Source organism: Nyctereutes procyonoides, unplaced genomic scaffold, assembly GCF_905146905.1.
Source record: "Nyctereutes procyonoides isolate TBG_1078 unplaced genomic scaffold, NYPRO_anot_genome, whole genome shotgun sequence".
Classification (NCBI taxonomy): Eukaryota; Metazoa; Chordata; class Mammalia; order Carnivora; family Canidae; genus Nyctereutes; species Nyctereutes procyonoides.
The window spans coordinates 25,241,614-25,494,747 of NW_026575134.1; the positions used below are offsets into that span (position 1 = coordinate 25,241,614).

Genomic DNA, 253,134 nt, shown 5'->3' on the forward strand with positions numbered 1-253,134 from the left:
CGACCGGTCCCTGCAGAGCTGCGAGCTCCCTGGGCTGCCCTGCCGCCCCGCTGCGCTGTACTCATGTGGCCCAGCACCTCCCTCCACCCTGCCTCACTGGGCCTGGGGTCCTGGCTGGGGAGTAACACTGTCCAGCTGAGTCCCGGGATCCCATCTCGCCAAACCAGGCCATTTGGTGGAGAAGCTCCCACTCCTATTTTTACAAGCAGAGGCTTCTTCCTTAAAGCTCAGAGCCTGAAGACTAAGGGGCGTGCCCACCATCACCCCACCCCCCCGCCACCCCGGGACGTGGCTGGATCAGAACAGGGCTGGGGGCGCTCAGACCCCCAAGCAGACAGACCCAAAGAGGCTACTACAAGAGATGTCCCTGAGCTGGCTCAGGCTGGAGGATGGAAGTTAGGCCTGCATGGACGGCCAGATTTGAGACCAAGGGGACGCGGGCATGAGAGAGGGGAGGGGCCGAGGGCCACGGACAGCCTGAGACAGAAGCAAGGGGTGCCCCGCCCAGGGGCTGCATACCCTCTTCCTGCCCCGGAGAGGAGAGGCTGAGGCCCAGGCAGGATCTAAAAGGACTTTATTTTCTGGCACAAGGAGGCACAGTGGAGCAGCTCCCCTTCCCTGAGGGTCTCAGGGCTGGTGGTCCTGCTAAGAGGAGAGAAACCCCACCCACCCCGCACCCAGCTGTCCTTGAGATCTTGCTGTTCCGGCCGGTGGGGGCTACACGTCCTCCTCAGACACCAGGCAGTAGAAGTCTGTGCGGGCGCTGTAGTTGCGGGAGCCGAGGTCTGAGACGTCCACCTCGCTGCCCCGGCCCTCTCCAAGCGAAACCCCACTTGCATGTGGTGGAGCTAATGGCTCCCCAAAGATAGGCCCTCGGACACCTGGGGAGAGGGGCCAGGCCTGAGGCTGCGCTGCCCACAGCCATGGGTCCCTCCCTGCTCGCCCTCCTGCATGGTGGTGTCTGAGGTCCTGGACGTTCCCAGGCCAGCCTTGGGCCCAAGCGCCTCCAGGACAGAGGGTGTGCTGGGGGGCCAGGCCCACCTCTGGGCTGCAGGGAGGAGTCCCCTCCACCTGGACCCCCCTCTGGGTTCCTCAGCCCTGCGGACCACCACGCCCCCAATCCAGGCCAAGCTTCTCAGGGCCAGGGGTGGGGCCAGGTGAGCATACCCAAGTCCCCCTCTGGGTCAGGATCCAGCTCCAGGTGCAGGGTCCGACCCGCTGGGAGGTGGCCTTGTACAATAAGCATGGGGTCCTTGTCATCCTGCAGCCGGGTCTGGGGGTCTCCCTCCGTTGCTCTGTACCGCACCTTCCGCGGGAGCGCCAGCTGTAGCTCTTTCCAAAAATCTGAAGAAGGCGCCTGGGGGCCAGGATGGAGCTGTTGGCCTGGCCACCCTGGCCTCAAAGAGCACCCCTGCAGGCACGTGCTCACCGGGCTCCAGGGACCTCAAAGAAAAGCCTTCCCCCGGGTGCAGGCCACAGAGCCCTCACCCACGGGGCCCGGGCCCACGGAGGAGCCCCTCTCCGGGGCCAAGTACCACCCATCCGTATTTCGGGGGCCCCCCACCCCTCTCCGCACCACGGAGCCGGGCCTCCAGAGCAGGAGAGTAACCAGGTGGCGGTGCTGGCGCAGCAGGTGGAGCGCGGGGTGCACGGGGTCGCGCCTCTGGCCCTCAAAGGTGATGAAGATGGGTCTGCGAGTGAGCTCCAGCAGCCGGCACAGGCCCTCCCTGCGGGGGCGGGACCGTCAGGGGGGCGCGGCCGCGGGCCCACCCACCCCGGCGCGGGACCCACCGGAAGCTGTGGCTGCACCAGGCCCGGCCCAGGAAGGCTTCCGACAGAACCACGATGAGGCGCCGGCAGCGGCTCAGGTTCACCAGGAGGTCCGCGGAAGGCTCTGCGGGAACCGGGCGTCGGCGGGGCCTGGGAGGGCGGGGCGGGGCCTGGGTGGGAGCGGGGGGCGGGGCCCGGAGCAAGACGGGGCGGGGTCTGGGTGGGGGCGGGGCCGCGGGTGGCGGGGCGGGGCCTGGGCGGGGCGAGGCGGGGGCGGGGCTCGGAGCGAGATGGGGCGGGGCCCGGGGCGAGAGTGGGTGGGGCTTGGGGGGGGGCGAGGAGGGCGGGGCCAGGGCCTGGGTGGGCGCGGGGGCCGGGGAGAGACGGGGCGGGGCCCGGAGCGAGATGGGGCGGGGCCTGGATGGCGGCGGGGCCGAGGGGCGGGGGCCTGGGAACGGAGGGCGGGGCGAGACGGGGCGGGGCCAGGAGCGATAGTGGGCGGGGCCGGGGGGCGGGGCCTGGGGGGCGGGGCCCGCGGTACCCGCGCGCGGCAGGAGGTCGCGGTCGTCCAGGAAGAGCTTGTAGCCCCCACGCCGCTCAAGCTGCGGCTTCAGGATGAAGTTCACGAATTTCCGGTCCTCGGGGCTGTCGCTGTAGGAGACGTAGGCGTCGTAGAGCTTCCCGTCTGCGGACGGTGGCGGGTGAGCGCTCGGCCACCGCCGGGTCCTCAGACCCCCCTCCAGCCTGCACGGGACCTGAGCCTAGGGCGGCCCGTAGCCGACGCGGCCCCACGCACCGTTCACCTCCACCTCCCCGTAGGTGTCTTGGTACCAGAGCAGCACATTGAGTCGACACTTCACGTAGAGCAGGGCGGCCAGGAGCAGGGCCAGCAGGACCAGGAGTGAGGCCAGCACCGCAGCCACGTGGCCTGCTGGGCCTGGGGACAGAGCTAGAGCCTGAGTCACTGCAGCCCCCGCCCAGCCTTCTCCAAGCCTCCGAGCTCCCGGTGGCCCCTAGGCTCCCCTTCTACCTCCCACCCAGTGTACCCCACTCACCAGCTCTCCAAAGAGTGAAGGGGGAGGAGCTGACATTCCGGATGGCACAGGTAAAGGTCCCATAGTCCTCAGCATGGGTCAGGTTGACCCCCAGAACACTGGACACAAGCACCTCTGATAGGTTGTCCTTGACCCTGGGGAGATCAACCGCAACCCTGTCACCTGGGGCCTGAGAGCGTCAGTGGCTGCTCCTGGGTCCCACCTGTCCGACTGAACCCCAGAGGCTACAGATGTGGGCCCCCTGAGCAGTGGGTCCACGAGCTGAGAGACGTGGCCACAACCTGGTGGGGGAGGGTCTGTTTGGGTTTACCGACCCTGATCCTGGGTCTGGGTTTTGGGGGTGAATGCCTAATTCAGACCATAGGATTGTGCTGGCACAAGGTGCACGTCCGAGGGGGACACCTGTCCCTGCAGTCACTAACCCTTCATCTGTGCCAAGAGTGGCACTCTGCCCAGGTCCAGGTGGTTATAGAGCAGCATCTAGGTGGCCATGGGTATGACCAGGGTAGTCACCTGACCCTCGACAGTTCTGTCTCTTACCAGGAGTCTTCATGGAGGCTGTAGTGGCTCCCATTGCCCAGCGGCAGCCTGTCTTTCAGCCACTGGACGGAGGGCAGGGGACAGTGGGGCCCAGAGACCACCCAGGCTGTGCAGTTCAGAGCCACTACACTGCCAAGGGCGGGCCCCAGGGCCTGGTTTCCAGTCGGGGAGAGGAAGTCAGGGGCCCTGTCACAGACACCTACTGAGAGAGGACCCAGTGGTTAGCCCTGCCTGGGAGGCTGGGGTCCCGCCAACCACAGACGGCCTGTGGGCCAGGAAAAACACAAGATGCTCAGTGGCGTGTGTTGCTTGGTGGCCACATGATGTCCCTGCACAAGGCCCCCGGGGGACACGGCTTGGCACTTGGCAGGTCTCCCGCCAGCCGTGGCTGGGTCTGGGCTGCTCTGCCCGCCATCCAGGTGGCTGCTCTGTCCTCAGAGGGGACCCCAGAAGGCAGCAGCCAGAGTCATAGCTGAGCCGACCCACCCAGTGGGGCCCACCTGGCTGCCTGTCCCCCAGGACATGAGCCCAGCTCCCACATGTTCTGTGTACATCTGCTGCCCACGGCTGCAGTGTCCACCCCATGCGCGGCCAGGCTCCTCGCCCTGCCTGGAGGTGCTGTGCGCGGGGAGCAGTGGCAAGCGTGAACTCTGGTGGTTTGGGGGCTCAGGCAATGAGTATGTCAGCACCTTCCTCCTGGGATGGGAGCGCGGGATTGCAGGGCCCGATACTTCTGGCCACCGGCAAGCTTTCTCCCTGAGACCTAAATTTTCTGATTTTTAAATCAGGGTAAAGAGTCCTGGTGACCATAAATCATCTCAGCGGCCCACATCTACCCACCTTGCCCCTGGGCCCCCCAGCATCTCCCACTCCTAGTGTCCCTGGGCTTTACTGACCCCATTGACCATGGTCTGGAGGCTCTGGGCAGGAGAGGCCTCTGGGCCTGTCCTAATCGTGGGGTCACAACCTCGGGCTATGTGGGAGGCACAAGCTTAAGCCTTTGTACCCTCGGCTGGAGACCAGGCTGAGAGCCCAGACAACCTGGCAGTGTGGAGCCAACCTGAGGGACAGGAGGTAGGAGTGGGGCCCGTGCCTGTCCCTCTCTGACCCATCTACCTGCCATGGTCTGGCCGGGGCCTCCTCGAGGCAGGCTGGGCACTGGTGCCACCCCCCGGTTCCACGGGGCTCCTTGGCTGAGCAGACTGGTCCCCCAGGGGGTGGGCAAGACTCACTCTCTGTCTTTGCGGCCGGTCAGTCTGGGCGCCAGGACAGGTCAGAGGCTGCTGCCATCCCAAAGGAGAAAGTTAAACAAGAACAACACGAGTTAACATGTAACTTTGCAGCAGCTGCCTCGTGGCTGCTGGTGACACCGGCACAGCACTGTCACTTGGGGCAGGTTACACGTGGCTGGAGTGGGCAAGGCCCGGGTGGCTGGGAGGGCCTCAGACTGAACCTCACAAGTTCCCGGGTCACCGCGACGGCCCATGGACGGACCAGGGGTGCACAGCCCTGCACCGCTCATGAGGCTGGAGGTGGCTGCATTCCCACTATGCCCTGGGACAGGGATGCTGCATACCAGGAGGGCCGCTGGGCAGGCCCTGAGGGTCAGGGGTCATGTGAAGCTTGCCCACCAGCAGTAGGTGGTGTAGGTGTGGGCTGCCGGACTCTGAGCCACAGTCCCACTGGAGGGGTTTGTCCCGTTTGCACGTGCGTGTACGACACAGCATCGCCCGAGGCTGAGCCGGGCCGCGGTCAGCAGCAGGAGCGGGAAGCGGGGACCTGCTGGCCTGAGTCTGCGCAGGCCTCGAGCGGCCCGCCCCCGCAGGCTCCCACAGCCGTGTCCCCCCTACCCGTCTTGTCATTTCCCAAACCAAAGACTTCTGTCCACTTTGTGGGTGGCCACAGATGGCCCTTCCACGTCTTCAAGATCAGAAGAGCTTTTACCCCTGGAAAGGCAGCCTCGGGCCTTCCTGGAGGTTAAGGCCAAACTACACAAGCAGGGACAGGTGTCCTCGCCCTGCACACCCCCCTGCACACTGTCCCCTGTGTAGCCTGTTTTGCACACCCCATGCACACACAGCCCTCTCCGCGTACACACCTGCCTTAAATTCCTGTCTCGCTCTGTGTGCCGACATGCACACTCCCCCCACCTCCGGTACTCTCCTGGCCTCATGCACACTCGCAACAGCTCCCCCGGGGTGCAGAGCCCCGAGCACCTGCACAAAACCTGCACCTCACACCTACCCTAGCTGCCAGTGCAAACGGACAGCCTCCTGTCGCCCCTGCTCTTAGAGACACACACACACGTGCCCACACATGCTCCAGGCCTCCCCTCAGCCAAGCCTGACTCTGAGGACCGGCCGCAGGCCACAACGGTGTCCACGATGAGGACAGGCTCACGCGGAGCCGCGGGGGAGTACACAAAGTCACCTGGTTCCGGCTCTTTCCTCCTGGGGGGAAATGTCGGTCATCGAGGTCATTGACGAGTGTTTGGGAGCAAACTCTCTGCTCAGCTGGGCCCCCGGCCCGGTCCACGGCACCACGGCCCCAGGACACATCGCCAAGCACCACGAGGACCTGTCTTTTGTTTGTGTGTGTGTGTGTGTGTATTTTAATCAGAACTTTCCCTGTAGCTTCCTGGCTTTGCAGTCACATCCTCTCCTAGACCCAAACCCCACCCAGGCAGCCTCCCCCATCCCAGGCAGGCGGGCAGCTGGTGGCTCTCGCCCCGCCTGCCCTGCCTGCATCACTTCTTCCTGTAACTCTGAGTCAGGCGGCTCCTTCCTCTGGGGCCCACCCCAGGCCACGCCTGCCCCATACTTCCCGAGGCCAAGCCCGGGGGGTGGAGGGGAGCTTGCAGAGGGCCTGGCATGATGCGGGGGCTCCTAAGGAGGCTGCCCATCAGGGCCATGCTGTGCACACATGAGGAGAGCGGGCTGGGCACCGTGGCCTGCTTCGGGGCACTGACTAGGATGTGACACTCGGGACGGCGGGGGCCTTCGGGCTGCTCCCTCGGGCCCAAGTAAGCCCCCAGTGTGCATCTGGCCCGTGACCTGCTGCAGGGAGGGGGTGTCCGGTGGAAATTCCTGCCACTAACTGGGCCTTGGGCAGAGCTCTTGGGCCCCCTCCCTATCCACTTCCCCCATAGAGTCCCCAAACACTGAGCAGCTAAAGGGAGGCTATGGTATCACGTGGACCCTCCCTTCAGGGTGGGATGCGAGGACAGTCCCCCTCTTTTCCAGATTAGGGACAGAGAAAGTCCTGGACAGAGGCTCCTGGGCCCCGAACCCAGGTTGGAGGCAGCCGGCATCTCCTCACACCACAGACTTCCAGGCCCAGATGGACTTGGGACTGGAGGCCCAGCAACAATGGCTGGTATCACTCCCCATAGAAATCGGGCGCTAGGCCCCTTCAGGCTGCGTCCCTGACCTCACCTACCCAGGCCATCTTCAGTACTGGCTTTCCCCCGTCCCAGCCCTGCTCTTCACCCCCCGCCCCCCCCCAGCCCCAGGCCCGCGAGACCCTTGGGTGATGGTGCATCCTGGGCTCGGAGCCCACGGAGCTGTAGGAAGTCCTGACTGCACCCTGACCCCACTGGGCCTCGGTCTCCGGGATGTGCCTGAGCTACCGTGCCAGCCCCTCCTGGAGGGAGCCCCGTGGGCCTGATGCCCAGACTGGCTCCCACAGCAGCTGGCGACCTGCCTCCAGCACCCAGGCAGGAAGCGGAGGCCCCAGCAGCCTTGCGGCCTCTGCTCTGTTTCTGCAGCTAGAGCCCGCCCTGACCCCTGACCCTGACCCCAGGCCCACGCTCCAGGGTGGACGCATCGAGCCCTCGGGGCCTTGCACGGGCACAGGCCGCCCTTCGGAATCCTGGCTATCCCCCCCCCCCCAGTTCCTAGAAAGCTCCAGTTTCGTGCGCAAGCGGCGGGAGGCGACCCCCGCCCCCCCCCGCCCCCCACCATCTGATCTGCTGCTGAGCACCCAGAGCCTCGCGTGTTCGTTCCCCCCCCGCGCCCCGCTCGCTGCGCCCCCGCCTTGTCTCAAGGAAGGGCCTGCGCTGAGGCTGTGCCCGCGGCCACAACCGGCTCCCGTCCTCTCCACTGCCCAAGGGGGCCCACACGTCGTGGTGCCCCGCCCTCCGGGGGCAGCGACAGGCGGGTCGCGGGCGGGAGCACCGGGCGGGGACGCGGCTGCGGGAGGGACGCGCGCGGAGGCCGGGGAGCGCCCAGGGGGCGGGCGGGGGCGCGGGGGGGGACCCGGTGACAGGTGGCGGCGCGCGCGGGTGGCGGGGCGGGCCCAGGGGGCGGGGAGGGACCCGGTGACAGGTGGCGGCGCGCGCGGGTGGCGGGGGCGCGCAGGACGGAGGCTCCGCCCAGCCAGGCCCTCGGTGCGTCCCGGAGCCGCGGGGCCCTGGGGCCGGCGTCCGAGCTGCGGGCTGACGCCGGGCCCGCGCCTGGACTCCCCCACCTCGTCCTGGGGAAGGTCGCGGGGAAGCCCCTGCCCCCGCCGGGCGGAGGGGCAAAGCGGACCTAGCGCCCCCCCGCCCCGCCCCGCCGCCAAGCCCCAGGGGCCGCGACGGGGACACACTCAGGCTTCCGGGCGACGAGGGCGGCCGACCCGGCTCCGAGCCACTTCCTGCGGGACCCGCCCGTCGCGGCCCCGGGCCCTTCGGGTCAAGCCCCCGTCCCCGCCCCGCAAGCTGCAAGCGTAGCCCCGGCTCCCGGGAGCCAGCGACCTCCACCCCCCGCGGGCCTGGGCCACTCACCTGCTGCCGGGACCTGGGGCTCGCCCGAGCGCGGGGGCGGGACGTCTCACCTGGGCCAGGTGCGCAGCGGCGACGAGCCCGGCGGCGGCGGCAGGTGCAGCCCCGCCCAGCAGCCAGGCCCGGAGGGCGGACCGAGAGTCCCGCGGGGCGCCCAAGTCTGTCCCGCCAGCGCCTCGGGCGCAACCACCCGGCCTGGGGGCAGAGGGCAAACCGGCCCAACCAGCCCGGATGTCGGGACCTGGGGGACTCCTCAGAGCTTCCACCGTCCCCAGGGGCACCTTGGGTGGCTCTGCCCCTCCCCCATCTCTTCCTCCAGGAAGCCTGCCAGTGCCTCCTGCCCCTAAATCCCCAGTGCGGGGAGGGCAGGACCTGAACCAGGCGCCCCTCACCTGGAAGCCCAACAGGAGGGGAGGACGACCAGGACGCCGCCACGTTCCAGGCCCTTCCCCATCAGGGCTTCCGTGCCTCATCCAGTCCTGAGCACAGACACAACCCACCGGAGCCCCACAATCGACACACACACAAGTTTTATTTTAAGAAAGTTCCACAGGCTGGGGGTGGGGTGGGGACCCCTGGGTCCCACCCCGCAGAGGGAGGCTCAGCAAACGGGCCACTCCTCTGGTGGTGTGTGCTGAGAGGCACCCGCCCCCCCCCCCCCGCCCAGCTCTGTGGGTGGGGGGCCAGAGTTCAAGTCGGGGCTGAGCCCTCACAGATCACAGGGTGCCGCTCACGAGACCCCGCGGCCCCCACACACAAAACTCCGGGGACCCACACGTCCGCCGCAAGTGGGGTGGCAGGTGGCAGGTGGTTCTCAGCCTCTTGGGCAGCTCAGCGTCTCCTACACGTCCGTGCTCTTGGAGCTGGAGCTGCAGGCGCGAGTGTCGAGTGTCGGGGATCAGGCCCCGGGCGCTGCGGGCCCCAGCCCCCCGCCCCCCGCCCCCCGCCTTGCCTCCCCTACCACATCTTGTCCCGGAGCGCCCGGTACTTCTCCTCCAGAACCTTGTTCTTTACGGACTGAGGGACATCAGGCACGAACCAGGCAGCGATGAGCTTGATGCACAAGGCCACGTGCTGGGGGCAGGGGCAGGGGCCGGTTGGGAGGTCCCGGGGCCCCAGCAGGGGTGAGGGAGGGGGCCAGAGCCGCTGCGCCCCCCCGCCCTCCCCGGGGCCCACCCACCTCGAAGAGGATGAGAAACAGCAGGCGGATGGCCAGCAGGACCCAGAACTGCTCCGACAAGCTGTAGTCCCGGGCGTCACGGTAGTCGCGGTACCTGGGGTAGGGCCAGGGGTCAGGGGTGTCAGGGGTGTCAGGGGTGGGCGCCCAGGATGGGGGGCGTGGTCCACACCTGCACTCGGTGACGTTCTCTGAGCCTTCTGCCTGGACGGGGACCTGGAAGTCCTTGGTGTAGAACACGGACAGGCTGTGGTTGACGTAGCCCGTGAGGCAGCTGCAGGTGGGAAAGGCCCCGGGCTGTGAGGGCTGCAGGCCAAGGCCTCTCCAGGGCTGGGGGCTACGAGGGTGGGGCCGCACAGGACCGTGGGGGAGACTGAGGGGCCGCGGGGTGCCACCGCCTGCCTTCCCTGCGGGGGAGACTCTGAGACCCCGTCTGTGGGTACGCAGGCCCCCTGGAGGGCCAGAGGCGCAGAGAAGGAGTGCTCTGGCCTCTCCTACGGAGCAGCCCCTAAGGGTCTGACCTTGGGAGAGTCATTCGGGTGGACCCCAATTCCCCCACGGGGGTCCCGACACTCCTGGGGTCAGCAGACTGGCATGGGGGCAGGCCCCCCCCCATGCCCACACTCGTGTCGGCCACAGACAGTACAGGCAGCATTAGGCCCTTCCCCTGAGCTCCCCGAGGGGCTGGGCTGTGGCCGTGCTGGTTCCCCAGGGGCCCCGGACAGTCTGAGGCTCCCCCCCCCACTTACTCCACTGCAGGCTGGGCACCCAGTCGGCAGGGGCCATAATGGTACTTGTACACCATTCGGGGGATGAACTCAGAAGTGAAGGCGATGACCATCCCGTTGGCGATGACTGCCAGCACCCCAATGGTCTCCAGCACCTGCAGCCAGGTCCCTGGGCCACCGCAGTGGGGAGGCATCGGGTCGTCAAGCCCTGACTGCTGGCACCGCCCGCCCCCCCTCCAGCCGCCACCCTCAGGGCCGGGAGCTTGGATGGTCCGGGGGCCTGGTCACCTCTGCCCCTGCCACGGCTCGTGGTGGCGACGTAGACCAGGAGGGGCTCAGGCCTCCTCTGACCCCCATCTTCTGCCTGAACCCCTCAGCTGCACCCAAGCTCGCTCCTCTCTGGGCTCAGAACCCCTAACCTGCCCAAGACTGGGGCTCCCTCCCACTCATACTTACCTCTCCCTCTGCCCACATCCAGCTCCCCATCCCCTCTGTTCCTCCCTGACCCTCGGCCTTCCAGCAAGGACAATCTGGGCCACTGAGGCCACGTCATAGTCCCTGCCCCCAGCTGCGGGAGCCCCGGCTTCGGCTCCCTGCTCTCCGAGCCCAGCTCTTCTGCCTGGGTCCCCAGGGGGCCCCGTCCCTTCCGTTGGATCCCAGGGTGAGTGTCAGCCCTTCTTCTTCCTGCCGGGGCACCACCTGTCATCCTCGGCAGGGCCTGAGACAGGGCTGGGGGCTCTCTGTGGGGTGAGGGGGCTTGACCTGAAGGGGTTATTTCCAGGGAACTGGCATGACCTGGTCCCAGCACCCTCCCCCCCCGCGGAGGTGCCTGTGCTCCTTGCCACCCAGTCGGGCCCCTGACCGATGTCCTTGGCCTTGCGGGGCACCAGGCGCCGCTGCAGCCTGACCATCTTGATGGCGTCCAGGCGGATCTCCACGAGGTTGCTGATGAGCGCGAGCAGTGGGGCGAGAGGGAAGGCGGCCACGAAGATGGTCGTGAAGCCGTACTGGATCACTGTGGGGGTGCAGCTGTCACCCTTCTCCGCAGGTGCCCCACTCACCAGAGTCCCTGCCCCTGGTCCCCGCCTCCTCCTGCCCCAGAACCTGCGGCCTGTGGGGCCTGCGCCCCTGACCACCTCGCGTACTCATCTCCATGAACTCGTCGAAGAGGCTGAAGGTGTTGACTGGGTTCAGGAGGTAGTTGTGCTGCATGACCCTGAGCTCCGGGTCCCTGGATGCACGGCCCAGCTTGAAGCGCATCAAGCGACATTTGTGAGCCAGCCACCTGGGGGGTGATGAGAACGGTGGGGGGGGTCAGGGAGGGGTGCGGGGGCCCTCAGAAGCCCTGGCTCGGGAGATATGCAGGCAGGAGGGGGTGCTTGCATGGAGGGCTCCCTGGGGCAAGGGGCGGTCCTCACGGGCCCAGGTACTCGGCGCAGTTGCTGAGCGTTTGCTTCAGACCCATGATGATGGCCATCTGCAGGAACAGGTCCATCATGCAGCCGCTGAGATGGCACTGTGGGGTCGGGGGGACGTCAGGCGAGGGAGGCAGCACCCTGAGCGGGGAGGCCCGGGAGGCAGGCATTCGGACAGACTGACCTCCTCCAGCTTCCACAGCCCCGCCAGGCGCACAGACTTCCCGGGGTGACCGTTGATCCTGGAAAGGACAGTCAGGTTGGAGGAGGTGGCACGACCTCCCCGAGTGGGGGTGGAGCGGAGGACAGTAGGGGGATGGGGGGAAGCAACACAAAGAAAGCCCTGCTGCAGGGAGAGGGGCTGGGTGCTGGGTGCCCGGCCTACAGCAGACACGCCTCGGGCACATGTCCTCACACGCATGCCCGGCCGCCCACCGGCTCACACGGGTTCTACACAGGGCCCGTTTCCCCCACTGAAACTATGCACATAGTTTAAAATCACGTACTTTCCATTACATGATAAAATATACAAACTCGAGGAACGCCTGGGGGCTCAGCGGTTGAGCATCTGCCCTCCACTCAGGGCATGACCCCGGGGTCCCAGGATCGAGTCCCGCATTGGGCTCCCCGCAGGGAGCCTGCTTCTCCCTTTGCCTGTGTTTCTGCCTCTCTGTGTCTCTCATGAATAAATAAATAAAATCTTTTTAAAAAAATACAAATTCTATTAAACCCAAAGTCAGGCTCGGGCTCAATGGTCAGGAAGACAGAGGCTCGGTTCTAGGGGGTTGAACCACCAAACAGTCGGGCTGCAGGGTTGAGCCAGTGGCTCCTGAGAGCCTGCACTGTCGCTTCCCCAGCTGAGCTCTGACCAACGTGACAAGTGTCCTTCGAGGGATGAACAGGGCAAGAGGTCGTCACGCGAGAGATGTGGCCCAGACCAGAGCCACCGGCACACACCTTTCTCGATTACGGACAGTGACCAAGAATTGAGGCCCTCTAGGGAAAGCCTGTAACGCCAAAATCAGAGACCAATTAGAGAAAGAGCATAAAAGAAACTTGGAAGGACGAGAAGTATTACCAGACCAGAAGGGGAAAAAAGAGGCAAGATCCCCAGACAAGAAAAGCCACGGCCTCCCGGTGGCGCGAAGACAAGGCTGTGAAGGGACTGTCAAACGGGGCGCCCCGAACTGGAGAGCGTGAGCAGAAGGAAGACATTCAAGCCAAGGGTTGAAAAGCAGTTGAGAAAAACTCCCAGAATCTGGAACAAAAGTGGGAGGGAAAAAAAAAAAAAGCAAAGAAAATTAGATGGTCAGTTGAGAAGGTCCAGTTTCCAAACAAAAGGTGTTCCAGAGAGGGGAGCAGAGGGCACGGAAGGTGGATGCGCGAAGGTCTCTCAGATCCGGAGGCCCCGAGGCTCCAGGCCCAGCAGACACAGATGCTAACCCTCCCCGCCCCCCAGTGCAGGGCACCAGAGGGGAAGGGGGTTTGGGGGACCCAGGCTCTGGCTGAGCAGCAGGACGGCAGAGCTGCCATGCGCAGGGGGAGGCCAGGCCATGGGAAGGTGCAGGGGCCTGCGGGGCCCCTGAGGGGATGGGAGAGGCAGCTAGACCCGCAGGAGGAGGGGTGGAGCCTCACTGGCGTGTGGGGACGTGCTTGGGGTGGCCCCTCTAGTCACGGGAGCAGACGGCAGGGCCTTGTGACCTTCAGAGGTTGGGAGAAGAGGAGAAGCCAGCGTCCAGGAGGGGCAAGGTGGGGGGGCAGGAGCGGGAAAGGGGGACCAGCCATTGGGCACGGTGGGGAGCGCATCACCTGAAAGGAATGCAACGGGGTACTCGGGGTACTGTGTGGGGTGGGATGACCAGGGGAGGCAGGGGTGACAGTGAACTGCTCAAGCAAGTCCAGTGACAAAGATGCCCGAGGCAGCTTGAAGCAGCTCAGAGCACAGCTTGGTGAGATCCGTAGGGAGACGTCTACCTCCAGGTGCTCCATCGGGCCCAGTAAGAGCATCTGGTTTCCTATGTCCCCTTCCTCGGGACGCCCCTGGAAGCTGGGCAGAGGTCCCACACTGCGGACAGTGAGCATGAACAGGTGCGCCCGAGGGGGTCAGATGTCTAGAGGGCGTCTCCAAGCACAGCCAGGGGCCGGGGACTACCTGATGTCTTTGAACACACTTGGAGGACCTGTGTTTTTTGTTAAGTTCCTCTGCAGTTTGGGACTGATTGGCGATATGTGTGCATGTCACGCAACGTAAGCAAACGCACAGAACAAATGGAGCAATGATTTTCTTCAGAACAAAATTCAGTACATTGATTGAACCAAAAAAATGTTCATTTCACTAACAAGAAAGGGGCGAGGAAGCGCACGTGTGTCGTATGCAACACGCACCGCAGCCTCGTAAAGCTCAACTGTGGAAATCATCCGGATGTCACCAGGGGAGCTGGTAGGGGAAACTCCGGCCCGGCCCAAATGCCAGGGCTCCTGCGGTGGTTTTAAACGCGACCTCACCGACCGTGCGTGTGAGGGAGATGCCCAGAGCGCATTTCAGCACAGAGAGAAGATAAAATTATTCACAGGACAAAACCACGTATGTCCACAGGGGATGTGTGTGTGCACTTGACTGTGTGCAAAATTCCGGGAAGAGCCACACGGTGGTGGGGGGTGGCCTCTGGAGGTGGGGAGTATGGGGCTGGGGGTGCACCGCGGGCTTCCCCACGTGTTTTTATATTGGGTGTCCACCCGTTCTGAGCACGAGTTATTTAAAAAATAAAGTCGAGCAGGTACGTCCACTGTACAGGGGGATGGGGGGTGGACGGGGTGGGGGCAGGGCCGCCCTTACCTGCCCAGGATGAAGGCAATGTAGATGAGGGACGAGAAGTGGGCAAAGAACTGCAGAGTGAAGAACTTCGTGGTGAACTTGCTCTCGCGCTCCGAGAAGGTCCTGGGCTTCTCTGGAAGGAGACGGGGCGCCATCCGTCGCCCATCCCTCACCTGTCCCCATCCTACAAGTCACCTGTCTGCCCTCCCCTGCCTGGGGATCCAAGGCCCCAGCCCTGCATGGGACAGGAGCTGCGCTGCCCCACCCCAGGTCCCACCTCTCACCAAAGTCACAAAGCTTCAGCGCCACACACTTGTTGACCTGCGGGAGGGGCGCCCAGAGGGCTTACTTTGGGCTCAGGGGAGATGCTCCCTCGCCCGCCCTCCCTCCACCGCAGCCCAGTCACCTTGGTCATGATGAGGATGACCACATAGTGGAACAGGGCGCCGGTCACCACCACGGCCGTGGTCACCTGCTCTTCCTGGAACAGCAGGGCGGAGTTGAAGAGGGCGGCGGCCATGACCCGGTAGACCACCAGCAGGTGGGCCATGCCAATAATGAGGCAGATCTGGGGGGACGGGCAGGGGGCCTCAGGCCAGGCGGGCCTAGGTCTCCAGCCCCCCACCGCTCTGGGCTCTCTGAGGTACCATGAGCACAGACAGGATGAGGATGACGCTGCTCCTCAGGTAGGAGTGCTGGTGCAGTCGCAGCTGGTAGTCCTGGCGGTTGATGAGCTGAAGCGCCATCTCCTCCTGCGGAGGGCACCAGGCCGCTCAGACGGGGAGGGGGGGGGGCAGGGGGACTGGGGCGCGCGGGGGGGCTGGGGCTGCGCGGGGGGGCTAGGGCGCGCGGGGGGCTGGGACACGCGGGGGGCTGGGGCGCGCGGGGGACTGGGGCGCGCGGGCGGGCTGGGGACGCGCGGGGGGCTAGGGACGCGCGGGGGACTGGGGCGCGCGGTGGGGCTGGGGACGCGCGGGGGGCTGAGAACGCGCGGGGGGCTGGGGCTGCGCGAGGGACTGGGGACGCTCGGGGGACTGGGGCGCGCGGGGGGCTAGGGCGCGCGGGGGGCTGAGGATGCGCGGGGGGCTGAGGACGCGCGGGGGGCTGGGGCTGCGCGGGGGACTGGGGCGCGCGGGGGGCTAGGGCGCGGGGGGCTGGGGCTGCGCGGGGGACTGGGGCGCGCGGGGGGGCTGGGGACGCGCGGGGGGCTGGGGCGCGCGGGGGGCTGGGGCGCGCGGGGGACTGGGGCGCGCGGCGGGCTGAGGACGCGAGGGCCCAGCAGCCGCCTCACCTGGTCCTCGTCCCAGCCATACAGGTCCCAGTGCAGGACCACACGGGCCCGCTGCCGCTTCCAGATCTCCAGGAACACGGTGGCTGCGGACAGGAGCAGAGAGGGGGCGCGGGGTTCCGGGGCTGGCGGCCCCGGGGCTCAGGCTGCCCGCCGATGCCCGCCGACACTCACCCCACAGAGCCATGAAGATGGCGAAGACCACGGTGCCCTCGTTGTCGAAGAGGTGCGTGAGCTGCGGGCAGGGCGCACGGGCTGGGCGGGCCTCCCGCCGCCCGGAGGGGCGCGCAGCTCCGCAGGGGCAGCCCGCGGCTTCCCGCCCCGGGGAGGCCGGCTGGAGCGGACCCCCACCCCCACCCCCACCCCCACCCCCACCCCGGGGGCAGACCTTGGCGAAGGTGCAGGTGTCCGAGAGCTGCTGGTACCTGCGGCTGTGGTCGCCGCGAGGGCACAGGAGGATGTCGTGGGCCTCGCAGATCTCCTTGCTGAGGGTGCAGGGAGCGGGCTGCGGGCGGCTCTCCGTGCCGGGGGCGCGGGTGCGGGTGGCGAGCGGGTGCCGGCGCTCCTGCCGTGCCGACTCCGCCCCGCCCCATTCGAGTCAGCCCCGCCCCTCCCCTGCCGAGTCAGCCCCGCCCCCTCTGGGTCAGCCCCGCCCCTCCCCCCGCCGACTCGGCCCCGCCCCCGCCACTCGGCCCCGCCCCCCCGCCCGCACCTGATCTGGCTGGCGTTGAACAGGGCGAAGCCGCTGAGGAAGACGAGGAGGCCCACGGCGGCGGCGGGCACCAGCATGTAGGTGTACCAGCCGAGCCAGGCGAAGTACAGGGCCACCTTCTCGCCGAAGTAGTCCCTGCGGGCACAGCCGCCCGGTGAGGCCGCACCCAGGGCCGCGGGGCAGGCCGGGGCCCAGGGGCGCAGACACCCCGCCGCGGGGGGCTCGGGGATTCCCTCGGGACAGTCCACCTGATGTCGTCGATTGGCTGCGGGCGGAGCACGCGCCTCCACTGTGCCCACTCCTTCCTGAGGTCGTCCTGCCCCTGGGCGCCAGGACAGGCGGTGAGGCTCGGCCCGGCCCGGCCCGCCCACCCCACCCGGCCCGGCCGCCCCCCGCCTGCCCACCGCCGCTCACCTTGTGCAGCACGAATCTGGTCTCAAAGACCCCACTCTTCACCAAGTTGTCCAGGGTGTCTGGTGGTCACAGGAGCGTCGGGTCACACGGAGCAGGGGGGAGGGGGAACCGTGCCCTGCCCTCCCCGCCTGCCCGTCCTTACCACCAGCAGCCGTCGTGTTGTTTAGCACAAAGTTGACAATTCGGATTCTGGAACGCAAGCCCTGGTCAGCATGGCCTGAGCTCAGCCCGCCTCCCTAAGTCCCCCTGCAGCCTGGCCGCCCTGTGGCTCCAGGATGGGGCTCCCCTGGGCAGGCCTCCCCTGCCAAGGCCCAGTGCCCCAATGTCCCCTCCCAGATACGGGGCTTAGCTCCCTCCCATCACACCTGCACCTGCAGCCCCGCACAGCCAGGGCACATCCTATGCCTGCACATGCACGGATCCTCCTTGTGCCCTCTGAGCCCCCTCCCTACGGGGACATCAAGGCTCAGAGAGGTTGGGTAACTTGCCCAAGGCCGCAGCACCAGGAACAGGCACAGCCAGATGCTTGAGCACAGAGCCACACTCCTCCAGAACACCTTCTGGTAAGATGTGGTCCCCGGGGCGCCCAGGGCATGCCCCCAACCTGCTCCTCTACTCAGCCATCATCCCCTGGCACCTCCCGGAGACCAGCCAGCTCTCCTGCGTTCACAGGAGGCTCGTATCCAAACCCCAGGCATCCCAAATACCAGTCCCCAACCCACCAGGCCCCGTCTGAGCTCAGAGGGGCCCAGGCTGAGGGGAGGAGGGTGATGGAGGAGGGGCGTGGGGAGGCGTGGGTGGAGGATCAACAGAGAGAAGGTGCTTGGAGAGAAGAGGCTTGGGTGCCTGTGAGGCTGGGGACAGATGTCCGGGAAGGGGCATTTGGTCTGGAGATGGGACCCACATCCCAGGTCTTGGGGAGATGGCCTCAAAGCTAGGGAGGATGGCTGGGAGGGCCCTCCTGGTCCTGCCCAAATCCTGCCCACCCTTCAGGGAACACAGTCACATGGAACCTTCAGAACACGCCGAGAAGTGACAACTGTCTTTATCCCTTATCACAGACAGATATGGAAACTGAGGCATGGGGCTCTGCCCCTGGGACCTGGGACCTGGGACCTAACCACGCCTGGAAACCTGACTGGACCAGCAGCATGGCGGGTGGGGGTCCTCCTGGCCCCGGTTACTGGCCAGCCTCTCACCTGGTGCTGGCTGGGATGGGGGCTGGCCCGGCGGGCTGCGTCCTGGCGCCAGGACCCTCGGGCTCCATGAGGAGTGTGCGGTACAGGTCAAAGATCCTGCTCTCTGCTCGGATCCCAAAGAACACCTTCTCGCCATCTTCCATCATCTGGGGGTGGGAGGCGCTGGGGGACCCGCACTCCACTTTGTCCACAGCCACTGGCCTGTCCCTTCTGCTCCAGGCACAAGGCCCTGGCCACATCTCCAGACCCCTCCCCAGGACACGCTGTGCCCCACGACCCCGGCGCCCGGGCCGCCACGCCCCTCACCAGCCAGGTGCTCAGCCAGCCCACCTTGTAACGGAAGCCCTTTCTCCTGAGCTCCTCCAGGAACTGCAGCTGCCGGTGGGCCTGCCCGGTAGCTCTCCGGCCTCGGCGGTCAGCCACGAGGACGTAATCCCACGGCTCAGAGGCCTCGGGCTGGAGGGAGGAGGTGCGGGGCTGGGCTGGCACTGGGCACAGGGCACAGGGCAAGGGCGGGACCAGCCCGAGGGGCCCCCGTGGAGACTCACGTCACCGGTGTTGACCTCCATTAGCGGGAAGCTGTCCCCTTCCGTCCCCATTGGTCTGCAGGCTGTCCTCACCCTGGGGGTAGAGGGTAGACAGAGGCATAGGGCTCAATCCTGGCCCGGGTGCTCCAGCACGGAGGGGGCCAGCGTGAAGCTGGGGGTGAACAAGCACGTGGTTCCAGGCGGGGCTCAGCGCCAGGAGCACAGCGAGCGGGGCGCTGCGTGGGGAGGCCCCGGGTGACGCCAGCAAAGGTCCATTTGGAAATAGAAGCACAGAGCTGCTGAAATCCTCAGGAGAGGACGGGCAGGAAACCGGGATCTCACAGACGAGCACGCGGAGGGGAGGGTGCAGAGGCCGTGGGCAGGCGGGAGAGCACGGGTCAGGTGCCCAGACCGCCTCCTGCCACCCTTGCCGATGCAGGTCGGCATGGAGGTCAGGAGGTCCCCGGGCAGGAATGGGGGAAGCAAAATCGAACACCCTGGATGGTACAGCCCGGCCCAGCCAGCCCCAAAACCCAGAGAGAGTATGCTCCCAGCGGCTATTTCACATAAAACTTGTGCAAAGAATCCAAATTCCCATCAGCGTGTGGACAGTCGAGGGCTCGGTGCCATCCCGGATGGCGGGAGACCACGCAGCAGGAACGTGGTTGGGCTGCTGCCACGCGGGGGGCCCGGGGACCACCTGGCATGGCTCTGAGGTGGGTAGAGGTCAGTCCAGGGAGTATCCGCACCCGGGACGGATGGACGGAGTTCGGGGCGAGACTCTTCGGGAGGAACGGCGGCCTCGGGGCCCCTCCAACTGTCCCCGAGCTACTGTGGCGGCACTGCCGCGGTTACAGGATCTCTCTTCCTCCCCCGCCTCCTCCCTTGTAGACTTGACACAGGAAATAAGTGTGGGAAGGGGACAACGAGAGCCCCGGAAGACGGCCCCCAGCCCGGGTGACGAAGCCCTAGGTCGCAGTGACGGCTGTGGCCCCCCAACACAGTCGGGATGTGATGGGGGGCCCTAAAGCAGATGGTCCTGTCTCCGCCCCAGAAAACAGCAGCCTCTCTGCGGAGCCTGGGCAATGGGCCGCAGAGAAGCTGGACAGCGGCACCAGCACAGATGGGAGGCCCGAGGGCAGGGGAGGTGACGTGCCCCGTGGGACCCTGCGCAGCCACGGGCACTGAGAGGGACACGGGGGAAAGCTGGCGACGTCCGAGTCCAGGCGGCTGGGGGGCCGTCGATTTGACAGGAGTCCAGGCGATGGGGCTGCGGCAGCGTCGGGGAGCCCCCCCCTCTGTCTTCACGCCCTGTGGGGGTGTCCGTGCAGGTGCTAACGCTGCACAGGGGGGCGTGTGGTCAGCCCCCCCCGCAGCCGCAGAGGGCAGCAGGCTGTGGCTGGCCAGAGGCCGTGGGGCTGCAGGACGTGGCGACAGGGACAGTGAGAGCGGGTCACACGCCGGCTTTGGTGCCCAGAGCCCGGGCTGCCAACACTGTCCCTCGGTGAGACCACCCGTGACCGTCCACCTGGCTGCGGGCAGCGCTGAGAGGGTCCCCAGCTCACTGTCCCGGGAGGTGCAGGGATGCTGCATGTCTCGGGGCGAAGGTGCAGGCGAGACCCCAGGGGCCCCACTGGTACACCCCACCTCTCCCCTGCCAGGCTGGCACATCAGGGCGCTGCCCCAGGGGGACCCGGCCTCCTGGCTGAGGAGCTCCGTGCGGCCCTGGCCGTCTGCCCCCGCAGGGCACCGTCCTCCCTAGCTGCCCACTGCCAGCAGCCGCCCGGCCCCCCACGACCCGTGGCTCCAGCCTCAGGACGGCCCCCTCCCTTCCCGGCCCAGCCAGCCTCCCTGGAGTACCGCCCGGGGAACTACGGGCCATGTGGCACGTCTGAATCCGAGCGCGAGTGTCCCAGTTCCTGTGTGGGACGCACTTGCACTGAACAAGAGCCTTTCATACAGAGCTCAACTTCACTGGGGACTTGTTCTTTAGTCGCTTCAAACCCTACAACCCTAATCCAGCCCCCCAATGCCACGCGTGGGCGCGGGGAACCGGCCCCCGCCGGGCCTGGGCCTGCCCACTGTCTCCCCTCTGCCCTGGGCACAGAAGCCAGAAAACGGCATCACATCCCCCCTCCCCGCCCCCGCACCGCAGCTCTCGGACTTCGGAAGCCAGCGTCTCGTGCCCCACGACACCGCCTCTGTGCCCCGGAGCCCCTGGCACTCAGGGGTGGGCTACGGCCTCCCAGACCCACCCTGGGCCAGAGGAGAGCCTGCTCTTCGCAGACTTGTAGGGCAGGGACGGCCTTGGGGCCGGGTGCGTGCGTCTCAGGGATGAGAGGTCCTAAGTGGATGGTCTGCCCCTCCCTGCCTCCGTCCCCCATCCCTCCCCCTCCGCAGCTGTCAGACCACCGTGTCCCGCGTCCACCCATGACCCCCCAGGCCCTCACGGGTGATGCGGCCTGCTCTGTGTGCAGCCCTCGTGGGCGGTGCAGGCTATTGGGGGACACGGGCATCTGCCTGGAGCGTGACCTTGGCCCAAGGCCACGAAGGGGGTGCAACTTTCCTGGTAGAGAAAACGTGTATGGACAGGCTCTGGGGGCCGCGTGCAATCAGTGTCCAGGGGCTGGATGCTTAGTACTCCCGGGGACTCAGGACTCAGCACCTCCAAGGACATGGTAGTTAGTACCCCCAGGGACTCAGGACTCAGCACCCCTAAGGATGTGGTAGTACCCCCAGGGACTCAGGACTCAGCACCCGCAAGGACGCGGTACTTAGTACCCCCAGGGACTCAGGACTTAGCACCTCCAAGGACGTGGTAGTTAGTACCCAGGGACTCAGGACTTAGCACCTCCAAGGACATGGTACTTAGTACCCCCAGGGACTCAGGATTCAGCACCCCCAAGGACATGGTACTTAGTACCCAGGGACTCAGGACTCAGCACCTGAGCTTGGCAGAAATATCAAGAGGAGAAGGGAGCTGCCAGTGTTGGCAGAAGCGGGGCCCTCACGGAGGCGGCTCGGGCACCGGGGCACTCAGTCAGCTGGGGGCACGGGAGCCACGGAAGGGCCCGCCTGGGGACGGCCTGCTCCCATCCTGCTGGGAGTGGGCCGCCGGGTGCCCCCTGCGCTCTGCACACGCATTCGCCCACGCCCTTTGGAAGCACTGATTCCTGCCTCAGCCGGGGGGGGGGGGGGGGCGGCCAGAGCCTCTCCCTCCCCCGCGGGCGCTGGCAGGGGTCGGGCAGGGGTGTGCCCCTGTGGTCGCCCGGGCAGCGAGGTGCCAGAGCCAGCTCTGGAAGGGCTGAGAGGCCCTAGGCAGAGGTGGAGCACAAGGCCACCTGCTCGGCCCACACCTGGGAGGGCCCCAGGAGGCTGAGTGGGAGGCTGAGTGGGAGGCTGGTTTCGCTCCCCACCTCAGCACCGTCCCCTCCCAGGGCCACCCAGGCGCTGTGCCCGCCTGGATGGCCTCTGCTCTGGCAGAGCGGGGAGGCTGTCTCACCTCCCCGGGGCTCCTCGGCCTCCTGCTCTGACCCCAGAAGCAGAAGCCAACAGCCTGCAGCAAGCCCCGAGGGCCGGCCCGGGGCCACAGTCCCGGGCAGGGCAGCAGAGTGCCCGGCGGGCCCCCCGCCTCCTGGGCTCGGGTCAGCCCCTCCTGGAGGCCAGAGCCCCTTCCCTCTGTGGGGCAGAGCTGCACGTGGGGACAGACACGTTGTCCTGTCGAGGGGTCACGTGCACTCTCGGGGCCCGGCCCTGGGGTCCCCAGCTTCCCCCGCAGGGCAGGAGGAGAGCTGCCCTCTGCCTGGCACTGCCCGGGGGCCGTCCCCGCGGCGTTCAGGCTGCAGGGATCCCGAAGGCGAGGGCCCCCGCGGGCGTGGCCGGCCTCAGGTGTGCACTCCACGGGGACTCACCTGCTCGCTGGCCGCGGGGTCGAGGCTGGCAGGAGCCGGCAGGCCCAAGTGTGGCAGCGGGCAGCAAGCGAGCCCTACCTGACTTCCGTGTGGGCCTCACCCCTCCCTCCCTGGTCTCTCCCGCCTCGCTCCTCCTGCCCCTCCTCCTGCCCGGGCTGATCCTCCTGCAGCCACGCCCCAGGCTGGAAGGAACACCCCTCCCCGTCCTGGGGACCCCTCAGCCCTCTGAGGGCTCGCCCTCCCCGGTGGGAGGGGCTCCCCGGGGAGATGGAGTGAGAGTGGCATCTGGGAGTGCAGATGGGCACAGGAGCACCCCGGGCCGGCTCCCCGCGCACCTGCCTCTTCAGGTGGCAGGACACGCCCTCCGCGGGGTCCCTGCAGGGCCTGTGACCTGGACTCCCCGCCCGCACCGCTGTTGGTTCCCTTAGGGGAGAAGCGGGGCCCAAGTTGAGGACACCCCAAGGAGACACTCCCACCCGAGCCCCTGCACTGTGGACGTCACCTGGGGGGCCGGGGCCCTTGGGGTCCTAAGGACCCTCGCTGCCTGGGCCGCCAGCCAGCAGAGCCCCCCAACAGCGACGTGGGGTTCCCAGGCTCCAGAAGCTGCTTGGAAGCTCAGGACAGCGGGCGGGGGCCCCCAGGGCACGGCACGGGGACACGGAGCAGAACCAGGGGCACCCCCCACCCCACCCCTCCCGGTACGGGGGCCAGGGGTGTGCACGGTGTCAGCCCGCCTTGGGCAGCCCCACGTCTGCACCCAGCATGGGTGTCCACCTGCCCGGGAGTTGTGGGCCCCCCACTCTTGTGGGTGACCCCAGGGCAGGCTGTGGGGCGGCCATGACCAGGCCGGAACTGGGACCAGCGGAGACGGCAGAGGGACCTGCGTGACTCCCCTGGAGCGACTCTGGACGTGGCCTTAGGGCTGGTTCCCGGGGAGCCCGGCTCCGGAGGTGGACGCGTAGACTCACTGCCTTCCCCACAGATGGGGGCCAGGGGCCGGGCCAGCACCAGTGGGGATTTTTGAGGCTAATTTTTATTGTATTAAAATTGAATAAATAAGCATATAATGTATCCTGGTGTCACAGGCAGAGGCCAGCGATTGATCGGCGCCGACCCCCAGTGACCCCGTCCCCCCACCGCCCTCCCTCCAGCAGCCCCCAGTGTATTTCCCAGAGTGAAGAGTCTCTTATGGTGTGTCTCCCTCTCTGATTCCGTCTTTATCTTTCCCTCCCTTCCCTTGATCCTCTGTTGTGTTCCTTAGATCCCTCGTGTGAGGGAGACCGGATGGGCACCGTCCTTCTCCGATGCACGTATGTCATCCAGCGTCGCACCCTCTAGTCTGTCCATGTCCCTGCAGGTGGCACGATCTCAGTTGCCAGATGCTCAGTGATGTTGCGACCCCACCTTCCTTATCCGCCGCCCGCCTGCCGATGGGCGTCTGGGCCCCTCCCGCAGTGTGGCTACCGGGGACACTGCTGCCGTGAACGTGGGGCACGGGGGCCCCTTTGGGTCACTACGTTCATGTCTTCGGGGTAAATTCCCAGCAGTGTACCTGCTGGGGCATCGGGTAGCTCTGTCTTTAACTCCTTGAGGACCCCCACACTGTTCTGCAGAGTGGCTGCTCCAACCTGAGTCCCCCGACAGTGCACGAGGCTCCCCTCTCCCCGCAGCCTCGCTGACACCTGTTGTTTGCTGGCTTGCTCGGCTCAGCCGTCCTCGCCAGCGTAAACCAGTATCTCGCTGTGGTTTTGATTTCCGTGTCCAGGACTGGCGTGAACTTCCCCCATCGCTCTGCCACCTTAAACACCTGGCCCCACCACACGGCTCAAAACGGCTGCTCGACCTCCAGACATCACGCCCACGCTCCCGCTGACACCGGCAGGAGGAGGAAGGGGAGGGAGGGACGCTCCACGGGGCATGGTGGGTCCCAGGGCCCCAGTTTCCTGCAGGGAAGTCTGCGAGCTGTGATCCCGCTTCCCAAGGAAGGGAAGGACGCCCGGCCAGCGGCCACGCACACGGGCCAGCGGGCCTCAGAGGCCCTATTTGAGTTCGGGAAACAGTCAGCAAGGGATTCGGAGCGTGGGTGATGCGAACTCCAGGTCTGTGTTGCCAGCCGCTCCCGGCCCCTCCGGGTGGCCACGTCAACCTGCCCGGGGTGTCTGTGTCTACGCTTGCGTTGTGTTAAAGCCGCCCGTGGACGGGCTTCCCCTGACGCGGGCGTCCCTGCAAGTGTCTACAAGGCTGTGGGAGCTCCGTGTCCTTACCCGGCACTCCTGTCTATAGGGCCGCAGAAGCACTGCTTCTCTTCCCCGCCGTCCAAGGCCCCGAGGGAACTCAAGTGACATCCAGACCCCGGTGCTCCAGAGCTGGGCCCGGGGCCCCTTGGGGCAAACGGCGTCTCCAGCCTGGGGTGGGGAGCACAGGCCTGGCCCCGCAGGAGACAGTGCCCTACCCTCAGTGCGGGGTGCACAACAGGGACAGAGCCCATCCAGTCTCACCCGGAGGAAAACCAGGTACAGCCCGTTGGGAAAGCAGTTCAGCAAAAAAGAATCAGAAGCCTCAAAAGGGTTTATGGCTTGGTCCATTGATTTGCCTTTTTACAAACCATCCTAAGGAGAAAAAAAATAATAATAATGAACATGTGTATAAATATGTCCCGTGAGGCAAAAATTATGAACCACTGAGATGCTCGACAATAGGGAAATGTCCTAGCAGACGTGCTGTGTGCCCACGCAGGCTGAGCAGCCGTAAAAACCACACGTTCAGAGCGGCAAGTCTGCAGGAAACGCTCACGTCGTGCTAAGCGCAGACGCGCAGTTTGCAGACGTGTATGGGCTTTGTCGCCTCAACTAGGTTAAAACACGTTGAGATACGGGAGGGTGGATTTGCTGTTTGTGCTCATCTCTGCTCAAGGACGTGCTCCTGGGCTGGGGACATCACACTTTTCCTCCTCCCGTCTGCTTTCTTCAAAGGCTCTGCAACACACGCATCCCTTCTACAGACTTAATTATTAAACTTACTTCATGATGACACTAAAATCCACTATTACGCACTTAATTTCCCCCAGACTCGGCCTCGCTCCCTTGACCCTGGTCTTGAACTCAGGCATCGCCTGAAGAAGCCTCAGGATGGGGGACCAGTCCCTTGCAGGCCGGGTGGCCGCCCGGCGGCTGGCAGCGCTGATCCGGCCTGGGCCTGGGCCTCCTGCTGCCCCCGGGGACCGCGGACCCAGCTCCTCTTCCCTCCTCTGCCGAGCTCCCTGCTTGCGTGGCCTCTTCCGTCTGAGGGGCCCAAGTGCAGCAGGAGGACTGCTGCCTCCGAGGCCGCCCTGACCCCTAACCGGGGGGCCGGTGGCCATGCCGTGGAGGAGGCCAGGATGGCAGGGCCCCCGGAGGGCCCCCGGCCAAGTCCTGCGAGCAGGAGTGAGTGCTGCTTGTCCTCACCTCGGGCCTCTGCCCTCCCAACCCCACGGGCCCACGTGTGATGTAGTTTGGGGACATCAGTGAGCTTCGTGGGGTCCAGAGCCCACAGCCCAGAGTCCTGGAGGCGTCTGCAGTGCAACACGGAGGTTTTACTAAAGCAGGAAGAGCTGCTCCCTGCCGGCCTGGGGTCGTGGGGGCAAGGGACTGTACACCTCGGGGTGGGGACAGTGGGGACCAGGGCCGTTCGCGAGGGCGTTGGTGTTGACGTGTGAGGAAGACCCAGAATCACGGAGGGACAGTGCCGCGGCGCCTCCCCAGTACCTGCCAGGGGCCGCAGCTTCCGGGGCCGGTTACCCTCATCTGCGGCTCCCTCCGCCCATGGCCCTGTCAGGTGCAGCCCAAAGGCCCTGGGAGTGTCCCTGAGGATCCTTCTCCAAGGCTCGCAGCCCGGGCAGCTGCAGCCGGCCTCCCAGACCCCCTCTGGCCTCTGGCCCACTGCACCTGTGTGGGGCCCTGCGGGGAGGACCCCCTTCCCAGGCCGGGCCCCTGCCCCCCGGGTCTTCCAGCCGCTGGTGCCTCCTGTCACCCCAGAGCTTCAGGGTGGGGCCCCCAGCACCTGCTGTCCTCGCCCCAGGGACAGTTCTGTCCTCCTAGTGCCACCCCGAAACGCCTCTGGGCCTTCAGGCTCCCCAGCTCCTGGCTTGCGCCCGAAGGAGCGGAGGGCCTTCCCTGCCTGAGCCCAGGGCACAGCGCCCCGTCCTGCTGCCAGCCCTGGGGGACCTCGGGTGGCACAGGCCGTGCGCTCCACTCTCCATTGCACAGTTGCTGCTCCTTCCGCGCCCGCAGTGCCCTCCCCCTTGCCACAGGGACACTGTAGGGGAGCACTCTGTCGATACTTGGTGTCTACACCGAGAGTGAGTCGAGAGTGAGTCCTGCAGCCGGGGAAGCCGCCCTCTGCACTCCCTTCCAGGACCAGCGGAGTCTGAGGAAGGCCAGGGGGCGGCGGGGGGGGGGGGGGCTGCCTTGCAGCCCTGCTGCAAGCCCAAGGCACCAGGCGACAGGCCCCGGGCCCCGCTGTCTGAAAGGACTACTCGGCCCAGGCTGCCGCAGCCGGAGGGCAATAGTCAGGACGGGGACCCGGGGACCCGGTGCCGCTGAGACCGTAAGAGCAGACCCGGGGGCAAAGCTGCAGGATGGTCGAGCATCGAGGGTCCTGCGGGGAGAAGGCGCCGAGGCACAGGGTGGGGCAGGGGCATCCCCGACCTTCTGCTGCTTCAGTGTCTCCATCTCTCAGCCAGAGATTAAAATAGAGCCCAAGGGGGCGTAGAGGTCACAAGAATGAGCAGTTGTAAGCGTTGGGAGCCCTCCTGGCATGAGGCCAGAGCCTGGTGGCAGTTAACTACCACGTGGATGCGCTCAGGGCAGAGGGCACCCCTGGGGCCCCGGCCCAGCCCCTGCGCAGTTCTACCCCGGCCCCACCCACAACGGGCCCTAGCCCGCTCCCCCCACCCCTCGGCAGGCAGGCCGTGGCTCCTGGGATCCGGCCCGCCCCGGCCGGCCCTGCCAAGGCGGGGGCCCTGTCTGTGCAGGAAGGGGGTGGCTCCTGGCACAGTTTGGGACAAACACCCCTACCCAGGAAGCAACCATGGAGCACGGCCCTGGAAATGTGCCACCAGCTGGGGTGGAGAAGAGAGGTCCTGAAGGATGGCTCTGGGCCCCCAGGGCAGGATGAGGACCTGCTGGACAGGAAGGGGGCGGGAGCTGGCCTCTGGGGGCCCGTGTCAGTCTGTGAAGGCCAGTGCAGGGAGGAGCAGGATCCTGGCTCACCCACTGTGTGGACAGGTGGCCCTGACCTCATCTGGCCTCCCCGCAGCCGTCAGGACAGAGCAAAGGGGGCTCCCTGGCCATCCTCTCCAGCCTCCTCACCTTCACTTGCACATGTACTTAGGGGAGCCAGGTTGGGGGGGTCAGGGCTGGGGCCAGGCGGAGGGCAGCGACCGGGCCCCAGAAATCAAACTGTTGGATGTTTTACCAGCAGAATGAATTTACTTGGGAAGAGCCGACAGTCACCGTCTGGGACAGGCAAGTCCCCGGAGCCGCAGAGAGCAGTCTCCCGGAGGAAGGGGCCGCTGTAAATGCGAGTCCACGGAGTGCCCCTGGAGCTGGCCAGGGCGGGGCTGTCGCCTCCTCCTCTCGGGCTGTAAAGCAGCGTGCACCTGCGAGCCGTGTCTCCTCCTGTTGGCTCTGCAGCCGACAAGCAGGGTGGGCCCCGACGCCATCCTACACCGGTCCCCGGCACCGGCCCACGGCCCCGAGCGCACCTCCTGCTCTGCGTTTCCTGGCACAGCTGCCAGCACCTGGCCTCCCAGGAGGCTGACGGATCCCGCAGGTGGGCGGTGGGCGGGGAGCCAGGAATGCACGGCTGACAGAGAGACGTGTGGAAGACAAGAGGGAGGCTCCCAACGTGGAGGAGGCCAGTGGAGGAGGGACGGGCTCCTCCGTCCCCGACAGCACAGCCCTGGGAGCGCAGCCTGTCCACAGGGAGCACAGCCCATCCAGGGGGAGCACAGTCCATCCAGGGAGAGCACAGCCCATCCAGGGGGAGCACAGCCCATCCAGGTAGAGCACAGCCAAACCAAGGGGAGCGCAGCCCATCCAGAGAGAGCACAGCCCATCCAGGGAGAGCACAGCAAGTCCAGGGTGAGCACAGTACCCCCCACCCGACAGACAGTGGCAGGCTAACCAATGAGAAGCCACGACACTCCCAACTCCCAGGTGACTCCCAGGACTTCTCCTTTACAACAGCCCCTCCCATCCCCCCCGTACCCCAATCTATAAAGGAGCATCTCTCTCCTCTGTCCTCTGGACATGCCTACGGTTTTGTCATAGCTTGCTTGTCCCAAATTACAATTTTCCACTCTCCTGAATAAACCCATTTTGTTGGTAAAATAGCTGGCAGTGTTATTTTTAAGGAAAACGTTACCTGGTATCAGAAGTGGGACGCAGGCAGCTACCTCCAGCGGCTCTGAGGCTGGTGAGCAAACACACAGGTGCCGGTCCCCACAGACCTGGTCAGGCTTGCTGCTCTCTTGCCGGCCCTGGGGTTTGAGAATAGTCGTCTCCTGGACGTGAGCTTCACTCTCTGTTCTGAGCTCTCCAGCCTTTATTCAGGACCTGTTTTAAGGCTTTGTCCTTCCTGAGAGTACTCGTTTGGCCTTTGGTCTGACTCCTTTCTAGAGCTAGGCTGTTCCTACTGGAACTGTGCTGTTTAGACATTGTTCTCTTCCCTCTAGAGAAAAGCCTCTGGGAAGTGGGATCCCAGCGATCAAAATGCTGTGAGGACGGCCTTGCCCCCACACTTCTGGGACCTCAGCCAGTTCTAGGTTTCAGAATGGTGGCCCCTCCTCGTGTATATTCTTTTTTTTTTTTTTATGATAGTCACAGAGAGAGAGAGAGAGACAGAGGCAGAGACACAGGCAGAGGGAGAAGCAGGCTCCATGCACCAGAAGCCCGACGTGGGATTCGATCCCAGGTCTCCAGGATCGCGCTCCGGGCTAAAGGCAGGTGCCAAACCGCTGCACCACCCAGGGATCCCTCGTGTGCATTCTTATCTAAATGGACTGACTCAACCAAAAGGCATTCACAACCTCAAAAGCCATCGTGGGGAACCTCCCATCTCCCCAAATTGACTTTTCTCACAATGGAATTGGACAGCCATGGCTGGAAACTTGTCAACACTGAATTGGATGCTTATTTTAATTTACCTCGAGGCTTCCAAACATTTTTAGGATTCAAAGTTTGTTCGCCTCAGTTAATTTAGAAATAGTATTTTGCAAAGAGGCAAACTACTGTAAGAAGTCAACGGGGCTTCTGAGGCCTCTTCCCCTTCCCATCCTTTTTGTCTCCAGACAGGTGGGGCCACCTTATACTCGGGCCCTGCCTCTGGAGCCTTTTCCCTCTTCCCTTGGCACTGGCCCTCCCCTCCCCTATACCCATTCCTCCTTCTAATCCTTTCACTGAGCTTCCCTTTATCTCCAAACCTCTCCCCACCCCTCCTCTCCTGACCCTATTAACACCTACCCCTCTAAAGTAAACTCTGCTGGAGGTCCAAATGAACGCCAAATGGCTTACGCTGCCCGGACTAAGGCTGAATTTGGAGCCGTACTGAAACAATTTCCCAAAGTGACTGAGGACCCTATACGTTCGCTGAAGATTTAACACAGTTATTCAAACTTACTGATCTGATTTCTCAGATTTGTATCAATTGGTCCACATGCTTGCTGCTGAGGGTCAGACCAAACGCTGGATGAAACCAGCTCAATGGGAGCACCCTGAAAGGGACTGAGAGAAACAGATGCCTAAGTTTTGGCAAAGTGCTAGAACTCGCTAGAAATCTCCACCAAAGGATTACAGTACCTCTTCCTAAGCCTGCTGACTGGACAGGATTCAAGCTTGCGCAGAAAAGCCGGATGAAAATGTTCATGATTATCCCCTGACTCCACACTGTCTTCAAAGGCCACCCTGGTCTCCCTGTGGATGCTGAATCCAACCTGGCAGCATCGTGTCCGTGTCTACTAGCAGGCTGCACCAGGATCGTTCTCTCGCCGCTAACAGGACCAAGGTGGAACAGGAAACTATGTCCACTCCAGACTTAGAGATTGTGGCAAACCAGCTTGTGGGCACCCTCGGTGAGTCACCTGAAAGAAAGACCACCCCATTCTCAATTTTCAACTCTCGCAAATACCAGCCCCTGATGGCATTATCACCCCTATACGGTGTTACATTCTGGGGACATTGACCATTTGTCCCTGTTAGATCAGTGACTGTCTTCCTTATTTGCAAAATCTTCCGCTGATATGGTCAGAATCCGCAGAGCGCCTCCCAGAAAGACTGAAATAGGTCCCTCTAAAACCCCTCTCAGAATTAATGAACATCCTATAGATAAGGAAGCCCTTCAAGGGCTTACAGAGGCTCGGGGCCTCATTATGTCCTGTAACAGGCCAACTTCACCCCTCAGGAAACCCCACCACTGAAGATGGAGGCTCGTCCAGGACCTGTGAGCAGTAACGGCCTTGTCACCTCTCCATCCCCCCGTTGTCCCAAACCCTCACATTCTCCTGACATCAAGGTGTCCCGCGAGGGACCGTGCGGCACATCTCTTGGAATTCTGGCAGACAGGGCTGGCCCGGGCGGCGTCCTGCTCTCCCGGGCAGAGCGACACGCCTGGACCCACAGCCCCGGGTCCCCGAGTCCCTCTGACTGAAGCGGATTCGGATGATGGAGCATTTCCTTCAGGCTCTAAGAGTATTTCCTTCTCTGCCCCCCGCCCCCCAAAACCTCTCCACAGGAAACAGCGACCACCTGTCACACTTTCTGGCCTTAAACGGATTTGGTCTCCGAAGATAAACCCCCAGGTTAGATACTCCTGTGATCCCACCTCAAAAACGGGGACTGCATCTGGATCCAGATGAAAGCCCTCCCGACCGCTTAATGCTCACAGATCCCTGTTGACTCCTTGGGGCAACGTAGAGGGAATTCCTCTGACCACTGCAGACTTTCCGTGGTTTCCTGGTGCTTCTCACCTAAGGGATGAAAATGGTAGAGATCGTGTTGGGTACGTGATTGCGACTCCCACTTGGGAGTCACCGAGGCGGCACCTTTCCTTCGGCTACTTCGGCCAACAGCCTACATGAGACACCAGCACGTTTTGAGGGGGTAGGTCACGATTCTGGAATATCACGGGAACCGTGAAGCACCCTTGCCTCCAATGGAGCTAAAATTTCAATGGCTCCTCCATGCAAAGTTTATTAAATGCCGTACTTTTTGCCAGTGGCTCTGCTTATGTTTAGGGTTCCTGGGCATTCCAGGCTCAACTCCCTGGGGGCTGAGGAACCGCCTCACTGACATTTACACACACACACACACACACACACACACACACACACACACAAATAAAAACCAAAAAAAAAAAACAAGACCCTGCTCTCAAAGAGACCAATAGCCAAACCTCTGGTCCAAAGGATGTCCTTCCACACAATAATGTGGAAAAATTGACCAGGGATGCCCAACCGTTGATCCCAGAAGGGGGAAACATAATACTGGAAATCCATTAACTGTTGGTTTGATAGGAGGAGAGAACTCTGGTTTGGACCAAATAATAATCCAACCGCACCAGCGATTCTAAGCTTCCCACCACTTCCCACCATGCAAGCATCTAACCCACGGGCAAGACGACCGCATCCGTGAGCCGGCGTTGGTGGGGACGACCAATAAGGCCACCAGCCAGTGGGAAAGACCAGTAAGGCCACCAGCCCGCCGGCACCGGCCAGCTGGTTGGGCCTGTGCGGAGTGCGGCCCACGGAACCCCCATCCATGCCAGCGGATGTCATATCTGTCTCAGGGCGTAAATATGTTTGGGTCGCAGTTGGTGTTTTTTCCCTCCGGACCCGGATGGCCGCGGCATGTGCTGCGGCTCACCTGCCTGGAAGGGTCAGCCCTGCCTGGCGCCCGTCTCGAGCCACGGCGGCCAGGGGCCCGCTCCGCCCGCGGTGCACACACCCAGGCCTCAGGCCCGTGATGCACAAAGGGCATGATTGCGACTCAGCTGGCACAGTTGGTAGAGACCCCCCAGCAGCTTGGCCCAGAGAACTGGCATTGGTCCAATTAAACCGGAGACCCGCCGCCTGGGGACCACCCCCCCCAGCTGCTGTCCCCCCAGGCAGCCTCGGCGCCCCAGTGTCCCCATGAGCTTGCCCTGCCTCCTCTGCCCCACGGCCGATGGAAGGACACGAGGCCATGTCGCTGAGGCCTGCTTGCTTCTACTCGAAGTAGCCGCGCTTTGGCGGAGCAATCCTTCCACCCTGTGCCTCATGCAACCTGAGATTTCGTTGAGAGAAGACACCCCAGGAAGACGGTCTGGAAAGGCCCTTATCAGGAACTCTGAGCCAACCCTTGCGCAGCTAACCCCCAGGGAAGAGCTCTTGGAGTCACCTGAGGACCTGAAGGAAGCACCAGCCCCTGCCTGGCCCCGCACAGCCCCCGGTGACCTGAAAGTAAAAGGTTTCCTGGGGGGCCTGGGGGCTCGGCTCCTGATCTCAGGGTCCTGGGATCCAGGCCTGCCTTGTGCTCCCTGCTCAGGGGGAGTCTGTTCATCCCTCTCCCTCCCCGCCTCCCCATCCCATGCTCTCTCTCAAATAAATAAAATCTTAAAAAATAAAAAGATTTCCTGGCGGGGCAGTAGACGACCTCTGATCAGACGCTTCCCCAGGTGTCTGGAGGCCTGCATACCTGTCTTACTGCTGCTGCGTCTCTCGCCTGGAAAGACAGTGTCCTTGGCTGCGTTTCCCAAACCCTTGAGACGTGGAAAATCTTTTTTGATTATGGACTTTTGGAAACAGTCTCATCATGATCCTGTGACAAATTGATCTTTTCAAGTTGTTTTTTCTGAAGGGTTACGATTTCAGAATTCACAAGTCTTTCTCTCATCCGGACTAGCGTCTGGCTCTGGATTCCCACCCGAAATTCCTGGCTTCTGAATTTCCAAACTTCCAGGCTGTCCTATTGGATAGCATTCATTTCCATACAGTTCTTTTGAGAGAACAACACTTTTTTTTTAAGATTTTATTTACTCATGAGAGATACAAAGAGAGAGGCAGAGGCACAGGCAGAGGGAGAAGCAGGGTCCCCGCAGGGAGCCCGGTGTGGGACTCGATCCCAGGACCCCGGGGTCAGGCCCTGAGCTGAAGGAGACGCTCCACCGCTGAGCCAGCCAGGTGGCCCAACAACACTGTTTTAATAAATCTTTGAAGTTCTGCTATTTTTGCAAGAAAGTTCATTCACTATTACTTCGTGTTTACACCCGCACTGTATCTCCCCAAATGCACCTGATTCCCTCCGCATGCTCCTGCTGTATTCACTGTTCTCCTCTCGTGGCTGCTTCAAGTGGGGACTTCCAGGAGGCCTGCGTGACTCCCAGTTTGCCTCGGTGGGGAGAACCCTTCCGCCCTAAGGCAGAGTAAGTGCCAACAAATATAAGTCGGCTACTTTCAGACCGAGGGTCCTAGCTCAGCACCATCACACAATTTGGAATTGCAGTGTTACTCCTCCTGCTTCGTGTGATTAAGTTTTGCATTTTGTTGCCTGTCCAACTTTTGTAAAAATGATGTACTTGACACATGATCTCCAATTCTTAGGACTTGGTAAATACGGACTAGAGATGGGAAGTGCGTGAGGGGTCTCCCTCCTGACCGTCCTCGCTACTCGAATGTGGCCTGAAGTGCTTTCCAAGTGTTGCGCACCCCCACATGGAACATGACAATCGGAAAAGGTCCTGCCTGGCACCGAGGGACAAAAGCATCACGCTTGATCAAGATGCTTTCAAAGAATGATCTGATCCAAAGAGAGAAATGCGAAAATTAACGAGTGTAGAACAGAGGCAGGAGGCCGGCAGGGGGAGCGCTCCTGCCCACCGGGGCGCTTGGCCACTGCAGAGCCAGCAGGTGGCTACTCCTCAGACCCCGCAGGAGGAAGGAGGCTTTTCTCTTCCTGGGGCAATAGCCCAGCCCATGAGAAGCCACTGTACCCCAACTCTCAGCCCACTGCAGCAAGCTTTCCCTCTATACCAGCTCTCCCCCGTCCTCTAGAAAAGAGTGAACCTCCCCCCGTCCCCAGGACTCGCCTTGGTTTTCTTACAGCCGGTTTGTCCTAGGTTGCAATTTTATTCCAGAATAAACCCATTTTGCTTGCAAAATAACGGGCAGTTTTATTTTTAGGATCAACAACATCTACACATGCATACATATTAATAACAGCTTTTTTGACGTATAATTCACGAACCATATAATCGACTAATTTAAAATGTAGAGGTCGGTAGATTTTAATATATTCACAGTCGCTATGGTCAATGTCAGAATATTTTCAGTTTGGAAAAGACTGTGAAACACAGTCTTCAGCAATCACCCCTTCCCCACCCCGTTCCCTTTCCTTACCTTTCTGCCTCTACTGGTATTTTGTGTAGACAGGTCATATGATGTGCCATCTTTTATGACTGGCTCCTTCCACTGAGCGTCATGTTTTCAAGGTTCACCCCTATTGTAGCACGTGTCAGAACTTCATTCCTTTTTTTAGGGCCAAATACCTTTCCATTGTATGGTAGACATTTTGTGTATTCATTTAGTACTTGGGGGAATTAGGTTGTTCCCCCCTTTGGCTCTGATGGGGGATGCTGCTCTGCACAGCCAGGTGTGCTCTGAGAGGTCATCATCTCCCCACTGGGTGTATCCCTGGGATGGGGTGCTGGGTCACCTGGTATCCCTGGGAGGGGTGCTGGGTCAGGTCCCCCCCAAGCCTCCGAGGAGCCTCCACTGTGTTTCCCAGTGGCTGGGAGCTAACTGTGTGTGCGTGGGGGGCTGGTTCCGTTACCACTTGAGTGAACCCGAACGCGCCAGGCGACACCCTCCTGCCCCTGGAGACCCCGGGGGGGACCCGCTGGCTGCCGGCGACCCTGCAGCACGGAGTCCGCAACGGCTGGGTCGGGGCTCGCCCGGGGGTAGAAGGTGGGGAGGCGCCCCAGAGGGAGCCGGGCTCGCGGCGGGAGGACGCTCCAGGGCAGCGCGGACGGGCTCGGGGGCCCGCCAGGCCAGCCGGCTCCGGTTTCCTAGCAACCAGGCGGCATCCTTCCCAGCGAGCACTGCTTCGGAGCCGCGGCGCCGGAGACTACGAGGCCCAGCGTGCCCCGCGGCCCGGGCGCGCGGACTACAAGCCCCACAATGCCCCGCCCCCCGTCTCCGAGCCGCCCCCCGCCCGCGCTCTCCCGAGACCCCGCCGAGGCCGCGCCGCGACCCCTTCCCGGCGCTCCCCGCGCCGAGCGCCGCGCGCCCTCGCGGTGACCCGCGGTGCGTGGGGTCAAGGCGCGGGGCGGAGCGGCTGGGCGGGCGCCATGCGGAGGGGCGAGCGCAGAGGCGCCGGGGGGCCGCGGCCGGGGTCGCCGGTGCCGGCGGGCAAGGCCTCGCTGGAGGAGCCGCCGGACGGCGCGGGCGCGGAGCGGGGGGGCGGCCGCCGCAGCACCGAGTCCGAGGTGTACGACGACGGCACCAACACCTTCTTCTGGTGAGGGCGGCCGGGGGCGCGAGGGCTGGGGGGCGCCGCGACCCCGCCCGACCCCGAGGCCCCGCCCCCCGCCTTCCCCCTCCGCGCCCCCCCCCCCCCCCGGCCGCGCGTTCCCGGTGCTGCTCGGAGCCCAGTGCGGGCGCGGAGGGCGCGACCCCGGGCGCAGGGGGAGTGGGCGCGCCGGCCACGCGCGGGGCGGGCGGGGCGCATGCGCAGAGCGCCCGTGACCTTGGGGCGGCCCAGCTCCCGCCCCGTCGGAGAGCGGCCCACGTGCTGGGAAGCCCGCTCTTCGAGGGTCGGGCCGGGCTTTCCTTGGCCGCACAAGCGGGTCCTGCGCAGCCGGCGGAACACCCCGCCATGGGGTGGTCACGGAGGCCTGATGAGGGGCCGCGAGCCTCGGGCGAAGACCACAGGAGGCCGGCGTGGGCGGGGGTGCATCCTGCACCTGGACGACATGGGTGACATAGGTGTCTTCCCCGGGGGTGCCCGCAGCCGCTGCCCTCCCTGCTCTGCCTCGGGAACCCAAGGTGTCCGGCGGCCGCCGAGTTGTGGACGGGACAGGGTCAGGCCTCCGCCGCCGCAGGCCCCGCCGACCGCAGAAGGGAGGCCCTCCTGGACCGCGCCCGGCTTGCTGCTGTTTCCCCAGCTGGGTGCCCGCCACCGGATTGCAGCAGGGAGCTGAGCAAGCAAGCTTAGATCCTGGCAGAAGACTGGAGCTTCAGGAGGCCCGAAGTGCCCTGGCTGGAGCGGCGCGGAGGGGCGCGGAGCACACATATCACCCAGTGCAGGGAAAGGCGCCCCCTCGTTTCTTTAGAAGCCAGGGGCCCTGCCCACGAGGCTGCTTGGTCACCGGGGAGTTGGACACGCAGAGGCCTGCTGTAGCTGAGCTCACCTACGAGGAGGGCTGGTGGGACCAGGAGGTGGTGCGACGGGCAGGCAGGTGGTACCTGCCTGGTGGGCCTCCCCGTGCGTGGCTCTTGCCTGCCCCCGCGGCGGTGAGCTGTGCTGCGCCCTTGGGCTGGGTGTTGCTGCAGTGTGTGCTCTAGGCCCTGCTGCATCCCAGGCCTTCCCCAGACGGAGCTTCACGTTTCCCCAAGGCAGGTAACCAGATGCCTGACTGGTGAGAGTTACTTATTCTTACCTGCGGAGCTTAGCCACTTGCCAGCTCCCAAAGCTCCTCTCACTGACTTTGTTGGTGTTCTAAAGGCCTTTATTTTATGTTTTAGAGGATTTTAATAATGAAACAAAAAATCCTCATGAGGACTAAAAGCGTGTGTTTATCGAAATGATTTTATGTCCCAAGACTACTCAGTTTCCTAAAAGGTGCCCATGCTGGGGGTTGTGCTGGGCCACGTAGGAGGACTCGGAGTGTCTGTTACCACTTGTTGGCCACAAGGTATATAATAAGTAGGGTCAGGGTTTGCCTGCACCTTGGAACTGGAGGCCGGGCTGCCCTCCCAAGAGGGGGCGTGAGCACTACTAGGTTTGCCAGTGGCAAGAACACCACCCCATCTACTGGTTGTGCCGGTCTCCAGGGTGGAACATCTGGGGCCACATAGCACCAGACTCAGGAATGGCACACAGTTGTCTTGACTCTCGTTTTCTAAAGATCATCTGGGAGACACTAGGGGACCTGATGTCCTGAAGAGGTGCTACCGAACGTTGCCGTCCGGAGATGGACATTGGGTGAATTGCCATGGGATAGCACGCTTCCTGACCAGCTCTCAAGGCAAGAGGCGAGGGATGGTTGTGACACTTCAGGGGAGCACACCTGGTGACCCCAGGCCTTGAGCCAGCACCTCAGTGACCCTCGAGACTGTGCTGTGCGCAGTGTGTCAGCGCAGCCGCGAGAGCCCCAGATTCTTGAAAATGCTTTTCTCAGTCATCATGGGCCAGGGCTTTGCCAGCTTTGCCCACATCTGGAAAGCTCACCTCCACAGCGGATACCTATCTGGTCCTGTCGGTCAGCAGGCCGGAGGATCAGTGGCATGACCACGGGCATCTCTTGCATGCCTGGGGCAGGCCCTCTGGCCCTGGCCCTTCCTGGCGGAGGCTTCCTTGTGCTCTGTGTGCCAGCCACACCTTCGTGTTTCCTCTAATTGGTTTGGCGGGCCTGCCTTTCTGCCTGCTTGGCATAATGAGTGTGGTCGTCTTTAGAGAGGGACTGACATTTGGGTGTTTCCACTGAGAGTGGCCGGGAGCCAGGTGTCCTGTCCTCACGCCCTCGCCGAGTGACTGGAGAGTCACAGGATTTACGGCCGCTCCAGTCCTGGGCCTGGATCACTGGACCCAAATCTCCCCTGAGTTATCTATTAGCCACTAAACCAAAGGATGCTCTTGTCTTCCTCGGGTGTCAGGGGTGGAGCAAGGAGGCGTCTGGGAGGGACGGGGAGGTCTGCCTGTGGAGCGTTGGGTCTGTACCTCCACGCATGTGGAGATGGTGCTGCGTGTAAGATACGGGAGTTGGTTTTGTTTTGGCCAAACTTGCTAGGTAATACTTTTATTTTCTACGGTTATTTGCAAGTCAGTATTTCGATTCTCAGTTTGAAGATGGGGAAATTAAACCTGAAAGAGGAAGTGGCTCAAGACCTCAAGTGTACTGAGAGGCAAAGTTGGTAATAAAATCTGCACTTTTCCGACGATGTCCCTTGTCTTTCTCCAAGGAAAAATGTCAACACAGGAAACGTAGACTTTACAGTGAGAAATGGAAGCGGAGCACAGGCCATGGATTGAGCGATGGTCTGAAAATCAGAATTAATGGAGCTCTGTCTCCCCTGGATGCTGTCCTGGGACTTCTCCTTATTGCCACAAGCTGCCTGTTGAAAGTGCTCTGTCGGGGTCGAGCCCTGACCACGCGAACACCGTGATGGCCGGGAGTCTGCGGCTTTCTCCTGCCCTTAAACAACTGGGTGATGTTTCCTCACCAAAGTGCTGTAATGCTGAATATGTTCAAAGTGCTCAGAACCACAGATGAACCACCTGTTAAACATCACTGTTGGTCAGCACAGGAAATTTATAAAGTGATTCAGCAGAGGGAATTTCTTTTTTTTAATCAAGAAGGCAATCTCATTATTTTCCCACCTGCAACCATTAGTCTGTTCTCTCTGAGTTTGGTTTCTCTGTGTTGTTTTGAGAGAGTGCGTGTGCGAGCTGGGGTGGGGGAGGCAGGGGGAGAGAATCAGGCAGGCCCCATGCTCTGCATGGAGCCCGACACGACGCGAGGCTCAATCCCACGACCCTGACATTGTGACCTGAGCCAAAATCAAGATTCGACGCCCAGCCAGCTGAGCCGCTCGGGCTCCTCTAGGAGTTTGGTCTTGTGTTTAGGTTCCACCTGTAAGAGAGATGACCAGGTGTTTGTCATTCCATGTGTGACTTGTCTCAGCACGATGCCCTCAGCTTCCACCTGTGTTGCAGACGTCAAGGTTTCTCTCCTATTTGTGGCGAAGTAATATTCCATTGTATAAATACGCACGTGACGGCCCGTTGGGGTGCTTCCCTGCTGGGTTCCTGCTCGTGACGCTGCAGTAACGGACAACGTGGTGGTTTGCTTCCTTCCAGTACCCTGCAGTGGAATCACTGGATCCTGCGGCGATCCTGTTACCCTCTTGAGGACCCTCTGCACGTTTCCACGGTGGCTGCGCCAGCCTGCGTTCCCGCCCGCAGCGTGGGGGGCTCCCCTTTCTCCGCGTCCTCCCCACCACGTGTTGCTTCCTGATGGTGCGAGGTGGTGTCCCACCGTAGCTTTGATGTGTATTTCCCCGATGCCAGTGCCGAGTGAGGTGGAGCATCTTTTCCTGTGTCCGTTTGCCACCTGGGTGTCCTCTTTGGAAAAGCGTCTGTTCAGGTCTTCCACCCATTTTGTGGTCAGGTTTGGGGTTTTGCTGTGAGTGGTGTGAGTCTGTCACGGATTTTGGATATGAGCTCCTTATCAGACATAGGATTTGCAAATATTTTCTCCCTTTCGGTAGGTTGTCTTTGCATTTTGTTGTGCAGAAATGGGGAGTGTTTTAAAAGTGGATTTCATCATAATTTAATATAAATATTTTATTTTGTATTAGCTCGTGATTTTAGCAGTTCTGAAGTCTGTTCTGCTGCGAGACTGTGGTACCCTGTCCTCTCCTATGGGTCCTTGACTGTCTCCTTCCCTCTTCGGACAGAGCAGAGGAAGCCCTACTTAGCACCAATTCTTCCTGAATGACAGTGAGAACGTTGATCCCAACGGACAAATAGTTTTTCTTTTTCAGGGAATCCTTGTTTTGGGGAGGATGGAAACCATATATGACCAGAGCTGCCCTGCGCTCCTCAGGGAATATGTTTTAGCCCAAAGAAACGACAGGAAGCTTAGTGTGTTGGTGGGAAGTAATGTGAAAGAAACCAGAGGGTTGAGGTCAGGTTTTAAGTCCCAGGACAGGGCAGGGGCACCTGGGTGGCTCAATCAAGCATCTTAATCTCAGGGTCCTGAGTTCAGGCCCTGGGTTGGGCTCCACATGGAGCCTGCTTTTTAAAAAAAAAAAAAAAAAAAAAAAAAAAGATCCAGGACAAAAGCCTTTCACATCTTCTTGATGGCTCTGTGCCCCAGAGTGAGGACCCTGGGGGGGGGAGGGGCAGCAACCTCCATTAGCTGTCGTGCACAGCCCCTTGGCGAGCTGGTGACCCTGAGGCAGCGTAGGCGGGTCCTGGGCCACACGGTGGCGGTGAGGTGTTCCCTTGGCCCTGCGGCCTCTTCCGGAACTCGTCACCTTCTCTCTTTTCCTTTTGTGAGTCTGATGCCGGTTTGTGGGCTGTTCGCTATCTTTCTGTCGGTTCTCCCGAGGCTGGGGCGAAGGAGCCCCTGTTCCCTCATAGACCCCTCCCCTGCCGGGAGCCCTCTGTGGCCACGGCCCCATCTCTTCCCTGAGCGGATGCCTGCACAGGTGCTTCTGTGCACCTGCGTCCGGCGGTCAGCCTGCTGGGGGCGCTTTGCCCGCCCAGAGCCCCTGGGACCTGAGCCTCCTTAGAGCCCTGTGGGGGGGAAGCCCCGTGGGGGACACGGTCCGCAGCCCTCCGCGCTTCCCCTCTGCGGAGGCCCACTGAGGAGTGTGCGCCCTGCAGAGAAGTCTGTGGTTCTTCCGAACTGCTGGGGATGGGAATGGGGGCCCCAGAGGTTCCTGCTTGGTGCCGGTCTCCGGGTGGTGCCTTCCCAGACGTGCGTGGCCGGGCACGTTGCCTCACGCGCCTGCTCACCGCACAGGGAGCTCCTGCATGCTTGCCTGGACCCTCGCCTTGTGCCAGGAATGGTTGATCCGTAACAATTGAGAGATCTTTACTTATTTTCCTCCGTAAAGTACCTACAGTAAATCTGACTTTGTAGAATCCTCCGTTCCGTGAGCATCAGTGCAGCGGTCGTCACAGGCAGAGCATGGAGCGCCTGATCTCGGCCACCATGTGGCCCTTGGACGGTGCCATGGAAACAGGGCCAGGTGGCCCCGAGTGCTGGGGACCGGCTTTGCCTGCGTACCCGAGCCCCCCGAGCTCCCCGACGGCTGTGCAGCGCTGCGTGTGTACCAGCCTCCATTGTCTAGCTGTCCACATAGGTGGCTCATGCCCAGTTACTGACATGTTCACGTCTGCCATTCTGTCCCTCTCCCTGTTTCCATTCCCCTCTCACGCCGCCGGGGTTGGTTGCGTGCTCTACCTCCGAGCAAGCGATGGATCAGGTTACGTCTCTGCTGTCGCCCTGGAAGGCGGTGAGTCCTCCCCAGCCTTCGCTGTCTCAGCCCCCAGCTCGGCCACACCGGGTCCGCGCTGACCCTTTCGGCCTCTCCTCAGAGCATCTCGGAGCACGTGCTGCGGTGGCCGCCTCCGGTAGTTAGGCGCCTGGAGCGCCCGGTGAGGACTGTGCGTGTCACTAGTGAGTGCTGCTTCTATTGCCGTTTCTTGGTTCCCGGCGGCCTGGTTTCTGTCCGAGGACTTGGGGAGTGGTCCTCTTAGAGCGGGCCTGCTGCTCTCCTTCCCCTTGTTCATGCCCAGATGGTGTTCGGTTCGCTCCTGGAGGGCGTGTTTGCTGGACACGGAATCGCCCAAGGTTGGAAGCATTCTCACTTAGAGATCAGGACCCTGAGGCTCGGGGGGGGGCTGCGTCCCCTCCAGGGACATGCTCTGCTCGCGTGGGGTCTGGGTCCACGACTCCCGCTGTAAGCAGCTGTTAGGGTGCAGAGGGTCCAGGTGGTGTGTGACGTGGGGCAGTGCACAGGCAGGCGGCGGCGTACCTGAGTGGCGGCGGCCGCGTCCAGGGCAGGTGCCCGCTGGCTGCCAGAGAGCCAAGGCCCAGGTCTCCCGAGTAAACAGCACTGCTAGGGGCCGTGCCTCCTCATTTTGGGTCCTGGTGACCCTTTCTCTCACCTCTTCGGGTCTTGGGGTGTTGTTTTGAGCCTCTTAGATGTGGCGCTTCACAAATCCTGAGGCTGCTCCTATCTGCTCAGTGAAAACCACCACGTTTACCTGCGCCTCCTTTCTCTCCGCGATGGCCACGTGCTGCGGACACCAGCAGCAGACGTTCCCTCCTGCCCCGCGCAGAGCCGGGCACGTCCCAGGATGCCGTCAGCTCTCCCGGCAGCTTGGCGCTCTTGACTGATGGGCTGACGCAGCAAAGGCAGACCCAGCTAGGAGCCACCCCACCAGTGACTGAAGGCTGAGCTCTGCCCCCGCTGCAGGGCACAGGTGTCATCCTGCTTTGTGCGCTGACACGTTCTCTGTGTGTTTGGATTTCAGGCGAGCCCACACCCTGACTGTGCTCTTCATCCTCACCTGTGTGCTTGGCTACGTGACTCTGCTGGAGGAGACGCCCCGGGACACAGCTTATAACACCAAGAGGTAACCAGGCCTCCGGTGGGGGGGGTACAGGCACCTGGCCCACTGGGGTGTGGGTCCTTGCTCTCCCCAGGCTGGCCAGTGGCTTGGGGGCCCAGACTCGTCACTCAGAGGCTGGCTGGCTTCCCAGTCTCCCCGTTGCACGTGCCTGAGGCATCTCTCGCAGCTGCCTCTTGGAGCTGTTGAGGTTTCTAGCCCCCCTACACCTGCCCCAGGACCCTCGAGGGGCCCATCTCTCATGGGACCTGCAGCCCGTGTGGGGTTTGCACAGAATGTGCTGCGGTACCACCAGAGATGGAGCCCAGAAAGGGGTTCTGCTCACCAGTTCTGATGGGAGGGATGGTTTCCCCACACACCCCACCAGCAGGGCCCTGGCACCACTTAGAGTTAGCTCCGTCCTGACACCTTCTGCCCCAGGGCACAGCAGGTTGCACGGGCCAGGGTTCATTTTTATCAGACTGTCCCTGGACCCTCGTCACCACTCCAGGGCCCAGCCACCAGCCGGGGCCGCACCTGTGCTCTGACCACGTGGGGCCCACTGGAGCCCTCTGTGACCTCTTGGTTGTACTGATTCGTGAGAGCGGTCCACGGAGTCGGGAGACGTTCTCCTTCCCACATCCCCAGTGGCTCATGAAAGGACGCAGGTCGGGAGCAGCCAGATGGAAGAGACGCCAGGGCCAGGGGTGGGGAGACATCCACGGCCATTCCAGGCACAGCACTGTCCCCATGTCGGCCTGTGGTCCCCAAGCCAGAGGTTCAGAACCTCGCCCTTAGGGTTCCACGGAGGCTTCGTCACTCAGCCAGCACTGACTCAGTCGTCGGCCTTTAGGGACTGAACTCAGCCTTGAGCCCTGCGGCCATTCCCAGGGGCCATCCCCAGGATCCGGGCTGGGAGAGAACCAGCCCTCTGCCTGGTGCTTGGCTCTCCTGGCAGTCAGGGAAGCCGCCTCATTAACATAACAAAAACCCCTTGATCACTTGAGAAATTCCCAAGGCTTTAGGGGTTCTGTGCCAAAAATGGGATGAAGATAAGTATATGTCTTATAAGTCACAGTATCACAATATGTCAACGGGCAAAGCATCATCCTGGCCCCTTTCTGATGGGGTGCAATGGGCCCAAGGCGTCTGGCGGCCCCTGGTTTGTGTCCCCCCAAGTTTATATGTCTTATAAATCACGATCACAGAGCCTGTGAGTGGCGTCTGGGGCGTACAGGCTTTGGTGGTGGTCAGAGACGAGCCTCCCATCGGCCAGCACCGTTCTTGAGCTTTGTTGATAATAATGCTTTCTGAAAATTGTAAACAAGCTTTCTTGTGGAAAGCCTGTCATCCTGCAGGTCAGGAAGTGGACGGACTCCCTTTCAGGATTCTCTGCAGAATGGACTAGCTGGTGGGTGCTTCTTTGCCAGAATCCCACAGATTCTGAGGCCACCCTCAAGCGTGTGCGGGGCAATGCGCTGGCTGTAGAGCTGAGTGCTGTGAGGTCTCTGCGCGGGGGGGGGGCTCCTCAGGCCTCTGAAGCCCCGGTTGCTCCTCTGACCCACTGGCTCCGGTGGGACGGGGTGCCAGGGCCGGGATGGGCAGAGTGCAGCGCCAGAAGACCACGGGTCAGACTTGGTCATTGGGGCCGGGACTCGTAAAGTGGGGGTGTCAGCATCGGCCTGGGAGGGTGCCGTGAGCACCAGCATGTGGGTGGGTGCTGGGGCTCCCTGGCAGCCCGTGTGGGGGCTGGGTGCTGGGGCTCCCTGGCAGCCCGTGTGTGCGGCACCTCACAGCCCCCATCTGGTCCTGAGGCTGCAGCTCTGTCAGGGCCCACGCCTTGTCCCCAGCTGGGAGGCGCCCTGGCTCCTGGTTGCAGGCTCTGCAGGTTTTCCTCCCTCTTCTGCCACCTGTCTGCCAGGTGGTTTTGCTGTGCCTTCCTCTTTTTTTCTGAGCCCTGGGTGTCAGGCTCCAGGTCTAATGCATCTCTGCACTGCCCGTTGCTCGGTGCCCCCCTGGCACAGGGGGAGCCGCTTGGTGCACCGTGCATGGGTCAGAGTCCAGAGGTAGAGGAGGAAGCTTGGCCCCCCTGTGGCCCGAGGCTGCTCTCGCTGCGCTGGGCTCTGCACCAGGGACTCTGAGCCTGAGGATGCAGCAGACAGGGAGGCTGTGGTGGGAGCCTGAGTTCGCTTAGTGGTTATTTGCTAGTAGAACGTGGCCTTCTCTGTGGGTTTGCCCATGAGTACCCGCTGGGCACGGGTGGGCAGGGGGCAGCAGGAAGCGGGACTTGTCACACTGAAGAGGTGTCCCCGGGGCTGTGAAGTTAGACCAACGACGGGCAGTTCCAGGCCAGAGTCGTCACAGAGCAGGAACCCAGCCCCCATGGGCCCACGTGGGGCATCCGAGCAGTGCCCTCCTGGGGTGGGGCAGCGGTTCCCACTAGAGCCTGTCGGGGCCCTGCAGCCCGAGCACTGAGGTAGCAGCGGTCGACCCCGTGGGCCTGTCCCACCTGTTCACCGGTGCTCACCGCAGCCACCCTGGAGCAAGCTCCCTGCGGGGGGACTCGGGGGATTGGGGCTTGGAGGCCCCTAGACTCCTGCTCTGAGGTTGTGTGCGCCGAGGACACTGGAACTTCCGTGGCCGGTCCCTGTCCCTCCTGGGTGAGCCTGGGACCTGTGATGCTCCCCCCCCCCCCCCCAGTCCTCACGCTGTCTGTGGCTCTGCTGCTGCCTCCAGGGCGGCTCTGGCCCCAGGGCCCCAGCCCGGCCCCTTCCCCTGTCAGAGCTTTGATGCCGCAGGCTGGCGTGTCCTTGAAACAAAGTGCTTCTAAAAATTAGGCCTATTGTTAGAAAGAAAAAAATAACGTCTGCATTGTTTAAGATGTAGGAAATTGGTTTGTTTTCCTTAAGCTCTCGATTTCGGCTTCTAGGTCGTTCTTTTCATGGATCTGGGAAATTGTCTTATTTTGGGGGAGTAGGTTTTTTCTTCTGAGGTTAACTTGATCGACCAGGGATCTCATACAACACGTGTCCGATTAGAGTCTACAGCTCAGCGAGTGTCACAGACTGCATGTGTGCAGGTGCGGCCCGGAGTCCTCGTGTGCTGGAGGGCTCACGTACGCAGAGTCACCGACCAGCACGCCGCTCCGTTGCTGGCGAGTGTTCTGTGGGGTGGGCCGCGCTTTACTGACCCACCGTCCCACAGGGCACACCTGGGATGTGTACGCACACGTGTGCTGTGTACGTTCGGGTACAAAGATAAGCAAGTGTGCGTAAACCGTGAACATGTTCTGGGAACACGGGGGAGAGCAGGGCTGCAGGGATGACCTGGCCCCGCTGACAGGCGGCAGGGATGAGGCCAGTGGGTCAGCACGGCGGCCAGTGCAGCAGACTAGGGCACCTGCGGGCAGAGAAGCGGAGGCAGTTCGGGGCCGCGAGTCTTTCCCGCACACGGAGCTGGAGCAGCTGGACGTTTACACCCACAGCAAGGAAGCCCGGACTGTGCACTTTTCACAGTCACTGACGATAGGTTACAGACCTAAACGTAAGATAAGAAACTAAGACTTCTGGCAGAAACAGTAGAGAAGCTGGTGACCTTGGATTTGGTGGCGACTACTTATTTTTAAGATTTTATTTTTTTGAGTGAGAGTGCACGTATGGGTGGGGGAGGGGGGAGACACAGGCTCCACGCGGAGCAGGGGCCACGTGGGACTCGATCCCAGGACCCTGGGACCATGACCTGAGCCCCCAGGCGCCCAAGGGTACCTCTTGGGTAGGACACCGGAATTCCAGGGTCTGTGGCGGAACTAGACTGATTCCTACCACGTGATCCAGTAATCAGGCTCCAAGGGGTCCATCCCAGGGAAGGGAAGACTCCAGTCTACACAAACCTCTGCACATGGATGTCGGAGCCGCTGTATCCGTAATAGTCCGGACGTGGAGCAGCTCCACCTTGAGCGGGCAGATGGACCAACAAACCAGGTACATCCAGACGCTGTGGTTAACCAGCGGAGGGAACTGGGCTACGAGCCGTTAAATGATAAAAGTCTGTGAGCAGGTGCAGAGATGCAGTTGGCTTCCGGTGACTCGTGGCTGGATGGTGTCCCGCGCCCCCCCCCCCCCCCGCAACGGAGGCACTCTGCGAGCTGCGGGGAAAGACAGTTGGTGACCACAGGACCGTGGCCCTATGGACATCAGGAGCAGAGAAGGGAACGGAGGGGGTCCGTGGGGTTACCTGCCTTGTGCTGGCGTCTGGTTCCGCGCTGACTGGTTAACGGTGGGTGGGGTGGGTGTTGCCACATGACGAAGACAAGGCTGACACTGAGGAGCAGCTTAGAATGTGGAAGGGCCGTGTGGAAGGGCCCGTGCTGGCGAAGGTGGTGGGAGGCGTGGTGCTGGGGCGAGTGGCTGAGCAGGGGTGGGGGCTAACGCCGCCCTGCCTGGCGCCGTCCTGGTGGACTTGGCAGCGCGCAGACGACGGCAAGCCCCGGGAGACCTAATGTGCACCAGGGACAGAGTGAGTGGCTCCTGTTGGGGCCGCGGCCCCCCACCCTGGGCTCTGCTGGACGCGGGGGCTTCCCGCGGGGTGTCCCGTCCATGGCTCTGCCGCCGCTGCCCACACAGCCCAGGTCGGAGGGAGCTGCTCAGTGGCCGGCGGAGGCGGGAACCGGGTGTGTCCCTAGGGGGAGGGTGTCCACGGGATGAGGGTGGGAGCTGGGGACGCTGGCCTCACGTGGACGACGGCCACTCGGGGAGCATCGCAGGCTCACCTGGAGGCGCAGTGAGGCCGCACGGCTCTGTCAGCCGAGGGGCCCAGAAGCTCCGACGCCCCTGTGGCGAGGAGACCGTCCTCCAGTGGAGGAACCAGGGCTCCTGGAAGGAAGGCGGATTCCCAGGCTGGGTCTGGGGATCTCCAGTGCCCGGAAGGAAGCGCTCAGAAAATACTGAGGCCTGGAGGATAGGGTCGTGTCAAAGCTCTGACACCGGGCACAGCTGAAAACAGGACAGTGAGCAATAGAGACGGGGCTGCAGGCTGTCCTGGGGGGGTTCTGGGCTGCAGGCTGTCCTGGGTGGTGTCCTGGGAGGTCCTGGGCTGCAGGCTGTCCTGGGCAGTGTCCTGGGGGGTCCTGGGCTGCAGGCTGTCCCGGGGGGGTCCTGGGCTACAGGCTGTCCTGGGCGGTGTCCTGGGGGGGTCCTGGGCTACAGGCTGTTCTGGGGCAGAAGGGGGCTTCACATGAACAGTGGGGAGCTGGGCACGTGGGTGATGTACCAGCACAGACTGGAGACCTGTGGCCACGGCCAAGCCTGGGGCCTGGGTTGGGGTGGGGTTCCGGTGTCTGCCTGCCTGGCAAGGCCTGCTGAGCTGCCATGAGCTGCAGAGCCCAAGTGGGCGCCGTGAAGCTGACCCGGGGAGGCGGGAGGTGGCCTGGCACCCCGGGGGCCCAGAGGCCTTGCCTCCCTTGTTCTGTCTGCGTGGTGACCCCCCTGCAGCTCACCCATGGCTCCAGAGCTGTGTCGTGGTAGCACCAGGAGGGGCGTCTCTCGGGGTGGAGGGTGTCACCCGGGGTGGCGGCCAAGGGGGGGTCCCTGTGCTGCTCCAGGCAGCTGTGTGCACTTCCTCCCCCAGCCCACACCGACCAGGGTGTGTCCTTGGGGGGTGGGTACCCCAGGGGCCCTCCGTGCGGCTCCTGTGCTGGGGCGTGGGTCCCGGCCTGCTGAGCACGGGGGCCAGCGTCTGGCTGTCCCTCTGGGCCTCCTGCATCAGCGGGGAGCAGGGCTGCCATGAGCTGGTTCAGACCACGCGGAGGCTCATGTCCTACAGGGGCCGGGCAGCCCCCCCGCCCCCCTCTGCAGCCGCCCCCAACGCCCAAGGGCACTAGCGGGCAGCGGGGTGAGGTGTCGGGTGGAGAGCCTGGGCTGGCACCTCTGGGCCCCCGGGAACCAGCAGCACGCACTCTTGCCCGTGCTGGCCGGTGGGGAGGCCGGGCCTGCGGGGCGGGTGGGGTCGGGGCAGTGCGGGGGCAGCGGGGTGCAGCGGGGGGTGGCATCGCCTGAGGAGCAGGAGGCCGTGTGGCCCCGCCCCTAGGAGACCCCGGCTGCGCACTTGGGACGCTCGAGGGGAGCCCGACCCCGAGCCCCACGTAGGGCTGTGTCCCCCGGGGGCCTGCCTCCTCCCCAGGCCGCACCCCCCCGGGCCCCTCCCACCTGGAGGCGCGCACTGAGGGGCTGTCTGTTCTTTATTTGCAGAGGTATTGTGGCCAGTATTTTGGTTTTCTTATGTTTTGGAGTCACACAAGCTAAAGACGGGCCGTTTTCCAGACCACATCCAGGTAACTCGCCTCTCTGTCCGTGTGCGTCCACCTGCCAGTTCTGTCCTGAGTGCTCGCCCCACGTTGCGCTGCCGGGTGCGTGTCCTGTCCCCCAGCCCCGCCGGCCGGGCCCCTGTCAGTCGAGGAGGGTGAGGGGAGGATCCTGGAAGTCCCTCCTGTCTCGGGACCGCCCCATCCCTCTGCTCCTCGCCCTGACCCGGGCCCTCCTGCTCCCCCTCCTCCCGCTCCATCCTGGGGGTTCGCTCTACACAGCGAGGTACCCGGCTGCCCGCCATCGAGGTGCTCGCCGCGTGCCACCTGCAATGAGTCCTCCTGTCTCTGGTCCCCAACCCCCACATTGGGGAGTTCCAGCAGCCCTGGGGCCTCACTGTAGAGCGTCGCTCGGGCAGCTCCTGTCTTGTCCCCTGTCCCATCCCCCTGTCCTGTCCCCGGCCCTGTCCCTCATCCCATCCCCCTGTCCCATCCCTGCCCCCCATCCTGTCCTCCTGTCTCGTCCTCTGTCCTCCTGTCCCATCCCATTCCCACACCCCCCCATCCTATCCCTCTGTCCCGTCCCTGGTCCTGTCCCTCATCCTATCACCTTGTCCCGTCTCCTTTTGTCCCATCCCCTGTCCTGTCCTGTCCCTCGTCCCATCCCTGCCCCCCATCCTATCCCCCTGTCCTGCCCCCCCATCCGTCCTCTGTCCTGCCCCCTGCCTCGTCCTGTCCCTGGTCCTCCCTCAGCCTCAGGGTGTCTGGGGCTCCGGCCTCGTTGGGGAGCTGCCCCTGGGGGGACATGGTCAGTTTTCCCGAGGTCTTGGAGCTTTAGTAACAGGTGTCTTTTTCTGTGTGGATGGGCGCATGTTCCTTGAGAACATCTGACAAATAAGAGAGATACCTCGTAACAGAAACAAAACCCGTTCATGACAAGTAACCACCGAAGTCTCCGAAGTCTCCGTGTTTCTTCACGGGGCCTCCCGTGCGGGGCTTTATGTCCTGAAGCTGCGTCCTGGCTCCGGGTTCACACAGACGTCTTCCTAGTGTCTCATTGACAACCAGGTGTTTACCGGCGGCCTGTCCGGCCGTCCAGGGACATGGGGACTCTGCACGCGGTGTGTGCGTCTGCCCCGGGCTGGGCCGGTGGGGCCTGCATGGCCCGATCGCCAGCATGCTGCCCCCATCGGGGCCTGCTGGTGATGGCGGTCAGGGCCTCGGGGGCCTGGACTCGCTGCGGGCTGCAGACAAGAGAGGGCACGGGGTACAGGCCACAGAAACGGCAGACGTGAGGCCCGGCGCATGCCTGTTGGGTTGAGGGGGAAGAGTGGGCAGTCCCCGCAGTGCCTTGGGGGCCCAGACCCCGCCCGGGGGGGACGGCAGGGCAGCTGCGGGGCCTGGCGGTCGCGGTGCCCCATGGGGCTGTGCCGGGGCGGCCGTGGGGCCTGTCCTGCAGCACCTGCTTGCCTTGGCTGGCAGGAGGCCTCCGACTGCTCAGCGCCCTGCGGCTTGCCATGGGCAGCAGCGGGAAGGGCCTTCGGGGCCAGGGGGTGGTGCTCGGGGCCGGGGGTCGCTGTTTGCGATGGACTTTGCTGGGAAACTAGCCCGTTGAAGAGGCGCCCTTCAGGATGTTTACTGCCGGCAGGGCCCCCAGGCTGGCACACGGGGCGGTGCCAGGGCTGCCGCTGGTGCGGGGTCAGGTGGGAACGTCGGAGGAGCACCTGCTGTGGCTTGGGGGTGGCGGGTCTGGGTCCTGGGGGCTCCGCAGGTGGGAGACTGAGCAGGGGCAGCGGTCAGGGAGGGGACAGGAAGGTGCTGTCGCATGTGCTGGGGTGCGCCCTGGGGTGGGGGCGGCCCCGCGTGGCTTCACCACGGCCCGCTTAGCTCCAGCCCGCACCCCTGCCAGGGCGAGCATGCAGGCCTCTCCTGGAGTCCAGGACGCCGGGGCTGCTGTGTCGGGTGCTCTCCGTCCCTGTCCCAGGAGAACCTGAGAGCCGTCCACCTTCACGCCCCCCGCCTGCATGGGCCTGGTTCCCCGGTGGGCTTGGAGCCCCTGTGAGCGTGTATGGACCCCCCACCCCCACCCCACCCCCCTGCGGCCCTGGTTTCCCAGGCTGGGCGCGGTCTCTTTCTCCTCCGCCAGCACCACCTTGTTCACCAGCACCACCTTGTTCCCTCGAGGGGACTGAGCAGGCTGCTGGTTTTCTTCAACAGTCACGAGCCAGGGGAAGGGCAGTTCGAGGCCTTTATTCCTCCGGAGTGTCAGGATTTGGGAGGAGAAAGCACCTGTGCTCTAGGCTCACAGGCTCCCCCTCCCATTGGCTGCTCGCTCCTGGGGAGAAGCGGGCGGAGGTCGGGTCCTGGCAAATCACAGGGTCCGAGGGATGTGTGTTCTCAGCTTCCCTGAGACATAACTGCCCTGAGTGTGTGGGTCAAGAGAAGGGACGTGCACGGGGTCGGCTGCGGGGGCGTTGGCGCAGAGGTCCCTAAGCAGGTCGTGGCGCCCAGGTCGGTGCACCCCGCCATCCAGGTGGTCAAGTCCCCACACGTGCCGTGTGTTCCTCACGGTGTTGGGGGGGGTGACGCGAGGGAGGAGGAAGGGGATTTCCTGCCCATTCACAGGGAAACCCGTTCTGGCCTTGGGTTTCCTTACCTGGACACAAGGTTCCTGCAGACTTGCTGAGCGACAGAGGTCAGGGGTCACGCCCAGACGACCGCGCTGACACCAGGTGAGGGTGGGAGGGGGCACAGGGCCCTCCTGACGCCCGTGCTGTCTTTGTAGCATACTGGCGGTTCTGGCTGTGCGTCAGCGTCGTCTACGAGCTGTTCCTCATCTTCATCCTCTTCCAGGTGAGCTAGCAGGTGGCGGTGCGGCCCCAGGAGCTTTGGGGGGAAGCGAGGGGGATCCCGGGGAGGTGGGCACAGGGGGGAGGACCCAGCAGGGGAGGAGGGGCCTGCCTGGTCAGCCTGCACGGGGAGCGGGGACGCTGCCAGGGCCCGGGCCTGGGGGCCAGCTCACCTGCTGCCGCACGGCACCCAGCACCCCGCACTCGGCACTGAAGGTGGCCCGGCCACTCGACCCTCCGGGCACAGGGGTGCTGGCACCTGTGCCTATTGTGTCATCGTCCGTTTACTTCGTGCGGTGGACGTGCTGCTGGCATGCGGGGTCCGCAGTAGCAGCTTGCTCTCAGCCGCCCGGCTGCGGTGCTGGCCCTCACGTCCATGCTCACGCGGGGAATTCTGTGCACGGCAACACCACGTGTGACCCTGCAGGGCCGCCCACTGCCCGTCCTCCTCCCCCTGGGCCCCTGAAGGCGTCCGAGCCGTGCGCCCGTGTCCCCCCGGGGGCATCGGGGGTGTGGGCCTGCCATGTCGCCTGTGCTGCCTGTGTAAGGCACGGCCAGACTGCTCCCGCCACACCTGGCCCGTCAGGATCTTTCCTGGGGCCGTCGGGCCGTGCGCCACTTGTCCTGCTTGTTTGCGTCTCTGGACTGCCCGCCCTGGTGGGCCCTCGCGCTATGCACTTTTCAGCCTTCAGACATTGTGGAAGGGGTCGCTGCTCAGCCTTCAGCGGCGCCTCGCCGTGTGCACACCTGTCACCTTGTGGGTGGAGCCCGTGACTCCAGGCTGCTGCTGAGCTGACGCAGGGACACAGCACGTCCACCCTCAGGTCCCATGGTCCCCAAGCTCACGGGGTGACTTTGTGTGATGTCACCGTCCGTCCAAGTGTCACTTCCATAGACCCCAGCTGGGCTCCAGGTCCACTTGCAGGACAGGGCCATGCGTCTGCGTAGCACAGGTGGCCTGGGTCACGTGACATGCAGGTGTGTGCATGCTCTACCCGGCGGCCCTAGACACCGGTCACCCCCTCACTCTCGTCCCCACTTCGTCCCTCGGCTGGTACTCGGGGCAGTAACGAGGGGACGAGGCTGGTGGCTGGACGGGCCGCGGGGGTGGGAGGGAGCCCGGCCTGCTGGCGGGCAGTGTTGGCGCCTGTGTCTGGGGGGCGTCCTGAAGCCGTGCTCCCGTGAGGGGATGTGGGGAGGGCCAACGGCAAGCCCCCCGGCCTGGGGCCCCCACATCCGTCTGCCGGTCCCGCTCACTGCTGGCTTCACAGACCGTGCAGGATGGCCGCCAGTTCCTGAAGTACGTGGACCCCAAGCTAGGCGTGCCGCTGCCCGAGAGGGACTACGGGGGAAACTGCCTCATCTACGACGCACACAACGAGAGCGACCCCTTCCACAATGTCTGGGTAGGGTGGGCTCCGGGGCTCCCCGCTGCTGGCCGGCCCTGTTCTGGAGCCCCCGTCTGCACAGGGGCCCCCTGATGGGTACCCGCTCCCCCTGGGGTCAGGCCTGGCTACAGGCGCCCACTGCTCTGTCCCCCAGGGCCGGCCAGCGCTGCTCCGGGGGGGGGCAGTCCCAGCAGCCCTGGGCGCGGGCGGGAGCGGGGCCCGTGGTGCCCGCAGGGAGCGAGGGGCCGCTGGCTGTGGGCTGGGCATGAGGCAGGTGTCTCGCCCACAGGACAAGCTGGACGGCTTTGTGCCCGCGCACTTCCTCGGCTGGTACCTGAAGGTAAGGCGGCCTGGCCTGGCTGTCTGAAGGACACGGTGGTTCCGGGCTCTGCCCTGCGCTCTGAGCCCGACCTGGCCTCCTGCTGCCGCTCAGGGTGTGGGTGTGGGTGTGGTGGGTGAGGCCTCGGGGTCGCCCTGCAGGGCCTGATGTGGTGCCCGGCCCCAGACCCTGATGATCCGGGACTGGTGGATGTGCACGATCGTGAGCGTGATGTTTGAGTTCCTGGAGTACAGCCTAGAGCACCAGCTGCCCAACTTCAGCGAGTGCTGGTGGGATCACGTAGGTGCCAGCAGCCACCCTGGGGGTCGCGGGGCGCAGAGGCCGTCCGCGGGGCAGGACCGCTGCTCACCTCCGGCCTCTGCCCCCAGTGGATCATGGATGTGCTCGTCTGCAACGGGCTGGGCATCTACTGCGGCATGAAAACCCTCGAGTGGCTGTCGATGAAGACATACAAGTGGCAGGGCCTGTGGAACATCCCTACCTACAAGTGCGTCCCCAGCCTCCTGCTGGGGGGTCCCCGGGGGCCTGAAGTGGCGCTGGGGCACCTTCTGGGAGGGGCTGTGGACCAGGATTGCCCCTGGGCCCCGGGAGCCCCCAGGCCCTTCTCCGGCTCCCCTCTCCCCGGGCCGCCCCCCTCAGGGGTACGGGCAGCGCTTAGAGGGCACTGGGGGGGCACGGGGCACGAGCGGCTGGCACGGCCACGGGTGGGGCAGGTGCTCCCCCGGGTGACAGCCTGCTGTGCCCCCAGAGGCAAGATGAAGAGGATCGCCTTCCAGTTCACGCCCTACAGCTGGGTCCGCTTCGAGTGGAAGCCTGCCTCCAGCCTGCGCCGCTGGCTGGCCGTGTGCGGCATCATCCTGGTGGTAAGGCTGGCAGGTCCCGTGGGTGCACCCACCGGGCAGCCCAGGCCCCCGCCCACCCTTCTCTGGCCCCAGTTTCTGTTGGCAGAGCTGAACACGTTCTACCTGAAGTTCGTGTTGTGGCTGCCCCCGGAGCACTACCTGGTCCTGCTGCGGCTGGTCTTCTTCGTCAACGTGGGTGGTGTGGCCATGCGGGAGATCTACGACTTCATGGATGACCCGTGAGGGCCCCGGGGTGGGCGGGGCGGGCCTGGGCACGCGTGGTGCTGCCGACCCCGGGGCCCGGCCGCGGCGCCCTCAGCCGGTGCCCTCCCCGCAGGAAGCTCCACAAGAAGCTGGGCCAGCAGGCCTGGCTGGTGGCAGCCATCACGGCCACGGAGCTGCTCATCGTGGTGAAGTATGACCCACACACGCTCACGCTGTCCCTGCCCTTCTACATCTCCCAGTGCTGGACGCTTGGCTCCGTGCTCGTGCTCACCTGGACCATCTGGCGCTTCTTCCTGCGGTGAGTGTGGGGCGCTCAGGGGAGCCGCATGGGCCGTTGGCCCGTCCTGGTGACAGGCGCGTCCCTGCAATGGTGGGCCGGTGATGTGGTTCCCTCGGACCCTAGGGACATCACCCTGAGGTACAAGGAGACCCGGCGGCAGAAGCAACAGAGCAGGGGCGACCCGGGCAGAGCTGTCAGCACCGCAGACGGGCACCTGCCTGAGCCAGGAGACCCCCCAGGGCCCGCGGAGGCCGAGGCGGAGGGGGCGCCGGCCCCAAGCTGACGCACTTCAGGACCGGCTCCCGAGGGGCCCTGCCCCGTCCCCTGCGCACAGCGGGGCCCTGCGGCTCGGGCTTGTGCGCGTGTGTGGTGTGTGCACGGGCGTGGACCGTGTGTGGCTGCGGGCCCCCCCCCCCCCCCCCCCCCCGGGCTGACCCTGGGCAGCCACTCCCCTCTGCCCCTGCGGCCCAGCCCAGGCATCAGCGCCTGTCCCTGCTCCCCGGGCCTGCGGCCACTGGGAGGCCCTAACTGCCCCGCAGCCCGCTGCCCCCGCTCATCCAGGAACACCCGAGCGGCTTTGGACGGGGAGGTCTGAGCACGCGGGCCCCGACGCCCCTCGAGGAGCAGAGGCGCAGAGCGGTGGGCGGGCAGCAGGGCCGGGCTCTCCGGCGGCGGGGTGGAGGGTCGTCTTCACGAGCAAACCGAACAAGTGAAGCAGCGGGGCGCGGTCCGCACTGGCTCCTGGGGGAGGGGCGGCCGTGTGCAGGGGGTGGGGCCGGGAGCTGTGCCCGCTGGGGGCGGCGGCGGTCCTGGGCGCGTGCGCATGCACACACCTGTGAACACGTGTGATGCCACGCCCAGTGTGCCCCCCACAGAAAGGACAGGCACCCCTTCTGCCAAAAAAAGTGCTTTAATAAAGTGTCTAAAACTTTGTTGCAGAACTGAGTTGATTAGAGCATTTCTGTGTACTCCAAGCTAGGACGTGGGGGGCGGGTGGGGGGGCTGCTCAGGAGATGATCTTCAGGCTGGGCTTCCGTTCCTCCAGGGCCCGCAGACTATCCTCGATGTCCTGGGACCAGTAGATGTCGTAGAGGCTGCGCAGGCAGCAGGCCGCAGGGTCAGGGCCGGGTGGGGGAGCGCCACCCCCTCCTCCCCCGCCGCCCGCCCGCACTCACACCGGCTGCTCCGGCCCCGCCCCCCGCAGCCCCGCCCGCACTCACACCAGCTGCTCCCGCCGCAGCCCCGCCCCCCGAGGCCCCGCCCCCCGCAGCCCCGCCCGCACTCACCAGCTGCTCCGGCCCCGCCCCCGAGGCCCCGCCCGCACTCACACCAGCTGCTCCAGCGCGCAGCCCGGCTGCTCCACACTCTCCATGAGCCGCCGGATGCCCTGGTCGTTCATGCGGTTGTTGCTGAGGTCCAGCTCCCGCAGGCTGCGGTTGGCCAGCAGGAGCGAGGCCAGGCTGGCGCAGCCATCGTTGGCCACGTCGCAGTCCCCCAGGCTGGGCGGAGAGCGGGGCACAGGTCAGGCCACAGGACGTGGGGCGGCCCCGCACCACGAGGTCCGCTGGGCCCCGGGCGCGCTGAGCCCCAGGGTCACGGCTGCTCCCAGCGAGCCCCGGCAGGCGGCCCCGCCCAAGGCCAGAGGTGCACGCAGCTCCCCCTGCAGGTGCGGCGGCCACACGGCCGGGACACCCGGAGAAGGGCAGGCCGGGCCCCTCCCACCCCGCACGGCCGGGCAGCCCCGAGCCCCCGTGAGAAGCGGAACTCCATGCAGAAAACAGAGAAAACACGGCGCGGGTGGCCCAGCTCGGACCCCGCGGGCGCCACGGAGGAAACGAGGTCAGGAGAGCCGCAGAGGCCCCCACACTGGGCACGAGCCAGCGGCCAGCCCAGCGAAGGAGCCGGGACCCCGCAGGCGCGGGACGTGCGGGACGGACCCGCAAGAGCGGGGCAGAGGGCCCGGGGCCCCGCGCACCAGCACGCGCACGGGGAGGTGGCTCACCAGAGCACCTGCAGCGCGGTCCCCGACTGGCCCAGCATCTGGCACAGCTCCCGGACGCCGGAGTCCCCCAGCTTGTTGTTGCTCAGCTGCAGCTCCACCAGGCACTTGTTCTGGGTCAGCATCGTGCCGAAGTGGTGGCAGCACGCGGCCGTGAAGTTGCAGGACTTCACCCTGAGACACACAGACACGCGGTCGGGGCCCTGTGGATGGAGCACAGCCCCCTCCTTCCCCCCCACGGCGCTCACCACAGGGACTGCAGCCGGCTGCCGGGCTCCAGCAGGCTCTCGCACAGCAGCCGCGCACCCTCGTCCCCCAGCGCATTGCACGCCAGGCTCAGCTCCTCCAGGCTCTCCTTGGCGCTGACCACGTGGCACAGGTCCCTGCAGCCGGTGGCAGTGACGTCACACTCCCAGAGCCTGCGGGGCGGGACAGTCACCTCCTGACACTGCCCAGGCCACGGCCCTCAGCACAGGGCAGGCAGGCGGCGGGCACAGGGCGGAGCCGACTCACCACAGGACCCTGATCTGGCAGCTGGGGTGCAGCAGGCTGGGGCACAGCACCGCAATGCCCTGGTCACCCAGCTTGTTGTCCCCCAGGTCCAGCTCCCGCAGCGAGGTCTTGGAGGCCACCACAGCGCGCAGGTCCTCGCAGCTGGCCGGCGTCAGGCCACAGTTCTCCAGCCTGGGGGCATGGGAGGGCCGGCTGGGCGGGGGGCCCTGCAGCCCCCCCGCAGCCCCCTCCCCACCCCATCCATCCGCAGCCCCCGCAGCCCCCCTGCAGCCCCCTCCCCACACCCATCCATCCACAGCCCCCCCCGGAGCCCCCCTGCAGCCCCACCCTGGCTTACTTGAGCGTCTCCAGCTGACAGGCTGACTCCACCAGGCCCCGGCACAGCACCCGCACGCCAGCCTCACCGATCTCGTTGTTGCTCACCACCAGCTCCTTGAAGTGCTGCTTGTTCCTGAGCGCCGAGGCCAGGGACTCGCAGCTGGCGGCCGTCAGGTTGCAATACTCCAGCCTGGGGACGGGCAGGTGTCAGGAACTCCAGCCGCCGGGCACTGTCCGGGTCTCCTCTCCTGCCTCGGGCCATGAGGGGGCCCTGAGGGGGCCCTGAGACCGGAGGGCTGCTCGGCGGGGACGGCACAGCCATGGCTAAGGGCCACTTCCTTGAGCCTCCTGGAGGCCAGCCACCCCCACGAGCCCCCCGCCAAGCCTGCGATCCGCTGGAGCAGTGTCCAGAGCTGGATCTGGCTTCCTTCTCCTTCGCTGAGCCCGTCCACACTCGCGGTGGCCAGCCCGCCCCACACCTGATGTGGGGGTTCCAGGCTGGCTTCCAGCTCGGGGCCCCCGCGTCAGAGGAGGAATCTGCAGGTCCCGGAGCGCCCCTGCCTCGGAGCTCCGTGCAGCCAATGTGCTGGGGCAGGGGCTCGGCCAAAACCACAGGGACAGGTGGGTGCGGGGCTAGGGGTGGCCTGTGTGGTGGGTCCACACTCACTGGAGCTTCTCCAGGTGGCACTGGGGGTCCAGGAGCCCTTCGCACAGCAGCTGCAGGCCTATGTCCTCCAGCGGGTTGTCACTGAGGTGCAGCTCCCGCAGGGTGGGCATGGAGCGCAGCACGGCGGGCAGGACCCCGCAGCCAGTCTTCGTCAGGCAGCAGTTCTGGAGGCTGGAGCACCCATCCGCCCATCAGCAGGGTCCCCACAAGCCAGCAGGCCCCCATCAGCTGTGGCCCCCACACAAGCCACCCTTCTGTCCTCAGGAGCCACCACTGCCCCTGCCACCCCTGCCCACAGGAGGCCCCCAAGCCTGGCCCTGGAAGAGGGCACGCCCCTCCTCTCCCCCAGGCCAAGGACCGAGAGCACAAGGGGCTTCTCACATGCACCTCAGGCCCCAGGGAGGCTGAGCCAGGAGCCCAGCAATGACAGGCGGGCTGGATGGTGGGCACACCCCGAGGGACAGGGCCCCTCCCCCAGGACCTGCGGCTGAAGCCCCGTGCTGCCTCCTGCCCAGCCGCAGCTGCCGTCCAGACCCGAGCCTGCACTGGGCCAAGCACCTGGGACCATGTGGCTCCTACGGGCTCACCTGAGCTTCTGGATCTTGCAGGTGGGGCTCTGCAGGCCCTGGAGCACCAGGTGCACGCCGGCATCACCCAGCTCATTGGTGCAAAGGCTCAGCTCGGTCAGGGACGGGTTGGCCTGGAGGGCAGAGCTGATATCCTTGCACCGCACCTCCGTGAGGCCGCAGTCATCCAGCCTGTGGACGGGACGTTGGTCACCTCACACGGCGGGTCCCGGCCCGTTCATGGGCCAAGAACTCCACACGGTAGATCACAACCAAGACGTTTAAAAATGAAACAGGGGCGGCTGGCGGGCTCAGGCAGACTCGACCTCGAGACAGTGAGTTCACACCCCATGCTGCGTGTGGAGCCCAGTTTAAATGAATAAATAACAGAAAAGTGTAGGGATCGTCTCGGAAAGCTTCTGTCAAAGACCCTGGCACGTGCGCAGATGCACGTCAGGGCACCTACTACGCTCGCTTTGGGAGGCGGTGAGCAAGTGAAAGCTCTGGTCGAGCTCGAGGGGAAAACCAACCGCAGGAGCGCTGGATAGAGAACAAAACCGGAGGGTCTCGCCGAGATGGGCGTGCAACCCGGGGCCAAATGAAAAACCCGACATGCACAGGTGGGAGGAGAGCCAGCTCTTGCCCACAAAAGAACGGCAACAGGATGGGATCCCTGGGTGGCGCAGCGGTTTGGCGCTTGCCTTTGGCCCAGGGAGCGATCCTGGAGACCCGGGATCGAATCCCACGTCAGGCTCCCGGTGCATGGAACCTGCTTCTCCCTGCTATGTCTCTGGCCTCTCTCTCTCTCACTGTGTGACTATCATAAATAAATAAAAAAAATTAAAAAAAAAAAAAGAACGGCAACAGGTAAGTGAGGAAATCAAAGATCCCAACTAAGCAAAGGCCCAGCAACCACCGTTCTCCGAGACCCCCACGACCAGCACGAGAGCTCTCGGCCTCGCGTCCACCGTGTGTACCCGCCACCAGGACACGGGGGCGCCGGGGTGCAGAGGCGGTCAAGGTGCCCGCAGGGGCGAGCCCATGGCGCCCCAGGGGCCGCCGGTACCCCCCCCAGCCCCACAGCCCGGAGGGGGCGGAGACAGGGAGCGGCCGCACGTCGCAGGTGGGCGGGCGAGGACAGGGAGGTGCCGCCCTCTGCACCCGCGCGCCCAGCCCTGGGGGACACAACAAGCAGAAGAGCTGGTGATGGGGCGGCCCGTGGGCTCCGCGGTTCAGCGCCGCCTTCGGCCCAGGGCGTGACCGGGTCCCCCGATCGAGTCCCGCATCGCGCTCCCCGCAGGGAGTCCGCTTCCCCCGCGGCCGGTGTCCCCGCCTCCTCTCTGGGTCTCTCCTCAATAAACAAAGAAAATCTTAAAAAAAAATTAAAGCAGAGCTGGTGACATCCGCGTCCAGGCGGCGGGGGTCCCTGTTTCACAATCCCTGTGGCTCTTCCGTAAACCTACGCACTCGGGTAGGAGGAGGAAAGGCGGCGCCCCCCCCCCCCCCCCCCCCCGCTCCTGCCTGCCAAGCCCGGGGAAGGCGAGGCAGGCGGCTCGGGGCGGCCCCACACCCGGCGGGAGGGGACTGCACCCCCCGTGGGGCCCGGCGCCGGGCTGCGCCTACCTGACCACCTCGTACTGCTGGATCAGGGGCAGGAGCTCCGTCCACCGGGCGTCGCTCAGCTGCTGGCACTGAATGCTCAGGCTCATGGCTCGAGGTGGATTGGGTCCTGGACGGGAGGGGGGGACACCTTAGCAGGGCCCCCAGGTCTGACCGCGCAGCCCTCCTAGGACCCACGGGTGCTGCTGTTTCGGAAGCCACAGCCTCCCCCTTGGCCGTGCCCGCTTGGTCTCCTGCCTTCGGTGGCGCAGACCCCCTGGGGGACCCAGTGTCAGGGCGCTGGGTGGGCGGTCCCAGCCCCGAAGGAAGGAGGGGCTGGCGGGAGGGGAGGCCTCGCTGCGGAAGGGCGTAGGGGACCGGGGTCCATTCGAAGGCAACAGAAAGCCCGGGACATCACACCTGAAACAACGCCGCTCCCCGCCCTTCGCAGAGGGACAAGCAGGGACTCTGGCCCGCGGGCGGCGGCGCCTGGGACACCGGGTGGAGGAACGTGGCCTGAGGCGGGTGCTGGGCGGTGCTGCCGGGAGTTCAGAGCCCGTGGGCGGGGAGGGGCAGGGGGGTCGGCCCTGGCGCCCGCAGCCCGCACACAGGCGGCCCCCGGCGCGCCCAGCCCGCTGCCCCCCGGGAGCGAACCCCACACCCGCCCGCGGGCCCAGGGTGTGGTCCGCAAATCCACGACCCGGAGCCCTTAGTCATCACTGGGGAAGGGCCCGAGGACCGAGTCCGGAGGAACCCTCTCTCCCAAGCCAGCCCGACACCAGGGGCCCGGGGTCCCCGGGGGCTCCGCGTGGGAGGAGCCAGCACCCCACCGACGGGCCCCGGGGAACCTCCGGGTTGGGCCTGGGGACTAGGGGCACTTCTAGGAGTCACGGATCCCTCGGGGGACCCCATGAAAACCCGTCTCGCCCCGCAAAGACGCCGTGCCCCGCGGCTTCTCCCGGGATCGGGGCCGGCAGCTGGGCTGCGCCCTGGGGCCCCAACGGGACGCGGACGGCTTTCCCGTGTGACAACCGGCCGGGCGCCCTCGGCCTGAGCCGCCCCCCCGGGCCGCACGGCGTCCAGGGGGCGTCCAGGGCCCGCGGAGCCCCAGGCCCGGCGGCGCGGTTACCTGCTAGGGGAGCGGGGGAAGGCCGGGGGCGCGCCGGGGTCCGTGCGAGGTCGCCCACGGCCGCCACCAACTTCCGCGCGCGCCGGACGCTGCGCATGTGTCCGGGCCCACGTGGGCCGCGGAGCGAGGAAGCGGCCGCTCGGGTCGCCCGCAGCACCCCCCGCCCCCCTGCGACCCCCGCGCCCCCCGCAACCCCCGCGGCCCCCCCCTACGTAACCCCGCGCCCCTCGCCGCTCACCCGCCAGCGACCGCCGCTTCCGCTGGGCAGGGGTGGGGACGCAGCACGGGGCGGGGCGGGGCGGGAGGCAGGAGCTGCCCAGCGGGGTCGGCGACAAACAGCCCCGGGCCGCGCCGCCGCCAGGACAGCCGCTCCCGCGTGGAGGGGCCGACGCAGCGGGGGAACCCGGGCGCCCGGGGGCGCTGTCCCGCGCACGGACGGCGGCGGCTCGCGGCCCGGGCCCGTGGGGCGGGGACCCCGGCTGCGGGAGCATCATGCGGACACTGAGCGCGGCCCCCGCGGCTCCCCGGCCCCATGGAGCCCACGGCCCGCGCGCGGAGTGCAGGAAGCCACGTAACAGCGCCGGGGGATCCCGGCTTAGCGCCTCCTGCAGCCCAGGGCGCGACCCCGGGTCCCGGGATCGAGTCCCGCGTGGGGCTCCCCGCGGGAGCCTGCTCCTCCCTCTGCCCCGGTCTCCGCCTCCCTCCGTGTCTCTCATGAATAAATAAAATCTTTAAAAACTATATTAACAGCGCCGATGACGGGGAAGTGGCAGGCGGGGGCGGCCGCGGGAGGGCGAGCCCGGGTGCGAGCGGAGAGGGAGAAGCCAGCTCCCCGGGGAGCCGCTCGCCACCCCACGCACGCCCGGCACCATCTTTGTGATCACGGGGGGGGGGGGCGGGGAGCGAGTTCTTTGCGGAAATGAGGGTTGGGTTACTCAATCTGGGAGGCTATTTGGCTGAGTCAGTCCTGGCTGGGCGCCAACCGACCGGAGGCCTGGGCCAGGAGTGTGGGGCCGGCGGAGAGCAGCCTGGATGCAGAGCGCGTGCAGAGGCCAGCACCCCAGGCCCCCCACGAGCTCCCTCAGAGCAGGCCAGGTTGCCAGGGCCCCCCCCCCCGAGGCCCCCTCCACCCTCACGCACGAAAGGGACGGTGCCCGGTTTGTGCAGAAGCCACTGAAGCCTGAGGCTGCTGGAGAACGGAGTGAAGCAGCGGGCACGGGTGTAGGGCGCCTCGGGTGGAGGGGGCCTCGGCTGCAGCGCAGCTCCAGCCAGCTTTCACATGGCTTTGTTTTCTTCAGGCAAATACCCAGAAGGGGCACCTGGGTGGCTCAGTCAGTGAAGCACCTGCCTCTGGCTCAGGTCATGATGTTAGGGTCCTGGGATGGAGCCCCACAGCAGCTCCCCGCTCCCTGGAGAGCCCGCTCCTCCCCCTCCCTCTGCTGCTCCCCTGCTCTCACTCTCTGTCAAATAAAATCCTCAAAAAAAAAAAAAAACCATAAATAGGATTACTAGACTGTATGGTGTTTTTAACATTTTGAGGAAGCTCCACACTATCTTCCACAGTGGCTGCACCAATTTTCACCCCCACCAACACTGCATAAGCATTCCCTTTGCTCCACATCCTCACCAACACTTGTCGAGAGTTTTGCCATTCTGACAGGTGAGAGGTGGGAACACACTGTGGTTTTGATTTGCATTTCCCTGACGGTGAGAAGCATCTCTCCATGTGTCTGCTGGCCATCTAGGTGTCTTGTTTGGAGGAACGTCTGTACAGATCCTCACTCATTTTTTAAAAATATTTATATTAGAGAGAGCGAGCGAGCACAGGGGATGGGGTTGGGTGTTGGGCAGAGAGAATCTAAAGGAGAGTTCACAAAGAATGCAGGCCCGAGCTGGGGCTCAATCCTGTGACCTAGATCATGACCTGAGCCAAAACCGAGAGTTTGGCACTTGACTGAACCACCCAGGCACCCCCCTTGACCCATTTTTAATTAGATTATTTGTTTGGGGTTTTTTGTTTTGTTTTTTAGTGTTAAGCTCTTCATATATTTCAGACGTTAACCCCTCATCAGGTATGTCATTTACAAATACCTTCTCCCATTCCATAGGCTGCCCTCTCAACCTTTGTTGATGATGGTTTCCTTTGCTATAAAACATTTTTATCACATAAGCACTATGTACCCTTTATAGGAAAACCAGAAGACAGAAATAAGAAAATAAAAGGCCCTAGCTTGCCCGCCTTCCAGAAACACAAAGGCTCTGACATCTATGTATGAGCTCCTGCTCCTCTGTATGCACAATACACATATAAGAAAAATAATAATAGGGGATCCCTGGGTGGCTCAGCGGTTTAGCACCTGCCTTTGGCCCAGGGCATGGTCCTGGAGTCCGGGATCGAGTCCCACATCGGGCTCCTGGCATGGAGCCTGCTTCTCCTTCCTCCTGTGTCTCTGCCTCTATCTATCATAAATAAATAAATAAATCTAAAATAATAATAATAATAAAGAGCTACTAATAATGGTAGGCAGAATAATGATCAAAGATGATTACGTCCAAATCCCTACTTTACATGGCAAAAGGGTCTTTCCAGAGGTAGCTAAGTTAAGGGTTTTGAGATGGAGAGATCGTTTGGATTACTTGGGTATGCCCAAAGCAGCCACGAGGGTCCTTATAGAATGGAGGCAAAAAGGTGAAAATCTGAGAGCTGTGAGCATGGAGGCAGATGTCCTTGTGGGGTGGCTAAGCTGGAAAAGGCCAAGAAGCAGATGCTGCCCTGGAAAACCTGGAGGGAACCAGGCCTTTGGATGCTTTGACTTGTCCCTCTAGCACCCACGTCCCACTTCTGATCTAGAGAACTGTAAGAGAAGAAATCCTGTGACGCCAGCAGGAGGACACTGATGCAGCAGGAGCCGCTGTATTTTCCACCAAAGAAGAGATATGTATACAATGTATACACAAATATACAGGCACACTAATCCACATGTAACAGTCTAACTTTTTTTTTTTTTTTTACATTCTATGTGTCTGAGAAAGAGAGCAGGAGCAGGGATCCCCAGGCAGGACTCTGGGATGGGATGGTGCCCTGAGCCGCAGGCCTCCACCCCCAGCAGGCCTAACTTTAACGACCACACCGTGCATCCACGTCGCTCAACCATTTCTGCAGGCTGGCACCTGGACTTTCAGGCCGGAGGCTTCTCAGCAGGCCCCCGGGACACCGTCCTGGAGGGGCCGCCCGGGCTCCCCGGTGCCGTCCCACTTGCACTCCCGTCCTCCGCACCGACTCGCCCCCAGCTCTCGGCAGGGCTCCCGCGGGACCGGACGGGGCCGGGATGCTGGGGGGGAGGGGCGGCCACGCCCAAGGCCCAGCATCCCGCGCGGCGACCCGGGAGGGTCCTCTCTGGGAGTGGGGGGGGTCCTTGGGGAGTAGGCGGCGAGTTACCCAACTTGGGGGAAATGTGGGCTGAGCCAGCCCTCGCGCCGCCTGCCGGGCGCCCACACACCGGGGTCAGGTCGCACCTCGAGAAGGCAGGGGGAACCCCCGATACGCAGACCACGCATGCGCACGCCCCGGACCCGGGACTCCCAGCGTGCCCCGGGAGGCAGGCCAGTGGCAGATGCGCACGCGCGGGGGCGCTCTTGGACGTCCTGACGTCACCGCAGCGCCCGGATAGACGTGAGGCCCCGCCCGCCCCGTCCCCTAGCCCGGCGCGCGCCCCCAGCCCCTGCCGCACCCCGATCCCGCTCCCGGCACCCGTTTCTCCGGCACCCCGCCCCCCGGTGTCGCTCCAAGAGCGCTTCAAGTCTGTCCTGGGCAGCATGGCCACAGCAGTGCCTGGCGCGCGTCCACAGACGACCCGGCCAAGGTCGGCGCCATTTAGAGCGGACCCCGGGCACGGACCGCGGCAGTGACTGACCTCCAGACGACGGACCGAGAGGAGCGGCGGGCTACCGGCGGGGGCGGGGCCTGACAGGGCGCGGCCTCGCTGCTGCGTCGGGGCAGGGGGCAGGGGGCGGGGCCTGGGCGATGGGCGGGGCTTTGCGTGGGGCGGGCACAGGCTGGCGGGGGCGGGGCTTTGCGTGGGGCGGGCTCGTGGGGCGGGGCCTGGGGCCGCGGGGCGGAGTCAAGGGGCGAGGCCTCTCCGGGGGCGGGGCCTCTCCGGGGGCGGGGCCTCCGTGGCCGGAGTTGGGGTCTCGCAGCTCCCACTTGGCGGCCGGGCGGAACGGTGGTCCCGGCGCCGCCCTCCCAGCGTCCCGCCCGGCAGGTGTCCTCGGACGCCCGGCCCAGGCACTGACATGAAGGTCACCGGGCTGGGGGCTGGGCTGGGAGACGTGGAGCAAGGTGCAGGCCGGACGCTGCACGGCGGTCCGCTGCGGAGCCCCGACTCGGTGGTGCCGGGCTGGACAGACGCAAGGGTGGTTTTGTGAGATTCGTTGGAGCAACGTTTGTCATCTTTGGGCGCTGTTCCATTTATCTACAGGCAGAAACTCTGAATAATCCTGTGCCTTCAAATGCATTCGTGCAATAAACACTTGTGTGAGCCCTTTGTGCGCGGCTGTGCGGCGGTGCTCGGGGTTCAGAACTGGGCCGGGGCGGGGGGGGGGGTGCGCACCCCCAGGGGAGACAGCGGCCCGTGGGGAGACGGCGCCAGGGCGGCCCCAGCCCGGGAGCGCCCGTGTCCGCCGCGGCGAGGGAGCACCGGGTGCTCAAGGAAAACTGGCTTTTCCTGAGAACTGACTTCTCGAAGCGCTAGAATGTGGCCGATTTTAATAGAAATTGTTTATACTATTCACTTTCCTGTTCCCTAGACCTAGTGTACTGACCGTGATCAACTTTTCTAAACTTGACGTCAGCGCCCTTTGGGAGACCTCCTGTGGCCAGCCGCACTGCAGGTGCCTGGAGGAGGAAGGGCGGCAGGTGGGTGCCGCTGAGGGCGGCTGGGGTCACAGGGGCCCGGCAGGCATTACAGGGGACCAGCAGCAATTTTTTTTTTAAGATTTATCTATTCATTTATCAGAGAGAGAGAGAGAGGCAGAGACACAGGAGGAGGGAGAAGCAGGCTCCATGCAGGGAGCCCGGCGCGGGACTCGATCCCGGGACTCCAGGATCGCGCCCTGGGCCAAAGGCAGGCGCCAAACCGCTGAGCCACCCAGGGATTCCCGCAGCAGCAATTGTTTTGCTGAAATACAGTGCTGCTCGCGTGGTGCTGCTGCCACGTGTTCCCAGGCTCGCTGTCCCCGTTTCCTGCGTAGTTTCGGGGATAGGGGGCCATACTGGTCAGAGGTTGCTGGGCCCGTGCCCAGGTGAGTAAACAAGCACCGGTTGGAAATGTTCTTACACGAATAAACAGCACGGACCTTGGTACATAAACGTTCGGACCGACGTCGTGGGTGCAGGCGGGAGGGCAGGCTGTGGGCTACCCCAGTGGTCAGAGCTGACATTCTGGGGGATGACGTCTGCAAACAGGGGACTGCGTGCCAGGGCTGATCGCCTGCTGCATTAAACTGCTCTCCCGCTGGTCTTTAAAGGAGATGCTGGACCCAGCTGACCCGGGGTTCCAGGGGCACACCCTTTGTGCGTCTAGGCTTGGTTGTCTTCATCGGGACACTAGCACCACCACGTCCCTGGCTCTGGGCGATCAGGGCTCGGTGACATAATGCAGGTAAATCCTCACGCACGTGGGCTCTAAATATTGTTGATGTAAGTGTGTGCTGCACGCATGAGGTACTCTGAGGTGGAATCTGGGTTAGGGTGGAATCTGGGTTAGGGTTAGGATCTATCACCGGACACCAGCAGTGCTCTCCTGGGCTGACTCTCCTGGACTGGCTCTTCTCCCTCCCACAAGAGTTACACTTTTGGAAAGCTGCTAAAATGATGTACTTTCATTTTGTTCTTTTCTATGCCATAAGCTCTTAGATCTGTTTCCTGAGATTCTTGTTAAGGATAAAGAAAACTATTTATAATAAGCGGCCCTGAGGCTGTCGGGTCGCACATGTGATGACCCATGGGGACACGAGAACCTGTGAGGAACGTGGAGGAATGTGCTTCGAGACGCCCCGTGAGGTGCAGCATGAGGGTTAGCACCCTACGTGTGGCTGCAGCCCCTCCTGCATGGGACGTGGCCCCTGGGCCACAAGGATTCACGGGAACTAGGTCTTTATCTTCAATCTCACCTGATTTTCCCAGTTATGTCTTTGTCTTTTTATTTATTTACTCACTTATTTTAAAGATTTTATTTATTCATTCGTGAGAGACAGAGGCAGAGACACAGGCAGAGGCAGAAGGAACCCGGGATCACACGCTGAGCCCCCCAGGCGCCCCCACCCCGTGCTCTTTCTGACCTTCATGTAGGAAGCCAATTAAACATACACTCAACCTTTGCACTCTATCCCACGCACGAGTCTCTTACACTCTTTACTAGACGTTCGATCCTTTTGACTCTCTGTCTCGGTCCAGGTAATTTCTTTTTTTTTTTTAAGTTTTTTTTAAAATTTTTACTTATTTATGATAGTCCCACAGAGAGAGAGAGAGAGAGGCAGAGACATAGGCAGAGGGAGAAGCAGGCTCCATGCACCAGGAGCCCGACGTGGGACTCGATCCCGGGTCTCCAGGATCGCGCCCTGGGCCAAAGGCAAGCACCAAACCGCTGCGCCACCCAGGGATCCCTCGGTCCAGGTAATTTCTTTTGACCAGCCTTCCAGTTCACCAATTCTCTATTTATCTGTGTGGGATCTCTTGTCAACCCCATCCTTAGGTTTAGTTATTTTATATTTTTTCTTTTGGAATTTCCATTTATTTGTTTATTTTTGTTTCCAAGTCTCTCCCTAACCAAATTAGGTACTCTTGTCTTTGACAATGTACTTAACTGAGTACCTTAAATACAGTTATTCTGAAGTCCCTGTCTGATAATGGCATTATCTGCATCTCTGTGGGGTCACCTGTTCTTCATCTCGTCTTACTTCCTGGTATGCCAGATTACTTTTTTTTTTTTTGCCAGATTACTTTTGATCGAGTGTTGCGTATTTGTGATTAAAGAAATTGTAGGGATCCCTGGGTGGCGCAGCGGTTTGGCGCCTGCCTTTGGCCCAGGGCGCGATCCTGGAGACCCGGGATCGAATCCCATGTCGGGCTCCCGGTGCATGGAGCCTGCTTCTTCCTCTGCCTGTGTCTCTGCCCCTCTCTCTCTCTCTCTCTCTCTCTCTATCATAAATAAATAAAAATTTAAAAAAAAGAAAAGAAATTGTAGGGGATCCCTGAGTGGCTCAGCAGTTTAGCGCCTGCCTTTGGCCCAGGGCGCGATCCTGGAGTCCCGAGATCAAGTCCCACATCGGGCTCCTGGCATGGAGCCTGCTTCTCCCTCCTCCTCTCTCTCTCTCTCTCTCTCTCGGTCTATCATAAATTAAAAAATCTTAAAAAAAAATAAATTGTAGAGAATTGGGTGACTGGACAGTACTGGGTGATACTGTCCCCTGTTGGAGCGACTGCTAGGCCAGGAGCACCAGCAGTCACCAGGTAACCTCAATCCTGACGGTGGGTTTGGATCCCTTGCCACTGAGCTTCCGTTCATACTGGGGCTGGTTTCCTTTCTGCTTACCTTGATCTGTGGTGTAGATCTTCCAGGATCCAACCAGTAGCCTGGAGAATTTACTGCAGCCCATCTTCCTAAGCACAGTTCCTGAAGCTCGTTCTTGTCTCCCAACCCCGGGCTGCGGGAGAAAGTGCTGGGCAGCCTCCCGGCTGTTGCCCTCTGAGTCAGCAGAGCGAGCTCGTGGGCTGAGCCTTCCTCACTGCCTGGCTTGGTCACAACACACAGGTGTGTGTATTTTGTCCTAACCCAGAGCTGGCTCTAATTCCCAGCCGGGGGTTGACCTGAGCCTCTGTTCACCATCTCAGGATACGGGGCCACTTTCCTCTTTTCAAGATCACAAAATGCAACCTGTGCTTGGGATTATGCTCCAAGGCCTTGGGGGGCCCAGAAATAGACATTTCTGAGAAACAGATACGATTCACATCATCTGTGCCTTTGGGAGTGAGTTATTGACTTGGGGGTAGCAAGCCAGAGTCGCCACCGGGTACCCAGGCTGATGTGGGCCCCTCCCCAGCCTCTTGGGGAGGAGCCCAGAAAGGGGAACAGGTTTTCTGTCCAGGGCACAGGCATTTTCTGGGGGCACTCATGCCACCAGGGAACTTCACACTGATTATGGCCGCAGCCGACCTCAGAGCTGCTCTGAGCCGCCCCTGCCTGGGTGTCAGGGCTGAGGTGTAGACCACCCCCACCCCCCGTGGGGGCATCATCGCTATGATGGTCAGAGAGGGGACCTCAAGAAGCCATGGGGGGATCATGGCCATCCCCCCACTTAGGATGAGGAGGAAGAGGGGATGGAGGCAGAGCCAAGTGTGGCACCCTGGTTGGGCCTGGTTGGGGTGGATGCTGGGGCTCCCTCCACAGGCTCCCCCTCAGGGCCCTCGTAGGCTTCTGAGGCACAGGCCCTTCTTGGAGCCCCCCACTTCCCCTTAAATGCCCCCATTTCCCTGGACCCCCTTCATCCCCTGGAAGCCAACCTACCCCCCCCCCGAGCCCTCCTTGCTCCCCAGGAGCTCCTCCTCCCTCTAGGAGCCCGACATCTCCTGGGAGCTCCTGCCCAAAGCCCCATCATCCTTGTGGAGCCCGTGTCCTCCTGGAGCCCCACCCACTGCCCAGGAGCACCCACATCCCCCAGGAGCCCCCATCCCCTGGAGCCCCTCTGTCAGCTGGGAGGCCCTCCATCAAAGTCCCCCGCCAAGTGTCTTGTCCCTGAGAGCCCCAGGGCCCGGCAAGGGGAGACGTGGACCTGCAGGTTGTGCAGACTGTCTCTCGGGCCCCGATACACAGGGTCTCTGAGAGCCGGGGATCCCTCAGACGTGAAGGGCATGGAGGTGTGGCCCAGGACGTCCAGGGGGATTTGGAGGCACAGTGAGTGATGGTGGGGACGGGCTGGCTCTTAGGGGAGAGGAAGGGAGACCCCAGGCATCAGCCCCAGGGCCTGAGGACGTCGTTGGGCTGGTCACCAGTGGAGAGGACCAAGCAGAACCACCTCGAGGTGGGTAGATGTACTGGCAGTAATTGGGGGACTCCCCGAGACAACCGGGGATTTAGCTACCAGCGTAGTGGGGAGAATCACACCTGGTGCACATTTACCACCGTGAGGAGGGGGTCCAGCCGCCCCCTGGGCTCACCGGGGCCTCACTCAACCAGGGAAGGCAAAGGCCATCACGGGTCAGGCCAGTGGCTGGGGGCCCAGGGAGGCCAGCAGAGGGGTGGACTCGGCACGAAGCCAGTGGACTCGACACCCCTCACTGCGCCGGCCCCTCCAGGGCACCAGGACTCCCCCTGCAGGGGGTGCGTCATCACAGGCTGCACAACCATGCGACAAGAGCATCCTCACTGAAGCAGCGTCTTCCCTCCAGCATCTCCTCTCTTCTGCCCCCCCCCCCGGGGTTCCCGCGGGGCCGTGGGACCAGCTCCCCTGAGCAGGGGAAGGCTGGCCGGGCCGCGGGCACCACCTGTGCCGGCAGCTTCGGCGTAATCAGGGCGTTCACCGCTTACCGATGACACGGTGACTACCTGCCGCGCCTGCAACAGTCGGGTCATGGGGGGCGCAGCGGTGGAGCATCGGCCTGTGGCTCAGGGCGCGACCCCGGGTCCCGGGATCGAGTCCCACATCGGGCTCCCTGCTCGGAGCTGCTTCTCCCTCTCCCTGTGTCTCTGCCTCTCTCTGGGTCTCTCAGGAATAAATAAAATCTTAAAAAAAAAGGAAGTCCTAAACACCAAAAGAGATGATTTGGGGGGCGGTCACCCACCTGTGGGGACAGAAGGGTCTTAGGGAGACCAGCTCCTCCTCTGGGGATGGCACACGCAGCCGTGTGACAGATGAGCCCCAGGGCCCACTCGGAGGCTACATGTCTGGGGAGCTTGGACCTAGTCACATGAGGTCCTGGGCCCCACTGCGCAAGATGACCCCGCACACGCGACTCCGCTATGGGCCCGTGGCTTCCGGTTACTGCGGTTGGAGGCGGAGAGAGGCCAGCCCTGGACTCACACGGATTCCTGAGACCCGGGCTGCGGTTAATGCCTCCCATCACCTTACCTGCTTCCCCCTTTCTTCTTCACCCAGGAGGCCAAAGGTAGAGCTAGAGAGCCTGTGGCAGATCCAGAGCCTCGCATCAAACCTTCCTTCAATATGACACGTCTACACAGCAGGATCTGTGCATCTGGTAGTAAGACTGAAGCGGCTCTGCACCGACCACGCTGGAGTCATAACCAGAAAACCTGAGGGCTGAGGCCCAGCAGGTTGCAGCCCCCCTCCGCGGGGTCCGCGTGTCTGAGCGCAGAACCCGAGGGCTGCGGGGCCCCTGAGACTCTCCAGAGGGTGTGAGCCTCTGTGGGGACACCGTCCTGTTCCAGCTGCAGGGCCCCCCTTCTTCCCTCTGTGGGGATCCCATCCTGTTCCTTCTGCGGGCACCCCTTCTTCCCTCTGGGGGCCCCATCCTGCTCCCTCTGCAGGGACCCCATCCTGTTCCCTCTGCGGGGAGCACCCCCCCCCCCACCATCCTTCCGCACCGGTCTACACTCGGGCCTGGATGGGAGTTGTCTGATGTCTTGGTCTTGTTTCTGCCATCAGAGGACAACCCACTAAGGTTTGCGAACCCTACCCCGACCCTGCCCAGGTCCATCCCCGCGGCTGCCCCTCGCGTGCCCGCACCTCCCTTCCATTCGGCTTCCTTTGTCCGTGGGCCCGGGCGTGAGCGAGCCTGCCTCTGTGCTACCCCCTCCCGGGGCACCGCACCCTCAGGGGCGCGCACGTGCCAGGCTCCTGATCCTTCCTGTGGAGTAATACTCGTGGTGTAGATGACAGGGCACTTCCTCTGCTCGGCGGCCACCCCGGGGGATGCTACAGGAAGGGGGCCACGTGGACCGGCTGGTGTTCTTGTCTTCCGTGGGCAGCCAGCCAGCAGGGGCCTTGCGGTTACCCGGGGGCTCAGCCGTTCCTCCAAGGCCGGGAGGGCGGCCACCTTGTCTCCGCAGAGAACCATACATGGTTCCAGAAGAATCCGCCAAAGTGGCTCCAGCGTCCCCAGCAGCAGGGAGTGAGCGGCCTGGTGACTGCACGTCCCTACCAGCCATGCAGACAGACAGCCTGCAGACAGACAGCTGTGCAGGGGCATCGCAGTCCTTCCCCGGCCACCCGGGGGCCTGAGCTCTCTCCACGCGCTTCCCTGCGTCCACGCAGCTTTCCGGAGGAGGTGCGCGTCCAGGTCTCTCCCTTGGCTGGCCTGATGTGGGAAACCATGAGACGTGCCTCCTTATATAAATGCATTTATTTAAGAATGGTGAGAAAATTCAAATTTTAAAAATCAAGCCAACCTGAGACAAAGGCAGTGGAGGTAAGGGATGGAGCCAGTAGAAACGACTCCATCATCAAAAGAGGTTTACTCAAACCTCCTGTGCCCTTGTCAGAAGGGAATCGCAGGAGGAGGAGACAGACAGACGGCGCGGGTGGCCGCACGGGGTGCACAGATGCACCGAGCCACTGCACGTCATGTGGGCACGTTGGGGACGGGGGTGATTTTGTGCTGGCCTGATGGTGGCACACGAACTGTGACGCGGCTGCGTGGAGGCCCCCCAGACACGGGGCGGTGCTCCCAAGTGCTCCAAGCATGGAAGGACACCTGACAAACCGGCCATAAACTCGCAGGCTTAGACTGTCACGCTCCTGGGGAAGCTGGGAGGACCGTCGCCCCACTGGCAGCAGCGTGAAGGATTCCGTGGGCCCCGCTGGAGGAGGGACGGGACGGGCGGCCCACTCAGCACCCAGCGGCCTTCCCCACCCGCCCGTCCCCAGTGGCAGAGCCAGTGCCCTGCGCGACCGGCCCGGTGCAGGGTCACATCACCCTCCCGTGAAATGGTTGGACGGGGATTTCGTCACCATCGCGCCCTGGGGATGTGGGTGCCGAGGGCAGCTGAAGCAGCAGGCGGTCGGCCCGGCCGGCTGCGCTCCTGGGTGTGGGTGGGTGGTCCTGGCGGCCCAGCAGCTGTGCAGGAGGACAGCGAGGCTCCCCCGGGTGGGGGTGCCCGCGCACGCACAACATGAGGTGTAGGACCCTGTCCTCACCCTTCGGGGCACGACCTAGGGTAAGAGGGATCAGGACACGAAGCTGCCCCCCAGCCCTGGAAGCGCAAGGTAGAGGCTGTGGGCACTGGGGCCAGGACCCACTGAGGGCACCTCGGGCACCAGCACCGCCCCACCCCCACCCCAGCTGCAGGACTCGCCAGCTCCGTCTTCTGCTCTCAGGCTGGTGGCCTCCTTGTGGACAGGAGCCGGGAGGCAGAAGCTGGGGTGCGACCCGTGTGCCCAACATCAGCAAGTCCCAGAACCCAGCCCTGGGAGCTCGGGACCACGCGGGACATTGCCCCGAGCTCACCCGATCCTGGAAACAGCAGGAACCACAATGACACCATGTGTCCCACCACCTAACGGGCCATGGCCTGGGTGGGAAGGAGAGCTTTAGTGACCTGGCCGAGCTAGGGCCTCGTCCCGGGTGATGACTTGAGTCCAGGTGCTGGTGTGAGAGGAGTGCTGGACACCTGCAGCGGTGATGCCTGCTCGGCCCGACCCTCCGGGAGCCACAATACATCACTCAAGGATGCACGTGCTAGGAGCAACCCATAGGCAACATCTACACACAACAGAAGGAAACGACCCGCAATCCAAGGCTCAGGCAGCATGCCCCTAAGGCCTGGTGTTTCCATAGGTCCGTGGAATACAGACGGACATACGTGGAACGCAGACGTGCAGACATGCTTTGTGATTGAGGCTTTCATTCAGATCCACAGTGATTTACAGACAATGAACATCCCAGACCGACTCCCACTTCAGAAAACGACGGGAGCCCCCAGGAGACCTGGCCAGTCCCACCAGCTGGGACAGTGGAGGTAGCTTCCAGCCTGATCCGCGTCCGTTACCCCCACGTGGACCTTCAGTCACACACGTCCACGTTCCCGAGGACACAGAGCCGCTCGGTATGTTGTGAACCGGGTAGAAAGGGTCCCCGGTGCTTGTCCTTCCCCACGTTGCTTTTTATCAGCACATTGATTAACCTCCAGCAAGACAGAGAGAATCAAAGAAAGACCTAATTTCCCAACATTACGAAGGAGAGGATATGAATACAAGCCAGGAGAACATAGAAAGGGTAAGAAGGGAAACACAGACAGCGCTACGCACCGAAGTTCGACAACCCAGACCAAGTGGAACAACTCTCAAAACCACACACGTACCAACTCCCTGCAGATGAACTAGAGAACTGGAGTAGTCCCTGCAGTGTGTGCGTGCGCGTGTCTCCACATCAGCGAGGAATTAGCCCAGTTCTTACGCACTGACCAGTGTCCCAGCAGGTGAACCCCGTTCCGGTCTAGACAGCACTGCGGGTGAGGGACGCACTCCCACAAGACAGCCCCCAGTTCAGACACCAACCAGCTTGTCTCCTGTGCTTCCGACTGACTGGCTATGGAGCCGGGTCCTCAGGGTCATCTCTAGTTTCGTTCATTTGCTGGAGCAGCTCACAGACCTCGGGAGACCAGCTGACCCAGTGGATTGCAGTTTTATTGACTGAATGAGAGGCCAGGTGGAGCGATACATGGGGTGAGGTCTGCAGGGGTCCCTGGTCCCTTCTGCCTCCTGGAGTTCAGGGCCCAGGGACCTGGGCAGGTGGTTCACTGACCTGGAAGCCCTCTGACCCCTCCCCCCATTGAGTTTTGATGGAGGTTCCAACCCTCTAATCACAGTTGGTTGGCCCTGACCCCCAGCCCCCATCCTTAGGGCCTTCCCAAAGTCCCCTCATGAACATACACCCAGCTGTGGTGGGTAGGGGCTGGGTATGTAAGACGGGACGCCCACCTTACCTCCACAGCTCTGGGGGATCTCTGGAACTGAGGACAAGAGACCAGCCATGGTCACAAGAGATGTGCCCTTTGCTCTTAGAAATTCCGAGGGTTTGGGGATGAAGATCAAAAATGTATTTATTATAAATCACAATATCACAGCCCTATAACAATTTTTAAGAATTGAATTTGTGGGCAGCCCAGGTGGCTCAGCTGTTTAGTGCCACCTTCAGCCCAGGGCCTGATCCTGGAGACCCAGGATTGAGTCCCACATCTGGCTCCCTGCATGGAGCCTGCTTCTCCCTCTGCCTGTGTCTCTGCCTATCTTTCTCTCTCTCTCTCTCTCTCTCTCTCTCTCTCTCTCTCTCTCTCTCTCATGTCTATCATAAATAAATAAATAATAAATAAATTTAAAAAATAAAGAAGAACACCAATCATATGCAGTCTTTTCAGAAAAATAGAACAGAAGAGAATATGTCCCAAATTATGTTAAGGATGGCATTTCCCTGGTACCCTGACTTAAGAGTATAAAAGAAAGAAAGACAAAAGAATAGAGGGAGGGAGGGAGGGAAGGAAGGAAGAAGGAAGGAAGGAAGGAAGGAAGGAAGGAAGGAAGGAAGGAAGAAAATAAAGGGCAAACACGGTCAAATATCCCTATGAGCTGCACGAAAATCTTCAATAAAAATATAGTGGATTCAAATGCTGTAATATATAAAAACAATAATGCAGCACAACCAAGTGGCATTTATCCTGAAAATACAAGATCGGTTCATCAGCTAAGAATGTATCATTATAATCTGTCAGATTAATGATCTAAAGAAAAAAGCTCACACATCTTATCAGTTGATACAGAAAGCATTTAACAAAACCCAACACCTGTTCATAATTTAAAAAAAACTTCCAACAAAATAGGAAGAGAGGGGAACTTCCTCAACCAGTACATGGCCTCTACAGAAACATAGAGCAACTTATGTGACACGTAACGGTGAAGCACTAGATGCTCTCACTGAAACCAGGAATAAGACAAAGAAATCTACTCTTATGAGTCTCATTCACCATCATACTGAGAGTCAAGGCACTCCAGTGAAAAATTAATAATGTACCCAACGTGAGAAAGAAAGAAATGAAACTGTGTATTCACAGATGACACGATTAGAAAATTCCAAAGAATCTATGAGAAAAATTTGGCGAACCAATACATAACTTTGGTGAGGTCTTGGGATGCAAGATCGCAACAGAAAAACCACATTTAGAAAGCAGAAATTTAAAATTAAAAATTTTAATTTTAATTTTAAAAGACAGCTATCTACAATAGCTCCAAAATAGATCAAATACTCAGGTAGACATCTACAGAAAACCTGCACTGGATCTATATGTTGAAAACTGCGAGGGCAGCCTCGGCGACGCAGCGGTTTGGCGCCGCCTGCAGCCTGGGGTGTGATCCTGGAGACCTGGGATGAAGTCCCACATCGGGCTTCCTGCATGGAGCCTGCTTCTCCCTCTGCCTCTCTCTCTCTCTCTCTCTCTCTCTCTCTCTCTCTCTCTCTGTCTCTTTATAAATTTTTTTTTAATTTTTATTTATTTATGATAGTCACAGAGGGAGAGAGAGAGAGAGGCGCAGAGACATAGGCAGAGGGAGAAGCAGGCTCCATGCACCAGGAGCCCGATGTGGGATTCGATCCTGGGTCTCCAGGATCGCGCCCTGGGCCAAAGGCAGGCGCCAAACCGCTGCGCCACCCAGGGATCCCTTTTTTTTTTTTTTTTTATAAAATTTTTTAAATTTTTTCTCTCTCTGTCTCTATGAATAAATAAATAAAATCTTTAAAAAAAAAGAAAACTGCGAAATTTTGAAGACACGTTAAATGACTTAAATAAATGGGGAGACATACCATGTTCAGGGATTGAGAGATTTGACATAGTAAAGACATCAGTTCTCTTTAAATGATGTGTAGATTAACCCAGTCCCACTCGAAACCCAGCAAGACTCCCTGTAGATACAGGTAAGCTATTCTCAAACTTAGGCACAAAGATGGAAAATCTGGAACAGCTTAAAGAATTTTGAAGAAGAGTGAAGGTGTGAGCATCACATTACCTTATTTTATTTTTTTAATTTTTTTTAAAGATTTTATTTATTTATTCATGATAGGCATATATATATATATATATATATATAGAGAGAGAGAGAGAGAGAGAGAGAGAGGCAGAGGGAGAAGCAGGCTCCATGCCAGGAGCCCGACGCGGGACTCGATCCTGGGACTCCAGGATCGTGCCCTGGGCAAGGGCAGGCACTGAACCACTGAGCCACCCGGGAATCCCACATTACCTTATTTTGAAACTGACTCTGAAGTGGTAGCGATGGAGCCAGTGTGGCGTAGGTGAAGGAGAGACACATAGACCCAAGGGACAGAGCCCAGAGCCCAGAATAAACCAAGAGCAATAAGGGTAACTCCATTTTTTTTTTTTTTTTTACAAAGGGAGAAAGACCATTCACTAGAGAAAGGATAGTGTTTTCAACAAATAGTATTGGAGCAAATGGGTATTTTCATGCAAAAAAAAACAAAACAAAAACAAAGAATCTTGGTCTGAATTGCATAATTTCTGCAAAGATTAACTCAAAATGAATCATAGGTCTAAATATAAAACTTTTAGGGTAGCCCTGGTGGCGCAGCGGTTTAGCACTGCCTGCAGCCCGGGGTGTGATCCTGGAGACCCGGGATCGAGTCCCACATCGGGCTTCCTGCATGGAGCCTGCTTCTCCCTCTGCCTGTGTCTCTGCCTCTCTCTCACTCTCTCTGAATGAATAAATAAATAAATCTAAATAAATAAATAAATAAATAAATAAATAAATAAATAAATAAATAACTTTTAAATAGGGACACCTGCATGGCTCCATGGTCGGGCATCTGCCTTTGGCCGGGGTCCCGGGATCGAGTCCTGCATTGGGCTCCCTGCATGGAGCCTGCTTCTCCCTCTGCCTGTGTCTCTGCCTCTCTTTGTGTGTCTCTCATGAATAAATAAATAAAATCTTGAAAAAAAGGAAATGGATGTATTCCAAGAAATATATAAACCACCAAAACTGAAACAGGAAGAAGTAAAAAAACCTGAATAGACCCATAACCAGCAAGGAAATTGAAGCAGTCAGTCATCAAAAATCTCCCTACAAACAAGAGCCCAAGGCGGGATGGCTTCCCAGGGCAATTCTACCAAACATTTAAAGAAGAATTAATACCTATTCTTCTGAAGCTCTTTCAAGAAATACAAATGGAAGAAAAACTTCCAAACTTTCTATGAGGCCAGCGATAATATGATCCTCAAACCAAAGACTCCACCAAAAAGGAGAATTACAGACCAATATCCCTGATGAGCACGGATGCAAAAATACTCACCAAGATACTAGCCAATAGGATCCAACAATACGGTAAAAGGGTTACTCAACACGGCCAAATGGGATTTATTCCTGGGCTGCGAGGGCGGTTCAACATTTCAAATCGATTAGCATGAAACACCACATAAATAAAAGAAAGGAGGAGAGCAAAATGATCCTCTCAATTGACGCAGAAATTACATTTGACAAATACAGCATCCTTTCTTGATTAAATCTCTCCACAATGGAGGGATAGAAGGAACATTCCTCAGCATCTTAAAAGCCATCTACGAAAAGACCACAGCAAATATCCTTCTCAATGGGGAAACACTGGGAGCCTTTCCCCTAAGATCAGGACCACAACAGGGATGTCCACTCTCACCACTGCTAGTCAACATAGTCCTAGAAGTCCTAGCCTCAGCAATCGGGCAACACAAGGATATAAAAGGCATTCAATTGTCAAAAAAGAAATCAAACTCTCCCTCTTTGCAGATGACATGATACTGTCATAGGAAACCCAAAGACTCCACCCCAAGATTGCTAGACCTCACGCAGCCATTCGGCAGTGTGGCAGGAGGCACCATCAATGCCCCGAAGTCGGTGGCATCTCTACACACTAACGAGACTGAAAAAGAGGAATTAAGGCGTCAATCCCATTTACGGTTGCACCAAAAGCCATGAGACGCCTAGGAGTAAACCTAACCAGAGAGGCAAAGGATTAGTACTCTGAACACTATACGACATTCATGAAAGAAATGGAGGAAGACACAGAGAAATGGGAAAATGTTCCGTGATCATGGACTGGAAGAACAAATATTGTGAAAATGTCTACTCTCCCCAGGGCGCCCCTGAGTGCAATCCCTGCCAAGATGCCATCAACATTTTTCACCGCGCTGGAACAAACAGTCCTAAGATTGGCGTGGAGCCAGAAGAGACCCTGCAACAACGGCAGGAAAAACAGGGGCAAAAATGAACTATTGGGGCTTCATTGTGACAAAAAGCTTCTGCAGCAAAGGAAACACTCGACAAAACCAAAAGGCAACCAAGAAAATGGGAGATGTTTGCAAGCGTCTTATCACGCAGAGGGCTGGTATCCAATGTCTGTAAGGAACTTCTCAAACTCAACACCCAGAGAAGAAATAATCAAGTCAAGAAATGGGCAGAAGGCACGCTCAGACATTTCCCCGAAGAGGACATACAAATGGCCAACAGACCCAGGAAAAGATGCTCCTTCTCCCTCGGCCTCAACATGGGTCAGATCGACACCGGGTCAGCACATCACACCTCCAGGATGGGCTGACATGAACGGGACAGGAGGCGGCAGGTGTAGGAGAGGATGAGGAGGAAGGGGAGCCCTGCGCTGCGGGCGGGAACACGGGCTGGCCGTCGCCCCGGAGAGCGCTGCGGAGGGTCCTCAAGGAGTGACAAACAGCTGCCCCCCCCCCCAGTGGCAGTGGCACTGCTGGGCATTTACCCCAAAGACACGGATGCCTCCGAAGGGGCACCTGCCCCCCAGTGTCCACGGCAGCTGGGTCCACTGTAGCCATGCTGCAGGAGGAGCCTCGGTGTCCTCGGGCAGATGATGGATAAAGAGGATGGAGATGGATGATAGATGATAGATGGACGGACAGATCGATCGGAATGGTACTCAGCTATCAAAGAGAAGGAAACCTTACCATTTCAATGACGCGGACAGAACTAGAGGGATAGTGTTAAGTGAAATAAGTCAGTTGGGAAAGAAAATGACTGTGTGGTGTCACTCATACGTGGAATTAAAGAAGCAAAACAGAAGAACATCTGAGAACGGAAGGAAAAATAAGGTGGAAACAGAGAGGGAGGAAAAAGAGACTCAATCATAGGAAACAAACTGAGGGTCGCTGGAGGGGAGGGGAGCCGGGGGACGGGGTAACGGGGGATGGGCACGTGATGTCAGGAGCACTGGTGTTCTCTCCAACTGAATCCTTCAATTCTACCTCTGAAACTAATTTATACTCTACGTCAATTAATTGGATTTAAATTAAATTAAATTTTTAAAAAAGATCACTGACCACATCAGAGCGCATTCCCTCCGGGCTCTGGATCCTGCTCCTTCAGCTGATGCCAGAACCACCCCCCGTGGGTCTGGTTTGTTTAAGTAGGCGCCACACCTCGTCCACGGCCCAGCCCAGGGCTAGAACTCATGACCCCAAGATTAGGACCGGGGGCGAGGTCAGGAGTCGGGTGTTTCACCCACGGAGCCAGCCGGGGCCGAGAACCACGCTGGTTCATCCTGCATCTCTGACATCGATTGAAATAGGAAAGTGCTGCGTCCCGCTCTGTCCTGCTTCTCCAATACTGACTTGCTGTCCGGGGTCATTTGTGGAGGCGGACGGATGTTAGTAGGTTAGGTTTTTTTTTTTTTTATTTCTAAGATCTGCCACCATGACTTTGATAGGAGTGACATTGAGACTGAGGGTGGCTTCAAGAGCTGCGGACATTTTCACAAGCTGAGGCCCCCGCCCCACGAGCCCAGGACGGCCTCCCAGAGCCTGGAGGGTCTCAGCGCACGAGTCTCGCGCTCCCTCGGTTCAGTCTAACTACTTTGTCCCCTGTGATGCTCCCGAGAAGGGAGTCACTTCCTTAATTTCCTTCCTGAGGCTCATTGTTGGGACACAGTGAGGCTACTGAGCTCTGTAGGGTCGTTCTGTGTCCCTGAACGCTCCTGAACTCACACCTTAGTTCTAACAGGTTTTGGTGGAGGCTCTCAGGTTTCTAGTGCCGTGTCTTCAGCAAATAGGGACAGTGTGACGTCCCCCTTCCAGGTGTGGAACCTCTGCTGTTTCCTGTCTGTTGACTACATTAGGACTTCCAGCATTGAGAGGGGACCTCCTTGGCTTGTTCCTGCTCAGGGGAGACGATTTCAGGTTTTCACCCTTGAGGATGATGTCAGCTGCGGGCCTTCCTAGCGGCCTTTATTCTGTTGATAGACATTTCCTCAAAACCCACTGTGCTTTTTATTTTGTATTCCGTCAAATGTTTTTCCTGCAGCTCTTGAGGGGATCATGTGGTTTCTGTCCCTTCTCTGGTTAATGGGATGGATCGTGCTGACTGATGCCAGAGGGGCTGCAGGGGGCAGGTGGGCAACATGGATGAATAATAGGAAAAGCTACAAGCGTCTGGTTCTAAATAAAGAAATCCCAGAAATTTAGAAAGTACAGCCTGGCAATAGAGTCGGTACTGTTGGGACAACTTTGTATGGGGACAGACGGTGACACCGCTTCTCGTGGGGAGAGCTGAGTGAGTCACAGAATTGTCAAGTCACTAGTTGCAGCCCTGGAACTACTGTCACGTTGTGTGTCGACTGTACTTCAATACATACCAAGGAAAAGGGGTTTCTGGTAGGACTCCCGGTGGGTCCGTGAAAGGCATTTACACGGTCGTTACACACACGAAGGCACCTCTGCAGAGGGGATCAAGATGCTCACGTGTCTTCATGTTAATTTTTAGAAGATTTACTTGAGAGAGGGTGCAGTGGGGAGGGGCGGAGGGAGAGGGAGAACCTGGAGCGGACTCCTCACCCACCGGAGCCCGAGCCCCACCCGAGGCTCCACGCCACAACCTGGAGATCCTGACCTGAGTCAAACTAAAGAATCGACGTGGAACGGACGGAATCACCCAGGAGCCCCTCAAATGTTCCTAACTGCAACCCCATGCTGTGAACCCTGGGGGGCGGGGGGGCATCGTGACCCCCAGTCTGCCTTGAAGGGCTGGAGGCCTGCAGGGCCCGAGGATGGGAACTGAGGATGTGGGAGGGTGCCTGCATCTCCTTCCCGCCCGGCTTGGGGACAGGACCCTCCCCCGGGACCCTCGGCCTTCAGGGTGAAGGGCTAAGTGCTGATTGGACCCCGCCTGCCCACAGTGATGATGCAGGACCCCACTCTGGGTGGAACTGTGATGCCCCCGGGTTCCACCGCTGCCTGGTGCCCACTCTGCGTCCGCAGACCTTCAGAGGCACTCGTGCTCCGGATCTGGCTCGCAGCGACCCGACTCTCCTGCTCTCCCCAGTAGCCCAGTACTCCTCTCTCCTCAGTACCCCAACTCTCCCACTCTCCCCAGCACCCCAGTACTCCCACTCTCCCCAGTACCCCAACCCTCCCACTCTCCCCAGTACCCCAGTGCATAAAGAGGAAGCGCTCACACAGCGACAGATCACAGGTGAGTGGCAGCTGATCCCTGCTCCCCGTGGGCCACTGTGGGGCCTGTGGGGCCGGGTGGGGGCACTGGCCTCCCGGACTAGGGTCCACAACACCCCGAACCCCCATGTGATGACTGTGAGCAGCTCCTGCAGCCCTTCCACAGCCCCACGGGGTGAGAGCGGCCCCTTTTTGCCACCATCTAGGAAGGAGGCTGGGGTCGGAGCCGGGCAGCTCCCCCGGGTCCCCCACTCCCCTGTAAGCTCTGTGCTGTGCAGGGACCCAAGCCATGACCTTTCCAGCCCGTCCTAGATGCATGGACCCCGACAGGGGTGACTGACACCCCCCCATCCCGCCCTGTGCCCGCTGGGTCCCCCTGCCCCATGAGCAGGCTTGCTCTTCACACACTGGAACGTGGAGTCCCTCGAGCTCCCCCAGGCCCCCCTCAGGCTATTCACACATCGCTGCCCTCAGGGTGGGGAGTTTGGTCGCACTCTTGCTGGCATCAGGTTTTAATTTTGATGAAGTCCAGTCTGTCGCTTTCTCCTCTTGGTCGTGTGCTTGTGGAATCTAAGAGAAACCTTCGATCCCCGCCCCCATCCCCCCAAGCCCGCAGAGACACTCGCTGGCCGGCCCACCCACCACCATCTCTGCGCTGGGCTGGGAGACATCACCTCTGAGCACCAGGTGGGCAGTTCCCCAGAGCCCCTGGATCCCCCGCCTATGTGCTCCTGATACCGGGGTGGGAGCGCTCTGTGACCCCAGCGTGATGGCGTGTCCTGGGACAGTGGCTAGGAAAGTGGACTGTAGGTGGGTGAGGGACAGACAGGCAGCGAGGGCCCGTGTGTGATGCTCCAGCCCAGCCTGTGCCCCTCAGGGCTACAGGGGTTGTCTCCGGCTCCGGTCAGACAGAGGGGCACCTGCCCACGGGGAGAACCCGGACACATGTGTCCTTGGAAGGTTCTCATGCGCCATCATTCTTGGATGTGTTTGGATTCCAGCACGATGCAGGAGGACCCGGAGACCCTGCTGGCCTTGCAAAGGGCCAATATCGTGGCCCAGTACCATCAGGTGAGGCCCAGAAGGGACCATAGACACTACACACCCACGACAGAGGGGACCATACCTGCAAGAGCAGGGGAGGCTCAAGAGGGGATCAGAGCCAAGGATGAGCCAGGTCAGCCCAGACAAGAACCATAGTCACCAGGAACAAGTGAGACCCTGGGGATGGTCCCGGTGTCGGTAGCAACTAAGGGTCCATCCTGGATCCTAGTCATTGGTAGCTGAGGAGCCCAGTCACCAAGTACAGGTGAGGCCCGGGTGGGGACCAGAGTCACCAGGTCCAGATGAAGACCACAGCTACCAGGTTCAGGTGAGGCCAAGGTGGGGACCACAGTCACCAGGTCCAGGTGAGGCCGAGGTGGGGACCACAGTCACCAGGTCAGGGTGAGGCCTAGGTGGGGACCACAGTCACCAGGTCCAGGTGAGACCCAGGTGGGGACCAGAGTCACCAGGTCCAGGTGAGCCCAGGTGGGGACCAGAGTCACCAGCTCCAGGTAAGGCTCAGGTGGGGACCACAGTCACCAGATCAGGTCAGGTCCAGGTGGAGATCATCACTGGTAGAAGCAGGTGAGGCTGTCAGGCTGTGCCCACCGAGCAGACAGGCCCTTCCTCTGGTGCCCGGCCAATCTCAGAGGGTCGGTGCTCCCTCAGGATTCAGGGGAGGGAGGAGCCCTTCTGCTCCCTCCTGTCCCCATTTCCCTGCTCTGATTGGTCCCCACCACGGAGCCCCCTCTGTTGCAGGCGCACCAAGCAGGGTCTCCGCAGGACCTGTCACTGTGCAAGGTCACCGACCACCAGGGCTTTCTGCAGTGAGTCCCCGGACACCCCTCATCCATTTCAGATTTCAGGGGGGGTGGCGTTTGCAGGAACACCTCTCTGGAGGCTGATACCCCCCCCCCAGGTAGGGACCTCGTCCCCTGGAGCCCTGGAGTCCCCATGTCTGAGCTGGGCTGCAGCTGAGACACCCCGGAGGCCGACCTGGGACGTGTGCAGGAAGGGAGCTGGGCCCGGGGGAGGCCCCTGGACACTCAGAGGAGGGGCCCCCACGCCTGCTTCGGGCAGGCCCAGGTGTCTGCCTCCTGCATCTGGGGCGGGGGGGCGGGCAGGGAGGGGTCCAGTCCCTTCAGCAGGGGCTCCCGCGGGTGAGGGGCTCTGGGGCCGGGGCGTGCTCTCCATAGGGGGACGGCCTGGTCTGGGGCGAGTCCGCAGGGGTGCTCTCACCCACACCCCCCAGCCAGGGCCCCCACAGCCCCGAAAGCTTCTGCGGGGCTGCAGGTAGATGCTGGGGACCAGGCCAGGGCAGGGGGCTGCCGCAGAGGGAGGGCCCGACCAGGCAGGAGGAGGGAAGAGGAGGAGGGCGCTGACCTGGGCGGGAACGAGGGAGGGGACAGCCCAGTGGCCTAGGTCGCAGGGGACGAGGCTGATGGGTCAACAGCCCCATGAGAACCTGACGGATGCTGGAGACCCCAGGTGGGGCCCCCTCAGCCCTGTTCACGGCCCAGTGGCTGCTGGGATGGCTTAAGGGTGGTCGTGCTCAAGGGCTCCTACAGGACAGGAGGTGAAATGGGCCAGGGTGGCAGAGGGGACAGCAGAGAGGGGAGTCAAGGGACAGCAGGGGGACGGCCAGGGGACAGGGGGAGGCCGGCTGGATGCTGGGCAGTCATGCCCTGGGGAGGCGGGGTGACCTCAGCGGGACGGTCACGGAACACCAGGGCCATGCTGACAGCTCTCAGGCTGGTCCATCAGGAGGGGGCAGGTCACCCCCTGGGGGCACCGAGGGGTCCCCGCCCAGCCCACCCCCGGCAAACACCCTTCTCAGACCCCCCAGATGCCGCCCCTGCCCGCCCTCACGCCGCTGGCAGCCCCTGCCCTCCCCAGGCCCCTGGGTGCAGACGCGGGGGGGGGTGGCTGTGGGGCCGGGGCCTCAGGGCTCTGTGTCTCTTGCCTTCTAGGGACAAGGAGCTGCCTGGCCCCAGCCCCGGCGAGGCCAAGGTGAGAGCCCATCCTGGGCCCCAGGCAGGACGTGGGGGGGGGGGGCTGGGGCCAGCTGTCTGCACCCCGTCCCCCAGGACATCCCCGGGCATCTCCCCAGTCCCCCGTCCCAGCGCTGCACAGGCTGCCGGGAACGCACCCCAGACCCAGAGCCGCGGTCTGCGGGGGGCCCTGTGCCTTCCTGGCTCCTCCGGGTCCCGCGGGGGACTGGACGTGGCCCGAGCGCCCACCTCCCGCGGCTGGAGCCTCACCTGCGGCCCCCGCTTGTCCTCTTCCAGAAACTCCGCCAGGAGACCTGGCGCACGGACAAATGGATAAAAATGCTCAAGCGATGGGACCACTACCTCCCCAGCAAGAAGGTGGGGCGCTGGGTGCCCCCGAGGGCTCTCCGTCCTATCGGGGCTGGGGGGCCACCCTCAGTGTCCTCCTGCCCCGTCCTCGGGGGAGCCCCCTGCTTGGGGAGAGTCTGCTGGGAGCCCAAGCCTCCCCAGGCCCTGGGACGGCGGTGGGGGAGCGCCAGGTCGGGGCCTCGGTCCCTGCTCCTCGTGGGGGACGGGGCCCAGCTCCAGGGAGACCCAGCCTCTCTGCAGACACCCTGGAGCCGAAGCCGGAACCTTCTAGATGCCTCGCACTCCCTGGGCTCCAAGGGGCTGCCCTGGGCCCCTCTCACCAGCACTGCCTTCCTCCCCGCAGCTGCGAGCCGGGTCTACAAGGGAGTCCCCCCACCAGGTGCAGGGACAGGCGTGGCTGCGATTGCTGAATGTCGACCAGGTTAAGGCCAGGAATGCCGGGAAATACCAGGTGGGGCCCGTCCACTCCCCATGGACCCTCAGTCCCCTCCCCACCTGGGCTGACCCCCTGTCCCCTCCCCCCCCCGGGCTGAACCCCCATGTCCCCTCCCCACCAGGGCTGATCCTCCATGTCCCCTCCCCACCCAAGGCTAACCCTCAGTCCCCTCCCCGCCCACGACAGCTGGGCACAGGCCCTCACGCAGGCCCTGCGGGCACGGTGGGCACTCCCGCCGTCCCCAGCCTCCCAGGGGAAGGGTAGAGGTTCCTGCAGGACACACTCCCATGGTGGCCCCAGGGCTCCCTGCCCAGGACGGCAGCTGCTGACAGGTTGTGGTTTATGTCCCTGATGCCGGCTCCTCCTCCTGGGGTCTCCCCGCAGGAAATGGAGGCAGCGGCTCTGGTCTCCTCCGGGGACATCATGCAGATAGACCTGGACATCAACCGGACGTTCCGCAGTCACACCATGTTCTGGGACCGCTATGGAGTTGGGTGAGGCTGCTGGGCCTGCGGGGTTTGGGGGCCCGGGAGAGGCCCGGGGGCTTCTGTGCAGGACACAGGGTCTCCGAGGCCAGGGGGAGCGACGGCAGCAAACAACACACTGCCACATGGTAGGGTGCTGGGGATGACCCCTGTGCCCCCACCCCCGGAGTCTTGGGGATGGGGAGGCCCCAGGACGGGGCCTCCAGGGGTCATCATCTGAGCTGAACCCCAAGGGGGTGAGGGGCGGCCCTGTGAAGAGCAGGGGGCTGGGGTGGGGGCATGGGGGGCAGTAAGGGGACCTGGAGGCCAGGGTGCATAGCCGCGGCTGGACCAGGACACATGGACCCGACGAGGGTTGGACAGGTCAGGGTGACACCCACCCTCAGTGCTTTATGTACTTCTGAATTTTGGGCATTTTATTTTAGACAATTTGCAGTTGGTGAGCACACATAGCATGACGACCCCCAGATGCCGCCCCGGTCCAGGCAGGCCCTGCGCTGAGCACACGGGGCCCCAGGGGCAGGGGCAGGGGTCACAGCAAACCCCAGACTGGGGTCGCCTTTATCTGTAGACGTCTCCGTGTGCACCTTAGAGAAGGGGGTGCCCTGTGTCCGCAGCCCCCCACCCCATCCCCTCAACCACCGCCCCCACGCCATCCCCCTACATCACCCCCACACCATCCCCCACACCCCCAGACACCCCCCCCACAAGGACGCGGTACAGCTGCCCCCTGTGGGACATGCTCAGCCTCCCCCGCCACCTTGGGGTTCTCTGGATGGCCTGCTCCCATCAGAAGCCCGGGTGCCCCGTAGAGTCCCCAGGGGTGCGGGGAGGTGGGGAAGGCAAGGAGCCCCCGACAGGGGGATGCAGGTGGGTGGAGCAGAGGGTGCAGCTACCTCTGTGTGCAGCGGGCAGGGTGTGTGGGAGCCCGGGACCCCAGGGGTGACCTGCAGGGGCACCAGAGGCGGGGCTGGGGAGCCACCAGGCAAGGGTGGCTGGGCTTCCCAGGGGGCCGCTCGGACCATCTCCCCACGAGAACTCGGTGCTCCTCCCTGCAGGGAATCTGCTGCCCCCCGGGGCCCCCGCGGCCCTCAGCGCGGCCGGGTCAGGCTGACCTGTGACCCCCGGCCCAGGGGAAGCTGGACTCCAGCAGCCCGGGCCCGGGGGGCCGCGGAGCCGGGGTGCAGACTCAGACTGCTGTGCGGGGGGCATCGGGCAGCTCCTGGCAGCGCTGAGGGGGCCGCACCCCATACCCCCCCGCGCTCAGATAGTGACCCCAGGGGTTCACAGCCTGTATCGGGGTCACACTTGCACGACGTTCCCTGCTCTCCTCACTGTGGCTCAGACCTGGAGCCCCGAGATGCTCTGGGATGGGCGGGCCCGGGGTCCCCCCCACAGAGTCCAGCCCAGGGACACCTGGGAAGGCCTGGGGGTGCGCTCAGGGCCACGGATGCCCCGGCTGCATGGGCTCGGGGCAGGGGCCACGTGGGGCTGGTGGTGTTCCCGGGACACAGGGCCAGGCCAGGCCAGGGTAGTGGAGGAGAGGCGTCAGGGGCTGCGGGGACCGGGGCAGGGGGAGCACTGGCTCCCAGGGGGTGAGCGGGGGGGCCGCTCCAGGGCTGGAGGGGACGCTGGCGGCGCTGGGGGAGCCTGGAGCTGCACACCCCACGGCAGGAGCCTCTCGGAGGCGTCGGACACCCCAGGGTGCACTTAACCCCCAGCATGCTACATGTGTGAGGTTGCCGCCTGTCCCCGTGCACAGACCTAACCCCAGAGATCGGCCCCCGCGAAGGGGCCCTGAGGACTGCGGGGCCTGCAGGGCGGGTGTTGGCACCTCGTTGGCCTCACTGGGCGGGGGCTGACTGAGCAGGCCCCCCGCTGTCCCCCCTCCTAGGCAGCGAGCCCTGTTCCATGTGCTGGCGGCCTACTTGGTGTACAACACCATGAGTGTCCCTGCCCCCACCTCCTGCCCCGCAGGCGGCCTTGTCCTGAGTGCTGGTGACCAGCGGGACTCACAGTTAGGGCCCCAGCTCCACAGCCCCGAGATGCCGGGGAGGGTCTCTCTCCTCCGGGACGGGCAGGGGGCGGGGTACAGACCTCCCAGGGGAGGCAGGGCCTGCGTGCCCGAGGGCCGGGGCTGCCCGGGGCCCCCGCGTGCACCGCGGCTGTCCTAGAGCTCAGGTCTGGACCCTGACAGACGGCACTACTGATGAGAACCTGGGGGGAGAAGGCTCCCACTCCCCTGAAGGGCACAAGGCCGAGGCGCCCAGGAGGCCGCCCCCTTCCATGGCGCATTCCAGAAGGGTCCCCGAGGACCCCAGCTCACACGCTCCCCGGCCCCGTGGGGTGTCCTGGCCCAGCTCCCCTCGTGGGACCTGCCAGGGGCCACAGTCAGGCCCCCCAACCTGCCCTCCGGGGGGTCTCCAGATCTGGCGGGTCCCCTGCCGCCTGGCACAGTTCAGGGAGGCCCCTCCTGCTGGTCTGAGAACGGGGGCCCTGGCACGGTGGCCGCAGGGTTCGGTAGCGGGGCCCGGGGTGCTGGCACCCTAGCTGATCCGGGTGGCCCTCACCTGCCCCCCCCCGCCCTCTGGGAGCCCCCTCCGGGAGCCCGGGCTGTGAGGGAGCCGGGGGAGCCTGATGCCCGCGGGGAGGCTCAGAGGGGGCCTCGGGGCGCATGCCCTCCGTGGGGCTCTGGCTCTTGCAGGAGGTGGGCTACTGCCAGGGCATGAGCGAGATCGTGGCCATCCACCTCATGTTCCTGCCCGAGGACGCCTTCTGGGCGCTGGCCCAGCTGATGATGGACGACAGGCACGCCATGCACGGTAGGGGCCCGCCGGGCCGCCGGGCGGGAGGGGAGTTCAGGAGGGCCTCCCTGCAGGCTGCTGCACTGGGGGGCAGGCGGGGACCCCCCCAGCCCGCCCCCCCCACGGGCAAGGGCCCCGCCTCCCCGGTGGCCTCGGGGTCCCGGAGCCACGGCCACCCGCCCCACCGTCTGCAGGCCGGGCTCGTACTCCCGCTGCTCCCCAGCCTCCCGCCCAGCTGCCTGCTTGCCCCCCAGGCCCCCCTGCCGGCCCATGGCCACATGGGGCCCAGGGGGCAGCGTCTCCCCCTCCCGGGGGCCCCCAGCCTCACTCCCAAGCCCCACAGAGGGCCGTGCACGCCCATCACCCTCCCCGTGGCCTGCACCCGCTGCCCCTCGCGACTGGGGACCCACCTGTCCCCGTGGCGGCCCCTGCAGGAGAGAGGGTGCTGGGTCAGCCGGGCCTGGTCCTCAGCCCCCAGCCCATGCCCTGCGGGGTCTCTGTGAGGATGAGGGTCCCCGGCCCCGCACCCCTGGCCTGGGAGGCAGCCCTGCCCTCTGGGAAGAGCGGGTCCAGTCAGGGCTCTGAGGGCGGTGGGCACACGGGGGTCAGGGCGTGGGGGGAGGCCCCTGCCCCGACACCCCCCCACCCCACCTGGTGCAGGAGGAGGCCCTGATCCTGGGGGCCTGGGGCCTTCTCAGGCTTCTTCGTCCCGGGCTTCCCGAAGCTCCTCAGGTTCCAGGCTCATCACGAGCGCGTCCTCCAAAGAGCTCTCCCCGACCTGAGGAAGCACATGGCGAGTGGGAGCTCCTGAGGCTCTGTCCCCGGGACCCGGGGCAGGGGGTGGGGGGCACGGCCCTCTGAGCTGCCCAGAGTTGGGGTCACGTTCCTCCCCCTGGGGCCCGGAGGCGCCCTCGGGGCTGGGCTGGGCCGTGGGGAGCGCGTCCACCCGGCTCCAGGGGCCGCGGCGTGGGGCCTGAGCACCTCCTGCCCTCCCGCCAGGACGAGGAGCAGATGTCCACCAGCATCTATACCCCAAAGTGGTTCCTGCAGTGCTTCCTTGGCTGGGTGAGGCCCCCCCCGAGACCCCCGTTCCCGGACCTGCCCCCTGCCCCCGGGGAGGGCCCAGCTCAGCCCCACTCTCCAGAAGAGCCAGGCCCGACCCCGGGGCCCTGAGGCTGAGGCTCGCAGCTCAGCCCGTCCTGAAGAAGCCCAGAGGGTCCCTAGACGAGGTTCCGGGGGGCGGGCCGTCTCTGCCTCAGCTCCCCCGGGGGAGGCCGGGTCAGCCCGGGGTGTGGACGGGCCCTCGGCCCATTGGGCGGCCAGCCTGGGGTCCTCTGGAGCGTGGTGTCGTCAAGTGCACGCAGAGTCTGTGCCCCCAGGGGTGCGGGAGGTGCTGGCTGGGGTCGGAACCCGGAGCGGCCAGGAGCCCTGATCTCCCTGGGAGGAGGGCACGCACGGGGGAGCTGTGGGGCCTCGTCAGAGGCAGCCACGGGGGCAGATGGCAGGCCTGGCCTAGCCCCAGCCGAGCCCCCCAAGGGCCCTGCTCAGGCCGCTCCTCCCACCCCGCTGTCCCCTAGACCCCCTTCTCACTCACCCTGAAGCTATGGGATGCCTACGTACTCGATGGGAAGAGGGTGCTCACGGTCATGGCCTACACCATCCTCAAGGTGCACAGGAGTAAGTGAGCCCCTGGGAGCCCAGGTGTGCCGGGGGCGGGGGGCAGGGGCAGTAACCCTGTGCTCTGAGCAGCACCAGACCTGGTGCGGGGGGATGGCGGGGCAGGCAGGTGCAGCGGGGCTCCCTGAGAGGAGCAGTGGGCAGGGGCCACCCCGGCCAGCGCACTGCCCACGGTGCTCCTGGGCACAGCGGGACCCCAGCCACCGGCCTGGGGGCACCAGGGACCCCTCTGGGTCTGACTCTCACCCACCGCCCAAAGCGCCTCCTGAAGCTGCCCCTGGAAGGGCTCCGGGAGTTCCTCCAGGACTCTCTAGCCCAGCCCTGGGCCCTGGAGGACGAGGTGGTGCTCAGACACCTTCGGGCCTCCATGACCCAGCTCCGGAGGATGCGGTGCGACCTGCCCCCACCCCAGGTGGGCTCAGGGCCCCGGCCCCTCCCGACTCGGCCTGCTGGGGCCACCCACAGGGGACAGAGCCCCCAGGGCCCCCCATCCTCATCTCTGGGGCTCTCCTCTTCTGCTCCAGCCTTGGGGACCTCAGGCCAGGGCTGGGCGGGCGGGCATCCACTGCAGGGCCCGGGCACCAGTGTGGGGGGCTGAGCACAGGGTTAGGCCGGGAGGCCACGTGGGAGCCGTGAGGACCCCCAGCGGGGGACACACAACCTGCTGGAGACGCTGACCCCGTTGGCCTCTTTCCAGCGGGACCTGAGGAGTTCCCCATGAGGCCCCTGGGCCTGGAGCGAGTGTCCCCGGTGCCCAGGCCTCTCCTCCCTTCTCTGGACTCTTGAGCCACCGCCCAGGGTGGAGGAGCCGGCCTCCCTGGGCCCAGCCACCCAGCCTGAGCCACCCGGACCCCCTCCCGGCCAGGCCATCATCCAACTTCCCCCTCAGCGATGGAACTCCCTCCCCACCCTCCCATTGCAACAAGATGGTGCAGGCAGGCGGCCCCCGGACATGGTGGGCTTCGAGACAAAAAACGGCGTCCCCTTCCCTTCGGCACCTGTCTGGGCCACCCCAGGGGCCCCGCGATGGACCAGGCCCTGGAGCACCCCCGGGACTCCCATCACGGGGTCCCCCCAGCCCCTTAGGGACGACGCTGTCAGGCCCAGGACACTCTTCCTGCCCCGCGGCCACTGCAGCTTGTGCCCCTCGCTGGGCAGTGACGGGCACAGCCAGGGCAGAGCCAGGGCGGCGCTGAGCCCGCTGCCCCGAGGCCCGCACAGGCCCGGGACCCTCTGCCCTCCACGTCCACGGTGCAGCTCGATGTTCGTAGGCCTCGGGGGCAGAGCGTGGTGGTGAGTGCGGGGGCCCGGAGGCTCTGGCCCGTCACCGTGCCCTGCCTCGTCTCACTGTCCCTCCCGGAGGGCGGCACCCCCCCCCCCCCAGCACAGCACACCAGCCCCTGACCCAGAGGGACCTGGGCTGGCCTGGCCCCGGGCTCTGTGGGGGCAGGGGAGACTCAAGCCCCCCCCCCCCCAGGCCCAGCACGAATGGGATCCAGCGCCCTGGGGCCCTGGCCAGGCCTGCGTTCTGGCCCCACGCTGAGAGAGCCCTCTCACAGCCGGATGTGGCCTCCTGGACCCTGGACATGCCCCACAGATTCAGGTCGCTGACCTAGGACAGCCCTGGGGATCCCGGGACACCCCAGGGCAGGGCAGCGGAGCAGGCCCGTGGGCCCCACCCGCACCCACACCAGGAGGCAGGCTCCTCCACGTGCTGGGGCTCCAGCAGTCAGTCACCCAGCCCCAGGGGGCCCGAGGCCAGGATCCAGCTGCCCTGTGGGGACCTAGCGCAGGAGCCCATGGGCTGCAGGTCCAGGCCAGCCCTGCTGTCCCCAGAAAAGCCTCTCAACGCCCCAACCTCAGGACACACGCCCCCACCCGGAGTCCACACAGGCTCCCAGGTGGGCGACTCCAGCACCAGCACCCTCACCCCCGTGGGATTCCCGCTTTCCTCTAAGGACAGGAAGGTCTCCCAGGGGAGGGCGCGCACCCTCGGCTCTGAGCCCGTTTGCTGTTGCAAGTTCAATAAAGTGTTGTTGTGTGAAAATGCACGGCCGGCTCGTTTCTGCATCTCCCGGGGCTCTGTGCACGGGGTGCGGAGACACGCCCAGAGAGGAGGAGGGGGGACCACCCGGCCCCGACCAGCCCCTGCAGGGGTGCCGCCAGGCACACACAGCTGACATCCCCACGTGCCTTGCAGGGGCGGCCAGACGCCAGGGTCAAGACCATCAAATAATTTACTGCGACTCAGCCTGTGCCCCGCGGGCCAGGACGGGGCTGGGGAAGAGTGACAGCTGGGGGGGTGCCCATGGCCTCAGTTCACGACAGTCTGTGCAAAGCGCCCTGGGAGGTCCGTGCTCCCCCTGTCCAGGGGGCCTGGGCTGGCCGGGCCCCGGGGGCGCTTCCTTCCTTCCTCGCCTTCCTCCTTCCTCCGTCCGCGCCTCCTCCCGGCTTCCGGCACCTCCTCGCCCCAAACCTGTGCGCCTGGGGCACAGAGGGCCAGCGGGGCTGCCAGCGTGGCCCTGGAGGGGACATCAGGACAGCAGGCACTTGCAGCTCATGCAGCCTGGGCCTCCCTCGTCGGGCGGGCTCAGCTTGCGCACCTTGTGCTGTCGAATCTCTCGCACCAGCGTGTAGAAGGCATCCTCCACGCCCTGGGAAGACGGGGCTGGGTGAGCGTGCGGCTCAGCCCGGAAGCCTGGCAGCGCAGGGGACCGAGGGACCCCAGCATCAAGCTCATGCATCATCCCAGCCCCTCCCCAGCGCCTCCCCACCCCGCCCCCACACAGGCAGCCCAGGGCTCCCCCCATCAGGCGGCTTGGCCCTCAGGAGCTCCCCCACAGGGCAGCCCCGAGGTCTGGCTCCCAGCTCTAATATCCAGGGTCCCACTCCTGTCTTACCTACCACCCTGGTCCCCCACAGCCCGTTAAGAGGGCAGGGCCCGCACAGGCCCATGGGGCTTTCTGCGGGCAGGGGGCCAGGGCCCCAAGGTCACCACTCGGCCTGGCTCAGGGCAGCTCTCTGGGGACCTCTGCCTCTCCCTGGAGCTGTGTCAGCCCAAACCCTGGGCGCCGGCCTCCCTCGCTGCCCTGCCGTCCGGGGACACTTACAGCGCTAGGGGCCGCTGGGTCCCGGGGGTCCCGGAGGGTCCCAGAGGGTCCCGGAGCTGGAGCCAGAGCCAGACCGGCTGCCCTGTGTTGGGGGAGAGGGGGCAATAAGCACTGCTCCCTGGCAGGGGCGGGGCGGGGCGGGTCCCCAACAAGCTGCGGGGTGGGGAGCCGGCTCACCTGGCGTGTCTTGGCTGACGTCTCGATGTAGGGGATGCCGTAGCTGCGGGCGAGGTCCTGCGCCTGCCGGGACTCCACGGTGCGAGCAGCCAGGTCACACTTGTTCCCCACCAGCACCATGGGCACGTCGTCGGAGTCCTTCACTCGCTTGATCTGCTCCCTACAAGGAGGAAGGTGGGAGCCGGTCGGTAGGCTGCAGGCACGGCTGCATCCGAGACCCTGACAAAGAAACACGAGGAGAGGCAGAGGGACAGGTGGCCCCGAGGGCCGGCCGGAGGCTCACCTGTACTGGTGGATGTCCTCAAAGGACTTGGTGTTGTTGATGGCAAACACACAGAGGAAGCCCTCCCCTGTGCGCATGTACTGGTCCCGCATGGCGCTGTACTCCTCCTGGCCCGCCGTGTCCAGGATGTCCAGCAGGCACGTCTCCCCGTCGATGACCACTTGCTTCCGATAGGAGTCCTGCGGCACGCCAGTGCTTCAGGACGCCCCGCCCCACGCCTCGGAGGACGGGGCCACCCAGCCACCAGCCCCTTCTAGGTCCCCAGGTGCCACCCCCAGGTCCCACGAGCAGGGGCCGCCCTCCTGTGGAGCCCACAGCAGGCTCAGGGCTGGGTGTGCTCACCTCGATGGTGGGGTCGTACTCATCCACGAAGTGGTTCTGGATGAGCTGGATGGTCAGGGCGCTCTTGCCCACGCCTCCAGCGCCCACTACCACCAGCTTATACTCCGTCATGGTTCCTCACGAGATGCAGCACAGGACGCCGAAGAGGTCTCCTGTCCCACCTGCTGAGGAAGCTGCTCTCAGCCCTGAGCCAGCCCCCGCGGGGCAAACCGCCCGGCCCCAGCCCGGTCCCGGTCCCCAGGCCCCGCACAACCAGGGAACCGGGCGGCAGCCGCCCACCTGTGGCACCTACAGCCGGGGGGGTGGGAGAGCCCCCACCTCGCCGGCGCTCATGGCTGCGGGAGAGCAGGGAGCCGGCCCCCCAAAGGGAGAGCTGACAGCTGAGAGCATCTCCCAACCACGCACCCAAATTAGAAGTTGCTGGGTAGGCAGAAAGCGTGCACTGGAGGGACCCGGAGGCCCTGCAGGCTGAGATTACCGCCCCTCCCCGCAGGAACAGGTCCTGCCACAGCGGAGCGCAGCAGCGTGCCCGGGCAGGCCAGAGCCCCGCCGCGCCTCGCTGCACCGGACTAGCATCTGCGGAGCGCCCGCGGCCGCCAGCTGCTGCTCCGGGGGCGAGGCCCGGGCCCTCCTGTCCCGGGGGGAGCCCCAGGCCCGCGGCCGCTCGAGCGTCGCAGGAGAGCAGCGGTGGGCTGCGGGGACGGCGGGCCCGGGAGCAGGCCGGCGGGGTAGGCGCGGGGACGGCGCTGGGCCGCGGCATCCGACCCAGCTCCCGGTCTGGGAGGTTTCGGGACGCGGTGCCCGGGGCTCCGGTCCGAACGCCCGGCTCGCCCGCTGCCCGGGCCTCGGGGGCGCGCCTCTGACCACCTGGGGGGCCCGCACGCGGCCCGCGGAGGGGAGGGCGCGGACGCCGCCGCCGGGGGCGCCCCCGCACCCCGCACCCGCCGCAGCGCCCGCCCGCCGCCCGCGGCTCACCTGCGCCCCCGCGCGCCCCGCCGCCGCCGCCGCCGCCGCCTCCACCGCCCCGCGCCGCAGCCCCGGCCGCCCCCGCCCCGCCCCGCCGCCCCCGCCGCACTCACCGCTCACTGGCGCGACTGCCCCCGGGGCCGGGGCCGGGGCGGGGGCGGGGAAGGGGGCCGGGGCCGGGGCGCGCGGCTCGCCCAGCGCATGGGCTCCGTCCGCGGAGGGTGCGGCTCGGGCTGCGGGCGGCAGGCGCGGGCGGGCGGGCGGACACTCGGGGGGAGGGCGCTCACGCCCCGCCCCGCGCCCGTCCGTCACGCAGGCGCGGCTCGCCATTGGCCGCGGGCGCCGGGCCCCGCCCCCGGCCCGCCCCGGCCGGCCCCGCCCCTCGCCGGTTGGCCGGCCCGCCCGCCCGTCACGGGCCGCGGCCGGGCGGGGCTTCCGGGAAGCGGCGCGGAGGGCGGTGCCCGGCCCCGGAGGCCCTCGTGGGCCGCGGCCTGGGGGGCTGGGCTGCGCCCGCGGGCGCTCCGCGGGGGCGCGAGGGGCGCGGGCCGGGGCGGCGGCCTCCGCGGGGAGCTGCCCGACAGGACCGCGGGAGGCGGTGCACCGGGGCGGGGGCGTTGCGGGCCGGCGGGAGCCCGTGTCCCGCGGGGGGGGCTCCCTGCGCCGCGAGGCCCAGCGGAGGGGTCAGGCCGGGAGACGAGGCTCGGGGAGGGTCAGGGTCGGCGCGGCGGCGGGCGGGCGGCCGGGACAGGAGGCGGGTGCCGGGGCAGGTCGGGCCGCGCCCCGAGCTCTGGGGCCCCATGGCCGGGACTCGGTGCCCTACACCCCCGTTCCCATCAGGTGGCTCCGGAACGGGCGCCTGGCACCTTGGCTTCGTCGTGCGCGCGGCACCCGGGGCGCCCAGACCACAGGGGGCAGCGCGGCGCGGAGCATCGTTTGATCCCTCCCCAGGGGTCTCGCTGGGCCGCAGCCGCGCCCCTCTCCCCAGCCTCCCCCTGCAGGCCGGCCCGCCCAGCCCCCCAGCCCGGAGGCTCCGGCCCTGCAGACGCTTGCGCGGGGCCCAGTTAACGACGGGCCCTCGGGAAACCAGCCCGAAAGCTGCCCGAGGGCAGCGTGCCGACGGCTCCCCCATCCCGAGCGCGAACACGCACACCCCGCATCCTTTCCAGACTTTCAAAAAAGACGTGGTTTCGACATTTTTTTTTTAATTTCAAAGTAGTGCATCAACACACCGTGCTTGTTTACAAAAAGGAAGAACGGTGCAGCCCGCAGGAGGCCCAGCCTCGCCCCTCCCGTCCTGCCCCCTCCGGTGCTGGCGCGCGCTGTTCTCGTGGAGCCCCCCCCACTGCAGGCCGTGACCTTGGCGGGCCCCTCCGGGGGCTGCCCCGCCCGCACACATCGCCGACAGCACGTGCCGAGGCCGTGGCCGGTTGGCCGGCCAGTGCACTGCGCGGTGGCTAGGACAGAGCCCGACGCGCGCTGACGCGCACAGACGCGGAGTCAAGGAGCGGCAGTGAAAGCGAGTGGCGGCGTCCCCCGAGAGCGCAGACACCCCAAACCCCTCCCAGTGTCCAGGTCTGCATTTCCCTCGTCATCGGGGGCGCTTTCCTTTTGTTTTGGCATCGCCACCCTTGGACGAGGGCGTCCCTCCCGCAGGGCCAGGGCCGGGAAAGGTGGGCGCTGGGCTCCGCCTGATAACCGCCTTCGCGGGCGCTGACACCCGGCCGGTCCGCGCAGGTCCCCCCGCCCGGTGGGGCCTCACCTCCGCCCCGGCTCCCTCCCAGCCCACGGGCGCCCAGGACTTGGGGCCCTACCCTCCGGGCCCCGAACGCGCCCGCGGCCGCCCCGCCCCCGGCCTGCCCTAGCAGCCGTTGCTAAGGGGCGTGGCTCGACCGCGGAGCCTCGGAGAGTCCCGCGGCCTCATGAATATTTGAGCATTCAAATGATGCCCCAGCCCCGTTGCCATGGCGCCCAGGGCCGCAACCCTGCCACCGGAAGAAGGACCCCGAGTCGGAAGGCGCGCCCCGCGGCGGAGGGCGCCCGGCCCGTGGCACCGAGACCGACCCCTTTGGTGAGAGCCCAGCACACCTTTGGGCCTGGGGCCTCAGGCCTCGCTGCACCTCCCCCGTGCCTGGGGGGAAACTGAGGCCGAGGGCTGCCCCAGGATGAAGCAGCAAAGCCAGTGGGGGCTCAGCGGTACCCCCAGATGTCCAATCTGGTCTCCAGGGGCTCAGCCCACGACCGGTAGCCGTGCTCCGAAGAGTTCCCAGGCCCCAGGGTAGGAGGGACCCCAGGCTCTGCCCCTGCAGGAGAGGGGGAGGTGGGGACCCAGACTCCCTTAGTGAGGACCTAGGAGAGACTAGGCCCTGCCCGCAGCGCCCCTCCCTCTGCGGCGAAGGGGGGAGGCGTGGAGTGAACCCAGATTGCTGCTGAGCCAGGCCAAGGGCTGGCATTAGCCTGGGCCGTGGAGGCAGAGAGTGGCAGGCAGGGTGGCCACAGGGCCCCGCGCAGCACGGACAGGTCCAGCCAGTGCATGCACGTGAGGGGACACTACACATGTGAGCTGCAGCCAGCGACCCAGGCCCTGCCCCTTGGACCTGAGACTTTTGGGGCCGGACAGGACCGTCCGCTGGGCCCAGTCCGGGGTAGGACCGCTGGGCGGCTGCTGTGAAGCACAGAAGGAAAGCGTGGTGGGCTTGGCCCTTCATGCTGCCCACGGGCATCCTGGGGCTGCAGCCGGACCGGCCCCTGCACTCCCCACACCCCAAGGCTGGCAGGCCTGGGATGGGAGCGAGCAGCGTAGTCCCAGGAGGCACGTGCTGAGGTCCCCAGCCAGGCCTGGGGCTTTTCGCCCACTGAAGAAAGGTAGATGGCAGAGGAAGCTTCTGGAAAGAAATCCTGGCTGGAGACCCGATGAGTCTGTATGGTGGGGCTCACCTGCATGGCCTTCATCTCCTTGGACCCCCGGTGTATGGGTCACCTTCCAGGTGAGGCCACTGAGGCACACAGAGCCCGCGCAGCACCCCTCCAGCGCCTCTGTCAAGGCCTAGCTGGCCACCCCCCCAGCCCAGGCACGATGGAGAGGGTGCGGCTTGAGTGTCTGCAGGGCCCAAGAGATGAGAGCAGCACTGGCGTGTGCACGCGCCACACTATCCCTTCTGAGAATCAGGGGAGTCTCTCTCCCGTGCGTTGCGGGCGCAGGAAGTGAGCATCCTGCCTGCCCGGGCCCCGCAGCCTGGGGCTCACTCAGTGGAACGCGTCGTAAAACACAGAGAACCCCAGAAGGAGTCAGACTTAGACGGAAAGTCAATCCAGGAAGGGCAGGAGGGGATACTGGGCAGGGGTCAATGAGGCCTCAACCCACACTGGGGGTTCCCAGAACATTCCAGGCGGACTTCTGGCTCTACCCCTGGACATGATTCTGGGATCCGGGGTCAGGCCAGGCATCTGCATCTTTAAGGAGCAGTACCAGGTGAGCCTGGCGCAGGTGTCCAGGGACACGGGCTCCTGTGGAGCCTGGGGGTGAGGGGGCTTGGGAAGGACAGGGTGCCAGGTGGCCAGCCCATGAGAGTCCAGAGAGGCAGACCCGGGACCCCTTTTGCAGAGAGGATGGTCAGTCACCACCCGACTGTCTTCCTCATCAACCCATCCAGGTGCCCCATCAGGATGATCCAAAGGACCTGAGGGCCGGTGCCTACACTGACAGCCCCAAGCACCTCCACACCTGCCCACTTCTGCCCTGTGTCCTCCTCCCTGCCTGTCCCAAGTCCCCTGGGCACAGCGACCTGGCCAGGAGGCCACCCCAACTCCCTCCTGCAGGTGCCACCTGGAGACACATGCTGCCTCCGTGCCTGGATGTTTGACCCATGGTGGGAAGAGGCAGTGCCTCCAGGTGAGGGGGCTCAGTGGGCGGAGGGGTGGGGTGCTTGGGAGCCTGGTCCCGGGCCCCCAGGTGTGGAGACACACACACAGGGCCTGAGTCAGTGGCTTGCGGCTGGCCGCGGCTGATGGAGTAAACGTGACCTGGGGCCAAGTGGCCCCCTCAGGCCCACAGCCTAGGCAGGACCTCCGAGAGGGGAGCCTGGGCCCAGCACCCCCGCTGCGGACCTTGGAGGATGGGGTGCCCCCGAGCCCGCGGGCAGGCTGAGACTAAGAGGCCGAGAGCCCATCGGAGCCGGGCAGGAGGAGCCCCACGGGCTTGCCGTGCGGGGTCCCCGCCAGGCTGTGGGTGCGAGCAAGAGCCGAGGCTTCATAGCTCTGCCCTCGGCCTCTCCCAGCAGGTTGTGTGTGAATGGACCAGTCCTGCGACAGAGCCCATGGGCTGTGGCCTAGCACAGCCACTGTCCAAGTGCGGGAGCTGGGCTGGCAAGGACCATACAACCCCCGGCCACAGAGCAAGGACCCAGGCAGCCGTAGGGACAGCCATGGCGAGCGGCTGGTACAGGAGTACCTGTCACCTGCCCGACTGGTGAGCGCTGGGGGGCCGGGGCTCAGGCTGCAGGGGTCTGCATGGGGCACCACCGTTCCAGGCCCGATGTCCAGCCAGCCCTCTGGCCTGGATGGACGCTCTCAGCCCTGCACCATCCTCAGGGCCGCCCCAGGCATCGGGGACAGGAGGCAGGGAGGCCGGCAGGCATCGCCCAGTGCACCCGTGGGCCAGGCGTCAGTGGCCGCTCCGCGAACCGCTCCAGGAGCCAGGGAAGCCCCTAGTTGGAGCAGCTGCTGCTCTGGGGGGAGGCCGCGCAGCAGACTGTCCAGGTGCGGGGCGCACAGCAGGTGCGAGCTGCCAGGGCTCCCTGAAACCGCGGGCTAAGTAGGGCGCCCTGCACCCAGCGCAGGCTGCGTAAGTGGGCTCCACCGCAAGGTCCTGCTCGCTGACGGGGGCAGCTGGTGGGGTTTTCTCCCAAAGCCCCCGCTCCCACCCTGGGGCCACCAGGACACGTGGAGCCTCGTGACTCCCGGTTCCCACCCACAACCTCTCCGGGCAAGTCGGCGCCTCATGCAGTGGGGGCCACGCTAAGGGGCTCCCCGGGTACAGCCCCCCCCACATGCGGAGGGAAGCCTGGCTGCCCGGGGTCTCTGCCCCACCCCCCGACGGCTCTCGGAAGCCTCCGCACGGCCTCATCAGTGAAGGTGGAAGCAACTCGGGCCCGGCCCCCGCCCCACAATGCAAGCTGGCTCCCGTGCGGGCGGCCCTCCCGTGGGCCTGCAGGCCCAGGGCTCCCCGCTGTCTTGGGCCAGCGCGGACCCCAACGGGATGCCTCCCCAGGGCACAGGTTCACGGCTACAGGCCACCTCTGTCCCACCTGCCCTGGGGTCCTGTGTCCCCTGCACATGTGAGGCCTCGGTTCAGACAGCCCGGATGGGCTCATGGGAGGGCCAGCATGCCCAGAACTTGGGGGATGCTCCCGTCTTGGACCGTCCTGGGGCCACAGGGAGACCAGGCTGCAGTGACAACAGCCTGACTCTGAGAAGGCACCCGGGGCACTGGCCCACCTGTGCATGGAGCGGACTGGGGACAGCACTCCCTGCCGGGGACAGCGGGACAGGGAGGGTCCAGCCTGGCCACGTGGGGAGGGCCAGGGGCAGGGCGCCAGGAGGGCAGTGAGCCCCACCACACCCTGGCTGGACCTGGAGGTGGACCCAGCCTTGCCACCCAGCCAGTGGCTCCACACACCAGGAGCTGCGGTAGCCACGGACATTCCCGGTGTTCACGTGCGTCTCTGTGTTTCGTTTCCTTTTCATTTTGTGTTCATTCATGGGGGAGGGGTGCAGGGCCCAACGGGGGCACTGCAGGAGTAAGCAGCCCTCACGTCCCCCCAACCCGGTGCTAAACCCACCGTTCCACCGTTGAGTTGTTTTGTTGTGGGACCTGTTGGAACAGCATCTGGGCAGCCCCACAGCCGGAGGCAGAGGCGTCCCTGGGAGGGAGTGACCACTGTCCGGTTCCAGGGCTGAGTCCTCATCGATTTCTGCAGCGGGCCCTGGCCCAGGTAGATGACCTTGGACTGGTGAACATGCTGGAGATGTGTGTCAACACCCGTGAGAACAGCCTGGGGAACTTTGGTGAGAGCCCCTCCCTGTCCACACCCTGCCACTGGCGAGTTCAGACTTCTGTGGGAGGGCCTGTCCACTTGAATGCTGCCAGGGAGGCTCTGGTCTTTGGACCACTGCCCTCCATGGGCCTGCCCTGCACCCCACAGGCACGCCTTGCACCCCACGAGCCTGCCCTCCACCCCAGAGGCACGCTCTGCACCCCACGAGCCTGTCCTGCACCCCACAGGCCCATCCTACACCCCACAGGCATGCCCTATACCCTACGAACCTGTCCTGCACCCCAAAGTCCCATCCTACACCCCACGAGCCTGTCTTGCACCCCACAGGCCCATCCTACCCCCCACGGGCATGCCCTATACCCACGAGCCTGCCCTGTACCCCACAGGCCCATCCTACACCCCAAAAGCCTGCCCTGCACCCCACAGGCCCATCCTACACCCCACAGGTACACCCTACACCCCATGAGACTGCCTTGCATCCTGCAGGTCTGCCCTGCACCCAACAGGCCCGTCCTACACCCTACAGGCATGCCCTACACCCCATGAGACTGCCCTGCACCCTGCAGGTCTGCCCTGCATCCAACAGGCCCATCCTACACCCTCTGCAGGCATGCCCTGGGCCCACAGGCCCCCCTGCACCACTCTTTCCAGGGATCAGGACTGTCCCGCAGGGTCAGTGCCCTGTTCTTCACAGGAGTCTAGCTCAGAAGCCTTTGCCAGGGATTTGGGGTTGCACAGGGACAAGGGGCTCCTGTGCTCTGGCACCAGTGCCGCAAGCTGATGGGGGATGTGGTCTGCAGTGCCTGCGCAGGACCCGAGCTGTAGGGCCCCCTGGCCGGCGGGGCTCCCCTCCTCCAAGCCAACTCCCAGAGCCCGGGGGCCTCTCCCCCGCCCCTCCAGGGGCTCGGTGGGCTGAGGCGCACCTTTTGCACGCCTCCCGGTGGGCCTGCTCCGCTCCAGGCCAACCGCCGCCGCTGGGGCTCCAACAGCCACGGAGCACAGAGGCAAGGGCCACCGATGCCCCGGGGGGCGCAGGGAAGGGAGGGGAGTAAGGCCTTGCCACCCGCCTGTGGCCCACAGGGAAGCACCTGCCCAAGCTCAGCCAGCTGAAGCTGAACGGCAGCTGCCTGGGCTCCGTGAGGTGAGTGCCCCTCTCGGGCCTGGGGGTGGGGAGGGTCCCCACGAAGAGGCTCCCAGGTGACCTGCCGTCACCACCTCCCGGCCCTCGTGCCCACCCTGCCAGCCTGACCCCGGGACATGTAGCTTGTGTGACTGACCCTCCTGTTGGGCGGAGGCACCTGCTGAGGGCGACACACGCCACCCAGGGCCCGCGGTCAGCGTCTGGCCTGTCACCCCAGGCTGTGCGGCCGACAGGGTCTCCAAGGACCCATCATGGGGTGCCTTGAAGGTGCCCCCAACCTTCAGCAAAGGGTCCCCAACCAGCAAGGGGTCTGTGGTGGGGGCCCCCACACCACCGAGCCTTCAGGGGTGGGCATCCCCACGCCGGGGGGTGGGGGGGGCAGGAGCCGGGGCATGCTGGGGCCCATCAGCCCCGCGGGTGAGCGCGGCCTCGCGTACAACCCAACAGCATTTTAATGATCAACTTGAAAGACAAAATTCAAAACTAAGGACCAATGAACGTCCTCCATGTACCTCACTGGCTGGAAAGAACAAAGCGGAAGCACAGTGGGGCCGTTTAGGTGTTCAGGCAAAGCAGGCCGCACGGAAACACGGCCGGTTTGGGGCGCCTGGTGGGAGCAGTCAGCGCAGCATCCGCCTCTCGGTTTCAGCTCAGGTCATGATGTCAGGGTCCTGGGATCGAGTCCCGAGTCTGGCTCCGCGCTCAGCGCAGGATCCTGTCTCCATCTGCCTCTGCGGGCAGCGCTGGCTCCCCCTGCACTGTGGGCGGGAACCCCCTTTCCTCTCGCCCCGTGGGGCTTTGCGGGCGATTTCCACGTTCCTGGGCTTGTAGACTGACCCGTCCAACCTCTGCCTTTGCGATCGCAGGGCACTGGCACCGAGTGTGTGTCCGCGTCCACGTGTCCCCTTCTGAGGACACCAGTACCCACCCCACCATGAGCACCCACCTGAGCTCCCGATAGGGTCACGTGCTGGACGGCTGGTGTTTAGGACGGCTGCATGTGCGTTTGGTGGGGCTGCGGGCGACACGATTCACCTGTAACAGGGGAAGTGCCCTCCTTTGAACCTGTAGGAACAAGCGGGTTCCCAGCACTCCTCCTACGTCGGTGTGGGCAGGTGGTCGCGGGTGTACACTGTCCTACACCAGCCACCGGGAAGAGGATGGCATGGGGACGCGCCTCCCCACTCACACCACTGCCGCCCAGCTCCGGGCAGGACCCCAGCCCCCTGTGAAGCCAGGGATCCCTGACACCAGGAATTCCCACATGTTTATAGTGTCTTTATGATCACGAATGAGGTCCCGTTCCTGTTGTGTTTTCTGGGTGATTATCACAGATGCAGACAAGCATCCTGTGGACAGAGACATTCTGCAAATCAGCGAAACCTCTCGGAGCCTTACACGCGGGTCTTATATCTGCCAACATCGTGTCTTTATTTTGTCCCTAGAAATACCGCCAAACTCACGTTGATTCGAGGAGTCTGTTAACTCCATTGGGGTTTCAGCGAGTTAGGAGGCTTGCCTTTCACTTCCCGGCCCTGCTCCTTTTCCTTACTTTCTGGCGCCAAGGGTGGACAGCAGCTCGTGCTCGGCCTTTTATCCCCAGGGCTGTGTGCGTGAGCTCCTCTGCACGGCGACAGGGCCAGAAAATGGTACCCCTCCTTCGAGCCGTCGGTGCGCGGGCTCCCGGGCCGCCACCACCTCCCACGCCTGCAGCAGCGCTACCCGGGTCACCGCGGCACCTGACACCCTTTGCTGGCAGTGCTCGCCCGGGTGCTCAGGGACGCCCCTCAGCGCCCCGGCGCCGTGCTCCTCGCGTTCTGGGATCCAGGCCCTACTCCAGGCTGCTTCTCCCTCTGCTCGTTCTTTTCGGCTGCTCTAACCTTGAAACTTTTCTTTTTTTTTTAAGATTTAAAAAAAGATTTATTTTTTTTAACTTATTTATTTAAGATTTATTTATTTATTCATTTATTCATTCATAAGAGGCAGAGACACAGGCAGAGGGAGAAGCAGGCTCCATGCACCAGGAGAGAGAGAGAGAGGCAGAGACACAGGCAGAGGGAGAAGCAGGCTCCATGCACCAGGAGCCTGACGTTGGACTCTATCCCAGGTCTCCAGGATCACGCCCTGGGCCCAAGGCAGATGCTCAACCACTGGGCCACCCAGGTGCCCCTCTCCTTGTTCTTTTTGCAGTTTGCTTCTGTCCTTTTTCCAGCTCCTTGAGCTAAATGCTCAGCTTAACTGTTGTCATCCTTCCAGTTTTTTTTTTGATAAACGTTTTGAAAGATGTAAATTTGTCTTCAGGTACAGCCTGGGGCAGGGTCCACAAATTTGGCACGCTTGGTTTTTGTCATCACTTCTTTTTTTTTTTTAATTTTTATTTATTTATGATAGTCAAACAGAGAGAGAGAGAGAGACAGAGGCAGAGACACAGGCAGAGGGAGAAGCAGGAGAGAGAGAGAGAGAGAGAGAGAGAGAGAGGCAGAGACACAGGCAGAGGGAGAAGCAGGCTCCATGCACCGGGAGCCCGATGTGGGACTCGATCCTGGGTCTCCAGGATCGTGCCCTGGGCCAAAGGCAGGCGCCAAACCGCTGCGCCACCCAGGGATCCCTTGTCATCACTTCTAAGTATTTGGTCATTTTCCTACTTAATCTGAGATGAGCCGGAACCTGTTATTCCCAATCTTTATTCTTCTATAAAAACGGAGCACCCCACTCTCAGCCGGGCTCGCAGCCGCCCAGCCTCCCCCGCCGCCGGGTCCGGCTGCGTGCCTTGGGTGCAAACCACAGACTCTGAAAATAAAGGGAATGAAACCACGGTCACCAGCTCGGAAATGAAGACAGAAGAGGGGAATACTGCAGGAAACCCAGTCAAGGAGAGATTGCATGGGAAGGCAGGAAGGACCGCGACGAGTACAGGCCGCCGTCCACACGCGTGACTGTGACCGCTGCAGGAGGAAACCGGGGTTGTAGAACAGAACAAATACTCAAGGATCAAAGGAAACTCATCAGACATAAACAAAACCTTTCAACTACAGACAGAAAGAAGAGAATGGAAAGCGGGCTGCCAGCGGTCCCTAATACAGCTACCCGGGTCTTTACCCCGGAGAGGTGAAATTTGGAGGCGGCCAAGGAAAGAGACCACGTCTTCTTTTTTTTTTTTTTTAAGATGTATTTATTTATGATAGACATAGAGAGAGAGAGAGGCAGAGACACAGGCAGAGGGAGAAGCAGGCTCCATGCAGGGAGCCCGACATGGGACTCGATCCCAGGACTCCAGGATCGCACCCTGGGCCAAAGGCAGGTGCTAAACCGCTGGCCACCCAGGGATCCCTGAGACCACGTCTTCTTTTAAGAAGAGGAAGAGGAAGGGAGTCTTCCTTGGGCTCCTCCACGGACACACGCACAGCAGAAGATGGGACCGTGGAAAGGAGGCCTGACCCCAGACTTCAAGGCCCAGCCAGCGTTTCTGAATGAGTTAGAGACCCGGAGTGGTTTGATTAGCACCCGCCCCCTTGAAAGGGTTGCTGGACATGATGTCAGCCAATTAAGAGATGATGGGAAAACCCACTCACGGCAACAGGCTGGGGTACACGCGGAGTGTCCCGAACTGAACGGCAGAGGCCAAGCTGGCCAGGTGAGGGGTGTGCGCGCTGGGCCGGGGTCTGAGGGCATCATTGCATGTCTTGAGGAGGGGGCAGGGGACGAGCATGGGCACATGGGAGCCGGGCCGTGAGGAGGAACGCAGGGAGACCATGCGGTAGGGACGGGGGAGACCCTGGGCCTGGGGCCTAGGAGCCACGCTCGGCTCCACCCCCAGCGACTGCCCCCCACCGGCTCCTCCCTGCAGCTGGAAGCCCCAGCCAGGGCCCCCAGTGACCTGCTCTTCCAAGCTGGGCTCCACACCCTTCTTCCCAGTCCGAATGCCCGAGAAGCTACTGTGAGGATAGTCAGAAATATTGGGGTACCCGCGGCACGGAAGGGAAAAGGCAAAACACGGTCCCAGAGGAGCACGGACCACCCAGGGAAGGGAATCAAGCTTCCAAACGTCATCATCCGAGATGAGACGCGGGAGAGACGTGGCTTCTTTGTATCTTGCAAACAATTGCATCCCCAAGGAGAGATGCGAGAGCCCAAAGGCGCTGTGGCAGGGACTCATGACGACCACGAACCCGCCACCTACAGCAGCCGAGCAGCGCTGGAAGGAGGAGGAGGCCCCAACACCTCCTCGGGGACCCGCACACCAGCGGCAGAGCTCCGGGCCTCAGCCTGGGGACGCAGGCGCAGTGCAAAGCACATGCCCTCGAGAACATCCCAGAAGCCGGCGGGAAGGAAAGGGACATGGAGTACAAGAGGAGCCCGCGGGTGGGGGGGGGGGGGCGAGGCCATAGCAGGGGCCGGGGCAGGGGTCTTGCAGGCACAGCTGGCTACAGGGGGGCTGCAATGGAGGAAGCCATCCAGGAAAGGCCAGAGGGAGGGAGGGAGGGAGGGAGGTAGAAGCCCCCAGGGCGGACCCCACGGGCAAGGGCCGCCCAGCCCAGCCCACCCCCAGGGCCGCAGGCAGCAGGTGCGGCCCCAAGTCATCCAGCACCGGGGCAGCACCACCCACCCTGCCCTGCCCTCCCCGCTGCGGCAAGGAGGGAAGGCAGGGGGGCAGCGGCTCTGGGGCCGCTAAGCCTGCAGGCGGCCTCCCACAGCCACGGGTCACTGGCACCCTGCAGGTGGACAGGGCCACGCGTGGGGGGTGGATGGGCGCGGAGGGTCGGGGCCTTCACGGACAGGCGTGGCCTCCAGCCCAGGATGGTGCTGACCAGCTGACCTGCCCTCTGTAGAGACCTGGGCACCTCCCTGGGCCGCCTGCAGGTGCTGTGGCTGGCTCGCTGTGGCCTGACTGACCTGGACGGCGTTGGCTCCTTTCTGGCCCTGAAGGTGGGTGTGGGGTGCCCCGGGCTGGGGAGACGGTGCCAGGCCCTGCCCTGGCTGAGCCCACTGCCGCCCCAGGAGCTCTACGTCTCCTACAACAACATCTCAGACCTGAGCCCGCTGTGCCTGCTCGAGGAGCTGGAGGTGCTAGACCTGGAAGGCAACAGCGTGGACGACCTGGGACAGGTGCGCTACCTGCAGCTATGCCCGCGGCTGGCCACACTCACTCTGGAAGGCAACTTGGTGTGCCTGCGGCCAGGGCCCAGCCCTTCCAGCAAGGTGCGTGTGCCGGGTACCCCAGCAGCACATGCACAGGACCGGGAGGCACCCTGCGTGCCCCCCCACACGGCCCCGGGGGCCTCTCTGCCCACCCGCACCCTGTGACTTGTTCACCATCAGCTCGTTCTCTCCTTTCGCTGGAGAACTTCTGGGCCAGGACCAGACCCCACAGGGCCCCGCAGGGCACCGCACACACCCGCCATGCCCCCCAGCCCATACGGCACCCCCATGAAGTGCATGCACGTGACACATGAAGCCATGCATGTCTGCGCAGAGAATCACACACCCACCCCCGTACAGGCCCAGTCCAATGGCCCCACCGTCCCCCACACGCGCCCGTGTGCTCTATGTGGAAATGCACTCCTTCCTCCTGGGCCCGTGCACACCTGGAGCTCACACTTGCTACCCTCCTGGCCTCAGCTGGATTGTGCCAGCGCACAAAGCTGCCCAACCCCTGAACCCTGGCTGTGAGCCAGAGAGTGAGATCACACTGGGGGAGAGCGCAGGGTCCCCACAGTCCCCCTGGGAGCCAAGAGTGACCCAGGCCAGCCCTGGGAGGGTGGGGCAGCATCACCAACCCTTGCTCCCCGGCCTCGCCCCACGGAGGTCTGGGGAAAGCAGCCACAGGACAAAGCTGGCCTGAAGGCCCCCCGGACCCAGGCCTACCCCACCTGTCCACCCTGCAGGTGCCCCGGGGCTACAACTATCGGGCAGAGGTGAGGAAGCTTATCCCCCAGCTGCAGGTCCTGGATGAGGTGCCGGCCGCACACACTGGCCTGCCGGCCTCCCAGAAGCTGGACCAGGACTGGCTCATGGTGAAGGAGGCCATCAAGGAGGCCGGTGTCTTCGATGGTCTGCTCCCTGGGCTGGGTATGCCAGCCATCCACCCGCCCTCTGGCAGGGGCCGCCCCCCCAGCCTGGAGACCTTACCGACGGAGCCCCAGAAGAGGGGGCACCCCCACCACCCCCAGGGAGAGAGCTCTGTACCCCGGCTCTCCCAGGCCTTGCAAGATGGACGGCCACATTTCCTGCCCCTTCCGGGCCTTACCCTTGGGCTCCTAGAGCCCGGGATAACCTCCCCGTGAGCAGCACCTGGGGGGCGTGGGCCTGCAGACACACAGATGTTGGGTGGCAGGGCTCCCTGTCTGTGGACAGTCTTGGCAGCGGGTGGGGTGGTTCTTGGGTGGGCCAGTTCAAGGGGGTTTCCGTGACCTCTGATTTTGACCCCCGGACAGATCATCCCCACGGAGCCAACATTCAGAGACTCAGCTCCGAGCTGTCCTTGCCCGACACCCAGCCTCGGGCCCCCAGGCCATGGCCCCTCTCCCTACTGGTCCCTGGGCGTCCCCTGCCTGAAAGCCTGCTTCCCAGGGACCCAGCTCCAGAGGATGACAGCAGCAACCTCACCCACGGTAACTCACCACCCTTGGCACAAAGCTGACCCTGCAGCCCCTCAATGCCAAACCAGACCCAGCCACACCCTCGTCCGTAGGTGCTGGCCGGGTCCTCTGCGGGAACCCCACCAAAGGCCTGCGGGAGCGCCGACACCAGTGCCAGGTACGCCCTGCCACCTGCAAGTGGGTCAGGACTGCAGTGCTACCCCAGGGGCCCAGCGTCCTGGCCTGGCGGTACCTTGCCTGCAGGCACTGCTGGCCACACGCCCCTGCTCTCCCACAGCCAGAGACATCCTTCCATCTGCAGGGTACCCCCCACCCGGCCCCCTTGAAGACTGTGCCCCCAAACCAGCCCTCTGTCTCCCCAGGCCTGGGCAGCACCGGAGCCGCTGCCCCCACACAGGCTGGAGGACCCGGCTGCCAGTGCCTCTATCCCAGGGCCTGACCGGACAGACAGCTGCGGTGACCTCCTGGCCTTGGCTAGGCTTCCGGCCCACAGGGAGCTACGCCTGCAGTGGGTGCATGTCCTGGCTGCTGGGAGGTCATGGCTGGGGGCTGCCTTGGTACCCAGGTTGGCTGGAGGAGCTGGCTGTGGGGGCCTGAGGCCGGGGGATCGTCCCAGGGCGGGGGACACTCATTTGGGATTAGCTCTAAGGGCAGGGCGGCAGCTCTCTCTCCCCTCTAGCCCCCTCTCTGGTAGGTCCCTGGAGTCCCAGCAGGAAGGTGCCACGGCCCCCGGGGGCCCACGGAGGAGCCCTGAAGAGCAAGAGGACAAGTCTAGGCCCAAGACTCCCTCCGGCCCCCCATGCCTGGCCCCAGGTATTGAGAATGATCCCACACATGGCCCCAGACCAGCATTCATCAGCTGGGGCCCCGTCCTCAGCTGGACTCGGCAAGGGGCTGGAACAGGGAGGTCCTCTCCTGGGGCGGGGGGGTGCTTGCAGGCAAAGGGTTCCAATCCCTGAGCCCATGGGATCAAAGGCCACAGCAGCTGGACAGAGGGGTGTGAGCAGGGAGTCTGGACCAAAACAGAGGGCAGGCCCACTGGGCAGGGAGCAGGGCACAGGCCCACAGAGGGGAGAGGGCACCAGACAGGCCAGGAGACCGAGGCAGGGAGGCGGCTACGCTTACTCTGCACAGAGGCCTGTGCTTGGCTCAGGACACCGGCTGCAGAGTGACCACGGCTGAGTGGAAGACCCCTCACCCAGCAGAGCCCAGGGATGCTTCCTGGAGGAAGGGTCTGAATCGACTGGTAGAACCAAGTGGGCAAGCCTGGGAAGGGGCGCCATAAGCAGGGGCGGCAGGTGCACAGGCTTAAAGGTGGGCTGAGTGGCCCTCCTGTGGCTGGGGAGTAAAAGGGCCAGGAGGGAACAGGGGCACGGCAGGCAAAGCCTCTGGCCTTCCCTGCGCTGGCCGGTGTGGGGAGGGGCTGGAGGGGGGCCCTGGGGGGTGGGGGGAGAACAGGCAGGGCAGCAGGGTGGAGCGGTGACAGACAGTGGGGACTCAGAAAACAAGGGGTACCGGAGCCTCCCACCCCAGGCCAGGGCCAGGTGAGACGTCCGGTTTGCCCTGACGGGGGTGCCAGGGGCTCACTCTACCCAGAGGTTTAGGACCTGGCCCAGGGCCACCCTTGGTGATGGGACCCAGTGACCCAGAGCCAGAGCCCAGGCCAGAGGTGGGTCTGGCCCCAGCAGCAGCCCGAAGTCATGGGGCTATGGAGCCACACTTCCCAGGGGAACCCAGGAAGTGCAAGAGAGGGCTGCTGCCTTGGGGTGGGGGCAGCGAAGGGCTGGGGGAGGGGCCACAGTGGGCACTGCCACCTTGCCTGTGGTGACCCCCACCCTCTGGGGCCCCTCCTCTGACAGGCTATCTTTGTTTTCCAGAGCCTTCCAGGACCTTGGGCTGTAACCTGATCCCCTGTCCCCCCAAGATGCCTTCTGATTCCAGCCACAGCTCCTGGGGGGCCACAGGCCTGCAGTTCCAGAGGCGCAGGCTCAGAGCTCTGTGCAGCTTAGGGCCTGGCCTGGGCCAGGGAGCTGGCCTGGGGCAGGGGCTGGCTGCAGGGACGGCTCTGAGAGCCCTGGAGGTGACCTCAGGCCCAAGCCCTCGAGCCCAGGGATGTCCAGGCCCAAAGGCAGCACCAGATCCAGCAGTCAGAGTCCCCGGCCTGCGGTGCATGCCGCACCTGAACCCTATCACCCCAGCCCAGGCCCCCCCCTAGTGTAGCCCCCACCCCCCCACTGCCAAGCTGCCCGGGACCATGTGAACTCTGACATCAGGGAGTCCGGGGCATCTTGGGGAGTGTGTGGGGCCGGGTAATGGCTTGACACAGGAGAGACCCTTCTTGGTGGAGGGGAGTCGGGCACAAGAAAGAGGCCAGGCTGAGCGAGTCAGCTGCCCACTCCTCCCACGGGGCCTGGCTTCCCAGGAGGAAGGGGCAGGGGCAGGCCTAGAAGACAGGCTGGGCCTACGCCGGGGGGGGGGGGGGGGGGGGGGGGGGGGGGGGGGGGAGGCCAGCAGCGCGCCGGCAGGCCCTCCGGAGGCCAGTGTGCAGCCAGGCCTCCCATCCCCGGGCACCAGTGCGGCTTCTCGCCCACGCGGGACGGGCGGCCAGCTCCCTTCCCTTGGGGCGAGGGACCCCAAAACCAAGCGAATCCTTTTTGACTCCGGTGTACATAAATGCGGTTTACTTCGTTGGTGACGTTGGTCAATATATGATGCAGCTGGCACGGCCTGCCTCCCACGACTCTCCCAGCGCCGCCCCTCGGTCCGGGCACCCAACCTCCGCACCCCACACCCCCCGCACCCCTCGCACCCGCTACACCCGTACGTTAGGGCCCGCGGCAACCGGCGGGCAGGGCAGGAAGCGGAAGCCGAATCTGCTTTCAGCCGTGCTCTGCACCGAGAGCGCTACCATCGGGCAGCTCCGGTCCACGGTCTTCCTGCACACCTGCGGGCGCTGGGGGGGCGGGGCGTGGATGGGGCGTGGTCAGGAGGGGGCGGGGCACGTGAAGGGCGTGGTCAGGAAGGCGTGGGGCCAGGAGGGGCGGGGCAGAGGGAGCGTGGGGGCGGGGAGTGGCCAGGAGGGGCGTGGTAGAGGGAGCGTGGGGGCGGGGCCATGGTGGGGCGGGGCCGGGGCGGGGCGGGGCCAGGAAGGGCGTATAGGGGCGAGGCGCAGGGGGGCGGGGCAGAGGAGGGCGTGGGGGTTCGGAGTGCGGGGGGGGCGCGTGGAGGGGCGCGGAGGGGGCGGGGCGCCGGGCACAGCCCGCGCACGCGCGCACTCACCAGGACCCTGGGCTCCGTTCTGGCTTGGCGGTCCTCGAGGCACAGCCCGGCCTCTGCGAGGGCCAGTGACCAATGGGGTCGACCGGCCTCCCCCTCCCCCTCCCTGCCGCCGCCCGCCCTCCACGTCCGCGTCCTCACCGGGGATGGCGGGCAGGCGCTCCGGCGCGCGGGTCCCGGTGGCCTCGGGCGGGCGGAAGAGCTTGCTGGCGCTCTGCCGCGGGAAGGGGCCCCGCGTCCCGGTGGGGCGAGGGCGTCGTGACACGCGGAGCCCGCCCCCCGCGGGAAGGGCGGTCCTGGACGGAAGGGGCCTGGGGGGCAGGGCGGAGGCCTGGAGGTGGTCTTGAGTTACGGGGTGGGGGGCGGCCCCAAGGGGACCGGGGCTGGGGCTGGGGAGTAGTCCTTCGCAGGGACTCTGCGGAGGCCGTTTTTGCAGGGGGGAGGCTGGGAGGTGCTCACTGGGGCCTACGCCGTCTGGCCCGGGGCTCCCGCGCCCTGCCTGCGTGCGAGTGCTGGGTCCCGGGCATCTGCTCCAAGGTGGCGGCGGCGCGCCCGGCCTCTGGGAGCGGGAAGCGGTCAATGGACAAGTCGGCGTTGTCCACGAAGATCCTTGAGCCGCGGGACACGCCGTGGGGGGCCTGATACTTGCTCAGGACCTGTGGGGCAGCCGGGAGGGGCACGAAGGTCACCCCCACGCCGCGGGGCTCGCCCCCACCCCGCCCCCGACTGAGATGCACACTCACCTCGCCCTTGGGGTTCAGAAGGAGAGTCACGCATCCTCGGTTGAAGTGGAATCCCAAGGATGAAGGCAACTGCTTCTTCGTGCTGCGGGGCCCCTCGCCCCAAACCTGGTGCACGCGGCAGGGGGGTGGCAGGGTTAGGAGTGGGGGGGTCCCAGCGGTGCCACGAGGGCTCGCAGGCAGTGGGGCGCACCGTGAGGTGGTGCCAAGGCGCCAGCAGCGTGCCCGCCGGGAAGCGGTACATGCACACAGGGAAGTTTTGCACGAGCTGCTGCAGCATGAGGCCACTCAGGTCCACGGTCTCCTCCAGCGACTGGTTAAGGACACGTACAAACCTGTCCCGGCGGCTAACAGCCATGATCTTCAGGCAGGAACCCGTCGGGCTGGGCAGGGAGCAGGGAGGGTAGGGGCACTGCAGACAGGCTCGGGCACTCTACCCCCGCCGCCCCCGGTAGCAGACCCCCTCCTGCTGTGGCCTTGCGGGGTCACCCCCTCACCTCCAGCGGTGCCTGGGAGGCCCGTGCTCTGGACCTGCACAGGGCTCCCCCGTCAGGACAGTCTTGCCAGGCTGGTCCTGATGGGCTTTCCGGAGATCCGGGGAAAGGAGACCTGTTGGAAGGGGCACCTCCAAATGGAGCATCCACTGGGGACATGTCATGCAAGGCCAGACTGACCTGCAGCACGCTGAGGGTGGACTGGGGAGAACAGCTCCGGGGGTCCGATCCAGAGCAGGAGGGATGGCGGGACCCTGGAGGCTGAGGGAAGCAGGGGGATAACTCCAAGAACCGGGGGCAGGGGGTGGTACTCCCATGAGGGTGCCTCCGCAGCAGCAAGCATCACCCGAGACCCCCCTGGCCCCAGGAGTGAGACCGGAGAGGCCCCAGCAGCCTCGCCCTGGGCTGCTGTGAAGGTCAAGCTGTTGGGGGACGCTGTGTAGGGCTTTGGGCCGAGATTATGGCCCTGTGGGGGGGGAGGGGGGTCATGGGGGAGACCCACTCCACCTTCAGTCTGTGTCTGCATGTCCCGGCTGAAGCTCCTCGAGTGGGCCTCGGTGGGCTCAGAAGACTTGCAGCCCGGCGAGCGAGGTGGGCGTCCTGTCACCTTCCGCACTCGGCATCGCGCAGCCAGCTGGCCACTGCTGGAGCCAGAGTCCGTGCCCCCTGAGCTGCTAGTACCCACCAAGGGCAGGGTACTCCACTCAACACTCTTGAGACGCTGTTCCATGTGTCGTCTACGTAGCTCCGAGCCCCACTCACCCGACAGTGAGGCCTCTGGGGGTGACAGGGGCCGTGGGTGCCTGTGGGCCACAGTCGGCTGATCTGCTTGCTGCCTGGGGCTTCTAGCCCCCCCAAGGTGGGTGGGGCAGCCAGGGGCCCGGCCTGGGGAAGAGCCTCCGGGATGGACTGTGAGGGCTCGGGAGCCCTTTCCCTTCACCATGAACCTCGCCCTGCAGGTGGGAGAGCTGCCCTGGAAGGCGTAGGGGACTTGTGCCAGGACACCTGGGGTAGACCTTGGGGTCCGCCCTCCCCGTGCCCCTGGAGGACTGCCTGACTGGCACAGTTACTTTTGGTCTGAGCTGCACTCAATGTTGGTGAAGAGGTTAGGATACCGCTGGGCAATGCTGTTCCAGTCCACATCCTCCAGCCGGAAACCCTGGCCAGGAAGCAACAGGCATGTGGCCCTCGCCTCCCACGGGGCTCCAGCTGTGAAAGCTCGTGGGGAGCCTTGCTCACCTCCCTGGCAGAGGGGCCCTGGTCGCTCTCAGGGAGGTCGCTGAGTTCCAGCAGGGTTTCTGCGGTTACCACCTACCAGAGGGGAGTGGAGGCCAGTGGGCAGGCACCATGGGAAGGAGCCTCTCCCCTCTGACCTCACCGCTCCTGAGGCAAGCCTGAGGCCACACTTGCCGGGTGTTCCTCCCCACAGCCCTGGGGGTGGGGCGGGGCTGGGGGGGGCAGGCTTCCCAGGCAGGCCAGGGCTAACTCACCTGGAGGGGAGACCCTGGCTGTCCAGGGGACGTCCGAGGACTGGGGAGGGGACGCGGGAGGCAGGGCGGTGGGCTGAGGGGAGCTTACCTCCACACTGCCTGTGGAAGATCGCAGTATGCGACCTACCCAGGAGGAGCGGGCCAGCTGCAGGAGGCAGGACTTCTGGAAGGCCTGCAGCTCAGCCTCCAGCTGCTGTATGTTGGTGGTGGTCTGCAGCACACTTTCCTCCAGCTGGGACTTCTCCTGCTCCAGGAGAGCGCAGAGGTGTGCACAGTCTTCTCCAGGCACCGACCCCCATGGCCAGCCCTTGCTTGGGCCCTGATCCTCACCCCAGCTTGGGTCCCCTGCCCAACTCCCTGATCCCACCTGCCCCTCACCAGCTGGGCCTGTTCCTTCTGCTTTTTCAACTCCAGAGTCAGCTTCTGAACCTTGTTCTGCAGGAACCTTTCCTGATTGCGTGCACCCCTGGGGGAAGGGGCGATCTCAGCAGCTCCCACCTTGAGGTCAGCAGCCAAGGAGGGGGGAAGGAGGGGCTCCCCTTAACTGACATTGGGGGCCCAAGGGCCCAGAGTTCCACTGAGCCAGGCCAAGTCCAGCTCTGGGAGGTCTGGCTTGTAGGTGGGGGTCTAGGTCCAGTGGCTGTAAATGTATTCAGAGTTAGGGTCTGAGTACATTCAGAGCATATTCGCTTTTTCAGGGTTAGGGTGGGGGGTGAGGGTCCAGGTGAGGGTTAAGGCTAGAGGTACGGTCAGGATAAGAATTAAATTGGAGTGCTGGTCAGGCCCAGGGGTTGGGATAAATTGGGATAGGGTCAGGCGAAAACCAGGAGCTCGGGCCAAGCACTCTGCTGCGCACCTCTCAGGTGGGATCCCAGCCACCTCCTGCAGGACATGGCAGTGCCGGGCATCCGGGCGGTTCTGGATGGCCCACCTCAGAGCCTGGATCTCTAGTTCCCGTTGACCCCACAGCAGCCGCAGGGCGCGAGGGTCCAGGGACTCAGGGGCCAACCTGCAATGCCAGTGATCAGGCCCTGCCCTCTGGCTGACCAGACCCCCGTGGCTGACCACCCCTCCCTCCCTCCCTTACTGCAGGTTGGTGGAGAAGACCACCCGTGAAGAGCTGGGCTTCGTGTCCTGTGGGCACTTGGGAGCCACTGGGTCTTGGAGTGTGCCAGCCGGAGGCTCCCGGGGGCCATTGACCAGTGCTTGGCCCACAAGGGATAAGGGGGCCTCTTTCTTGGCTTCTTCAGCCTCTTGGCAAGACTGAGGGTCCATTCCCGATGTTCCTGGGAGAGCTGAGAGGATGGTGTGGCTGTCGTCCTCGTGTCCCATGTGTGGATACCCCTGTGGGGCTCTCCTATGTGGCTGCGAGTGTGTGCCCACGTCTGACCGCCCCAGACAGCACCATTTCAAAGAGGCACGTGTATGCAGGTGTGCACACGCACCCCACGGGACACTGGACTGCTGGTCATGTGTACGCCCGTGTCTGTGTATTTCTGACCAGGACAAGGCAGCAGGTCACCCCTTCGCCCCCCGCAATGTGTCACCTGGGCGTTTGCACATTTCCTGTTGTCCTCCCCCTATCATCCTTGCCTTCTAGGACCCGAGGTCCTGGTCCTTTGCCTGTGATGCCCCCAGGCCCAGGCCTTACCCCCAACACTCACCTGAGGCCTGAAGTCCAAACAGACCTAGGGAAAGAAAGGCTCTATAGTGTTGCCATGGATACCAGCACCTAGAAGGGGAGGGGCTGTTTGTTACCAGGAGCTTCCAGGGAGACCCCAGAGCAGGGCCCTGGGACCTGGACCCACCTCCTGACCCAGCCTGAAGGAGAAACTCTGAGAGGCGGGGTTGTTGCCCAGCTGGCCTTAGCAGGCCCCAGGGGCCCAGAGTGACCAGCAAGGCCTGCATAGTCACACACAGTGTGCCAGCCTTGGGGAGGCTCCCACAGCCTGACTATGGCAGCAGCGGTCATCGGGGGCATTGCTGCCCCGTGTATGGGAGCTTGCCAGGCCCTCACCTGCTGCGAGCCCCCTCCTGAGTGCTTCCCACAGCCTCTCGGCACTCAGAGGCCGAAGCCCACCTACGTAACCCCCAAGCCAGGAGCCTCCCCGTCCCCAGTCCATCTCCACCACCTCGGGGAGTTTTGGGGACTCTCAGAACCACGACAACAGTTACCTCTGCCCAGAACAGAAATGAGGCGGCAGACCTGACACAGACCGACGCCTTCCAGCCTCACCCCGCCCCGCGCTCATTCACCCCGGCTTTTCTGTAGGACTTCCTGTGCTGGGGAGCAGGTGGGCAGGAGGACCCCCGGGCCCAGCATGCGGGAGCGGAGCAGTCTCGGAAGGCCTGGTCCTGGACAGCACTGAGGTGTCCTGGGCTCGGCCTCCCCAGGGCACGGGGTGCGGGTGTGCCCGTCTCCAGGGGCTGCGGGCAGGAAGGCGGGGAGCTCAGGGTCTTTGTCTGGCCAGCCCGGCCCTTGAGGGCGGCGTTCTCCCCAGCAGGGCGGTCGGCAGGGCTGCAGCCGGAGAGGCCAGCGCGCGCCAGCCTCCCGCGGGGCTCACCGCTCCCCCACCCGCGCGGCCCCCCGCACCCGCCCCGATGGAGGCGGGGCGGTGGGCCCCCGGCCCTGGGCCCCCGGCGGCCCCTCCGGGCGCAGAGGCTGCGGGGTCCACGCCGGAGCCCCTCCCTGGGCAAGAGACTCATCGGGCCGGAGGCTTCCGAGGGAGGCGGCCCGGGACACCTGTCCCACGCGCCGCCGCGGGCCGGGGACGCGCTTCCGCGTGCTTCGCGGTCCTGGGGCGTGCGTGGACCAGGCTCGGCCCGCCCCTCCGCCCCGCCGAGCTCCGCCCACACCTGGGCGCCGCCGGGGGCGGGGCGGGCGGGGAGTCAATGGGAGGGGCGGGGCGCAGGCGGGGGAGCCAATGGGCGCCGGCGCAGGGCGGGCGGGGCGGCGGCGGGAGCCAATGGGGCGGCGCGGGGCGGGGCGCTCGGGCTGCAGGCCAATGGAGTGGCGAGCCGGGGCTCGCCCGCGGCGCTGGAGGCGGCAGGTTGCGGCGGCGCTGGGCGCCGGGCGGCAGCCCGCGGAGTGTGGGTCCCCGCGGCCGGCGGGCGCCCAGGTGAGCCGCGCGGGCCCCAGGTCCTCCCGCGTGCGGGCCGCGGCCTCGGGAGGCAGCCCCGACGGGAGGGCGCGGGCTGGGCGGCCGTGGGGGCTGCGCCGCACCTGCAGCGGCCCGGGGGCGAGCGCGGCGGCTGGCGGGAGCGGGAAGGGGCCCCGGGCGCCGCCGCGTGAGCCGCGGGGGAGGGGGCGTTCCCATGGCAGCGGGGAGCCGCGTTCGCTGCGGTCGCCCTGCGGTGCCCGAGGACGGCGTCCCGCGGGAGGGGCAGTGCCCTCGGAGCCAGGTGAGCGGGGAGGCAGGAAGTCCTGGACCTGGTTAATGGTTCGCCTTGTTCCGGGAGTGGGGCGGGGCGAGAACCGGCTGCGGAGCGGGGAGCCTCCAAGTGCTCCTGGAGGGGCAGTGGCTGGCGGCCGGGGGGGCTGGTCTCACTACGTCCACCCCGACAACGGGCACGGGAGAGCCAGCCGGACGAGCTGGGGGCAGGCGGGGCCTGACCCTGAAGCCTCTGTCCTCCCTGCCGGACAGGGATGCTCTTGGGGCTGGCAGCCATGGAGCTGAAGGTGTGGGTGGACGGCATACAGCGCGTGGTCTGTGGGGTCTCGGAGCACACCACCTGTCAGGAAGTGGTCATCGCACTAGCGCAAGCCATAGGTGAGTCCTTCCAGGCACGGTGGGCCGACAGGTGGGCCTGAGGTGGGCCTGGACCCGGCCCCTGCCCCCCGGGGGGGGTAGGGCTGGCTGCTGATCCCCCTGCCCTCCCCCAACTCCTCAAGCCAGGTGACGGAGGGTGTGTGTGGTCGGGGGAGGGACGTAGGCTGACCCGTGTCCTCCTACCCCAGGCCAGACGGGCCGCTTTGTGCTTGTGCAGCGTCTCAGAGAAAAGGAGCGGCAGCTGCTGCCTCAGGAGTGTCCCGTGGGTGCCCAGGCTACCTGTGGACAGTTTGCCAGTGATGTCCAGTTTGTCCTGAGGCGGACAGGGCCCAGCCTCGCTGGGAGGCCCTCCTCAGACAGCTGCCCCCCTCCCGAGCGCTGCTCAGTCCGTGCCAGCCTCCCCTCGAAGTCCCGGCCGGCGCTGGGCCATGAGCAGCGCAAGGCACTGACCCTCGGCCTCGGGTGCCCTGGGCTGACCAGCCCCGCGCTGCCGGAGCCTGTGGCCCCCGTAGCACCAATGCCAGGGTCCTGCGCGGACCTGCAGGGCCTGGAGCGCAGGGTGCGGAGGAACGCGGTGGAGCTGGGTCAGGAGGCCTTCTGGGAGCAGGAGCTGCGGCGGGAGCAGGCGCGGGAGCGTGAGGGGCAGGCGCGCCTGCAAGCCCTGAGCGCCGCCACAGCCGAGCATGCCGCCCGGCTGCAGGCCCTGGATGCCCAGGCCCGTGCCCTGGAGGCTGAACTGCATCTGGCCTCGGAGGCCCCTGGGCCGCCCTCGCCCACAGCGTCAGCCACCGAACGCCTGCGCCAGGACCTGGCTGCCCAAGAGCGGCAGAGTGCGGAGGTGCAAGGCAGCCTGGCCCTGGTGAGCAGGGCCCTGGAGGCCGCCGAGCATGCCCTGCAGGTAAGCCCACGGGCCCCCGAGCCCCTGCCCACGTTGGGGTTGGGCTCAAGGTCGGTCCCCTGAGGATCCATGTGCCCCAGGCCCAAGCCCAGGAACTCGAGGAGCTGAACCGGGAGCTCCGTCAGTGTAACCTGCAGCAGTTCATCCAGCAGACGGGGGCTGCGCTGCCACCACCCCCGCGGCCAGACAGGGGCCCCCCCAGCACACAGGTCAGAGTGGTCCTGGAGGGAGGCTGGTTGGGGGGAGGCCCAGCCGAGCTCCAAGCTGACCTACTGTCCCCATAGGACCTTCTGCCTCCGGCCAGAGAAGAGCCCCTCGCGAGAACCGCCCAGAATCCCGCTCTAGTGTCCAGCCTGAGCCCAGAGAGTACGTCTGCCTTCCCCTCTTCTGGCGGGACAAGGTCTTCCTGGGGCCTCCCCAGGCCCCTCAGCCTATGTCCTTCCCACAGTTGCCCCAATGAGGGAGAACTCCTGGAGGTAGCGGCTCCTGCCCCGGAACGGACGTCCACTGCCAGCCCCACCCCGGGCTCCCATGACACAAGCGAGGACAAGGCCAGCCTGGCCCGGACAAGAGAGTGGGCGGCCCCAGAGGACTCATTCTCCGTGCAGTGGGGTGCCCTGGCACCCTGGGCCTGAGACAGAATGCCCCCGAGCCTGGGGTTTCCGCTGTGGGGAGCAGGGGGGAGGCTGAGGACGTCTGCCCTGGCCCTTGCCAAGCCCACCAAGCCCCCTGGAGAAGGGGGAACGTTCAGAATTCGTTACGCCTCAAGGGCTGTGGCTCCTTCCTGGGGGTGGGAGATGTGTAGACACTGCTCCACCCGTGGATGTGTGCTCACGTTGTGGGGGGACCCTTCACCATGCCCGTGCACACGCACAGGTGTGCTGCCTCCCCTCCCCCAACCTTAAAACCTCAATAAATTGCCCCAAATGGCTTGAGTGTGTCCTGAGGCTGCACTGGACAGAGTCTGTGGGGCCAACACTTGAGACCAGCCAGGGTCACAGGGAGTCCCCCAAACTATCTGGGGCTGGCCACAGCCAAGGCTCTTGAGAAGGAAGTCTCTCAAGGACCACTGGTCAGTGGGGTCCAAAGCTGGGTCTTGTAGGGCCTCAGATTTCAGCTGCTGTGCCTATCCATCCCCAGGGGCTCTCCTTGGCCGCCCAAGCCTGGGTTGGAAGTTGGACAGTGTGGGCCTTACAGCAGCCTCAGCCCGGCCTGGGCGTCTGTGTGGACCCTCTCCAGTCTGCTTCCCCACCTCTGGCCTACTCCAGGAGCCAGCCCATTGGGGTGGCTCCTAGATGTGAGGACTCAAGGACGTGCCAGACCTGCCTATCAGGTTTACTGAGGTTTACTGCGAGCTTGTGGGGGCGGGTCCCCAGACTCCTGGTTGGCTGGGACCAAGGAGCTTTGCCCAGAGGAGTTTTGTAGGTCCCTCCACTTCCCAGGTAGGTGTGTAGGCCCTGCTGTGTTCCTGCAGCCTCAAAACTAGGGCAGAGAGATGTCCAAGTCATGGTGTTCATCCTGACCCCGGGTGACTGCGGGTGGGGTGGGCTGCGGGTCCCACCTGTGAGCACTGCAGCTAGTGATGGTTAGGACCCACGGGCTCGGAGCAACCACTGGGAACAGGTGGAGGCACCCTAGATGATGGCGGTCTTTGTGCTGAACTTTGGGAGGGACTGAGCCCTCTGGAGTGGCTCCTGAGCTGGGCCCGGTGTTCCCTACTTCTTTTGGGGCCAACTGTAGGGGACATGAAGTCCCGAGTAAGGAGAAAGGAAGCCACCCAGAGCACAGCTGGTGGGGGCTGGGGGGTAACTAGGAATGGATACTTCCCGCCCCAGATGGGACGGGAGAGGGAGCCACTGGACAGGCCAGACAGCAGGAGGGGGCTTCTGGCCCAGACTCCTCACTCCCAAGGCCCTCAGCCCTGCTTGGCTCCTACCTCGGGTCCCACCTGAGCCCACCATCTACCTCACAGCAGCCCATGGCTGACGGGGCCAAATGCCAGGTCACATGGGCGTATAGCCTGGACTGCAAATGCTGATTGTGTCGTGCCCTGGGTGGGCAAGCTGGGGCTAGGGCAGTTGCCACCAGGTCCAAGGGGCCTGCTCTCCCCACTCATAACCCTCACCTGTGCTCAGGAGGGTTGGGTGTACCTCGGGGCACCTGCCCTGAGCCCCAGCACAGGGTCTTCTCCCCAGCTGAGCACATTGGCCAGCACAGGGCAAAGCCAGTGCTCGCTGGGGATGAGCCCATGCCCTCCCCCTCTTGGGCATTCCCACCCCCAAAAGGAAGCAGTCCCGGCGCTGGCAGAGCTTGTGCACCCCTGGTCTCCTGTGTCTGTTTTCAGGGAACACCTGTTCCTTGTGAAGACCTCACCAGGGACCTGTCCCTGGGCTCCTGCTGGTTGAAGAAGCCTTGGAGAGGTCCTCAGTGGCTGCTGCGCTCCGAGGTGGGGAATGCAGAACCTTCCTCCTCTGTGGCTGTTGCAGGTGGCCCGAATCCCACATCCCCAAAAAGTTGCCAGAAGTGCTTCAAATCACTAAGCAAACGCTGGAGTTGCTGAAAAGTTTACTTTGGAGCTTTAATTTTTTTTTTTTTTTATGACAGTCACAGAGAGAGAGAGAGAGGCAGAGACACAGGTAGAGGGAGAAGCAGGCTCCATGCACCGGGAGCCCGATGTGGGACTCGATCCTGGGTCTCCAGGATCGCGCCCTGGGCCAAAGGCAGGCGCCAAACCACTGCGCCACCCAGGGATCCCTACTTTGGAGCTTTAAACTGCACTCTGAAAACAATCCGTGAGCTACGCGGTGCTGAGAGGCCCAGCTCCCCGCCCCCGGCCCCGGGCACACACACACACATCATTCCAGGGCAGGGCAGGACCAAGCCAGGTCAGGCCAGTTCCCCAGCAAGGTGAGACAGGACCCCGCTTGGTGTAAAGACCGGGGCAGCCACTGTCACTCTGCAGGGGCAGGCCAGGTTGGGGATGGCACCGGAGCCCCTCCCGACCGCAGAGTTCCCGCACGGCCCCCCCTGCAAAATACCCTGTGGGCTGGCTGAGAACACTGGGGCTCACGGGGCCAAGGCCACCCACAAGGTCCCCGTCACCTGCGGAACCTGGCCCTGCCAGGCCTGCTGGGTGTGACCCCCAGTACACCCACAGTGACCTTCAGGACACGGTCCCTCCACAGGTGAGTGAAGTCCATGCAAGGTCTCACCTAAGCCCGCCTCTCCCTCCGGCTGCTCTGACAAGTGCAGGCCCAGCTCCAGCCATCACCCCCCACGGTTTGGGAGGAGCCCAGCGCTGCAGGCCTCCTGGTCCCGCAAGTCTGGACGCTCCTCTGGGCCGGCTCCCAGCGCCAGCGGCAGATCTTAACAGTGGACAGAGAACCCCCCGCAGACAGGCTGGCATCTCTGGCAGGTGCCCACCACCTGTGGGAGGGGCATGTCACTGGGCACCACAAGTGGGTCCTTGTCACTCCGACTCCTTTAGCGGCCTTGCTGAAGGGGCAGTGACGCACCGAAAAAGCCAAATCCATCACCATCTTCCTTAAGAAGGTTCCCCGAGGTGGCCCTCAAGAGGCTGATGGTAGGGGCTCCGGGCCTGGGGGCCCCGGGTCTGCCCAGGGCCGCCTCAGCTCGGCAGTAGTGCGAGGGCCATCCCGCAACTCTGCACGTCCCGCGGCCCCTGAGACACACAAGGAATGAAAGTTCCCTCCAATGGCGCAGCTGGCGCAACGTGAGCCCCGCGAGTGGAGGGCTGCGCAGCCCCACGAGGCTACCCCTTCCTCCCCACCCCTGCTGAGCGCAGCCGGGCGGACCGGGCCTCGGGGGCGCCCTGGCCTCTGCCCGCCTGGGCGCTCGCCCTCCCACCTGGGCTGGCTGTCCCGGCCCGACAGAGCAGGGTCCCAGGGGGGCCGAGGCGGTCGCGCTGCCCAGGGACAGATCAGCCGCTGTCACACGCACAGTGGGTCCAGAGCAGCGCAGTGTGCGGTGGGCAGTGGCTGCCCTGCGCCTGGAGGGACCCCGGGTGGACGGAGGAGCCGGCCCCCACCCCCGACCCCTCCTTCCCCTCCAACTTGTGCGTCCGAGCCCCCGCCCGCCGGCCCGGGACCCCTCGCGCGTCACCTGCAGCCGCGGAGCGGGGCCGTCGCCGGCGCTCAGCCCAAATCCGGCGGCGGCAGCGGGCCCCCCGGCGCCCCCGCGCGCCCCCCGCCCGCTCCGCGCCCGGCGCCCGCCCGCCCCCGGCGCCCCGCCCATATGCAAATGTGCGGCTCTCGCAGCCAATGGCCGGTCGGGCCGGGCCCGCCCCGCTGCTCCCCAGCCAGTGGGCGCGAGGAGGGGGCGGGGCGCCACGCCCACCGCCGCGCGGCCCCTCGCGGGCGCGGCCGGCGCGTTCCTTTCCGCACGTCGGCCTCGGGGCGGGGCCGCCACCTGCCGGGCGGGGCCTGCCGGCGCCGGGCTGCGGCCGTGCGGGCGGCTCCCCCGCGGCCCGGGCGGGTGGTACGGCCCGAGGCGCTCCCGCCCCACCGCCCTCGAGGCCGGCCGGTAGCTCCGGGACGCGAGGGGCTCGGGCGCACGTAGCCCGCCGCGCCCTCGGGACGCACATGGAGCGCGGGGCTGCGGCGGCGGCTCCGGGGCCCTCGGGCGGGGCGCGTCGGCCTGGAGGGCGCCGAGTCCACAGGGCCCGCGGCGCTGCACCCCCGCGCTCCGGCCCGTCCTGTCTAGGCTTGGAAAAAGTGTGAGGCCGGAGGAAGGACTGCTTCAGACCTGGGGCCCTGCGCCCTGGGTGGGCCGGGGAGGCTTGGCCCTGCCGCCCGCGCCTGCACGGCCCCTCCCGCCTCCGTGGCCGAGGGGACCCCCGGGCGGAGTCCAACGGGCTGCAGAGATGCTTGCTCCCCTTTTGTTCCTGCTGCAGGAGTCCTCCTAAGCCCTCTGTGCCCCTGCCCAGGAAGCCGGAGCCTCCCACCCTCCCTCCCTCCCTCCGGGTGCCGCAGGTGTCAGACCCCCGGCCTCCCTGGAGAACCCGACTCCGGGCCTTCACTGCCCCGGGCCGCCGTGCTCCTCAGCCTCAGCCCTCTGGTCCCTGGGGGTCCTCCTGTAACCACCCCCCCACCCCGCCCTCTACACCATGTGTTCCTGGCTCTGCGTTCCTCCAGCCACGTCCCTGCGTCCCACATGTGCTGGAGCCCAGCAGATGCCCCAAACCCAGGACAGACCCTCCTGCGCCCCCCCCCCCATCATCATGGCCACGTTATTTCTTCCTTTGAAAGCGCTGCTTGAGTGGCTAAGTGCTGAGGTTCCAGGGACGTGTGGGCCTTGCCCTGGATGTCAGCAGCCCAGAGCCCAGGGATAGAAATTCGAGGACAGGATGCTGTGGATGTGGTCACCTGTGGGTGGAGGAAGAGCACAGAGGCCCCAGGAGGTGGCTCGGTTGTACCGGGGGTCAGAAGTGGAGGGGTCAGCAAAGCTTGGATCATGTGGTTGGAAGGAACCCCTCGGAATCTGCAGGATCCCTGCGGAGGCAGGGTAGAGGTTTGGAGGAAAGAAGTGTGGGATTCAGGGTCACAGCAAAACCAGAAGTCAGGTGACTGAGTTCCTGTCTTGCCTTTCCTGTCTTGGACACTCTCCAGCTGTGGCCCCAAGTCCTGCTGCTTCCAGATGCACCCCTTACCACCCTCTGGGGTGGGTTGAATAGTGCCCCCTCGAAAAAATGTCTGTATCCTAATGCCTAGACCATGTGAATGCTACCTTATTTGGAAAAAGGGTCTCTGCAGCTATAATTAAGGGTTCTGAGGTAGGGTTCTGAGGAATCCAGGTTTCCCTGGGTGTGCCCTAAATCCAATGACAAATGCACTTATATGAGATAAATGAGAGATACAGACACACAGGAAGTAAGGCTGCCTGAAGACAGGCAAAGTCTGGGATGATGTGGCCACAAGCCAAGGAAGCCTGGAACACCAAAAGCCAGAAGCAAGAAAGGATTTCCTGCAGATTTCTAAGGGAGCACAGCTGCCTTGGGTTCTGGATTTGTGACTTCCGGGGCTGCTGTATTAAGTTACCCAGCTGGTGGTCATTTTTTAGGGCAGGCCTGGGACACTAGTATGCCCCCCTTCCTAAGTCAGGGAACATGGCTGTACCTGTCTCCTCCCCTGGCTCTGGCCCTGTATTTGCGGGCAGGCCTGACGGCAGGGGAAAGCCCCGGCCCGGACTGGACAGAACCAAAGTAGCCCCCAGCCATGTGTCCCCCTCCTGTACAGGACGGAAGTGTGCATCCCTGCGTGTTCCTGCCTGTGCCCTGCAGGGGCGGGACAGGGCGTACTAGCACACACCGCACACCCAGCCAGGGGTGCAGAGAGCGGGTCTGCGAGGCACAGGGGGCAGGGCTTGGAAGGAGCACATGAGAGGAGCAGGGGAGTGGCTAGTCAGTGTGCAGAGGACGTTGCCGTACCGATGCATGTACACAACGAGGGTACCCAGATGCCTGTGAGGGGGCATCGCTACTTGGGAGGTATAGGTATGTGCCTATGCTCTCAAGGGGTACCACCCATGTTCAATTTGGGCCCAGACCAATGGCTCTGGGAAGTTCCCTGGGGCACATCTCACATCTGAGCACAGGCTGACGTGGCTGGGTAGGCTGTGCGCTGCCCGAGGATGCCTGCTGAGTTTCTCTACATGTCATCGTGGGTGCATGTGTTTATTATGATAATTTTCCAGGAGCCCCCAGGAAGAACCGCGGGTGAAGGTAGGAAGGGCTGCCCCTCTCCAGGGGGACTCCAAGTTGGCTACAAGGTGATAGCCCAACTCCTTTGCAGGAGGAGGTGCCCCAATATGCCATGTGGAAACCTCTGCGGGGTGCATCCTTCTGTCCAATGGTCTTCAGCAGGTAGGGCCAGCACTAGCTAAGCTCCAGGCAGAGAGGAAGGGGGAGGTGCCTGGCACAGGGTAGTCGCAGTACCTGTGCTGGACCCCAATCCTCATCCAGCCAGCCCTCGACCTCCCTGTTTTACAGCCAAGGAAGGGGAGGCACAGAGAGGTCCAGAAGCTCTGCTTGCTTATGGGTACACGACTGATACACTGGTTCAAGCACCTGGCCTGGGGGACACCCAGGGCCACCCCTCTCCAGACCCCAACCCTGTGGCCCGTGGAGACGATTTGCTCCAGGGTCTTCCGCATCTCTGACATCTTCCATTGTCCCTTTTGTCAGAGTCCGTTTCAGAGTCTGAACTAGCAGTTATTTCTCCGGTGGAGCAGAAAACGCAGCCCTCCCTTGGCGGGCCCCGCTCTTCCTTCCTGTCGCAGCAGAGCCACTTGCAAGAGTTGGGGCGCTGGCTACTCTCCCCCCACCCCCGGGCTGCTGCGCTGGGTGTCAGGGACCCCGCCTCACTGCATCCAGGGCCCGGCTGCTGTCGTCCTCGCCTGGTGCTGTCGTCCTCGCCTGGCTTCCGGATGCCCCTCTCCCAGGCTCCCCTGGGTCTACTCCGCACATCTCTCAGCAAATCCCCTCTCTTCAGAATCTTCCTGCACCTGAGCCCCAGCCCCGCCGGGTCCGCCCTGCCCCGCCCCCCGGGCCTGGCCTCCTTCCCAGGTGGGGCCCCCAGGAGCTCGCCCGGTGCACCCTCATCCCCGGAGTAACACTGGCCGGGCCTGCCCGAGGCTCCTCGAGCCCGGATCCTACCCCGCAGCGCCAGTCGGCTGCTCACAACCGCGCGCGGGGCGGTGCCGGGCGGCGCCGGTGCTTTCCCGCGTCTGGACCCGACGGGACGGGGGCTGGGGTCCCCCCAGGCGGTGCCCTGCACCTGGTGGAAGCCGCGGCGGCGGAGCGGCGGGCCCCGCGGGGCTGGGGGCGTGGCCAACAGCGGGAGGGCGGGGCCTCCATGTGGGGGCGTGTCCGGGGGCGGGGTCTCAGGGGCGGTGGACGGCCGCTTCCATTCGGCCCGGGCGGGGGGCGGGGCCCGGACTGTATCATTCCCGGCGGGGGAGGCCGACGCGGAGCAGCCTACAGGCGGGGGCCCAGACACCACGAGTTGCTCCGGACGCTGGTCTTCCCTGGCGGCGGGCGGCCTCGGGCGGTGCCTTCGAGGTCTGGAGGCCCCCGGCCGCGGCGAGGGCGTCCTCCGCCACTTCAGGCTCGTCTCCCCCCCCCCCGGCCCAGTGGTTCCCGCTTACGAGCGGGGCGGGGCGGGAGGGCCCCGGAAGCCGGGTCCGTGCACTTCCGGGTCGGGGAGCGCGCGGCGGCGGCGGCGGTGGCGGCGGCGGCCTAGTCGAGGCGGGTGCTCGGGCGGCGGCGGCCGGCTCCGGGGGTGTGCTGGAGGGACGCCAGACTCTCGGGTACGTGCGGGGCCCGCGGCGGTCTCGGGGTCCCGGCCGCGAGGGCAGTCCCCGAGCGCCGCGCGCTTTGTCTGCGGCCTGCCCCGCGGGGCGAGGCCTGCGCTGCGCTGGCTCCGGGCGGGCGGCGGGCGGGGGGGCGGGGAGGGCGGGCCCCGGGCGGCGGGGGGCGGGGCGGGCGGGCCCCGGGCGGGCGGTGGGGCCCCTCGGGCCGCCGCCCGGGCTGTCGCCCTCCCCGGGGTGGGCGGCGTGTGACCGTGTGCCCACTCGTTTCCAGCTCCTGGTCGTCCCTGCTCGCAGCGGCCTCGTCGCGGTCCCGGCGGTCCCGGCGGCCGAGCGTTCGCGGGATGCTTTGCTGCTAGCTCCCGCCGTCCTCACAGCACGCCCGGGAGGAGGTACTGCCCTTCTGTCCTGCACGGGGCCCGTCGGAGCCCGGACTCCTGCTCCGCGCTGTTTGCAGCGGCGCTCGTGCCTCAGCTTGCGGCTTAGGGGGCTGTAGCACCTGCCGTTCTAGGGAGCAGGTGCTAACCCGTGCGCGAGCCTCCGCCCGGCCGGGGGTCCCGCCAAGCCCCTGGCTGCGGTTGAGGCCTCCCGGGACCGCGGCGGTCTGCCTTGGAGTCGGAGGAAGTGCCTGGCACCTTCCAGTGCGTTCTTCGTGCCAGGCGGGTGGCTGGGGGCCTCTCCGCAGCCGCCCAGCCTGGACTCTCGCTGGCCGGGTCAGCCCCGTGTAGACCTTGACGGCCTGACTTCTTCACTCCTATTGCAGTTCACAGTTTCTAGGTCTCCCTCCGTGTGGGCAGACCGCCAGTACTGGACGACGGTCCTGGCTGAGTGTGACCTGCTGGACCTGGCCCAGGTGCCAGTTACCACCAGAAGTCCTTTATGCTTCCTTAGTAACGGTTGGAGTCATAGGTGCTTTGGGTTATTGCATTTGGAGGTTTAATTATTTCCTCTAAACCCCCCTGAATCTGGAGGTAGAGCGGGAGAGCCACAGAGCACCACCAGCACTGGCCTGTGGTCTGGAACATGTCGGTGGAGGCGGGGATGGTGGATGTGGGCAGGCACGTCTGAGCTGAGCTGCAGGTGGGGCCAGTAGGTCCTAGGCTGGGGTCCCGGTTAACACAGTTCTGACTGCAGACATCCAGACAGGGAAAGGGCTGCTGGGGGGTCTCTAGTCGTGGGGTCTCTAGTCTTCCTCGGTGTTTGCACAGGTGTTTGCTCTGGGAAATACTTTCAGAGGCTACCTGGGATCTTGGCCAGGGGTTCCCTGTCATGTGGTGATGGAGGGACGGATAGTGACAGCTTCCTAGTTGACACTCTACTGCTGCCCTCACAAGCTGTGGTAGAGGAGCACCGGGCCCACGGGACCTAACCCCACAGGTGCAGGGACTCGGGGGCTGGTATTTCTGGCAAGCCCCTGTTGTGCCAGACCTCACCGTGGTCTTGTTGACTTTTTCAGGTAGCCCTCTGAGGCAGGTCCTGCCACTGGCCGTCCCGGGTGGACCTAGATCTTAGTGCACTAGGGGAGAAGCCAGGGGCTGTTCGTTCATAGTTTTGACCTTGTGCTTGTGTAACACATTATCAAGGTAAGGATCTGCACCCTAGAAACCACCCTCGGCTGTGCTCTGTCCTCTCTTGGGTGGCCTCAGGGGGTCACGTTTTCTGGTGTCTGAAGTGTCTCTGGTAGGTTTTCGTGTGTTAGTACTGTCAACCCTTGAGCAATACCGGGATTTAGGGCTGCTGATCACCATGCAGTGGAAAATCTGAGTAGATCTTTCGATGATGGTGTACTGTTGAGCAGAAGCCTCACTGATAACACAGACAGTTGATAAACGCGTGTTTTGTGTGGTTATGTAGCGTATCCTAACAAAGTAAGCTAGAGGGGAATATGCTACGAAGAAAATTGAAAGGAAGGAAAACACACATATAGTAACTGTACTCATCCAAAAAATATGCACAGAGTGGATCTGAGTGGGTTTGTGCAGTTCAAACCTGTGTTTTTCAAGGGCCAACTATATTCACCTCTGTTGTAGGGCAGGAAAGGTGCTCACACTTACGGGCCTGGTTAGGTATTGGAGCAGGTGTCCAAGTACCACTGTGTGGAGTCCAGTTGTGGGAATGGTGGTGACACCTGGAAGGGCTGTGGCGCTGTCCTGCCCTGTGGTCTGTACACCTCCAGCAGGATGCCTGGGTCCCGCAGTGTTGCTGAGCCACCAAACAGTGTGCTCACCCTTAGTTGAGTGGGACCGTGGCTCTTTTTCTTAACCGTCAAACACTAAGTAGAAGAAAAGTGGAAGCTTTAAGGGGTTGGTAATTGTACAAAAGCACCTCGTAGTATGCTATTTCCAGGTACAAACGATATGAGGAAGTTGATAGTTTCCTCAGATTAACATGCCCTCGCTATTTTAGGAAACATCATCCTAGAAGAAGCCTGCCTGTGGGATCCACGACGAGAGCCTTACCTGGCTGGACCCACCTTCCCCGGCCCTTGCCTTGCCTCTCTGCCTTCTGGTCTTTAGTGTGACCCCTCTCCTCTGACCTCAGACTTGGCCCCGCTACATTGAAAGCCCTGCTTTGCCGCAGCTCAGGATAAGCCGTTTCATTCACCCTAGTGTCGGGATCCCTTAGGAGCGCTGAGGTGCTATAGGTACCTGACCGGACCGGAGCTAAATCGTGTTTGTTATAAGTTGGTATTTCACTTTGAACGTCACTCTATAGATGGGAATCAGTGTCTTTTTTTTTCTCTGTAGGCACAGTTTTGTGGTTCGAATTGCTTTGTCTTCTGTCTCCTGGCTTGGCCTCCCTGTCCTAGAGAGGCACACGTCACCCGGTCGCGGTGTGTAGCGAGTGACTGTCGGGCTTTCAGGAGAGCGCTGCATCTGGGGACGGGAACTTTTTGACTCTGGTTTGTTTCAGAGCCGAACGCCAATGTCCAGTGATGGATGACGACAGCTTGGATGAGCTTGTGGACCGAAGCCCAGGGCCAGATGGACATCGTCGACTCAGCCCTGCTGCCCTGGCCAGCAATGCTGGTGAGCCAGCCTCCCACTCCTTCCACACAGAGCTGGGGGAGCATGGGCTTGCGGCTGGCACCTCTCAGAAGCAGCAGGGCCACCTCGTGTTTTCTCCAGGTTGTTGGCTCTAGGAAAAGCAGAGTTCCCTTTTTTTTTTTTTAAGACTTTATTTATTTATTCATGAGAGAGACAAAGAGAAAAGCAGAGACACAGGCAGAGGGAGAAGCAGGCTCCCTGCAGGGAGCCCAAGGTGGGACTCCATCCTGGGTCTCCAGGACCACACCCTGGACCTTAGTGGCGCCAAGCTGCTGAGCCCCCCAGGCTGCCCCCAGAGTTCCCAAAAGAGTCATCTACGGGTGTTGACTTTCAGCTGTTAATCTTTTTAGAAAAGTTATTCTTTGCTTCTAATTGTGCGAGTGGTACATGTATTTATCTTATTCATCTAAGTAGTAAGATGTAAACAGACAAAGGGAGGTGCTTTTCCTACACCTGTTCCCACGTGGACAGCCACTCATAGTGCCTCTGGCAGGCACATCTGTGAACCAGCCCTAGCTCTTTGCTGCCTTGGTTGTAACCTTTTCTCAGGGCCTGTGTTTTCACCTCTTTACTTTAGAAGAAAGCAGTGATGGCACCAGCGAGGTCTCTGAGGATGACACGGGCAGTGAGCGCAGCTACAGCACCGATGGAGAGGACCAGTCTGGTGAGAAGGCCGACATTTGGGCGGCCTCCTGATACTTTCTCTCGCTGTGACAGGGAGCCCGAGGTTTTACAAAACGTTGTTGGTGGAGTTGATGCCTTGAGCACACTGGCCAGCTGAGGGCTGTGAGGAACGGGGGAGCAGGCCTCCCCTGGCAGTCCCCTGCTGTGAGCCCTCACCTCCCACTGGGGCAGCGGCTTGCTGTCGATGTGATCCTTTGTTTCAGAGTTCTGTGTGACAGCACAACTTCATTAAAGTGGAGCCACATAACCAAGGTCTTCGCAGGGTGAGCACGGCAGAGTGGATTTTCTGGCATAAGGAATAGACGGCTTTTGGTGACCTGTGCTCCCCGACCCACCTGGGTCCAGGGAAGGTCTAGCATGAGCACAGGTTTGCTGTGGCCCAAGGCTGCCTGGCCAGGACTCTTCACAGGCCAGGTTGGTGGAGCCATTCTGGGCTTACTCTCACTCCTCTGACAAGAGCCCCTCAGATACCTGGCAAATGCAGGGAATGACTTTATTAAGGAATTCCCTGCACGTTTACACTGGTTGACACTCATGCCCTTGAATTTCTGCACAGGGAACATTGCCTTAAGGGACTCTGGTTGGGTTCACACCACCTCCTGGCCACCCTGGCTGGTGCATGGCCTACACGGTGCCCAGTCTGGGCCACCCTATCTGAGGCCAGCTGTGCTCGCCTTCCTCGGAGGGAGGGCACCCTGGGCTCTGCTCATAGAATGCTGGATGTTGTGGGGTTGGCACACTGCTACTTTGCTTCTGGCGTAGTCAGCAAGCCGGAGAAGCATGGTTCTAAAGCAGATACCATGACCTGTGGATCTCAGGTTCTGTGGTTATCCTTGTTAGAATGTTAACAGAAGGGTAGCTCCCTATGTGTGGGACTGCAGTAGCATGAGCCAGTGTGAGTTTGCAACTTTGTGTGTATTGGTGACATACTTGTGAATCCTGTACACAAGGACATGAACTCTGTCCTGAGTTTGCTGGTCACAAATACGGTTCTTGTGCTAGTCCCCCCAGGATTGAGTTAGGACATTGGGCTTACCTGCGGCAGGTCTTGGGCATAGCATCGGCAGGGCTGAAGGCAGAAGATGTTGGTTCATCCCTTGAGCAAGGGTTTAAAGAGCTGCTGGGTGCCAGAGAATCTGGGTGGGGCCGGGACAGAGTGCAGAAGCCAGTTCAGCTCTTAGCGGCAAAGACGGTGGCATGAAGCAGCAGTTACAAGGGTGATAAATGCCAAGGGTGGGTGTGCAGGGGCATTGCCAGAAGAGGGGTTCTGTGCACCTGGAGTGGTGAGAAGCTTCCAGAGAGACCCGTCTGACCTGTGATGTGAAGGATGGCAGGAGGTGGCCGGGCAGTAGTGGACAGAGTGCTGCTGTGCAGGGCCATGTGGCACAGAGCTCAGTGCCCAGGAGGGAGGGAGGGGCGGGTGCAGGGCCTGCAGGTGCTATGGGGAGGGAGGGCCCTGAGGCCCTGGTCCTGGCTGGCAGGCCAGTGCCCTTTGTTCCTCCAGCCCCAGCCTTTGGAATGAGAGATGTGACTGACTCCTTAGCAAGTGGGAAGTGTCATCAGACCTTGAGAAGGGCGTTTCCTGTATCCCAGTGGGCTGGCCCTTTCCAGAGTGGCTCCTTATGCTTGTTGCTCTTCTTGCCCTAATATTTATATCCCTGAAAATCACTTGCTTCATTGCTTTGTGGAGTTTCCAACTCTTTTTTTTTTTTTCCCTCAAGATTTTATTTATTTGAGGTAGAGTGTGAGCGGGAGGGAGGCAGAAGGAGAGGGAGAAGCAGATTCTCCCCTGAGCAGGGAGCCTGACCCCAGGACCCCAGGACCATGATCTGAGCCAAGGGCAGGCGCTTAAAGTTTCCAGCTTTAAGTATTCTCTGCTTAAGGGGCGCCTGGGTGGCTCAGTTGGATGAGCGTCCGACTCTTGATTTCAGCTCAGGCCATGCGTGGTGGGGTGTGTGTGTGTGTGTGTGTGTGTGTGTGTATCTGTGCTCAGCAGGGAGTCTGCTTAAGATTCTCTCCCCCTCTCTCTGCCCCTCCCCCTGCTTGCACACACATGCATTGCACACACACGTTCTCTCTTTAAAATAAATAAATTTTTAAAAAAGATTTTATTTATTTATTTGACAGAGGACAGTCAGGGAAAAGGAGAAGCATACTCCCCACTGACCAGGGAGCCTGATGCAGGGCTCAACCTCACGACCTTTAGATTATGACTTGAGCTGAATGCAGATGCTTTACTGATTGGGCCATCCAGGCGCCCCTAAAATTAATAAATCTTAAAAATATAGGGATCCCTGGGTGGAGCAGCGGTTTAGCGCCTGCCTTTGGCCCAGGGCGCGATCCTGGAGACCCGGGATCGAGTCCCACATCGGGCTCCCGGTGCATGGAGCCTGCTTCTCCCTCTGCCTGTGTCTCTGCCTCTCTCTCTCTCTCTCTCTCTCTCTCTCTCTCTCTCTCTCTGTGACTATCATAAATAAAAATTTAAAAAAATAAAATAAATTTATTAAAATATATATATATATATATATATAATGTTCTTAAGGCTTAACACAAAAACTGAGAACTCAGGCCTCTGATCTGTAGTCTCACCAGCTCCCCAGGCCGCACGTGCTCCACAGGGAGCTGTGATGGCTATGGGACCATGAGTCACTGTGGCCTGCTGAGGGCGCAGCTCCGTGGCACCCCCATTTCTGGCTCCAGCCTGGGCTGTGTTCTTGGGGACCCTGCACTTGTCCACACTGGGGTTTTCAAGCCCGCTGCCAGGCCAGGCCTGCACACTTCCCTGCACCTTCCTCGGTGTGACCCCTTGTCGAGCTGGGGCCATCCCCGGCAGCCCCTGAGAGAGGGTGGGTGGGGGTAGATGGCTCCGCCTCGTGCGCCCACACAGATCTTTAGCACCCTCGTCATTGCTGGTCGCCATCCCTCAGAGGCTTCGGAGACGTTGCTCCATGTGCCCAGACTCTGTGCAGGGGCCACGGGGCCCTCAGATGGCCAATTCTGCCTTTCAGAATTCCGTGGGAAGAGTGATCATCTGGTTTCAACGTACTTGTGCTCACTTGACCCTTAGTGAAGTGGGGAAGCTGAGAGAAGCCCATTCTCTGTAGCTTCCCACCTGCCCTTTTCCAAAATGTTTGCGTACCAGTTTCATTAGTTGTTTTTCTCTGGCTGCCCAGGATGGTGTGCTGACCGTCTCCGGGGTTCCAGGCTCAGCAGCCCCGGTGTGGTTGCTGGTCCTTTGCTCAGGTCTCAGCTGCTGACCTCAGGAGTCCCCGGGCCACGGTTCCCATCCGAGGCTCAGGGTCATCCTCCAAGGTCGGCTGGTTGGCAGAGTTGAGGTCCTCGAGGGAGTAGGGCTGAAGTCCTGACCCCTGGCTGGCCGTCGGCTGGGGTCTCCGCTCGCGGAGGCTGGCCCCTTGGTCAGCAGCAGTTCACAGCTGATCGCTTCCACACCTGCAGGAGCACGTTGCTCTGTGACCCGCCGGGGAGAACGGCTTCTGAAGGATTCACCTGATTAGGTTGAGCCGCCAGGGATTACTTCCCTCTGCCTCGCAGCGGCTGCCACAGGGACTAGGTGATGACAGCCCATTGAGGCACTGGCTCTGTACTCCCCTGAAGGGATTGGGTATGGTTGAGTCCTGGGCTGTGTGAGGACCTTGCCTGCCACACCGCTGGTGCAGGTGAACTCGTGGGAGGGAAAACGAAACACATATGTCGACTGCTGTGTTGAGCTGAAAGCGTCTCCCTTTCTGCTGGTCAAGCCCCAGCCCCAAAGCCTCTCACAGATTGATCAGAACTGTTGTAGCCAAACTGCCTAGTTAGGACTCTGTGGTCCCTCCATCTCCTAGGAGAGAACAACACCTGTAAGGAAGGTGTCAGCTGGAGGCAGATAATTTGTTAACGCCATCTGCTTTGAGACGGTTCTGGGGTGTGTTGCCACCATTTGGAGGCTGCTGGTCGAGCAGGGGCAGTTTTTAGGGGCGGGCCCCTGGGAGCTGCTCTGGTGGTGAAGGTTCTGATTGTGCCCTCATCGAGATGGGGGCTTGCAGAGCTGGCATGGCCCCCTCGGCCAGTGCCCCGTCCTCTTAGCTTGGGAGCTGCTTCTGGTGAGGTGCCCAGGGATGGTCACACCTGGCAGGGCTGCAGGAAGGGGGTCTGTCTCTTGAGTGTGGATTTGGAAGTGCGCCTTCCTGAGAGCAGCTGTAGCCTGCTCCTGGTGCTCCAGCTCACAAAGTGGTGTTTCTTCTTTCTCAAGGGTCCGAAGATTCTGAAGAAGGAGGAAGAGGAGAAGAGGACATGGAGGCGTTAGTGGCTGTGGTGGACACTCAGGGGAAGCTGGAAGACAACAGTGCATTTAATTCTGATGATGATGCCGAGAGCTGCCCGATTTGTCTCAATACTTTCCGGGACCAGGCTGTGGGGACACCTGAGAACTGTGTCCATTATTTCTGTCTGGACTGTATCGTGGAATGGTCCAAGGTGAGTAAGGCCACTTCTCTCTGGGGTGCTTCCTTCCTTCAGGATGACCTCTGTCCATTGAAAGTGACCCTGCAGGCTGCCAGCCACTTGCTGGGTGGTGGTCTCTGTTCTGCAGTAAAATTGGGGCCAGAGGGTTGGGTCCTAGCTTGGTCATTGCTTTGGTTGGTGTGCTGTTGGCTCTGGGGATTACCAGTAAAGCTCACTGTGGGGTGATGTGCTCGTGGAGCGTGGGATGAAGAGGCAGGAGAGAGGAGGGTTATTTCTGGGTCAGTGTCCCTTGAGGACCTGCCTGCAGAAATCATGAGTGATGTAGAGGCAGTCTGTGGCCAGCAGAGTCAGCCCAGTGTGCTGTGGCCCCGCAGGGTGGGATCGTCTCATAGATGCAGAGAAAGCGTGAGATGCAATTTGGGACTGAGTAATAATAACCAGCAGTGAAGGGAGCCAGCCTTAAAACAGATGAAGGGAATTTACCAAAAAATACACGGTGTATTTCAAACTTTTTATTGTAAAAACTTTCAAAGAAGTAGACTAGGACAGGAGGAGTGATGTGTGCCCCCACCTGCTGCTCATCTCCGCCTTCAAGAACTGTTAAGTCTGGTCTCCGTGTTTTCTCTCCTCTCCCCAGCCTGGAACTTCCCCGGCATGGTCGGTGTATGCAGGTAGCCCACCTCCATGCCCCACCTCCCCCAGTGACATTAGCAATAACCCCGTGGCCCGAACGCCAGCCCTGCTCCCCGTTCTTCCAGAGAGCTCAGAAGCATCTCTGTGGGAGTCTGTTTGAACCTCCGCCACGTTCCCGCCAGCCCCGTGGCCACATGGCTGCTGGCTGCTGGCTCCCGGTTCCCGGTGGTGTTGAGGTTTTCCTTGCCCCTGGCACTACTTGTTTCTGTTCCACGGCACGGGTTAGATTAAGGTTTAGGGGCTTTTTGGCCAGCAAAGCCTTATACACTGAGGAACACGACATGGTTCTGGCTGTTTGTCTTCTAATCAATATGCTGGATTAATGGAAGCAAAAAAAGATAGAAATGTCACATAGGAAAAGGTGTTCTTTGCAAATAATGTTTGTCAACATAGATGTTTTACAAACAATTAGAATATGAAATTCAGCAATATTGCTGGACACAAGATTAACAAAGATTAAGAGACTCAGAAGTGAGTCATAAAAAGACATGTGCGACCTTGAAAGAGTTTTTCTAAAACAGTTGAGATCAATGAAGAAGGAGCACTTTCTGGAGAAGTCCCGGCTCCGAGATCCCTCATCTCATCCCCACCCTGACCAAGCGTCCAGAGCCTCGAAGTGCTGTGAAATTCATAGAGGAGGGAAAGAAAATACCAAGAGTCGCCCATCCTTTTGAACAAGGGAGAAGTCACCCACTGGATACTAAGACTTATAAAGTATGACTACACCAGGATCGGTCCAAATGTGGGGACCTGAAGAGCACAGTCACCCACGGCGGCCAGCAGGTGGCATCTCATGAGGAGAGCGGGTCTCTGTAAACCAGTGTGGGATGGAGAGGAGGGCCCCGCTCACGGTGCACACAGAGCGCCCCCTGGAGCCAAGATGGGAAGTTAGCGAGCCGTGCTCTGAAGCCTTCAGAAGAAAATGCGGGGCAACTGTGGGGACAGACCTCTAACCTGGGGCAGCAGCTGCCAGGAGGCTTTACACGAGGGCAGCGCACGCAGGAGTCGGGAGTGGGTTCCACCGTTAGGTCTTGCCACAGGTGCCGGAAGGTCAGACCAGAGACCACGGGAGGATGGGAGCCCCTGTACCTCTCAGATCGGAGGGACTGTAACTCGAGAGCCCTGGGGCTCATGCACTGGTAGCCGTGAGCTGGCGAGGAGACACCAGTCTGTACCACTGTCCTCGGGTGTGCAGGCAACCTGTCTACCCACCCACGCTGGAAACAGCACATGAACCGGCCACCGTCGGGCGGCCTGCTGGTCCCTAGCTGTGTGTGCAGCCAGAGCCCTGTCCTAAGGACGGGTGTCCGGGACCCCAGGGAAGCACACAGCCTGGAGGGAGAGGAGGGGGCTGAGGGTTTGGGTGGTGACTCCGTGGATGAAATTTGTCAGAGCTCATCGAAATACACATTTAAAAAGAATACGTATGATACACCCGATAAAGGTATTTTAAAACAAGGAACTTCCGTGCATCCAAACCATATTGATAAGAAGCATCCAGAACGTGTATCTGATGCATAGTCACACTATTTAAGGAAATACCAGAATTTACTAGGAAAGAGATGTCAAGCAGCCTTGTGCGTGGGAACACGGGTAAAGGCTTTGCCCACAGGCTGCAGAGGAGGGGCCTGATGGCCAGCGACCGGGTTGTCCCTGCTGGAGGCTGGCCTGGGACCCCCACTCTTCTGCTTGTTGAGCATTCAGCAGTGATGGGTAACGTGTGTGGGCTCACAGCTGGCTTTCCTTCCCTCGCCCCCGCGACTTAGCACAGGGTACATAGGTGTGCAGTGAAGATTCGATGATCAATGTTAAACAAGTTCGTGATTTCTGAGGGAATTCTTTGAGTATGGCTGGTATTAATGGTGAAAATCCTCTGGGATCCTGATACAATTTTTATTTCTTACAGAATGCCAATTCCTGTCCCGTCGATCGAACTATATTTAAATGTATTTGTATTCGAGCCCGGTTTGGTGGTAAAATCCTGAAGAAGGTGAGTGTGGCTGCTGTGGAGAAGCGCCCCTGCCCCCCATGCCTCCTGACATTGGTCCAGGTCTGATGGGAGAAGGTGCTTTCAGGAGTTTATTGGCTTTCCTTTTTTTATTTTTAAAGATTTTATTTATTCATTCATGAGAAACAGAGAGAGAGAGGCAGAGACACAGGCAGAGGGAGAAGCAGGCTCCATCCTGGGAGGCCGATGTGGGACTCAATCCTGGGTCTCTAGGATCACATCCTGGGCCGAATGTGGCGCTAAACCGCTGAGCCACCTGGGCTACCCTGATTAGCTTTCCTAAAGTGAGCAAATTTTGGTTAAGTGCGCCTTAGAAACCCACTAAAATGTCGTTTGCAGCGTGAGGGTGAAGCGGGTCAATGGTTCTGGGTGGGAAGGCAGTTTCTCAGACTTCTTCCTCCCCCCTCCCGCGTGCCTTTTCCCTGGCTCACAGCCACGGGGAGAGGGAAGGTGAGGGTAGAGCCTGGGATCCCCAGGGGCCACACCCCCGACAGCGCTGGGCCCCGTCATGTGTGAGAGGGCGGGGAAGGAGGAGCTCCCTTTGCTCTCCAGTGCATGCGTTTGCTTGTGTGCTTTGCAGAGCTCGAAGGGCCTGTATGAGTCTCCTGTCGTCAGGGAGGAGCATCACGGAGACTCGGACACGCGCCTTAGATGTGCCTCTTGTAGCCGTAGACCCGCTGTTTTATTTACAAAGGGCCTAAGGCCGTAGATGCATGGGGACTTTGGTGCTGGGCATGCAGGTTTCTCGTGGGCTCAGTGCTGCGCTGGCTCAGGTTTGTGCGCATGTGGCAGCTCTGGCTTTGCTGACTCTGGCCCCTGACCCAGACACACTGCTCTCCTTCCCTGGAACCTGGGCCTGTCCCCGCATCACGTAGGCAGCCTTCATTTATCTGGAGCTTCTGCCAAAGGAGCATGTGGACGCTGAGCTCGTCCTGTGTGTGCCGAGAGGCATGGGGGTGCAGAGTCCGGGAGCACACGAGCTAGCCCAACTGGAGAGCATCGGAGAGTGACAGGCAGTGCAGCAGGTTAGGGAGGACCCTGAGTTGAGTCCCCCCCACCCCCCACCCCCGGGCTCTGGAAGAAGGGTGGGATGAGTGCTGACACCGGTGGAGGGAGAGCGGGACGGGCTGTGGCCACAGCGAGGGGGACGGAGGTGGCATCTCATGTGAAGGGAGCGTGTCCACAGCCCTCACACGTGGGGCAGCTCAGACAACGGAAGGCCAGAGCCCCACACCTCCGAGCCTGCGTGGGGAGGGTGTGCTCCATGCGTGCCTGTGGCTGCCACCCTGCTGGTGCGCGTTTGCCTGCCCTTGCTGGGGCCTAGGACGGTTCTCGAGAGGATAAAGGCCTGCTGCTTTTATTCTGCTTCTCTCTTGCCATTTGCGGTGACCGTGTCCTGGCTGGTCCCCACCTGCCCACTCTGGGGCCTTCCCACAGGAGAAGCTGCTCCGTCCGCTACGCGTGAGCAGAATTGCTGACTCTGGGGATAAGGCTCCACTTGCTGTGTGACCGGCAGGGCTTTTCTGCTCTCAGATTCCAGTGGAGAATGCCAGAGCCGGAGAAGAGGAAGAGGAGGACCCGACCTTCTGTGAGGTGTGCGGCCGGAGTGACCGGGAGGACCGTCTGCTCCTCTGTGATGGCTGTGACGCCGGGTGAGCCTGGGGCCCCTCACGGCAGCTCCAGGAGCAGAGGAGCTGCTTCTGCTGTCCCGATCCCTGGCCAGCAGGACGTCACACAGGGCTGCTGCTCCGTGCGTCACGCTGTGTGCTGTGGCCGCTGAGGCCAGGCCCCTGTGTAGGGAGCACCTGAGTCCCAGGCCGCTGGTTGGTAGCCAGCAGGGCTCACGGGCTCTTCCCACCGCTTATACCCCTGCTGTTCCCCCAGAGATTCTGAGACTGCTTAGCAGAGGTGCACATAAGGCTACAGGACGGAGAAGAGCCGAGGGGAACCTGAGAAATGGGGGCCGGGAGCCCAGACGTAGGTCACGTGCAGGACCCCACCTTCTACGAGGCCAAGTGACCCGTGTCCAGCAGACCCTGGCTCCTGGGAGCCTTTTCCCAGCCTCCTTGCGTCATGCTTCATTTCTCGGGGGTTTTTCTGCTGTGAGCTCGTGCTGAGAGGGTTGTGGCAGCCTCTTGAGACACGAGTGGTGGTAGGAGGAGCCCATGGGGCTGTCAGGTCCGCAACTTCGTCTTGTAGGTAGCCCTTCTGAGGGTTGGGCTGAGAAGCAGCAGGCGGCCAGCAGTCTCGAGCCCTGGTGGCCCAGAGCTGGCCCTAGAGGCCCCCTGGTTGCAGACTGGCCCAGGCTTTGACCCCTGACCAGGGCCTGCCTCCCCAGTGCCTCCTGCGTGGAGCTCAGTTGGCCACGTGCTTGCTCCCCAGACGATTGCCACATGCTGTGCGTTTATCCTCCCCAGGCATCTCCACTCGCACGGTCTGTCCAGGCTCCCTTCTCACGAGTGGCTGCCTGCGTGTGGGTGCTCCCGTTAGGGGGTCCCAGTGGGGGTCCCAGCCGTGTCTGATTGCCCCCTGCTCACTGGTTGCTGTGAGGACAGGAGAGGGCTGGCTGCCGTGGGTGTCCTGTGAACCCTCGAGGCCAGTCCCTGCTTTTGCCAGCCCTGTGCCTCGTTTACTGACCTGACTGCGTGCGAGCAGGAAGCTGAGGAAGTACGATCTCGTGAGGCCCTGGGGCCGAGCGGGCAGCTCAGCACTCAGAGCTCAGCTCACGTAAAACCAGTCCTTTCCACGTGCTTGGGGCCACTGTGGGCCTGGCACAGCTGGAGGCTGCAGGAGAGGCCATTCGAGGTAGGAGGGACTGCCTGTGGCCCTTGTCGCTGGCCTCACCTCTGCAGCCCGGGGCCCCAGCTGGATGCCAGACGTGGGTGCCTTCTGGTGGCCTCGAAGGCAGCGGGGAGCCCAGGTGAGGCTCTTGGAACTCCTGCTCACCAGGCCTCGTTGTTTTCCTGCACCTTCTGAATCAAGCCCACGGTGCTCAGCTCCTTCGTCACAGTCTGTTCTTAATCCTACTAACTTGGTGGTGACACGTAGGGATAGCTCACAACTCTGTTTACTATCCTAAACCGCGTTCATAAATGTAACGTGTCAGCATGTCTTACGTGCTTGGGTTATTTAGCAGATAACTCAAGTATATAAAAATCCTAATGAATCTAGAACGTTCAGACGGATGAGCATAGTGATCCGTCTCCAAGCATCCTCACACTTAACATTTGCCGCCTGCTAAATCCTCCTGTGAGATGTCTGTCGTTACCAAGTCCGAAATGACTCAGTTCTTTTAGAGATGGAAGCACAAAGCCGTAGATACACAAACGTGTAGCAGATCTCTTCACTTACAGGAAGCAAGGTTCACATTATCTTTGATGCTTAAAAAAAATTTGCAATTTAACGTAAAGGTGTCCAGTCACTAGGGAAACCACCGAGGACGTCACGGTGCCGCATCACTGCAGCGTCCTGGCGGGCAGGGGGGTGGTTCTGGGTGGCTGCAGTGGCGGGGCCCTCTGTCAGTGTGAGTCCACGCGGCCTGGCCCGTGGACGCACCAGCAGCCTCCACTTGAGGTCCTGGAGCTTGGCATGAGGAGAAAACCGGGTGGACCACGTCGGAGCCTTGAAATGCTTTGTGAGAAGCAACGCTGTTACTGATCCTACCCCTGAAAAAGCACGCTGGGGGGGCTTCTGAGGCTGGTGTCCACTGCGGGTGCTGCCCAGGACTTGATGCTGGCCTGGGCTTGCTGGCTTGCATTCCGGGAGGAACCTCTCAGCCCTCACTTCCATTCCTGTGGTTCTCGTGTGAGGTCCCAGCGGGAGGGTCACGGGGTGAGGGTTTCCACCTGTCCTGGCTCCCTGGATCCCCACGGTCCAGCGCGGTGAGCTGTACGTGGTTCTCAATCTGGGCTCAGGTCGCCAGGGATTTGTCCAGGTCTTGGGCTGGAGAAGCTTGGGCCAGCTTGGAGAAGACTGGCACGGGCAGCCCGCGTCAGCAGTGACTCTTCTAAACCACTGTCCTTGAAGGCTGGATAGAAGGAACTGGATGACTGTGGTCAGGCCACGCTTCCATTCACTCAGCAAAGCCTTTCTTTCTGTACTTTCTGTATTAGCTCCTCAGACTGGATTGTGAAGTGTGAGGTGCCAGCATTTGAAACTCTTGGGGCTGCTGAATGACGCTGGGGGGGCGGGGGGAGCAGGGACAACCCAAGGTCTCAACCAACCACAGACAAGCCTCCAGGTGCAGGACATCTGCCACGGTCAGCTGCAAGTCCCCCACGGGATGGAGCTGCCCTGGGTCACGTGGCCACCTAACTCAGTCCCTCCATATAGGACGCCTCCTGTGGAGGCTTCGGGGACCGTGGGGCCCCCTTTGGAGGGCAGAGCTGCCCAGCATCCCTGTGGGAAGGACGTGGGAACACTCGGAGCCTGATGTGTCCCGTGTGATGCACACGGAGCCCGCTCCATGTCCTCAGGGTCAGGTCTGGAGAGACGCTCCGGGCTGCCAGCAGCGCCTTCCTGCTGTGTGCGCATGGCCTTTTCTCTGCCAGGAGACGGAGCACTGGGTGCCTCCCTCTCCTAAGGACCCCGCTCCGTGGGTCAGGGCCCCACCCTCACGACCTCGTATAACCTCAGCCCCCAGCGATCCCATCTCCAAATGCAGCCACTTTGGCTGTCTGGGCTTCCACCTGGACTTGGGGACACGAATCTGTCTGCAGCTGGGTGCATCACGCTCCTGCGACCCACCTGCATGGCCGTCGGCGGCCCTGGGTCGTACAGTGACCCTGTGTGTGCCCTCTGGCTCCCGTAGGTACCACATGGAGTGTTTGGACCCTCCTCTCCAGGAGGTGCCGGTGGATGAGTGGTTCTGTCCAGAATGTGCTGCGCCTGGAGCTTCTGCCGACGCTGGTAAGGCCCCACCTCCGTCCCAGCCAGGGAGCGCTCAGCAGAGTTCTCGTGGGAGACCCCGTAGGGCTGTGTGGCTGTGGCGGGCGCTCCTCAGTCCAGAACCTTTGTCCTTCGCAGACGCAGGTCCTGTGAGCGAGGAAGAGGTGGCCCTGCTCTTGGCTGACGTGGTGCCCACCACCAGCCGGCTTCGGCCGCACGCAGGGAGGACCCGAGCTATTGCCAGGACGAGGCAGAGCGAGAGGGTCCGCGCGACTGTGAACCGGAATCGGATCTCCACTGCCAGGAGGATCCAGGTGGGTGGGCTGTGGCCGCCAGCCCAGCTGTAGAGCTGCCCAGGGGCTCTGGGGAGGGGGGCTGTTGGCAGGGGGAGGTGTGCGAGGGCAGCCGCGTGCACGGTCGAGCCCCACGTTTTGGCTGCTGTGAAGGGAATCAGGCCCAGCTTGCCCCACAACAGCCTACTGGCCCCCCGTGGGCCCGCACACCCGTGCACTGCTCCCCGTAGCAGCACGCTCTGCTGTCAGCACTGGGAGGGCACTCGCCAGGGGAAGGCGCGGAGCACAGAGCGCCTGGCTGGGGGGCTCGGACCCCGTGGACCCCATGGACCCCGTGTCCATCTCCCTGTGTGGCCCTGCTCCGCACCGGCACGGTGCCCTGGCCCTGCAGCTGGCTTCTCGCGGCCTGCCTGGCCCTCCACGTTCCCGCCCTGAACGTGTTATTGGGGGGCCCTCCCAGACCTTGAGCACCCTCAGGAAGCCTGCCGCGGTTTGTCTTTGAGAAGCGAGAAGGGGACACCCGCTAAACCTGCTGGCAGCCCGAGGGTATCTGGCCCCCATGGGTGGCCTGGTGGGGGCCAGTGCGGGGTCCCTCAAGGCTCTGGGGGAGCGCTGCCCCGCCAACGGCACCCTCCTTGCCACGCAGCATGTCCCGCGGTACCTCATGTCTTCTCTGCTGGACGAGACCATCGAGGCGGTCGCTGCGGGTCTGAGTACTGCCGTGTACCAGCGCCCCGTGACGCCCCGGGCCCCCAAGCGCAGGAGGAGAACAGGTAAGCCCAGGTGTGGCTCGGTCCCCAGGAGCTTCACCCCAGAGCCCCTGCAGGTTCTGCAGGCTGGTATTTTCAGGGGTCAGAAGGGCCGCGCGGGTCTGGTTTGTGCACGTGTGAACGTTGCTGCAGGCCTTGAGGTCCCTGCAGCTACAGCCCTGCAGGCGTGTCAGGGCGACTCGGCCACCCCGACCTTGGTTAGGGACCGTGAGACTTTGTGGCCAAACTGCCTTTTTTCCTCTACACGCAGCAGCACAGCAGGAGGACCCTGGTTCTGGGCTTTTGTGCGCGGGTGCTGTCCAAGTGATGAATTGGCTGCTTTCTTGTCCTTTTCCTGGCTTAATTCCTGTACGTTCTGTCCTTGCCTCGTGTCCGTGGGTGCCTCCTGGGGAGAGGCCTGGGGCGGCGTGGGTCCAGTTGCTCACACGGGTGCCCGCTCGAGCTCGGCGGCGGCTTAGAGCGTGAGGAGGGAGCTCTGATCGTCATCTGGGGATGCTCTTGCCTCGAGGGGCCCTGCCCCTCCCTCGCTGACCCGGGGAGGTCACTGTGGCCTTGTGCTCACCTGTTTGATTGGTGGGTGATGATCTGAGGTGTTATAGCGACAGCAGTACAGATCCAGGCTTGATGGCGATGACGCTTGCCCCGCCTGGCCTGCACCCTGGCCCCGGCCCCCTGGCCCCCCAGCCGCCACCCTTCTTCACACTGTATGTTAGCTTCGCCTGTTTTCAGCTTTCACGTGGTGAGACGTTCATAGGACCTTGGATGCGCGGGTTTGCCGCTCAGCGCGGTGGTTTTGGACTCTGTGGTGTCTGTGATGGACGGACTTCGTGTATCGTTGAGGAATATCCGCGTTAGGCGCACAGCACAATTTGTTGCTCCAGTTTTCCTCGAGGGTCGTTTGGGCTGTTACTGGGTGGCTGCGAATGTTCGTGGTGTGCCTGTACCGGGGTCTTGCGGGCAGGTGTCGGAGAAGAGCACACCGTGGGCTCGGAGACTCAAGGCACGCTTCAGGCTGCGTGGCTGTCTACCCCAGTGGCCCGAGAGCCGCGCGGCCCCCGGCGCCGGGGATGGTCCTTGCTGGTCCCCGTGCCCTGCATCCCCCGCCACTGCTGCCGAGCCCTGGGTGCTGTCCGGCCCTGTCGCTAGTGGGGTGCCGGCATGGGCAGCCTGCGCCCTTTGTCTCCGTCCGTGGGACCGTGCTGTGCGTGCTCTCTGCCACTGGTGGGCTGTCCCATGTGGCGTGAAGGGCATAAGGGCCTTCCTTCCTGTCTCACACTGTTCCCCTCGTCTCGGCTCAGAAGTGCCAGGTCTCCGTGCTGGCACGTGTCTGCTCACTGCACCTCCATCGCACAGAGACGGCCCCAGGCCATCTGCTTTAGGCGATGCCAGTGCTGTGGCTCGAGGTGGGACCGGAAGGTTTTCCTTTTGTCCCTAAGATGTACCCAGCGAGGACCGGCCGCGCCCGTTACCTGTGCTCGGGCAGCTGAGCATCGTTCTGTCCCGGTCACGCTTTCATCTTGCCCAGTGGGATTTTTGGTTTGGGCTTTGGTTTGGTTTGAGGTTCTTTTGGTTTTTCTTTAAAAAAAAAAAAAAAAAAAAAAAAGATTTTATTTATTTCTTCATGAGAGACACAGGCAGAGGGAGAAGCAGGGTCCATGCAGGGAGCCCGACTTGGGACTCGATCCCAGGACCCCAAGGTCACGCCCTGGGCTGAAGGCAGGCGCTGAACCGCTGAGCCACCCAGGGATTCCCTTTTTTGGCTTTTCTAGTGAATTTTTAATTGTTTTTACAGACCCCTGTCAACCCTGGGAGGCCTGGGGGAAACGAGTAGTGAACCTGCACCCAGCCGTCCTGCCCCGGCCTGGCCTAGCTGCCACCCCGCCCTGCCCTGCATTGGTCCAAAGCCTGTCCTTGGCGCCCGCGGCCTTTAACCTGTTGGCGTGTTCCGATGTGTTTCTAAAGGAGGCGGTCCTCCTCCCTTCCCCCTAAGCCCAGTACCCCTGCGGCCCCCGACGAGGAGAACAGGAATTCCTGAGTGCTGTGAGATAGACTCTCAACATTGAAAGTTCTAAATGTGTCATAAATGTGATAGAATCTTTAGAAATAGTTTATTTGAATCCAGAGCCGAACGAGATCCCTGTTGCGCTGGCAGCCGTGCCTGGCGAGTGTCTCCGTGTGACTTGGCCGCACAGGGAACCAGGTCGCCGTGGGCGCCCCTCCCAGCCCTGCAGCCTGCGAGGGGGTGCGGCCCCTGCTGGTCTCCCTGCTTGTGAGCCGGTGCCCCGGGGACTCGGGCAGGGCAAGGGGAGGCTTTCCTCTTGTGCTGGCAGCCGCCCAGGCCTCGGGGGCTTGGGACTACGTCTAGTCGAGTCCTCGTGCAGAGCTCGGGGTCCGGGCGGGGTTAGGAACTCAGAACTTTGCTACGCAGGTTGTGTCGATGGCGTCCCGAGGGCCGATCACCGGGGCTCCGTGGAACCCCTCCTTCTGGGCTGAAGCGCCTGTGGGCGCCCAGGGGCTGTGGGAGCATCCTGGGAGGAGGAGCCCCTTGAGCCACCCATGTCTCTGAACCCGGGGGTTTGTGCGGCGCCCCCTTCGGGACATGTTCCTGGAAATGCGCGGCAACCGTTTCCCCTCTGCTGGGGGCTCCTCTGTGGTTAGCTGGAGAGGGCGCGGGCCTGGAGCCGGTGGTTTCATTTTACTCTGGGTTGTCGCGGTTTGTTTTTTATTTAATTTTGTTACGTGACCACGTGAAACACTTACTAGTTACGGAGGTCAGGTCTGTAATCCGTGGCCTCCGGAGGCGCCCTGTGTCCTCTGCACTGCCTGCCCTCTCTCGCTCCTCCATGGGAAGCACGGAGCTTTAGGTGATGGTTTATTTCTCCATGTAAAACCCCGGGGCAGTACGCACAGCCGTCTACGCGCCAGGGCCCGGCGGGTGCGGCGCCTGCGTGAGGGGGACATGCAGGGGCGGGGGCCTCCGGTTCCTGGCGAAGCACAGACTCCCAGGGTGCTCTTTGCAGGAAGACGGAAGAAAGCGTCAGGAAGAAGGAAAGCGCAGCCCAGGTCATCTGTGAAAAGCAGGAGCTCTGGGGCGAGGTCTAAGAAACGCCAGGGCCGCGTGAAGAAGAGAAAAGGGAACAAGTCAAAGGTAGGCTTGGACGACGTTGTCGCTGCGGCTGTCGTTCCCGTGCGCGGCAGGTGCTAGGACTCAGAAACACCCACCTTTCTGTAAAAATGAACGTTTCTGCAGCACAGATTAAAGCTAGGGCTAGGCCAAGAGGTCGTCCAGGACCCTTTCCAGCAGCTGGACGGCCCGGGGCTTGTGTACAACTCCTGGGACCCCAGGGTGGGCCCTGTGGGGCGCAGAGGGCAGGCTGCCCAGGGGGTGTCGGGGCGGCGGGGCCGGGGCCACCAGCTGGCTGGGGAGGCCACCGGATTGTTAGCTAGAGTGTGGAGCCGCTGGGAGCTGGGGGCGTCGAGAGGGGAACGCCGGCTGGGTGTGCGGCCGGGTTTTCCGCCAGACCAGTCTTGTCCTGGCTGAGGTGACTCGAGTGGGTCACCCGTGGGCTCCTCGTCCTCTAGTTCCTCACAAGCAGGCTTTGAGAGCGGGCCCCTCCGTGTGCGTGCAGCCCGCGCTGCGTGTCCCTGCTCTGAAGGATTGTCCTCCCTGCAACTACCGGGCTGGACGCTGACATCACCTTAGTACACGAAACCTAAGATGCTCCGTTGTGGCTGTCGTTCAGGTGCTTGCTGCATCTGTACGTGGATTCACGTTCAGATCGTTGCCGTTGGCTGATGAACGTACTGTATGCTTACGGAAACCTGTACTCAGGTTTTGTCTTGTTTTTTTTTAAGGATTTCTGTTTGAGAGAGCGAGTGAGAGCTCACAGGAGCAGGGGGAGGGACACAGGCACAGGGAGAAGCAGGGAACCCGACGTAGAGCTTGATCCCAGGACCCCCAAGATCATGACCTGGGCCGAAGCCAAGACGCAGGCACTAACCATGCAGGTGCCCCTCCCTGTGTCTAAATGGAGCATGTGAACAGCTGCTCTGGTGGTTCATTCATTCGGACTTCCTGGAGGGACAAGAAGCCAAAGCTGTGGCCACACGTGGGTGTGGGTGGCACACTGGCCGTGTCCCGCTGTGTGGACCCTTCATGCTTGAGCCTGAGCCTGGGCTTGGCTGCATGTCGCCATCTCCCCTGCCAGGGTGTCTGGGGACTGTGGCCCCAAGCACGCACAGGTGGGAATGCTGTCCCCTCAGCCCTGCCCCTCGGGTGGTTTTTAAAACACCTGTCAAATCAGTCATCCCTTGAATGGTTTGTTCGCTGCTTGTGAATTTTTGTAGAAAACAGACCACCTGGTAACAGCAACGTGCAAAGTTCCTGCAGGTGGTGGTGTGCTGCGCGTGGGGATGTTGGGCTGTATAAGGACCCGTGGATCGTCATCGTTGCTACAGGCCAAGCCCTGCGGCTCTGGTGTGGCATTTACTCAGAGGTGTTTCTAGAGCCTTCAGGTCCCGTCTTTCTTATCATTCCTTTCTTTTTATGACTTTGGTTCAGAATGAAGCCACAGCTCGCTCCCGCATCGCACGGACACTGGGCCTCCGGGGTCCGGCCTGTGGAGGCTGCATCCCTTCTGTGCATAAGCCAGCGGAGCCCTCTCTGGGGCTGATGCGTGCGGACATTGGAGCGGCCTCTCTGTCGCTCTTTGGAGACCCCTATGAGCTGGACCCCTTTGACAGGTAACGGGGGCTGCCCTGCAGGGGGACTCCCCTCCTTCCTCTCCCCTTCCCTCCCTCTCCACTTCCCTCCCTCCTTTCTTCCCCCCTTCCCTCCCTCCCTCCTTCCCTCTCTCCCTCCTTCCTTCCCTCCATCCTTCCTTCCCTCCTTCCTTCTTCCCTCCTCCTTCCTTCTTCCCTCCTCCTTCCTTCATGGGCAGTGGGCCTCAGGTTTTGCATTTGTAAAATGAGGGGAAGGACTCGACTCCTTTTCAGATTCCTTCAGGTGGGGTGAGGAGGGAACTCTCCGCACCTGCCAATGTGGAGAAGCCGTGTTGTGCACATCCGCCCGCCCTTGCCCTGCGCCCACTCAGAGGCTTGGGTAGAAGCCGTGTTGGGCTGGCGCACAAGTGCTGCCCCGAGTAGAGCTGAGGAGGGGCCAGGGTCTCCCTGGGCCTCCACTGTGGGGTCACCGTTCCTGTGGGCTCTGTGCTTTCTCCAGCAGTGAGGACCAGTCTACAAACCCTGCTTCCCCTTTGAGCGCCAAGAGGAGGGTTCTGTCCCAGTCGGCACTGCGTTCTCACCGGCCCGTGGCCAGGCCTGTGGCCATGGGGCTCTCCAGGTATGTGCTGGCGGGGACCGTGGTCCTGGGGTGGAGCCAGCAGGGCTCCATATGGGCCTGGCACCCTGCGTGTTCACCCTGCCTGTTCTGGGGCGTGTGCTGAAGGACAGGGCACCAGGATGCATGGTCAGCCAGAGCCTGCCTGGGCTGAGCTGGGGGCCAGTGGCCGTAGGTGCTTGAGGCCGCCTCCGTGTGCCCACCTTGGCCACAGAGCTGCTGTCCGTGCTGCCGCCCCAGGCTGGACTATTTTCTTCTGTTCACCCATCCAACAAAACAAAGCAATGGAACCGGTCAATAGGGTGCCTGTTGGTGGCCTGTTGGTGGCAGTTGGGGCCAGAAGCATCAGATGACTTCATCTCCAAACACCCTGCTTTTCTTTTCTTTTTTAAAGCTGCTGGGTGGGTCTGATGCCCTCTTCGCTCAGGGCCCCGGCAGGCTGCCTCTTCCGCGTGTGGCAGCTGGTGGGGGAGGGTCCACCTGCTTGGCTTGAGGGTCCTGGGCATGGGGAGGCAGCCATGGGTCTGTACCCACAGGAGGAGTGTTCCTGCTGCGGCGCCTGAGCCCGAAGTGGACGAGGCCCCAGTCCCTGACCTGGTGGGGAGTATCCTGTCGGGCCAGAGCCTCCTCATGATGAACGGCGCCGACATCATCATCCATCGGGACGGCTCCCTCAGCGCCAAGAGAGCAGGTGAGGTGGCCATTGCACGGAGCCAGCAGTGTCCACGGGGAGCCCTGTGTGCCTTGGCGCTCTGGGAACTGAGAGGGTCACGTGACCCTTTGGTTCTCCTTGTGTCTGAGCGAGCGGTGGATGAGACCTTTGCGGAGCTAAGATGAATCCTCCGCTCAAAACGTATGTGAAGGGGCAGGATTTTCTCAGTTCTTTGTTAGTTCTCCGTCCTCTTCTGAACAGAGGTTGCAGGCTGATGGTTTAGGTGATGGTAAGGTTCCTGCGCCTGCCGGCGGACCCGACATGGAGGGCGGGCAGGCTGTGCCCCTTTGTGACAAGCGTCTGTAAGTGGCGGGGGTGTTTTGCACGGCCACAGGGCACGGCTGTGAGGCTAAGAGAAAGTAAAAACCCCCACGGTGTCATGTGAGACTGCCTGCAGGTGAGACCTGAGTGCTGCCCCCAGGTGCGCAGAGGTCTAGCTCAAGGAGCAAGTGGAAATGGGCATTTGTTTACTTTTTTTTTTTTTTTTTAAGATTTTATTCATTCATTCATGAGACACAGAGAAAGAGGCAGAGACACAGAGGGAGAAGCAGGCCCCATGCAGGGAGCCCGATGCAGGACTTGATTCCAGGACCCCAGGGCCATGCCCTGGGCCGAGGGCAGACGCTCAACCACTGAGCCACCCGGGTGTCCCTATAGCTTTTCTTCTTAAGATTTTACTTATTTGAGGGATCTCTGGGTGGCGCAGCGGTTCAGCGCCCGCCTTTGGCCCAGGGCACGATCCTGGACACCCAGGATCGAGTCCCATGTCAGGCATGGAGCCTGCTTCTCCCTCTTCCTATGTCTCTGCCTCTCTCTTTCTGTGTGTGACTATCATAAATAAATAAAAATTTTTAAAAAAAGATTTTATTTATTTGAGAGAGAATGTAAATATGAGCAGGGATAGGGGGGAGGGAGAGCAGAAGCACACTCACTGCTGAGCAGGGAGCCCAACAGGGCTTGAGGTCATGATCTGAGCTGAAGTAGACGCTCCCCACACACACAGCCACCCAGGCACCCGGGAATAAGCAGGAGAAAGCCATTGTGATCTGGGCCGAACCACGGACTGTGTGTCATAAAGGAGCCGGTGGGGACTGATGGCCACTCACCCTTTTGTCTTTCAGCACCTGTTTCGTTCCCATGGAGCGCGGGCAAGAGCACAGGCGGCTCATCGCAAGGGGGCAAGCACCCTGGGCCCAGGGCCTGCCTGCAGCCTAGAGCCCCATGCGCGGGAAGCGGGCTGCAGAGCACAGGGCTGAGCTGTCGCAGTGGGCCCGCACCTTCCCGTGTCCCTGCGCTCTCAACAGGGGCGACTGTGAAACTGGACTCGTCGGTAACCCCTCCGTCAAGTCAGGCTCAGAACCCGTCAGGCGTGCGCGGGCCTGGCCTAAAGCAGAGGGACGACCCCCGATGTGATGGCAACAGGCCCACTCTGCCCGCCAGCGCCGCACCCTCCAAGATCTCTGGTAGCTGCTCTCACTTGCCACCGGCTGGTGCGCTGCTGGGCCAGGCCCTGAAGTCAGCTCCCAGGAGGCCTGACATCTCTGAGCTACCCAGAATACCAAAGGTCAGAAGGGAGGACTGTGGCAGCAGACGGGCGGATGCGGCCCCCACCAGCGAGCAGCGCGTGGAGATCCCCAGCTCCTGCATCAGCCGCCTCACGGGCAGGGAGGGCCCCGGCCAGCCCGGCCACGGTGCCCGAGCAGAGGGCGAGCCCAGCAGCAGGGGCCCACAAGAGCCCCGGCCACACTCAGGGGGTGGCTCCCAGTCCCCCGCCTCCCTGGGACCCTCGAAGGGGAAGGGTGTCAGCTCGACGTTTGAGAGCTTCAGGATCAATATTCCCGGGAACACCGCGCATTCCGGCAGACTCTCCAACCCTGGCTTTTGTAACACGTTCCGGCCTGTCGACAACAAGGTGCAGAGGAAAGAGAACCCCTCGCCCCTCTTCTCCATCAGGAAGACCAAACAGCTCAAGAGTGAGATCTACGACCCCTTTGACCCCACAGGCTCCGACTCCAGTTCTGCCGGCAGCAGCCCCGAGCGCCTGGGCTCTGGCCTCCTGCCCTCCGAGATCACTCGCACCATCTCCATCAACAGCCCGAAGGCCCCAACGTTGCAGACTGTGCGCTGTGTCACCTCCTACACAGTGGAGACAGTCTTCGGGGCTGAGCCCGAGCCCCCGAGGGGGCCTTCTTCCGGCATGCTCAAGCTCCGGGGCGAGAGGGCTCCCGAGGAGGCCTCCGACCTGGAGCGAGAGGGGCTGGGCCAGGGGGCTGCTGAGGGCCGGGGCTCGGCCTCCCAGGCGCAGAGGCCGTCCCCATCCGAGCCGTGGGAGGACAAGGACCAGCTACCCTGCAGTACTTTCTTTGGCTCCGAGGAGCGGACAGTGACCTGCGTGACTGTGGCAGAGCCAGAGGCCCCACCCAGCCCGGACGCGCCGCAGACAACCACCCACAGGATCGTGGAGCTCAGGTCCCCGTCCTGCTCCCGCTCCACGTCCAGCTCCCGCGGCAGGAAGAAAGCCAAGAGGAAGCGGTCCTCTGCCAGGGAGCACCGGAGGACCCGCTCAGGCTCCCGCTCGGGCTCCCACTCTGGGGACAGGAGCTCACGGTCTGTGTCGCCACCGGTGGGGGAGGACCACCCCAAGAGGCAGCAGACCAAGTCCCGGGGCCGGAGGTCTTCTAGTGACCACTCCAGCAGCCGCGAGCGAGCTAAGCGGAAGAAGGCGAAGGAGGAGGGCAGGAGGAGGAAGAGGGACTCCTGGGGTCACGGCCGGTGGAGGTCCAGGTCCCGCTCAGGCAGCCCAGGGAGCTCGTCCCATGAACGCAGGGAGAGCAGGAGGAGGAAGCGGAGGCGGTCGGGGTCCAGGTCTCGGGGGAGGGAGTGCTCACCCGCCAGCAGCCTGGACAGAGCCCGGAGACACCGGCACCCGAGGGAGAGGAGCCGGGAGCGGCCTCGCATCAGGTGGGGCTCCCACGAGAGGAGGAAGCGGAGGTCCAGGTCACCGAGGTCGCCGAGCACGGAGCACAGGTCCCGGGAGCACCAGCGGCCTCGTTCCCATGAGAAGCGCCCGAGGCCTCGCTCCCCGGAGAGGAAGTTGGCAGCCGCTCCCCAGGAGGAGCAGAAGCCTGACAGGGAGCAACCAGCCAGGCCGCTGGCCTCAGTGGGAGCGGACGCCTCACCGGTGGGGGCTGAGACCCACAAGGCGGCTGTGGAGGTCCCAGCTGAGTGTCCGCCTGAGGACCTTGATTATGGGGACTCTGTGGAGGCGGGGCACATCTTTGAGGATTTTTCAAGCGAAGTCTTTCTCATGCAGCTTGATGACATGAGCTCCCCGCCCTCCCCGGAGAGCACGGACTCCTCCCCAGAGCGAGACTTCCCACCCAACCCTGCTGTGCGGCCTGCCAGCCAGCAGCAGGACGCCAGCCTGGCCGTGGCTGTCATGCGACAGGAGGTGTCCCTGATCCATGGCGAAGATGCCGCACAGCCCCCGCCCCAGGCGCAGGGCCCCGACGAGAAGCCCCTGCTCCAGCAGGATGCAGCTGGGGCCAGCCCGGTGCCCAGTGCCCTGGGGAGCCAGGCTGTGGGCGGGGTGCCCGTGGGGAAGGAGGAAGGCCCCTCGCAGACCCCCTTGCTGCGGGCCAAAGCCCTGGTGAAGAGAGTCACCTGGAACCTCCAGGACGCAGAGAGCAGCACCCCTGCCGAGGACCGAGGCCTGCGTGAGTAGGGGGCTCCGGCGGGCGCTTGGGGGGCCAGTGGACCAGGGGGTGTGTGAGGATGGCCCCAGGTGACCGCTGGGGGGTCTTCTCTCTGGGTGGCAGCGTAGGCCGTGAGGCAGGGTGGTGGCTGTAGCCTGGCCCGTGGTCCTTGCTGCTGGGATGCTCCTCTGGAATTTTCAGCCAGGAAGCAGCTTCTGGCCCAGAGTGGCCACGGAGCACCCACCTCCCCTGTGTTGGCCCTCAGGGACGCCGCTTCACAGGCCTCAGAAGCCCCGGGAAGGGGTCTGGGAAGCAGAGGACATGGGCCCCTCAGTGGGCTTCCAGCAGACATCCTTCTCTGAGCCCCCTCCTCCCGGCTATGCGCTTCCAGAGTCTGGCTTCCCTGACGCTGAGCCCTCTCAGGTGGGTGCCTAGGCCGGAGGGACGTGGTCTGGTGCCCGGCCACATGGGTTGTGCCAGGCTGGGGCTGAGGGACTTCCCTCTCTGGCCAGGGCTGCTCCTGCTGTGGGGCCGGGAGCGCCGCCCTAAGCTGTGTTTTCGTCCAGGTTTATACGTCCAACCTGCCTCCCGCCCCAGCTCTGCCCATGAGCCTCCCGCCCTACGCACCGGCCAGCCAGCCCACGGTGCAGTTCATCCTGCAGGGGAGCCTGCCCCTGGCCAGCTGTGGTGTTGCACAGAGCCCGGCCCCCGTGCCCACCTCCCTGGCCACGGCCTCGGAGCCAGCCGGCCACTCCACTGGCTCCAGCAACTCCGAGGAGAGGACGGCCACTCCCAGGCCTGCCGCAGAGAAGGCCAAGAATGAGGAGGTGAGTCCGGGCCCTCCCTGCTCGGGGCCGGGCCGTGTGCAGCCCTGTGTGCAGGCGGGGCGGTCACACGCGTGTGTCCTTGCTCTCAGTACATGAAGAAGCTGCACATGCAGGAGCGGGCAGTGGAGGAAGTGAAGCTGGCCATCAAGCCCTTCTACCAGAAGAGGGAGGTGACGAAGGACGAGTACAAGGACATCCTCCGCAAGGCTGTACAGAAGGTGGGTGTGGGTGGGCAGGGCGGGGGCCGGGGCAGCATGGTCACGTCCTGGCTGCAGCCAGAGGCCACTTCCATCTTCCTGTCACAGTAGCTCATAGGTGCTCGGGAAAGGTAAGCACTGGAGTTTGGGAGGGGACGGGACCCACTGTCGCTTGTTCCGTAGGCGAAGTAACAGAAGGTACGTAACGCACCACGCTTGCAGGTGGGAAAGCAGGAGCCCGAGACACTGATGGTTCTCAGGCCCAGGGCATCAGGGCCAAATCCGTGGCTCACGGGCCACAGTCTCTGGCTGGGAGACGGACCCTCAGCCGCCGTGTGAGGCAGGCACAGCGGGGGATGTCAGGCTCTGTGTCCTGTGGTCCCTGTGGGGACGTGTGGGTCATCTGTGCCTCTCCCCTCCCCCCAGATATGCCACAGCAAGAGCGGGGAGATCAACCCCGTGAAGGTGGGCAACCTGGTCAAGGCCTATGTGGACAAATACAGACACATGCGCAGGCACCGCAGGGCCGAGGCTGGTGAGGAGGCGCCCGCCCAGGGCCCTGAGAGCTGAGGGCGGGGAGAGCGGGGGGCGCTGGCCCCCATCCCCGAGCGATTCTTTTGGGAGTGGCAGAAGCAGAAAACTCTGAAGACACCCAGCCAGCACTCCTGCATTCAGGGTTCTGTGATCACACGTGCTCTGTGCACCGGGCCTGCTCACAGTTTAAAACTGGACTTTTTTATATGTATATTCTAGATACACACTGTTTCCATTGTGTTCTAATTTATCAAAAATGGATTATCTTTAGAAACTTCTTGATTGACTCAGTACTTGAAAGGTGAAGCCTCTGGCGATCGGGAGGGGCCTGGGGGGTGGAAGGAGCCCCCGACTCCCCTCACGGGTGCCCGATGTCCTGCCCTGTGTAATAAGGGAAGGCCACTCCCAGCTTTGCTGTCGTGTGCTGTAAAGAACGCTCGTGCCTGCTGCCTCCCAGCAGGCAGCGCAGTGCTTGGATTGGAAGGCGGGGCCCTGCGCACAGCTGGGTCGGCCGCTCGTGGTGCCCACCCCCCAGCACACCTGCCAGGAGCAAACACCTGCTGTCCCCAGAGCGTTTTTGTATTCTTTGAGTAGAGTTTGTTGGCTCTAAAGCGTGTGGCCTGTTTCTTCATGGTGAAGATAGAGGAGAGCGGGTTGCACGGGAGGCCTGAGTGGGAGTGCGTGCAAGCGTGGTGGCGTCCCTCCCCAGGCCTCAGGGAAGTAGGGTGAGCCTCAGTCTGTGCTGCCCTCTGAGCACCCGCCCCTGGTCAGGACACCACACATCGGTTCAAGTCCTTTTTATTGGCTGGGAGAGCAGCCCGGCGCTCAGGCAGGCGGCTCTACCTCCATGAGGAAGTGTTCCAGGTCCTCGTAGAGGCTGTTGGAGCTGGACAGGCAGAGGCCGAGGCTGCTGCTGTCCAGGGAGGACACCCCTTCTCGCTGCACGTACTCCAGGTGCGCCCGGCACAGCCGTGGCTCCAGCTGCGGGGGAGGGGGTGGGCGGAGGGTGTCGGCAGGCTGGCCGGGTGCTGTGCACGGCCTTCCCACAGGACCCCGTGCCTCACCTTCACCAGGACCAGGCTCTTCTCCTTGGGCCTTCCAGCCGACAGGTCCTGCCCAAAGCCCAGGTAGATGGTGTAGTATGGGGAGCCCCGACGCCGGCGAGCTCGGAACTCGGCCATCTCTGCAGGACAGGACCTGGTGAGCAGGGCCCGGTGGGACGGGAGGGGGCGGGGCAGCATTGGCCCCGGGATGGACACGTAACTGACCTCGGAAGAACATGCTGAAGTCGAAGATGGGGGTGTCCTGGTTCCTCTGCAGCAGGCGGGGGGCTGTGGAGGGGCTAGCTGAGCCCAGGGGCCCTCCCACCTCCCAGTAGACCTTGCATTTGCCCAGGCGCCGGGCCCACAGCCCCGGCCCCCGTAACTCCAGCTGCAGGCCAGGGGCCACGTGTTGCAGCAGCTTCTCTGTGTAGTGAAGCTGCTTCTGGTCCGCGAGCTTGGCCGGGCTTGGGAAGGCCACGCAGTGGGGCTCGGTGGCCCTGGTGGCCAGGCTGGGGGGCCCGTACAGGAGCACAAAGCTTGGATGCCACACCACCTCCTGCAGCACCGTGCGGCCCTTGTACATGATGGTCACATCCAGGGCCCTGAGCTCTGCCTGCAGTCCTGGCTGTGAGCAGCCGGGCCTGGCCAGGACCTGCCCCCCCGCCACTGGGGCGCAAGGCTCCACCTCTTGGGGGGGCTGCCACGGCTCCGAGGCTGGGCCTGTATCTGGAAGGAAAGGAGGGCTTGACTGGCACCTGGCCCCCCAAGCCCTCCGTCCTTCACACTCCCACGGGCTCCTCTCACCTGTCATCCGGGCCTGGTGCAGGACCTGGGGCTCAGGGCTTGGGGCCATCTCTGCTGCCTGTGGCTGGTATGGCTCCATGTCAGGGAGCTCTGGGCCTGAGCAGCATGACAATGGGCACAGCTGTGGCTTGCACCACCTCTACTGCACATCCTCCTCCCTCTCCATGAGGACCGTGCTGTCCTCCCTGCTCCCCCCCCACACACACACACAGCCCTGCAAGGCAGAGCACCCCCATCCGGCCAGCCTCACCAGAAGCGCCTGGGGCGATTGCATCCACCCCCCATGCAGCTTCCAGCAAATGGTCCTCCAGGCAGCTCTGCTGTAGGGCCTGGAGCAAGAGGTCCTCGGCATTGCCAGCTTGGCCCAAAGGGGCGCATGGGGCACAGGGCTCAGGGCTCAGCCTGTGCCCCAGCCTCTGGCCAGCATCTCCTCCCAGGCATGGCCTAGGGAGCCCACCCTGCAGGGAAGACAGGGCCAGCATAAGCAGCTCCCCAGCTCAGGGAGGAGGGCAGCCCCCACCTGGGAGCACGAGCACCGGGGGCAGAACCGGCTTACCATCAGCGGTGGGGCGTCTTCACCCGCCTTCTCCCCGTGGTTAATCGCTGCAGCTCCTGAGGGAGAATGGGGTGAGACTCGAGTGGACACGGTGTGTCCCTGGGTAGGCCCTCAGAGCAGGGTGGCCCCACCACTAATCCACCCCAGCAGGCCCAGTCAGCTCTCCCCGCCGTCCCCAACCACCTGGCACCTGCCTCTCCCACGTCTGTCTCAGAAGCCGGAGCCTGCCCCAGGGATGTGCTCCGGTACAGAGCGAGGTCCCAGCACCCTCGCTGCACTGTGTCGGGCCTGAGCACCTGGCTCCCCAACCGCGGCCCTCCCGTGGGGCTCCTCACCTCTGCACCCCGGCTCGGGCTCAGTGCATACACTTTATGTGGGTCAGTGGGGTCCCCGGAGTTGTCTTGGAGCATCACGAAGCGCTGGGTGCTGCGCAGGGCACAGCGGAAGTTGGTTTTCCAGCCGGCGCGGAGCGCGGCCTCGCAGGCCAGCTGGTCACGGCCACCGCCGCCTGGCGGCCACCTGCCTCGGGCCACCGCCCAGGCCTGGGGAGGGGTGAAAGGTGTGAGCCGAGGGCCCGCCCGCCCGCAGCCCCCCTGCCCGCCCGGCCGCGGCCTACCTTGAAGATGAGGGCGTCGGCTTCCCCCAGGTCCTTGCGCGCGAAGTGCTTCCAGGGCACGCGGAAGCGGGTGCGGCCGGCGTCCAGCCACCGCAGGCCCTCGTAGCGGCCGCTGCTCACCTCCCCCAGGAGCCAGTCTGCGAAGAGCGGGCGCGGGGCCCCCCTGCGGGCGGCGGCCGGCGGTCAGGGTGCGGGCGAGGCCGGTGGCCGCGCACCCCGGCGGCGGGCGGGCGCTCACCTGTCCGCGGGCACGGCCATAGCCTGGGCGCGGGCGGCGGGCGGCGGGCTGCTGGGGCGGCGCGGGCGGTCACAGGTGCGGGCGGCGCGGCCCGGGCGGGAGGGCGCTGGCGGGGCCCGCGGGGACCACAGCGGCACCGACGCCGGCGCGGGCGTGCCCGGGGACGGGAAAGCGAAACCGCGCGCGCCTGGGAAAGCGAAACCTAAGCCGCGGGGAGGCCTCGGCGCTCGCGCCCCGGAGCCCCGGCGCTGCGACCCCTGCCCTCGGGCCCGCCCCGGCTCCGCGGGCCCGTCGCCGCCCGGGCTGTTCCCGCGCTGCACGCGCCGGGCCTCCGAGCACCTGCGTGGTGGAGCTTCGGGCCGGGAGATGCGTCTCGCCGGGAGGCGGGGGACCGGCGCCTTTATGAGGCCAGCGTGGGGCGGGGGCGGGCCGCGGCCGCAGGTGCAGCCTACGGCGTCTCGCGCTGCGGCGGAAGGTTCCCACGTGTGTTGGCGGCAGTGCAGGCTGCCGGGTGCCGGCCGGGCCGCGCAGGGGCGGCGGGAGGGCCCCAAGGAGCACCCCGCCCCCACAGAGGCCGGACGGGGCAGGGGGTCCCTGGCAACCAACCGGGGCCTCAGCTGAAGACCCCACACAGAACCAGACTTTTTTTTCCAGGAAAGTGGGTGTTGAAGGAGGACGTGGGGCAAGTGGCAGCCCTATAGTTCAGGTTCTCTTTTAGTGTTAAGTAGAGGGGGCCCAGAGTGGAGCCCACTGGCCGGTCCACAGACGGAAGTGCCCCGGACTCCGGGCCTGACCCCGGGGGGGTCGAGTCCCGCATCGGGCTCCCCGCGGGGAGCCTGCTTCTCCTCCTGCCCTTGTCTCTGCGTCTCTCTGGGTCTCTGATGAATAAATAAATAAAATCTTTAAAAAAAAAAAAACGGAGCTGAGATCAGAGTGGGATGCTCAACCAACTCGGCCATCTAGGTGGCCTCTTGGGATTATTATTTTTTAGGGATCCCTGGGTGGCGCAGCGGGTTTGGCGCCTGCCTTTGGCCCAGGGCGCGATCCTGGAGACTCAGGATTGAATCCCACTTCGGGCTCCCGGTTCGTGGAGCCTGCTTCTCCCTCTGTCTGTGTCTCTGCCTCTCTCTCTCTCTCTCTCTCTCTGTGTAACTTTCATAAATAAATAAAAAAATTTAAAAAAATATTTATTTGAGAGACAGCTGCAGACTGGGGGGCTGGGGGCGGGGGCAGGCAGAGGGAGAGGGTCCCCAAGAAGACTTCTCCCTGAGTGCGGACCCCCACCCCCACCCCGGCTGGATCCTGGGACCCTGACATCACGACCTGAGCAGAAATCCAGTGTCCCCAGGGAACCGACGGAACCAGCCAGGCGCCCCCACTCGGTGGCTTTTGGATTATTTTTTTTTTTAAGATTTTATTTATTCATAAGAGACACACAGAAAGAGAGAGAGAGAGGCAGAGACACAGGCAGAGGGAGAAGCAGGCTCCATGCGGGGAGCCCGACGTGGGACTCCATCCAGGGTCTCCAGGGTCCCGCCCTGGGCTGCAGGCGGCGCTAAACCGCTGCGCCACCGGGGCTGCCCGGCTTTTGGATTCTTAATGAGAATTATCCAGACAAGAACATTCACATGCCCCTAAGACTAAGACATTTGGAAGGGCATTGGGGATGCCTTTTCATCAGGAAAAGCGCGGAGGACCCACGAGGGTCAGGGAGGTCCCCCCCCTGAGGAGGCCCCCAGAGGGGCTCTGTCACCCCTGCGGCCGCTGCGCCCCGCAGGCCCGGGACCTTGCCCTCCAGAGTACTGTTCCCGAGGGGGGCCCCTCGGCCCCCAGGCAAAGAAGGGGGGCCCCCGCCGCGCAGGGTGCGACCGCGGTCACACCGGGAGAGGAACTTGGGCCGCCAGCTGGCTCCAGCCCGGAAGTCCCGCGGAGGCAGGTGGTTTACGGGAAGCGGGACGCGGAGCTGCCGGGGGACGGGGGGGGGGGGGCGCGGCCGAGCTTGGACACTGTGACTTTATTGTGCGCCGGGGCGCGGGGGGCGGGGGGCGGGGGGCGCCGGGCTAGACGTAGGTGGAGCCCCCGCCAGGCTCCCCGTCCTCGTCGTCCCCGTCGCCGCTGTGCTCGCTGCCCGAGTCGGGGGCGCGGGCCGCGTTGGGGGCGGGCGCGTTGAGGACCACCACGTCGGCCTCGGCCCCGATGTCCTCCCCGAACCACACGGCCTTGTAGCCGCCCTCGTCGGGCCGCCGCTCCTTGGTCAAGATGGACCTCACGGCGGCGGGGCTGCCTCCATCCCGGGCCGCCTCGGGGGCGCCGGGGGCAGGGCCCGCGGCTGCGGAGCCAGAGGCCTCTCGGGGCGCGGGCTCGGGGGGCTCGGGGGGCCCCGCCCGCGTAGGGCCGGGGGAGGCGCGCAGAGCCGGCGCCCAGTTGGCCTCGTGGGGGTCCGAGAAGGCCTGGTTGTCGAAGGCCAGCGCCTGGTGGTCCTGGCGGGGAGACGGGGACGGTCAGGGTATCACCCAGGCCCTGGCCCGGCTGGGGCTGGGACTGTCCCCGGAGCCGTCCCGGGGGACAGGGCCGCGGGCTGGCCCTTCCTTTCCTTGCTGTGTCTGCCTCCGCACTCCGTGGGCTGGGACGTCCGCCGGCCCCCCCTCCTGCCCTCCCCCGTGGGCCCTCGGGGCTGCCCCCACCAGCTCAGGCCTCACCAGGGCTTTTCCCGAGCAGCACTTGAGCCGCCCGCCGAACTGCCTGTGGCCCAGGATAACGAGGGCGATCAGAGCCAGGAGCAGCAGCGCGCCCAGCACCCCGCCCAGGGCCGCCATGTCCACCGCGGAGAAGCGCCGGTCCTCAGCTTGGCTTTCCGCGGGTCCTGCTGGCAAGGCCACTGGCTACTGCAGGCACCCGGCACCCCCGCCGCCCGCCCGGGCTCAGCACCCCCTGACGTGACAGCTGAGGCTCTGGTGAAGGGCACTACTCACCCCCCGACCGAGGAGCTGGCTGCTCCCAGGGGCCGTCGGGGAGGCCGCGCTGCAGGAGGCAGGGCGGGCGGGCGGGCGTCAGTGCCCACCAGCTCCCAGTGGAAGCCAGGGGTCCAGCACCCTGGAAGGCCATGAAGGCAGTGCTGGGGCCGGTACACGGAAGGCCTGGAATCGCGGGGTCCCCCGGACCCCGAATCTGGCTCCCGCCCCATGCTCCGGACACCTTCCCCGGTCTGCCTAGTCGGGGGCACCCGGGGCCTGTCCCTGCCCGGCCCAGAGCAGGCTGTCTCGGGAGTTCACTGTCAGCGTGGTCGTGCTGGGCCACCCCGGGCAGACTCTGCCCTACCGGGACCCCCAGGGACCACCCCGAGGGTGACTAGGGTAAGCGGGAGGTGCTACCTGAGGGCTGGGGGGTCCTGCTGGGGTCAGGGGCCAGCGGCTGAGAGGTTCCTGGCTCCGGTGTTGGTGTTGAGCCCCCGCTGGGTGAGGCTGATGGGAGGGAGGTGCTGGTTCCCACACTGGGGGCCCCCCCAGGCGTAGATGAGGCCAGTGGCCTCAGAGTTGTGGTTGTGGGGGGATGTGGGCCAGCGCCTCCCCCAGAGCTGGTCGTAGAGGGTCCCTGGGAGGGCCCCGGGGGCCTGGGGGCTTCCGAGGTAGTGCTGCTCGAGAGGCTGGTGGTTCCTCCAGCCCCTGGGGGTGTGGGGGTTTCTGGGGGCCCTGATGAACCTGGGGGGCCAGGGACAGGATCCGGGCTCGCCTCTGTCCAGCGGACCCGCCCCGGGGAGCCCCCGCCCCCCACCGGGGCGAGCAGCCGGGCTCACCTGTGGGGGCGGGTTCCTGAGGCTCCAGCACCTGTATCTCCAGCACAGAGCGGGCAGTGCCTGCCGTCACGGTGTTCATGGCCTCAACCTGGAGCAGAAGCGGGGCTGGTCCCTCACACGCCCCGCCGTTGCCCCCCCTTGGGGGTGCCCCCCACCCTTACCTCTGCATAGGAAACCCCCTCTTGGGTCAGCCGGGCGGCGGTCCGCACGATCTCGCCATCCATCCGGAAGTCGGTGTTATTGGTGATGCGATACGTGATGGCGGAGTTGAGGTCCTGGACACTGTGCAGTGAGCCCTGGGCCCAGGCTGCCCCCCGATCCTCCCCCCACAGAGGGGCTGGTGCCTACCGGAAAGTCGGGGTCCTGAGCCCAGACCCTCAGAGGCAGGGAGGGGCTGGCTGCATCTCGGACCTCCACGCCCACTGCAGAGTTGCGCACCACGGTGCCATAGTAGCGGCTCTGCAGGAACTGGGGCACGCTGCCGGTGGCACTTCGGGCCTCGATCGTGACCCAGGTCACCGAGTAGCGGGCGCCGTCTGACTGCTCACCCTGGGGGTGGGGGAGGCCTCAGCGACCAGCAGGTCCTCGAAGCCCCGGCCCCATGGAGGCCTGGCCAGGGTGCCCACCTTGACCAGCAGCGTGAAGGTCTTTGGGCTGGGGACGCTCCTGGTCATGGTGAGGTTGCCCGAGTCGGCGTCGATGGCAAATGTGCCATCATCTTGTCCTGCGAAGATAGGGGGAGGTGAGGCCTCTCGCTCCGTCCGCCTGAGGTCTGGGGCCCCCACTGGCTCTGCCCACGGGCAAGTCCCCCCGGGTCCAGGATGCAGAGGCAGGGCTCTGGCGCGCACTCACCTGTCACGATGCTGTAGAGGACACGTTGGTTGACGCCCCGATCCCCGTCCACGGCGTAGATGGGCCCCGGACGCAGGACAAGGGGGGCTGGCTGCAGGAGCAGGGACAGGGGAGACACCTGGGGCCGCCAAGTGGGGCCCAGCGCAGCCCCCATTCCCCACATGGCTGCTGAGCATGCCCCGTAGGGGTGAATTTGCGCAAAGACCTCGGATTGATCTGAGCGACGGGGCCCCAGGAGGGACAGGGAGCGGTCACACAGAGGCTGCGCTCGGTACACGAGATCGGTACCGTGGGGGCCTGGAGCCCGCGTCCGCCCTGCTGCTCCCGGCACCTTGGGGTGCCTCTTGGGGCAGGCGGCCCACTTCAGCGGGTCCCCAGGGGCTCTGGCCCGGCCGCAGGGCCCCGAGCCCACACTCCCCCCGCCCCCTCCACCTCCAGTACCAGTCTGTGGCCTGTGGGGACGGCCCCCTGGTACTCAGCGTTGATGCAGACATAAAGGTCTGAATAGGCACAGGGCAGGAACCAGGGGGGCCGGAGGTCAGCGGGCCGCACATCCAGGACCAGGGTGGCTGTGGCCGTATGGCTGGGCTGGGCGTTCTCTTCCTGTGTGTCCTGCGGGAGCGCAGCGGGGGTCAGGCCTGCGAGCGGGGGCTGGGGGCAGCGGGGGGCGTCCCGCCTGCTCACCCGCACCAGCAGCAGGAGGCTCATGCTCTGCCACTTGTAGAAGTCCAGGGGCCGGTCCAGCCGCAGGGCAGGCAGGTTGGTGCCCAGCAAGGAGAAGAAGCTACCGGCGCCCTGGGGAGGCGGGGGGAGGGGCGCGACTCAGCCTGAGACCCTGGGGGACACGGAGAGGGGCTGCCGACGGGAGGGTTTGGAGTTGGCGTGGGGGTCAGGGACACTGACCGGGGTCACCTCTTGGAGGGTGTAGAACAAGACGTCATCCTTGTCGGGATCTTGAGCCTCCAGTTCCGTCTCAGGGATGACAGTGGTGTTCACTTTACTGTCCTGGGGATGGAGGGGAGTGGTGTCTACACCCTCGACCCCTGGTCCCCCAGGCCAAGGCCCAGGCCACTAGCCCTGCTCTGAGGCCCCTCGCCCCCCACCCGGCTCTCACCTCAGGCACGTCCTCCACCCTGAGTTCAAAGGGGAACTTGGGTGGGTTGTCGTTGACGTCCAGCACAAACACAATCACCCTCAGCTGGGTCACCTGCGGGGACACGGCCTGAGCACCTTGCATCACACACACGGGCCGCCACGAGCCCGGGGGCGGCAGGTGCTCGGCGAAGGACTTGGCTACCGGCCGGGCTGGGGCGCCGCCAATCCCAGGTGAGAACCACGGTGAAATGAGCAAATCGCTTCAAAAATAATTCTCGAGGAGAAAGGAAGAGAGGAAGGGGAACCCATAGGTTGAAAGAGGCTTGGGACGGGCACCCGGCTGGTTCAGTGGGAGGAGGGGGTGAGGGGGTGACTCTTGATCTCGGGGTGGGAGTTCAGGCCCACATTGTGGGGAGAGATTGCTTCAATAAACACACTAGAGAGGAAGGGCCGGAGGGGCAGATGCTGGAGAGAAGTAGCTGGCGGCCTCTCTGGGTGGGCCTTGCTGGCGGCTCCGTGACTGTGGGGAGGGTGGGCATCGGGGGTCACGTGATGCCCACGAGTCCCTTTGCAGATGACGACAAAACCGGAAGGACCGGGGACCGTGGGCAAGCCGGCAGGTGCGTGGGGGCCGGGCTTGCAGCTCAGGACAGAGTGGTCAGGGGCCCCTTGAGAAGGTGGTCCTGGAGCAAAGGCCAAGGGGCAACAGCGGGAGGCAGGTGTGCGTCTGGGGAGAGGGCTCAAGGGCAGCTGGAGTGGCCTCGGGCTCGGGCACCCGGCGCTGCCCGCTGCCCGGGGCGTTTGGCCTTGCCTCTGAGTGGGAGAGCAGCCGGGGCGCTGGGCGGGGATGCGCCTCTGGCTGGGCCCGATGGTGGTCCTGCCGCACTGAGACTGCACTGGCTGAGGCCGGGAGGGGAGCAAGCAGCCAGCTGGAAGTTTCCGGAAGGGAGATGCTGGTGGCCAAGGCCCTGGTTGGTCTGGAGTCCAGCTTCAGGCAGAGCCCACGGACTTGACGATGGAGAGAGGTGCGGGGAGGGGGTGGGGTCGAGGGAACCGGCTGGGCGAGGTGCCTCTGTGCTGGGGAGTCTGCACCTCGGGGCAGTCTGGGCGGGAGGAAGTGGGGGCGCCAGCCCAGGAGCGACACTTGGAAACCACACAGGGTGAGGTCCCCAGGGCGGGGCCCTGGACCAGTCAGAACAGAGTGCAGAGGTCCAAGCCCAAGAGCTGTGATGTCATAGGGTGGGGGCGGCGACCCAGGGGCAGGGGATGGGGGTACTCACCACGGTGTTGCCACTCTTGCATTCCAGGTGCGCCTCCAGCAGGGTGTTCTCCTGGGGGGCAGAGAGGGGCTGGGTGGTCACCAGGGTCCCCGGCGTCCACGCTTAGTCCAGGGGCAGCTCCAGCCCCTAATGGCCCTACGCCCCTTGGGGCCAGGGCGTCACCAAGCCTGGAGGCCCCAAAGGGGTCCATGGATGATGGAGGGGCCGGGCGGCCAGCGAAGTACAGACGGACCCCGAGCAGACAGACCCCGAGCCCGGGACAGCCCCGGTCTGAGGAGCGCGCCCGCTGTTCAGCTGCCCCATGCGGGGCCCCACCCGGCCCCCCCGTCTGCACCTCATAGTCAGGAGTCACGTTGAGAAACAGCTCAGTCCCCTGGATCCGAAAGGCGAAGGGGGTGGACGATGACCCGAGGGTCACCTGCTGGCCCGCAGGGACGTCGATGTGAACCAGGGGCCCGCTCTGGATCGTGTTCTCCTGGACCTCGAAGATGTTGTTGCTCACGGCGCAGACTGGAGAGCGGGAGGGGAAGGCTCAGTGCCCCCCACCCCCCAGCCCCCGCCCCCCCACCGCCCCCACTGCCCCCGCCGCCCCGCAGGTACCCTGGGCCCGCGCTGTGGCCACCAGCAGCGGCAGCAGCAGGGCCCAAGCCCCCATCTCCGTGGGCCGCGCTGCCCGACCCTGTGCGCAGCTGGCTGCCGGGTGGCGGCTCAGCGGGCAACCTTTGCCCCGCCAGGCACCGCCCCACGGTGTGATCCTTTACAGGCCTCAGCCTCCAGCAGGGGGGCTCCCGCCGGCCGGCCGCCCAGGCCTGGCCAGCTGCCTGGAGGGGGCGTCCCGTGGTTGCCCACCGGCCCTGGGCCACGTGCGGGGGCCATAGCCATGGGGGCTCCCGGCTCGGGCAACATGGGCCTGCACAGGGCCTGGGTTGTGCTGGGTGGGCGCAGCCGGGCAGGGGTTGGGGGCCCAGGCCTGGCTCCCGTGTCTGCTGTACCCACCCCTCCCCCCAGCCCCGGCCACCCCTCCCCTGGGCTCTCCTTCCAGAATCATCTTGGAGCCAAGTCAGACCCTGGGTGTTCCCTCCAGGCCCACCTCCCCTCCCTGCACAGTCTGTATCCTGGGGTCGCCCCTGCCTGTGCTGGAAACACCCCACTTCCTCCAAAGGCAGGGATGGGGGCAGCAGTGCTTTTGGAGGCTGCTGGGAGCTCGGTGGGGAGCCCGGGTCTTCAGGGGTCCCTGGCAGGCTCCTGGGCCCTGGCCCCTGCCAGGCTCCTGGGCCCTGGCCCCTGCCGCCCTACCCCAAGGGCCCCCAAGCCCTAGGCAGCAGGGGAGAGGACCCCCCAACGCAGGGACAGTGGGGGGTGTGGCCCTTCCGCTTCCTCGCCCTTGGCTCCTGGCCTCATCCCTGCCTGTGTCAGCACTGCCTCCGTGGCTCCCCTGGGGTGTCATCCCCCTCTGCACAGGTTCAGACCACACAGCCAGGAGCAGGAGCCAGGCTCGCGGCCTCCCCCTGGGGTGCACTCCTGGGCCCCTGGTGGCACCCGTGCCCGTCACCTCTTCCTGCCCGGCCTGAGCCTCCTTGCCCCCCAGGTCCCCCCATCGGCTGGCACTGTGACACGGGGCCTCCAGGGCAGGTGTCCTGTGCCCCCCCAGAGCCCCCGAATGTTTGCTGAGTAGCTGGCAGGGATGCGGATGGGTCTCTGGGGAGCTCAGGCGACGGGACAGGAGACAGAAGGGAGGTGAGGCGACCCACGGGCTCCTAGGTATAAAGGGCACTGGGTGTGGCCACAGTCCTGGAGCCTGTGGTGGCCTGGTCCTGCCAGCCCCGCCCTGGGGGACAGCGCAGAGGGAGCTCAGAGGGCTACCGTCTGAATTCCTCTTTATTGGTGACAATTACAACCTATCCCCTGCCCCCTCCCGTCCAGGCCCCAGTCGGCTCCGGGCGGCGGCCATGGCAGGTCCCTTCTTCCTCAAGGCCTCCTCCGTGTCACCTGGGCAGCAGGGATGGCCGGCTCTGAAAACGAGGCCCCAGACCCGGTTCCGGGAGGCGGCTGGGGAGCCCAGGCCTGATCCAGGGGGTTCCTCAGGGGCACCCTGTGGACACAGCGGGTGAGGCGGGAGCGGGAAGCTGGCCTCCGGGTCACCAGCACCCCTCACACCCCCCCCCGTCCAGGGCAGGTGCTCACCAGGCGCGCAGGGCGGGCGAGTCGGGCCAGCGCAGGCACAGGCGGCCGTCGGGGGTCGTGGTCCAGCTCGTGCTGTTCTCTGCGTCCTGCTCGCTGCCCCCCCGCCCCGACCAGCGTTAGTCCTGGGGCTGCCCCCGCCAGGCGTCCCCCCCACCCCGTCCCAGCCCCGCCCCGCCCTCACCTGCGCTTCCCCACCAGCCCCTGGAGCAGCCGCTGCAGCCGGGCGCTCTCCCGCAGGCGGCTGAGCTCGCTGGTGAACGTGCCGTCCGAGTGCCGCGGGGCCCTGCGGAGGGACGGAGGGGCGCGGGGCGGAGGGGCGGAGGGGCGAGGGGCGGAGGGGCGAGGGGAGGAGGGACGAGGGGCGAGGGGAGGAGGGGCGAGAGGTGCAGGGGCGAGGGGCGGAGGGGCGAGGGGCGGTCAGGGCCGTCGCGGCCGGGAGGGGGCGGGGCGAGGCGAGGCGGGGCGGGTCCGGCCCGGGGCTCACCTGCGGGGCGCCGGGAGCGCGGCGGGGCCCCGGGGCAGCAGCGCCAGCAGCAGCAGCAGCAGCGGCGGGGCCGGGAGGGCCATGGTGGGCGGCGGTGGGCGCGGGGAGCGGAGGCGGCGGCGCCCGGAGCGAGCGCGGCCCCTTTATAGCGCCCGGGGGGTGGGGGGAGCACCGCCCCGGCTCCCCGCCCGGCTCCCCCGCCCGGCTCCGCGCAGCCCGGCCGCGCCGCATCGATCGCCGGGAAGGTCAGGGCCGCCCCCCCAGCTGTCGGCCCGGCTGGCCTCCCGCCCGCACCGCCGCGTCGGCGCCCCTCGGGGCTGGGGGCTGGGGGCCCGCGGGGGTCAGGGAGGGCGCCCGGAGCCGAGGGTCCGCGCGGGCAGGAGCGCGTCCCACTGACTCTTTGAAAATGAACGTAAAGTGTGGGGCGCCCGGCGGGCTGGGCGGATAGGACGTGCGATTCCTGATCTCCGGGTTGGGTGTCGAGAGGACTTAAATGAATGAATAGATAAAAACTTAAATACAGTCTTTTAAGAAGTAAATGTAAAGTTTAACACAAGAACTAGTTTATTTTAATTTTAATTTATTTTTTTTTTTAAGAACTACTAGTTTACAACTTCATTTACTAGTTCGCACTTTCTGGTCAAGGATTTCATCAGTACTGGTTTTTAAAAGCCTGACCTGACCTGACCCCCGGTCGATCAAGCAGGAGTGACTCAGGGCGCAGGCTCAGGCCTCCAGCCTCGGGAAGGAGGCTCAGGCCTCCAGCTGTGCCCGCGCCTCCCCTCCTGGCCCCCCCTCCTTCCCGCTCCCCTGGGGGAACCCACTGAGCCACCGAGGCGCCCCTGGGTACTAGACTCTTATCACATATGTGATTTGTAAATATTTTCTCCCATTCTGTGAGTTTTCTTTTCACTCTCTTGATAGTGACCTTTGATGCACAAAAGATTTTTTTTTAAAGATTTTATTTATTTATTCATGGAGACAGAGAGGCAGGGACACAGGCAGCAGGAGAAGCAGGTTCCCTGCGGGGAGCTCGATGTGGGACTCATCCGGGACGCGGGTCACGCCCTGGGCCACAGTTAGCGGCTCCACCACTGAACCACCCAGGCACCCCTGTGGTAAGTTTTTAAATCAGGAGCTTTGAGTCCTACAACTTTGTTTTTCTTTTTCAAAATTGTTTTATTTGTGGTTCCCTACGTACACTTCCATACAAACTTAGGGTTGGCTTTAACATTTCTTAAAAAAAAAAAAAAAAAAGAGGCAACGGGGTTTTGAAAGGCCATCGTAACAATATGAAGTCTTCCAAGCCATGAACATCATCGGCTTTAATCTTCCCCAGCAATGTTTCGTAGCTTTCAGTGTACATGTCTTTCATGTTCTTGGTTAAATTTCTTTTTTTTTTTTTAAGATTTATTTATTTATTTGAGAGAGAGAGAGAGAGAGAGAGAGACAGCACAAGTCGGAGGGGCAGAGGGAGAGGGAGAGAGAATCCCAAGCAGACTCTGAGCTGAGTATAAAGCCCAGCTTGGGACAGCCCAGGTGGCACAGTGGTTTAGCACCGCCTGCAGCCTGAGGTGTGATCCTGGAGACCTGGGATCGAGTCCCGCGTTGGGCTCCCTGCGTGGAGTCTGTCTCTCTCTCTCTCTGAATAAATAAATAAATAAATCTTAAAAAAAAAAAAAAAGCCCAGCTTGGGGGCTTCATCACATGACCCTGAGATCATGACCCAAGCTGGACTCCCAATTGACTGTGCCACCCAGACGCCCCGCTTAAATTTATTTCTGAGTATTTTAATTAATTACTTTTTTGGTGGGCAGCAAAGAAAATGTATTGAATGATAGTAATTTTTGAGTGATACTATAGAGCTCCCGAAGACAGAGGGGACCCTAGAGGGTTATCTTCTGAGTATTTTATTCTTTTTGATACTGTTACAAATGAATTATTTTCTTAATTTCTTTTTTATTTTATTTTTTTATTCATGAGAAACACAGAGACACACAGAGAGAGGCAGAGACCCAGGCAGAGGGAGAAGCAGGCTCCATGCAGGGAGCCCGACACAGCACTCGATCCCGGGACTCCAGGATCACACCCTGGGCCGAAGGCGGCGCTAAACCGTTGGGCCACTGGGCTGCCCTCTTAATTTCATTTCTGGATTGTTCATTACTACCGCAGAGAAATATAGTGATCTCATATCCTGCAACTTTGCTGAATGTATTTATTAGCTGTAGTAGGGTTTTGTTTTGTTGGATTTTCTATGCCTTAGACCATGTCATCTGCAAATAGAAATAGCTTACTTATCCCCTTCCAATTCCGGGTACCTTTTATTTCTTTTTCTTGCCTAATTATTCTAGCTAGAACTTCCAGCACATGATGAAGAGAAGCAGCAAAACTGGGTATTCTTGTCTTTGTCTTGATCTTAGGGAAAAAAAGCTTTCAGTCTCCCAACTATTGAGTGTGGTGTTTGCTGTGGGTTTTTTATAGATGTCCTTTACCATGTTGAGGAAGTTTCTTTCTATTCATAGTTTATTGAGTCTTTTTTATTATAAAAGGGTATTGGATTTCATCAAATGCTTTTTCTGCACCTGTTGAGTTGATTAAATGGGTTTTCCCCTCTTTCTAGTAATGTGATGTATTACATTGATTGAATTTTGTTTGTTGAATTCCCCTTGTATTCCTGGAATAAATCCCCAGTTAGTCATAGTCATAGTGCATAATCCTTTAAAAAAAATGCTACTGGAGGGATATTGATCTGGAGTTTTCTTTCTTTTTTTTTAATTTTTATTTATTTATGATAGTCACACAGAGAGAGAGAGAGAGAGAGAGAGGCAGAGACACAGGCAGAGGGAGAAGCAGGCTCCATGCACCGGGAGCCCGACGTGGGATTCGATCCCGGGTCTCCAGGACCGCGCCCTGGGCCAAAGGCAGGCGCCAAACCGCTGCGCCATCCAGGGATCCCCTGGAGTTTTCTTTCTTGTGATGTAATTGTTGAGCTCTGAGAGTTCTTTTTTTTTTAAAGTATTTTTTTTTATAATTTTTATTTACTTAGGATAGTCGCACAGAGAGAGAGAGAGAGGCAGAGACACAGGCAGAGGGAGAAGCAGGCTCCATGCACCGGGAGCCTGGTGTGGGATTCGATCCCGGGTCTCCAGGATCGCGCCCTGGGCCAAAGGCAGGCGCCAAACCGCTGCGCCACCCAGGGATCCCTGAGAGTTCTTTATATATGTTGTGTACAAGTCATTTGCTGAAAATGTGATTTGCTGATATTTTCTCCCATTCTATAAGGGGAAAACATTTTTAACTTTTAATTTTTTTAACTTATAGTTTTATTTATTTTTTTAAAAGATTTTATTTATTTATTCATGAGACATATGGGGGGGGGCAGAGACACAGACAGAGGAAGGAGCAGGCTCCATGCAGGGAGCCCAATCTGGGACTCGATCCGGATTCTGAAGGCAGACACTCAACTGCTGAGCCACCCAGGTGTCCCAATTTTTAGCCTTTTAAAAAATTTGAGAGAGAGAGAGAGTGCACACGCATGTGCACATAAGGTGGGGGAGAGGCAGAGGGAGGAGAAGCAGACCCCTCACTGAGCAAGGAGCCCCACGTGGGGCTCCATCCCAGGCCCCTGGGACCATGCCCTGAGCCGAAGGCAGACGCCTCCCCAACTGAGCCACCCAGGCGCCCTGACCCTGTACATGTTTTGTCAGATTTCTATATATTTCATGTGTTATTACAGCTGTTGTAAATGGTGTTGTGTTTTACTTTTTACTTTTGGCTTCCAGTTATTCCTTGCTGGGCTTTATCGTCAACTTTGTATCCTGCTCTCCCACTAAGCTGACTCACTAGTTTGAGGAGCTTTCGTAGTTTCCTTGGGGTTTTACTTAGACAGTCATGTTGTCTGTGAACAGAGGCGGTTTCCTCCTCCCTGTCCAACCTGGGTGTCTATTGTTACATGTTGCCTATTGCTCGCTCGCGCTGGCTAGGGCTGGCTAGGGCGATAGGAGCACAGCGCTGAATGGGGCGGAGAGAGCCCCGCTCCCCCCCCCCTCCCCCCCCCCCCCCCCCCCCCCCCCCCCCCCCCCCCCCGCCTTGTTCCGGAGTTCAGGTGGAAGGCGCTCAGCCTTGCATCTTGAGGCATCGTGCCCACTGCGGGGTTTCATCGTGCTTCCTCGGGTTGAGAAAGTTCCTCCAATTTCTAGATTGCTAAGCACTTTTATCACGAGTGCATGTTGAATGTTGTCAGGTGTTTTTTTCTGCATCAGTCAATAGGATCGTGCGGTATTTCTTCTTTGGATCTACTTTGCATTAATTTGAGACCATCCTTCTTTTCAAATTAAGTAAAGTAGTTAATCTGTGAATTTTCCTGAGTATAGCTTTAGCTCCAACCCATAAATTTTGACATGACGGGGACGCCTGGGTGGCTCAGTTGGTGAACACTCTGCCCTCCGCTCGGCTCAGGTCATGATCTCAGGGTCTGGGATCGAGTCCCGTATCAGACTCCCTTCTCCATGAGGAGCCTGCTTCTCCCTCTCCCTCTGCCCAGCACCACCCCTCCTTGCCGGCACACTCTCTCTGTCAAATAAATAAATAACAGGGATCCCTGGGTGGCGCAGCGGTTTGGCGCCTGCCTTTGGCCCAGGGCGCGATCCTGGAGACCCGGGATCGAATCCCACATCGGGCTCCCGGTGCATGGAGCCTGCTTCTCCCTCTGCCTGTGTCTCTGCCTCTCTCTCTCTCTCATTCAATGTGACTATCATAAATAAATAAAAATTTAAAAAAAAAAAAAAAAATAAATAAATAACAATCTTTTTTTAAAAAATTGTGATATGATGTATTTTCATTTTCCAAAATATTTTCCAACTTCTCCTTTGACCCATAGATTATCTCTAAGGTTGTGTTAATTCCAAAATTTTTGGAGATTTCCCTGTTAACTTTCTGTTTGTTTCTCTTTTTTAAAAAAAGGTTTTAGCTATTTATTCATCAGAGACAGAGAGAGAGAGAGAGAGGCAGAGACACAGGCAGAGGGAGAAGCAGGCTCCGTGCAGGGAGCCCGATGTGGGACTCGATTCCAGGACCCCTGGGTCACGCCCTGAACCTGAGGCAGATGCTCAGCCGCCAAGCCACCCGGGGACCCCTTTCTGTTTGTTTCTAATTTAATTCCTTTGTGATCAGAGAACATACTTTTTATGATTTCCATTCTTTTAAAAACTGTGTTAAACTTTCTTTTCTGATGCAGAATATGGTCTGTCTTGGTGAATGCTCCGTATCTATCTGAAAAGAATGGGTATTTCCCTGTCGTGGGATGGACGGTGCCACAAATGTCATGTATCTCCTTGGATAATGGTTGTTCAGAATCTTCTACAGCGGGACCCTGGGTGGCTCGGCGGTTGGGCGTCTGCCTTTGGCTCAGGGCATGATCCCGGGTCCGGGGATTGAGTCCCACATCGGGCTCCCTGTGAGGAGCCTGCTTCTACCTCTGCCTGTAGTTCTCTGTCTCTCATGAATAAATAAATAAAATCTTGAAAAAAAAAGAATCTTCTACAGCTTTGCTGATATTGTCTTCTTGTTCTGTTGACTAAGGAGAGATTCTTAGACTATTGAACGACTTTTGCAAGCCAAATAAATAGTGTCTTGAGTGTTCCACACACCCCATAAAACCCTGCAGGAAGGGGATCCCTGGGTGGCGCAGCGGTTTAGCTCCTGCCTTTGGCCCAGGGTGCGATCCTGGAGACCCGGGATTGAATCCCACATCGGGCTCCCGGGGCATGGAGCCTGCTTCTCCCTCTGCCTGTGTCTCTGCCTCTCTCTCTCTCTCTCTCTCTCTCTCTCTCTCTCTCTCTCTGTGACTATCATAAATAATAAAAAAAAAACCCTGCAGGAAATGGTCACAAAACAGCTCCAACACCTGCTTCACCTGTGTCAGCACGAGCGTGACAGCTCCAGCTTCTGTCCTATTCTGGAGGGTCGTGGACATCCTCATCAGTCCCAGAAGGATGGAGTGCTCCTCAAGGCTGCACATCCCAGCTTTTAACGTCCAGAGGCTCTGGCTGGGATTCGGGGACCCTTGTGTCAGGCTGAGCTGCCCAGCTCTGCATCCTTTATTGAGCATCACCAAAGCCTTTGTCTGCATACCTGGGATCACATTTTTGTGAAGTTTAGTTTACTACTATGTCTACTCTTTATGATGCCTGGTTCTACGAATTTTAAAAAATACATCCTCGAGGATGCCTGGCTGGCTTAGTCAGGGGAGCATGAGATTCTTGGTCTCGGGGTCATGGGTTCAAGCCCCACAGTAGGTGTGGAGCTTACTAAAAAAAGTAGACTTAAAAAACAAAATGATGTATTCAACTGTGTAGCCCCACCAGTGCCATCGCCCCTAATTCCCTCACTCGCCTTTAGTGGAGCCTGGACTCTGGGCCCGAGGCCTACGAGCCGTCGGCAGAGCCACGCGGCCAGAAGTGAGCGGAGAGACACAGCCCATGACCCCGGAGCCTTCAACACTCGCTCTCTCGCTCTCCTTCTGTCGCTGTTGCTCTCCTGCTCTCTCGCTCTCTCCCTCTCTCTCCTTCGCTCTCTGTCTCTCGCTGTCGCTAGTCACTCTCGCTCTCCCCCTCTCGCTCTCTCTCATTCCCTTTCCCTCTCGCTCTCTCTGTCCTTCTCTCTCTCTCTCGCTCTCCCTGGCTCTCGCTCACTCTCGCTCTCTCCCTTTCTCGCTTTCTCTCTCGCTCTGTCGCTGTCGCTGTTGCTCTCTCTCCCTCTCGCTCTCTTTCTCTCTCTCTCACTCTGTCTCTCTCACTGTCGCTCTCGCTGAAATAATAAATACAATCTTTTTTGAAGGGTCCCTAAGGGAACATAAAGCCCTCGGCCGGGCAGCCCCAGTGGCACAGCGGTTTAGCGCCACCTGCAGCCCAGGGCATGACACTGGAGACCCAGGATCAAGTCCCAAGTCCCTGCATGGAGCCTCCTTCTCCCTCTGCCTGTGTCTCTGCCTCTCTCTGTGTGTGTCTCTCATGAATAAATAAATAAAATCTTAAAAAAAAAAAAAAGCCCTTGGGCCCCAAGGCTGAGGTCCTGGAGGACCCGTGCCCGCGACGACGGCTGCCCAACCTGGCCTGAGACCAAGCTCAGGATCTGGGTGACAGGTTGCTGGCTCCCAGGCCGCGTGGATCCCACTCCGATCTGCGTGGGAGCGACCCCGAGGGAGCCGCCGCTGCTCCCCCCACCCTGCAACCGCCCCGTGGACGGGGCAGGCCCTGGGGCCCAGGAGCCCGCGGCGCCATCTGCCAGTGGAGTCCAGCCCGCAGCGGCCGCAGGGGAGACACCAGCCGCGTCGGGCAGACGATGTGACACCTGCTCAGGCCCGGCCTCTCAGGAACCCAAGGATGGAATTCCCTGAACCCAAGGAGGAAGGGAAACCCACAGCTGCCAGGGCGCTTGGTGCTGAGACCGAAGTTTCCCCGAAAGCGGAGAACGGGGCGGAGATGTTGGCGCTCGGCGCTCCAGCGACATCATGTTCAGTTCCATTTGCTGAAATAAGGGGAACAGAGGGAGGGAGGGAGGGGGGGCATCCAGATAAGAAAAGGAGAAATAAAGTGGTTTCTACTCATAAGGTAATCGTCTATGTAGAAATTCTGAAAAAAACTAAAAAAAAGAAAAATCCTTGCATTAATGGGTTTTAGCAACAACAAAGGGCATGAGGTCAACACCCCAAGACTGTATTTCTACACGTTAGCAGTGAACAACTGGAAATTATGTTTTCTTTTCTTTTTTTTTCTTTTTTTTTAATTTTTATTTATTTATGATAGTCACAGAGAGAGAGAGAGAGGCAGAGACACAGGCAGAGGGAGAAGCAGGCTCCATGCACCGGGAGCCCGATGTGGGACTCGATCCCGGGTCTCCAGGATCGCACCCTGGGCCAAAGGCAGGCGCCAAACCGCTGCGCCACCCAGGGATCCTTTTTCTTTTTTTTTTTTTTTTTAAGAGTTTATTTATTTCACAGAGAGAGGAAGAGAGAGGGAGCATGACCAAGGGGCACAGCAGAGGCGGGGGAGAAGCAGGCAGCCCGACGCAGGACTCGACCCCAGGACCCCGGGATCACGCCCTGGGCCGAGGGCAGACGCTAAACCGACCGGGCCGCCCAGGGATCCCGGAAATGACGTTTCTCCAAAGAACCATTTACCGCCCCTCAGAAGCCCGAACTCCTCGGCTGCGCAGCCCGGTAGGCTGGAGATGAAGGACGCGATGCGAGACCTCAGAGGGAGACACGTGCTCACAGATGGGGGGCTCGGCGCCCCGGGTGTCACTTCGCCCTAAACTCGTTGCACAGATTCAGCGCAATCCGAGTCACATGCCCAGCAGGCGGGTTGTGCCCAAGTCGGGGGCTCCGGGCCAGGCTCACAGACCAGGCATGAGGGCGGCCGGGACAGTCCTGCGGGAACGAGGGTTGCGGCCCCAGAGCCTGAGTTCCCACTGGCCACGAGGCCGCAGGAGTCACGGCTGCAGGTCACTCTGCAAGGACGGACATTAGACGTGTGGCTCACGGAACACAGGCGAGGGTTAAAAAAAAAAAGAGCCCCACACAAAGATCGAGTGACTTTTGGGGGCAGAAACTGAAAAGCGAGCCAACGGAGACACAGTCTTTTCAACAAACAGTGCTCAGGCGACTGGCCCACCGGGCAGGGAACGGAAAGGGCCCCCGACTCACAGCTTGGCGGGGGGGGGGGGGTATCGGATCTGCTGTCAAGGAGGAAGTGACAAGGTCCCAGCTGGGAGAAGGCATTTTCACATCACATATGTGACTCCTTCCATCTTAGTACGTGGAGGCGAGTCGCCGTGAGTTCTGTTGCCATTTCCCCGATGACGGGGTGTCAAGCTGTCCCTCCCTGCTTACTGGCCCCTGGAGCCCTCTGTCTACTAATGTGCCTCTGCAGGACCTTTGCCTTCGTTAAAAACTGGACCGTCTTTTCTTGATGACTTGATGGAGCTTTTTGTATATTGTGGACCTGCACCCTTTGTCAGAGGTCTACACTGCACACATCCCATCCCGGTCCACACTGCCTGTTCCCGCTTAGTGGTGGCCGACATCTGGGGACAGAGAGGAAACTGCAAGCGGGTCAGAGGCTAGGCTACAGTCGCTGCTTGGCATGTAACCCGCAGTCAGGGCGCCAGCCCTGCCTTGGGTCTGTCCTGTGAGGGCACCATCCCCTCCCTTGTCCGGCACCCGTGGGTCACAGGGAAGGAGGCGCTGGATGCACCTCGGAGCTAGATGCCCCTGGACACGCACCTATCCTGCATCAGACCGGAGGGACTTTGCTCCTTGTGACCCTCATTATGGCATTTTGGGGTCAGAATCCTTGTTTTCTCTTTAAGATTTTATTTATTTATTTGAGAGGGAGCCTTGGGCACAGAGGGCGAGCCCCCGAGGGCGCTTGCTTCCATACACACCCGGGCGGCTCACCAGGGGGTGGCCGGTGTCCCCTGCTGTCTCTGAAGGCTCCTGGGTTCCTGGCAAGAGCTCTGCGCTCCCCCCCGCCCGCGTCCCCGCTGCCCCCCAGGGCCGAGCGCACGCGGCTCCATGCGCGGCGGGTGGGCCCCAACGGGGACAGGCTCCCGCGCCCCGGAGCCGAGGCCATGAGGACGCGCAGTAGCAACCGGCTGGAGCGCAGCGTGAGCCCGCGCGGCGGACGGCCACCCCGCCACCTGCCCCACCCGGCCGCGCTGCGCCGCCGCGAACCTGGCCCGGAGCCTCCGCTGCGCCCAGGCCTGCGCGGGGCCCGGGTGTGTGGGCAGGTGGGCGCAGCCCGCTTCGACTGCCTGCGGGGAGCGGCGACTCGGGGTGGGCGGGGCGGGGCGGGGCTCCCAGAGCGGGCCCCGCGCGCCCTCCTCCGTCTCGCCCAAGGCCCTGCAGTGAGCCGCGGGCGCCGGGGGCCCTGCGGGGTCGGGGCGGCGGAGGGCAGCCCGCCTGGGGCGCACGGGCGAGGCGGGCGGACGCTCAGGCACGGGCGCCGGGGCGCGGGGAGGGCTCCCTCCGGAGGCGCCTCCTGGGCCGCCCCTGAGAAGCGGTCGCGCGGCGGGACCGCGTGGACCCCGAGCCCGGCGGGGCACCGCGCCCCCCGCGCCCCCCGCGCCGCCCCTTCCACCTGCGCGGGGCCCGCGAACGCCGGGACCGGCCGGGGAGGCGGGTTGGGGGCGGGGCGCCCGGGGCGGGGCGGGGGGCGGGGCCAGGGCGCCGTCCCGGGGCTGCGCGCCCGCCGGGCCGCCGGGCGGGGGCCATGGGGAACCGCAGCGCCGCGGACGCCGACGGGCTGCTGGCGGGGCGCGGGCCGGGCGCGGGGATCCCGGGGACACCGGGCGCGGCGGCGGCGCTGGCGGGGGGCGTGCTGCTCATCGGCGCCGTGCTCGCGGGGAACGCGCTCGTGTGCGCGAGCGTGGCGGCCGAGCGCGCCCTGCAGACGCCCACCAACTACTTCATCGTAAGCCTGGCGGCCGCCGACCTCCTGCTCGCCCTCCTCGTGCTGCCCCTGTTCGTCTACTCCGAGGTGAGCCCGCCCCGCGCCCGCCCCGCGCCCCCTCTCCTCGCCCTGCTCGGCGGCTCCTACCAACGACACGTCCTCGTCCTCCAAGCCGCGCGCTCAGAAACGGGCGACACCGCCAGTCGGGCCGCCCCCCTGCACCGGCGGGGGTTCCATTCCCCGGGGAGCCAGATGGACGCGCAGACTCGGGTCGAGCCACCCCCCGCCCCGGCTGTCCCGGGGGCACAGGGACACACATCACCGCACAAAGCACAGCCAAGCGTGAGCAGGAGCGCGCAGGCGGCCGGGCCCCCGGGAAGCCCTCGCGACACGCGCTGTGCCCACAGCAGGAGGGGCACGCGGCCCCAGGAGCCGGGGTTAGGGAGCAGGGCGCCCCCCGCGCCTCACAGTGGACCCCAAAGGACGGGGTGGCGTCCTACCCCCGCCGGGAGCCGGGCCCGAAGCCCTGGCGGGACCCCCGCCGCCGGCCCTGCTGCGCTGCTGCCCGTTGGGCGGAAGAGCTGCTCAGGGCCGGGAGCGCGCTGCCCGGGCGCTGCGGGAGGGGCTCAGCGCCCTGGGGGGACGCGGCGAGGCGGGCGCCGCCGGGTCACTAGCAGGACAAGGACACGCAGGGCCTGCCCCTCCCCCGAGCCCCGCCGGACGTCACAGCGACGGCCCTTAAGCTCCTAATCGTCCCAAATTAGCGGCAGGGGATTTAGAGGGGGCGGTTGTCTGCTCGTTGCCCTTGGTGGGGGCGCTGGGCACGTGCGGGGCTCTGCACCCCTTCACTCATTTATTCTCAGGGCGGTTTTGTGGTGCTATGGTCACCCTCATTTTACAGATGAGGGCACAAAAGTGAGGACCCGTCGAGTCCGAGCGCAGGGACAGGGCTTAACCAGACAGGCCGACTCTCGCCACCCCGCGGCGGGGGGACGCGGCGGGGCTCATGTCCCGGGGCAGGAGGACCGCAGCCTGCGGGAGGGGGTGCCCGCCTCCAGCACAGCATCACACTGGGGTCCTCCACCGCCTGCACCCCTGCTCCGGGGGCCCTCCCAGGGGGACGGGGGGCTCTGCCCAGCGCGGTGGCAAGGCGGCCAGGCGGGACCCCGGGCCCATTCCGGCCCCCCGGGAAGCTGGGCGTCAGAGCGCGGCCCGGGTGGCGGCGAGCGCTCCTGGGCTGGGGGGCGGCCGGCTGGTCTCGTGCGTGTCGTGCCCCCACCCCGGGCCCCTTGCGGCGCAGGTCCAGGGCGGCGTGTGGCTGTTCAGCCCCGGCCTCTGCGACGCGCTCATGGCGATGGACGTGATGCTGTGCACCGCCTCCATCTTCAACCTGTGCGCCATCAGCGTGGACAGGTGAGCCGTCCCGCGTCGGCCCCGCCCCTCGCCAGGCCCCGCCCCGCGCCGCGCCAGGCCCCGCCCCGCCCCGCGCCGCGCCAGGCCCCGCCCCGCCCCGCGCCAGGCCCCGCCCCGCCCCGCGCCAGGCCCCGCCCCGCGGCCCGCCGCCCTCACTGCGCCCCCGCAGGTTCGTGGCCGTGGCCGTGCCGCTGAGCTACAACCGCCAGGGCGGGGGCGGCCGCCAGCTGCTGCTCATCGGCGCCACGTGGCTGCTGTCGGCGGCGGTGGCGGCGCCCGTGCTGTGCGGCCTCAACGACGCGCGCGGCCGCGACCCCGCCGTGTGCCGCCTGGAGGACCGCGACTACGTGGTCTACTCGTCCGTGTGCTCCTTCTTCCTGCCCTGCCCGCTCATGCTGCTGCTCTACTGGGCCACGTTCCGGGGCCTGCGGCGCTGGGAGGCCGCGCGTCGGGCCAAGCTGCACGGCCGGACACCGCGCAGACCCAGCGGCCCCGGCCCGCCACCCCCCGACGGTACCCCCGGCCCCCCGCCCCCCGACGGCAGCCCCGACGGCAGCCCGGACGGCACCCCCGATGACACCCCCGACGCCACCCCCTGCCCCCGCCCCCCGCCCCCGACGCCGCCGCGCCCCCCGCCGCCGACCCTGCGGAGCCCCCGTGGCAGCCACGCAAGCGGAGACGCGCCAAGATCACGGGCCGGGAGCGCAAGGCCATGAGGGTCCTGCCCGTGGTGGTCGGTGGGTGCCTGCCCGGGCGGGGGGGGGGCGGGGGGGGCCCGCGGGACCCGCTCACTGCCCCGTCCCCCAGGCGCCTTCCTGCTGTGCTGGACGCCCTTCTTTGTGGTGCACATCACCCGGGCGCTGTGCCCCGCCTGCCCCGTGCCCCCGCGGCTGGTCAGCGCTGTCACCTGGCTGGGCTACGTCAACAGCGCCCTCAACCCGCTCATCTACACCGTGTTCAACGCCGAGTTCCGCACCGTCTTCCGCAAGGCCCTTCGCCTCTGCTGCTGAGGGGGGCCCTGCCCCCCGCGCCCTCCGCAGGGCCTGGCCAGGCCTGGGGGGCAGGGCCTCGGCGCCGAGGGGGCGGCTCTGTGCGGCTGATTGAACCAGGTCCTTCCTCAACACCTGCTGGAAGGCTGGACCTGGGGCGGCCTGGGGGCTCCGCGGGAAACCCAGACCCCCCTTGGGCCCCTCGTCCTCCTGCGGAAGCCCAGGGAACAGACCCCAGGAGGCTGGTTCCTGCCCCAGGGTGAGGTGGGGGGCTGCCCCAGGCCCTTCGGCCCTCCCACGGAGAAGCTTCCAGAAGCATGCTGGCCGTCCTTGGGAAGGCCAGGACTCAGCTGGAGAGGCTGCCCACAGGCTGGCTCGCGGTGACAGCCTGGACACACTGCGGCCTCCCCCCACCAGTGCTCCTCCCGCAGTGGGGCTGGGGCGGGGAGGCCTGTCCAGGGCAGCGCAGGGCAGTGTCCTGGTGCTGCCCCTTCCCTGGGAGGACAGGCTGCGCCTGGCTAAGCGCAGCTCCTGCCAGCTTCCCTCTGGCCCTGTGGAAGGAGCGAGGACATGGGGCTGCGCGCTGGGTGGGCCCATCCAGGCAGCCTCCCCCGGGGGGGGGGAGGGGGCACCAGGCTGCCCCTGGGCAGGAGGGGGCGGCGGCAGCCCCTCAGCCGCTCACTGTCTGTGCTTCCAGGCAGTTGTCTCCTGAACACGAGCAATTATGGGCCGAGGGGCCCCAGCTCACAACAGCGGCACCACCTCCCCACCCCTGGCAGTGCTCAGGGCTCCGGGGGCACCCAGGGACCCTGGCTCTGGTGGCGACTGCAGCTCTTGGGACCTTGGTGCCCACCAAGCATGAGGACAGTGGCCGCAGACGCCCTGGGTCCCCCGCAGGGACAGGCAGGAGCCCCAGACACCTGCCCGGAGCTGGGCCGCTGCTCCCTCCACGGGCACCTGGGGGCCGCTGCAGGGAGTCAGAGGTGTGCCATCACCCCTGCCCGGCGGCTGTGCCCACCTCCCAACCGCGGCCGGCCCACTGCTGGCACTTTGTCGTCACCTGTACGCAGGGGGCAGGACTGACTGAGCCAGTGAGCGGCACGTGCCCAGGGGCTGAGCTGGGGACCCCGTCCCATCCCCGCTGGCCCCGGAGGGGACTAGGTGCACAGCGCGGGGGTGGTCCGTGCAGAGCCACGAAGGCCTGGCCAACCGGGAGAGGCGTCCAGCCACCCAGCTCGCTCAGCCGCCCCTGCGGAGGCCAAGGGTCACCCCAGCCTACAGCTCCCTGGAGCTTGGGCCCGAAGATCCAGTGCCCCGGGTGTGCTGACCCGTCCCCCGCCCCACGGCCGCGGGAGGTGCTGTCAGAAGCCACGGGCAGCCAGGGCGCCACAGGCCTGGAAAGCACACACTTTGGAAAACTGTCCCCAGAACGTGCGGTCCTGAGGGCTCCATCCTTTTATTTCAAGTAGCTCCATGCTCTGCGCGGAGGCTGAGGCAGGGCTTGCGCTCATGACCCTGAGATGATGCCCTGGCTGAGGCGAGCTCTGGCCCCCCCCGCCCCCCGCGAGGGCCCCCAGCGCCAGGAGGAGGAGCGCCAGTGCCCCCAGGGCGGGGACGGCCTGGCCGTCCGTGTTTGGAGCATTTCCAGATGTGCGGGTCCCCCGTGGTCCTCTCCCTGCCGCCCCGACGCTCAGCGCACCGGGGACCCGGGGACCCAGGGACCCGCGAAGAGGTGCAAGGTGCTCCCCTCCGGCTCGTTCCACCCGTGGGAACGGACTCCCGGGCATGTGATGAGGAGGGTGCCCCGCGGGGGACGGTGTGCGCCCCATCGCCCATCCTCACCCTGGGCCCCGCGCAGACTTCTCAGCCTTCAGCTTCGGGAGGCGTCGGCGGGCGCAGGGCTCGGGTACGTGTTACACTTGGGAAAGGAAAACCCCGAGAAGCCGCCGTGGTCCACAGAGCTGGGGGGGGCGGGGGCGGGCCCAGGCCCTGTGGGCACTCACACCCCCTTCCTACCACGCCCCAGGCCCCCTCAGCCCCCGCTGTGGCCGCGTCCCAGAGCCAAGGCTCCAGGGTTCTGCAGACTTGAAACTTTCTGGAAGTAGGAGTCCAGGGAGGGTGCCGGGCTGGGGGCAACCTCCGAGCACACGGCTCACAGAAACTTGAGGTCAGCGTGGAACCAAGCGACTTCGCAGAGGGTCCTGGCAGCTGCTGGCTTGCCCACCCACGGACGTGCGTCTCTCCACGGGGGTCTTGGCCTTCTTCGCTCCAAGCCTCGGGAGACCCGGGGAAACAGGGAGACGGCGGGTCAGGCGTTCCACAGCCTCGAGGGCATTTCCAGAAACAGAAGCTTCCAGAACGTGGGGGACTGGTCCTCGGGCGCCAGTGCTGGTCAGCAGGGAGGCAGGTCCTGTTCCCAGGGCCCAAATGTGCCGGCCCCCGAGCGCCCTGGGGTCCAACCTGGTGCCGTTGCTTCAGGGACGGGACAGGAGTGGCCCACGCACCTGGGGTGGTGCCCACGCCGCGCTCCCACCTCGGCCGCAGGGAGGACGCTCCGGCAGGCCCCACGCCTGGGGGCTGCGACCTCCAAACAGCAGGGTCAGGAGAACCCGACCCGAGGCCCGCCCACCTGCTGGGCACCCGGGAAGCTGGCGCCAGAGTCACGGCAGCTTTATTGACAGACACGTTATGTACATGTGTGTCACAGCACACGACACACCGGGGTGAGACCAGATGCTCACGATCCAGGCGGTAAAAAAGAGCACCGTGAGAAGGCGCCGAGGGCCGGGGCCTGCGTCCACCAGCCGCTGCCCTGGCCTCCCTCAGGCTTCCGGGCGGCGGGAGCTCGTTGCCGACGTCGCAGTCACTGAAAGTCTGTTAACAACTTGACCAGCAAGTGTTTTCTTCTCCTTAAAGTCCCCCGAGGTCCCCAACCTGCGGCAGCCCCGCGGCACCGTGGAGGGACCTGCAGCTCACACGGTGACCTTCTCCATCACGCTGTCCGTGACGTGAACCTCGTCTGCCTGGACGGTGACGGCTGCCGACTGGCCGCACATGTGCTGGTGGTCCTTCCAGTCCTGAAAGGAAGAGCACACGGCGCGTTAGCGGGGGCCCCGGCGGCAGGGAGTGGGGAGTGGGGACGGGGGGGGGGCCCTGCAGTGCTCGGGCAGGCCACCCGGCCCCCTGCTCCCAGACACGCCCCAGAGGCGATTGTACGCACAAGGACACGCGCAGCCGCGCTGGTGCCCACAGAGCTGGACGCAGCCGCGGTCCACAGCCGGGTCCAGGCCGCAGCTCGCGGGAGGGTCAGGACTCGGCGGAGCGATGGGAGACGTCAGCTCCCGGCGAGGAGCCGCCCGGAGGCCTGAGCTGGCAGATGCTGTGATCGGAGCCGGGCCCAGGCCGTGGAGCTGCCTCAGCCTGACCGGGGCTCGGCGGGCAAATGAGGGCGTGCTAGTCGAATCAGATGTGACCCTGGGCGGGAGGCTGCCGTGTGGTGAGGGAACGACAGGGCACAAACACAAACCCCAGGGCACAGAGGCACCTGGACGCCCACGGGGTGGCTCCCAGGACAGCGGACGGCGGCTGTTGTGCTGCCCTGTTTTCCCGATTTCCTAGAAGTGTCCCCGCTTTACAATAAAATAGCAACATCTGGGCAGCCCGGGTGGCCCAGTGGTTCAGCGTCACCTTCAGCCCAGGGCGTGATCCTGGGGACCCTGGATTGAGTCCCGCGTCAGGCTCCCTGCTTGGAGCCTGCTTCTCCCTCTACCTATCTCTCTCTCTCTCTCATGAATAAATAAATAAAATCTTAAAAAAAAAAATAGCAACATCTGAATCATTATATCAGGAAAACAAAACTTTAACTTGAAATTACCTAAAAATACACCCTGTAAGTCTCTACCGCGTGCGAACTGCCACAGGTGGGCTTCGGGGCCACAGCTCTCACACACAGCATTGCCCGAAGTGGGGCACGGCAAACTCAACAGTGGGAACCAGAGACATTTTAAGAGAAAACAGGAGGCAGTTCTGAGCCCCAACACCCACAGCATGATCTCCATTAAAAACTGCCCTGGGGGCCCTGGGGGGCTCAGTGGCGAGCGCCTGCCTTCGGCCCAGGGCGTGACCCCAGGTCCTGGGATCGAGTCCCGCGTCGGGCTCCCAGCAGGGAGCCTGCTTCTCCCTCCGCCTGCATCTCTCCTCTCTCTGTGTCTCTCATGAATAAGTGAGTAAAATCTAAACCCCGTCCTGCCCTGCAGACGACACAACTGAGGAAGCAGACGAGTCACAGGCGGGGAGGAAACATCCACGAGGGATCCCATGAAGGACCCGTGTCCAGGAGGACACAGGAGCCTCCGTGCCCATGGGAGAAAAGACCCAACTCACACGTGGGCAAGGTGTTTGAACAGACATTTCTCTAAAACAGATGCACAACCGGCCTCCGGGCACGGGGAGGGCGCACCTGCCGCGGGATCTAGGCACAACGGCCCCTAACGCGGCCAGGACGCTTGCTATCACGGGTCACCAGTGGGGCGCGCCCACCCGTGCAGGGCCGCGGCCAGGGGCAGGCGATGACAAAGCAGCTGGGAACTTTCTCAGCGAAGCCAAGCACAGACACAGATGCAGCAAGGCCGTGCCGCGGGCCGGCACGCAGGACGGCATGCAGGACCATGAGCCCTCCCGGGAGGCGCCGCACCGTCAGGACCTCACCGCGCCCCGGCCAGCGGCTCACGAGCGAGGAAGCCAGAGGAGCAAAGCGGTGACACACACGCCATGGGATGGCTGAGCCGAGACCGCACAGCACGGGTCCTGCCACTGGCGTGCCCACGGAAGGCAATCTAGAGTGGGGTCGTGGTTCCCGGAGGCTGGGGTGGGCCTGGGGTGCTTCGGGGGAGACGAGTGGATCGAAGGTGGAACCGTGGTGTTTGCACAACTGCGGTGGACGTTTTGAAACATCAGCGAACGGTGCCCTGAGACGGGTGAGGGCTGCGGCGTGGCCGTTATACCTCCGCAAAGATGACCGCTGTGCAGGACACGGTTAGGCCGTGGGGCGGGGGCCAACCCATGGCCGTCACGCCCGTGCCCCCTTCCCAGGGGCACAGAGCACTGCAGGCGGCCCTTGGGGCGACACCGCGAGCTCAGGCTCCCGTCTCCTCCAACCCCGTCCAGTGCTCACTTTGGGTCCAACGTGAGAATTACGGTCTTTAAAATTATTTTTATATCAGTTTATGTAAATACGCCCAGAGCACGTCTTTATGGACACAGTTCGCAGCATCCATGCCAGAAGGGAGTCTGACAGCCACACGGAGCTGCAGGTGGAACCCGCCCAGGTCACGACAGAACCAACCCGCGGACCCTCTTGCACGCTCACACTCAGGGAAGGTGCCGGGAACCAGCCCGGGCCCACCTCCCTCCTGCCCACGCCACGTGAGCTCCCGCGCCGCCCTGAGCACAGGCCGCTGCCCCAAGGTCCCCCTTCCTCGGTGCAAAATCCTCTGACACATCGTCAGGGGACAGCAGACTTGGAGTCCTAGGTCCTAAACCTCTGGACGGACAGACAGCCGGACAGGCCAGCCAGCGACAGACAGGCCAGGGGCTAAGGGCGCAGCTGGGAGGCAGGTCTGGCCCCATGATGCACCACAGGCCACCAAGGCGTTGGGTGCAGGATGCTGTCAGGCACCGTCCGGGATGGCGCCAGGTCGTCGGGGCCCCGGGAGACGTGCCAACGCCCCGTCCTCCCCGCGGGGTGGCCCCAGGCACCCGCACCCGCTGGACTCGCCGGGTGCCCATCGCCCCCTCCCGTGCCCAGCACCTGCTGCACCCGCGACAAACACTCGGCTGGGGAGTGAGGGCCTGGTGGGGACAGCGCTGTCAGAGGGCACAGGTGCGCCTGGGAAAGGCGGCGGGAGGCCGACGGGCCTGCCAAGCGCCCCCAGCACAGCGCGCTACGGCTCCTCGCGGCTGCTCGCAGCTCCCCGTGCCTTGAACGCCCCTGACCTACAACCCCCACTGGAAATGCCGGCGAGCCGTGGAAACAGAGCCACCTTCTGGGCCCCAGGCCCAAGCGCCCGGGGCTGGGAGGCGCGGGCGGGGGCAGCCTCGGGGCAGGACCCCCCCCCCGGGGGCCTGGCCACAGTACCCGCCACGGGGGCTTCTCTGGGGCTTGTGGGGAGTCCCCGGACTCCGGGCACGCAGGACGCAGCGGACAGGCCGCTGTGGGGGCAGGCGGGGGGCCTCCTGTGACTGCGAGGAGCAGGGGGGACAGCAAGGGGTGCAGGGGCGAGGACCCACCTTACGCTGGCAGAAGGTCGAGCAGTAGTTGACTTTGTGGCAGCCGGTGCACTCGCTCAGGGCCTCCCGGCCACAGTTGACACAGGACTGCTGGAAGAAGGACACAGGCTGGTCAGTGTCAGGGGCCGCCCCCCCATCAGATGGCCGGCACCTGCCGCGCCCGCCCCGCTCCCCCTGCACCGGGGCCTCCTCCTGGCTCTGAGCGCCCAGTCCCCGGTACCGCCGCCCACGCCTGGGCAGCCAGAGCACATTTCTGGATGCCCAGCACCAGCCGCCAAGCGCGCCCCAGCACGGCCAGTCTCTACGGTTCCTGGAAACATTTGCTTTGCTGGCTCTCCCTCGACTAACCGAAGATCCACGCGGTAGGTCACCCGCCCACACTTGAGGGCAGCGGCGTGGCCAAGGCGGTGCCGCGGGCTCCCCCGCCCACCCTCGGGCCCGACGCTTCTCCGCTCGTGAAACCACCCCACCGTGCACTCGCTCCCTTCCAGACACGAGCGTCACCCGGAATCCGGGGTGTCATCAAGCTCGCACCCGCCTCCGCCTCGTAGGACACAATACCGGGAGGAAAGAAGGGAAGGGCCGCCTGTAACCTCGTATGAAACTGCCCCGGGGGAGCAGGGCGTCCCCAGACTGCACCGCATCTGAGTGGGGCCCTCACAGAGGGGAGGCTCCGCGGGAAGGTGACCGCACACACCGCACACCCACGGCGCACCCAGCGGGGTTGGGGGAGGCAGAGAGCCTCCGAACGGAACCAACACGTCGGGATGAAGCCAGAGCAGGGCTGCGCCTCCGGCACACGTGCCTTCAGCTCCGCGGCCTGCCCCGCACACCGCAGAGGAATTATTATTTAGCCAAAAACAATGCAGTGGTTGGCACTGGACTGAGCCACAGCGACATGGACCTGTCCCTTCAGCTACAGAGATGGACGGACGAGGACAGAAACACGGGACAGTCTGCACATGCAAGGTGTTGCCGAGGGGCCCAGAAGCTACGACGCCCCCGCGGCCCCGGGTCTTGGTTCCCCAGACCATCCTCCAGCGGAGGGACCGGGGCTCCTGGGTCTACAGGGTCGTCCAGCGCCAGGAAGCGCCCGGAGGGGCCAGGCCGGAGCCCCCACCCAGAGCCCCCACCCGGCAAAGGCGCAAACACGTGAGCAAAATAAGGCATGCAGGCCTCGGGTCTAACGCAGAGGATAAAACACAGGCAAAGGAGCCCAGGCCAACACGGACAAACATGGGAAACAGCCTCTGATGCAGAATTCCAAAAATCCACTGAGATCCTGTACCCACCACGTGGTGCCCCGGGAGGGGATGGGACGGGACCCAGGTGCACCCTGGGCGGTACGGCCGCAGTGGCTCCATGTGCAAAGGGGAAAGTCACCTTTGGAGGAGAAATGCACGGCCGGGACGCGCCCCCCCCAAATGCCTATGCTCAGCCTCTGGGGCTGGGCCCACTGGGGTCATGTCAGGTCATGAGGGGCCCCAAGGGGACAGTGAGTGCCCTGGAGAAAACACACCAGAGAGCCCCCTGTGCCCCGATGAGGGTGCGGGGGTCTGAGCCAGGAAGAGGCCCCTCCGGGACCCGCCCTGCGCCCCCGTGGGCACTCTGCCTCCACCCCGGCCGCGCTGACCGTCTGGGCGCAGGTGCTACACGGAGCCCTTACCTGCGAGCACGACCAGCGCGCGGCTAGGCTGGGAGCAGCGGGGCCGCCCCAGGGCCGTGCCAGGGGCCTAGCACCCCCAGGCCTCCAGCCATCCTCTGCTGGATGCTGCGCCCTTGACGGGAGGCATCTGCTCTTCTGCCCTGTTTAATCTCTGCTGAGCTAATCATGCACGAAAGCAAGCAACTCATGATGAAAAATGCGAAATCCTGAATTGCCTCTGCTGGGCGGAATTTGATTTTTCTTGTAATTCCAAATAAACTGTCAAAGCAGGGAGTCTGGCCCACGGAGCCGAGGCAGGTTGAGCCACCGCCTCCTGACCCCTCCAGCCTTCCCGGGTCGTGTGTCCCCCGACCCCCCAACGCTCCTGGGGCTCCACCAGGGTCTTCCAGTCCAAAAGGCGGCAGCATTGGTCTTTCCCACCCGGCTGGTGCTCACCCACAGTCATCACCCCGTGGGACCACCTGCGATGGGGGCAGCCCGGGCGAGACCTCTGTCCACACCGGCCGACGTCATATACCGCACGGCAAGTCCTCAGCACAAAGCCCCTTGGCGCTCTCCCCGCGGCAGAGCCTGGACGGCCACAGCCCTGCCCGATCCACCGCGGCTCGAGTGAGGGCCTTCCCGCCCTCCTGCGCCCCTCCAGGCTGCACAACGTCCCCCAGAGCGCACTCCCATGGGGTCACGTGCAGGCGGGGGCCCCTTGTGTCACAGGAGCCCAGCGTCCAGGTGTGGCTGCCCCTGTGAGCAGAACTGGGGTCTGTGCGTGAGGTCTGCAGGCTATCTGCAGGCCAGAGTCCCGCAGCATCCCCCGCACCCCACCCTGGATCACGCGCTGGTTCGCCATGAACTTCTGCAGGAATGCGGCCCCTCTGCAGCTGGGGACAAAGCACAGACTTGCCTGGTTCTGAGTCCGCAGGCACAGGACACAGGCGGGGGGTTGGTGTGGGGAGGGGAGGCGTAGGGGACGGGGAGGCCCAGGCGCGGCCCTCCCATTAGAACACTTCATGTTCTTCTGCCCGATGTGATGGGAAGAATAAAGGGATTTTGTGTCGCGTTTCTTTCTTTAAAATATGCAAAATTATAAATAAAACCCAAAGCCCCGCCTTGCAGAGTGGCGACCTCACCAATCCAGCCCCGGGCAAGACACTGCTCTTGGGATCCCTGGGTGGCGCAGCGGTTTAGCGCCTGCCTTTGGCCCAGGGCATGATCCTGGAGACCCAGGATCGAATCCCACGTCGGGCTCCCGGTGCATGGAGCCTGCTTCTCCCTCTGCCTGTGTCCCTGCCTCTCTGTGTGTGTGTGTGTGTGTGTGTGTGTGACTATCATAAATAAATAAAAATTAAAAAAAAAAAAAGACACTGCCCTTGTGTCATTAACGTCTCGCGATGGGAATTCAGCTTCTGGACCCTCTGAGTGTGACCTGGGAGCCTGGGACCTTGTGCTTGTGGGAGGCAAAACATGCAGCATTCCTGCACCAAGCTCCCGCCAAGCTCTGCACCCCCTGAAGGTTGCTGCAACCCCCAGCACGGGGTAAAGGACCTCCATTGTGTCTTCCTGTATTTCACGTCTGTCCCGTTTGTCACTGGAGAATTCTTACAAGGAGAGAAAAAGTGGCTACGTCACATATAAATTTTACTCTGAAAAAAAAAGATCCACAAAAATCACCAATGAAAAATCAAAAACTAGGACGCTCTCCCCACTCATGTCTTCGCCAGAGTGAAGCTGCGACTCCTGCGTGAGGGGTGCTGCCAGGAGCTGCGTCCTGGGTGGGGGCAGCGCGAGGAGCACAGGGTGTCCCCAACACTGGTCTCCGTGGGTCAAGCCCAGGTGGAATGCCGACCAGGCTACCGGCCGGGACGCCACAGCCCAGCGATCGTCCTGATAAGAGCATGAATGGCTGTTTCCAATCGATGCTTCTGTGCAGTTTGAATCACCAAGACACTGATTCCTTCCGTTTCGTTCCCTAAACACCGTCCAGCCAGCTGTGCAGACGTTGCTCCTCCCCAGAAGGACGCTGCTGGCTGCTGGACAGATGGACAACCAGCTGTGGGGCCAGCTGCTGCGCTGTGTGAGGCCCGGGCCCCAGGACACGGGGGAGGACCACGCTGTCTTCACAGCTCACACGCCCTCCTCACCCTCTAAAATGATCCCCAGGCCCCTTGTGTCTGGGGAGAGGCACCCCAACCATCCGCGTTTGGCCCCTCGAGCAGGACCTGCCGCCTTGGTAGGGGACCTGACGAACAACCGTAACTTCTTCTTACAATCATGTTCCCTTTATAAAACTGCTTTTTTTTTTTTTAATTAAAGACAGTCCACACCCAGGGAGGCCTCTGAAATCAAGAGGCAGATGTTTCCCTGAGCGAACCCCCGGGCGCCCCTGAAACCCTTTTTCTGAGGAAACGCAAATAACCAACTTAAATGTGGGCAGAGGTGTAGAGACAGCACCGCATAGACACACGGGTGGTCACGCCCGTGACAGCAGGTCCCCGAGGGGGTGCACAAGCAGGGGCTGGGGCCTTACCACCCCCAGCCCCCCGGTCAGCACACGGCAACATGAGCAGCTGCAGCAGCAGAGAAACGGGGCTGTGCGAGGAGCTGTCCACGGTGAGGAACCAAGACCCCACGGAAACCCGGCTCTGCGTTTCCCTAGCCCTTGGCCTTCACGGGTCTGCTGGGGCCTTGTGGACGGGAGGGTCTCCCGGGGAGCTAAGCCCTGGACACAGTGACCTGCCTGTAGGAGCACCCCCAACGTGGGCCATCTGTCCCAGAGCGCGCCCCCATGGCCCCTCCGCGGCTCCAGCGCCCCACGCGCCCCACGCCCACGGCCCTTCCGCGTCTCCAGCGTCCCACCCGCGCCCACATCCCCCTCCGTGTCTCTAGCACCTCACGCGCGCCCACGTCCCCCTCCGCGGCTCCAGCGTCCCACGCACGCCCACGACCCCTCTGCGGCTCCAGCGTCCCACGCGCGCCCACATCCCCCTCTGCAACCCGAGGTCTGCTCCACTGCCCACGCGCTCCTTCCCAGGGAAGTCACTTGGCCAGTTTCCCCCCACGCGTCTGCCTCACCACCCACCCAGGCGCTTCCCCATGTGGCCGTGGGTCCGCGGGGGCCTCCTGGCTCCGGGGAGCTGCCAGCGCGCCCGCCGCACCACCACCATCCCCCTCCGCGGGTGTAACCGCACCGCGGGAAAGCAAACACTTTGCCCTGACCTCCAGACACGGATGGGGTCCCGCGGCAGCCAGAGACCGAGGTCGGGCCGCGCGACGGGGCAGGGTCCTCAAGGTGCTGAGGCGGCTCCCGTGGGCCCAAGGGCCTCAGGCGCAGCCCACGCACAGCGGCCTGCGCCCCGGAGACGCCGGGGAGGTCCGCACCTGCAGCTCCGCACCTGCCGCCGGGACCAGACAGCATGATCGGCACCACGGGGCCTCTGACGAGGCCGGGATTCGGTTGGAGACCAACGACACTAAGAAACCTAGAAAAGTCTCAAACGTTTGAGAACCTCGCAGTCGTTGTCTTTGGGTAAAAAGATCAAGGTTTTTTTCTGCTTTTCTCTTTTCTATAAAATTCATTGTCTATTATTAGTTTAGAATTGTAATTTTTTTTAATTTTTATTTATTTGTGTATGATAGTCACAGAGAGAGAGAGAGAGAGGCACAGACACAGGCAGAGAGAGAAGCAGGCTCCATGCACCAGGAGCCCGATGTGGGATTCGATCCCGGGTCTCCAGGATCGCACCCTGGTCCAAAGGCAGGTGCTAAACCACTGCGCCACCCAGGGATCCCCCTAGAATTGTAATTTTTTTAAAAAAATGTTTTACATTTATCTCCTTCAGGAAGAGAGCAGCACTTTGCTTGTTTGGAAAAGCAAAATTAGGAGATCATTAAAAAAAATTCAGAACCAGGACGCCTCGGGGGTCTCCGTGGTTGAGCGGCTGCCTAAGCTCAGGTCAGGATCCTGGGAGCCTGCTTCTCTCTCTCTCTCTCTCTCTGTGTGTCTCTCATGAATAAATACGTAGAATATTAAAAATAATATTAATAAAAAATTAAGAACTTGAAAAACTCTCCTTTCCTCTGATCTACAAAAAGGATAAATGAACAGAAATTTTCACATATAGATTTGATGGAAAAATCAATCTGAGTTTTGTTTAGAAACCAAGTCCACCTGGACTGTAAGGGGGAAAAGCTTCTGTTAAGAACGCAGCACGGGGGGCGCCGGGGGCTCAGTCAGTGAAGAAGCATCTGCCATCAGCTCAGGTCATGACCCCAGAGTCCTGGGATCGAGTCCCACGTAGTAGGGCTCCCTGCTCAGGGCAGTCTGTCCCCCGCCCCCCGGGCTCTCAGTCTAATACATAAACTCTTAAACAATAAACCCGCGTGGCCAGCGCACCCCAGCCTCCACCTCCACCCTTGCGCATCGCAGCTGGCTTGCAGACCATCTCCAGGGCCACGCTGAGCTACGCCAGGTTGGGGTCGGGCCCCTGTGGAGCGAAGACGCCATCAGCGACCTGAAGGCCACACGAAAAGCCAGCGGGGCTGAGCCCCTCTCTGTGCTGCAGCGACAAGCTGCCGTGGGAAAGCGCTGTGTCCCGATGCTCCATGAACCCAGACGCCACACTCGGGATCCTACTTCTGAAGAATGTGCTGGAAGCGGGAAGGGAAATGCCCATGCCGGCGCCCCTGGGGCCGGGAAGACGGACATGTCCCACCAGACAGCCCGAAGACGCCTCTCCAAACTCAACAGAACCCGAGGCACGTCTTCACCGGCTGCCGGAAGTCTGAAAGGACACCCACGTCCGAGACAGGTGAGTGTCCAGCAACACGTGTGCACGGGCCGACTGGCTCCTACCTCCTTGCGCTCTGTATCCGCCTGGACTCGGGCCTGGGCCACGGCGGCTTCCCTGTACGAGCTGGCCTGCTTGGCCTGTTCAAACAGCGTCTTGAGCTGCTGTGCCGTACTCAGAAGGGAGTTGACCATCTCCTCCAGGTACAGCCAGCTCCGCTGCTCGGACATTTCCAGCCCATTCACCACGGCGGGGGACACAGCTTTGGTGGGGGTGGAGGGGGGGACCGCCAAGGCCGGCAGGGAGGTCAGCACTGCAATGGGGGGAAAGCAAGATAAAACAAGAAATCAACACACTTTCTCCAGTGGAACTTCTCCTTAAATGTTGAAAAGCGTGGAGGTGCCGTCGTGACCGCACGACACCCCCAAGACGTCCTGGAGGATGGGGAGACGGTCCTAGGGTCACAGCACCGCGAGTGCGAACTCTCGGACCAACCTATTTTGGGATGAGACGTTGGCAACGCGGCTTCCGGAAACGGCGCGATCTGACAGCTGTCCTGGTAGCCGGGGTAGTGGGGCTCCGGATGGCCGACCCTGCACGGGGGCTGCACACCTGCCTCTTGCACTGTCAGGGACCAGAGGAACAAGACAGCCGGGTGACCCGACATCTCGGGCATCTGCAGCTGCACCACCCACGGGGAGTTGGCCAAGAGGCTGGGGGGCATACAGGTCACCGTAGAGTGCCCACAGTCAGTCCCCTCCCCCACGTCTCCACCTTCTGGCTGTGGCTCCTGGGGCTCGTGTGCACGACTGGCGGAGGGCAGCAGTGGGCAGACACCCACCAACCCCGCACCCCGGGCCTGCCCAGCCGCGGGCGGTGCCGAGGACAACCCACCCGTGGCTCCCGCGAAGACGTCACCCTGGGCTGGGCTCTCGGAGATGACGGCGGTAGCCTCCACGGTGGATGCCCGGTCAAAGGTCAGTGCGCCCGAGGTAGTGATCTGTCCTGAGGGGGTCACGGTGACTGGAAAAGCAGAAGCGCTTTTTACCACTGGGCTCACCCAGGGCACACGCCCCAGGCGCCTCTGCAAGGGCGGGCAGAAGCCAGTGACCTGTGGTGCCCTGCAGGGGGCTGGCGGGGGGGCGGCATGGACGGCGGGCTCTCGGTGACCCCGCACAGCTGACCTGGCAATGGAGGCAGGAACCGCCTCAGTAGAAAACAGCAGAAAACATAACCCCCAGCACTTCTGCTGCTGCGTCACCTCGGAGACCTCCCCCCAACTCCACTGCACCTGCAGGTGCTCCCGGCCCCCCCCAGTCTGTCTACAGGTGCTCCCAGGACCGCCTCCCCCACTCCACCTCACCTGCAGGTGCTCCCCAGGGCCTGCCCCCACTCCAACCCACCAGCAGATGCTCCCAGCCCCACCCCCGGCTCCGCCCCTCCTGCAGGTGCTCCTGGCCCCTCAACCCGACCCCGCCTACAAGTGTTCCCATCCCCCCGACTCCACCCCACCTGCAGGTGCTTCCAGGTCACCCTGAGTTCACACCCTCTGCGGGCACCTAGCACAGGTGCTCACTGCTGGCATGTTGCCCGAGAGACTGCCCTGCCCCATCTGTAAATCTCTGCGGCCCATTCTGCGGTTCAGCCAGGCTTTCTGTCTGTCCTCCCGTGTGCGAGACAACACTGTGGGCCACACAAGGGCAGGCACATGCCTAAGGCTGTGAAGACCAAGACCCCAGAACCTTCACTGAGAGGGTGGTCCGTGACGCCCCTATCAAGCAGGCGCTGCTCTGGTTTGTGTCACAAAGAAATACATGCAGGGCACACGCAAAGGAGTCTACGGAGCCCCCCGAAGGGCACCCAGAGGGTGTCCCCTGGTCTGAACAGTGAGCCCCAGGGGTCGGAGGGTCAGAGGGGCCGTGGCTGCACCTTGCTCAAACTCACAGGCAGTGGCAGCCGTGGCGGGAAGCAGCGTGATGTTCTTGGGGGGCTCCTTCTTCACGGGGGTTGTGGGCAGCTCGTTCTCCTTCTTGCGCCTTTTGTAGGGGACAAAGAGCCTGACGGGACCACTCTGCGGGGAGAGGCACAGTGAGCAGGGAGGACGAGCTGCCACACGCCATCTCCCGCCTGCGCCAGGGGCAGCGCAGGGCTCATCGAGGAGGGAAGCTGCAAGGACCAGCCTCTCTCAGGCCCTAAATTCCTTAAAACGACAGAAAGAACACTTTTTAAAAGAATACATGAACAACGCTGTTTGAAAACAAAAAAAAGCCTCATCAACATACGGAATGTTTAGGAACCGCTAGAAGACAAAACAAAGAGGGACCGCTCCAAGAGAAAGGAGAGCCCCCTGCCTGAAACGAGAGAACATTCCGGCAGGAAGGAGGGGGCACTGTGGTCCCAGGTCCCTAAGTTCAGGGGAAACCTCGGCCCACCAGCAAGCACAGACTGGCCGGTGATCGTGGGGGGGGGGGTCCGCGGGGGGCAGGGGGTGCTGGGAACGACGGCTGGAGCATCTTGCTGGGCGTCACTACACTGGGGGCGTGAGACCCATGGGAACCACGGGGACCTCACTGCTGTGGGCCCTTCCACACAATTTTTCACTCAGGTCTTCTATTTTTCAATTCTAGAATTTCCACTTAGTTCTTTTTTGTAATTCCAATCCTGTTGTGGATGTTCTCCAACTGTGGAGACGCTCCTGCCGGGCACCAAGCGAGGGAGGCGGGACCCCCCTGGCTGGATCCGCAGTAAGGGGGGGTCGTGGGGGCCCCGGGCTGGCTTCCTCTGCCGTGGGACGCTCGGCACCGCACCTGCTGCCAGTGGGCCTCGCCCAGGATGTCCAGCCTCAGAGCCAGGAGAAAACTCGTTTCCAGGGTCGAAGGCCCTGCTCTGTCGGTGGGGCCCTGCAGCAGCCGCCTGAGCAGACACTTCCCGTGGTTCTTCAGACGGGTTCCCTCAGTTCTGTGAACGCAGACGGGGCCGGGAGGCCTTGGGCCCAGTGATGTCTGGGCCGTGTCTGCCGCTGCATTTCTTCTGCGTGCCTCGCGCTTTCTGTTTCTTTGCGTCTGACGTGTTCTAGCAACACAGAGATGCACATCCACCGGCGCGGCTGCAGAGCCGGGGCAGCCCCTGTGACTCAGGGCGGCGGCTCTGGGCAGGGCCTCCCCAGCGTGGACCTCCCCCCGGGAGCTGGGGGGATGCTTGGAGGCCGCACGCCCGCCCTGCTGCTCCTGGTGGAGCCTGGCTCCGAGAGGCGGGTGCAGGAAGTCAGTGTGCTCTCGCTCACACCCGCGACAGCTCGGCTGGGGCTGGCGGGGGGACGCTGCTGCCACGCTGAGCTGCAGGGAGGCCGGAGCGCAGGTGCACAGGCTCCTTACTGCCACCCTCGCGGGGAAGAACGGAGGCATTCGAGTCACCAAGTTCTAGTTCACGGATCGTGACTGTGGTTTCACGTCTGGGAAATCCGAGGCCATGAAGTTCTCCCATTTTCTTCCAAAACCGCTAGTTTTCTGTTTCGGATAAATCTGAATCTGTGGCCCATTTTACAGTCGTCTGTGTATACAGCGGGTGTCTAGGCCCCGGGCCCTCTGGTTGTGTCAGCAGCTGGTGTGCAAGTGCACACGGGCCTCTTGCTCCATGGACACATCTTCACGATGACAGCAGCGGACAGGGCTTAACCGGCGTGCGCTGGGACTCCTCCAATTTGTCATTTTCTTAAAGTTACTTTGGCTGTCCTATTTCCTTTACCTTTTCATATAAATTTTAAAGTTAGCTTGTTTAAAGCTCCAAAGAACCCCTTGGGAAGAACCGGAGGCTCCGCGCTGCCCGCCACCCTGCAGGCTTCTCTGACCCCCCCCCACGGCACCTTCTAGGGTTTTCATACTCGGAGTCGGTACATGTTCTGTTAGACACGTATTTCAGCGTCTTGGAGTAGCTGCAAATCACTCTACCAAGTATCAACCTCTGCACGGAACGAGTTCCTTCTTTTTTTTTTTTTGAACGAGTTCCTTCTTATGGCGCGTCTCTCCCTACGAGATCCCCGAGAATCTCACGACCAGCTTCTCCAGGTGAACTTTAAAGTCATTTAATTTTCATAGAAATATCCCATCGTCGATGCCATTAGATTCACGTTTAGTCCTTACACGAACTAGACAATTTTAGAATGTTTCGTTTTTCCACCCAAGAATATGATGTCTTTCCAATTGAACGTTCTTTCGAATCTTCTAATGATTAACCAGAGGAGTATTCAAAATAAAATCAGGAAACCTCATTAAGCAACTTTTAAAATTTGAATACGTTTTAAAACAGAATTCAATGCTAAGAAAGGCTGAAACAAGACTGGGATATTCATATGTTACAGGCCAGTATCATGGTTTTGAAAACAACACAGCAGCACATGTGAAAATCAATGAAAAATAGTTATTCTTTTCAAGACTAACTCCTTGAGAAAGATCTAGGATAAAGAAGTATTTCAAAGAACATTAAAAGCCTTATAAATAACTTCAACGCGGTATTTTTAAGAAGTAACATTTAAAAACATAGATTTTGAAAAAGCACGTATATGCTTCTCACAACCATAAAAAGAAAGCGTGTGTCTGGTCTTGGGGTTATGATGGTGATGTCACAGGAGCTTTCTGTGTTCAGACAAGCCCCGCCCGCGTGCTGTGGCCGCCCCGCGGGGCCAGCCTCGCACACCCCCGAGGGCCCCAGAGGAATGTCGGAAAGCCAGAATTTGAGTGAGAATCCGAGCTATGCTGTGGGGCACCAGGGACACGGGGACACATGCGCAGCAGCAGGAGCAGGACGGGGCAGGGCGGGGGGCTGAGGGTTGAAGTGCCTGCGAACAGACAGCTGCTGAGCGAGCCTGACGACCGGTCACCTCCTGGCAACTCACCAAGGTCATGTCATCACAGCACGCGGCACAGGTGCAAGAGGCAGCATGAGGGTTTAGTATCCCATCCTGAAAGTCAAGGAGTCCCGCGGTAGGTGGGGAGTCGGCCTCCCGTGTGAGCCATCCACACTAGGGGACAACTAGCTCTGCCACCCGTGAGGTGAGACCCTGTCCCTCCCAGACACTCCGTCCCCACACCTCTGTTCGGCACGAGGCCATTACTGGGGGCACGGAGAGATTCTATGGGTGTGACCTCTCGAGTAACCCCCAAAGCACTAAGCTGGAAACAGCAGTTAGAAGCCCTCTCCTCCTGGGATGTGTAAACTGAGGCAGAGGGAAGTCGGGCTCTCGGAGGGCACAGGCGCCTTAACCGGAGCTCCCGTGTTGCCTCGTGCGCTCCTGGACCACCGCCATCGGGCGGAGGCGGGTGCCCGGCCTGGGGCCCCAGGGTCAGGGGGCAGAGGACCCATGGCTCACGCCTGGGGAGACACTCCTGCGGCGACGGGAGCCCTGCGCTGAGACACGGGAGGGCGCCCGCGCACCTGAATGAGGCACTGCAGCGGCCTGCCCGCGTAGCGGATGCTCCTCTTCCAGTCTTTGCTGCTGGCTCGTCCTGCCATGGCTTCGAACTCCGTGGGGCTGTACCAGTTCTCGCCCTGCTTGATGCACCGGCCCCGGCCTCCTGAAACGACACGCGGGACCAGCACAGTGGATGCAGGCTACCCCTCGCACCTGGCTCCCTGTGGACGCCCACCGACGCCAGGGCCCGGCCTGGGCCCGCATGCGCTCCCCATCCCGTGGACAGTGTCTGGACAGGCTCCGTCCCTGTGCGGCATCCCCGGCACCGCAGCCCCATGCAGCCGTGTCACGCGGACCTGGGGACGACCGTCCCCTCCCCGACTGGGGCTGGGAACTCGGGCCGTGCCCGCGCCCCGCCTCTCCCCTGCTCCCGACCTCCGCGGGTCAGCACTGCCCCCACAGCGGGCCCCGCCTCACCTGAGCCCAGCCTGCTCTTAAACAGGGTCCCGCTGATGTTGCGGCAGCGCACGGGCAGCTCGCTGTCATACACCGATGGGTCCCAGTTATACTTGGTCCCACTTCTGTCCTGGCCGGGAGCCGCAGGACTCGCAGGGCACTGAGGGCCTTGGGCAGAGGCAGCACGGTGAGACTTGGGGCGCCAGGCATGCCCCCAGCCCCCGGGGAGGGAACCACCACCCCTCGGACTCTCAGCGATTCTCTGCGGCCGCCCCCTCCGGCTCTGGGCTGCTTTGTCAGCCCAGAAAATCCCACTCTCTCTACTCCATGTTTACACTCCAAATACCCACATAAGTAAGTCAGGGGGCCGGGGGGATGCTCAGTGGGTGAAGCCCCTGCCTGCGGCTCAGGTCACGATCCCAGGGTCCTGGGCTCGACCCACGTCGGGCTCCCTGCTCCGTGCGGACTCTGCTGCTCCCTGTGCCTCTGCCCCCGCCCCAAATAAAATCTTTAAAAGAAATAACTGAGGGAGTCAGCTGCCCCCCAGGGTGGCTGACAGGCGCCCGGCAAGCCCGGGGCAGGAGGGCGCACCTGGGGTGAGAGGAGCGGCTGGCCCCTTCAGCCCCGACGTCTCCACGATGCTCCCGTCCGTGTGCACCACAATCAGCGTGGCCTTCTCGGTGTTTAGGCTGTCCCCGATCTGCAGCGCCGTCCTGCCAGACTGGAGGAAGGGGCGTTCCCTGAGTCGTGTCACAGCGGCGCAGAGCCTGCTGCTGGGTGCAGCGGGATGCGGTCCTCGCTAAGTAAGCACCCCGGCAAGGGGAACCCCCGGCCCCCGGCCTCTCCTAAACACAAAGCCGAGAACAGGACACACGAGGCTACGCCGGGGTGGCCCTGAGCAAACGCTCTCGACCGCAGGCCAAGGGCAAGGAACAAAGCTGTCCCCCGGACACCCTGGAACCAGGAAGTACGCTCACGTCTACTGGGGCAGCTCCTGCCAGGTCACAGGCCTTGAGGGAGGGCGCGGAGAAGTCACAGCTGGGGTCTGGGGCAGGACTCCCTTCTGGCGCCTGTGCCCCGTGCACAGCTCTGCCCGTGCCACCAGGCACCAGGGCCTCCCGCACCATGCAGCCCCCCAGCCATGCTGCCACGGGGACAGCGCCCACCTCCTCCGTGCCCGCCTGGCCTGGCCCTTCAAGCTGCCCTGCTCCCCGGGCGAGCCACACCCCTCTGGTCCCTGCTGGAGCGGAGACCACCCGCCGTCCCCAGGTGCACGCCTCACGGGCCTCTGGCAAACACTCGAGGCTTTGCCCAGACAGCCCTGGGGCAGGCAACACTCCGAGCCGTCGGTTCAAACCCAGCATTCTGGGGTGCTCTGATGCTTTCGTGCTGAGAACAGAGCCGACGAGGACAAACTGAAAAGACCTTTCTTACACCTGAAAATCCAATCAGGGGAAGTGAGCACGTGCTCATCGTGGAGTCGAGGGAAACCCGGCCCCCGAGCACACGCGCACCTGCACACGCACCCAGGGCCTGGGCCCCTACACCTGGAGGGTCAACGCCCCAGTAAGAACGTCAACACTGCTCGTGTCTGAATCGCCGAAGACACACAACCCTCTACGAGGAAAAGGGAATGCTGTGTGTTCCTTTATGAGTCACGAAACACTCTCCTTGTTAAGGCCTAGGAGGATACACAGATACGTGAGACCCGGCTCCTCGTCTGGATCAGACTAAGTCTGAGGGTCTCCCGACCGCACCCAGGAGGCACCCTGACCCTCTGGCTCCAGACCCTTCTAGAATAGAGGACAAACCAGAATCTGCGAGAAAGTATCACCTGGCTATCAGTTCGTATGAGTTCCGACGCCCTAGGAAATAAAGCAAGTCTCTTAAATCTGTAGTCTGCTGTCATAAGAGGGTGAGTTTCCTGTTTGTTCCCATGCCAACGACAGTAACTTTGCTTCCAGGGATGCAGCGTCCCAGGTGTGCGATCAAGGCCATAAACAGACCCTAACTAGCGGTCCTGGCAAGGCTGCAGGGGGGTCCCCCGTGTGCGGTCATCTGGCAGGGGCAGGAGACATGAGCACGGCCTGAGGGCAGAGCAGCAGCCGCAGCCCTCCCAGGGCCAGGGAACCCAGGGCAGGCCTCCGGGCGAGCCCGGGCTCAGGAAAACCTCTGGGGTCGGGGAAGAGTGTCGGCGGGGCGGCTTACCAGAACGTGTCCCGAGAGGGAGGCGGCGTTCGCCACGGACGTGGTGAAGACGTTGTCTGCGGAGGCGCCCACGTTGGCCACGGTCACAGTGGTCACCTCTGCAACACAGGAGCCTGACTCGGCGCACGCTCAGGGCCAGAGGCCTTCCCTGGGCCCCAGAACAGCATCTCTCAATCAGGTGCCTGCACTGCCAACAAGGGACTCTCACTCAGCACTTCCCAGCCACAGCCTAGGTGACCTGGGTCCTCACCCCCACCCCCTCCAGGCCCCATCAAGACAGCAGCAGGCCTGGCCAGACCGCCTCCGGGCTTCTCGCACCCTTTTAGGAGGAAACCATACAGCAAGGCTGCACACCCTGTGATCGCCCTGCGAGCAGACACCCGCGGTGCCAGCGACACACAGTCCCCCCTTTACTGGCTGCCCCCCAGGTCGGCACAGGGCAAGGCAGGTCCCTGTCCTCCCTCACCGCCCCCCTCCTGCTTTCCTTCCAGGCCCGGTCCGGGCTGGGCTGCGGGCCCCCTGGACCACCCAGCACTCTAGCACAGCCGGTGCCTGGGCAGCCTTGGGCACGTGGGGGGTGCTCAGCACCTACCAGCCTGTCCCATGAGGCCAGCGCCCACCAAACTGCACTGAGACACCTGTGGCCCGTCCACATCCTCCACCAGACCACACGCCGTGTCCCCGGCCGAGGAGAGCCCTGTCCGAGCACAGTCCACTGGGCCCAGCAGCTGCGTGCCTGGAGGCGGTGGCCTCAGATGGGCAGCAGGTCCCCAAGTTATTTCCCCCGGGAAACTACCTGACCTCGGAACGTCCCACAGGAAAGCTGTACTGCTTTCACACATGCAAACACAGCGATGCAATTTGCAGGAAAAACACATTTCTCCGAGGCCATGAGGAATAGTAACCCATTCCTTTTCTGCATCCAAAACAACATGCAAAAAAGCACAAAAACCTGAAGAAACACTTCATGGTCCATAAAATCCTGACATTAAACCAGTTTAGCTACGAGAACCAAAGGCTCCAGCAGCCACAAAGCCTTCTTCCCTGTCCTGCGAGGACGCCAAGCAGCCCACCACAGACGGGCGACTCGGGGGCCAGCAGGACCTGGCCGGGCGCCCAGGACACCAGGACCCAGGAGGCTGCTGTCCGTCCCAGACCTGGAGGCTCCTTGGGGGAGAGTGACAACCCGACACTCTGCCAGGGCGCCCGCACACTCCCGAGTCCTGGGGCTGCCGGGGAGCTCCCAGTTGGGAAGGGGCACAACCCTGGGAAAGTCTCTACAGCTGTGGGTTGGCGGTGTGGGGAGGCTCTGCTTCTAAAGGGGGCACTCTGAGGCTCCCTGGGTCATGACACTTGGCAATGTTCTTTGTGACGAGACACAAAACCACAGGCCGGCTTTTCCCTGGGAAAGCAACTGGCCAGGAACGCCTTAGTGCGGAGGGAAGATCCATAAACGAAACGGGGCAGGGGAGGCAGGGAAGGCAGGGACAGACCAGCAGGGCAATCTGAGGAGACAACCCACGTGCTGGCCTCTGCTCCCAAAGGCCCCAGGGCCTCCCAAGCTGGGTGAGCACTGTCCTGCTCTCCAGCTCTCAGGTCACCCCTGAACTGGCCCTTAGCATTCCAGGTGGCCAGGCACAGCCACCCGCAGGCCCCTCCAGGCCAGCATCCACATTTGATCCCCACTCCCCTAATCCCCCAGCCCCTAGTATCACCAGTGAGACGCAGAGAAAATGGAGCAAGGGACAGGTGCTGAGAAGGTTCTGGAAGGAGCACAGAGTGCTTCACAAGAGGGAGTGAGGCTGGCACAAGGTAAGAAGGCCGGGGAAGAAGTGTGCAGGCTGGGCAGGGCCAGGCTGGTGACACCGTACAGGCGTGCAGGAACGTCAGGGCAACGAAGTAGGTGTGAGGCTGCCGGGGGCATGTGCTGGGGGAGCAGAGGCAGGTTGGTCGCTGGAGCGCGGGCAGGGCAGGTGTGTGGGAGGCAGAGCGTGCAGGACAGGTGCGCACGGGGGCACGGGCCAGATGCGCACGGATGCACGGGCCATGTGGGCAGGTGCGCACGGATGCACGGGCCAGGTGGGCAGGTGCGCACGGATGCACGGGCCAGGTGGGCAGGTGTGCACGGATGCACGGGCCAGGTGGGCAGGTGCACGGGAACCGCGGGCGGGCGGCACTTGCCTGCGAAGGCTGCGGCCGCGGCGGCCTCGTCGGGGCCGGGCAGGGCCTCGGCGCCCATGTCCATGTGCCCGGGCTCAGCGGCCATCACCGCCACGGCCGTCACCCGCCGCGTCTCGCGCTCTGCCTCGGAGTCTCCGTCCTCCTCCGAGTCCTCGTCCCTGCTGAGCACCGGCTCCTCCGCCTCGCCTCCCGCCGCGGCCGCGGCCGCCGCCGCCACAGCGGCCGCGGCCGCCACCGCCGCCGCCTCGGCCAGGCCCAGCTGCTTGGCGGCCGAGTCCGAGTCCTCCATCCGGACTCCGCCGAGCCCGCCCGAAGGCGCCGGCCGGGGCCGCCCGAAGGCCGGGACCGAGCCCGAAAGCGCGCAGCGCGAGCAGGGCCGCCCGAGCCGCGCCGAGCCGCCGAGCCGAGCCGAGGCCACCCGAAGCTGCCAGCCGAGCCGAGACGACACGAGGCCGCCCGAACAGGGGCCGAACCGGCACGAAGCGGCCCAGTCGAGACGCGCCGAGGCGGAAGAGTCCGGAACCGAGGAGGGCCGAGGCGGCCCGAAGCGCGGAGCCGAGTCGGTCCGAGGTGGCCCGAGACCGCACGAGGCCTTCCGAGCGGCCCCGCGCTACACCGCCTCAGCGCCTCGGAGGCCTGCGCGCCCCGTTTTCCCGCAGCGCGGCCGCCGTCTGCGGGGCGGGATCTCGCCGGCCTCCGACGCAGCGCGACCGGGCCCGGAGACCCTCTCGCTCAGGCTCCGCCCGCCCCGCCGCGAGCGGGAGCCGAGTCCGTCCGAGAGGAGCCGAGCGGAGCCGAGCGGCCCCGAGCCCGGGACTCCGAGCCTCGGCTCTCCGCCTCCTCTTCTACGGAGGCGCCCGAGCGCTGCCGGACGCGCTGAACGGGCCTCGGCCGCGGATCGGAATCGACTCCCGAAGCGCGGCGGCCCCTTCGCGAGCAGAGGCGAAAATGGCCGAAGGGTCGCGAAGAGCGCGGAGCCGAGAGGCTGCCGGGATCGCGGCGGACCCGGCGGGCGGGGCCGGGCGGCAAGATGGCCGCCACGCGGCGAGGTGAGGGCTGGGCCTGGCGGGGGGGCTCCGGGGCGGGCGCGGTTCCGCCTCCTCCCGCGGGGGACGGACAGGCGGCGGCGGCTCGCGGTCGGGGTCTGGGCGCCCCGCGTCCTCCCGCGGCCCTTTCTCTTGGCGCTGACGCCCGGCTGTGCCGGCCCTGGGGCCCCACCTGCCCTCGCTGACCCGGGGGGGAACCCCGCGCCCTCCGCTGACCCTGGGGGAGGCCCCCCTCCCCCCGCTGACCCTAGTGGGTGCCCCTCTGCTGACCCTGGTGGCGGCCCCCCACCCCCCCTTTCTCCCGCTGACCCTAGTGGGTGCCCCGTGCCCCTTGGCTGACCCTGGGGGGGGGTGCCCGTCCCCCTCCGCCGACGCTGGGGGAGGCCCCCATTTCGCTCCGCCGCTGACCCTGGAGGGTACTCCGTGCCCCTCCGCTGACCCCAGGGGGTGCCCCCATCTCCCACAGCCAGCCCTGGGGGGCTGCGTGCGTGCTGCCCTGGACCCCAGCCAGGGGCTCTGAGCGTCCCCCTGGAGCCCGGCCGGCTGTGGCAGCTGCACTGCAGAGGGTGACAGGCCGGGAGCCCGGCCGGGGCAAGAGCTTGTCAGTCGAGCTGCTTGTATGCAGGACGGTGCCTGGCAACGTGGGCCTGTGAGAGCTGGCACTGCCCGTGCCCCTCCCGCTGGGCCACGGAGGGGAGGCTTCACCGGCTGCAGGCATTGCTCCTGCTGGTGGGGTCACCAGGGTCCTGGTGTCACTGTGTCCGGCTCGGGACCCAGCACTCGGCAAGCCCAACAGCTCTGGTGTGCACGCGTGTGTAACGGGGAGGCAGGGCAGCAGCGGGCGGCAGCTGTGTCGCTCGGGCCCCGAATTCCCTCGTCTGGTTCGGAGCCAGGAAGCGGGGCCGGCAGCAGGGCGCTGGGCTCTCGCTCGCGGCCCCCCTCTGCGGAAGGCCCCTGGCAACGCGCCATGTCTTCATTTGCTGAAAGGAGAGCTCCCCCCCAGAGCAGAACGGGCCCGTGACGCTGGCATAGCACCTCGGGGCGCACCTGTTCTTCCCAGACACCTGTTCACGGCCGTATTGTTATTCCTGCAACTCGCTGACGAAAACCGCTCGGTCCCGAGGCCACGGCCATGCTTAGAAGCAGCTCCTGCAGGTCCGAGCTCAGGGAGGAGCCACCCGGACTGCGGCCACCTTCAGTGTTAGTCATTTACGTCCTGTATCACCTAAGGCTTTACGCGACGTTTCTGCCCTGAGCCCCCGCGGTCTGATCTGTGACTGCAGTTGGCTGGCACGTAGGTTTGCGGTATCTGAAGCCAACCTTCAAGAGAAGACTCAAGGGGGAAACCCCACTTGATGTGAAATCCAACCAAGTAACGGCCAGTGTCCAGGCGGCCGAGTTCAGCGGGCCTGGAAAGGCACGGAGGGGGCTTCCGAGAGCCGGTGCCCGGAACCCGGCGGCGCCCGTCTAGCCTCCCGCTCCCTGCCCGGCGTGCCGCCCATGACGCTGGGCTCTGAGTCTGTTCCCATCCGCGTGCTCACCCGTTTGGGACCCCTGCCAAGCGACGCTCCACGGGACGCCCGCTTCTGCCCTCACGTCCCCATAAAAACCCACCGTGGCTGAGAGCTCCCCCCGATGGAGCGCGACCGGCCGTTCGCACCCTGTCCTGCTCGCTCAAGCCTCCTCTAGGGCCTGTGGCCCAAGTCTGAGTTCTTAGTGGTGTTTCTACCTGTCCCAGTTGTGCCACGAGCGCACCTCTTGAGACGGGGACCTGCCCCGGGACACGTTCGATTGGAGGATTCGTCAAAGCAAACTCACAACGTGTGATCGCGAAGGCTGTTGCGGGGAGAGGGGGTGTCCTCGTGCGATGAGGGGAGAGATGAAGGGAAGCCGGATGCCGCGCGAGACGGTCCCAGAGGCGCACCGTTGGAAGAGATGGGGCTGCCGCTTCAGGAAGTTCCTGCGTGGGTTTGGGGCCACATGTAAAAGTCCCGAGGAGAGCAACCGTCCGTCGTCAGTTACGAAGGAAAAGACGTCGCTCTGCGTCAGGAAAGGCCCCCTGTGATTCCGTGGGGAGCAGGGGGCAGGAAGCAGCGGGCGGGGGCCATCGCCTGCCCACTCCTGGGGGACGGATGCCGAGCTGCTGGAGGGGACCTGGCCGCGGGCCCGGGGAGAGGGGGCTCTGTCTGCCTGTACGGGGTTGCGCTGGGATCGGCCCGGGGGAGCCCAGCTTGGACCCGGGGCCTCACTGACTCCCATGCTTTCTCTTGCAGGGAGAGCGTCGTCCACGGTGGTATCCTTCTGCGGTGTCCCCGTGTCCCCAGGCCGCCCCAGGACGGTCCCCTGCATACCTGAAGGCAGCCCCGAGTTCCTGCTTTCTGCTCCCTTGAGCCCCCGCCCCCACCTTTTTTATGAGTTCTGAGTAGAAATTTCATTTTGAAGCGGGAGGGACGTTCACTAACAGGTGCGCTGGCTCTGTGCCTCCCCCACGGCCCTGCGCCTCGAGTGTGGGTCTGGGGGGGTCTGCGCGCCCCCTGCCAGCCGCCCAGAGCAAGAGAGCCCGGACCCCTCACCCTGGACTCCCAGACCCCCTGTACTGCACGTGGACCTGAGGGGTATGGCGCTCAGGGAAGGTTGGTAGATGTTTAACTGCATGAAAAAAGAATATTTTCTTTGAAGAAAATGAAAAAAAGTAATTTTTCCTGTCCCTGGGGCCCAGGGAAGCCTGGTGCTCCAAGGCTGTCCCGCCCGCGGTCGCCAGGGACAGGCCGGGCGCCAAGAGTCTGGGTGGAAGGCCCACAGGCAGGGCGCCCCTGAGCACCGGGCAGGTGGCTGCACGGGCAGGGCCCCCGCTGGGTCCCCCCCGCGAGTCCTTAACCGCCACTGCCAGCTCTCGTCCGTGTCTCTGCAAATGCTGCTCTGCCTGAGTGGGGTGTATGACGCCCTGTATTTCCTGGCCACGCTGCTCCTGATCATATATAAAAGTGAGTCCTCGTTGCGGAGGCCCAGGGAGGTGTGCTCGCTGTGGCCCGCAACAGCCCCGTAACTGGGCCCCCGCCCTGTTGCCCACTGCTCTGCAGGTCTGGTTTTCACTTATCCTTATCCTCACCTGGTGCTCGACCTGAGTCTGCTGCTCCTGACAGGGATTCTGGAAGTGGCTCGGTTATATCTTGGTGAGTGGACGCAAGACCACGTAGTATGGGGACTGCAGACTTCCCAGCCCCCACACTGGCGGCTTCGAAACAGGCCCCCCTTACAATGGGGTTCTTGGAGTCACTGGTGTCCTCCGCTTGGCCACTTACGGGCTTCGCCGTACGATGTCCTTGAGGATCCGTGTATTCAGAAGCCTCGTTCAAGAGGCAGAACCGCAGCGGCACCAGGGGGAGCGGGGAGATTCCACGTGGAAGCCTGTCCCCCCGAAGCCACGGGGGAGCAGAGACCGCTGAGGCCAGAACGCAGCCTGGCCAGCTGACCCGGGCCCCGAGTCCCCTCCCCTCCTTCTTTCCCCTGCCCTTGGCCTCAGCAGCCGGGAGGAGAAGCACCTGCAGTTTCCGTCTCGGCCCCAACGGGGCGGTGGAGCCTCCTCCGTCCAGCCCCGGGACCCACGGGCTGCTCCCCACTGCGTTCTCCGACCATGTGGGCCCCGCCGGGGTGCAGGCCTCCGGCCCTCTCCGCCTACCGCACCGCCGCAGGCCACCCTCCGGCGCTCCGCAGCAGGCACCCACCGTGTGTAGGAGCACCCGCCTGGGAAGAGCTGGTGGTGCCCGACAGCTGGCTCCCCGGCCCTGCACCCCGCCCGGGCACAGCAGCACGTCCCGCCCACCTGCACCAGCGATGCCGACACCCACCAGCGAAGATGCAGGCGCGCGCCCTTGTCACCCCCGCAGCTGCGGGGGCCTGCGGGCATCGCTGGCGCAGATGAGCCCACGCCCCTGGGGCGGCAGGCGGCGCGGGGCACCGGCTTCCCTCCAATAGCCGGGGCTCAGCGTTTCCCGTGACTGACCCATTCGTAGAATCCTCAGTTGTGTTTTACAGGTGTGCCCAACGCACTCCAGAATTGCCCTTAGCCCAGAGAAAAATATTTTTGGAAATTTTTTTTAAAGATTTATTTTGAGAGAGAGAGCAGGAGTGGGAGGAGCAGCAGAGGGAGGAGAGGCAGGCTCCCCACTGAGCAGGGCGCCCCATGTGGGGCTCCATCCCAGGACCCTGAGATCATACTCTGAGCGAAGGCCGCCCAGGTGCTTTGTTTTTGGAAACTAAAAGAAACTTCCTCCACCCACTTGGAATTAGAGAAAGGTGTCAGAAAGCAACTGGGACCATTTTTAGAAAACCAAGTCCCCTCTCCCGTGCCCACAGCAGACCCGGAGGCGGAGATGGAACATCATGGCTGCAGCTGGCTGTTGCCCTCACGAGGAGAACACAGCCCCTTGTGGCACTTTGCTTTCTGACCGCTCACGCGTGACGTGGTGGCCACAACAGCACCTCTTCCAGGAGGCCCTCAGGCCTGCATCTGGAGGCCGTGCCGGTGATGAGCTGCCGCCCTCCCGAGCACACACAGGGCTCGGTGGGCGTCCCGGCGCCCACTCGTGCGTCTGTTCTGCTCTCCAGGCACCAAGGGCAACCTGACGGAGGCAGAGGTGCCGCTGGCCATCAGCCTGGTCCTTACCGCGGGGGGCGCCCTGCTGTCCGCCCACTTCCTGCTCTGGCAGACCCTGGTGCTGCGGGCCGACTCCATCCTCGGCGCCACGCGCCTGGCGCTGCACGGCTTGGAGACCGCCCTGCAGCTGGTGGCCGTCGCCGCCTTCGTCAGCTAGGCCGCCGGTGCCCGGCCCCCCCGGACGGCTCCGGACGGAGCCCCTGGTTGCTCGGCCGTGTGCACGGGCTTCCTCGGGCGGCCGGGCTGCTGGCCGCGGCCGGGCGGGCTCCGGTGGTGCACGGTGCCGTCAGCGCCACAACTGCTGGCATCCGCTCTTTCCATGCTGGCGCGTGGGAAGCCAGGGCCCCACGGCTCACAACAGGCCAAGTCCCGCGGGACGTGCACTCGGCTTTGCAGCAGAAAGACAAGAACTGCGAGCTGTGTGTGCTGAGGTGTCCCCGGTCCCTGGGGCTTCCACAGGAGGCGCTCTGGAGCCCGCCACTGACCGGCCGCGGGCTGCCCTGTCCTGCGGGGCTCGGGGCTCCCAGCGGCTTCTGTCCGTGTGTCTGTCGCGTGCTGTGTTCGGAGTTGCATATCCAGGTGTTTTCTCTGCCCCATATTGTCGAAATAAATGTTTCTACCCCCCCCCGGATTTCTCCCAGCTAAGGACACCTGCCTCCTCAGGGTTCTCTCTGGATCCTCAGGAGCACACCCCACCCAGGCGTCCCCCAGGAACCACGGGCACAGTGCTTCCCCCCAGAAGGCAGCACGGCCGGGCCCCGGGGTGCACCCAGACCCCTGCAGGGACGGGCCTCAGCCAGTGGTGGGAGCACACCCTCCACCGGTGTGTCCTCCAGGAGCCCTGTCCCCTGCCCGCTTAGACGACCTCGTGCTTACCTGTGCTTGTGTGCCTGTGCAGTGGGGCTTCGCACCCCTGATGGTGGGCACGCCCTCCGCGGACCTGGGAAGGCTAGACTCTGCGCTTGCCCTCCGCCAGCTCCCCTGCAGGTCCTGGCCCCCGACACCTGGGGCCCTGAGGGTTCATGACCTCCTGCCGAGGATGCAGGCCAGGCTCTGACACTCACGTCACTTTGGCTACACAGAGGTGTCAGTCTCCCGTCCAGGGAGGACACCATGGCTCTAGGCGGCTACCACCAGCCTAGGACCCCAGACAGGGGTCAGCGCTCCTGTTCTGACAACAGTCCCTTCAGTTTCAGAAGTCTGTAGTGCCCACTTCAGCTGCTCCCTGCGTGCCTTCCCACCTTTTGCCCGCCCAGGCTCGGGCTCCGGGAAGGACGAGGGCAGGCCCTGGCCTTCCCCTGTGGGTGCTCAGCAGCATTGGGGACAGAACCAGGAAGCCAGGGCTCACGAGGGCTGGGGGGCAGGGCTGGGCCCCAGAGGAAGGCTCACCTGTGGTGCTTCGGCAGGTGGGGAGAGCTGCCCTGCGGTGCTGGTGACCTACCAGGGCAGAATGTGCCTCCAACCCCCCAGGGGGATCCTGCCCCCCGCCCCGCCCAGCTGCCCTTGGGACCCCGCCCCCTGGTGCACCCCGGGAACTAGCTAGAGCCTGTGGGTCCTTGCTTGCCACCTGGGGGTGCCCCGCACTGCTGGGACTGGGCCTCCCCCCCTTCACCTCATTCCGCCCAGCTGACTGAGGCAGGGGAATCAGGCCAGGAGGAAGGACACCTGCCCCCACGCAGCGGGCACAGGTGAGGCCTGGGCCTCAGGAGGGGCCACAGCCCAGAGCCCCCCTCCCTTGTCCTCTCCCCCCATGGCGCCTGGGCCTCGGGTGCACAAAGACCAGGGTCTCCTGCCTGGGGCAGTCGGGGCTCGGGGGCGCAGGGTCTTGGACACACGCCCACGCTGCAGCCTGACCCCCAGGCCCCGGCCCCAGGGGCCAGCTGAGGAGGGGCTTCTGTGCCGGGAGGGGCCCAGCCTCACCCTGCTCGCTCGCCCCATACGGTCCCAGGGGCGAGGGGCTCCGGATCCGCGTCCCGGGCGGGCGGCTGTTGGGGACCGTCCGCAGGGAGCCCCGGGGCGGGGCCGAGCCAGGACGCCGCGCCCCCGCCCCTCCCCCCGCGCCGGCAGGCGCCGGTCTCTAACCTGCCGCTCAGGTTCCTCCTCGCGCCCCGCCCCGGCCCGGCCCAGCCGCGCGTCCCTCCCGCTGCTGAGCCTGGGCGCCCAGGCGAGGAGCCGACAGACGGGTGGACGGACTCGACGACAAGGGGCCCACGGGCGGCGCGGGCGCGGGCGCAGGAGCAGGTGAGCGTCCTGGGGCCCCACCCAGCGTACCCCCGCCTGCCAACCTGTAGTCCGGCTCGGCCTCAGTTTCCCGGCTTGGCCGCAAGACTGGGGGCTCTGGCCGGAGTCCATGGGCCCGGCCGTCCGAGGCACCGGGGTGCGACAGGGCCGCCCCGAACCCGTGGCCAGGAGCTGGGTGGGGGCCTGGCCTGCCCGGCCTGTCCTGGGGCGGCCCCGGGTGCACCTGAGGCCCTGGCCGCCTCCCGGCCCTGGGACTCCATGGAAAGAACCCCATCCTCCAGGACCAGGGTGGGAAGGGGGTTTCCCATGTGCCCCAAGGGCCCCAGCCCCCTTCCCCGGGACAGGCTGGGGCCTCCTTTGTGGCCAACACTTGAGGGGAGCCAGTGGCTCCCCGCGGGTGGGAGCAGGAGGGCACTTCCTGGCTGTCTCAGCCCACGGGGAATCCGGGCCAGAAGCATCAGGCTGGGGTCAGGCTCAGGGTCGAGGGGTGTGGGCATTTCAGGGCGGAGGAGGCTGCGAGCTGGGCTGCCAGGCCTGAGCTGAAGCTCCTCCAGGTCCCTTCTCCCTGGGCCAGGCTGGCCTGGGGGGCCTGCGCATGGAGGCATCCCTCCCTGGTGGCAGGGCAGGAGGGCAGGCAGGCCCGCAGGTGCCCCCGGTCCGGGTGGGGCCAGCCCCAGCAGGAGCTGTCCTGGCGCCCCTCGTCCCCACCTCTGCACTGCTCCTCCCAGTCCCCCCCCACCCCGCCCCGGCCTCTGTGGCCCAGGCCCCCCTCCTGCCTAGGACGGGGCCTCTGTGGTCTGCTTTCCACCCGGCCCAGTCTGCGGGGTCCTCTGCCTACCTCCCCAGCGCGCCTGGAGCCCACCCCTGCCCCACCCAGGCTTCCCTGCCTGTCCCTCCTTACCTACCAGGTTTGGGCACCGCCAGGGTTTGGGGTGTTCCCCCATTCCAGGGCTCCACCCGGCTGCCTCTGGGCCTTCAGCTGACTCCTCCCCAAGGTCACTTGGCTGTGAGCTGGAATTTGAACTTGGAGCTGGTTCCTCCACCCTCCCTGCCCTGCTGGGGCCTCCTCTGCTGCCCAACCAGGCACCCTGCTCGGCCCTCCCTTTGCACCCGGAAAATGGCCACAGTGAAACCAAAGGGCAGCCTGGGCCCCAGGCTGCTCCCACCCCTGGGCCCGTGGGCTCCCCTGCCCCAGTCAGCTGACGGGAGCCAGGCACCCGTGGCGGCCCCTCCCCCGGCCATGCCCCGACCCAGATGCCAGCACCTGGCCTCAGCTCTCCAGCCGGTCGGTCCTGCAGAGAGTGGCCCCGAGGACGGGGCGGGGGGTCATAACCAGTGTGTGTCTGCGTGCGCCCCGAGGCCTGGGGTTCGCCCAGGTGTGTGTGCCAGACACATGTGCCCCGTGCCCTTGGCTCAGCCCGCCAGGAGTCCTAGTGAGCAAACACTTGGCTCACTCGCTGAGGTCATGGGCATTCCGGACATTCTCCACGGCTACGTGGTCCGAGGAATCTGACCAAGCCCCTACTCCCACCCACCCTGAGAGAGCCGGGCCCCTCGGTGACACATGGGAGGAGTGGCCGGAAGCTCCCAGGCCCCTCACGCCTCCTCGAAACCCTCTCTGTCAAACCAGAAAGTCCTGGGGTGCATCCTGCCCTCAGAGCCCAGCACCCCCGGCCTGTGACCACCCACCCTGGCAGGCCCCATGTACGGAGGCCCCCACTGAGGGACAGCCCTGCCAGGGGTCCCAGGGGGCACGTGTTCGTCTGGCTCGGGGGCACCAGGCTCCGCTCACCCCCCTGAAGTGTGCTTCCTCCAGACTTTGTTCTGGGCTCTGGGTCTCCAAGGCCACACCTGCCCTCCGCTGCCTGCCCCCTGACCCCATCCTGGGTCCAGTCTCGTCCTGGGCTACCTTCCTCTCGTATTGGCTCCCACCTGCCTCAGGACCCTTGAACACGTGTGGCGTCTCCCTGGTCCCCTTTCTGAGCCCCCAGGACACTGTCCTTGCAGGCCCACCCCAGGCAGCCTGGGAGAGGGGCTCCTCCACTGGCACAGCCTGGGGTTCCCTGTGGAAGCCCGAGGGCCTGGGGTGAGATGGGGGACGTGGACTGGGAGGTCCTGCTGTGTCCGCTCCCCGAGGACACCGTGCCCAAACCCCGGGGCAGTCTGGCCAGGACGGCAGCACTGCAGCCTCTAGGTCTGGGCTGGGAGGAAGCCGAGACGAGGTCCTGCCCTGGGAGCAGGGAAGCCACCAACCAGGCCCCGGGGAGGCGTCAGCTCGGCTGCCCTGTCCACTCAGGTGGGGGCCGGGCTCTAGGCCCTGGACTCAGGCCACGAGGCTCCCCTTCGTCACCGGCCACCACCAAGGACGCCATGAGCCAGCTGGGGTCTGTGAGCTGCTGCCCCGGTGCTGCCAAGTGAGTCCCCACCCCCACGCACTGGGCAGTCCCCAGGGAGGGGTGCGGCGTGGGCCTCGCCCTCACCAGCTCCTCCCCTGCAGCGGCAGCCTGGGCCGGTCTGACGGTGTGGCCAAGATGAGTGCCAAGGACCTGTTCGGTGAGTGAGGCTCAAGGATGGGCACCAGGGTCTGGCCGCCTCCCCTCCCCCAGGCTGTGCCAGGCCCCCCGGGGACGCAGGCCAGCCCTCGGTGCCCAGAGGGGCCCCAAACCCTCATGGAGAAGCAGCTGCTTGGTCCCTGCTTCCCTCCCTCCCCGTAAGGAGAGAGGCCTTTACTAATAATTCAGGGACCATCAATATTGATTCGACTGCCCCACTCACTGCAACCGGATAGCCCGAGGGGCAGGGCCCAGGCTGGGCTGAGTCCAGGTGCTGCTGGGGGGGGGCCCGGCCCGCCCCCCCCCAGACGCACGTTTGTGCCTTTGGACTCGGCGCCCCGTCTGGGCGGGGCCCAAGGGGCCCGGAGACGTCGACTGGTGGCGCTTGCCGTGGGAGGAAGCCCTGGATGGACCCTTCCCGGGCAGCTGGGCAGGGGGCCTCCACGGGAGGAACTGCTCAGCATCCCGCAACCCCTCAGGCACAGACCCCTGCACTGCTCCGAGCTGGGGGTCCTTCCTCGGGGCCTCCTGGCAGTGGAGGGAAGCTTGCCGTCGGCCCACAAAGGGCCCTCGCTCGCATTCTACACCCTCGAGTCATTTCTGGCGGCAGCACCCCTCCGCTCGCCCTCCCTGTGGCCCAACTGAGGGTCCAGTGCCACCTGGACTTGGGGCGGCGGGTCCTGCCCCCTGGGGTGACTGACTGGTGACTCCCTGCTCAGAACAGAGGAAGAAGTACTCCAACTCCAACATCATCATGCACGAGACCTCCCAGTACCACGTCCAGGTAAGGCCAGCTCCCAAGGAGCACCCCCTCGGGTCCCCGGGCAGATGGAGAAACTGAGGCACGGGGAGACATGACCCCCACAGCAGGCGGCCAGAGCCAGGGCCCCACACCCATCCGACCCTGGGAAGCCCACAGTCCGGGGGCCATAGGAGGCAAGGACAAGGCTCGGGTGCTGTCCGGCAGCACTTGATGGGAACCCTGCGGGCGGGAAGCTGTCATCCTGGCCCCAAACAAGGATCTGGCTTCGGAGGGAGAAGGTGGGACCCAGACACGCCTCCTGCAGGGAAAGCCTCAGGTGGCCAGTGTGGATGGACTCGGAGAGCGGCTGTACCGCCCAGCCGCCCTCGGCCAGCGGCCAGCTCAGGGGCTCTTCATCCTGGGTCAGCCTCCACTCACACTCAGATCTCAGGAAGCATGTTTTTAAATGACCTTCCTGGTTCTTGGTCACTGTCCCAGCCTATAGGACAACAGGGCTAAGGAAGGGCCGAAGACAAAGGCAGGGGGGCCCTGGACCAGGAAGGGGGAGCCCTGGGTCAGGAGGAGGAGGCCCTGGGTCAGGAAGGGGGAGCCCTGGATCAGGAAGGGGAGGCCCTGGGTCAGGAAGGAGGAGCCCTGGGTCAGGAAGGGGGGGCCTGGACCAGGAAGGGGGGGCCTGGACCAGGAAGGTCCAGGATCAGGAAGATGAGGACTTCCCTCCCCACGGAACCGGCCACACCCGCAGAGGCAGACAAGTCAGTGCTTTGTGCACCTCAGGTTCCTGGTCTCCACAACAGGTCCACGGAGACACTGGGGGTCCCTGGGCTCCTGAATCGGGCTGTGCTGGGTGGGCGCCCTGGTGCCAGGCTGCTGCCTCAGGGTCCGGGGCAGGGCACCAGTGGGGACGGGTCGGCTGGGTCACCTTGCTTCCCAGGCAGCTCCGCCCCCCATCTCGGGGCTGGGGGACCTTCACCCTTCCGGACGTGGGTCCAGGCGAGCCTGTGGGAAGACCCCGGCCCGGGGCCCTCACTGCTGCTCCATGGGCGTGCCTGCCCCTCTGGATGCGGGAGGCGCCCCGGCAGTGGGGGCCCGCTGCTGAGAGTTGGGGCTGGTTCATTCGCTAAGTGAGCATCCAGCAGAGGGGAGGATGTGCAGCTGTGCTCCAGGCTGGTGTCACCGCCACCGCGGTCAGGACGCCACGGGGACGCGGGGGTCCTAGTGACACGGGGCGTCCCCGCCACGCCGTCTGCAGCTCTGCTCCGTCCTGTAGCTCAGAGCGGGTGGCTTTGGGGCCTCCCCCTCTCCTGCCCGTGTAATTGAATCCGCATAGTTCACAACACCTCTGTTCTGCTCCATGACCTTATTCCAAGAAAACACACTTGTGGGACAGGCCCTCCGACAGCGTGGGCTGCAGGGCACATGGCCTCGCACGGCGCGAGGGGCCCTGCTTCCCGGCCCCTGCGGACACTTGCAGCTTGCTGAGGCAGGAGGCCGGCTGGCCAGCTGCGTAATCACAGAGACATCCCCCCCCCCCCCCGCCTTCCTGGCTTGGATGCATAGCTGTGTTTGGAGAAGTGTTCAATCGTGCTGGGGTCCAACTGCATCCACTTTCTGAGCTGCGGTTAGGGTTGTTTTGTTGGGGTTTTGTGCGGGGCCGGGAGTGGTCATTGCGGGACCCACAGCTCTGAAGATCTCTTCCTGTGTCTTCTAGAAACTCTGAGTTGAGGCTTTTACATTTAGGTCTATGATGCACGTGAGATCAGTTTGTGCAGGGGACTTGCGTGGGGTTCATGGTCCACGGTCGCAGCGTGCAGTGACATTGAGAAGACTTTCCTTCTCCCGTTGATTGCCCTGGTGCCTTTGTCAAGAGGTCGGGAGAGGAACGTGGGTGGGTCTGTCCCTGCTCTGTCCTGCGACCTTCCCCTCCCTGTGGCTTTATTACGGGGCTTGAAACCAGGCAGGGTGAGTCCTGCCCCGATAAATGGCTCCTCCTCAGATGTTCTCCACCAAGCCGAGCTCCTTAGACTTGCATTTACATTTCAACACCCCTCTGGCCCCCTGAAGAGCCTGCTAGGGTTTTTTTTTTTTTAATTTTTTTTTTATTTATTTATGATAGTCACACACAGTGAGAGAGAGAGAGAGGCAGAGACACAGGCAGAGGGAGAAGCAGGCTCCATGCACCAGGAGCCCGATGTGGGATTCGATCCCGGGTCTCCAGGATCGCACCCTGGGCCAAAGGCAGGCGCCAAACCGCTGCGCCACCCAGGGATCTCCCCTGCTAGGGTTTTTTAAAAAACATTTTATTTATTTATTCATGAGAGACACACACACACACACACAGAGAGAGAGAGAGAGAGAGGGAGAGAGAGGCAGAGGAAGATGCAGGCTCTGTGCAGGGAGCCAGATGCGGGACTCGATCCCGGGGCCCCAGGATCACGCCCTGAGCCAAAGGTGGACGGACGCTCAACGGCTGAGCACCCCCAGGCTTCCATCCTACTAGGATTTTGACCGGCACTGAGGCAAGCCAAGGGACCCCCTCATGAACGGGTGTCTTCTCCACCTGCGGACGCGGTGGTTTCCTCCGGGCGGGCAGGCCGCGGGCATCTCTTGGGCAGGTGACCGGGATGTTGCTGTCCATGGTGCTGGCCTCCCCCTAGGCCCTTTCCGATGCCCGGAGCGGCGGGCTGGAGGGTGATGGGGCATCCCGAGACGCTCACTGGTTTGCCGGGTGCTTTGTCCGAACGTCCCCTGAATCTCCCACGTGGGCGATGGGCTGTCGCAGTCTGGCGCATCACCCTCATTTGGAGCCACCGGACCTCAGGGCCGTGTGGGCCCGGCCGGCGCCCGGGACGGCGGGGTGGGGGGGTGCAGAGCGGCATGCCCGGGAGGAGGCACCCGCGGCGCCCTGGGCTGCAAGCTTTGCCCTCCCGGGAGGTACGGTACACTCGCGGGAGGCTCCTTCCGTCCTCCGTGACAGTGTTGGTGTGAAAGGCGTTACATTGGTCGGTGCCTCCTCGCACCTCGGGGATGACCGCCCTGGCCGTCCACTCAGTCTTCTCGGCGGGGCCTGCCCTGCGCTGGGGAACGCTGCTCGTTCGGGGACCTTCCCTGCGTGTCGGTGGGCCAGCTTGCTAGGGCCCTGCCCCCCGTTTGCACTGCTGTCCTGAGAGGCGCCGGTCTATCATTTTCTTTCCTGTAAAGCCTTGACAGATTTGGGGGGAGAAGTTGCGGTGGCCTCATCACACCCCGGGACAGGGTTCCCTACTCCTTGGTTTTCAGAAAGAATTTGTGAAAGACCCTGTTTATTCCTTCCTTAAATACTTGCGAGGACTCACCTGGGAAGCCGTGTGAATGTGGGGTTTTCTCTGCGGACGGTTTTTGACTGTGAATTCACTTTTATGCGCGGTGCCCCTCTGTTTGTCTGGTTATTAATGATTTGTGTTTTCTTTTTTTTTCTTGCTTGATCTTGCTGCGGATTATCAGTTTCATTAACTTTTTCAGAACCAACTTCGGGCTTCCTTGACTTTATTGTTTATCTGGTTAGTACTTTGCTGGCTTCTGCTCTCACCTTCCTTTCTTCCACTTACTCTGAGTTTTATTTGCCTTTTTCTAGTTTCTTACGGGAAATGTGTAGATCACTGACACGAAACATTCCTTCTTTCCTAACTGAGAAGTCAGAGTTCGCATTACAAACTCCTTTAGTGAAATCCTGCACGTTTGATGTGCATTCCTTTAGTGTTTTGGGTTCGTTTTTGTTTTGTTGGTTTGTTTTAAGATTTTATTTACTTATTTGAGTGAGAGAGTGATGGAGAGAGCACGAGCAGGGGGCGCAGGGGAGGAGAGGGAGAAGCAGGCTCCCCGCTGACCGGGGAGCCCTACGCGGACTCGATCCCAGGACCTGGGATCGTGACCCGAGCTGAGGGCAGACGCCCCCCCGCCCCCGGGCCCCATGCACAAACCTTTGTAGTCATCCAGTTCAGGACATTTTCTGATTTCCCCGCGACTCCTTTGACCCGGTCTTTGTTCAGGTGACCGATGTACAGCCACAAACTCTGGCCCTGCCGTGGCTGCTTGCCGCGCCCCCTGTCCTCCCCAGGTCACGACGACGACGATGTGCGTGTTTTTGTTTTCATTTGTCTCAGTGTTTTTCTTTCTTTCTTTCTTTCTTTCTTTCTTTCTTTCTTTCTTTCTTTCTTTCTTTCTTCTTCTTTTCTGAGTATTTTCTCATTTCCCTCCCGACCTCTGACGGTTGGCTGTTGACATGGAACTGGAGTTGCTCACTTTCCCATTATTCGCGGGGCCGCGAGTTATCTTCCTGTTCTGGGTTTCTAATCTAATCCCGCCGTGGCCCAGAGCGCCCCTGGTGGGCTCTCCACCCCGGGAAGGGACCCCTGGCTTGCCGCCGGCTTGGTGGCAGCGGCGTGGTGGCGGTTGCTGTGTGCCCCGTGCCCCGCGGCGTGTCCCTGCGCCGAGGCCGGGCTGACCCCTCCTGTCCCGGTCTGTCCCCAAGCGGTGGGGGCGCCTGAACTGTGGGGGGAGCACGCATGTCCCGGCTGCCCCCGGGCGCCCACCCCCCCGCATCGAGCCTGCAGGCATGACCCGCGGGCACTCGTCCCTGCCAGGGCACAGGGGAGAGAACCCGGCGTGACTCCCTCAGCGCCAGGGGAGTCGGCTTCACCCCACAATCCCGTCGTCGAAGGGGCCGCCGCCGGCCTTCTGTGTTAGACTTAGTTATGCTCAGTCTCTGGGACGCTCTCTGGCCGGATCTTTGCCGACGTTCTCCTGCAGTGCCCACCTTGGACGCGTTCACGCATCTCCTTCATGTACTTGCCACTGGTGTTCTCACAGCCACGCGGAACAAAACAGAGCCGCAAACGAGGAGCCGCCGTTGCGCAAGGCGGTCTCTGTGTCAAGGAAACTTGCCTCCACTGTATCTGCTGCGTGTCTGTCTCACTCTTTTTTTCTTTTTACTTCGTACGCAATATTTTTTTTTTCCAGGCAGAAATGTTTACTTTTCATTAGGTCAGATTTTTTTTTGGCCTTTTCTTGCGAGGGTCTGGATTTTCTCCGTCGCCCAGGGAGGTCTCCTGGGGAGGAAGTATGTCCTGAGGTCAGAAGTGGCCCAGCGTCTTCTCCCAGCGCTGCTACAGCTGCGGCTGGTCCGCCTGGAGCGTGAGACCGGGTTCATCCCGCTGTCTCAGCCTGTTGACCGACTTCGGCCAAGGTCGATGGGACACAGGGATGAGCCAGGAGGGAGGAGGAGCCTGAGCCAGTCCTGGGGACAGAGGAAGGAGAAGGGTTCCGGAAGGAGGGCTGGGCTGGCCACAGGCCCCGAGGGCCACCCCACGCGAGCAGCGCACGTGGCACTCTGGACGCTCACCCATCCTGCATCTTCGCCGAGGGTCTGCCTTGCGCCAGGCACCGTCCCGGGCACGAGGGAGGCAGCAGCGAACCCGGCAGCCAGGAGATTAAACAGAGAAGCGTCATGTCAGATCATGATCCTTGAGACCAAGGCAGGCCAGGGGGTGAGAGGGCTGCTGCAGCCGGGAAGGGAGGGCAGGTCCGAGCGGAGTCCCGTGGGAAGAGAGAGCCGGCATGAGTGGGGTCGCACACCGGGTTCTCGCCACGCAGAGGCCCCATGGCGAGCCAGCGCCGGGTCTCAGGGGGACCAGGGATGCCGGCGCCCCTGAAGTCCAGCACAGGACAGGAGGTGGGGTGACGGATGGTTTGGGACGGGCAGCCAGAGGTTTCACCAGGGCATGCCCATGGCCCCCATGGCACCCGTCAAGGCAGAGCACAGGGCTTCCCCTGGGATGGGGCTGTGTCTCTTCAGACCCCCGCGGTAGGGGCCGTCCCCCCTCCCTGGCTCCCGAGGTCGGCCACGGCCCCTCAGGCCCCCAGGATCCTGGGCGCCAGGAGGGCTCCTCAGAGTGCTCACCTGCCCGCCCCCAGCACCTGGCCACGTTCATCATGGACAAGAGTGAGGCCATCGTGTCCGTGGATGACGCCATCCGGAAACTGGTGCAGCTGAGCTCCAAGGAGAAAGTGTGGACGCAGGAGATGCTGCTGCAGGTCAACGATCAGTCGCTGCGGCTGCTGGACATAGAGTCCCAGGTGTGCCCGGGCAGCAGGGCAGCGAGGGCAGCCGGGGACAGTGACCCTGATGCCGGCTGGGCCTCCGTGCGGGGGCGGGACAGGCGGAGGAGGACAGAGGGCAGGCAGGGCAGGGAGCACTTCCCGGGCTAAGGAGCCAGTGGAGCCACGTCACAACATGCACCAGTCCACCCCGGGCAAGGGCCCGTCTGCTCCGAGGCAGGGCCACGTCTGGGGCTGCGCGGCCACGGCTGCAGCCACACCTGGCGGGGTCTAGGTCTGCGTCTGCCACCGGGCCGCAGCCCTGTGTGCGTCTATGTCCACCGCACACCCCAGGGCAGGCTGGCAAGTCGCGCCCTCTGCCCAGGTGGCCCTGTGGCTGTGAGCCCGGTCAGTACCCCTGTGTGCCACGGCTCCGCCCGCATCGAGCCCCCTGTCCCCCAGGAGGAGCTGGAGAACTTCCCGCTGCCCACTGTGCGGCACAGCCAGACGGTGCTGAACCAGCTGCGCTACCCCTCGGTGCTGCTGCTCGTGTGCCAGGACTCGGAGCAGAGCAAACCTGACATCCACTTCTTCTACTGCGACGAGGTGGAGGTGAGGAGGGGCTGGGGCCTGGCTGGGGGGTGCTGGCCTGGGCCAGCCTGAGCCCCAGTGTCCCCTCCCAGGCGGACCTGGTGCATGAGGACATAGAGAGCGCGCTGGCCGACTGCCGTCAAGGGAAGAAGATGCGGCCGCAGACCCTGAAGTAGGCGTGGGGGGTGGGGGGGGCAGCTGCAGGCTGGGGGGTGGGGAGCGGGGCCAGGCTGAGCCGGCCTCCCCCTGCCCGGTCCAGGGGCCACCAGGAGAAGATCCGGCAGCGGCAGTCGGTCCTGCCCCCCCCCAAGGACCCGGCCCCCATCCCCTTCCAGCGCTACGGCAGTGACTCCCCAACCAGCAAGAACCGGGTGGGCCCGCCAATGCCGCTCAGTGAGCCAGGTGTGCTGGTGGATGGTGGACCCGGGCTGGGGCCACATTTGGGGGGCAGCGGGGGGGGGCGGCTCTGCACTAGCACTGTCTCTGCCTCTGCCGTCAGGCTTCCGCCGTCGGGAGTCGCAGGACGAGGAGCCGCGTGCCCTGCTGGCCCAGAAGATAGAAAAGGAAACGGTGGGTCTTGGGGCAGGGGGGGCGCCCCCACCTCCGGGCCCCATGGGGGGGCCCCTCCAGCCCCCAGCCAGCACCCAGGGAAAGAGACGGTGGGCCGGGCTGTCCCTGCAGCGCTGGGGGTGCCTGAGGCTGAACCCCGCCTCCCTCTGACCCCAGCAAATCCTCAACTGTGCCCTGGACGACATTGAGTGGTTCGTGGCTCGGCTGCAGAAGGCGGCAGAGGCTTTCAAGCAGCTGAACCAGCGCAAGAAGGGGAAGAAGAAGGGGAAGAAGGGGCCAGCAGGTGCGGAGGGGGGCGCTCCACGGGACGGGTGGGGACGGTGGGGGGGGGACAGGCAGGGGGATGGGAGGGGGCCGCTGAGCTGCAGGAGGTCCAGTCTGAGGAGGTGGGCTGTTGAGGGCGAGGCCCGCGGTGAGGCCGGCCAGCTCATGGCCCCCCATTCCAGAGGGGGTCCTCACGCTGCGGGCACGGCCCCCCTCCGAGGCCCAGTTTGTCGACTGTTTTCAGAAGATCAAGCTGGCTCTCAACCTTCTCGTGAGTGCACAGGCCCCTCCCAGTCCCTCTGCTCCGATCCGGGGTTCCTGCCCCCCATCCCAGCATCATCCCCACCCTGTCTGTCCCTCTGTACCAACACTGGGGGGTCCGGGGTCCCTCCTGCCCCCCATCCCAGCACCATCCCCACCCCGTCTGTCCCTCTGCACCAACACTGGGGTTTCCGGCGTCCCTCCTGCCCCCCATCCCCAGATCCCCAGCACCATCCCCACCCCGTGTGCCCCCCCAGGCCAAGCTGCAGAAGCACATCCAGAACCCCAGCGCTGCAGAACTTGTGCACTTCCTCTTCGGACCTCTGGACCTGGTGCCTGGAGGGCCCCGGGGAGGCTCGCCCCTGGGTGGAAGTTGGGGAGGCCGAGGCCCACCCTGGGCAGGCAGCTGGGGCCTGGAGGCCAGGTGGCGAGCGAGGCCGGCCTGTGGTGCTGCCAGGAGGCGGCTGGGCCTGGGGTCTGGTGGGCAGGGCCTCCTCTGAACCCCACTGTCCCCAGATCATCAGCACCTGTGGGGGCCCAGACATCGCCCGCTCCGTCACCAGCCCCCTGCTTTCCTGCGACGCCGTGGGCTTCCTGCGAGGCCACCTGGTCCCCAAGGAGACGATGCTGTGGGAGTCTCTCGGGGAGACATGGACTCGTCCTCGGTGCGGGAGCAGGACGCGGCAGGGAGGGCCAGGATGGGGGTCCCCTGCCGGGCGGTGTGCATGCTCACCCCAGGGCCCCCCATCTCCAGCTTTGAGTGGCCGCGGGAGCCCCTGGTGCCCCTGTACGTGCCCAAGTTCCACAGCGGCTGGGAGCCGCCCCTGGACGTGCTGCAGGACGCTCCCTGGGAAGTGGAGGCCCCGGAGAACGAGGTCAGCGCCCCCACTGCCCCGGCCCTCCTCCCTGCCCCCCCCCATGTCCCTGCCCTCCCCCGCCAAGCCCCGCAGTCCTTTCTTCCCACAGCCAATCCCAGCGAACCGGCTATCCTTTCGAAGCTCCCCCAAACACAACCTGGTATCCGAGCCCACATGTCCACCTCCGGGAGACATCCCCCCCCCAGTCAGCTCCCCGCAGGCTCACAGGTAAGTTCCCCCAGAAACACGGAGCCTCGGATACAAGTGTGCTGCCACCAGGTGGCAGCCAGCGCCTCGTTCACGGTGCTCAAAAAAGCATTTTTCCAAACAAGAACCGGGTTTTCGTTCTGACTTTATAATATAAAACTGAAGAGAAAATGCCAAAGCCACCTATAAATCAGGACCCGAATATATCGTCTCCTTCTGCGTCTTCTCCTGTGTGTTGTTCAGTCACGGTTATAAGTTGCCTAAACCTCCCCAATCCCTGTCCCCGCCCTGATCGCTCAGGATTCAGTTTCAGGAGGGGAGGGGGCTGAAATCTCCGTCTTCAACAGGTGCCCTCCTCGCGGCGCCCCCACTGCCAGCCTCATGCCCGGGCTCCTGGCCTAGGGCCGCGCTTGAAGAAACAGTTTCGTCCCTTGACCTCGAGCCCCCGGCCGGTCCATCCCGGCCAGTCCTGGCTCGGGCCACTTAGGCCTCAGCCACCTCCCCTGGGTGGGGTCCCCAAGGCCTGCGGCTGCCTGAGGAGCTGCCCTGATGACCGGGGCCGGACCGGCCTGGAGAGGACAGCCCAGCCTGGGTGCAGCACAGGCCTGCCCTGCGCTGGCCGGGCCCCCACGCCATGCCCCTGAGGCTCGTGGGCAGCCTCCGCGGGCGCCCGGGTGCTGCCTGTGGCCTCTCCTCCTCCCTTGCGGGGATGGTGGTGACCCCGTCATTTCCCGGGAGCACGCCTGGCGCTGGGTCCCTGGGGCCAGGCCTGGCCTCCCCTGAGACAGCCCGGGCTGGGCAGGCCTGGCCGTGCCCACAGGCCCCTGGCCCCCCCCACCCGCATGGCCTCCACCTCCGTGCAGGGGCCCCAGGCGCTCTGGGGCTGTCACAGTTTCCATTCCCGGCTGACGCGCAGCCTCTCCTCGGTGCCCTGAGTGCTGGAGGAGGAGCTCGCACCTGGGAAGCCGCTCCCCACCGGCCTGGGCCTCAGCCTCCTGTTCCACGCAGGGGCTACGCACCCGCGCCAGCCATGGCCAAGTACGTCAGGATCCTCTATGACTTCACGGCCCGCAACGCCAACGAGCTGTCGGTGCTCAAGGACGAGGTCCTGGAGGTGAGCAGGGCCAGGGGCTGGAGGCGGCTGTTGAGGGGCACAGGGCAGATGGGGCCGGGGCAGGGGGCAGGGGCCAGGATCCCGACGCTGACTTGCCTGTCCAGTCCCTGTCCTGGGCCCCCGACCCTGGGCTCCAGTCTGGGGCCACAGCCCCCCCACAGCGTCGTGGGGTGCAGGGGCCTCCTGGTCTCGGGGATCTCAGAGGGGGCACAGGGCCCCTGGGCTGGGCTGAGCTGGGCTCACGCTGCAGGAGGGGCCTTCTCTGTGCCGAGCAGGGGACCCTCCAGCTCTCAGCCAGGGCTCATCATTCACAGGCACCCAGGGGCCCCCTTGAGACACCGTCTGTTCGGTGTCAGCCCTGAATCCAGGCCATCCACCCAAGGACAGAAAGTGGGGCGGCCTGGGGAGTGGTCTATATGCAAAGGCCAGAGGCCCCCGCTCAGGCTGCTGCTGAGGCCGGGTGGGGGAGGTGGGGGGCCGGTAGCCCCTACGGGTGGGAGGCGCTGGCGGGGGCAGGGGCTCCTGGGGGGACTTGGGACTGCCCCACGGGGCTGGGGGAGGCGCCGCCTCGGAGGAAGTGCCTGCAACCGTCTGTGGCCCCTGTAAAGCCCCCCCCCCCCGCGCTGGCGCCCATAGAAGGGTGCCCTGAGCGGGGGTGACGGCGGGGCGGCCCACAGGTGCTGGAGGATGACCACCAGTGGTGGAAGCTTCGCAATCGCAGCGGCCAGGCGGGCTACGTGCCCTGCAACATCCTGGACGAGACTCGGCTGGAGGACGCCCCCCTGGAGCAGGTGAGCGGAGGAGCGAGCGCTCTGCGGGGGTGGGGGGGCACAGAGGGGGAGGGGCGGGTGCAGGGCCCCGAGCCCCAGAATGCTCCCTGGGGGCGGGGTGGGGCAGCGGGTCGGCCCGGGGAAGGGCGCGGAGGGAGGAGGAGCCGAAGCCCACGGCGCCCCCACCCGCTCCCCTCTCCCCACCCCCGCCCCGCAGGCCGGTCTGAAATACTGGGGTCCCTCCAGCCCCACCCACAAGCTGCCCCGGAGCTTCGCGGGGGACAAAGACGGTGAGGGGCGCTGCGGCCGGGGACGCGGGCACCGGGGCTGAGCCGGGCGGGGGGGGAGGGAGGCGGCGGGCGGAGGGCCGGGGCGGCTGGGGCGGGGCTGAGCGCGGGGCGCCGCCCGCAGAGCTGATCCATCACATGGACGAGGTCAACGACGAGCTCATCAGGAGGATCAGTCACATCAAGACGCAGCCGCAGCGGAACTTCCGCGTGGAGCGCAGCCAGCCCGTGGGCCTGCCGCTCACCTACGAGTCCGGGCCCGCGGAGGTCCGCGCCTGGCTGGAGGCCAAGGCCTTCAGCGCCCGGTGAGCGCGGGGAGGGGGTGTGCACCGGGCATTGGGCGGGGCGGGAACGCACCTGGCAGGGGAGGGGCGGATGGGGCAGGGGCGGGGTGCACCGGGAAGGGGCGGGGCGGGGCGGATCGGACAGGGGCGGGGCTCACCGGGCAGGGGTGGGGCGCTCCGGGCAGGGGATGGGACAGGGGTGGGGGGCGGAGCGTACCGGGCAGGGGTGGGGCGCGCCGGGCAGGAGGCGGGGCGGGGGGCAGCGGGCGGGGCGGGAGCGCACCTGGCAGGGGGCGGGGGACACCTGGCAGGGTTGGGGCGTACGGGGCAGGGGGGACCGGACAGGGGCGGGGCTACGGGGCAGGGGGCGTGGCTACTGGCAGGGGCGGGGCAGGAGAGCACTGGGCAGGGGTGGGACAGGGGTGGGGGGCGGAGCGTACCGGGCAGGGCGCACCGGGGCCCCGCCCTCACTCCCCCGGCCCCGCCCCCAGGATCGTGGAGAACCTGGGCATCCTGACGGGCCCGCAGCTCTTCTCGCTCAACAAGGACGAGCTGAAGAAGGTGTGCGGAGAGGAGGGCATCCGCGTGTACAGCCAGCTCACCGTGCAGAAGGCGGTCCTGGAGGTGAGCCGGCTGCGCCGCCCCCTGCGCCCCCCGCCCCCTCCTCCCTGGCCCCCGGCCCCTTGGACTGAGGCGCCCTCCCCGCAGGAGCAGCAAGGTGGGTCGGAGCTGGAGGAGCTCATGAGCAAGTTTCATTCCAAGAACCAGAGGAGGGTGGAGGACGACAGCTAGACGCGGCCCCAGGTCCAGCACACCTGCGGCGGGGGAGACACACCTGCGGAGGTGCCCGCTCCCAGGGCACGGAGTATTATTTTTGTATGTGTGTATGTTCTGGACCATGGACACGGGTGGCGATGGCGGGCTGGGAGCGGCCTCTGGCCTCATGGCGCATAGCGGGTCCTCGGGCTCAGCAGGGCCTCAGGCCTCGCTCATCCGCCTGCCCCAGGCCCACCTGCGCCAAACTAGCCACCTGGAGATGCAGGCCCCTCATGCACCTGCCCCTGAAACCAGAGCTGTGGCTTGTCCAGCCCACCCAGCCCCTTCCTGGCTTTCATGACACCTCGCCCTGGGGCCACAGAACTCCCAGGAGGTGGGCAGGACTTATCCTCTAGGCTCCTCATCCACCTGGGGGTTCCTGCCGGCGCTGGTGACCCTGGCCCCAAACCTCACCCCCATGGCTGCTACTTCTACGCGCACCTGCACGTCCCCCCCTCGGGCCGGGCAGCAGGCTCATCCCCCCTGGACTCTGAGCTGGGCCTTGTCCCTGATACTGCCCATAGTACCCCCCAGCGCACTACTCCTCAAGGGTGTCCTGTGGGGGCTCCAGGCTCCACCGGGTGGGGTGCATGCTCTACTCCCACCGCCCTTGCAAGGAGCCGGGTGGACTGGACATACCCTCACTCAAGTATGGCCTTAGCCCCCACCCCCACTCCCAAGGCAGAGCCCGAGGGAGGCATTCCCCCAGCAGGTCTAAGGCCGGGCTGGCCCTATGTACTGTGTGGGTGGTGGGTGAGTGTTGGAGTCCCGGCCTCTGCAGGACACTGAGATGACAGCTAACCAAGGTTCAAAGGCCATGTCATTAAACCAATTAAGTATCCTAGCAGCCACGCGTCTGTCTCCTGGAGCTGGGGATGGGCTAGCCGTGGACATTCCAAGTGAGGCCACGTACTCCCGACTCCAGTGGGGGTGCCCACGTGTACCCCAGTGGATATTCCCAGGGGGTGAGGGGCCGGGGCGGGGCGCCCTGCGCACTCTGAGTGCTGTGGTTCTCCCAGGCCAGATGTCCAGAAGGCCCAAGGCCTGTAACTCCAGACGGGAGGGGGACCTCAGGGCGCCCCCGGAGGGGTGGAGGCCGTGAGTCTGAGAGGCCAGGCTGAGGCCTAGCCCCATGCTGAGGGAGGTGCCCGGGAGAAGGGTGTTAACCGACTTGGGATGGGGTGGGTGGTCAGCTATGGGGCGTCCGTGCGGGAGTGGAGGGGTCTCCCAGCACGGTGGGCTGCACTCTGCACCCCCAGGTCCCCCGACCCTGCCAGTGCCCGCCCTGCCCCCAGCTCCACGGGCCCCACCCTTGGTGGAGGCCTCTGGCACCCTCTGCTGGTGGCTCTGCGCTGTGGTGCCCGGGGCCAGACCGGGCCTGTTGATCTGTGTCCCCCACCGCCCCCCAGCAGCCCGTGGACCAACCCTGGCTGAGGCTCTGTGGGGGGCTCATTCCTGGGGTCTCCGTGTGACCGGCAGGGGCAACCACGGGGCGCTCAGTGCAAGGCTGTGCCTTGGAGGTTGGGGGTGGACAGGGCCATCTGTCAGCTGGTGGCCCCTGAGCCCGGCCCAGCCCCAGGCCTCAGAGCCCCGACCATGTGGGGGGAGTCCATCCAGCAGGGCTCAGTCAGGGGAAGCTGGGCGTGTCATGCCCTTTGGCCACCTCCCAGCCTTGACCACCATGGCCGCCTCTCCCCAGGAGAGGAAGGTCCTCCCCAAGCCCCAGGCCGGGAGACCAAGGTTGGCCCTGCCTTCGCCAGGATGGCCTGGGCTTTGGGGTCACTACCTTCCGGCTGAGTCGCTTACCTCTCGGGAGCCCCAGGACCTACACCTGTTTCCTTGCGCGCCTCTCACTCCCTCTGCCCACAGTCCACAGACCACCACCTGCCCCATCGCTCTCTGTCCCCTCTGCTTCCTGGACAGCTTGTGGGGAGCCTCATCTCCATGACCCCAGGCCCCGGCTCCCTAGCCCCCTGCAGCCCTGTGCCCCAGAGGCTCCGGGCCCACCAGCCTGCGGGGCCTCTGGGCTCCTGGGAGGGCTTCCCCACCACTTCTGGGATGCAAGTGAGTCACACAGCCGCAGGGTAGGTGTGAGGAGTCACCTTGCTCTCTGTCCTCAGGGCATCGCGGTCCAAGGCCGCCAGAGTGGGGGATGACTGAGCCCCACCCTCCTGGGCATCCCCGGGGGCCCGGTGCCCAGAAAGCGGGCTTGTGTGAAGAACAAGGCACGGAGGGGCCGGGCCACCTGCCCAGAGCAGGGGAGGACCTGGCCTCAGTGCAGTTTGGCCTGATTTGTGTTCCTAACCAGTCACCTGGATGCACGGCTCCGTGCCGCCAGCCCAGGGGCGGTGGGGATGCAGAGGGTCTCAGGGTGCGCGGAGCCGGGAGCCTGGGGGGGCTGAGCCGCCCACCCAGCGTCCGAGCCCAGCTGTGCTGCCAGCAAACATCCCCACAAACAGGGCCCAACTGTCCTGGGGAAAGGCCCGTCTTTGTGGCCCTGTCCTGGCCCATGGGGTCCCTCCGCCCTCTCCCACTCGGGCAACCAGGCGGCAGAGGGGCTGCTCTAAGAAGAGGCTTTTCTTTGTCCTTTCTGTTGGGCTTTTGTGAAATGCTTGATTTGCCCTGAGGTCAGGGCGAGGAAGGCGCACGGGGAGGCGTCCCTCACACCTGTGTCCAGCCGCCAGAAATAAACTATAGACCAGAGGGTCACCTGGAGCTGTTGGTGGTTGGCAGGGGTGACCCCGGTGCAGACAGGACCCACGGGACAGGCGGCACTGAGAGAGAGGCTCCGTGTCGGGAGAGGCTCCTCCGACCTCGCCGCGGACGGGCCCGAATCCCGGGAGCCTGAGACCGTTCCCGCAAGGGGAGAAGGAGCAAGTTTCTGGAACAGAATGTGGGGAGCACCTTTGTGATAAAGTTGAAGAAGAATTTTCTGTGCAAAACTTCAAAATGAGCTGATGAGTGTGGCTTATGGACGTTCGGGACGTAGCAGGCCAGCGGCCTGGGGAACCAGAGCCCGAGGCATGGGCAGCAGCCGGCCGCAGACCTGGGGGCCGCCGTCCCGTGGGCGCCCCAGGATCCTCCGGGGGCCCTGAGCTCCAGAGAGCTTCCTAACGAGACCCAAGCGTGGTGGAGGTTGAACGGTGTCCACCCACCCCCAGATCCATACAAGATGGGGTCACGAGGCTGGGCCTCCATGCGACATGACTGGTGTCCTTGTAGTCGGGGCCCTGGACACATGCGGGACAGTGTCGTGGGAAGGTGGAGGCAGACACGGTGTGATGGGTCACCTGCCAGACAGGAAGCGTCGGAGATGGCCGGCCACCCGCAGTGGCTGGGGCACCAGGACCCGGGAACCAGCCCAGCCTGCCCCCGGTCTCCCCCTCCCTGCAGCGGCGGCGCCTCCTGACGGCCCCGGGAGTGATCCCAAGTGGTCACTGGCCGTCGTCGTGAGACCGGACCGGTGCCAACCTGGAATGACCCGTCCTGAAGGCCGCTCAGGGCCTTCGTGAGCACGGTCCCCACCCCCCTGACCATGCATTACTTCCTGGCCAGCTGATGTAGTTTGGGGACGTTGGTGAGCTTTGTGGGGTCCAGAGTCCATGGCCCGGAGTCCCGGAGGCGTCTGCGGTGCAACACGGAGATTTTACTAAAGCAGGAGGAGCTGCTCCCTGCCGGCCTGGGGTCATGGGGCAAGGGACTGTACACCTCGGGGTGGGGGCAGTGGGGACGAGGGTCGCTCGTGAGGGCGTTGACGTGTGAGGAAGACCCAGAATCCCGGAGGGACGGTGCCGCGGCGCCTCCCCAGTACCTGCCAGGGGCCGCAGGTTCTGGGGCCGGTTACCCTCATCCCCAGCTCCCTCCGCCTGTGGCCCCGTCACAGCCACAGTCCCAGGCACACCCGCGGGGCATAAAGACCTGCCTCTGCCCGCAGATCCCCTTCCAGAGCAAGTGTGGCAGCTGGGAGCTCACTCCCCTTCCACGCAGGATGGCTGCACGGCTGTGATGTCCTACCCTGGGCCTGGGCCACACTCAGGGCGGTCGCCGCTGTGAAAGGGGCTCAGCACGCAGGCCCCGTGGGCCTCCCCGCACACCTGTCCCATGGGCCCTCAGCTCCCTTCCTTGGACCCCAGGGCCCCCCCAACTCCCAGCGGGGCCGCCCTGCCCGGAGCTTTAAATTGTGATGTGATTCCCCGGACTCGCTTCTTTTTATTGGAACTTGACCTACAGGAATGGAGCAATGTTGTTGCTTGAAGCCGCTCTGCCCAGGGGGGTTTCTGGAGTAGCCACGGGGGACCTGAAGGGTGGCTCTCCTCGGTTGCTACGGCTGACGTGACGTGTTGGGGTCCAGGGGCCGATGGCCAAGAAAAAGTTCTTCAGACGTTTTCAGTTTTACTGAAGGCGGGAGACAGGCCCCGTGGGCAGGAGGAGCCGCCCTGGGGCCCGGGGGCCTGGTTAGACGCGTGGGAGTTGGGAGGGGGCCAGGGACAGTGTTCGTCTCTAGGGAACTTGGAGGCAAGCTTCCCAGACCCCGAAGGGTCACTTACCATCCAGTAAACCCTGAGAGTCGCGGGCCCCTCGGAGGCAGAGCAGTGCCCCATGTCTGGAGGCTCCAGGCCGACAGCGTATGCTGGGGGGTCGCACAGATGAAGGATTTTCGTAGGTCAGGGAAGACCTGGGGTGTCGGGGGGCTCCGTGGGTTGAGCATCTGACCCCTGATTTTGGCTCAGGTCATGATCTCAGGGTCGTGAGCTCAAGCCCCGTGTCGGGATCAGAGTCAGAGGGTCCCGGAGCTCAGGCTCAGGTGAGCTGAGGTTGCCTTGTCCTTGGCCGAGTATTCACAGGGACGCCGCTGAGTCCCTGGAGGCAGGTGGCAGGGACCTGTCAACGGGCCGTCAGCTATGAGCAAGTTTACGTGTCTTGTCTCTACTTCCTTTGCCTCCGTTCTCCCCGCGGTGCCCGGGGATGGTGGCTGTGTGAGCCCGCCTCAGCAGGTCACCCCCACCCCAAGGCCTCCAGCCTCACCTGCTCCGTCCACAAGCCCCTCCTCCCCCGGCTCAGCTCCTGTCCCCACTGCAGTGTCCTTGCTGGCCTGTCACACCGTCCAGGCCTAACCCGATCCTGGCTAAACCCACCCTCCCTGCTCCCACACCTGTCCGGGGGCGCTGGAGGTTGGGGAGCCTCATGTCCCCCGGCCTCCTCCCCATGGTCCCTCGGCCTCTTGGCCCCTGCAGAAGTGAAGGGGTCATGAGCCTCCCCGTGTGCGCCAGCAGTCTGCCTGCCTGCCCCACCTGTGCCCAGGTGTGCTGCCCGGCAGCCTCGAGGTCCTGCCTGGTGGCCAAGGCCGCCCCTGCACCTGGGCCCCAGGCCCCAGGCCTTGTCCCCCCAAGGACCAGGCTGGCCAGGCCCTCCTGTCCTGCCACCAGCCACAAAGGCGCTGCCCACTCTCTGCCCTGCCTGCCGGCTCCCTTCACTGCAGCCCCCGGGCCTGTGCACGGACACCTCCTCGTCCCCCTTCACCCTCCACAGCAGCCAGGCCCCGACAGGAGGCCACACCCAAAGCCCCGGGCTTCCTCTTCCCACCCCGGGGTGTCTGGCTGTCCTCCCACAGGCAGCTCCTCCCCCACTGACCCAGAGGACCTGACATCCTATCCTCCCACACCTGGTGCCTGTCCAGGCCAACCCCACACCTGTGCCCTGGCCTCTAGATCCCCTGCTCTCAGCTCTGGGCTCCCCACCCACAGCAGACCCACCACTGCCCCACGGCCACCCTCTGGTCACTGTCCCTGCCCTTCCCAGGGGGTCTCCACACCCCCTCCAGCTTACACCCGTGCTCCTCAGTGTGACACCACGCAAGGCCCAGAGAGACCCTTTAAAACCTAAGCCCTCACGCCCCCCGGTCCCCGTGCTGCAAGCCCTGCCAGCTCGGCTGGAGCCCCTGTGGAGGGCTGCACGGTGTGCAGTGGCCTGCGTGGCCTCTCCGGACCCCAGGCTGCCGGGATGCCCACCCCAGTCTGCACAGGCCGAGACCTCTGTCCCACACGCTTGCGTGTCCCAACCCTGGGGCAGGATCGGCCCTGTCCTTCTCAGCAGCGGGAGGAGCTTGGCTCTTGGGGAAGGAAGGGCCTTGGGGAAGCTCTGCAGGAGGTGCTGTGTCACACGCACAGAGCTCTGTCCTGCAACCCCGTGGGCAGCCCGCCCAGTACTCCTGGTATTTGGCCGTTTATCTCGTTTCCTGCCACTGTGTTGCTGCCTTCAAACGTGCAGCCTGGGGCCCGCGGGTGGTACTGCAGGCCCGGCCAGGCCACGGGATGTCGTGGTCTGGCAGGCGACAGGCCCAGAAGCCCTCCTATGAATGCCAGGCTCTACGGACCCTGTCCTCCACTGCCTCCAAGGCCTATGGGGCGGCTGGAGCTCCCCAGGGCAGCTGCTTGCTTACCAACCCAGCCTGACCTGTCCCCAGGGCTCACTGCCCCAGGCGCGCGGGTGGAGGTGCCACCAGGTTCCTGCAGTCCATGCAAGGGGTCCCGGGGGGGGGGGCGGTCCTTGCCTTTCACTGCCTGGGCCTCCTGGGTCAGCTCTCAGGAGTGTCCTGGGAAGGAGCTGAGCGGGGACAGGCTGAGGCACAGGTGCTGGCCCCCGGCCCCCACCCCAGCCCACCTGGATGGGGTCAGAGCTGCCAGCAGGCCTCCAGATCCTGTCCCCAGACCCCAAAGCTCCTCTCCTCATCCTCTCCTGTAACCCTGAGGCTTTGTTTCAACCCTTCACCTCCTCCCCTTGAACTTACATTGCAAACCCTGGCCCTTCAGAGCTACTGTCCAGGCTTGTGTTGGAGCATCCGTGTGGCAACACAGCGACCTACGGGTCCTTCTGGGCTCCCCTCTTGCTGACTCAGTGTCACTGTCTCTGCATCTGCAAAAAAGGGTCCATGAGGTTCCTGCCTCCAGGGAACTGCCTGCTGTGTGTGGACGCACACATGCATCCTCTGTCCTCACCCCGTAGAATCGAAAACATGCCGAGGCCCTTGCTGGCCTTGGTCAAGGGAGGGCGAGTGTCAGCACAAGGTCAGCAGGTCAGGGTCTCTGCAGGCAAACAAGTCAGTCCTTCCCTGGAGCCTCCCATTCCCTGCCCCTGCCTGGCCACACGTGGGGCACACGTGGGGGGAAAAGCAGAGAGGGAGTGAGCAGCGACCGCGCTCTGGGTGCCTGGGCAGCCCATGCACCCCCATCTCCTGGGTCTGGCCCTGCTGTTAAGAAAATGACAAGGCAGGGCCCCTGGGTGGCTCAGCGGTTGAACGTCTGCCTTGGGCTCAGGGTGTGACCCTGGGGTTCTGGGATCGAGTCCTGCGTCGGGCTGCCTGTGAGGAGCCTGCTTCTCCCTCTGCTTGTGTCTCTGCCTCTGTCTCTCCGCGTCTCTCATGAATAAATAAAATCTTAAAAAAAGAAAGAAAAGAAAATGAAAAGGTAAGCCACAGACTTAGAGAAAATACCCACAATACATACACGTTAGACAAAAAAACGTGGTCTAGAACATATAAAGAACTAGACAGCAGTTAAATGGGACATTGCCCGTAAAACCCAGCAGTTTGGCTTCCTGGGGCAGATTTTGCACGCAGTGCCCTTGGGACACCTCCTGAACTCAGTGTTCCTTATTTGGGACAGATTCCTGGAGTCGACGGCAAGGAAGGGATCCATCCTGTGGCCCTGGATCAGTTCAGAAGATGAGACCGCAGGGCGCCCATCTCCAGACGGCTCCTTCCGAGGCGATGGGCGTGTTTGTCCCAGTGCAGGACGGAGGCCAAGGCCAGGGCGAAGCCAGGAGTGAGGGCAGGGGTGCGTCCCGGGCTGGCAGCCCCATGAGGACCGGGGTGCAGGGACTTGGGCCCACCCTGCCTGCAGTCCTTGCCCTGCACATGCCCTGCGGGAAGCCTGCGTCCCCCGGACTCATGTTCTGCGGGCGGCGTGCTGGCAGCTCCTGCAGGACACGCTGGGTCATGGCCTAGGATCTGCCTTAAGGCCTCGGTGGGCCCGCCTCTGGTCTCCCTGCAGGCCCCTCTGCCTTTTCCGGAGCGGGAGGTGATGGGGCCCTCCGTCGGGGATCCAAGTCGGGGTGGGTGGCTGGGGAGCATCACTGCAGGGTCCCATCACTCTGGCAGGGTGGCGCATGGCTTGGGGCGGCCACATTGCTGGGGGGTACACAGCTCTGGGGGGTACAGCGCCCTGGGGGGGTACAGCACCCTGGAGGGGCCTGCATTGCTCTGGGGGGTATAGCGCTCTGGGGGGGCCGCACGGCTTGGGGGGTACAGCACTCTGGGGGGTACAGCGCCCTGGGGGGCCGCACGGCTGGGGGGGGTACAGCGCCCCGGGGGTACAGCACCCTGGGGAGGTCCGCACTGCTCGGGGGGCACAGCGCCCTGAGGGGGTACAGCGCCCTGCGGGCCGCGCAGCTCGGGGCGGGGGCGCATCGCCCCGGGGGCCGCACGGCGGGGGCCGAGACGCGGCCGCGGTCTGAGGACCCTCGGCTCCCGGGCTAGCGCGGCTCCGCGGCAGCCGTCCTCTGATTGGCCCGGTCGCGGCGGGGGCGTGGCCTAGGGGCGGGGGCGTGGCCCGGGGCGGAAGCGCCGCGGCCCCGCCTTCCCGCGCCGCTCCCGGATTGGCTGGCGCGGCGGCGGCGCGGGGCATTGTGGGCCGCGGCGCTCGGCCTCCGCTTCGCCATGTCGGGGTCGCCGGTGAAGCGGCAGAGGATGGAGAGCGCGCTGGACCAGCTCAAGCAGGTCACCACCGTGGTGGCCGACACGGGCGACTTCCACGGTGAGGCGCGCGGCGGCGGGCCGGGCTGCGGGCGGGCCCGGTGGGGGCGGGGCCGGGGCGCGGGGAGGGCGGGGGCTCCCGGGGTCGCGGCGGGGGCGCGGGGGCTGCAGGGGCCTCAGGCCGCGCGCCCGCCCCGCCCGGCGGAGTGTGGCCGGCGCAGGCCCCCGGGGGGCCGCCGGAGGCAGGGGCTGCGCGCGCCCCGGGTGCCGGGGGTGGGGCGGCGGGAAGCGGAGTGCCTGCGGCCGCCGCCCGCCCCGGTCGGCCCCGCGGTGAACAAACCGGATTTTCAGGGCCGGCGTGAGAGCGAGGCGGCGGCGGGGGAGCCGCGGGGCCCACTTCCTCCCTTTTCTGCCCGCTCACGGCGGCTTGGGAAACAGGCGAGTTCCTCCTTGGCCTCGCCCGCAGGACGGCGGAGCGTCCAGCCCGCGGAGGGCGGGGCCGGCGCGGAGGGGCCTGGCTCGGCCGGACCCGCGGAGCCCGCGGAGCCCACGGAGCCCGGCCCCGCCGCCCTGCCCTGCGCCCTGCAGACCCGGGCCGCCGAGTGGGCAGCGCCCGCCTCCGCGCCTTTCCCTCTTCCTGACGCTTAGAATCATTTGACATCTTTCCTTGGTTGACGGAGCCTTGATCTGGATGCTTTCCTGCGGTTTCTCCCCAGGAAAGGGACTTGGAGGCCGGCTTGCTCCCCCCCCCCCCCATTTTTAGAAATCTCTAAGCCTACGTGCTGGTCTTTTTTATTTTTATTATTATTTTTTTAAGATGTATTTATTTATGATAGACATAGAGAGAGAGAGAGAGAGAGAGAGAGAGGCAGAGACACAGGCAGAGGGAGAAGCAGGCTCCATGCAGGAAGCCCGATGTGGGACTCGATCTCGGGTCTCCAGGATCACACCCCGGGCTGCAGGCGGCGCTAAACTGCTGCACCACCAGGGCTGCCCAGTTAATGAAGTTTGAATGTTAATCTGCCTCCTGTTGACTTCCTGAGTTGATTTTCCATCAACCCGGTGGTCCTTGTACAGGCCCACTAACGGCATCTGCAGTGCTTGTCGCAAGACCCACACTTGTATCTGTCCAGGGTCAGATCTTCGGAGACAAGGCCATTAACAAGCATTAACGAGCTTCCAGGGAAGTTTGATGTGCCCCAGTTATAATGGAATATGGAAATGCCCTTGGAAATGGAGTCTCAGCCTATTTCTCAGTATCCATACAGGTGACGGAGTATTACAAGTTTCTTGCAGACTAGTAAGGCTAATGTGGTTTATGATAGATGTTAGATTTTTTTTTTTCCAAGACTCAGAGAGAGGCAGAGACACAGGCAGAGGGAGAAGCAGGCTCTCTGCAGGGGGCCTGACGTGGGACTCTATCCCAGGACGCCGGGGTCATGCCCTGGGCCAAAGGCAGATGCTCCACCACTGAGCCCTTCAGGGATCCCCTGCGTTTTTTATTTTTTAATGAATATTAGCACTTTGTAAAAAAAAAAAAACGTTAGCATACACCCATAAACATTGCATAGTTGTTAACTTGAGCGTTTGGTTTTGTGGTCATTTTATGAACTGAAGGCTCTTTTTTTTTTAATATATTTATTTATGATAGAGAGAGAGAGAGAGAGGCAGAGACACAGGCAGAGGGAGAAGCAGGCTCCATGCACCAGGCGCCAAACCGCTGTGCCACCCAGGGATCCCCTGAACTGAAGGCTCTTACCTTTGGCGGGTCATAGGTCACATGGACAGTATCAGCAAAGCCATGGACACTCTCCCCAGAGCAATGCCACCCCCCACTTCACATTCAATTTAAAGGTTCCTGGATCCTGAAGCCCATCTGTTGACCCAAGTTGAGTATTAGTTTTGTTAAGTTTATCAAAAGTCAACCTTATCAAGGCCTGATTTTTATTTTTTATTTTTTTAAAGATTTTATTTATTTATTCATGAGAGAGAGAGAGCGCGCACACAGCAGAGACACAGGCAGAGAAGCAGGCTCCATGCAGGGAGCCTGACGTGGGACTCGATCGGGGTCTCCAGGATCACGCCCCGGGCCCGAAGGCGGTGCTAAACCACTGAGCCATCCAGGGATCCCCCCCCAAGGTCTGATTTTTATGTAACAAAAGGCGCCATTCAGAGCCTTCCTCCATGAGTTTTGACGTGCCTGCATAAACACTGCTCCAGAGCATTTTCTTTTTCTTTCCTTCCTTTCTTTGCTTGCTTGCTCTTTCTTGTAGGCTCCACGCCCAGTGTGAGGCCTGAACTCCTGACCCTGAGATCAAGACCTGAGCTAAAGGGCGCCTAGGTGACTCAGTGGGTTAAGTGGTGGAGTTTTGATTTCGGCTCAGGTCATGAACTCAGAGCCCTGGGATGAACCTCACATCAGGCAACTCGCTCAGCAGGGAGTCGGCTTGAGATTCTCTCTCCCTCTGCTTTTCCCCCATCTAAAATAAATAAACAAATAAATAAATAAATCCTTTTTAATAAAAAGGACTTAAAAGAGAGAATGAGGAATGGGGAGGGGTGCAGGGAAACTTCAGACTCTTCTCCTGCTGTCCCCCAGTGGTGACGTTGTACGTGACCGTGTGATGTTGGAACCGGGAACGTGGCCATAGCAGGACACTGTTCACGGGCTGCGGGCATGGCTCCGTTCTCCATTTTGAAACCTGAGTGGGGGTGGGGCGTGGCACTTCCTGCAGTGGTGTTACAACACATATAGACTCTTGGAGCCACCAGGACAGCGAGGACAGAGGTGTCCCTCATGCTCCCAAGAGCTACCCCCCTTCCCTGTTCTTGGCGGCCGCCTTTCTGTTCTCCGTCAATGTAGTTTTGTCATCAAAAGATACTTTGCAAATATGAATTTGCCAAATGCATTTACTGAGCCAGCTCCTGGTCTGGAGAAGTGGTGAGGGTGAGTGGCCATGGGCAGGCTCTGCTGTGACGGCCTCTGGTCGGCGAGCCTGCGAGTGGAGCTCCCCTGGTTTCCTGTCCTTGCCGGCCTGGTCACTAGGAGAGAGCTGCCGAGATGGGAGGAGGCCGCGTGCCCGCCTCACCCCACGGTGGGAACGTCCTCTCCCACGGGGCGCGTCTGACCTCTGGCTGGCATCTGGGTGGGCGGTTGTGTTGTGCAAACAGCCTCTGGGACGGGGAGATATGTGTGAAGTGTGGCTGCTGCTGGCTGGAAAGCGTGCTTGGCTCTGTCGTGTGTGTAGGGCCCACAGGGGACTCGCCAAGGATTTCTGGGCAGAAGCAGCGCTCCACTTACTCCTGATTTCCAAAATTGTTTCCCCAGCCATCGATGAGTACAAGCCACAGGATGCTACCACCAACCCGTCCCTGATTCTGGCTGCAGCGCAGATGCCTGCCTACCAGGAGCTGGTGGAGGAGGCCATCGCCTACGGCAGGAGGCTGGGCGGGTGAGCTGGGGTGGGCCGGTGGGCCAGGCTGGCCCCTGGGCGTTATCTCCCTCGCCGCGCATCAGTTCTTGAGGAAGGGGAGCTGGGGGCGTCCTGTTGAGTTTTTTTTTTTTAAAGGTTTTATTTATTTAATCGAGAGAGACAGAGACAGAGACAGAAGCAGAGACACAGGCAGAGGGAGAAGTAGGCTCCATGCAGGGAGCCTGACTTGGGACTCGATCCCGGGTCTCCAGGATCATGCCCTAGGCTGTAGGCGGTGCTAAACCGCTGAGCCACCCGGGCTGCCCGAGTTTTATCCAAGTGTTATTTGCATGTAGTCAACCTGCGCCCTCGCAAGTGTCCAGTTCAGTGAATGTGGTTTGCAGGCGCGTGTACCCCTGTAAGTGCCCCCCAGCTAAGATATCGCCCAGGGGCCAGCAACCACCGACCTGCTCGCGGTCATCTCATTATCTCCTAACAGCTTTGCTGCAGTGAAATTTGCCAAGTGCGCTGTTCAGTTTGTTCTGGTAAATTTTTTCAGCAGTGTAGCCACGACCACAATCGAGTCTAGAATGTTCTTGGCCATTCACAGTCCGGTCCTGCTCCTGCCCCAGACAGCCACAGACCGGCCCTCCCCGCCCTCTGTGCCTTTTCCTGATGACTTTAGGTCTCCACGGGGCTGTGCGCCTGCTGGGACCTGCCCCGCGCTGCACACTGCCTGAGCGGCCGGCTCCCTTTACCTCCTCCAGACCCTTGATCTTGCGCCCCATGGCGTCAGCAAGGCCTCGGTGCTTTTGGCATCAGGTGACAGGGTGGTGGCCCTTAGTGACGCCTGCCCATGATGCGCAGGCTGGAGCCCACCCCTGTGCGCTGGGCTAGCGAGGGCCCCGGATGGGGGACTGTTGTGGAATACCTCGGGGTGCTTCACCCGCCTGCCCAGGGCCCAGGCAGTTTCAAGGGATTGAAAGGATGACGTTTGTCGAGTGCCACGCATGGAGGGATTCAGCTTGGAATGATGAAAGGTTCCGGAGACGGATGGTGGGATGGCTGCACGCTGTCAGCGTCCCTGAATGCCCTGAGCTGCACTCCTGGGTACGGTTAAGATGCTGAATTTTAGGCTCTGTGTGTTCTACCTTGTGGACAAAAGATGAAGGGAAAGGAATTTGCCGCTAAGGAATGAGAGAATTTGTTCCGCGGAATCCTGTGCGCTTAAACCGAAAAGCTTTTGACCTAGTTTTTTTTCCCTTGAATTTCAGGTCGCAAGAGGAACAGATTAAAAATGCTATCGATAAACTTTTTGTGTTGTTTGGAGCAGAAATATTAAAGAAGATTCCAGGCCGTGTGTCCACAGAAGTGGACGCCAGGTAAGCACGTGTGGGCGGAAGCGGCAGGCGGAGCGCCGGTATCCTCCCCGAGAAACGGGCTGGTGCTGCTGTTTGCGTGTGAACCCGGGGAGGAGTGTGAGTGTGAGGTGGGCTTGTGCCGGGTACGGCCCCTTGTTTGCACAGGCTGTCGTTCGACAAGGACGCCATGGTGGCCCGAGCGCGGCGGCTCATCGAGCTCTACAAGGAAGCTGGGATCAGCAAGGACCGCATCCTCATAAAGCTCTCGTCCACCTGGGAGGGCATTCAGGCTGGGAAGTAAGTACCCCTGTGGGGACCGCCCGTCGGGGTTCCCGTCCCGGGGCTGGGGCTGTGCGGCTGCGGCACATTCCCCCCTTGGTGCAGAGGCCTGCGTCGGGCCGGCTCACCACCATGGGGAGTGCAGAGCCAGCTGTCATCGGCCCACCGTGGGGAGCTCAGGGACGGGCGGTCGTCCGTGTTCTTGGCTGGTCCGGCCACCTGACAGCTGTCAGCGAGCCTCTCCGCCCCCGCCGTGTGTCCACTCGGGCCACCTCACCCTCGCCCTGGCTTGGGCCCCCTCCCTCGGCACGGTGAGGAGGTTTGCATGTCCAGGTGGCGTCCCTGTTGACGCTGACGTGCCGCTGCATCTGCACCCCGTTTTGTGTGTCCACTCATGTTTCAGTGGACACGTGTCTGTTCCCGTCCCTGGGTCGGCCCGGAGAACGCTGCGGTGAACATCAGACACGTGGGCGCGTCCGTGGGAGCAGGGCTGCTGTGCCCGTCCCTCCTGCTCGGCCGCCTGAGGAGCTGCTGCTGGGCCCCCCGCCGTGCCATCTGCAGCCATACGCACTCTTCCCAATACTTGGGTAGTTCTTATTTTTGTCAGCAGCGATGGGGAAAACTTTTTGAGACTCGTAGACCTTGTTACTGACACCGAGGTATCGTGTCGGGCTGGCGGTGCCCTTCCCTGGAGCCCTGCGGCCGCTTGTTACTCCGGCACAGTGTCCTCAGTCCCCGAGTGGAGAAATCAGGGTAGCACAGGCCCGCTGAAAAGACACTGCCCCACCACAGAAACTTGCAGGGGGCGGCAAATGCCAGGGTTGCGGGCACTGCTGCCAGCGGTCCCTCAGGCTGCCACACTGAGGGCCAGTTCGGCGTGGGGGGGACCCGTCCAAGCTGCTCCTGGGCTGCGGCCACCGGCTTGTGAGGCTGCACGCGCTCGGCAGCAGGGTCAGCAGGTGCGCAGCTTTGCTGAGGAAGCATCCCACGTTGGCTGCCAGGTGGTGTGGGGCAAGAATGATGGCTGGGGACACTTCCTTGCCTGGTGGTGGCGCTGAGTGGCCTGGTGGTCATGGATCTGGCGGCCGCCCGGAGACCAGAGCTCTGCGTGGACAGCCCCATGGCCCGTGTTGCTGCTAACCTGTCCCGTGGCTTCTGCGGCTTTGTGGGGCGGCATCCCGGTCTCAGCCTGGGGGACTCCCGGGCTGCTGGCCCACGTCCGTGTTCCGCCTCCCACTCACGAGGAAGCCCCTCCCAGAGCGCTGCCCCAGTCGCTTCCCGTCCAGTCAGCCCTGCGCAGCTGCCAGGGCCCGGGCACACGGGCCCTGGGAGGTCTGGTACCGGCAGGGTGTCCCCCGGTCCCCATTCCCTGCGGCAGGGCTTCTGGAACGGCACAGTGTGGCCATGGCTGCAGGCCCCCGTGAACCTGCCCAGGGGTAGCGGGGTGGTCAGGGGACTCCACGGTCTCCGGTCACTGTCGCCGGGCCGAGTGTAATGCCCGTGCTGCGGGGGGCGGCTCGGTTCTGGCTGCACGGCCGGCGGGCCCGGACCGAACAGGGCCCTTCCACGCTCGCGAAACGCCGTGCAGCCCGCAGCCTCTCTCACGCCTGCGCTGTGTCCTCAGGGAGCTGGAGGAGCGACACGGCATCCACTGCAACATGACGCTGCTCTTCTCCTTCGCCCAGGCCGTGGCCTGCGCTGAAGCGGGAGTCACACTCATCTCCCCCTTCGTGGGTCGCATCCTCGACTGGCACGTGGCCAACACGGACAAGAAGTCCTACGAGCCCCTGGAGGACCCCGGTGAGTACCCCGGCGCAGCGGGGGGGACGGCAGCCCCGAGGGCGACCCCGCGGCTGCTGACCCAGAGGCTGGGCAGGAACCCCGAACACCATGTGTCGCCCCAGGAGTGAAGAGTGTCACCAAGATCTACAACTACTACAAGAAGTTTGACTACAAGACCATCGTCATGGGCGCCTCCTTCCGCAACACAGGCGAGATCAAAGCGCTGGCGGGCTGTGACTTCCTCACCATCTCGCCCAAGCTGCTGGGGGAGCTGCTCAAGGACCACAGCCAGCTGACCCCCGTGCTGTCGGCCAAGGCGGGTAAGCCCTCAGCTCCCGGGGGTGGCTGCCTCCCCCCCATCTCCGAGGGCGCCCCGCGGGGCGGGTGGGGGGGTGAGGGAGGCTCAGGCGCCCGGTCCCCCAGCCCAGGCCAGCGCTCTGGAGAAGATTCACCTGGATGAAAAGGCCTTCCGCTGGCTGCACAACGAGGACCAGATGGCCGTGGAGAAGCTGTCGGACGGTATCCGCAAGTTTGCAGCCGACGCCGTGAAGCTCGAGCACATGCTGATGGTGAGCACCCAAGCTGCAGGGCCCGAGGGTTCCAGGGGGACGCCCCTGGGCGCGTGGTGGGGCTGCCGGACCCCGCCGGCTGTGGCCCCGGTAGGGGTGGGTGCGCGGTTCCTGCATCTGTCACCCTCGCGTTCTAGGACCGCATGTTCACCGCAGAGAACGGAAAATAGTGCCGTGGCCGAGTGGGACCGCGGACCTGTGTGGAATTGGGGCTGCACACACGCGCCTTGTGAGGATTCTGCATTTTCTACCAATCGGGGCAGGGATGGATCAGATTCTATGTGAAATTTTGCTGATTAAAGCAGTCACTTTTCTTGTGCTACGTTCCGGTCTGGTTCTGGCTGGGGTGACCTAGGCCGTGACCGCGCCTCCCCTGGGCCATCAGCCTCTGTTGGGCAGCGGCCTGGACGTCGCAGGTGCCTGCCCAGTGGCTCCAGCCCTCGTGCCCCCGTGTGGGGATGGCCCGGGGCGCCCTGGCTGTGCTGGGAAGGCCTTGGGGGCCGTGACGGTGGTCTGCCTCTAGCACCCCGCCCCCCCAGGCTACCCAGGGCCAGCCTGTTCTGGAACAGAGCAGACTGGTGCTGGAGACTGTCTGTCTGGCCTCCAGGTGTGGAGGATGCCAGGTGGGCCTCCCCGGGTCCCACTGCAGGGCAGCCAGGGCCCCCAGCCTGGGCTGGGATTGGCTCTGGGGTCAGAGCACCATCTCCCCGAGGCCAGGAGCATCCCAGTACCAGGGCGGGCTCCGGGGAGAGGACCCACCGTGGGCGCAGTCGGCCCCCCAGCAGACCCAGCCTGTGCTGAGCACCACCCCAGGATGTGCAGGGGGCGGCTGGGCATCCAGGAGCACCGGGTGGGGCTTTGTGCCCCTGGCTGCTCCCGGCCCACAGCTCACAGGCAGGTGGGGGGCCAGCTGGTCAGCAGGCTGCACCCTAGGACCTGGATGTCCGTCCCACCCACACGTACAAGCTGGTGACTTAAACGAACCCCGCAGACACCCAAATTGAGTTTATTTGGCAGGCCTGCCTAAGCATCTGCCTTGGGCTCAGGTCATGACCCCCAGGGTCCTGGGATCAAGCCCCACATCGGGCTCACTGCTCGGGGGGAGCTTGCTTCTCCCTCTCCCTCATCCCCTGCTCACGTGCTCTCAAAATCTTTAAAAAGTTTTATTTTCTAAAGTAATCTCTACACCCCACGTGGGACACAAACCCACCACCCCAACGTGGAGTTGCACGAGCGCCCCGACGCCCAGCTTTAACAGGTTCCCGTCACCAACAGGAGGCGTCCTGTTCCCCTCCCCCCATGACATCCACTCTGGATTTCCTGGATATTGTGGGTGGGCAGAGGTCTGACTTCTTCATGGGCCAGCCAGCTTCAGCAGGGCGGATCCTGTCAAACACGTCCCTCGACGTCCAGTCCATGCTGGCCCCACGTGTCAGTGTCACACTTTGAAATGACACGCCCACGACACGCCCAGCAAGGATGAAAACCAGGGCAGCTCCTTCAGGGGGCAGCAGGCTAGGCTGGAGCCCGAGCTGAGTCCACAGGATGCCCCCTCATCTTGGGCAAGCAACGAGCGCTGTGTCAGCACTAGCACCAGCCTGGGGCACAGCTGCCCCCCAGCACCCACAGGAACGGGGGCAGCAGGGGGCCTGTCCTCACGGCACCAGACAGGGTCCTGGGGCCGCTCAGTCCGGCTGACGGGGCACATGTGGGTGAGGGACCCACCCCCCAGCACACAGGAAGACCAGGGGGCCACGACCCCAAAACAGGACCCCCACGGCCGGCTCACTGGGACCGGCTCCCCATGCTAAGCTCACCTGGACTCTCAAGACCCCCTGATAGCCCCTCGCCCTCACCGAGGAAAGCATGTATCCTGGGGCTGGGAGGCCGACCCGTCCCCCTGCGTTGACAGCCCTCAGGGCGGACACGTGGGGGGCCTCCCAACAGTCCCATGGGGGAGCCTGGGGGCCCTGAGGGTCATTCTCAGGGCTGCTATGGAGGTGGCCCCCTGAGGCTGAGGAACGCAGAGGCCAGTGGGCACCTGGGCATCTGGGGGCGGCGGCGTCACTGGCAGGCGGCCGGCTCAGCTGGAAGCCACGTCACTTCCTGCAGGACAGCCGGGTTCCGGTGAAGGGCCGATCAGGAGGCAGGAGCCCGCCCAGGGCCCCCCAGGCACCCCCAGGGCCCCCATCCCGCCCTCACCGGCTGCCGCAGAGGAAGAGCAGGTTCTGCACAGCGGGGACGGTGGAGCCGGCGTTCTGGCCGGTGACCAGGTGGCGGTCCAGCACCACGTGCACAGCGTCCGGCTCACTGGCTGCAGGAGGCACCAGGGCACAGGCCTCAGGTGGGGCCGTGGCCGGGCACACCCCGACGACCCCCCAGCTCCAGGCCGCCCGGCTCACCACTGAAGCAGGCGCCCGCGTCCTTCATGAAGTCCTCCACGACCAGGGGCAGGCGGGCGAAGCCAGGCGCCCTGACGAGCTCGTACACAGAGGGCTGTGGGGCGAGGGGTCCCGCCCCAGGTCAGGGCTCGTGGCCTCCCCGGGGGGTGGGGGCCCCGAGGGGACCCGTGCCAGGGCTTGGGGGACCGTGAACGAGATGGGCAGGTGGTCTCGGGCTGAGCCCCCCCTCCCCGCTGTCCCGTCCCCTCCCACGCCCCCCTCCAGGCCGCCCCACTAGCCCAACGGGGTCGCTGTCCTATGACCCTCCCTACACCCGGGGCCCTGCACCCTGAGGGCAGCACCGCTTCCTCAACCCGGAAAAGCCGTGTCTCAACCTGATGCCAGCAGCACCCCAAGGTTGCCCCCACCCCTCCCTGTGCTCTCCCCGCATCCAGAGCCAGGCCCGCCCTGGGGGGCAGCGCGGGGGGGGGGGGGAGCTAGGCAAGTGACCTCACCCCCTCCAGAGGGCACGTGGGCGGGTCACACTCACCCCCGTGACGCTGTAGCCCTGGAAGACCCAGGATCTGTCTTCGTTGGTGGCGCAGCAGAGGGCGGCGACGCCGTGGCCCACAGCGCAGATGGGCTCTGAGAGCAATGGCAGGGTGAGGCTCGGCTCCTCCCCAGTCCGCTTCTGCTCCCACCCGCTGGCTCCCAGCCCACTGCCCTCGGGGGGGGGGGGGCGGGTGAACAATCCCTCTCTGTCCAGGCTGTGCTGGAAACGGGGGATGCTGCTGCCCTGACAAAGGACGCTGTGTGGAGCTCCTGGTCGCGGCCCGCTGTCCCTAGGGAGCATCCTGTCCCCGTCCCAACACCAGGCCTGGGCGGCCCGCCACGTCTCCACAGGGCAGCCTTTCTCCCAGGCCCTGCAGGCCTCAACCCTGAACCCCAGGAGGAGCGAGGCCGGCACGCTCCCCCCCACCAGCCCCCTGGAGGCCAGGCGAGGGCACACGGGGTGGCACCGCGCACACACCATGGTGTGTGCCCTGTGGAGCCCCAGTTCTCAGGAATCTGCAAGGCCCGCCCCGCAGCCCCGTCCCACAGGTCACGTACTGCTCTCTGAGTGGAAGTGCTGGAGGATGCGGGCCAGGGACCCACTGCTGGCCAGGTCAGCCAGGGCCCCAGGGCAGCTGGGAATCAGGAGGGCATGGTACCGGGCACCTGCGGGGAGAGGACAGGGAACGAGATCGCTGGCTGAGACCAGCCCGATGCCACCATCTGTCACTTCTCCCCACATGGGCTAAGGCCGAGGACCCACAAGCCGTCCTGGACTCATGGTGTCTCCCGGGGCCAGCAGCTGCTCTCCCGGAGAACTGCGGGTCCTGGATTCGGGGCTGGACGTGGGCCTGGACAGGCCCGGCACTTCCAGGCAAGCCCTGAGTGCATCAGGGGCAGAGGGAGCACTCGGGGGCCCCACCCCGGAGCCCAAGGCCTTAGCACCCTGGGGCCCTCACCATCAATGGACTCCAGCTTGGCGGGGCTGGCATACGCCTTGAGGCGGAAGTCCTGCACCCAGCGGGCATTACTCTCGTTCACGTCCACGAAGTCCATGGTCTTCCCCTGCAGGAGCACCCAGAGGCCGCGGGTCGGTGGTGGGCACCCCACTGCCGTGCTGACAGGGCCCCGAAATGCTGACCAGGGCTCGTGGACGAAGGCAGCCAGCCGCCCAGCCCCATCACCCCGCTCTGCTGCCCCCTGCTGCTCCCCGATCTCCCACCTCCAAGGAGCAGCAGGTGTCTCACTGGGGATGACAAGGGAAGCATGCAAAGTGACAAGCTTGCAGCTACGACCCCCAGGTCCCACGCCAGAGAACAGGCGAGAGCCCCCTGGGGAAGGTCTGTGCCACCCTCGCTCGTGTGTGCAGCATCATGGTGCCACCAGGGTCCTAACCCTCAGCCCTGATACCTCCCGGGGAGTGACGGCCGTCTTCCCAGCCTCGCCCCCAAAAGGCAGGGACTCCTTGGTCCCACCGGACTCACCCCAGGGGTGGCCACCTGCAGGTTGAAAGCAGCGCTGGCCAGCGTGAAGCAGTGCAGGAAGGACGGGGCGGACACACCTGTGAGGCGAACACAGCTGGGGCCACTGGGCCTGTGGCAGGAGGGGCAGGAGGGCACAGCAGGCCCCTCAGCAGCTGCCAGCCTGCCCGGCCACCCCGGGTGTCCTGGGGCCCGACCTCGCCCCCCAACCCAGGGGGGCTCTCTCCCCAGCCCGGCCACCAACACTCCCCAGGAGGCCAAACCAAGTGCAAGGTCCGCCCCCAGCATTCAGCCAGGGAGGGGCCCCAGGTGGGGCTGTGCCGCGCGGGCGGCACGGGCGCATCCCGAGCCCCCACGGACACCTGCCCTCTGCTCACAGGCTCCGGGCCCTGCCCGCACCCCAGGGCGGCTCGCAGCCATCTTCCGCCCACTTCAGGCCCAGGGGCTTCCTAGCCGCATCCCCCCACCCTGGGCCCCGCCGCTCACCCCACCCGCACCTGTTCTTGGGCATCACTCCCAGGGCACCGAGTCACCCCCGGCTCTGCGTGGGTCTGCGGTCAGGTCCTTGCTCACGGCCTCGCCCCCTTCGCCCGGGGTGCCCCGCGGCCCCCAGGCTCCCCCAGGCTCCCCCAGCCTCCCGGTGCGCACAGCGCTTGGGGCCCCGGGGGCTCGGCACAGGGACCCCGCCCCCACCTGCCCCCTCCCCCGCCCCGCCCCCCCGCCCCCATCCCTCCCTCCTCCCCTCCTCCTGCCCCCCGTCCCCGCCCCCTTTCCCCCTCCCCGCCCCCTCCCCCCATCCCCCCCTCCGCCTGCGGGGTGCGGGCGGCCGGCACAGGCGGGCACGGGGGTCCAGGGCGGCGCACCTGCCCCAAGGCCCGGATCCCGCCGGCTCCTCGGAACCCCGGGCGGCTGGAGGCGCACGGGGCCCCCGGGGCCCGCGTCCCCCCGCAGGAGCCCGGGCCTCACCCTCGGCGGCGCCGCTGGCCACCAGGAGGCAGGCGGGCCGGCTCGGGAGCCGCTCAGACGCCATGGCTCCGCCCGCCCGGCGCCGTCTGCGCGTGCGCGGGGCGGCCCGGGGTGGTCACGTGCCGCGCGCCCGGGGGCGGGGCCTCAGCGGCCTCGGGCGCATGCGCTGCCCGGCCTCTTGCTCGCCTCCGCTCCCCGCCCGGCTCAGGGTGGGCTTCCCGGCCGCGGCGTCGTGGGCCCGGCTGGGTGGGCGTCCGGGGGCGCCCCGGGGTGTGGGCGGGGCGGGCTCGGCCCTCGGCGGGAGCGCGAATCAGGGGCAGGACCGCTTCCCCCGCGCGAGGGTCCCCGCGTCGTGGTCGTTTCCCTGCAGGTGGCGACCCGCTCGGCCCCGGGCAGCGCGCCTGCGGGGGGGGGGGGGCGTGGCCCGCGGGGGGCCTGGGGCGTGGGCTCGCGAAGGTGACGGACAGCAGGGGAGCCCCTGACCGCGGGGGGGAGGGCGCGAGCCCCACGGACGGGAGCACAGCCGGGAGCCAGGACTGCACTGGCTGCGCCGTGGCCCGGGCAGGTGGGAGAGTGGGGGCGGGAGTGGGGGGCCAGGCCGGGGCCTGGGGGCAGGTGGGAGTGTGGGGCTGGAGTGTCGGGCCAGGCAGGGGCCCCGGGGCAGGTGGGAGTGTGGGGCTGGAGTGTCGGGCCAGGCCAGGGCCGCGGGGCAGGTGGGCGTGCAGGGGCAGGAGTGTGGGGCCAGGCCGGGGCCAGGGCAGGCGGGAGAGTGGGGCCAGGGGGCGGCTGCGGTGTCTGCACAGGGAGGGGGAGGACAGGATGGGTTCAGTGTGGTCAGGGTGGTTGGGGGGAGGCAGGGCATCCGGGTCGCTGAGGCCCCGCTGAGTCCCTGGAGGAATGGGGGTATCACTTCCTGAGGGGATTCCAGGTGCTGAGTCTGGTCAGGAAACCGGGGTGCTGTTGGGAGGCGCCGCATTTGGAGCAGTGTCTCCACTGATGGAGCAGTCGGGTGGGTAGGCATGTGGGTCCCCGCCGACGGGTGGGTGCCAAGTCCTGGGCTAGAGGGACGGGAGGCCAGAAGGGGCCTTGGGTGCCAGCTGGTGGTAGAGGGACCGCCCTGCCCGTGGCCCCCACAGGGCACCTTCCAGGACCCCAGGCTTCCAGGGTGGGGGAGCAGGCCGTAGGTTCCCTTGGTGTTCTGCCAGCCTCTGCTCTGACTAGGGAGCCTTTGGCATGGGGCACAAGTGCCCAAAGGGTGGAGGCGAGGCCGAGGTGCCGGTCCCGGGCACCCTGCCCCCAGTGCTCTGTCCTCTGCCTGCCCTCAACCCCGCAGGGCCCTCCTGTCTTGAGCGAAGCAGGAGCTAGTGGCTCCTGGCACCGGCAGGGCCTTGGACAGGGGGCAGGAGCCGTGTGTGTGGGGGAGAGACTGGATTAGACCACGGGCCCAAGGTCAGAGCCCAGCTAGGCCGAGCCACATGAGAGCGTGCTGGGAATAGGGAGGCCCCCAGGTGCCCATGCGTGGGGCCCGGGGGCTGGAGGTGCCCGGCCGGTCTTCTATCACTAAGAGGACGGAAGAGGGAGCTGGCCTGTGACGCTGTGCAGCGTGCATGCACAAGGGCACACCTGTGCTCATAGGCGGTGCACACCCCACTGTGCCCTTGGGTCCTTGCGGGGTGCCTGTTGGGGGGACCTGCCCATCCAAGCAGGGGC

The 253,134-nt window shown here is 63.8% G+C and overlaps 18 protein-coding genes and 2 long non-coding RNA genes across 66 annotated transcripts; 8 read left to right on the plus strand and 12 right to left on the minus strand.

The window, feature by feature from the left end:
* Nucleotides 1–557: 557 nt before the first annotated feature.
* Nucleotides 558–6,048, minus strand: SIGIRR (single Ig and TIR domain containing). 3 transcript variants are annotated; one of them, XM_055301164.1, is made up of 10 exons: nt 5,796–6,048; nt 4,482–4,645; nt 3,366–3,567; nt 2,826–2,959; nt 2,567–2,707; nt 2,312–2,455; nt 1,792–1,894; nt 1,577–1,727; nt 1,168–1,357; nt 558–881 (listed from the first exon to the last, which is right to left on the minus strand). In XM_055301164.1, exons 2-10 carry the CDS (start codon nt 4,486–4,488, stop codon nt 718–720), a joined length of 1,236 nt encoding a protein of 411 aa, XP_055157139.1. In that variant the 5' UTR covers nt 4,489–4,645; nt 5,796–6,048; the 3' UTR covers nt 558–717. The 3 variants fall into 3 exon arrangements, with proteins under 3 accessions (XP_055157139.1, XP_055157140.1, XP_055157138.1); XM_055301165.1 differs by having other exon boundaries at nt 3,366–3,564; nt 4,482–4,648; XM_055301163.1 differs by having other exon boundaries at nt 4,482–4,648.
* A 2,591-nt stretch (nt 6,049–8,639) lies between these two features.
* ANO9 (anoctamin 9) lies at nt 8,640–22,414 on the minus strand. 3 transcript variants are annotated; one of them, XM_055301161.1, is made up of 24 exons: nt 22,314–22,414; nt 18,424–18,496; nt 18,206–18,331; nt 17,876–18,021; nt 16,819–16,865; nt 16,677–16,735; nt 16,511–16,584; nt 16,263–16,397; nt 15,939–16,035; nt 15,725–15,785; nt 15,554–15,636; nt 14,910–15,014; nt 14,669–14,830; nt 14,547–14,583; nt 14,284–14,395; nt 11,632–11,689; nt 11,451–11,548; nt 11,178–11,317; nt 10,895–11,047; nt 10,054–10,201; nt 9,477–9,578; nt 9,308–9,401; nt 9,089–9,201; nt 8,640–8,996 (listed from the first exon to the last, which is right to left on the minus strand). In XM_055301161.1, exons 2-24 carry the CDS (start codon nt 18,472–18,474, stop codon nt 8,969–8,971), a joined length of 2,229 nt encoding a protein of 742 aa, XP_055157136.1. In that variant the 5' UTR covers nt 18,475–18,496; nt 22,314–22,414; the 3' UTR covers nt 8,640–8,968. The 3 variants fall into 3 exon arrangements, with proteins under 3 accessions (XP_055157136.1, XP_055157137.1, XP_055157135.1); XM_055301162.1 differs by having other exon boundaries at nt 9,089–9,144; nt 11,169–11,317; XM_055301160.1 differs by having other exon boundaries at nt 11,169–11,317.
* A 6,248-nt stretch (nt 22,415–28,662) lies between these two features.
* On the minus strand, nt 28,663–30,432 carry LOC129494318 (uncharacterized). Its single transcript, XR_008661326.1, has 3 exons — nt 30,152–30,432; nt 29,973–30,076; nt 28,663–28,833 (listed from the first exon to the last, which is right to left on the minus strand). It is a non-coding gene; the product is annotated as an uncharacterized LOC129494318 (long non-coding RNA).
* Nucleotides 30,433–35,636: 5,204 nt separating this feature from the next.
* On the plus strand, nt 35,637–55,824 carry PTDSS2 (phosphatidylserine synthase 2). 2 transcript variants are annotated; one of them, XM_055300856.1, is made up of 12 exons: nt 35,637–35,842; nt 42,596–42,697; nt 48,916–48,998; nt 51,754–51,821; nt 53,089–53,223; nt 53,495–53,545; nt 53,711–53,824; nt 53,914–54,032; nt 54,294–54,408; nt 54,481–54,626; nt 54,725–54,910; nt 55,016–55,824. In XM_055300856.1, exons 1-12 carry the CDS (start codon nt 35,673–35,675, stop codon nt 55,173–55,175), a joined length of 1,449 nt encoding a protein of 482 aa, XP_055156831.1. In that variant the 5' UTR covers nt 35,637–35,672; the 3' UTR covers nt 55,176–55,824. The 2 variants fall into 2 exon arrangements, with proteins under 2 accessions (XP_055156831.1, XP_055156832.1); XM_055300857.1 differs by lacking the exon at nt 35,637–35,842 and adding an exon at nt 36,120–39,689.
* On the minus strand, nt 51,204–51,747 carry LOC129494130 (uncharacterized). Its single transcript, XR_008661301.1, has 2 exons — nt 51,625–51,747; nt 51,204–51,374 (listed from the first exon to the last, which is right to left on the minus strand). It is a non-coding gene; the product is annotated as an uncharacterized LOC129494130 (long non-coding RNA).
* RNH1 (ribonuclease/angiogenin inhibitor 1) lies at nt 55,790–65,696 on the minus strand. Of its 4 annotated transcripts, XM_055300852.1 has the most exons (11): nt 61,922–62,192; nt 60,975–61,043; nt 60,579–60,684; nt 58,977–59,147; nt 58,390–58,560; nt 57,742–57,912; nt 57,405–57,575; nt 57,140–57,310; nt 56,895–57,065; nt 56,221–56,391; nt 55,790–55,986 (listed from the first exon to the last, which is right to left on the minus strand). In XM_055300852.1, the coding sequence occupies exons 1-11, from the start codon at nt 62,175–62,177 to the stop codon at nt 55,899–55,901; spliced, it is 1,716 nt and encodes a 571-aa protein (XP_055156827.1). In that variant the 5' UTR covers nt 62,178–62,192; the 3' UTR covers nt 55,790–55,898. The 4 variants fall into 4 exon arrangements, with proteins under 4 accessions (XP_055156827.1, XP_055156830.1, XP_055156828.1 ...); XM_055300855.1 differs by lacking the exons at nt 60,975–61,043; nt 61,922–62,192 and adding an exon at nt 65,598–65,696; XM_055300853.1 differs by lacking the exon at nt 60,975–61,043.
* A 28,464-nt stretch (nt 65,697–94,160) lies between these two features.
* HRAS (HRas proto-oncogene, GTPase) lies at nt 94,161–97,062 on the minus strand. Of its 4 annotated transcripts, XM_055301016.1 has the most exons (6): nt 96,933–97,062; nt 95,854–96,014; nt 95,512–95,690; nt 95,229–95,388; nt 95,052–95,133; nt 94,161–94,595 (listed from the first exon to the last, which is right to left on the minus strand). In XM_055301016.1, the coding sequence occupies exons 2-5, from the start codon at nt 95,962–95,964 to the stop codon at nt 95,056–95,058; spliced, it is 528 nt and encodes a 175-aa protein (XP_055156991.1). In that variant the 5' UTR covers nt 95,965–96,014; nt 96,933–97,062; the 3' UTR covers nt 94,161–94,595; nt 95,052–95,055. The 4 variants fall into 4 exon arrangements, with proteins under 4 accessions (XP_055156991.1, XP_055156988.1, XP_055156990.1 ...); XM_055301013.1 differs by lacking the exon at nt 95,052–95,133; XM_055301015.1 differs by lacking the exons at nt 95,052–95,133; nt 96,933–97,062 and adding an exon at nt 96,829–96,845.
* Nucleotides 97,063–97,538: 476 nt separating this feature from the next.
* On the plus strand, nt 97,539–113,048 carry LRRC56 (leucine rich repeat containing 56). 8 transcript variants are annotated; one of them, XM_055301275.1, is made up of 13 exons: nt 97,539–99,803; nt 100,470–100,708; nt 101,097–101,284; nt 102,795–102,882; nt 103,953–104,013; nt 108,843–108,939; nt 109,012–109,212; nt 109,899–110,082; nt 110,448–110,624; nt 110,705–110,769; nt 110,975–111,120; nt 111,292–111,425; nt 112,490–113,048. In XM_055301275.1, exons 3-13 carry the CDS (start codon nt 101,108–101,110, stop codon nt 112,825–112,827), a joined length of 1,668 nt encoding a protein of 555 aa, XP_055157250.1. In that variant the 5' UTR covers nt 97,539–99,803; nt 100,470–100,708; nt 101,097–101,107; the 3' UTR covers nt 112,828–113,048. The 8 variants fall into 8 exon arrangements, 7 of the variants coding, with proteins under 7 accessions (XP_055157250.1, XP_055157251.1, XP_055157249.1 ...); XM_055301276.1 differs by having other exon boundaries at nt 97,539–98,887; XR_008661336.1 differs by lacking the exons at nt 97,539–99,803; nt 100,470–100,708 and adding exons at nt 101,407–102,531; nt 111,766–111,844 and having other exon boundaries at nt 101,206–101,284; nt 112,490–112,577.
* An 86-nt stretch (nt 113,049–113,134) lies between these two features.
* LMNTD2 (lamin tail domain containing 2) lies at nt 113,135–119,438 on the minus strand. Of its 7 annotated transcripts, none has more exons than XM_055301296.1 (15): nt 118,788–119,438; nt 118,277–118,344; nt 117,700–117,907; nt 117,469–117,621; nt 116,991–117,078; nt 116,701–116,856; nt 116,362–116,433; nt 116,193–116,281; nt 115,630–115,925; nt 115,126–115,237; nt 114,822–115,011; nt 114,632–114,736; nt 114,348–114,544; nt 113,892–114,219; nt 113,135–113,565 (listed from the first exon to the last, which is right to left on the minus strand). In XM_055301296.1, exons 1-15 carry the CDS (start codon nt 118,862–118,864, stop codon nt 113,425–113,427), a joined length of 2,280 nt encoding a protein of 759 aa, XP_055157271.1. In that variant the 5' UTR covers nt 118,865–119,438; the 3' UTR covers nt 113,135–113,424. The 7 variants fall into 7 exon arrangements, with proteins under 7 accessions (XP_055157271.1, XP_055157272.1, XP_055157274.1 ...); XM_055301297.1 differs by having other exon boundaries at nt 113,892–113,944; nt 114,030–114,199; nt 118,277–118,865; XM_055301298.1 differs by having other exon boundaries at nt 113,434–113,565; nt 113,892–113,944; nt 114,030–114,219; nt 118,277–118,865.
* A 211-nt stretch (nt 119,439–119,649) lies between these two features.
* RASSF7 (Ras association domain family member 7) lies at nt 119,650–122,220 on the plus strand. Of its 2 annotated transcripts, none has more exons than XM_055301020.1 (6): nt 119,650–119,731; nt 120,257–120,382; nt 120,571–121,280; nt 121,361–121,489; nt 121,565–121,646; nt 121,729–122,220. In XM_055301020.1, the coding sequence occupies exons 2-6, from the start codon at nt 120,259–120,261 to the stop codon at nt 121,758–121,760; spliced, it is 1,077 nt and encodes a 358-aa protein (XP_055156995.1). In that variant the 5' UTR covers nt 119,650–119,731; nt 120,257–120,258; the 3' UTR covers nt 121,761–122,220. The 2 variants fall into 2 exon arrangements, with proteins under 2 accessions (XP_055156995.1, XP_055156994.1); XM_055301019.1 differs by lacking the exon at nt 119,650–119,731 and adding an exon at nt 119,753–120,014.
* A 7,268-nt stretch (nt 122,221–129,488) lies between these two features.
* PHRF1 (PHD and ring finger domains 1) lies at nt 129,489–158,028 on the plus strand. Of its 7 annotated transcripts, XM_055300862.1 has the most exons (20): nt 129,489–129,605; nt 129,880–129,997; nt 131,062–131,188; nt 132,519–132,634; nt 133,230–133,316; nt 137,589–137,812; nt 140,400–140,483; nt 142,035–142,153; nt 145,312–145,409; nt 145,527–145,702; nt 146,328–146,454; nt 149,472–149,599; nt 151,013–151,194; nt 151,673–151,792; nt 152,326–152,480; nt 153,623–156,217; nt 156,462–156,619; nt 156,763–157,023; nt 157,113–157,241; nt 157,647–158,028. In XM_055300862.1, exons 4-20 carry the CDS (start codon nt 132,541–132,543, stop codon nt 157,788–157,790), a joined length of 4,881 nt encoding a protein of 1,626 aa, XP_055156837.1. In that variant the 5' UTR covers nt 129,489–129,605; nt 129,880–129,997; nt 131,062–131,188; nt 132,519–132,540; the 3' UTR covers nt 157,791–158,028. The 7 variants fall into 7 exon arrangements, with proteins under 7 accessions (XP_055156837.1, XP_055156833.1, XP_055156838.1 ...); XM_055300858.1 differs by having other exon boundaries at nt 131,062–132,634; XM_055300863.1 differs by having other exon boundaries at nt 131,062–132,634; nt 151,676–151,792.
* A 140-nt stretch (nt 158,029–158,168) lies between these two features.
* On the minus strand, nt 158,169–161,362 carry IRF7 (interferon regulatory factor 7). The gene is made up of 7 exons (XM_055300918.1): nt 161,012–161,362; nt 160,774–160,936; nt 160,163–160,699; nt 159,852–160,059; nt 159,023–159,697; nt 158,819–158,937; nt 158,169–158,735 (listed from the first exon to the last, which is right to left on the minus strand). The coding sequence occupies exons 1-7, from the start codon at nt 161,029–161,031 to the stop codon at nt 158,580–158,582; spliced, it is 1,878 nt and encodes a 625-aa protein (XP_055156893.1). The 5' UTR covers nt 161,032–161,362; the 3' UTR covers nt 158,169–158,579.
* Nucleotides 161,363–162,408: 1,046 nt separating this feature from the next.
* On the minus strand, nt 162,409–168,739 carry CDHR5 (cadherin related family member 5). Of its 6 annotated transcripts, none has more exons than XM_055301037.1 (15): nt 168,632–168,739; nt 168,366–168,541; nt 168,032–168,082; nt 166,771–166,863; nt 166,560–166,661; nt 166,341–166,451; nt 166,098–166,268; nt 165,657–165,747; nt 165,431–165,528; nt 165,153–165,353; nt 164,966–165,079; nt 164,805–164,892; nt 164,383–164,472; nt 163,711–163,874; nt 162,409–163,491 (listed from the first exon to the last, which is right to left on the minus strand). In XM_055301037.1, the coding sequence occupies exons 1-15, from the start codon at nt 168,684–168,686 to the stop codon at nt 163,072–163,074; spliced, it is 2,025 nt and encodes a 674-aa protein (XP_055157012.1). In that variant the 5' UTR covers nt 168,687–168,739; the 3' UTR covers nt 162,409–163,071. The 6 variants fall into 6 exon arrangements, with proteins under 6 accessions (XP_055157012.1, XP_055157011.1, XP_055157010.1 ...); XM_055301036.1 differs by having other exon boundaries at nt 163,711–163,877; XM_055301035.1 differs by having other exon boundaries at nt 164,383–164,709.
* A 1,158-nt stretch (nt 168,740–169,897) lies between these two features.
* On the minus strand, nt 169,898–170,797 carry SCT (secretin). The gene is made up of 4 exons (XM_055301283.1): nt 170,700–170,797; nt 170,397–170,498; nt 170,216–170,308; nt 169,898–170,123 (listed from the first exon to the last, which is right to left on the minus strand). Exons 1-4 carry the CDS (start codon nt 170,780–170,782, stop codon nt 170,000–170,002), a joined length of 402 nt encoding a protein of 133 aa, XP_055157258.1. The 5' UTR covers nt 170,783–170,797; the 3' UTR covers nt 169,898–169,999.
* A 10,173-nt stretch (nt 170,798–180,970) lies between these two features.
* Nucleotides 180,971–183,732, plus strand: DRD4 (dopamine receptor D4). The gene is given in 5 exon segments (XM_055300739.1): nt 180,971–181,237; nt 182,451–182,563; nt 182,733–183,157; nt 183,160–183,300; nt 183,371–183,732. Coding segments are annotated over 5 exon segments (1,149 nt in total). The 3' UTR covers nt 183,574–183,732.
* Nucleotides 183,733–186,206: 2,474 nt separating this feature from the next.
* Nucleotides 186,207–206,921, minus strand: DEAF1 (DEAF1 transcription factor). Of its 5 annotated transcripts, none has more exons than XM_055301235.1 (12): nt 206,540–206,918; nt 204,359–204,456; nt 202,742–202,871; nt 202,172–202,318; nt 201,718–201,857; nt 201,179–201,244; nt 198,217–198,358; nt 197,182–197,310; nt 196,783–196,911; nt 196,353–196,600; nt 189,841–189,927; nt 186,207–186,629 (listed from the first exon to the last, which is right to left on the minus strand). In XM_055301235.1, the coding sequence occupies exons 1-12, from the start codon at nt 206,826–206,828 to the stop codon at nt 186,525–186,527; spliced, it is 1,710 nt and encodes a 569-aa protein (XP_055157210.1). In that variant the 5' UTR covers nt 206,829–206,918; the 3' UTR covers nt 186,207–186,524. The 5 variants fall into 5 exon arrangements, with proteins under 5 accessions (XP_055157210.1, XP_055157209.1, XP_055157211.1 ...); XM_055301234.1 differs by having other exon boundaries at nt 189,841–189,930; nt 206,540–206,917; XM_055301236.1 differs by having other exon boundaries at nt 189,841–189,930; nt 198,232–198,358; nt 206,540–206,914.
* A 521-nt stretch (nt 206,922–207,442) lies between these two features.
* Nucleotides 207,443–212,890, plus strand: TMEM80 (transmembrane protein 80). Its single transcript, XM_055301237.1, has 5 exons — nt 207,443–207,588; nt 209,859–209,878; nt 210,476–210,569; nt 210,666–210,758; nt 212,194–212,890. Exons 1-5 carry the CDS (start codon nt 207,570–207,572, stop codon nt 212,397–212,399), a joined length of 432 nt encoding a protein of 143 aa, XP_055157212.1. The 5' UTR covers nt 207,443–207,569; the 3' UTR covers nt 212,400–212,890.
* A 1,453-nt stretch (nt 212,891–214,343) lies between these two features.
* EPS8L2 (EPS8 like 2) lies at nt 214,344–230,735 on the plus strand. Of its 2 annotated transcripts, XM_055301229.1 has the most exons (21): nt 214,344–214,483; nt 216,780–216,897; nt 216,981–217,036; nt 217,755–217,819; nt 223,748–223,909; nt 224,333–224,482; nt 224,554–224,633; nt 224,721–224,863; nt 224,961–225,031; nt 225,188–225,314; nt 225,478–225,566; nt 225,814–225,888; nt 226,073–226,221; nt 226,311–226,431; nt 226,523–226,641; nt 227,629–227,734; nt 228,412–228,525; nt 228,722–228,794; nt 228,916–229,096; nt 229,567–229,699; nt 229,784–230,735. In XM_055301229.1, the coding sequence occupies exons 2-21, from the start codon at nt 216,854–216,856 to the stop codon at nt 229,865–229,867; spliced, it is 2,142 nt and encodes a 713-aa protein (XP_055157204.1). In that variant the 5' UTR covers nt 214,344–214,483; nt 216,780–216,853; the 3' UTR covers nt 229,868–230,735. The 2 variants fall into 2 exon arrangements, with proteins under 2 accessions (XP_055157204.1, XP_055157206.1); XM_055301231.1 differs by lacking the exons at nt 214,344–214,483; nt 216,780–216,897 and having other exon boundaries at nt 217,760–217,819.
* Nucleotides 230,736–238,560: 7,825 nt separating this feature from the next.
* Nucleotides 238,561–246,366, plus strand: TALDO1 (transaldolase 1). Its single transcript, XM_055301265.1, has 8 exons — nt 238,561–238,701; nt 241,969–242,092; nt 243,328–243,435; nt 243,580–243,711; nt 245,318–245,493; nt 245,598–245,795; nt 245,899–246,044; nt 246,182–246,366. Exons 1-8 carry the CDS (start codon nt 238,605–238,607, stop codon nt 246,212–246,214), a joined length of 1,014 nt encoding a protein of 337 aa, XP_055157240.1. The 5' UTR covers nt 238,561–238,604; the 3' UTR covers nt 246,215–246,366.
* An 822-nt stretch (nt 246,367–247,188) lies between these two features.
* GATD1 (glutamine amidotransferase class 1 domain containing 1) lies at nt 247,189–251,496 on the minus strand. 6 transcript variants are annotated; one of them, XR_008661339.1, is made up of 8 exons: nt 250,462–250,883; nt 249,937–250,042; nt 249,536–249,643; nt 248,976–249,070; nt 248,447–248,540; nt 248,247–248,358; nt 248,086–248,150; nt 247,189–247,601 (listed from the first exon to the last, which is right to left on the minus strand). XR_008661339.1 is itself a non-coding variant. In XM_055301331.1 (8 exons), exons 1-8 carry the CDS (start codon nt 251,486–251,488, stop codon nt 248,144–248,146), a joined length of 663 nt encoding a protein of 220 aa, XP_055157306.1. In that variant the 5' UTR covers nt 251,489–251,496; the 3' UTR covers nt 247,189–248,143. The 6 variants fall into 6 exon arrangements, 5 of the variants coding, with proteins under 5 accessions (XP_055157306.1, XP_055157308.1, XP_055157304.1 ...); XM_055301331.1 differs by adding an exon at nt 251,425–251,496 and having other exon boundaries at nt 247,189–248,150; nt 250,462–250,538; XM_055301333.1 differs by adding an exon at nt 250,956–251,117 and having other exon boundaries at nt 247,189–248,150; nt 250,462–250,570.
* Between the last annotated feature and the right edge of the window lie 1,638 nt (nt 251,497–253,134).

Coding starts and splice junctions, on each gene's coding strand:
- DEAF1 (XM_055301232.1), bottom strand. CDS start 206,828: ATGGAGGACTCGGACTCGGCCGCCAAGCAGCTGGGCCTGGCCGAGGCG. Junction 201,858..202,171: donor TAAGAGCAGGCTGGGCTCAG/GTGAGGCGGGGC, acceptor GTGTCGTTTCAG/GAGGCCGGGGCCGGTGCATC. Junction 196,601..196,782: donor AACGTCTCATCCCAAAATAG/GTTGGTCCGAGA, acceptor CCCCCATTGCAG/TGCTGACCTCCCTGCCGGCC.
- PHRF1 (XM_055300858.1), top strand. CDS start 132,541: ATGGATGACGACAGCTTGGATGAGCTTGTGGACCGAAGCCCAGGGCCA. Junction 145,410..145,526: donor TGGAGCTTCTGCCGACGCTG/GTAAGGCCCCAC, acceptor TGTCCTTCGCAG/ACGCAGGTCCTGTGAGCGAG. Junction 149,600..151,012: donor GAAAAGGGAACAAGTCAAAG/GTAGGCTTGGAC, acceptor ACTTTGGTTCAG/AATGAAGCCACAGCTCGCTC.
- TALDO1 (XM_055301265.1), top strand. CDS start 238,605: ATGTCGGGGTCGCCGGTGAAGCGGCAGAGGATGGAGAGCGCGCTGGAC. Junction 243,436..243,579: donor TCCACAGAAGTGGACGCCAG/GTAAGCACGTGT, acceptor TTGTTTGCACAG/GCTGTCGTTCGACAAGGACG. Junction 243,712..245,317: donor GAGGGCATTCAGGCTGGGAA/GTAAGTACCCCT, acceptor CTGTGTCCTCAG/GGAGCTGGAGGAGCGACACG.
- SCT (XM_055301283.1), bottom strand. CDS start 170,782: ATGGCCCTCCCGGCCCCGCCGCTGCTGCTGCTGCTGCTGGCGCTGCTG. Junction 170,499..170,699: donor GCGCTCCCGGCGCCCCGCAG/GTGAGCCCCGGG, acceptor GTCCCTCCGCAG/GGCCCCGCGGCACTCGGACG. Junction 170,124..170,215: donor TCGCCCGCCCTGCGCGCCTG/GTGAGCACCTGC, acceptor CTGTGTCCACAG/GGTGCCCCTGAGGAACCCCC.
- IRF7 (XM_055300918.1), bottom strand. CDS start 161,031: ATGGCCGTGCCCGCGGACAG. Junction 160,700..160,773: donor CCGACGCCCTCATCTTCAAG/GTAGGCCGCGGC, acceptor ACCCCTCCCCAG/GCCTGGGCGGTGGCCCGAGG. Junction 158,938..159,022: donor CTTCAGCATGTTCTTCCGAG/GTCAGTTACGTG, acceptor CCTGTCCTGCAG/AGATGGCCGAGTTCCGAGCT.
- RNH1 (XM_055300852.1), bottom strand. CDS start 62,177: ATGATGCTCCCGCAGCCGGGGTCCCCGCCCCACGGGCCCGGGCCGCGA. Junction 61,044..61,921: donor GAAGCGGCGGTCGCTGGCGG/GTGAGCGGCGAG, acceptor CCGGTGTCCCAG/GCGCCGCCGCCCGCGGGCCA. Junction 58,561..58,976: donor TGCAAGATCCAGAAGCTCAG/GTGAGCCCGTAG, acceptor TGGGTGCTCCAG/CCTCCAGAACTGCTGCCTGA.
- RASSF7 (XM_055301020.1), top strand. CDS start 120,259: ATGCTCTTGGGGCTGGCAGCCATGGAGCTGAAGGTGTGGGTGGACGGC. Junction 120,383..120,570: donor CGCACTAGCGCAAGCCATAG/GTGAGTCCTTCC, acceptor CTCCTACCCCAG/GCCAGACGGGCCGCTTTGTG. Junction 121,281..121,360: donor CCGCCGAGCATGCCCTGCAG/GTAAGCCCACGG, acceptor CATGTGCCCCAG/GCCCAAGCCCAGGAACTCGA.
- SIGIRR (XM_055301164.1), bottom strand. Junction 2,960..3,365: donor AGCCTCCATGAAGACTCCTG/GTAAGAGACAGA, acceptor TGATCTCCCCAG/GGTCAAGGACAACCTATCAG. Junction 2,708..2,825: donor CTTCACTCTTTGGAGAGCTG/GTGAGTGGGGTA, acceptor CTCTGTCCCCAG/GCCCAGCAGGCCACGTGGCT.
- GATD1 (XM_055301329.1), bottom strand. CDS start 250,746: ATGCTGGGGGCGGACCTTGCACTTGGTTTGGCCTCCTGGGGAGTGTTG. Junction 250,043..250,461: donor TGCAGGTGGCCACCCCTGGG/GTGAGTCCGGTG, acceptor GTGCTCCTGCAG/GGGAAGACCATGGACTTCGT. Junction 248,541..248,975: donor AGGGCTACAGCGTCACGGGG/GTGAGTGTGACC, acceptor CTCGCCCCACAG/CCCTCTGTGTACGAGCTCGT.
- CDHR5 (XM_055301034.1), bottom strand. CDS start 168,686: ATGGGGGCTTGGGCCCTGCTGCTGCCGCTGCTGGTGGCCACAGCGCGG. Junction 168,083..168,365: donor ACGTGACTCCTGACTATGAG/GTGCAGACGGGG, acceptor TCTGCCCCCCAG/GAGAACACCCTGCTGGAGGC. Junction 163,878..164,382: donor CAGGACCCCCCAGCCCTCAG/GTAGCACCTCCC, acceptor TGGCCTTGCCAG/CAGGACCCGCGGAAAGCCAA.
- EPS8L2 (XM_055301229.1), top strand. CDS start 216,854: ATGAGCCAGCTGGGGTCTGTGAGCTGCTGCCCCGGTGCTGCCAA. Junction 225,032..225,187: donor AGAAGATAGAAAAGGAAACG/GTGGGTCTTGGG, acceptor CTCTGACCCCAG/CAAATCCTCAACTGTGCCCT. Junction 226,642..227,628: donor AGCTCCCCGCAGGCTCACAG/GTAAGTTCCCCC, acceptor TGTTCCACGCAG/GGGCTACGCACCCGCGCCAG.
- HRAS (XM_055301013.1), bottom strand. CDS start 95,964: ATGACGGAGTATAAGCTGGTGGTAGTGGGCGCTGGAGGCGTGGGCAAG. Junction 95,389..95,511: donor GAGGACATCCACCAGTACAG/GTGAGCCTCCGG, acceptor TCCTCCTTGTAG/GGAGCAGATCAAGCGAGTGA. Junction 94,596..95,228: donor CGTCAGCCAAGACACGCCAG/GTGAGCCGGCTC, acceptor CCGTCTTCCCAG/GGCGTGGAGGATGCCTTCTA.
- ANO9 (XM_055301160.1), bottom strand. CDS start 18,474: ATGGGGACGGAAGGGGACAGCTTCCCGCTAATGGAGGTCAACACCGGT. Junction 16,736..16,818: donor CAACACGACGGCTGCTGGTG/GTAAGGACGGGC, acceptor TGTGACCACCAG/ACACCCTGGACAACTTGGTG. Junction 9,579..10,053: donor GGTGCCCAGCCTGCAGTGGA/GTAAGTGGGGGG, acceptor TCCCACCTGCAG/CTGCCTCACGGGCTACGTCA.
- LRRC56 (XM_055301272.1), top strand. CDS start 102,319: ATGGAGCGGACTGGGGACAGCACTCCCTGCCGGGGACAGCGGGACAGG. Junction 108,940..109,011: donor GCTCCTTTCTGGCCCTGAAG/GTGGGTGTGGGG, acceptor CTGCCGCCCCAG/GAGCTCTACGTCTCCTACAA. Junction 110,770..110,974: donor AGCGCCGACACCAGTGCCAG/GTACGCCCTGCC, acceptor CTGTCTCCCCAG/GCCTGGGCAGCACCGGAGCC.
- PTDSS2 (XM_055300856.1), top strand. CDS start 35,673: ATGCGGAGGGGCGAGCGCAGAGGCGCCGGGGGGCCGCGGCCGGGGTCG. Junction 35,843..42,595: donor GGCACCAACACCTTCTTCTG/GTGAGGGCGGCC, acceptor TTTGGATTTCAG/GCGAGCCCACACCCTGACTG. Junction 54,033..54,293: donor TGGAACATCCCTACCTACAA/GTGCGTCCCCAG, acceptor CTGTGCCCCCAG/AGGCAAGATGAAGAGGATCG.
- TMEM80 (XM_055301237.1), top strand. Junction 209,879..210,475: donor GGAGAGCGTCGTCCACGGTG/GTATCCTTCTGC, acceptor CGCCACTGCCAG/CTCTCGTCCGTGTCTCTGCA. Junction 210,570..210,665: donor GCTCCTGATCATATATAAAA/GTGAGTCCTCGT, acceptor ACTGCTCTGCAG/GTCTGGTTTTCACTTATCCT.
- LMNTD2 (XM_055301294.1), bottom strand. CDS start 118,520: ATGCAGGCCTTGCTGGTCACTCTGGGCCCCTGGGGCCTGCTAAGGCCA. Junction 117,622..117,699: donor GTCTTCTCCACCAACCTGCA/GTAAGGGAGGGA, acceptor CTGGCATTGCAG/GTTGGCCCCTGAGTCCCTGG. Junction 114,220..114,347: donor GCCAGACGGCGTAGGCCCCA/GTGAGCACCTCC, acceptor GACCACCTCCAG/GCCTCCGCCCTGCCCCCCAG.